The sequence below is a fragment of the Sminthopsis crassicaudata genome, chromosome 3 (genome assembly GCF_048593235.1).
Source record: "Sminthopsis crassicaudata isolate SCR6 chromosome 3, ASM4859323v1, whole genome shotgun sequence".
Taxonomy (NCBI): Eukaryota; Metazoa; Chordata; class Mammalia; order Dasyuromorphia; family Dasyuridae; genus Sminthopsis; species Sminthopsis crassicaudata.
This window is the reverse complement of record NC_133619.1, coordinates 399,025,757-399,314,114: the sequence shown is the minus strand read 5'-3', so window position 1 is coordinate 399,314,114 and position 288,358 is coordinate 399,025,757. Positions and strand designations below refer to the sequence as shown.

General features: G+C 36.8%; 2 protein-coding genes, 2 long non-coding RNA genes and 1 pseudogene across 7 annotated transcripts in view; 2 read left to right on the top strand and 3 right to left on the bottom strand.

Moving 5' to 3' along the window:
• Window positions 1-15,728, top strand: part of LOC141562638 (uncharacterized) — a 36,714-nt gene extending 20,986 nt beyond the window's left edge. Inside the window, exons 2-4 of one of the 2 annotated variants that reach the window (XR_012488216.1) lie at window positions 8,366-8,448; window positions 14,407-14,479; window positions 15,662-15,728. This is a non-coding gene — a long non-coding RNA (uncharacterized LOC141562638). Of the gene's footprint in view, window positions 1-8,365; window positions 10,947-14,406; window positions 14,480-15,661 lie in introns of those variants that run through there. The other variant, XR_012488215.1, reaches the window with a different exon arrangement.
• Window positions 1-43,685, bottom strand: part of SORL1 (sortilin related receptor 1) — a 206,326-nt gene extending 162,641 nt beyond the window's left edge. The window contains exons 1-2 of one of the 2 annotated variants that reach the window (XM_074302641.1): window positions 43,360-43,685; window positions 8,854-8,970 (exon numbers count right to left, since the gene is read on the bottom strand). In XM_074302641.1, the coding sequence (XP_074158742.1) occupies window positions 8,854-8,970; window positions 43,360-43,665 (423 nt within the window). In that variant the 5' untranslated portion in view covers window positions 43,666-43,685. The remainder of the gene's footprint in view (window positions 1-8,853; window positions 8,971-43,359) is intronic. The other variant, XM_074302640.1, reaches the window with a different exon arrangement.
• Window positions 43,686-126,770: 83,085 nt separating this feature from the next.
• LOC141562634 (uncharacterized) lies at window positions 126,771-280,769 on the top strand. The gene is made up of 4 exons (XR_012488214.1): window positions 126,771-126,997; window positions 127,081-127,140; window positions 277,551-277,669; window positions 280,290-280,769. It is a non-coding gene; the product is annotated as an uncharacterized LOC141562634 (long non-coding RNA).
• On the bottom strand, window positions 186,439-205,293 carry SC5D (sterol-C5-desaturase). Of its 2 annotated transcripts, none has more exons than XM_074302637.1 (5): window positions 205,168-205,293; window positions 193,394-193,611; window positions 191,646-191,778; window positions 188,512-188,612; window positions 186,439-188,024 (listed from the first exon to the last, which is right to left on the bottom strand). In XM_074302637.1, exons 2-5 carry the CDS (start codon window positions 193,601-193,603, stop codon window positions 187,569-187,571), a joined length of 900 nt encoding a protein of 299 aa, XP_074158738.1. In that variant the 5' UTR covers window positions 193,604-193,611; window positions 205,168-205,293; the 3' UTR covers window positions 186,439-187,568. The 2 variants fall into 2 exon arrangements, with proteins under 2 accessions (XP_074158738.1, XP_074158736.1); XM_074302635.1 differs by lacking the exon at window positions 205,168-205,293 and adding an exon at window positions 203,826-203,976.
• Window positions 250,212-251,966, bottom strand: LOC141562626 (elongation factor 1-alpha 1 pseudogene; annotated as a pseudogene).
• Window positions 280,770-288,358: the final 7,589 nt, after the last annotated feature.

Below are 288,358 nucleotides of genomic sequence, written 5' to 3'. Positions count from 1 at the left end.
TATGATTTGTTCTTTTGTATACCATGCTTCAGGACTTCAGGATTAAATTATTTTCTAGTTGATTTTAATCCTTTTTCTATGGCTCTTTATGAAATATAATTTTATTGCACTGTGGTCAGTAAATAATATATTTAATATAACTGCTATCCTGCATTTGGTTAAAAATTTAATGCCCTAATTTCCTAAACAGTCAATTTCTGTAAAGATGATATACACAGGTTAAAATGATGTGTGTGTATACATTCCTTTCTATTGTCATTTAAAAAATTGCTAGAGAAGTATAATATCTAACTTTTCTAAAAGTTTATTCAAGTTCTTAACTTCTTTATAGTTTTTAATGGTTTTGTGTTCTTTTAAAAATTTTTTATTTTATTTTTAAAGCTTTTTATTTTCAAAACATATGCACAAATAATTTTTCAACACTGACCCTTGTATAGCCTTGTTTCAATTTTTTCCCTTTTTTCTCCCCATTCCCTCCCCTAGATGGCAAGAAATCCAAATGTTATACATGTTAAAATATATGTCAAATTCAATATGTGTAAACATATTTATACAATTCTCTTGCTGCACAAGAAAAATCAGATCAAAAAGGAAAGTAAATGAGAAAGAAAATAAAATATAAGTAAACCACAACAAAAAAGTGTGAGAATGTTATGGTGTGATCCACACTCAGTTCCCACAGTCCTCTCTCTGGGTGTAGATGGCTCTCCTCATCACATGATCATTGGATCTGGCCTCAATCATCTCATTATTGGAAAGCATCACGTTCATTAGAATTGATCACCTTATAATCTTGTTGCAGCATACAATGGTCTCCTGGTTCTGCTCATTTCACTTAGCTGATGTTCATGCTTTCCATGAGCCTCTCTGAAATTATCATGTCAATCGTTTCTTATAGAACAATAATATTCCATATATCATTCAAAAACCATAACTTATTCAGCCATTCTCCAATTGATGGGCATCCATCCAATTTCCAATTTCTAGTCACTACAAAAAGGGCTGCCACCAACATTTTTGTACATGTGAGTCCCTTTCCCTTCTTTAAGATCTCTTTGGGAAAGGAATGTACAGTTTGATAACTTTTTTTTAGAGTGTAGTTCCAAATTGCTCTCCAGAATGATTGGATCTCTTCATAGTTCCACCAACAACGTATCAATGTTCTAGTTTTCCCACATCCCCTCCAACATTCCTCATTACCTTTTCCTGAGAGATGTGTAATGGTATCTCAGAGATATCTTAATTTGCATTTCTCTGATCAATAGTGATTTAGAGTATCTTTCCATATGATTAGGAATGGTTTTAATTTCTTTATGTAAAAATTGTCTGTTCATATCTGTTGATCATTTATCAATTGGAGAATGGCTTGAATTCTTATAAATCTGAGTCAATTCTCTATATATTTTAGAAATGAGGACTTTATCAGAACCGTTAAATGTAAAAATGTTTTCTCAATTTATTGCTTACCTTCTAATATTTTTGTTTGTTTTATGATATGTCTACCACTGAAAATAGTATGATTATTTCTACTAGTATGTTCTGCTCTATATTTCTCTCAATCACTCATTTAGCTTTTCTTTTCAGTATTTAGATGCTATATCATTCAGTGAATACAAGTATTGATATTAATTCATTGTGTATTGTATCTTTAGACAAATTATAATCACCATTTATCTCTTAATCAAATCCATTTTTGCTATAGTTTTGACTAGCATCACCAGCTTTTTTCAGTTTTTTTAGTTCAACTAAAACACAAGAAATTTTGTTCAAGTTCCTTACTTTAATGTGGGTGAATAGGATATTTCAAGTGTGCTTCCTATAAACAGCATATTGCAAGATGCTTCTTTCTAATCCAAGTTGTCATCTTCTGTTTTATGAGCGAGTTCATCCCACTCACAATTATGATTATTATTTATATATTTCTATTTATTTATTTATACTTTTTCTTTCTCTCTTTGATCCCAGCCAATTTTTTTTATAACTTTTTATTGAAAGAACATATGCCTGGGTAATTTTTAAAAACATTATCCCTTACACTCACTTCTGTTCTGACTTTTCCCTTTCCTCCCTCCACCCCCTCCCCTAGATGGCAGGCAGTCTTATACATGTTAAATATGTTATAGTACATTCTAGATGCAATATATGTGTGCAGAACCGAACAGTTCTCTTGTTGCACAGGAAGAATTGGATTTAGAAGGTAAAAATAACCTGGGAAGAAAAACAAAAGTACAAACAGTTTAACTCATTTCCCAGTGTTCCTTTTCTGGGTGTGGCTTATTCTGTCCATCATTGATCAATTGGAACTAAATTAGATATTCTCTTTGTCGAAGATATCCACTTCCACCAGAATTGATCCTCATTTAGTATTGTTGTTGAAATGTATAATGATCTCCAGATTCTGCTCGTTTCACTCAGCATCAGTTGATGTAAGTCTCTCCAAGCCTCTCTGTATTCCTCCTGCTGTTCATTTCTTACAGAACAATAATATTCCATAACGTTCATATACCACAATTTACCCAATCATTCTCCAATTGATGGGAATTATTTCATTTTTCAGTTTTTAGCCACTACAAAAAGGGCTGCCACAAACATTTTGGCACATACAGGTCCCTTTCTCTTTGTTAGTATTTCTTTGGGATATAAGCCAGTAGTAGTACTCCAGCCAATTCTTTACAAAGAAGAAAGCAGGGGAATGGCTCTATGTTCCATATCCATAAACTTCTCCCTTACCCATATTCTCTTCCCCTCTCCCAGATCCCAATCACAAATTTCTTTTTTTTTTCTTTTTCTAATATTTATTCTCTTCAACTTCTCTGCAACCTTTGATACTGTTGATCACCCCCTCCTCATTATCCCCATTTTGCTAGGTTTTCAGGTCATCATTCTCTCTTGATTTTCCTCCTCCCTGACTGGTCATTCCCCAATCCTTTGCTGAACCCTCCTCCAGATCATGCCCTCTAACTGTAGATGTCTCTCAGGATTCTGTCTTGGGACCTCTTCCCATTTTATATCACTTCACTTGGTGTTCTCATCAATTCCCATGGATTTAATTGCCATTTCTATGCTGAAGATTCTCAAATCTATCTATCCTGCCCCAATCTCTCTGCTGATCTCCAATCTCATTATTTCCAACTGTCTTTCAGTCATCTCAAATTGGACATCCAGTAAACATCTTAAATTCAATTATGTCCAAAACAGAACTCATTTTTGCCCCTAAGTCTCCCTACCTTCTACTTTCCCTAGTATTGTAGAGGCAACTCCCTTGTCTCAGCCCCTCAGGCTCTCATCCCAGGAGCCATCCTGGATTTCTCAAATTCTCTCACCCTTCCTCCATATCCAAGCTGCCCCCCTCGCCTACTGATTTCACTTTTCAACATCTCTCAGAAGGTCCCCCTTCTCTCCTCTAACACTGCTACCATGCTGGTGCAAGCCCTCCTCATCTCACACCTTGTCTCTACCATGATTGCTGATGGGTCTGCCTGCTACAAGTCTCCCCATTCTAATCCATATTCTCTCAGAGACGAATGAAATTTTCCTACAGGACAGGTCCAATCATGTCATATTCATACCCCCTACTCAATAAATTCCAGGGACTCCCTGTGGCCTCCAGTATCATGCAAAATGCTCTCTTTGACATTTAAAGCCTGTCAAAATCTAATCCTGTCCTACCTGTCTTCAGGTAGGACTTATCATACACTCTTTTCATCCCATTTCAAAAACAAGACACTCCATCTCTCAGCTCTATGTATTTTTCTCAGTCTCTCTCCTACAAACCTACAATGCTCTCTTTCCTCATGTCCCGGCTGGCTTTCTTTAAGACTCAACTAAAATCTTTCCAATTCCAACTAATTCTAGTACCCTCCCTCTGTTAATTATTTCTTATTTATTTATCCTGGATGTAGCTTTTTGTACAGATTTGTTTGCTTTTTCATCTCCCCTATTAGAATGTAAATTTCTGGAGCACAGGAATAGCCTTTAACCTCTTTTTTTATCCTCAGGGCTTAATGAGTACAGTGCTTGACACCTTCTGTTTTAATTTTCCCCTCTTCTTGTAATATATATGAACAGTTTTCTTTCAAGACTTCTTAAAATACATTACTCAACCTCTTTTTTGGTCAGTTTCCAAGTCAATGATTCTTAAATTTTCTCTCTCACTGATACTTTTTTTTCATCAGTTGTTTTTGAAATGAGATATACTTTTTCAGTCTTCTATTTTAAAATTTCTCATCATATGGAGTCATTCATTTCTACTTAAGCTATTCAATTTTTCAAAGAATATTACTTGGGAAAGATTTCATATTTGTTGTGCTAAGCTGTTACTTCTCTCCTCTTTGGTTTATTTCTTTTCCAGTTCTTTCACCTATCAACTTCATCTCGCTTACAATATATTTTAACTCTTGCTTCATTTCTTCTAGGAATTGTATTTGCTTATGTAAACAAGCTTTTTTATTTATTTTGAGGTTTTACTTATGGAATTTCTGAATTATTCTTCTTGGTTAGTCTTAGGCATCAGGAGAAGAACCATAATAGCTCTTTATCTTTTTTTTTTTTTTTAAATTTACTCAGCCTTACCTCCCAGGTCAGGGCTCCATCTTGGGTTCTATACTCTTCTATTGATACTACTGTGACTTTGTAAGCCACTTATGTAAACCTCTTATGGGGGGCCACATTGTTATGTTTCTGAGTTATGGATTACCATGTTCTTTAAGGATAACAAGGGTAGCTTGAGTCAAGGAGTTGCAGACTTTCATCAGGCACTATATGAGCAAAGCTAGACCCTTTCCTTTGGGCTTTTCAGGTTCCACACAAAGGTTATATCTAGTCAGCACAGCTGCAGACTTGTCCCAGGTGGTGCTCCAGGGCTGTTAGTTGAATGACTAAGCAAAGACCAAGTTCAGAGTACCTGCACTAAGCCAAGTATGTCTACCAGCCTCTCTCAGCTATCTAGCATCATGCTCTTTGCCCAGCCTTTTTCAGAGCCCTTCAAAAGACTGTGTGAAAGGCCTACCCCCATCACCTCTGGCTGGCCTACCTCTAGTCCAGGCCCCAGGATGAGCTTGGAATCTATCTGGGGTGATCAACATTATTATGCTCATTCTGTTTTCAGTTTGGAACTGAACTGAGTCTTCAATCTATTCTAGGAAACCTTGAACTCCTGCCTGGTCTAAATCCATGATCTCTGCCTTTATGGGAGATCCTATAATACCAGCCCAGGTATGGGACAAAGTCCAGGATCCCAGTCACAATTCCTGCCAGTGGGTTGAATTTGTCCTAGGGGGGAAAGATGCCTACTTTGTTTTCCTCTTAGATTTCTTGATCCCCACTAGGTCTAGAGACCTTCTTATAGCTTTGCTGGAGTAGTTGGTAGGCTAGCAAGGGGATGGGAGAGGAAAGAATTTGTAGCAATGCTTCTTCCTATTTGACCTCCTTGGCTGGTCTGTCAAAACTTTAATTTCCAACTCCTAATAATCTGTGCTTCCTTTTTATATTTGTACATCAAATTCTGCATGTGTTGTGTATATGTGTGTATATACATGTGTGTGTGTGTGTATGTGTGTATTTTTTCAACCTTCCCTAATCTGGTTTTGATAGGGATGAAGTTCTTTTAATACATGCTCCTCTTATACTTTTTCCAGGTTTGTATATCATACCCAATTAGAGAAATATCAAGTTTCTCTTGATTCCTCTCTTTGAATCACCTTCCTCCTTTAATCACAAATGTATCCCTTCCTTTAAAAATAAAGTTTTTTTTAGTGTATCCCTTTTACCTTTCCTTCTTTTTCCCTCTCTTTAAGCCCTGAGAACAGAACCAATCCATCCCAAGGTGCTCTGTTCTTTGTCTTGTTTTGTTTTTTCCCCCCAACTTAACTCCTTTAATGCCTTCTGAGAGCAGTTATGTGACACAATGGATAGCCCCTGGCCTGGAGTCAGGAAAACATGAGTTAAAATCTGACCTCAGATATTTCTGAACTGTGTCACCTTGGACAAGTCACTTAACCCTGTTTGCCTCAGTGTTCTCATCTGCAAAATGGCAAACCACTCCTGTATCTTTGCCAATAAAACTCCAAATGGAGTCATAAAGAGTCAGATATAACTGAAAGGTCTGAACAGCAAAAAACCTTTGGAAACCTTAAGGTTCTGAAAGTATTTTTGTTTCTCTTTCCCTCTAGAAAGTTAACACTGCACAATCATACAATCCCTTCAAAGGGCTTCTCTTGATTCCTATTTTGTATTTGAATCTCAAAGTTTCTGCTCGGCTCTGATCTTTTCATCAAGTATGCTTGAAAGTGGTCCATTGTATTAAAGATTCACCTTTTTTTTCCCCCTCCATGCAGGAACAGACACAGCTTTGCAAGGGGAAATATGCTTTGCTTGTCTTTTGTAACACTGTTGAAAAAGATTTTCTCTCATTTCCAGTAGAAGTTGCCAGGTCTTGCTCATGTGATTCCGACTGTGATTTCTGATACTTGAATTTTTGTCTTTCTAAATGTCTGTAATCTGATGTGGAATCTCCAGAGTCTGACTTTGATGTTCCTAAGACTTATGGGTATTCCTTTCAGTAGGTGATGGAAGGAAGTATTTCTGTTTTCTCTCTACCCTCCAGTTCTAATGCATCTGGACATTAATCACTTGTGATTTCTTAAAACATAATGTACATGCTTTTAAAATCATGGTTTTCAAGGAAGCTAATGATGTAAAATTTATTTATTCTTGACCTATTTTCCAACATTTTAAATTCCTTCCTTTCTCACCTTTGCCTCCTTGGATACAACCTACTACAAAATGTCTTTTATGATGTACCCTTCACCTCCATTCCAATCCCATCAGTAGTAGTCTCCTCAAATCATATTCTATCTACTTATTTGAAGACATTATTCTTAGTAGAATACAAAGTCTTTTAGGGTAAAGACTATTAGTTGGTACTAATAAAATTAATGTTTTCAAGTTTAATAACTCTATCACAGACTAGCTAAGTGGATTTTTGAAAACTTTTTGCCCCTCAGTAACCTCATCTAGGGAGGGGAAAGGGGGAGGTATTATTAGGTAATCTCTAAAGTACCTTCCCATTCTGATTATCTATGGTTCTGTGTAGGAGTAGCTGAATAAATACTACATAAAAAGACTCATACATAATCAGCAGGCCTCTCATCCTTGGAACAAGTTATAGTTAAATATAGGATTTTACTTTGACTATATGAACAATATTTGTTAAAAGGATTTTATTTTTCTTTTGTTTTTAATGAGAAAAGATGGAGAGGACAAAAAATATTTAAAATTATATCCAATACATGAAAACAGGAGCTGTATGCAATTCTTCCTTAAATTTATGATCAATACAAAAATTTTTAAATCACCCTCCTATTCACCCTTTTATCACACTCCTGGTCCTACACACCAAGCTAGCTTGTGATTTTCCAATGATTTAAAGGCCCTACCACAGCAATAAGGGAAGCTATGCTCCAGGGTTCCCTGTTCCTGTTATTCTACATCCTTAGGGCTATCCCCAGTTAAGAGCCCCAATTAATAACTGCTTGAGAAGTGGCCCAGCTATGTAATTTAATGCCTACAGACTTTACAGATTCTCCATCTGAAAAATATTCTGCCTATTTTATAAGGACACTGTAAAAAACAAGGGAGATATCTCTGCCTATTCTTCCCCATTCTCATGTGATTTATCCAATATAGTTATAATTTCAGATAATCCTCGAACTCAAATCACCAAATAAATCAGTCAGGGAAGAAAAAATAGGAATTCAAAGCCAAGGTCCCTCAAATTATTCACATGGAATTTTCAAAGATTGTTTGATCTGAGATGATTTTTACTATTCATCTTCCTGAATCTAAATACAATAACATATGTACATTATATTACGTAATTCTATGTTATGGGAGATAGGATGGCATAGCAAATAAGAAATCTGGTCTCAGAATCAAAACTGGGTTTAAGTCCTATCTATTACAACATACTGTCACAAGTAACAGCCCCTCAATGCCCCATGGCAACTCTCTACAACTATAAATTGTGGATCAATCCCTAATCTGCATTAAAAAGGGGGGATTTCCTCAATGTAAGTTCCCCATACTAATAAAATCAAAAGTCTAATATTCATCCAAAGACAAAATTAAAAATTAATTTTATGTATATTATATATGTACACATATAATTTATAACACACATGATGAGTATACAAATACAATACTGCATTAAATTAAAAGATCCTTGCATATAGCTGAAATGAAGCATCCTCTCATGTTCTGGGTAACACAGCAACCACAGAATTAAAAGATCCTCTGCATACACTACCAGTTAGTTTGTCAATGTGTCCGGTGTATAATCCAAAGAAATTCCCCTTCTTTTCGGCAGAGTTCCTGAAATAGGGATAGCCTACAGCCCCTGACACTTTAAAGATGAAAGATCAATGGCAGAAATACAGTCAAGTGCAACAGGTAAGAATTCAACCAATGAGAAAACCAGTGAGATTTCATCCGGGCTCTGTTCCAAGGGACAAGGTGGCTTCTGCCCAGGAATATATATTTCTGGCACCATGACAAGTGGCTACAACGACCAGAACAATACCCTGTCACTTTGAGAAAAAAAGCAACCTCGGTATCATAAGGATATGTTTTCCCACTGAACTGTATATCAGGCAAGCAAAAGAGATAATATTTCTGCACTCTCTGCCCTGTCATTGTGTAATATTTCGGGCCTGCTCTCCACTTACCTACAATTTCTCCAGGTGAGCCAGCAGCAGACGCCACCTCCCACGGGCAGAACAAAAGGAGGCACACACGTGCCTGCACCCCAACAAGCTCCAACCCCTCCCTCCTTCCAAATAAGGATAGAATACTTACATCACTGCTTTTAGGTCCCAGCAGTGACAGGCTATCTCTTGCTAACGCCACAATCACGTTGCTCTTTTCTCCAGCCCAGTGTACCACCATCTGATTATGGGAGTCATTCAGGCTCACCTGAAACAGATTGAATCACCAGAAGAATTAGCCAGGGTAATCTGGGCCAACGATCCCTTCCCCCTTCCCCCCTCCCAGGCCACAGGGAAGTTCAATCAAGAGCTCTTAGTTTGAAGGTTTGAAAGCCAGTTTGTGCTTTTTCTGAGAATATCCACATCTTATACCTCCAATACCCAAAATAAATTGTCCAAGGGGAAAAAAAAATAAACTGGTTCCCCTCAAAAGACCATTTTATGGTTACATTTTTATCACACACAGGTGAATATTCACTCTGGGACAACTCTTGCATTTAAGTCCCTGTTGACATCAATTACTCTACTTACTTGTGTCTTTTGTTGAGATCATCCTTAGCTCCAATTACCTTCCTCTTCACTGTGCACGTGACATACTTATAGCATACAGTCTAACCGAACAAAACGTTGGCAGTTCTTTAACACTTGCCCAGACCCATTACCAAAGTATAGTTATAAAGGCAGTAAGCTTGGACAGAATCTCAAGCTGACACCTTGCATCCTTCTAAAGGATGATGCTGTTTATTCCCAACATCCAATGGCAAACAGAAGTCCTATATGAATATGATTCTTTATTTGATGATTAAGAAGCAAAAGAAACAGCCATGTTTAAATGTAAATAAAAAAACACAATACTGGAATGACTCTTTGATTATTATCCTATCTCCTATATTTCTGTGGAAAACTCTCTTAAAAATCCCAAAAGTTTAGAACTAAAAGGAGCCTTTGAGACTCCTTATTGGATTGGGGGATTGGCTCCATCAGGCCAATCCTCTCATTCTAGAGCTGAAAAAATTGAGATTCAAAGAAGTTCAAGTAGCTGTCCAAAGGAGTGAGTTCTCTATCAATGAAGATAGAGGAGGATGAGAAGTAACTCATTAAGGAGACTGTTCCATGCTGGATCAGGATCTGAAGAAACAGCACCACACTTTACTGCTACTTGCAGAGATTATCAGTAATATATAAGCCACAGGTGGTATAAAATACACAAAAAGCATTTCTTAAAATCTATTTAATGACAATTTATGAATCTCAGTCTTCGTTCTGACAAGAAAAAATGAAGCAATCTACACAAGGATCCCAAGAATGCAGATTTGCCCATAAAACAGCACTGCTCTGAACTTTAAAAATACACCAAGCTATACCATCTCACACTTATCAGATTGGCTAATGTGAGTGAAAAGTAAAATTATAAATGTTGGGAAAGATGTGGAGAAAATTGGGACACTGTTGCACTGCTGGTGGAGTTATGAATAGATCCAACCATTGTGAAGAATGATATGGAACTATGTCCAAAAGGCAAATAGTGCATATCCTTTGATGCACTACTAGATCTGTATCTCAAAGAGATCATATGAAAGGGAAAAGGGACCACATGTACAAAAATACTTATAGCATCCTCTTTGTAATGATAAAGAATTAGAAATTGAGGGAATCCCCATCAATTGGAGAATGGTTGAACAAATTGTAGTATATGAATGTAATGGAACATGCCTATGCCATAAGAAATGATGAGCAAGTGGATTTCAGAAAAATTTGTTAAGACTTTTATGAATTGATACTGAATGAAGTGAACAGAACCAGGAGACTCATATACACAGTACCAGCAACACTGTGCAATGATCAACTATGACTTCTCAGCAATATAATGATCTAAGACAATTTCAAAAGACCCATGATGGAAAATGCTATCCACACCCAGAGAAAGAACTATGAAGACTGAATGCAGATCAAAGAATATTATTTTCACTTTTTGTTTTTTATGGTTTTCTTTTTTTGTTCTATTTTTTTCCTTCACAACATAATTAATGTAGAAATATTTTCATGAACACACACGTATAACTTAAATCAGACAGCTTGCCATCTTGGGAAGGGCAGGAGAAAGGAAGGGAGGGAGAAAAATTTTGAAGTCAAAAGCTTATAAAAATTAATGTTGAAAACTATCCTTACATGTCATTGGAAAAATATTATTTCCAAAAAAAAAAGAAAAGAAAAACATATACACACGCAAAAATATCTGCACCAAGCCAAGATAAGCAGGCTCACAGGACATAAGAATGCACCAATAATGAGGAAACTAGGTGAGGACCACCAACACAAGGATTAGGAGAATTCCTTTGGTATTCTGGGCTATATTTATAGATTTCTCATTCTAGTTATCTACATAACCTATCATCCTTTTTTCACTGCTACTCCTAGTCCCCATAAAGTGTCCTCTCTAACCAGACTGTACCAGGGTCAGACCAGATTATTTCTAAGGTTCCTTCTATCTCAAAGATTCTAAAATCACTAAGTGGCAGAGCCAAAATTAGAATTCTTCTGTCAATCTAGAACAGTGGTTTACCAAATTTTTGGTCTCAAGGACCTTTATACACTCTTAAAAATTACTGAAGATCCCTCAAAATACTTTGCCTTATTTGGATCATATCTATAGATATTTACTGTGTTAGAAATTTTTAAATCTTAAGATGATGAAAATATTTTTGACCTCACAAAACTCCTAAAAGGATCTTGGATCACACCCTGTCTAACTATATGGCTCAAAAAGGAATGTTTTGGTGCCCTGGGTAATGATAATTCTTATTGCCCAGAGACCTCTCCTGATCCTTTCATCTTCAACCCAGGAACTAAAATATGTATCTCTAAAATATGCAAATCTTTCTAAATCTAAGTGACTTTCTACCCTAACTCACATGATTTTACTCCCTAATCTCAGTAGCTCATTAGAAATTATCACTGCTGCTAGACCTTCTTGGAGAGAACATTACTCCTAAGACTGATGCAAAGCCCAACCTGAGTGGACCTAGTCTTTAAAGTTTTTTGTTTGTTTGTTTGTTTGTTCTTTTTTTCTCTTCTGGATGTAGTTGGAAATCCTAGTGTCGAGATAAAAGTAACAATAAATCAGTATGCTCTTCCCCTTCCTCTCCCCCTCCCTCCTCCCAGTCTAATTCTTCCCAGCTCCTTTTCTTAAGGTGTTTTCAGATGTCACAAAGGATAAGAGAAAAAGAACTTGGCAAGCAGAGGGACAGAGCTAATCTTTAACTATTTTACTTTGAGACATCATCTGTATCAAAATTGATCCAATCGCAAACATTTATTTTGCAAATGTCTAGTAGAAAGTGTGACTGTATTACTTTTTTTTTTTAAGGGAGTGGGGGTGGGGGCAATCTTCAAAATGTTTTGGAAAGTGTATCACTCTAAAATTTCCCTACCCACCACTGCTTAAGATCATGTAAATGACAACAGCACTTAGAACAAAGTGCAAACACCCAGGGGAAACCAGAGCCCCAAGGAATCAAGGCACCTTTTCAATACCTAAGCTCCGACCCACCAGGGATAACATGTAGATGAAAGTGAATAGAATCACACTTAAGTAAAGGAGTATAAAAGTTACAATGGTTTGAACAAGCATTCAAATCTCTTTCCTTAGATATCAAGCTCATGACTAGAACACTAAGGATAGAAACAAATATTTATTTAGCACCTTTTGTGTGCAAAAGGGAGGTGGGGAGAATTAAAGGCTCTTCCCAAGACCACACATCAAGTATCCAAAGCAGAATTCAAGCCCAGGTTTCCTGATTGCAAATCCAGAATTCTTTTTACTATGCCCTACTGCCTCTCAGCAGTAGGAAAAACCAATCAATCAAACAACAAGCATTTATTAACACTGTGTGCCAGGATCTGTGCTAGGCACTGAATACAAGGGCAGAAATGAAACAATTTTTGTTTTCAAGGGAGAACAACATGCACCAATATCTAGAATTTCAGTTTCCTCTTCAGCCTGTACTCCTGACTCTCCTCCCAGACTTTGTCTGCAATACCCCATTTCTAGGTCTCTTAAACCCCCCCCACCCCACTTTCTAGTTTCTATTTAAGAGTCATCTCACCCTATAGGCCAGTAGTCCTCAAACTTTTTAACTAGGGGGTCAGTTCACTGTCCCTCAGACTGTGGGAGGGCCCGACTACAGTAAAAACAAAACCTCACGCTCTGTCTCCCTCCTCAGCCCGTTTGCCATAATCCAGCGGGGGCAAAAACCCCTGCTATAGAATGTGAGCTCAGGAGCACTGAGCAGCCTCAGAATAAGGACTTTTTTCTACCTACTTATATTTATAGTTATTTATAATATTATCCCAGTGCTTAGTTACAGTGCCTAGCACAATGCTGTTACTGCTGTTCAGTTGCTTAAATTATATCCAACTATTCATGACTTTTTGGGGGTAAAGATACTAGAGTGGTTTACCATTTCCTTCTTTGGTTCATTTTATAGGTGAGGAAACTGAGGAAAACAGGGTTAAGGGACTTGTCCAGACCACTCAGCTAGTACCAGTAAGAGTTTAACAAATGTGTGTTGATTTGACTTGACTTGATACAAATATATATAAAAACTACACAAAATAAATATAAGATAAATGGAGAGGATTGATAAGAAGAGGGCACTGTGACTAGAAATTATCTCCAATAAGCATAATACAGAAAAACAAGCATATTTGGGCATTGTGTGTGTGTGTGTATTTATTGCAAAATCTTTTTTTTTTTCCAGTGAGGGGAGGAGTAGAAAGGATAGGGATAGAATAATGAAAAAAAAAGGGGAGGCTGTCAATGAAATGCCTTTTTTATGTGCACAAGAGAAATAAGGCTGGCAACAAAAGACAAGTGGGATTTGCTTTAAAAGTTATATTTTAATTTATCACATAATTCAAAGAAAGGAAACCTGTGCCTACTCGAGATTCACAATTTTGTGGACCATTCTCTTCTGTTACACTATGAAAGTATCATTTTATTTAATGCTTAAGTTTAGAATAAAAATAGACCAAAAATAAACATAGTACAGGTCTAGACACACTGATAACAATACCAAATTATTCCTGATCTGAGGAAATAATTCAGTTTTCAAGCTGCACAACCTCAAAGATGGCCTATCCAAAAAAAAAAAAAAAAAAAGGTAACCAAGGGACTAAAGAAAGTCAAATGGCTCTTCTGAGATACAGGGTTTACAAGAGACTAGGAGGAAAGGGGAAAGATTCTGAAGATAATCAGGAAAAGTCTTCCCAGCTCAGAGGCTGCGTCTCATGATGGTAAAAGGGAAAATAGGGCATGAATGTCAGAAGGAAGAGAAGCTGGAGCATGAACTGCTGAGTGACTTTGGAGTGTAAAATTTGAGCAAGATGAAATTACTATTTTTAAAAAATTAATTCAGTTTGGTGATCCTTACATTCCCAAGAGCTGACTGTAGGCAAAGCAGTGAAGCCCAGAGTATACGGGTGAGAATCCTCTGGCAAGAAGTGTGCCCCACACCCAAGCCAATCCAGCTCCTTAGATTAGTGGGACTTCAGAAAGCAACCAGCACAAAATTAGGGATGAGTCACTACCTATCCCCAAGACAAGGCTGTTCTCTTTTATCTCTGTACCTTTTCTATTTTGCAGCTATCTACTCTGGGCACCATCCCTCAAACACACAAAACAAATCAAAAAGAAAGGGGAAAAAAGAATTCAGAAGGTGAGAGGCCACAAGACACCCCTCAGAGGGGAGCAAGAGACCCAATCACTGGATGTTTCTGCTGGAAGGGCTCCCTCCATGATTTCCTAGGTCCCTGGCTCCCCAGAGAGAAAAGAAAGCATCACTATACCCCCAAGCCACGGGGGCAATCTATCATTAAAGCCCCTAGTTAAGAAAATGCCGCAGCTAGTTTATTTACCTTCTAGGGCCTAACAGTTTTCCTCTGGCATCCACACATTCCCCATCCTCACTGTGAACTCCCTGGGCCTCCCTCCTGGCTCAGAGCCACAAACCTCAGAACTCGGCAAGGTCAAACCCCAACAAGTCCTGGGGAGCTGCTCCATAGTCTCCAACGCCCTTTGTAGTCCTGCCCAGACTTCACAATCAGCTCCAGGAGAGGGACTGGGTGAGGGGAACTAGGTAATAACAATGGTGAGTACTTCTCTAGCACCTCCTAAGTAAGGGCTATACAGAGGGAGGAGAGGGAGATAGGAAGCAGAGTGGGACCTGTAGCGTACTGGCTCTGGAATCAGAAGAGATCTCGATGGTGGGCAGCTCTGTGGGATAAAGTGCCAGCCCTGGAGTCAGGAACACTGAGCAGCCTCAGGCACTTACAGGCCATGGGACCCAGAATTCAAAAGTGTCCCATTCATCATCTTGTTTCATATGGGGGGGGGAGAATTGTGTGATTGGTGTAATGGGGGGTGGGTGAGCCTCTGAGGCAGCATTTGAACCCAGGTCCTGTGACTTTGGGATTCTTTCCCATAAAACGCTGCCTTTTTCCTGAGAACATGATCTTGCTACCAGCTGCTAGCAAATCACCAAGAGCCTTGTGGGTATAAATGACTCTCGGTAGAGCTCCAAGAATAGCAGGGATTGAATAAGACTTAATCACAGGGCCTGCCTCATCTGAGGTGATAAACATGAAAAAACAGCGAGCATGAGCCACAGAACGCCATGAAAAGCAGACCTTTCCTCATAAACACTTGTCTTTTATAGGACATTTCTATGCCCTGTCCATCAAAAGAGAGATCTCTGTTCTTCCTGCAATGGAAGGCATGCCCAGGCCCAGAATGCTGGGCCCAGAGAAGCTTCCAAGAGGGCATCTAGTCCTCCTCCCTGCCGCGGGTAAGAACCACACTTCAACTAGCTGAGAAATATCCCGGTTTGTTTGTCTTGCAGAACTGCACTAAAGAAGGTTCCTCAGCTTGACACAAACGAGCACCTGCTCCAGCATAGAGAAGCCCCCACTGGCAGGAAATGCTGCTAGTGTCAATTCTAAATGCATTATGCTACCAAAACGTCCTGCTGGAGTGAGTCACCATGGAGACCGAGGGTTAGAACATTGGCCAAATAAATCCATCAAAGAGAAATCCAATTCATTCCGAGAGTTTCAGGGTCAGTACAATCCTTCCAATCCCCAGATGTACAGATCCCCTACTAACTACAGGTGTCCATTTAAACAGCACATAATAATCATGACCATATGCCCCTCACCACATTAGTGTCCCTTTTTCCCCCAGATTAATTTAGAGCTCTTACATATTCTCTCTTGGTCTAGACTCTATAGAGGGAAACCAGACAACTAGCTGTTGCTCAATATAAATTTTCTCCCCTTTCTCCATCCCCCTTCTGTGAGCTGGAACATGCCTAGAACACACTTCTCTGTTCTCCATCAGACAAAATTGCCTCTTCTCTTAAGGACTAATTTAGCTATCATCTCCTCTGTGAAGTCCTCCCTGCTCCAATTACTCTTCTCCCCCAGCTAAAACTGATCTCTGCCTCTCCTCAGATTTTCCTAGGATATGTAGTCTGAATTTCTCTTTTGCCCTGTCAGTCTACTTTATATTATAGGGGGAACACAGGGCTGTTAAAAAAAAATTTTTTAAACACTGACTTGAAGAATCCTGCCTCTGACACTAGTTGTTTGACTTTAAATAAACTGTTTCTAGGTCCCCTTGGGACCTTATTTACCTTGATAAATATTATATGATAACTATAGAACCTTTTCTAGTTGTTGTGAGGCTTAAATGAGATAACTTTGAAAAATATTCTGCAAATATTAAAGTGCTATGTAAATGTCAGTCATAATTATTTGTTTTTAGATGCATCTGATCTCTTGGATGACTGTAAATTCCTAGAGGGCTAAGGCTACATTTTTTTTTTATTTCTGGTTCCCCCAGCACTAAACACACAGATTCTTCCCAGGGACATAACACATATCTGTATCAGAACCTCTCAGATGAGGAAATTCCATCTATTAATGCAGGCTGCCATCTTTTCTGCAATTTGTAGTATTGAGAGAACAGGTCACTCACTGAGCAGGACCACCAGACCTGTGTGAGAGGAGAAACTTGAACCTGTATTTTTCTTACTCCTTGACCAGCTCTCTCTCTCCATGAGGTTCATACCTCTTCTTTATCACAAAGGGGTTCAAATGATAGAGAAGTTGCAATCATTTTCTTCCCTATAGATAAACTGAAGATATACTACTATAGCATTATATCTAAAGCCAAAGATTCAGATATCCTAAATCTGCAATTTCCATATTAGTAAAAACAGGAGGAGGAGGCAACAACACTGATTTTGTAGAAGTTGTAGAATATGGGAATAGTTACTTTCTGCAGCTCTTTCTTCAAATGTAAAAATGAGTCCAGCTCTGACATCCTGAATCATTTAAAAATCATTATAGTTCATATTTGGCTTCTTTAGAGAAGTTGAGAGTGCACTCTGACCTGGTGCAAAGAAGATTAAAACAAGACACTGACAGAATCAGTGGATTTGAAGGAGAACCCTAGTTCAAACCCTATCTATGCCACTTACTTCCTGTGTGACCTTGGTAAATCATTTAATTTTTCCAGTCCTTAATTTTCTCTAAATATATATAAGAATATGATCTCAAGGAGTTATTCATCTGAGACTCCTTTGGGACTAACTTGCTTTATGGACTGGGTTACCAACAGTTCCTTCTCTTTTCTTTTGCCTCTCCTTTTTTCACACTGGTAAAATACATGGGTTAGGATGACCAAGTAGATGGTCACTCCTATATAATCTCTCTCCAAAAGTCAATGGAAAGAACAAAAATAGACAAATTCTTGCTCACTTTTCAAAAACCATTTCTTAGAGACACCATTTAACATTTCATGAAAAATAAACATATGAACATTATATTTTAAATATTAAAGAAAGATGAAGGATGCTCCTCCCTGAGCAGAACTGACTTGAGATGCTGAACTCAAACTCTCAGGACAGGACTATGTCCTCCATCTGACAGTGGAATAAAAGGGTTTTGTTCAAATCATCCATTTCCATTTGTACAACCTAAATGCTTGGGCTCTAAATCATCCCTTCTTCTCACTAAATTTAGTAAATTCATTATTCTCAAGGGCCCAAATCTAGTTTAAGGGCTCCCTGCAGAGACCCTTGTTCATCTATTCTGAACTCTCTGTTAGGCTTTTAATATGGTCTCAATATGATTCACAAAACTTATTAGTTCTCCCCTAAATTCTCATCTCTGGGACTGAAGCAGCTGATTAAGACTTTCTTGCCACTAAACGGAAAAGGAAACAGGGACAAGGAAATGATTTTTCTTAGACAACCTATTACTTCAGGTAGACGACCTGAGTGGGACCCAGCTTTGGAGAAGAAACCATCTGTAAGCTCCTTCCTCAGTGATGTTAAGCAATAAGTAGCTTAAGAACATGTGGAGACTTCTCTGTGTTTGTCCTAAACCCACACTCCTTCTAATGGCACCTAGCACATTGGTCTTAGCAGACAGTTAGATGGCACAATGCATAGAGCGCTGGGCTTGGAACCAGGAAAATTAATTTTCCTGAGTTCAAATCTGGTCTCAGGCACTTACTTACTTAAGTGAGTCGAGGCTAGTCACTTAATCATGTTTGCCTCAGTTTCCCCATCTGAAAATGAGCTGGAAAAGAAAATAGCAAACCACTCCAGTATCTTTGTCAAGAAAACCCCTAATAGGGTCTGGGCACAAAATGGGTGAAAATCTGATCCTGATGATCCTGGGGATTTCTTTGGTCCTCTGTCTCATCACCAATAAAATGAGCAGGCTAGATTCAATGTGCTCTAAGTTCCCTTGCAGCCAAATCTATGATCAAATGATCTCTGTCATTTCTAACTGACTTTTCATGTCCATTGATCACTAAGAAGTGGCTTTTTAGTTTCTTCCTCCAAGTACTCTTTAAGTGAATCTCCTCATAATCATTTTCACTGTCTAATTGACATTTTTCATATTACTCATCTTAAAGCAGATCCTAATTCTGGGAAGTCTGTATTGTACGCCAGGATTTCACTAATGGCAATCTTACACACTAACCAGTGAGTCAGTATCCTACAGGCATTCCAGCTGGTTGCCAGCTGACTCCTACTTCTCCCCAAGCTTCATTAATACCCCTTCTTTCCCAAATCCTCCCCAAAGCTTTCTAGAATTCTCAATCCAGCAAGTATTCTTCCCCTGGCTACCCTCAGAAGCATTGACAGAAGTATACAGTCTAATATCCCATACTGAACTCCAGATAGCAAGAAATGGTCAGCAAAACTTCTCACAACTAATAGAAATGCTTCTTTCGCCATATCCATTAAAAAAAAAAAAAACTGGGGCAGAAAAATAGCCCCAATTTCCATATTACCAATGACTACTTAATGGTTAGCAACCCACCCACAAAAAATCAGTGACTTACTACAAATAAGGCAGTGACTGAACTGTTTCCTAAATGATGGCAAAAATAGATTTCCTGAGGACTACTCCTCTGTAATTCTGTCCATGGCCTAGCATAACTCAGAGGCCGGGTCAAAATTTAACTCAAAAGTAGAGTACCAGCAACTTGTCCAGGACAGAGAAGATGTCACTTCAGTTGGGCCAGATGCCTTGATATCCTCCAAAGGATGGAATAGATACCCAAAGGAGTGAACACTGATGAACTATGGCTTCTTTAACACCCTTCTCAGCATGGGGTAGAGGGAAGGAGAAGCTGGTTAAACACAGCTTCATAAACAAGGTTCAAAGAGAGGGAAAAAAACTCACAAAACCCAAACAACTGCTGTTCTCAGAGTAATATCCCCAGTTTAAATTATTCCTCAGTGCTGCAAGGACACCACTTAGTTATCAGAAGGGCTCCTTGTGTTCTTGAGAACACATGTCCCCAAATAACAGGCAGGAATAAAATGAACAGACCGTTCCTCAGCCAGCTTTGCTAGGCAACAATGGCTGCAGACAGCATGAGAGAGGTGAAAGAAGTGCAGAAAGGGGGTCTTATCTCTAAGCAATGTGCTCCTACTCTGGTCACCCCTTTCACTAGGTACTCAAAGCTGCTCCCTTTCCCCAGGATTTTAAGCATCTTGTTGATTCCCTTTCACAGAATCTCAGAGTTGGAAAAAACCTTAATCTTAATCCCTTAATAGCTCAATCCCACCTTCTGCAAAAGTCCTTTCTCAATGCCTCTCTCCCCTCTCCCTCCCACTCCCACTGACTTCACTGGGAGACTGCCTCCCATTATTCAGTAGATAGCTTATATGCTAAGAGTTGTTTGTATGTTGTCTCTCCTATTGGAATGTAAAATCCTTGAGGGCTGGCAACTGTTCTTTTACTTTCTTTGTATTCTCAGCACTTTGTATAGTACCAGGCTTCTAGTAAATGCTTAACAAATGCTTATTGAATGAATGACAGACTTAATATTCCTATAGAGCACTCACTGTGTACATAGACAACCCCTCTACCTGAAGACTTTCAGTGCAAGAGAACCCTGTAATCAGGAAAGCCCTGTTAGGAAGGTTTTGCCTTACAAAGTCTAAATCTACCTCTCTGATTTCAGCACAATATTCCTGGTTCTACCTGTTAAAATCAAGCAGAAAAAGACTAATCTTTCCTCAAATCCTTGAAGATAGTTCATCATGTCCTCCCTAAGCCTTCTCTTCTTCAGCCTAAAACATCCCCAGTTCTTTCTTAGGATCTCTGCTCAGTAAGGAAGAGAGAATAAGGATGATGACTTTGTCCAACTCTGCCTCACTTAATCCAATTCATCAGTGAGTGAAAACATTATTCCAGATGTGTTCTGATCCAGCCAGTATGGAGAGATTATCCTCTCCCTCCTCCTCCTCTCCTCCTCTTCCTCTACATTTGCCTCTCTTAATGCAGCCTATGCCCACATTTGCTTTTCTAGCAGCTCCAAAATATTGTTGACTCATACTGGGATTGTGGCCCACTAAAATACCTACCTATAGCTTTCACGTGAACTGCTGTCTAACCACAACTCTCTCATCCTATGTGCAAGTGATATTTTTGATCCCATGTGGGGTTTGTTTTTTTAAAATATATTTCATCTCATTTGATTTTATTCTTGCCAAGATATTTTTGGATTCTATCATTCATCTCCTTCTTTAGTGATTCCTTTCTCTCCACCTACAAACATTCTGAGATTTATTTAATGCCTTTCCCTCCCATCCTACCCCCAAAATCATTCCCCCTGACTCTATCTTCCCTTCAACTTATTATCTTATTTTCTTTCTTATTCATTGATAAATCTACCAAGAAATAGTCTGTGTAGCATTTGTGGCCAGCACTACCTCACCTCTCACCCCCCTCAACTTCTTTCCATCAAGCTTCTCTCCCTAAGAAATAAAACTGCTCTTCTCAAAGTCACCTGGCACCTTCTTAACTGCTAAATTAATTTTCCTTGTCTACATGCCCCATGGACCTTCTGCAACTTTTATGACTGTTGATGATACTATGCCTTTTAGAAATTCTTTCTTCCTTTGGCTTCCATAACACCACTTTCTCCAGGTTCTCTTTCTACCTCTTTGACCACTTTTCTCAATATCTTCTGCTGGTTCATCCCTCTGAATTCTCTCCCTTGAAAATCTTTACCACTTCTATACAGATGACAGCCTTACATCCTGTCTCTGAGACAACAGGATAAAGTAATCAGAGCACTGAGGGTAAAGACCAAAATTCAAATCCTGACACGGGTACTTTACTACCATTGTGACTCGAGGCAAAACCTCACTTCTCTGGGCTTTAGTGTCCTCATCTCTAAAATGACCTCTAAGGCTCCTTCCATAATTTATGATCTTTAGACTCTCAAACTTATATAAACATTTCCTCCCCTGCCCCAAACTCTCTCCTGAGCTCCAGTTTTACAGATTCAATTGCCTTCTTCATGTCCTTTTAACATGTCATCTCAATAGGTTCAACATGGAAATATCTTCCTCCCCACTAAACATGTCCCTCCTCCTAAATTCTCTATTTCTGATGGTGGTGCCATAATTCTGTCCTTTACCAAGCTGGAAAGTTCAGTCATCTGTGATTCTTACTCTCCCTCATCTCCCACATCTAATTACATCTCACTTCCTATCAGTTTTATTACCATGCTATCTCATATCCACTCCCTCATCTCTATCCACACTGCCAGCATCCTAGTTCCTAAGGGCCACCATCACCTTTATCTTGATAACCGCCTCTTGTCTCCAATCTCCTTTTCAATAAATACTTTATAAAATGGTCAAAATAACTTTCTGAATACATAGGTCTTACTCATTTGACCCCATACTCAAAAAACTTCAGTACTTCCCTATTGCTCTCAAGATATTGTTGTTTAGTCATTTTTTTCAATTGTGTTCAGTTCTTTGTAACCCCATTTGGGGTCTTCTTGACAAAGATACTAAAGTGATTGGCCATTTCCTTCTCCAGTTCATTTGACAGATGAGGAACTGAGGCAAACAAGAGTAATGACTTGCCCAGGATCATATAGCTAATAAGGATTTGAGGTCAGATTTGAACTCAGACTGGTGACTATTACTGACTCTAGGCCTGATGCTCCACACACTGTACCAACTACCTACCTACCTACTCATTATCTTAGCATTTAAGGGCATCCACAATCTGACTCCAAATTACTTTTTCCAAACTTATATACTAGTCCCTTTCATATGCTCTTCATTCCCAAGAAAACTTTCCCAGTTTTTATTCTGCACTTTTCCATAGTCAAAGCACTTATACAAGCCATTTTCCCTTGCACAGGATATAAATCATCTTTTATTGCTCATGGTTGAAATTCTTTTCCTCTGGGGACCAACTCAGGCACCCCTTCTTCCATAAATCCTTCTCTGATTTTCTCAAGTAAAAAAATGGTTCCCAAATCTCCCCCCTTCCAAATTTTTTACTAGGATCTTCTCTTTTCTGCTAGAAGCATTATAAGTAGTGCAACGGAAAAAGCTGTGGATAGTTATGAAGTCCTGAGTTTAAATCTGTCTTCCAAAATTTATTAGCAAGTGACCCCAGGCAAATGACATAGCCTCTGTCTTCCTCAGTTTCCTCAATTATAAAATGAGCATAATAATAGCATTTGTCTTCCAGGACCAATCAAAATAAATTTTTTAAAGGGCTTAGCACAACATCTGGCATATAGTAGGCACTTAATAATTTTTTTTCCAATCTTCCTTCTTTCCTTCCCTTTTCACATTCTATCTAGTATTGTTTATTTGTGTGCAAGTCACATCATTCTATTAGACTGTAAAATCCTTGAGTGCAGGGACTATGTCATTTTTCATCTAGTGCATAGTGTACTACCTTGCACACTCAAGGAATTTTATAAATATTTGCTAAATTGAATCATTGGTCTCCTGCACCATCCAACACAGTGGAAAGCAAGAACATGAATGGATAGAAAATATTTTTACTCTGCATATGAAGGAACATTAGCCTGAAAACCACATACAAATGAGTTTATCTCTAGGCACACAGGAGATTTTAAACATTAAATAGTCTCTTCTTTCTGGTCAGGTGCCTTTTCTTCAAATGACTGTTAGGGATCCCTGGACTTTACATGTTAACTCAGTTTTTACCTTCAGGCCCAGACTGATAGATGCACAGATACACAGTTATATACTCTTTGAAAATGCCTTCCACAGTAGATGCTTCCACTTTCTCTCTTCTCACTCTCTTCTTGCAATATGACCTCTGACCTTATCATTCCATCAAAACTTTCCTCTCCATAGTTACTGATGATCTCCTACCTGACACATCCAATAACTTTTACTCACTCCTCATTCTCCTGGACCTCTCTGCAGCTGACACTAATCACTCTCTTTTTGGGACACCACTTTCTCCTGCCTCTTCTTCTATCTCTAGGACCACAATTTCTCTGTCTCCTCTTCTAGATCTTCTCACAGATCCTGAACTCTAATCCTAGGCCTTCCCTAGTTCTGCCCTGATGCTCCTCACCTTCCTTATTTTAGTTGGGGATCTCATCATTTCCCATGGATTTCATTACTATCTCTCTGCTGATGATTCTCAAATTGATTTCTTCTGCTTCCTCCTCTCTACTGATCTCCAAAAGGATCAACTTATTTTCAGACATCTTGGATGAGATAGCCAGTAGTTATGTCTAAAATAGAACTCATCATCTTTCCCCTTTAAACTTCCCCTGCTCCTACTCTTCCCCAATACTGTAGAGGCAACAACCTTCAAGTCCCTCAGGCTCACATCCTAGGAGTCATCCTGGATTCCTCACTCTTTCACTCCCTCCACATCTAAGTCATTACCAAGATCTTTTGCAAAATCTGTTGATCTCACCCCTACCACAGCTCTTGTATTTGTCCCACTGACACTGTGATTACTGTGATGTGTAGGGGCCCTTATCACCTCACTACTGCAACAGCTGCTGGTGGGTCTGCCTGCCTCAAGCCACTCTCTACCCAATTCATTCTCCATTCACCCATCAAAGCAATTTTCCTTTAGGGCAAGTCTGATATCTCATTCTCCCTTTCTATAAACTCCCAAAGGCTCCCAATCACCTCCAAATCAAATACAAAATACTCTGTTCAGCACTTCATAACTTTCTAGACTTCTAATACCTTACTTTACTTCCTGTAAGTACTCTTTGATCCAGTAATATCGGTTACTGTTCCAAGAACAAGAGATACTCCATCTCTCAGCTCTGGGCATTTTCTTTGACTGGCCCCCATGCCTGAAACATTTTGCCTCTTCTCAACTACTGACTTCCTTGCTTTCCTTACATATTAACTAAAATCCCACTTTTTTACAGACTGTTTTCCCCCAACTTCTCTTAATTCCAGTACTTCTGTTAATTATTTCCTATTTATCCTGGATATAGTTTATTTGTATATATTTATATTTGAGTATGAGCTCCTGGAGGACAGGGACTGGCTTTTGCTTCCTTCTGTATCCCCAAAGGTTATCATAGTACCTGGCACTGTAAGACTGTCGGCATTTATTAAATGTTTATTGATTAACTGATGATTCAGGGCAATATATGAAGGAAGTATGCACCCTACTCCACGTCTGTCTCTGTCTATTTTTGTCTGTCTGTCTGTCTCTTTTTCTTCCTCCCCCTCTCCCTCTCTCTCTCCCTGTCTCCCTTCCTCCCCGTCCCTTCTCTCTCTCTCCCCCTTGTTCCTCCCCCCTTTTACCTGAGGGATGCATTTCTGTGTCAGTTCTATACCTCTGGTTCAACTCCAAATTGCTCACCTTACCTGAACTTTCTTACTCTAATTCTTCACTAGAAAGTGTGGTATGTTGGAAAGGATCCAGAATCAAAGAGCCTGGGCTCCACTAAGAGCTAAAGGTAAACACAGAAGCTACCCAGTCCAACTTATGCATTTTACAAATGAAGAAACTGGTACCTAAAAATTATAAGTGATTTACCCCAAATCACACAGGTAGCAAGGAGTTTCCAGCATTCTAATCCCCCTCTGAGCCCAAAGCAGAAGGCTTTTCCACTTAACTACAATGGTACAAATCTGGGAAGTACTACCTGTGGGACCCAGGCCAAAGCATTTCCCTTCTTAAGATGTGTTTTATCATCTGTAAAAAAGGAGGGACTATGGGGGAGAGAGGAGGAATGGCAGCATGAACCTATGTGTTATCTAAATTTATAATCCTGGACTGCCTAATGGGAATTCTACTCTTAATGTGTTCATTGGTTTTTCCCATAGGACTCACAATTCTACAGCTTCTTCAAAAGTTCCAAATCTCTTTATAACTCACCAACAACAACTTTCCCCTAGGGATAGCTTTCATACTTTAAAACTGACATTCGAAATTTATGTTTCTAGCCTTGGTATCACCTCCTTACAATCCTGGAATTTTGAGAATCCCACATTTACATTTTATTACATACACGTTGGCAGGGTTGCTGTTCTCTATCAATCCACAGTGATTTGGGGGAAGAAATTTCCTTTACAATAAGCTAGTCCCTTTCTTGCATAGCTGTGCTAGAAAAAACATTTTTAAAGAAAACGAAAAAGAGCCAGGGCAGTAAGCTTTAAACATTCCCGGTTGAACCCTCTATTCCTCAGAATCGGTTTATATAACCTCTATCTTATTGCCCTTGTCTGCAAGCCAGATTTGGGAGATAATTACATCAGCTTGCCTTTCTGAGAATGCATAGCTGTCTTTTTAATCTAATTGGAGAACTGGAGATAAATCATCCTGAAAGGTCCCGATTTTCTGGAGTCAAAAGCCTGCAGAAGCAATGGCATGATCAATTAAAGTTCTCCAGCCAGGCTGGCAGCAGCGTTTATGTGAAGTGAAGGAGACCATGCCCCTGGACTGAATCTTTATCTCAGTGCCCCTCCACAAGCTAGACTGGAAGGAAAGACTGGCCTTGGTCACGCCCAGGAAAGTCATCAAGCACACTGGAAATAAAGGGCAGGGGGATAAGAGATGCTTTCACACTCAAGGGTCTATTTCCATCTTGAATCCCTACCCAAAGAACTGCAGGTGCCATCAGTAAGGGAGTGATGAATAAGCACAGTAGAAAACTTGACAGGACCACATCAGATGGGAAGGTGCAAGGGACCATCAAAAAGTACAAAGAATGTCTCATGGTCTTCTTAACTGAGTAGCCCCTCAAGGGAATCAAGAGAAGAAGTCAGAAGAAGCTAAATCTCAGAGATACCTACAGGAGCATGGAACAAATGTGGAATAAGGAAGTCAGAGGACTTGGTTGTCTGCTCCTAATTCACTGAGTAAGTTTGAGCTAGTCATTCCCACTAATTTGGACTTCAGATTTTTCATCTATAAAATGGGGGATTGGCATATGAAAAAAAAAATCAACCAACAAGGATAAGTACTTACTACCTGCCACACCTATCAAAAACAATAAAAGGTGACACAACTTAATATTAGTGGAATAGTAAAGAGGTTCCAAATCACTAATAATAAAGGAATTAAAAAGTAAAACTTTAATTTTATCTCAGAGTTATCAAATTGATAAAAAATGATAAACAGAAGTATTTGAGAAAAATCAATAAGTAATTTGCATACTTTGAGCCAGTTATACCCCTACTAGGCATATACCTCACACAAGCTGGAAACAGAAAGAAAACATTTTTCCCCAAATATTAAGAGCAGCCCTTCTTGGATTGAAGAATTTTGGAACAAAGTGGCTATATCTATATTTGAGGAATCATTGAATAAATGTTGGTACATGAATTTATTGTGCCATAAGAAACAACAAATATGAAGTCAAAGAAATGTGGGGAAATGTGATTTGAATTCACAGGAATTCATAGGAAAACAATATATATGATGACTGTAATAGTGTAAATTAAAAGCTATTAAAAAGCAGCTGACTCATCTTTACTCATAGTAAATTCAATGACCACTATCAATTGAAGAAAACATATGATAAAATATTTTTTGTTCTATTTAGTAAGGAGGAAGGAGAGTAGTTGAGGAGGTATCCTGTAGATTCTGAATGTGGCAAACAGTGCTAGACATATTAGGTCTTATTTGATTGCTTTTCTGTATTACAGGGCAAGGAATGAAGAAAATATTAACAAATGGCTGTGACAGAAAGGAAAATCCCATTCAAAATATCTACAAAATGAATAAAATATTAGTGAATAAGTTTACCAAAGCATATGCAATAGCAGTATAGATAAAATTATATTTAAAAAGCAAGGTTCTTAACCTGGGATACATGAATTTGTTATTCTTTTTAATCTGAAAACTGTACTTCAATATAACTGGTTTTCTTTGTTATTTCTATGAATTTAAATCTAAAAATATTATTCTGAAAATTCTGAGAAAGAACTTTACTGACAGCTAAAGGGATCCGTGTCACAGTAATATGTTAAGACTCTCTTTATTAAACAAACAAATAACAATTTTTAAGTAGCTAGATAAATATCCAGTGCTCATGACTAGACCATGCCAATATAATTAAAATGATAATGCTATCTAAGTTAGTTTATAGATTCAGTGCTATATGAGACAAGATGCCAAAAGTATACTCTACACTGGTGGACAAATAATAACAAAATTCATCTTGAAGAACAGAAGACCTAGAATGTCAAAGCCAATAATTTTTGAAAGATAGAAATTAAGGGGGAACAGTATTTCCATATCTCAAATTATATCAAAATCATTACATAGTGCTTTAAAAATTAAAAAGAGAAGGGTAGACAAGAAGAATAAAAACTCAATAATCTAGTATTTGATCAATCCAAAGACATAAACGAGCTAAGAAAATATTCCCTATTTAACAAGAAATAAAGAAAGCAGTCTAACGGAAATCAGATTTAATTTAACAGCTTATACTCTTGAAATGTCAGAAATTAGGTTAAAAACCCATAGCACACAAAATAGCAAAATAAGCTCTAAATGGATATGACTTGGATTAAAAAAAAGTCACATTATAAATAAATTAGAGGAGCAGACAAGAAATTACTTTTCAGATAGGAGAGTTCATGAAAAGGGATAAAGAGGATCAAGTAAATAAAATGAACAGTTTGAGTACAGCAAATTAAAAGTTTTCACATAAATAAAGTCAAAGCAGTAAAAATTAGAAGAAAAAATTAACTGAAGGAAAAAAACGCATGCAGCCTGTTTCTCAGATTCCAATATGTATATGTATATATGTACAAATATATACATGTGCATGCTTGAGTATGTATGTGTGTGTGAAATCATTCAAATGTATAAGAAAAATAGCTGTTTCTTGATTGATAAATGGTCAAAGAATATAAACAGGCTGTTTTCAAAGAAAGAAATATAAGCTACAAACATTCATTAAAATACTACTGATTTCTTCCAATGGTCATCCTGAAGTAGAGTTTCAAAGAAACAACATGAACCTGTGATGAAATCTGGGTGAGGGGAAAAGAAGAGAGAGCTGCTAACAGAAGCTGACTGCATCATGGATAATAATATTGGTAAGAAACATACACCTATTCTAAAACCACTTTCTTCTTTATAAACAGGGAACTGAGAGAAGAGAGAGAAGAAAATATAAGATAATAGAAAAAAGTGGAATGTGCAAATAATTATCATAAATGTGAATGGGATATTCACCATAAAAGGGAAGAAAATAGTAGAATGAAAATGATAAGTATATTGTTTACAGGAAACATACTTGAATCATAAAGATTTCCAAAGCATTGAAATAAGGGGCATTAACAAAATGATGATGCTTTAACTGAACTCAAAAAAGGAGTAGCAATTATAATCTCAAAAAATTTAACAATAAAATAAACTAATCAAAAATAAAGAATTAATGCCAATACTTAACATAAAAGTAGTAAATGACAAACTTTTTAAAAACTGAAAAGAAAAAACTAAATGGGTCACAGAGAGAAATAGTTGAAAAACAAACCACAACTCTATAATGTTGAAGACCTCACTCTACCATTTTCAGGGGTAAATAAATCTAACCCAAAAAATAAAGTAGCAAGAATTTAAGGACTTAAATAGAATTTTAGAAAAGGTGGCTATGGAAGATCTCTTGTGGTTACTAAATTGAAATAGAAAGGAATATATACATATTTCTCAGCACTGCATGGCACCTTTGCAAAAACACAATGCATAAAAGCAAAGATATTAGAGATATAATTTAGTGACCACAGTGCAATAAAAATTATATTTAATAAAGGGACATTGAAAAAAAGGGTTAAAAACCAACCAGGAGAAACAAGTAAATTGTCAAAGGATATGAACAATTATTTCTCAAATGAAGAATTACAAATTAATAACAAGCAAATGAAAGACCCAAATTATTAGTAATAAAAGAAATGCAAATCAAATAATCTCTAAAGTTTACCTCACACCAGGCAAATTGGCAAAGGCAGCAAAAGACAGTAATAGTAAATACTGAAGGAGTTATAGGAAGATAGGCACACAGTGTTGGTAGAATTCTGAATTGGTACAACAAATAAAGTTACTAAAATATATGTACTCTTTGACCCAAAAATTTCCTGACTTGGTTTATAATCTAAGGAGATCATGAGTAAGAGGAAAGTTCCCGTAAACAACAGAATATTTTTAACAATTTTTATGGCAGCAAACAATTTTAAAACAAAGTAGATATCCATTGATTATGGAGTGGTTAAACAAAAGAATACACATGAATATGAGATAATATCAATGCATAATAAGGAACACTGGATATGGTGGTCACATTAAAAAAAATGGAAAGATGTTATCTGGTTCAGAGTGAAGTAGAAGAAACAATATAAAAATAAAAATAAAAATAAAAAGGGAAACCATGAAAACGGAAATTACCAAAAAAAGTAAATGTTGAACATTCAAAACACAAACATGATCTCCAGGAAGAAAAAATGAAAAGATACCTCCTTCCCAATCCTTTGCAGAGGCAAGAAGGTCCTAAGTATGTGGTTGTATGTAATATATATAGTCTCTATACCATAGAAAGAGTCAAAACAAAGAAAACTAGACCAATATTTCTAATAAATATTGTTAAGAAACAAAGTATTAGCAAATGATGTACAATAATATAGTGGCCAGGTTGGATTTATACCAGGAATCCAGAGTTGGTTCAATATTAGTAAAACTATAAAAATAATTGATGACATGAATGACAAGAACAACAAAAATTAGATGCAGAAAAGGCTTTTGAAAAATACGTTGGGCAGCTAGGTGTTGCAGTGCAGTCCTGAAGTCAGGAAGACCTGAGTTCAAATGTGAACTCAGACACTTAACACTTCCTAGCTGAGTGTGACCCTGGGCAAGTCACTTAACCCCTATTGCCTCAGGGGAAAAAAAAGAAAGAAAGAAAAGAAAAGAAAAAAAGAAAAAATACAATACCCATTTTGGTTACACACACACACAAACATAAGAATAAACATATCATTTCTTTATTTCTTTTTTTTAATTATAGCTTTTTATTTTTTAAATACACACATGGATAAATTTTTACATTCACCCCTATAATTCTGATTTTTTTCCCTTTTCTTCCCCTCCCACCCCAGTCAGCAAATGATCCAATATATGTTAAACATGTACAATTCCTCTATACATATTTCCACAAATATCTTGCTGCACACACAAAGAAAAGAAAGAGAGAGAGAGAGAGAGAGAGAGAGAGAGAGAGAGAGAGAGAGAGAGAGAGAAGAAAACAAAATGCAAATAAACCACAACAAAAATACTAGAAATGCTATGTTGTGGTCTACACTCAGTTCCCACAATCCTCTCTCTGGGTGTAGATGGCTCTCTTCATAATAAGATCATTGGAACTAGCATCAGCCATCTCATTGTTGAAGAGAGCCACGTTTGTCAGAATTGATCATCGTATAGTCTTGTTGTCATGTACAATGATTTCCTAATTCTACTCACTTCACTCAGCATCAGTTCCTGTAAATCTCTCCAGGCCTCTCTGAAATCATCCTGCTAGTGTTTCTTATAGAACAATAGTATTCCATAACTATAATTTATTCAGCCATTCTCCAATTGATGGGCATCCATTCAGTTTCCAGTTTCTTGCCACTACATAAAGGGCTGCCATAAACATTTTTGCACATGCAGGTCCTTTCCCTTCTTTAAGATCTCTTTGGGATATAAGCCCAGTAGTAACACTGCAGGGTCAAAGAGTATGCACAGTTTGATAACTTTTTGAGCATAGTTCCAGATTGCTCTCCAGAATGGTTGGATTCATTCACAACTCCATCAATCAGTGTTCCAGTTTTCCCACATCTCCTCCAACATTTGTCATTAACTTTTCCTGTCATTTTAGCAAATCTGAGAGGTGTGGTGTTACTTCAGAGTTATCTTAATTTGCATTTCTCAGATCTAAATCATTAGATTTAGAGCAAATTTTCATATGACTAGAAATGTTTTTAATTTCTTCATATGAAAATTGCCTGTTCATATCTTTTGACCACATCAATTGGAGAATGGCTTGAATTCTTATAAATTGAAGTTAATTCTCTATATATTTTGCAAATAAGGTCTTTATCAGAACCTATATCATTTCTTAATTAGTATATATCTAAAACCAAGAGTTAACATTATTTAATAGGTATAGAGACCTTAACAATAAGATTTTTGCCAACAGCAGACCTAGGAAGTCCACTGTAACTGTTATTTGTTAGAGCACTCAAAATGCTAAGTATAGCAATAAGACAAGAAAAAATCAACTGAGGGAAATAAGCCGTTTCAACTTGATAAATGATCAAAGCATATAGTTTTTCTAAGGAAGAAATATAAGTTATTACAAACAAATGTAAATATTTCAAACCACTAATAACTTATGAAATGCAGATTAAGCAACTCAGATGAGTAAAATTGACCAAAAAATGAATATGGTGGAACAGTGAAATTAGTCCCACAATCCTAAAAAGCAATTTGGAACTATGCCCAAAAAGTTACTAAATCACATACACCCTTTGATTACTAGGCCTCTATCCCTAAAAGATGAAAGAAAAAGAAAAAAAGGTTCTATATGTACAAAAATATTTATAAAGCTCTTTTTGTAGTAGCAAAGTACTGGAAACCATCAATTGGGAAATAGCTAAACAAATTACAGTATAACAATGTAATGAAATATTATATCATATAAGGTATGACACAAAGTGTTTTAGAGAAACCTAAGGAGATCTATATGAACTTATGCAAAGTGAAGTGAGCAGAACCAATATGACCTCTATTCAATAACAATGTAAGGAAAAACAACTTTGAATCACCTAAGAACTCTAAACAATGTAACCATCCAGAGAACTAGGAGATGAAAAAGATATGATGATTCAATATAGAAAATGAGATTATTCAATATAGAAAATTATACATATTTGGGCATAACTAATGAAAGAATTTATTTTGCTTGAACGTATTTGTTACAAAAATTCTTGAGTTTCAAAATGAGAGAAAAAGGGGAAGATGGAAATACAAGGATACTGGAGAAAGGGTTTCAAAAAATGAGGGGGAAAAAAGCAAGAAATAATCAGAGACAATCAGGACAGCTATGAAAATTACGTGATTAATTAATTATAACAAAAAAATCAAGCTCTGTTTCATAGCACTTCACTATTCCACAGGAGATCCAATTCTTCTGTATGTGGAAATTTCTTTAGTTTTATTTGATGTTTGTTAAGTTCAAAATTAAAAAATAAATAAATAAAAGTAAACAAAAGCATCATAAAAAAATTTAAAGGCTCATATTTTAAAAAATGAGATCAGAAGGACCTCAAAGGTTATCCAGACCCGCTCCCTAAATTTACAAATGAAGAAACTGAGACCAAAGAGAAGTGACTTGCGCAAAATCACATAGATTGTTAAGGACTAGAACACCGACCTACATCCTTTTGATTCCAAACTCTGTTTACTATACCAAAATGCTTCTAAATGATCTCTGAGGTCCTTTTTGACACTAACATTTCAGGATTCCTTATGTGCCCTGAACACCCCAGGGTCCAAAACTGGTATGAAATGACATGTGCAAATAAAGAGAGCTGGGTTTGGGAGTCAGAAAACATAAGTTCAAAAACAAGCCCAGTTACTTATTACTTGGGTGACCTGGAGCCAATTATATATTTATCTTTTCTGGGCTTCAGTTTTCTCCTCTATAAAATGAAAGGACTGGACTACCTGACTGCTAAAGTGACTTCTAGCACAAGCACTCCCAAGCTCAGTATTTAGAATCTTCTCTCTCTTCCTCTCTCCCTCCCCTCCCTCTCTCTGTCTTTCCCTCTCTCCCTTCCTCCCTCCCCTCCTCTGTCTCTGTTGCTTCTGTCTCCCTTCTTTCTTTCTTTCTTCCTCTTTCCCTCCTTTTATCTGTTTTACCTTTATCTGTTTCTATCTCTCCACCTGTCTCTGACTATATCTTTCTACACACACACACACACACACACACACACACACACACTCTCTCTCTCTCTCTCTCTCTCTCTCTCTCTCTCTCTCTCTCTCTCTCTCTCTCTCTCTCTCTCTCTCTCTCTCTCCTCCTCTCTCTCTCTCTCTCTCTCTCTCTCTCTCTCTCTCTCTCTCTCTCTCTCTCTCTCTCTCTCTCTCTCTCTCTCTCTCTCTCTGGCTATAAAGACTGGGGTTTTCCAGATCTAAAATCTTGCTTTCTCTCTATCCTCTGTTTATGATGGAAACAAAGATGGTATTTACTGTTACTATGGCTTCAAGGCGGGGACAAGTTCTCTCCTGGATGAGGTGACTTATTCCTCACTTTACCTCTGGGAAAAAGAGGAACACCTGAACCAAACAAGCAAGATAAAAGTCTACCTGAATTACACACTTATCAAGCCAAGAAAGTTGCTATTTCCCAGCAACTGGTCAGTGGTGACACAGCCAATTCCTGTCATTATCACTAGTATGGATTACTAGAACACTGATTATTTTAATTTTCCTTTTTAACTATTGTATGTCAACAGCAAGGACGTTCATTCCAGTCATTAGAAGCAGTGATATTCATGGATATTCATATACAATGGATAGTATATGGAGCCCGGAATCAGGAAGACAAATTCAAATCTAGCCTGACACTTATTACTTGTAAGCTTGAACAAGTCATATGCTTTTTACCTCAATTTCCTCATCTGTAAAATGAGGATAATAACAATTCCTACCTCCCCAGTTTGTTTTGAGGAAAAAGAGATAATACTTGTAAAGAATTTTACAAATCTCAAAGCACTATATAAAGACTGGGTAGCAGAAATGGGGAAACTGAGGTTATAAGTAAATATGGCATTAGATGTGGCATTTAGCAAATGAACTTAAACAATTCATGTAGTTACCTCCTATCTTTCCAGAGAGCCTACCATATTTTTAGTATTCTGCCTTGTAGGACTGTGAGAATCAGATGAGATAATAATTGTAAAGCGCTTAGCACAGTGCTTGGCACACAGCAAGTACTACATAAATGCTAGCTATTAATATTCTCAGCCAGTCCAAGGCTGAACAGCAGTATACGCCATTTCTTCGTTGAAGGCCCAAGGTCTACAGGTCGATATGCCAATGAATTAGGTCAAAATTAACTGCAGCTCATTTCAGACCAAGGGAAATTGATTTCTGCATCTACGTGGACAGAATGAATATACATTCTGCCAATGTATATCTGTCCTAATGCTTGTCAACCAAGAACAGTCTTCTTTCTTTACCTCATTTCTTTCCACACATACTCTAATATCAAGTGTTTCATAAATGGTTTTTAAAAACCTTTTGCTTTTCACTAAGCACAGATCTTGATTTCCCTTTCAAAATAAATAGAAAGAACCAATTTTTTTTGAAACCAAGTTCTTTATACTAGCCTTTTATTGATTTTTATGAATTCAATTTTCCATTGTGTCTGTGCATTATTTTAAATAATCCCAACTTTAAAATCCAAACCAGCCTTCTCCACCACATTCACCATACCTCCCGTATCAGCTGGCAGGTTTTCAAGGAAAGCAAATTTATTTTAATATTAACATAAGCAACACATAATTAGGAAAGTAAATCTATTCCTCTCAAGATCAAATTCTTTCCAAATATATTATATTTTTTAAAATTATCAGCTATTCAAGTTGTTTATGTCCCTGAACTCACTATGTTTTTTTACTGTAGATAATAATTAACTGGCTTTCATATGCAAAGATGACATCATTGATAACGAAAGCTATGTGGGAGTGGTTGAATACACCAAAGTATAGCTGTAAGACCCTCCCACAAAGTCCTGACATATATAAAACTAACTTTGTTTTATAGTCATCATTATCTGCAGTTCAAATCACTGTTTCCCCTTCTTGGATCCCAGATGTCAAAGGATTTTTGCAAATCCATTATTAACTTCATTTAACCAAAACAGAAAACTTCATACCACAAATTAAAATAAGCAAAAGTTAATATCATATATAATCTATATATATAAATACATGTTTGTATATGCATATATACATGCATATATTAAGATGTATGTGTAGACAAATATACATATATACACATACATACATACATACATATACATAAATGTCATTATGTCAGTCCATAGGATTGTGGGACCCAGTTGGGAATACTAATGGACTCCATGAACTTGATTATTCTGATATATTTTATTCAGCTTTGACTTACCTCAAATAGAAGAATAATATATGGAGTGTGTCCTCAATCACTCTTTATCCTTGCTCAAAATTTCTCTATTTCTATCATCATTCCAATCATCCAGATTCACCATCATGGAGTTTTTCCTATATATTTCTAAACTCTTCCTCTCCCTCAACTGCAACAGCCTGTTAGCTGAAAAATCTTCTCAATTCTTTTACCACATCTCTAGCATCTATCCCATTCTCTCCATTCATACAGCCTCTAGTTCAAGTCCTCATCACTTCTGCTGCAATTAATACAATAATATCCTAACTGGTCTCCCTGCCTCTAGTCTGCCTCTTCTCCACTCTATCATCCCACAGTTATTAAAATGATATTCCTAAACAGAGATCTAATTCTGCTGCCACCAACCCTTTAGTGATTTCCTTTTATCTTTGTGATAAAAATCCAAATCTGCAAATCTCCCCATTCTGGTTCCCACTTATTTTCTAGTTTTATTTCATGGTAGTACCCCCCATCACATACTCTCCATCCATATATGAGGCCTGATAACTATTCCTCACACAACAAATTCCATCTCCCATCTCCATAAACTGCAGCAATGGATTTGGACTCAGACAGCCTGATTCTCTCACCTATGACTTCTGTGATGTTGGGAAAAATCACTTCATTTCTTTGGGCCTTAATTCCTTCATTTATAAAAATGAAGAGGTTGGATTTGATGAATTAGATGTGACTCCAAGGCCACTTACATCCCTTCCTTCTTATCACTGCCTCCTCAAATCTCAAACTTTCTTCTAAGCATCCCAGCCTCCCTCCAGCACCTCCTTTTTCCCAAGGCCTTTCCTCATCTTCCTGGTCATTCTTCTTCTTGACATTACTTTGTATCATTTTGTATTTTCTTACATATGCACATGTTGTATCCATTCCTGGAAAGAGAATAAATTGCTCAAGGGCTATGATACAAACTGTTATGTTTAGTTCTTTGCATCCTTGACCCTTAGCACAGTAGCAATCACTTAAAAAATATTTATTTACTAGAAAATTATGAGATCAGCTTCTTGCAGAATGAAAACCTCCTATTCTTTTGAGCTTCTCTTAGTGATGTGGGGATAATTTTGAACACAGCAGATCATGAACAATGGACTCTGAACAATGGATTATTAGGCCTGGAAGAGGTCTCATAGATCATCTCAGCCCAAACCCATCATTTTGTGCCTACTGCTGAGTACCAGGGGTTCTAACTTGTGTGATACCCTGAATTTGTAACTAAGAACTCACTGATTATTTACAATCATGAAACCAAAATGAATGTCATTTTGAGGCTACATAGAGTTGACTCCATCATTTCATGACAATGGAAGCAAGGATAAGTGAAAGCTATTAAAAATATAAAACTAGTTTTGGGTTGGGTTCAAATCCCAGACCTATCACTTATTATTTATTTGCCCTAGAGCAAGTAAATAAACTTTAGTGTGCCTCAGCTCTCTCAATTGTAAAATAAGTTATAAAGATATTATGTACTTCCCAGGGCTGTTGTGAGGCTCAAAGGAGATAATAGTTGCAAAAAGTATTTATCACATTGCCTAGCATATAGATTTAATACTTAATAAATATTTGTTCCCATCCTCTTTCTTATCATCCTTTTTTCCCCTAATTACCCAATCCAATCCACCTAGAGCCCTGAGTATTAATAAACTATTAAAATGATCACAAGTTGGGTAACTACAAGAGGAAACAGGAGAAAGAGGACAATCTGCTCACTGCATGTCTGATAGAGAGCTAGACAAAATAACCTCTAAGGTCCCTTCCAACTCTAAGATTCCTTGATCCTCCTCCTTAAACCCAAAACAATTTTTACAACAAAAACCTGTGTTCTTCAAAAATCACATATAAACAGGTTACCTACAAATTCATGACACTTTTCACTCTCATAGGAAGGACCAATATACTGGCTTCTTCACTTCCTATGGGAACACAAAGATTGAGCATCCTAGCTTTAGACTCAGCCTCAGATTCTTTTCCCAGGAACTTATATCAGGCAAAAATCAAGGGAAACTAGACCAAAGGCTAAACAGCATTCCACCCCAAAAGGCCTTCCTTTGTTTGGGAGCCCTGCACTGTAACTGACACCTTATTTCTGGTCTCAAAACAAGACACTGAATCTCCTATCTCAGTTCTAAAAAGGGAGTATGAAGATAGAATGTGTTAGGAGAAAAAATAAATATGTAGGTATACTTGAGCACTTCCTCAAAACAAACTAATAACACAAAACTGAACTCAATTTGGTGATCTTGGTTAAGAACTCTTTTGTGTTTAGAAATATACATTATGCTTGTTTTTTTTAAGTGGACTTGTGATTTCATCAGTGTAGGGAACTACCAGTGAGGAAACTTCCTCTACAAATGAATATTGGCATCTATTGGGCAATTTGTAATCTTAAGACAACTGCCTGGTGCACTGAGATATTAAGTAAATAACAAAGCCTGAGCCAGAGGCAGGCAGGGAACTCAGTCTTCTTGACTCCAAAACGAACTCTCTACTCCCCCTGCAAACTGTACTGATATTCAAAATTAATAATAATAATTTACATTTCTATAAAACTTTAAGGTTTATAAACTTTTCACAACAGTTGCTTGGAGTGAGAACAAATATTATCTCCATCTTATAAGTGAAAAACTGATATTAAATTTAGAAATAGGCTCAGGAAATAACACTAAGGCAGATTAAATGACCTATATGTACAAAAATATTGATAGAAGCTTTTTTTTGTAGTAGCCAAGAATTAGACAATGAAATTATGCCCATCATTTGGGGAATGGCTGACCAAGTTATAGTCATATGTGAAGAAATACTATTGTACCAAATGAAATGATGAAAAGGGATTGTTTCAAAAAAAACTGGGAGGATTTGAAGTTATAAAAAAGAAATGAGTAGACTCAAGAGAACATCTATAATAATATTGTAAAGATAATCAACTTTGAAAAATTTAAGAATTCTGATCAACATAAAGACCAACCATAATTTCAAAGGACTTATGATGAAATATGCTATCAACCTCCAAATAGAGAGCTAATGGATTCAGAGTAAAGACTGAAACATATTTTCTTTTCTTCCTTTGTTTCTTTCCTACTTTTCAGAGATGGCTAATACAGGAATTTGTTTTGCATGACTACTCAAAGTTTAATGGGTTTTGTTATTCTTGCCTTCTCAATGGGTGGGGGAGGAAAAGTAGGATGGGAAAGAAGAAAAAAATAAAATAAAAATTGAATTAAAAAAAAGAAAAGGAATGGACTTAAAATTCTTTAAAAGAAATAGGCCTATGGTAATACAGCTAGTAAGGCTAAAATTTAGATACAAAACTAGTCTCCTGATTCAAATCAAATATTCTAAATAATTTGTTAAATGGTTGAGTATAAACCTGAGTTCTGTTTTATAGCTTCACTACTTGACTGCCCTTCAGACCATTAGAATCTATAAAAATCTGGTCAAGTATTCACATGTGAAACATCCCATTTATTATCAGAAGGGTCCTTCCCACATCTCCAATGTACCATTTCTCCAAGACTTCCCTCCCTTTTCCAGATAGTGAATCCCTATGCTTTTACTAGATTTACATTAAAAGAGATGACAATAAAATGAGAGCGAGGACAGCTCTTCAATTATTAGCCCAGCATCAATCTTCTTCCAGCTTACTACTTGGGTAGACTCCTTCCAAGAAAACTCAACAACTCACCATTTTCCAATCTTATTCTACCTTTTCCCAACTTCCATGGCTAACTTAAGAAACATGGAAGTTGGGGAAAGGCAGAACAAGTTCATAGGTAGGGATTGGAGAGTATGGGTATGTGTGTATATACACATATATATTATACATATATATGCGTGTATATACATATTATGAATATGTGTTATATATAGAAACAATATGATTACTTCATATTTATAATTGCAATATAACTATATAATATATAGTTATCTGTGAAGTTATCTTATCCATCTTCAATTAGATTATCAATTCATTGAGGGCAGTGTCAGTGTCATTTCATTTTTTTTTTAATACCCCCATCCCTACCAAAAAGCATTACATAGTAACTATTTAAAATAAGTTGAGCAGAAATGATATCAAATTGCTTTGGTATATTGTCATATTCTAATATTTGTCATACAAATATTCCTTTAAGAAATTTAAGACAAGAATTGTCATTCTTATTTTAATGATGTGGAGACTGAGGCCTACATTAAGACTAGCAGTCCTAAATCACAGGAGGTATGTAACTAGAACTCCGATTTTCTGACTCCAAACCCAGAGGCAGCTCCTCCTAGAATGACCAAAGTTCTTTCTTCTTCCCTCTAGAGCATAAAATTCCTGCAGTTGGTAGTTTCAAGGTCACACCCAGATTCTAAGATTTTTCTTGGTGAACATCAAGAGGATCCAAAGTGACCAGCAGCTTCTGCAGCAACAAAGGCTGACATAAAACAATGCTGACCATCTCTGCTTTAATTGGAGTGGCCAGGAGAAACCCTGCTGACCTCCTTGGGAGTGTCTAAAGGGCAAGTGGTGAACATTCTCTTCAGGCTCAAGAGTCCCACCTGGCCCCTCACTAGTCTACCTCCCCTATTACAGTTCTTTCTGTCCTTAATTACATAGGCCTTCAATAAATCTCTGTACAGTTGCGGCTGGTTCTGTCTACCTTTATTGGTTTCTGTCACTTATATTTATATGTCTAAAGCTGCATGTGTCTTGGTTTCTCATTAAACTCTTTAAGTTCCCACAGACAGGAAAGATATCTTCCCATTCCTCTGTATCCCCTTCTCCTCCTCCTCCCTTTGTGCCTACAAAGAGGTACTGAACTTCATGCATATTCAGAGTACTCTTGACTGGCTCTCACTACTTCAGACACAAAGGCAGAGGAAGAGAAACAGAGTTGACAATTATATAGCTGGAGAAAAGTAATTTGAGCTTAACAATACCCTTAGAGGGGGTGCTATTATTATTCCCATTTTACACAAGAGGAAATTGAGATTTAGAGAAGTCAACTGACTAGACCACAGTCAAACAGCTAGGAAATTTCAGCTGCAGGATTTGTTGTTATTGTTATCTGTCCTTTTTCTCAAAGAGGGCCGTGACATCAGGGAAGTGATGCTGTGACATACAAGTGAATTGGATTTAAGTGAGGGAAGGCCTCGCTTTCCCCTCCAGAGCCACCTGGGTCCAGCAGCAAGCTGGATGTGTGGAGATGGTCTTGGATGGAATGAGAGACCTTTATATCTTCCTAATTCCAAGTCAACTTCTGAGAGGAAAGTCTTGTCTCTCTGTCCTTTTAATAACCTGGAGCCCACATGATCTTGGAAGAGAAAAAACTTACATCTTTATTTTCACTAATCTTGAGTTTTGTTTGAAATCCTATGTATTTTATGAATTTTAAAATACGATTCTGAGAGGGGATCCACAGGCTTCTTCAAACTGCCAAAGAGTTCCCTAACTCATAAAAGGTTAAGAATCCCTATTTTAGTAGGAAGGACCATACCAAACATCTTAATTGGACTGTGAATCTGATCATCTTGCTCAGGAAACTGGGAATAGATTCTGCAATGCCTGCAATCCCTACCAGGAAGTTCTTATCTACCTCTAACCTAGCTTTTTGTGCTACAGATTAAACCCATCCTCACATTTCCTCAAGGAGAAAAAGAGTGATTTTCTAAGGCAGTCACAGCCTAGAAAAAGCTGCCTGTTTTTCGTGCTTTGGGGTGAAATGACTATTCCCCACGATTCATCTGGAGAACTCACTCATTCTAGAAATCCCAGTGATAAAAAAGCAGCTTATTAAATCACCCCCAGATGGGAGCATAATTCATTTCGGCTACTCCTGGTCCCAAAGACCTTACAAAAATCTAACCCTGGAATTAAAACAGTATTCCTATCTTTAAAACAAAGGAAAACTTCCTCTTCATCAATCTAACTGTGAAAGGCAACTCGAATCTGGAAGGGTTTGTCATGTCCTTCCTTAGGAAAACTGCCCTACAGTTCTTCAGTGAAGCAGTGCACAAGGAAGGCTCTTTCCCCTCCCACACACCACTGATGTCAGTGTCCCTGTTCTGTGGCTGGGGCTTGACTTGAGAGTCAAAAACAAACAGTAGAGCTTCTGATAAGGGAAATTCAGGATTCACAAGACAAGTTAGCAAATAAGATCTATTCCCAGCACTATGTTTTGCACAGATGCACATGTTATATAAGAATGTACATAAAATCTGCAGGGAGAAAAAATAAAAACAAATGCTCCCAGTCACCACCCCAGCGTGGATTTCATCTTATATTAATCTATCCTAACAAACAGTCTGGGGGAGGGAAGGAAGGAGTGGAAAGAGAGGGAAATAATAGAGGTTCAGCAAAACGGACCAAAGATCTAAAGTCGGAAGGTCATTTTACACATTTAAAAAAAAAAAAAGCAGCACAGAGAGGCTAAGTTAACTGCCCAACATCACACAGGCGGAAAATGAATGAGGAAGTCGGAACATGAAACCAGGCTCGCTAGTTCTAAATCTAGAAATTCCTTCCTCTTGTACCACAATGCAGTCAATGTGTGACCTTGGACAAGTCATTGGATAACTGACTTCACCTATAAAATAACGGGACAGGAGTTGACTATCTCTTAAAACAGTTCACAGCCCTAACTCTACCTCTAAGATTCTGCTGATCCCCTGGGGGAAAGGAAGGTGCAAACATAAAGGGCATCAGTCCCAGTCCGGCACGGGCCTAGCCCTTTAATTTTTACTTTAAAATGGAAAAACACCATCTCATTTCTAAGAAAGGTGAGCGTTCCCAGCTCCCCTGCAGCCGCCTCTTTCCCCCTGTGCCTACAGTCTGGCTTTGCTGATACCGATCTTAACCGCAGGGACTGGGAATCTTATGAGACTATAAAAGATCAAATTAATTTTGCCATCTCCCGTATTAACCTGTTCGCCATTCCTAGCAGTGGGTTAACCATAAAAAGAAATTAACATCGCTTAGGAGCTAATAAACCCTTTGCTTGACTACTAATAAATCACTTGCTGAATAATCAAACCTCTAAATTAGCTACTTCATTTCGGTTAATTCCTACAAGTCACAACGCAGATTACTATGCAAAGTGGAGCCCACCCTCCCTTTTTTTTTAAGGAAAAGATTAAAAAAGGAAAAAAAAAAAAAAATCCATCCGTAACATTAACTCTTACTTCCACCCTCCCAAGCAACGGGCCGGGCTTGGGGTCTGCCACCTTTATGGTGAGTGGAAGTTAAGGAAGCGCCCCCCACACTTCTTCCTCAGCCGGGGCTGGGGGGGAGGGGGGGGACACGCTGCCGCTGCGGGATGAGGGCTTTCACTCCCGCTGCCAGGGCCGGGCGAATCCCTATGTGTCCAGGTGCGGGATTCGGCGCATCCCCAGCTCCGGAGGCAGCAGGACCAGTTGCACACGGCGACCTTCTGCCAAAGCATGGAAAGGGGGAGGACATTCCCATGGGTACCTGGGATGCATTTCCCCCGAAATGACAGACACCGCGAGCGGCCGCGCGGCGCCCGGAGGGCCGGCGCACACTCACCTGTCCGTACACCTTCACCGGCTCTGGCTGATGGGCAGCGGCGCTGCGCTTGCTCCGCGGCGGCGCCCGCAGCTCCCCGGCCACCCGGCTCGCGCCCCCGGCGGCATCCCCGGCGCCGCCGCCGCCGCTCCCGGGCAGCCCCGGCTGGCCCCGCAGCACGAAGAAGCCCCGCTCCTGGGGCAGCGGGGCCCGGCCCCCGGCCGCATGCAGGCTCCGGGCTTCGGCCAGAGCCCAGGGGAGCGAGAGCGCGATGAGGGCGAAGAGGAGAGGGAGCCGCGGCTCCCCGCAGCTGCTCCCCGTCGCCATGTTCCGGCGCTCGCTGGCGCAGGTGGCGCCGCCGCCAGGAGAGAATGTGCAACGAACTGGAGGCCCCGCGAGCGAGCGGGAGGGAGACGAAACGGCGGCAGCGGCGGTGGCGGTGGCGGCGGCCGCCTGCTGCTCCTCCCCCGCCTGCGCGGCCGCGGCCCCAGCTCCGGCTTCAGCTCCGGCGCAGCCTCCGCGCGCTCCCGGGGCCGCTCCGAGCGGCGGCGTCACGTGGGTGACACCGCACCCCCACCCAACCCCACCCCCGCCTTCTTTCCTTCTCCTCCCCCCACCCCCTCCCAAAACGGGGAAGGCAACCAGTGCCCCTCAGCGCGCACGCATCCCTTTGTGTGTGAGGCTAAGGTTAGTTATGCAATTGACCCGAGCCTTAGGTAATAAGCACCCGGTCCTGGATGGTCTGCGGTTTTAAGTAACCCACCCCACGGCCGTCCCCTTCCAGTCAGCACTCAGAGCTGGGGAGCAAAACAAAGCATTTCCCACGTGCCCGGGTGAGTTCCATAACACGAGTGTGCAGCCTCAGCGCTCCAGGCTTTTGCTCTGCAAGTTTTAAGCCCCGCAGAGCGGCGTACCTGGCCGAGCCTCATTTCTCTCAGGCACGAGGGAAATGCCAGATAACTGGGGCTCTTCATAGTCTTTTGTGGTTTCTCAGCATTCAAAGTTCTTCCATCGTAGATAATGGTCTGGCCTACCTGTGACCGATTCCATCCCCAGCACGGGGCATAGGGAGCCTATCAGATACACCGTGCTCATCCAGCATCGAAACTTCTTCAAGGATGAAAAATAAGGGTCCGGCCCACCCATGGCCCATTCCACAGCAACCCCAGAGTGCCGGGCCGGTCACTGGGAGCACTCACCGGCGGTGTTTACATGTACATGTACAGGGGTTGAGAACATACAGTTAATTGAAAATGGGTCTGTACAAAGGCATTCTCACACAAATGAACTCTGCATAACACAGAGGGACGGGACGCGTGTGACTCCCGATTTCCCTCCGCTCGGGGCGCTCCCTCGGCCTGGCTTTGTTTGGCCTGTTTGTCTGAGTACCTCCAGTCAGACCAGTCCAGTGATGTAGCCCTTCAGCTCAGGCGCTAACACTTGTCCTCTGCCCAGTGAGAAAACCGGCCTTTACCCATGTCTGTAAAATCCATATAATCCTGCAAGATACTGCATCTTTATAGGCATTTTCATCTCCATTTCACAGAAGAGGAAACTGAGACTCCAAGACTTCTGTTTTGTTTGGTTTTTCTCAGGATTGCGGAGCTAGTGTCAGAGATGGGATTCAAATGCAGATTCCTCCTGACTGGGGGTCTAAGACTCTTCGTTCCAACGCATTATTTCTCAGGAACTCTGACTACCTGGCACGGTAGAAAATCGGAGACACTGAGTCCAAATCCCAGAACTACCATACAGAGACCTTTGTGACTTTGGGCCCATCCGTGTCTGACAATCCTGTAATTCTACGGTTCTTTCCTCCATACAAGAAATTTTGAGCAGATGGTAATGCCATTCAATAAACATTCATTAAGTATCTACCCACTGTGCTAGGTCACCGAGGAGATACTAAGAAGTTTAAATAAGGCACAATCCCTGCCCTCATTGAAGCTAAAGTCTAGAAATAAATAGCTATTAAATCTAGCATCACATGAACAATCTTATAGCAAGGGACATAACAGTGTGCTGGAAATCCTAAGAAGAAAGCAGAGAGGAAACTTCTCTGGAAGTTCTCTCTGGAAAACTTCATGAGAGAGTTTTATTTAAGTTGGGCTTTAAAAATGTGGGAGAGTGGGGGCAGCTAGGTGGCGCAGTGGATAGAGCACCAGCCTTGAATTCAGGAGGACCAGAGTTCAAATCTGGTCTCAGACACTTAACACTTCCTAGCTTGTGTGATCCTGGGCAAGTCACTTAATCCCAGCCTCCAAAAAAAAAAAAAAAAAAAAAAAAAAAAAATGTGGGAGAGTTTGAGGAATAGAACAAAAGTAGTCAAGTTTGCCTGGTGAAATAGTACAAGATAATCTGGAAAAGCCATAATATGGAAGACTAATTAAATTCACTGATTGAATCAGGGGTTCTCAAATCGGGGGCTAGATGAGGCAGCTGAGGACATTTATGCGGCCCGCCTGGTTATGGCAAACGGGCTGAGGGGTGTTTTGCTTTTACTGTAGTCCGGCCCTCCCACAGTCTGAGGGACAGTGAACTTTCCCCCTATTTAAAAAGTTTGAGGACCACTGATTTAAATATTAATAAATTAAGTTAAACTAAATAAATAAATTTAATTCTAATTTTAAAATTTGACAGGCAAATAGGGAGCCAATGAAGATTCATAGCAGAGGAGTAATATAAGCAGAACTACATATAAAAGGGAGATTAAAATGGCAATGATGAGAATAGATTAGTCAGGTGTCATAAGAGAAATAAGATTTGTTCAGTGCCTAGAAAAGTAGAACAGGATTGCCAAAATGTTTGTGGCAGCCCTTTTCGTAGTGGCTGGAAACTGGAAGATGAATGGATGTCCATCAATTGGAGAATGGTTGGGTAAATTGTGGTATATGAAGGTTATGGAATATTATTGCTCTGTAAGAAATGACCAGCAGGACGAATACAGAGAGGCTTGGAGAGACTTACATCAACTGATGCTGAGTGAAATGAGCAGAACCAGAAGATCACTGTACACTTCAATGCTGTATGAAGATGTATTCTGATGGAAGTGGATATCTTCAACATAAAGAAGATCCAATTCACTTCCAGTTGATCAATGATGGACGGAAACAACTACACCCAGAGAATGAACACTGGGAAGTGAATGTAAACTGTTAGCACTATTGTCTATCTACCCAGGTTACTTATACCTTCGGAAGCTAATAATTAATGTACAACAAGAAAATGGTATTTACACACATATATTGTATCTAGGTTATATTGTAACACATGTAATATATATGGGATTGCCTGTCATCTAGGGGAGGGAGTAGAGAGAGGGAGGGGATAATTTGGAAAAATGAATACAAGGGATAATATTATAAAAAATTACTCATGCATATATACTATCAAAAAATTTTATAATTATACAATTTTAAAAATTAATTAAAAATAATAAAAGAAAAGAAAAGAAAAGTAGAACAGGAATAACAATGGAAAAACTAACAATTTAGTGGAACTGATTCAGTGTCAATGAATCAAATGTAAAGCTTACATTTGGATTCCAATAATTAATTTCAGTAGTTCTTGAAGTACAATCATTTGTGTCTTTAAAAATCTGAGGTAAAATTTAATGAAGTATAAATTCACTATGAGTCAACAGTGTAATAATATAACCACAAAGCTGATCCAATGTACATTAAAAAGAGGCATAATGTACAGAATTGGGCAAGTGATAGATCTTTGGTACTCTGCCCCGGTCAAACCTCATCTCCAGTATTGTGTTTATTTCTTGGCATCCCATTTTAGAATGGACATTGACAAGCTGGAGAAAGTACAGAGAAAAGTAAATAGGTTGAGGAAAATCTATATGTAAAAAGAAAAGGGAAAGTTTACCTCAAAATGTAAACTGAAGATCTGTCACTTGAAAGACTGGTTCAATTTGTTCTCCTTGGTCCTAGAAGAAAGAATTAGGAGTAGTAGACAGAAATGCTCTTGGTGAGCTTGATATTGGGAAACTTTTCCTACCAATTAGAGCCAGCCAAAACTGACTGCACTAAACAGTAGCTTCTTTGGAAATCTTCAAGCAAAAACTGGATTACCATGCTGATAAGGGAATGCTTTCTTGTTAATACCCAGAGATACCTAGATGACCTCTGAGAGCTCTTCCGACTGTAAGATTCTGTGCAACAAAGGTCCTCTAATCCCTTTCCACCTCCATTCAGTCCCCAAAGTCTGTTAGGAAAATAGGACAGATATGGCTACAAAATAAATACCCTATAATTTCTTTCTTTCTTTCATTCAACAAATTTTTATTATGTATACAGAGCTCTGGCTGTGACTGTGCTATAAGAAATGGTGATCAAGCCTTAGGGCAATGGAATTGAAGATACCAAGTCTAGTTGTACTCCAGATCACTGATTTGAAAACAAATTATTATTTGTAAGAAAGGACCAATGGAACACAATATGATAATGATGTTAAAAGTTCTTGGTTAAGGAGCAAGAAAAAAAATAACAAAATTCATCTGAAAGAACAAAAGATCAAAAATATCAAGGGAATTGATGAAAAAAAAAAGTAAAAGAAAGTGACCTAGCCATGCCAGACCTAAAACTATATTATAAAGTGACAATTATTAAAACCATTTGCCACTGGCTAAGAAAGAAAGTGGTGGATCAATGTAATATATTAGGTACACAAGACACAATAACCAATGTCTATAATAATCTAGTGTTGATAAACTCAAAGACACCAGCTTCTGGTTTAAGAACTAAATATTTGACAAAAATTGCTGATAAAATTGGAAAATATTATGTCATAAACTAGGCATTGACTGTCTAAAACCCTATACCAAGATAAGATCAAAACAGGTTCATGATTTAAACATGAATGAAAATGCACCCTTTGGTAATGATTATGAGGGAAGACTGCATGGGACTTCATCTGCTTCTAGGGATTTGTTTCTATTCGTACCCAAGTACTTGGTTTCCATGTTTCCTAGCATCAATACTGCATTAAAAAAAATGGTGATTCAAGGCAATTCCAATAGACTGCTGCTAATGAAAACTGCTAATTGCATCCAATCAGAAAACTATGGAGACTGTATGTGAATCACTTTTTGCTTGTTTCTATTTTTCTTTCTCATGATTTTTTCCTCTTTTGTTCTGATTTTTTTGCCAATGGAAATATGCTTTTTAAAAAAGTTGTTGGGGTTTTTTTTGGAGGGTTATTTGCAAATGAAGTCCCATTCAACCTTCCCTCCCAAAGTTTTCATTCAGTTGGGCATTAGAGAATCCTTGAAGAGCTACATGCTTCAAAATGATGAACACTACTTTCCCCCATTTCTCAATTTCACTTGCTTAAGACGCCATCATTCTCACTGGGATTGTACTCTATTGAGATTGGCAGGATAGTGCAGTCAATGAGAAATAGTTATAATTAGATTATGAACTGTATTATGGAATGCCTTTAGTTGCCATCTTAGAGTGGCAAACAAATTCAGTTTTCTATTTTATTCCAATTCAAAGATTAGCTTAGTAAAAGCACTGTATGGTATTCTGGAATCAGCTTGAATAACAAGCAAGAACCAAATGTTAAATTTTTTGTGTAAGCATTTACACCTTAGAAATTGGCAAGGAGCTACAAATCAAGGTTTGATTTATTATCTTATTGATTTCTGTACTTCAAAAAAGTGATGCAGATTATGTCAGTAAGAAAGATTAAACTTAAAAGTGTGGTGTGGATATGTTTCAGAGAGCTAGCACAACTCTTAGAAGAATCCTAGATAGAGCAAAAAGTTTCCAATTTCACTTAGTGCCACTAGCTGATTGTTTAGATAGAACACAATTTTTGTAAGGCCTTCAGCCCAGAATTAAATATATAGTTGATATAAAACTATTTGATTAATTGGTATTATGATATAATGGGGAAAGCATTGAATGAAGTCAGAGGATCTAGGCTTGTATCTTAGCTGACTCTGTTATTGGTTATCTCTCTGGTATCTCTGTGAAAATTATTTAATTCTATGGCTTCAGTTTCTTCATTTATAAAATGAAGGAATTCGAGTATGAAGTCTCATATTATTTTCAGTTTTAAATCTATGATCCTATGAAAATGCTTAATTATCTAAAGATATAGCCAGTGTTGTTTAGAAGCATGCTTAAACCTATTTTAGGATGGTCAGTGGGTTGTAATTTAGATTTTCTTTTCATGCCCCAATCAAATCATCTTTTTACCTCAAAGTTTTCTCCCTAAATCACTGTCCTGCCAAACACTGATTCCAGATGAACCCAAAATGCAAAGTTCTGAATACCAACTTCAATCCCATGTTCTCCCAGCCTGGTATTATATACCATTCACTACAACCACCAACACTGGCCTTAGCTATCACCATCCTAAATAGACCTAAAAACGTTATTACTCAGTAATAACTTCGCAGTCTACTAGACATCTAGGGGGCACGGTGGATGGAGTATTCAGTGGAACATGGAATCAAGACGATCTGACTTGAAATCTGGCTTCAGATATTATCTATATAATTATGGACAAGTCAAATAGTCTGTTTACCTCAGTCTCCTCATCTGCAAAATGGGGATAATAATAGCAACGACTTGTCAGGGTTGTTGTGAGGAAGAGATAACATTTATAAAGTGTTTTGCAAATCTTAAAGCCCTATATAAATGATGGCTATTATTACTCTCTGTTGCCTAAAATTCCTCTCCCAAAGGGCAAATCCTCTTAATATGATGAACTAGAAGATTTACAGTGCAGATATTCCCAGGAGAAGAAAATAGGTATAAAATGACTGTTATTAAGTATTAAATTTTGACAGAAGAAATAAAAAGACAAGACATCATAGGAAGCCTTAATGAGGGGGAAGAGGCAGAAAAAAATGTGATGAAGAGATTACATTTAAGATCTGCCTTTATTTATTTATTATTAATTATTAAGATATTTAAGATAATAGATAATGTTTAATAGTGGCTCTCTTGGGGGGACAAGGAGGGAAGGAAAAACATGGAGGAAAGGGAGAAAGGAGATTTGCATGATAATTTCATTGTATGTTTAAAGGGAAATAGCAAGTTGTGTGTGGTAGATTTGCATTTTCACACACAATCATCTTTTTTGTTCCTCTGTGTTATGGAGATGCTTGTTTAATTCCATTAATAAAACAATTAATTGATTAATTTTTAAATAAAGAAAAAAAGAAGTACAGCATATTGAAATAAAAAGATTATAGAGTCACAAAATGTTAGAACTGAAATATCCTTTTCATAATCCTAAACTTTGTTAAGCTCTCTTCAGTTTGACATTGTTAGTTCAATTGTTGAATGGCTGAATAAATTATGGCATATGAATGTAATGGAATATTTTTGTTCTATAAGAAATGATCAGCAGAACCATTTCAGAAAGGCCTGGAAAGACATGAACTGATGCTAAGTGAAAAGAGCATAATTAGGAGAACATTATGCACATCAACAACAAGATTATGTAATAATCAACTGTGATAGACTTAGCTCTTCTCAACAAAGTACTGATTAAAGGCAATTCCAATAGACTTGTAATGGAGAAAGCTATTTGCATCCAGAAAGAGAACTATGGGGACAGAATGTGGATCACAACATAATATTTTCACCTTTTTTGTTGCTATTTGCTTGCTTTATTTTTCATTTTTTGATCTGATTTTTCTTGTGCAGTATGATAAATATGGAAATATGTGTAGAAGAATTGCACAAGTTAAACATAGATTACTTGCTTTCTAGGAGAGAAATGGGGGAAGAAAGGGAGAAAAATTTTGAATACAAGGTTTTGCAGAGGTGAATGTTGATAACTATCTTTGATATATTTTGAAAATAAAAAGCTATTATTAAAAATAAAAACAAATGGATTGTACTAGAGCCAATAATAAAGTAGAAACTACCTTATGACAACATGCACATATTGTCTCCCTTGATAGAATGTAAGCTTCCTGAGGGCAAGAACTGTTTCACATTTTTTCATCCTCAGCATTTAGTGCTTATATATGGTAGGCACTTAATAAATACTTGATCATTGATTGAGTATATAGCATAGTAAAGAGGATGATGGACTGAATCAGGAAAACATGAGCTCAAATACTACCTCCAACTCTTATAGTTAAGATGATGGCATGAAAGGTCAAAGGGGAGCCTCACATGCACTCCAGCAGAGATTTAAAAGAAATGCCAATTCTCAGAAAAATCAGGAACTCAGAAGAGAAATAGCAGTAAATCTTCATCCAGCACAAGACTGAACAAAAAGACAGAAGCCTTCAGGCACTGGGAAGTTGACATATTAAATGAGTATGGAAAATATGCACGGCTGAAAATTTATCTAATTTCTCCTCCTGATCATCTCACATCATCCATATGTCCTTTTCATCTCCATTTCACAAAATGAGGTACCCCTTCTCCTTTTCTCTTTACTTGTATGCCATGCCATCTTTCTCTTCTCCAGCATATTGGCCCTTCTCTCATATCCATCATTTTACTTAGCTTCAAGCTCTCACTGGGATACAAAGGGAGAGGGTTTCCTCTCATTGTATAATGGACTAAGTTTACACTAAAGTTCTCTCCAAATCTAATTTTGAGAGGTAATAAGGAGTCATAGAAGCTTGTGTTTTAAAAATGTTCTCAATAGTATTTTATTTTTCCAAATACATGTAAAGATAGTAAACTAAGTAAACACTCAAGTCATCTTCGAATCTAATTCTGAGAGATAATAGGGAGCCATAGGAACATCTTTTGTAAAAAAAATTTCTCTATAGTATTTTATTTTTCCAAATATGCGTAAAGATACTTTTCAACATTCATTTTGTAAGACTTTGTGTTCCAAATTTTTCTTCCTCCTCCCATTACTTCTCTCCTCCTCAAGACAACAAGCAATCTGATTATTGGTTAAACATGTGCAATCATAGGAGTTTCCTAAAGAGATGAATAACATTGTAAGAGCTACTCTGTAGGAATATCACCTTGGTGATGGATTAGAGAGGATAAAGACCAAAAATGACAGACCTATTGAAGGGCTACTTTCATTTTTCATGTGAGAAATCATGAGATTTAAATGAGGGTGGTAGCCATGGAAATGGAAAGATAAAGTTGGGTACAAGAGATGCTATGGAAATAGAATCAAGAAAACTTCACAACTGATGGGACATGAGAGAGTGTAGAGTGGGAGGATGAAATGAAAGAGAGTGAGGAGTGTATGAACCTGGATGACTAGGAAGAAAGACAGAAATAAGAAACCATCAAGAAAGATAGGTTTAAAGATAAGAAGAATTTCTGTTTGGGGGCATCCTGAGTTTAAAATAACTGATGAACTTCCAGTTGGAAATGCCAAATAGGCAACTGGCAATGTGGATCTAGAACTCAAATGTTTGGAACCTAATTTATAAATCTGGATAGAGATGATGATTAAATTTGCAGGAGTTATTGAGATTAGAGAAAGAAAGGTGTAGAAAAAGAAGAGAACACCAGGGCTGTATCCATGGATGATGATTCCGCAAAGGAAACCTAGAAGGAGTGAACAGACATTTAGGAAGAGAACTGAGAGATAGAAGAGCCATGGAAAACCAAAAGGGAGGAAAGAGTATCCAGTAAGACAGTAGTCAATGCTGCAAAGAAGTCAAGAAAGATGGAAATGAGAAAAATGACTATTAAGAGGTTATCAATAGGGGTAGCTAGTTGGTATAGTGGATAGAGCACGAGCCCTGAAGTCAGTTCAAATCTGGCTTCAGACATTTAACTCTTCCTAACTATGTCTCCAATTGTCTCAGTAAAAAAAAAAGAAAAGAAAAGAAAGAAAGAAAGAAAGAAAGAAAGAAAGAAAGAAAGAAAGAAAGAAAGAAAGAAAGAAAGAAAGAAAGAAAGAAAGAAAGAAAGAAAGAAAGAAAGAAAGAAAGAAAGAAAGAAAGAAAGAAAGAAAGAAAGAAAGAAAGAAAGAAAGAAAGAAAGAAAGAAAGAAAGAAAGAAAGAAAGAAAGAAAGAAAGAAAGAAGAAAGAAAGAAAGAAAGAAAGAAAGAAAGAAAAAAAGAAAGAAAGAAAGAAAGAAAGAAAGAAAGAAAGAAAGAAAGAAAGAAAGAAAGAAAGAAAGAAAGAAAGAAAGAAAGAAAGAAAGAAAGAAAGAAAGAAAGAAAGAAAGAAAGAAAGAAAGAAAGAAAAAGAAAAAAGGTTATCAGCAACAGTTTCAGTTGAGTGATGAAGTCAGAAGTCAGATTGCAAAGGATTGAGCAGTGGATGAGAATACAGACAATTTTTTCCCTACAAGTTTGACTGTAAAGGAGAGTAGAAATATAGAAAAGTAATAGTTGGAGAGAGTGGTAAGGTCAAATGAGGGTTGAGGTTTGTTTTGTTTGTTTTAGGAATGGGGAAGACCATGTTTATAGGCAACAGGGAAGGAATCAATAATGGGGTGTGGAGAGGAGACTGATGATTAGAGACGGGATGATTTTCAGGGCAAACTACCATAGACCAGATGGTAAGGGGTCAAGGTTGCAAATAAAGAAGTTGTTTCTGGCAAGAAGTCTTCACCAGACTAGAATAAAGAAAAAGAGAATCAGGGATAATGTCAAGAGAGTTTTTCAGAGATAAAATCAGCTAAGATCAGAAGAGGGAACTCAAAGAGAATGACCTCGATTTTCTCAGTAAAATATGAAGTAAGGTCCTCTGATGACAGGGTGAAAAGAGAGATTGGTGTAGAAGGCATAAGAGGAGAATGATAATAATAATTGCTATCATTTATAGAGCACTTAAAATTAGCAAATTACTATATAAGATGTATGTATGTATATGTGTATATATATATATATTTCTACATATATAAATATATATGTGTATGTGCATAATATATAATACTATAATATTATATATAAATTTCAGAAGAGGTTTCAAACAAATTCTGCAGTGAGTGTATTAGAGAATCAATCAGGAAAAAATAAAAGAATTGCCTGCTATAAGTGATTGTCCAATTGAGATTAGATAGCATGAATCTATAATGGACAAATAAATATAGCTTGTCAGCATGTCTAAGGGAGCTAAGTGACACATTGGATAGAGTGTCAGCCCTGAAGTCAGAGGGACTCATCTTCTTGGCTTCAAATCTGGCTCCGATAATTATTAGCTATATGTCTCTGACCAAGTCACAGCCCTATTTGCCTCAGTTTCCTCATCTATAAAATAAAATGGAGGCAAAAATGGCAAATCATTCCAATATCTTTACCAAAAACTCCCAAATGGGGTCATAAAGAGTTGTACAGGACTGAAACAAATGAACAACAGCAAAGTCAGCATGTCTACATGATGTCATACATCATTCAGTAGTTTATTAGCAAGAATGGAAGAAGTCAATGGTGAAAGTATAGTCCAAGACTAGGGTTTGTTAAGGCACTAAGGATAAAAGGCAAGGAATTCAAGATTAGAGTACAGTATACAGTTGAAAAGGTTAATTATGAGGTCAAAACTGCTAATGGGTTAGAGAATGAATATGTGAAGTCAGTCAAGAAAGACTTCTTAGAAAAGGGGACTTTTTGAGCTATAATTTAAACAACTAGGTTTCCAGAAAGGGGAAGAAAGATGGTATTATTCAGATGTTAAGTAAAAGCTTAAAAATAGAAGAGGAAAGACTATTTAAAAGTTATCCCCCATGTCTAGTTTCCCTCCACATTTTTACCTCCTAGCTTCTCTAGCTTCTTTCAAGGCCCAGCTAAAATTGTACTTTTTATAAGAAACTTTCCCCAACCCCTCTAAATTCGTACACCTTCCCTCTGTAAACTATTTCCAATTTATTCTGTATATAAGTTGTTTGTACATAGTTGTTTGTATGTTGTCTTCCTTATTAGATTGTGAGCTTCTCAAAAGCTGAAGTTATCTTTTGATTTTTACATGGTAGGTGATTAATAAATGTTTACTGGCTGAAAAAAAATAGCTTTGTAGAAATGAAAAATACATATTAGGTAGTAGCAGAAGCTAAGATCAGACATGGGAGAGTGGAGCAATTTGCTGGAAGCTATGAAAGCAATGATCATTAGACTGCCAGATTGATCAAGGGAAATAGCATATTAGAATGGTAAGAGTACTGAACTTGTTGGTCCATTCCTTGTTCTGCTATCTATGTATTCATAGACAATTTATTTAAGCTTTCCATGTGTCAGTATCTTTAGCTAAAAAAAGAGATAATGGACATTTTTACTACCAACCTCAAAGAATGGTTCTTGGGAAAGTACTATGTTAATGTAAGCTATTGAAAAGGTTATGGAGAGTCCCTGGGGAATGGGGAGGTATGCAAGGCTCTGGCATATAGTTCCTATGCATTTTCACACTATATCACAATGTGATTTATCTGAGCTATGCCATGTCAAGGTCTCTGGAGATTTTGCTTCTTTGTCTCATTATTTCTTGAGGATAATCTCCAACATGTTCTACACTGACACTTTTTTCCTGGCATTGCTAGAATTCTAGCTGGCAAATATTTATTATGCAGAAAATATTTCATGAGATATTAGAGATTTTCCCCCTCCCTTTCTGCTATCTATAAATCCATCAGCCTGAAATTTTAGCATGGTTTCATCAGCTGAATTAACTCCTGTTAAAATGATATTCCCATCAGACTTAACATGCAAATGCTATTAATGAGGCCCTCCTAAAGAGATATATTTCCTCGGTGCCTTTATACTAATCACATCAAATCATCCCCATCAAATACATTATTGAACTGACAATCAAGGTTTGGATTGCATCAACAGATCCAAAGGTAAATGTGTGCTCAGGGAACCACGTTATGGTCAAGGAACTGCAAGGAAGAACTCTGAACCCAACTAATCACAGAAGGATGAACTTAAAGTTGCAGTTTTGCTATGTTTTTCAAATGAGAACTTCCATTCTAAGTTGGCAATAGATTTGATGTTTGACCTTCCTTTGCATTCTAGTGTTACATAGATAAAAACTCCAATAAAATACAAATTAAAACAATTCATAGTTCTATCACGTTGTTATTTTGTGTGAATTACTCCAAAGGAATACTTTACAATCTGTCAGGCGCTCAGTAAAGTTACAGGCTAGCCCTGCTTCTTATCATATCTGTGAGAATGAGCAAATTCCCTACTCAATAACTCCACTGGCTCCCTTTCACTTCCAGAATAAAACATAAAGTCTTCTGTTTGTCATTCAAAGCCCTTCATAAGCTGCCTCTCCCTCAACCTTTCCAATCTTATTACATCTTCTTCCCCTTATCCCTATTTATACTGTGATCCAGTGGCACTGATATGCTATTCCTCACACAAGAAATTGCGTTTTCTTTCTCCATGTGTTCTACCTCCTTATTTCTGCCTCCTGCTTCCATGGATATTCCTTCAAGTCCCAGCTAAAATACCACTTTCTACAAAGTTTTTTTTTTTCAAATACCCTTAATGCTAGTGCCTTCCCTCTATTGATTTTCTACAATTTATTCTTTGCCGAGCTTGTTTGCACACAGTTGCTTGCATGTTATCTCCTCTATTAGATTGTGAATTCCTTTTGGATAGGAACTGTCTTATTTTACTTTGTATCCCCAGCCTCTTAGTATTTGGCATTGTTAATAAATGTCTATTAACTGCTAGCTATTCAGGTTGGAGGAATTACAGCCCTAGAGATTCATAGCATCCTAAGGTTCAGTGTAACCTCAAAGGCAACTTAATCCAAAGTGATCCTAGAGCCTTTGCTTGAAGGCTTCCAGCCAGAGAAAGCCCATGACCTCTCTAGCCCTCCACTAAACTTCAGGATAGTTCTAATAATTAAGAAACTTTCTCTAAATCTGCCTTTTTGCAACATCTACCCATTGTTTGTGCTTCTACTTTCTAGAATCTGACAGATCCCTCTTCCATGAGAATACTTGAGAAGAGCTATCATATTCTCCTTAAATCTTCTCTTCCTTAGGCTTAACATGTCCAGTTCCTTCACCCTATTGCCTATAGCATGATATTACATCTCTTTACTATCCAAATCATCCATATTCAGATACTTTCTAGCTTATCAACATCCTTCCTAAAATGTGACACCCAGAATTGGATTTAGAGATGGAAGAGACCTCAAAAATCACTTAATCTGATATTTATAAGTGAGGAAACAGACCCAGAAAGTTCAATTGACTTGCTGGAGGCCATTTAGGTAATAAGTGGGAGACCTAAGTTTTAAACATGGGGGAAGTAGGGTGAGGATAGGATAAAGGAAAAGCAATTCTTTAACTTTCTTCTACAAAGGAAGAGAATGTATGTGTGTGCTAGGCAAATAACCTATGCAAATAACTCCCAGCTCCTAATCTTATCTTTCCCTATCTCCTGTCCCCAAATTTCTAACTACTTTTTGAAAATCTCCTCTTAGATATCTGTAATGCTTCAAACTGAATTCAAACTCCCTCCAAAATCATCCCCTCCTTAAAGCTATCAAATTGATTCAATTCACTTCAATTCATATATGTGTATATATATATATATATATATATATATGACATCAGTATAGGAACTAGGGTACAAGAAAAAACAAAATAATCCCTACCCTCAAAGTGATTACATTCTACTGAAGAGAAACACACAGAGATATATAAATATAAAATAGAAGAAAAGTGATTTTTGGGGTAGGAAGGGCACTACTAACTGCAAGGTTACCATTTTCCCCCAATATCAAGGCACAAAATATTAGTCACTTTTGCTTTGATTTGGTGTATATGTATCTCTCTCTCTCTCTCTCTCTCTCTCTCTCTCTCTCTCTCTCTCTCTCTCTCTCTCTCTCTCTCTCTCTTTCTCTCTCTCTCTCTCTCTCTGTCTCTCTCTCTCTCTCTCTTTCTCTCTCTCTCTCTCTCTCTCTCTCTTTCTCTCTCTCTCTCTCTCTCTCTCTCTCTCTCTCTCTCTCTCTCTCTCTCTCTCTCTCTCTCTCTCCCTCCCTCCCTCCCTCTCTCTTCCCCATTTCCCTTTTTCTCATTTCTAGGAGAACAGAAACACATTCTGGAAGGGTGGTATGGGTATTAGGTCCTTTCTCTGGAGAGTTAACATTTCCAAGTGTCAGTTTACCTAATTAGCATCTTTCCATTTTAACATAATTATCATTTTACCATAATTATCTCTCATGCTAGAATGTTATAACTAATTTCTCTAGTTAAATCACAGCAAAATTGTTTTAAAGAGTACAGATGATGGGAGAAGGAAAGTGACTTGCTAAGATCCAGGGTAGTCAACAATAGAGTTCTCTTTTTACCTACTATGCACTCAATATATCCTTCACCTCCTTCTCTTCCTTCCTCTCAGGATTTCTGGTTCATTGTTTAAAAAAAATCCTAACTTTCTAAAGCAAATACTGTGAACTCCCAGAAATCAGATATCTTTTTCTCAATAGTGAGACTTTGACCCCCAAAAAGCTGGCTTTTCTATCCCTGTATCTTAAGTGTTGAATTGTTTCTTATCTGTGGCCTAGAGAGAGAGACCTTGGATGGTCCACGTTAAAAACATATTTGGGGTCCCCCATCTTGTAACTTCGGGCGAAGTTACAAATTACAAGTTACAATAAATCTGTCAGGGACTTCATTGCCTTACATCAGACAATGATTTCTGCCCTATATATCTCAAAGATGGTGGGAAGATTTTCAGGGCAGTCCCCGTATAAAAGACTCCTCAACTCATTAATAGGTAAGACATTTTACCTCTCTGATTTAATTTTCTCATCTGTAAAATAATAGAGTTGAACTAGATAATCTTTAAGATGCAAAGAATTTTAAATCCTGTGGTCCTATTGTAACCAGCAGGTGTCTTTGAGAGGCAAGTTTTCATAAGGGAGTTCCTCCCATAGTAGGCATGTGGACAGGGCAGATTCTGCTCAGATCACATATTTCTCCTCCCATTAAGTGGCAAAGAAGGCGTAACTTTTCCCTGGTCTCTGGAACTATATTCTATCCCTACCCCCTTAAGAATCTAAGGCTTCTCCATTCATCTTCTAAACTTAAAACTGATTTAACAGTGATTCTTTTTTGTCCTCAATCAGTGGTCCTAATTCATATGAATCATCTATATCTCTGCTAGAAGTGCTTATAAAACATTCTAATAAAAATTAAACTCTTTAAGGATCCTTCACAACAAGTACATTCAGAGTCCCCAATTAGGGAGAAAAAAACTCTAATATTTTGGACAAAAACTTAAACCTCTGACTCCATTTAATTCTGTGTTTACTAAACTAGTTATAATCTTTTCCTTCCCACTAGTATCCCTTTCTACATTTTATATACAGACATGTATCATGAAGAAGTTACAAGTGATCATAGTTTTATTTCAAAGGTAAGAAGCTTTCACACACAACAAATCAGGCTTCTTCAAAGTTGCTATAAGCAGATTTAAAGACCAGAGAAATTTTATAATAAATGCCTGTTATTTATAGCTAGAAGTAGAAGCAAAGGAAAAAGAAAGAAATGAAGCACTTTGTCTTTTTTTCAGTTTCTTAGAGACAAACAGTAATCCTCTCTGGAGATTTTGAAGAAGTGGAGGTGGCTTGCTCTTCAGACTAGACATCTCAAAACCCTTTTCTTTATATCCATTCAAAACATGGGCTTTCACTCATTTGGCTTTCTTGAGCTCTTCTCCATTAGAGTTTCTTTCTTTTTCCAAAACCAAAAAGGCAAAAGCCCCTAAATCTCATCACTCATGTCATTGTTGCCTTTGAGCTAAGGCCCTTCCTCCAGAACCTAGTGTTCATTCTAGTAATCAGAACCTGAGAGCTTCTGCCTTTGGAATTTCGATTTCCTATCGTACATTTCTCTATTTCTCTGAAGCACTTGTTAACTTTATTTTATGGTTTTTCCCTTCCCCTGAGTCCTGGAGCACTTCTTCTGATTTAATAATTCACAGAATTCTAAAATTTAGGTCATCTAATTCACCTTCCTGTTCACTGCATGGCTAAACACACTAAAGCATGCTTGAACATTTATGTTACCCTATAAGTAAGCCTATTCCAAAACCAGACAAGTCTAAATTTTGTGATTAATTTTTTCCTTTTTTTCCCTCTTCTTTTTTCTTCCAAATGCAAGTTTTTTTTTCACTTTTCAATAGTATTTTATTTTTCCAAATAATAGAATATTCATTTTTTGTTAAGACTTTCCAAATTTTTCTCCCTCCCTCCCTTAGGTACCTAGCAATCTGATATAGGTTAAACATGAGCAATAATTTTAAACATATTTCCATATTTGTCATATTGTACAAGAAAAATCAGACCAAATTGGGAAAACAACAAGAAATAAAAAGCAAACAACAAAAAAGTAATTTATGAAATTAATTTTAAAAGCCAAAATCTACTTTCATGTAGCTTCTACATACTGATTCCACTTCTTCCTTCTGGAACCACTCTGAAGAAGAAAAATCATTTTTTCTACTTGACAACCCATCATCTATTTGAGGATAGTTATTGTACGGCTCCCCAACCCCACTTTTAAATCATCTCTTCTCTGTGATAATTATTCTCATTTATATCAACCATTCATAGGATGTGATTCCACTATCTTTTTTTTTTTTTGATCATTGAGTCCTATCTTTTCCACAACTTTTATCCAGGAAAGGGGAATCTCATCTTTTGTCTGGGGCTGCACTTGGTTTACCTTTTAATACAATGATATAAAAATTTTCCACTGGCAAAAAGGTATATGACTTATTTCCCACAAATAGCTAGTTCTAACATTTTGTATGGATGTGGTTACCACCTTAAATTATAATTAGCTCCTAAAGGAAAATTAAGTGTCAGAAGCCCTTTTCAGTGTCATAAAGGGATGGGCTATAGGATAATCAAGTTTGGGTTTAGAGGAGTGTAGCAGTGGTATGTAAACAAGAGGATAAAACCAGACAAAACATTGGAAGGCAGGGCGGTACATCCAGGAGCAGTAGGAGGCAGTCATGGACTGCAGATGGCTTTTCTAATTGTTGAATTTTCAAGTGTGAGCATTGATGCCTCAGAAATTAGTAAATGGACTACAAATCAAAGCTTATGCTTATTATTTTGTTAATTGACTACACATAAAAAAGTGATGGGCCAGCTATATGTCATGAGTGGTCCTTGAGTCAAGAAGACCTGAATTCCAATATGGCCTCAGACATGTCTTAGTTGTATGACTCTGAGCAAGTCACTTAACCCTGCTTATCTCAGTTTCTTTATTTATAAAATGAGCTTGAGAAGGAAGTGGCAAACCCAGAAAATCTCAAATGGATCATGGAGAGTTAGACATGATAAAACAATTCAACAACAAAACAAGAATTTAATGGAGAAAATGAATGTTGCTGTTGAATATATAGTTTAATGATATCAAATTAATTTTTAAAAAGGGGTCACAAAAAGTAAACATGAGGAACTCTGTGTACTACATACTGACTTAGGGTTTTTTTTTGTTTGTTTTTGTTTTTTGTTTTTTTTTTAATGGCTTTTTATTTACCAGATATATGCATGGGTAATTTTACAGCATTGACAATTGCCAAATCTTTTGTTCCAATTTTCCCCTCTTTCCCCTCACCCCCTCCCCCAGATGGCAGGTTGACCAATACATGTTAAATATGTTAATGTATAAATTAAATACAATATAAGTATACATGTCTAAACAGTTATTTTGCTGTACAAAAAGAACCGGACATGAAATAGTTACAATTAGCCTGTGAAGGAAATAAAAAATTCAGGCAGACAAAAATAGAGGGATTGAGAATTCTATGTAGTGGTTCATAGTCAACTCCCAGAGTTCTTTCTCTGGGTGTAGCTGGTTCAGTTCATTACTGCTCTATTGGAACTGATTTGGTTCATCTCATTGTTGGAGAGAGTCATGTCCATCAGAATACATCCTCATACAGTATCATTGTTGAAGTATATAATGATTTCCTGGTTCTGCTCATTTCACTCAGCATCAGTTCATGTAAGTCTCTCCAAGCCTTTCTGAATTCATCCTGCTGGTCATTTCTTATAGAACAATAATATTCTATAACATTCATATAATATAATTTATTAAGCCATTCTCCAATTGATGGGCATCCACTCAGTTTCCAGTTTCTAGCCACCACAAAAAGGGCTGCTACAAACATTTTGGCACATACAGGTCCCTTTCCCTTCTTTAGTATTTCTTTGGGATATAAGCCCAGGAGTAACACTGCTGGATCAATGGGTATGCACAGTTTGATAACTTTTTGAACACTGACTTAGTTTTAAAATGAAATAATATCTACATGTTTTTATTTTTTATTAACTATTTTCCAGTTATCTTTTAATCTATTTGGGGCCATATTCAGGAGTATTAAAGCTTGCTCACAGGTCAATTATATTAAATATAATTTAATATTATATGTTTATATATATAAAATTTAATTTTCTTATTTAATAGAAAGGACTACTGAAACTCAGAGAACTTAAATGACTTGTTCCAAATAACAGGTAGTAAGAGGAAAAGTCAGATTTTGAGCCCATATCCTTTAAATTCAAATCCAGCCTTATTTCCACTATATTTATTCTACTATCTCAATTCCTAAAAATGGCTTAATTTTCTCTATTTTGTTCCCTTCCTCTGTACTTTGGGGGTATTGCATAAAACCCATATTTCTAGAACTGGCAATTTTGACTTCTGTCCATATATTTCAAAGATCAATGTGATTTTTGTGCAAATAATTCTGAGAAAGACTGTGTTGTGGCTTTTCTAGGTCTCTCTTTAAGACCCAAGAAAGCTCCCAGGACCCATGATCTCATTTCATTCATTGCCGGAACAAAGATTTGATGGAAACCTAGAGTCAAAGTTAGGGATGGATCCCTTTCTCAGTTTTTGTTCTTGTCTCTGGCTGATTTCTTTATGCTAGATGAAATCCATTGAGAGATAATACTGTAAAAGACCCAGCCTTGGACTCTCTTCCTTCTCAGGCCAACAAATACTCCTGTGAATACTGGCTTAGCAATCTGCCTCATTATTCTTTTGTTTTAGGGGAAGGAAGTTGGAGGTTAGGACTTTGTGAGTTTTGAAAGATCAGAAGAATGAGACCTCAAGTATCAGAGGTCTGGGTGACTAGGAGGTAAACCTAAATCATCCCAGTCCTAGAAGCAACATTCAGGCCTGGTAGTACCTGAGACAAGAATCCTTCCTTTTCATATTGAAATTTGTAGGACTAAACTATGTAGAAATTGGGTTGAATCTGAGCCCCTTTCCCCTAGAGATTGAGGTGGCACAGAACAGAGTATGACACCAAGTGGTTGGGAAAATACTTGTATTTTGAAGATTTTCCTTAAAAGGGAGAGTCTAGAAAGAATAGCAAATAGAGGAAGATACTACAGGAACAGAATGTACAGTCTAGTGATAGAGTAAATTCCCAGAGTGAGAAACTTCTGTGGCCCTTGTAGAGAAAGTCCAAAGGGTCAGGAGTGGAATCTAGAGAAGAATGAAGATTTGTCTGGCTTGAGAACTTTCCTTAAAATGGAGATTCAACTTATATTCTATTAAAGCTTTTTTATTTTCAAATCAAAACAAAATAGAACATTGTCATGTGACTAGAATTAAAAATATATAACAATAAATTTCTAGTTCAAGAAAGGATATATAATAGTAGAAGAAATTATTATATTCATGAGTGTCCTTTTCTTTGCTTCTTTGTAGGTTGCTCTTTTTTGTTCTGTGCAGTGTACTTTTTTACTTTATTTTTTCCCCTTTCATCCCCAAGCAGGCTATAATTAAGCATAGATAGATAGATAGATAGATACATATACACATATATACATACACATCACACCCACCCACAGAGCCACTCACATAAACATTTATATACATACATACATAGGGCAACATGCATACATATATATACATATATATTTACCCATATGTAAACATGCATCTAAAATAATATTAACAATTCATTAAAATTAATAATTATCATTATAATTATTAATAAACAATGCAGATTTCTCTCTTGATTGAATCTTAAGTTTGACTTTGTCTAAGACCAATAATTCTAGCCTTACCTTTTTTTTTCCTAATAAATTCTACTCCTGATTCCAGTTATAGTAGTGTTTGTGTATGTCTCTTCTTTCCTATCCCTGCTAATTCTTCTCCTTTAATTCTGCTCAACTTGCTTTGCTATTATTTAACCTACTCCCACCTATGGATCTCTTACTTTTCTTCTTCTTTCACCCTTTGCTTTGCCCTCCGCCCATCCCTCTTCCTTATTTTTTAAAATTGATTTTAGAGTATGCTCTACCCTTCATGTTATATATGTAGTAAAATCTATTTGATCCATTCTTGATGTGAGTTGATTTTCAGAAAAATGAACCTTCTTTCCTCGTCTAATGCCTCTGTGTCTATTTTTCTTTTGCCCTTCATGTGTATGACATAATTTACTATTTTTACCTTTTTCTTGATGCTTTTGCTTTTTAGAGTCAGATCATACTCTATTCTGCCTCAAACTTCCTTTTGAACTACCCAATTGCTGGCGTCAATTTTGAATTTATGCAATACATTTTTATATAAAAACATAAACAATTTGTTTATCTTAAGTTACTTAACATGGATCTTTGATACTGGCTATCATATGTTAAATGTTCTATTGAGTTCAGGTTTGGTTGAAAGAAAGTTCTGAAAATTTTGCAAGTTAGTTGACTGTCCTTTTTTTCATTCAATATTATAGATAATTTTGTTGGATATGATATTTTTGGCCATAAGCCTAGTTTTCTTGATTGTTGGGATATATATGATTCTAGGACCTGTGGCCTTTTATAGTAGCTACTGATTAAACCCTGTATAATTCTAATTATAGATCCAGGATATTTGAATTGATTTTTTTTCTTGTTTCTTACAAAATTTTCTCTTTGCTCTGGGGTTTTTTAAAATTTGGCATATTTCTATGTATTTTTCACAAAAGATCTCTTTGAGATGATGATTGGTGGATTTTTCCTATTTCTACTTTCCTCTAATATTCTATCACTCCAGAACAATTTTTTTCAAGATATTCCTTGCATTATCATGTCAAGATTATTTTTTTTTGCTCACAGCTTTCAAGTAGTCCAATTATTCTCATATTTTCTCATCTTGAACTGTACTCCAGATATGTTGTATTTCTTATATTTCACATTCTGTTCTATTTTTTATTCTTTATATTTTATTTTGTTATTTCTTAATCTCTTATACCTTCACTGGCTTTCCCATGCCCAATAATTTTCAAAGAATTATTTTCATCTTTAAGACTCTTTATCTTCTTTTCTAGTTGGTTAACTTTTTTCATAATCTTGTTTTTCTTTGATGGTTTTTATTTTTATTTTTTTAGTTTTTCCTCAATATCTCTTGTTTGATTTTAAATTCTTTTTTGAGTTTTTTTAAAAATAAGTTCTCTCTGGGCAGAAACCATTTAATGTTACTCTATTGGGTAGAAAAAGCTGTCTTCATGATCAAGTAGGATTTATACCAGGAATGCAGGGCTGGTTCAATATTAGGAAAACTATCAGTATAATTGGCCATATTAATAACCAAATTAACAAGAACCATATGATCAGAAAAAGCTGTCCTCTTCCAAAGATGATCCCAGTCTTCCCTATTCCTATAGTAATCTTTTCTAGTTGATTTCTTTCTTCTTTGTGGTTCATTTTTTTAAATGAGAAGTATTTGTATAAACACCTCTAATTGTGGAGTGGGAGGAATGCTACTTCTAAACTTACTTCAATTCTCTCCTCTGACCTGGAACTCCAAACCAAAAGCTCCCTGCTTCTGCAAGTACCCACAGCCAGCAGTGTCCCTATCTTTCCAGAATCCTCTCAAATTTCATTTTATTTTATTTATTTGTTTATTTTTTTGCTGAGGCAATTGGGGTTAACTGATTTGCCCAGGATCACACAAGTAGGAATGTTAAGTGTCTGAGAACAGATTTGAACTCAGGTCCTCCTAAATTCAGGACTGGTACTCAATCCACTGCACTACATAGCTGCCCCTCAAGTTTCATTTTAAAGGAAGAGAATGTTTCTTGTGAGAAAGAGGTAAGAAGAGAGTTCATTTCGAAAGGCATGGTGATGGGAAATGGAGTGTTATGTGATGGAGTGTACAGAGTTGCTCAATCTGACTGGATTGCAGAATACAGATGGGGAAGTAATGTTCATTGAGGCCGTAAAGAAAGTTTAAGTCCAGATTGTAAAGATGAAATTAAATAGAGTAACATTATTTATCCTAAAAACAATAGGAATACCAAAGTCAACCCCACTTTAGATTACTGGAAGAAAAGATTCTGGAAAGACATGAAAGGGGACAATTGTCTCTATTATGTCCCTATTCTCAGCTTGCCACCCAAGAGACTTTGGAGAGCTTCTCCTTAGACTATATGGAGATAGATTAGTACCCTGAACCCAAGACCTTAGAAAAAGCAATACTTTTCTACTATAAATCCAGTTCAGCTCTCTCAGCCATCATTAAGGGAGAAAGCAGAAAAATTCTTCGTGTAGCACCACCTACACCATGGGACTTGTTTCCAGATCAGTCATCACAGCCATCTTCCAGGGGAGAAATTCTTATGTGAGGAGAGGACCATACATCTTCAATAACCAGCCATCAGAGGCCACCCAGGCAGGTTAAAAAAAAGTCTAGCTGAAGGCATCTTGGAGTAGAGACAGGAGGTAGCATGAGCTAGTTAAGCCAAATCACGACCATGATCTTTTCTCAGGCTCTAATTAAGACAATTCAGAAATATATTCCTCAGGAATAGCAATGTTTTTAGCACAGTGACTATAAGGATCATCCTGGGAAGTAACTCCAGTGGAGGTACAGCTTGGCAACTGTTTCTGCAGGGGCTATAGCCAAAGCTACTGAAAACTCAAAAAAGAGCACTGTTCTCACCAAATTTTTGGCCCTCTCAGGTGATTCAAAATCTGACTGAAAAGATTTTATCAGTGGAAGTGATTTTAAAGAGGTATTAATAATGTTTTGCTGCTACATCCTAAGAAGCATGAGATCTTTCTGATTTGTTGTTCAAACCTTCCATATGTATTGTGCCCCCCTTGAGAATGGGAGCTCCTTGAGAATGGAGACTGTTTTAGTTTTCTAGTTGCACCTCCAATAAGTACTACAGAGTTTTGTACATAGTAATCACTTAACAAGTGCTTTTTTATCTATTCATTCATTTATATGATGGTTTTGCTTGGTTCCTGTGACAGAGGAGGATAAAGTCAAAACTGCCTTCAAGTGTCCATCTGGATTTTACTAGTTTGCATGTGTGCCTAAAATCATCTGGGAAATACCTATCACTTTTCAAAAATTAATAGAACAAATTATTTGTAAACGTGAACTCAAGGCAATGTTGGTCTATATATTACTTATATCATATTGTGGATCATTCTGTCTCTTTGTGATATTATTGGGGTTTTCTTGGCAAAAAATACTGGAATGATTGCCTTTTTCTCCAGTTCATTTTACAGAGGAGCAAACACAGTTACACAGGGTCACATAGCTAGTAAGCAACTGAGACTAGATTTGAACTCAGGAAGATGAATCTTTCTGACTCTGAGCCCCATACTCTATTCACTGAACCACCTAGGTGCCCAACTATTGACGTTAAAATCTTTGGGAAAACTCCAGAGGAACATGAGGAAATATTGGCGGAAACATTGTATCAGCTAGTAGAAAATGGTTTAAGGACTTTCAGTATATAAGTCCCACAATTGTGTAAAGACTCAATCAATATGTGAATCACTTTGTATCATAGTGAGGTATAAACAATGGTCCAGAGTAGACAGAAGTATCCCTGACTTGGCTATATCTAAAGACCCTTAAGATCTAAGGCCATTTCTCCAGTTTGGTATTCATGTTTCACCCAGAACTAAGATACCATTTCCAAACCACTGGATGTCCTTATTTGAACATATACGGTTGAAGAGGAACAAAGCAGAAGGATGAGAAACACACAGCTGTTAAGAAAACCAAAAAGTCCTTAGGTGATTGTTAGATAGTAAAATAAAAACTTCTAAGGATTTGTTTAGCTTCCTCACATGTATCATGTGTTATCATGTATCATGATAGGTATCATGATTATCCTTAGCTTTTGTCACAGGGACCAATGCCATCTTGAAAGAATATGAGCAGTCATATCAAGAGAGGGATGAAAACATGTAACCTTTGAAAACACTGAGTCACAGAAACTTGGTCAACAATGAGACCCATTGCCTCATCCATAAAATGGAGTTTCTGGATGTCACAGAAAAATTCAAAGTCTGTATGTAGCCAAGTTGCAAGTGTTGACTGATATATATCGTGACCCTACTAAGTACAATAATGTTTTCCAGAGATGAGGAAGGACCAGTGGACTATGAATTCAGCATCTTCACTCCTGATCAGAAAAAATTCCCAAATGCAGCCTACTTGGTATATGACAATCTTAATCTCAACTTCCACTTTCACAGATGGGGCTTGGCTTGACTTCCCAAGTAAGGTTCTCTATTCCCTCAGGATCCAGAAGTATCCCTGCAATATTGGAAGGTCTCTATTTCTATTGTTACTGGCTCAATCTTCCATTCTGCTTTATTAACCCTCTTGTGAACCAGGACTTCTTAAACTTTTTCCACCCAAGAAATTTTTATGTAACTCTAGGCATATAGGTATACAAAATAGGCACACAAATCAAACATTTATTGATAATAAATAATAATTTCTTGACTCCTACATTCAGTTATGAGACCCTATATAGGTTCAAAACCCACAATTTAAGAAGCTTTTTTTCTTATAAACAGTAAGTTATTAGAACCTAGGTCTAGTAAACAACTACTCAGATTAGCTTTAATGAAGTTATATTTAATGAAATAAAAAAAACTGGAGCTTTTTCAGTTAGCAAATCACAAGGTCAGATCTGCATGTAAAGAAAGTTACTTGACAGTAATATGGGATAGACTGGAATAGTAAGAGGCAAATTAGGAAACATCATTTTGGAAGCCATTGCAATAATTTAGGTTAAGTGGTAATGAGGTTCTAAACCAAAGTAGAGCTGTGTGATTTTAGAGAAGGGGTCAAATGTAAGAGATGCTGTGGAGTTAGAAATAGCTCTGAAAACTGGTGGGGGGAAAAAGACTGAAGAATTGGGGGAAATGATAAAATTATAAAACAAAGGAGGTGGAATAAAAATGATCTCTTTGACAGAAATAGGGACATTCAGAAGAAGGAAGGTTTGGGGAGAAAGATTTTGAGTTTTGTTTTGGATATGTTGAGTTTAAGATTTCTATGAGCCATTATGTTTGAAATGCCAGTAGACTTGATGATCCATGATTGAAGCTTGCTAGAGAGACTGGAGCTGGTCATATATATCTGGAAGTCCTTGGCATTAAGAAGTTAAGTCTATAGGAGCTTATAAAATCATCAAAGAAGAATGCTTTACAAGAGATCCTTGTAAAGCATCTACAATTAGGGGAACATGATGAGAGATAATAAACTAGCAAAGAAGATTGAAAAGAAGTGATTTGATTACAGAGAGAGTATCCAGGAAGGGAGAGTGACCAGTGATAAAGACCATAAGCTTTGTGAATTATTAATACCATCAAATCAAACGAAAAGATCACTGCCCACTTCAGAGAAAGCAGTTTCAGTCAAGTAATGGGAAAACTTCCATGAAATAAATTGAAGTTCCTGGAAAGAAGAAATAAACATAGTAATTACAATGAAAATGGAGAGAGTAACTAGAAAACAATAAAAACTGGATATTGCAAAATTTTGACACCGACTATAATGCCCTTTTTTTACTCCAAAGATGAAATTTGAGAAGGCACCTTTCTCCACATCTTTTCAGAAGTGGGAAACTACAAGAATGGATCACTGTTTGATGGCAGATGTGTTGCTTACTTTTGCTGAAATAGTTTTCTCTTTTTAAAAAAATTTTTATAAGGATTGACTGGAGGAAGTATATATTGAGAAAATATAGGTAATGTAAAAACAAAGTAGGACAGATAGATGGCACAGGGGATAGAGTGTTGGGCTTCAATGCAGGAAGAGTCTTCTTCGTGAGTTCAAATCTGGGCTCAAATACTTACTAGTTGTATGACCTTGAGTAAGTCACTTAACCTTGTATGTTTCACTTCCTAATCTGTAAAATAAGTTGGACAAGCAAATAGGAAACCATCCTAATAGCTTTGCTTAAAAAACAAACAAAAAAACCAAATGCAATTATAGAGAATTGGACATGACTGAAATGACTGGACAACCATAAAAAATCAAAATATATAAATAACATTTATTTTTAAAAATTTATATTCTACAGTGAAATGATTCTGTTTTTAAATTTACTCCTTTGCCCTGTTAATTTGATGAATCTGTGAATTTATTCTTATGGGTATTTCCTTCAATGCTCAGATTACAATTCATTCACACTTTATGATCCTGTGTGACTCTTGTCCCTCCTGTCCTATCTCAATATGAATCCCTCACATGACCATGCTAGAACCTTTCTTCTATAACTCTAAACATTACAAGAATGCCACTCAAACATATTTAATTCTGCTCTTTCAGCCACTTCCCTTGCATAACCCTATTGGTAACATGTTGCAAGCTATTCAAACACCAGTTAATTGCAATAGAGTGGGTCAAGCTTAATTCTATGCAAGTTTAGATAAGTAATAGTAAATCCTTTCCTAAGAGAAGATTTTGATAGGCAGATAATCATGATGAAATCTTGGAGGGAAGAGGATTAAAGAAAGTTGCTAGGCAGATCTAAAAGTTAACCTGTTTCAAAAACTGCTCCAACTGTCCACAATGAGTAGAATATGCAAATGTAAAGACAAAGATCTACCTGGATTAAATATAAACATATGTTATCCTTAAATCTGGTTTTCAATAATACAATCTTCTGCTAGGATGATGGTGGTACCAGTCAGAGTTTTGTTATTTACAATCTGTGTAACTTTAAGCAAATAATTTAACCCCTCTGATTCTGTTTCCTGGTTTATTAAATACAAGATATTAGATAGTGTCTAAAGTAAATTCTGTCTTCGAAATTTTATAATTTCCTGATTCTCATCTGAAATTTGTCATGGATAGAAGATCACTATTCTAAATTAGAACATCCTGGTGGCAAGGAGTTTTTCTAAAACTATTTGCTCTTTTTTTCTCATTAATTGTTGCTAGATTTAAGACAAGTTCCATTTTCAGTCTCAGAGAAAAAGTGAAGCTAAATCAATGTTTCCAAAACATTGGTAACTGTTATGTGTAGAATAGGACTGAATCTTTTAGTGTCCATCTTCTTTTTGTACAATGGTAATACCCAGGATAGTAACTGGCAGCTAATTGAAATTAAGAAACCATTTGCTTTGCATTTTCCCATTGTCATTCTTACAGTGGGTCTAACCAAATGATGCTCATCTATGCTTCTTGCTCTGTTCCATACTTCTGAGCACCTAGGGTGAATTGCTTTTAGCTAAGGTACAATCATAATAATAGTTGCAGTAGCAAACAAAATTTTGCCCAAAGCAAGAAGAGAATCTCAACAAAAGTGGTCCCAGGATTTCTTTATTTCTCATGCTACTATAGGACTTAAGCAGTTAAGTAAAATGATGTAAAAGTCACCTTCTTTAACATTGAGGTCTAGCACTAGGTAGTGTGTTTTAGTAAGGTCAGGATATCTTTGATTTTAAGCAAATGTAATAGATGTTGAAAAAAAATAACCATTTGAAATTCATTTAGTGCAGAGTTTTTCTTAAGTAGTACCATTCACTCTCACAACTCAGACTCATGGGACCTCAGAGTTGAAAGAGATTCCAATTGCCATATAGATCGTCATGAATAGCAGTCTATTCTATAATGTACCCCAAAGTGGTCCCCAGCCTTTATTTGAAGTCAAGCCCTTTAATGGAAGGGACCATGAAAAGAGTATTACATGGCTTCTAAGTTTCTTTAATAATGAAGGTTGTTATCTAATTGCATCTCACCCATTTCTATCATTTTTCACAAATAGGAGTATTGTTTTGAAATCCAATCTCATTTCAGAATCTGACAATCAAGTTAGAACTCTTACTTTAACTATCTAGTTAATAATAGCTAACCTTTAAGATTTTTAAAATGATATTATAAAATGATATATATTTATGTGTGTATATATACATATCCTCATTTTACAAATTAGGAAACTGAGGCTTCCAGAAGTTAAATGACTTAAAGCTAGTAGATTTCTGAGGCAGGATTCACACTCAGATCTTCTTACCCCCAAGATCAGTGTTCTAACTCACCACTTGAGTTAGCCTGAGTGCAATGTCCAGATGCTACTAGTTCATCCTTCTCCTTTTGTTTTGAAGTTGATTAGATAGGATATTATTTGCTTTCCCTTGCCAAGGAAGAGAATCTTTTCTCAGAATGTATCTTGGCTCTAAAAGTACTGAGTTTCAAAATCTATCAATAGGTCCTTGTGAGGAGAGAGGGGAGGGAGGAAGTAGAATGTTGTGACAGATTTTTGTTTAAGGAAAAATTGAAGGTCTCACCTGACTTCTAATGGTTTGTAACCCAAGAAATCTCCAATAAAATATGTTTGCAAAAATGATCATGCCTCATTTGAATATTAACATAATTAATATATATTTATTGCCATATGAACATAGTTATAAAATATCATTTAAGGAAATAAAGACATTCCTTTATAATTTGAGACATTTTAATTGCTCAAGGGTAAGCAAAGTCTAGGTGATATAGTAAATAGAGGCAGGAAGTCCTGAGTTGAAATATGATTCTAGACACTTACTAGCTGTGTGACCCTGGACCCTGTCTGCTTCAGTTTTCTTAATTGTAAGATGGTGAACACCCTAGAACCTACCTCTCAGAGTTTCTGTGAGAACTAAATGAGACAATATTTGTAAAACACTTGGCCCAGCATCTGGCACATAGTAGGTGTTTAATAAATGTTTTTCCCCCTCTTATTCCCATACCAAAGAGATTAAGTTATGGAGGTTAAAAAAATAACAAAATTCATCTGGAAGAACAAAAAGTCAAGAATCTCAAGGGAAAAATTGAGGGTAAAATGGAAAGGAAGAGGTTCTATTAGTACCATATGCCAAACTACATTGCAAACAGTGATTATAAAAATATATTTGATTCTGGTTAAAAAATAATGAGGTCGGTTAGTGAAATAGTTTACATATTGTTTGTCCTTCTTGAAGAGGACATAATCAGGAAGGTGATGTCATGACTTGCAAGTGAATTGAATTTAAGTGAGAAAAAAGTTTTGCAAAGTCACCAACATCATTTTTTCCTCTGGGTCCAGTGGCAAGATACAATTTACCATGAATAGAGATGGTCTCTGAAACAGATTAGATACATAATACACAGAAGCAAATGATCATGGTAGCATACTATTTTAATAAACCCAAAGACATCAAGGATTAACTACTTAACAAGAACTTCTGGGGAAACTGGAAAAGTCTGGCAGAGATTAGATTTCGAGTGACATCTGATACCATATATCAAAGATAAGTTCTAAGTGGATAAATGATTCAGATACAAAATGTCATGAAGCACAAATCGGGAGAAGAAAATACCTATTACGATAGGGGAAGAATTTTTGACTAAATAAGGGATATAAAGGATAATAAAAAACAAAATGAACGATTTTGAATTTGTTAAATTGTAACACATGTGCATAAAAATATGGTTAAAATTAGAAAGGAAACAGTTATTTGGGGGGAAATCTTCACAGCGAGTTTCTCAAACAAAGAACTAATGTCCAAGATGTATAAAAAATTTATAAAAAAGCTTTACTAAAAGATAAGGTCAAAGGATATGGTCAGATAATTTTCAAAAGAAAAAATGTAAGCAATGAAAAAAGCCATATGAAAACTCCAATTATTAATTAATAAGAAAAAATGCAAATTTGAAAAATTGTAAGATTCCACCTTATACCCATCAGATTGACAAAAATGGCATCAAAATGCAATTTACAACCAAACCCACCCCTCCTCAAACTTCTATACTTATGAAGTCCAGGGTCAAGGATAACATCAGCCTTCCAGTCCTTCCAATTCAAAATTTCAGAAACAACTTTGTCCCTAAGTTCATATACAATCAGTTATCACATGTTCTCATTTATATTATATATTTCACAACATATCTCATGTCTGTCTGTTCTCTCTATTCACATAACTATCACCTAAGATTAGGACCCTATCACTTCCTTCCTAGACCTTTGCAATAGCCTCTTAAATGCTCTCCATGGCTCAAGATTTTACTCTCTCCATTGCATCCTTCACACTATTACCAATATGATTTTCCTAAAACATAGGGTGGACCATGTTGCTCTCTTCCTCAATAAATTCCAGTGACTCTCTATTATCTCTAATGTTAAATAGAATTCTTTCATTGGTATTTAAGAGCCTTTGCAGTCTGACTCCAATTTACTTCTTCGGCCTTATCATACATCATTTTTCTTCATATATTTTGTGATCCAGCCAAAGTGGGCTTCTTGTTATTCCTCACACACAAACTCTATGTTTCATATTTGCATTGGCTGTGTCTACTTCAGGAATGCATTCTTTCTTAACTTCTCTAGGTTTTTTTTGTTGTTGTTGTTGTTGTTTTTTTTTTGAAACAGCACACACTTCACCTGCTATATGAAGTCTTTCTTTATCTCCTCAGTTGCTAATGCCTTCATCCCTCTCTAAATTATCCTATATTTATTTTGTACATATTTATATGTGTATATGTTATCTTCCCCTGTATGGTAGAAGCTTCTTAAAAACACAGACTTTTTCTTTCTTTTTTCCTCATCTCCTAGCACAGTACCTGGAATGTACTAGGTGCTTCATAAATACTTATTGATTGATTAATTGGTGCTCCTGTTTGTAGACAACACTGGGTTGACTGCATCAAGTTTAATATACTATAGGGCCTCCTCAGTAAGATCCATGACTACTGAAAAGATCAGCTCAATAACTCCTATAGGAAAAATCCTGTAGATGAAGAATGTCTATGATCAAGACTTTGATATGCAGTTAGATAAAGTGGTCCTTTGAGTTAATCCATCATTACATAGATCTCAGACAGGCATTGCAGATAGAAAATGACCTGGGTCCAGAATTAGAGAAGAAGATGGACTGCATGCCCTTGGGAAATTGTTCAGTGCTTTTAGTGATTTGCAAGTTGCTCCTTGACACAAAATCCTCTATTTTCAATTCCATTGTTATATAATTCTGAATCACAGAACACCACAAGCTCTGACAAATAAAAAAATTGGAAGCTCAAGTGGCACTGAGGAGATTTGGATAGGTCTAAGAAAGCTGAAAAATATTACCATTGATGGATCATGTGAAATAAGTGGAGTAGATGTCATTTAAGAATTGTAACACCAGGGGGGCAGCTAAGTGGCTCAGTGGATAGAGCACCAGCCCTGAAATCAGGAGGCCCAGAGTTCAAATCTAGTCTCAGACACTTAACACTTCCTAGCTGTGTAACCCTGGGCAATTCTCTTAACCCCAGCGTCAGGAAAAAAAAAAAAAAAAAAAAACGAATTGTAACACCAAAAAAAAGAGGTTGTTAAGTCATTTGGTGAAACTGAAGAATAAATACCCCAAGAGCTCATTGTTAATTATAAAAATGCTAAGCTACAGAGAAGATCTCTTCTGCATTGAATAAAATATCTAGAAAGGATTCCTGGAAAGACAAGGTGAAGAATTACATGGAATGAGAAAGCTTCAATGCTTCATCGCATCTATGATCACCTAGGAGAGTATGTGTGTGTGTGTGTGCACATGTGTGTATGTAAGTATGTGCATGGGGACAACCAGGTGTTGCAGTTGATCATGCATCAGCCTGGAGTCAGGAAGACCTGAATTAAAATCTATCTTCAGGCACTTAATAGCTGTATAATCATATTCATTTTAGTTTCTTATGTAAAAGAAGCTAGAGAAGGAAATGGAAAACTATTCAAGGATCTTGGCCAAAAAAACCCCAATTGAGGTCACAAAGATTCAGACATTTCTGAAACAACTGGACAATGTACATTCATGTATATTACATGATTAGTATAAGGAGATTTATTATTTGTAAGACCTAACTGCACATGTGCATGCACATATACACATGCATGCACACACATCTATATAGCCAGGTCTTGAAGTGAATAATGAATACTGCTAAAATGGTCATATTATTCAAATATGTGCTACATATTTTTATTGGGCTGGAACCAATGACCATATTTTATTTCATTAAAATTCAAATAAAATATAGCCACTTTAGAGGATTCATTATTTGTATATCCTATATGTGTGTATATACACATCCATCCACATACATATATATGCATATATATATAAAGATGTATATGCTCATTTGAGAATATATATATACATACATATCTATATGTGGCATATATGTATACATATGGAGATGACAGTAAATACATTGAATATTGAATTTTTAAAATTTTAATTCCTCCCAACATTGCTGTCTTCTTTATTTAGCATGGAAAACCTTAAAAAGCACCATCTAAAAGGAGCAACATCTAGGAATAGAAGACAAAAAAGGCATGAGATAATTACTAAAATTGCGAACTTGTTTATTCTGGTATAATATTTTAGAAATATGTATGCATTAATGTTAAAGAATTGCTGCTAAAAGATTTAATCTATCTTTGATTTGATTTTAAGTTAAGAAAAATTGGGGTATTAAAAAAGTTCTCGGGTAACTTACCTAAAGAGGTCACATGTTTATATCTCCTAATTAAACCATGTTGCTTTCTAAATTGTATACTGGGGCGTGGGGGGGGGGGGGCAGGTAGTTGATGTAGTGGATGAAGCATCAGCCCTGAAGTGAGGAAGACTTGAGTTCCAATCTGAACTCAGACACTTAACACGTCCTGGCTTTTTGACACTGGACAAGTCACTTAACTGCAATTGCCTCAGGAAAAAAAAATGTTCATTGGGTAATTTGTAAAAATTGTATGAGTCACTCCTGCTAGATATGTGGTATACATTTTGTGAAATTTGGTCCGAAGTTATTTGGTCCGAATAGATATTAGCTACATTTTGAATCTTAAGATTTGTCCTGCTTTTTGCCTTTAACAAAGAAGTAAAAGAAGAAAATTTTTGTAAAGGGATATGTGCAATTGTGACACAAATTGTATCTGAAAGGTGTTTAAGATAAATAAGAGGGTATTAAGGAGATGTCCTTCCAGAAGGAGGGAGCCTGGCTCCAGAATATTCAAGTTAGGTTTTACTGAAATGACACCAGTACGGAAACTGAGGTATTTACTGATATAGTGGATAGGTAGAAGCTTTCCCTTGAGTCCTGCTGCCTTAAGAAGGGTTAGGGGAATAACATTGGAACAAATTATATGTAAGTATGGATAAGTAAAGACTAATAATAGTTATAATGGAATATAAGGTTTTTTCCTAAGGTTTTATAAGAAATAATGGGGAAGGATTGCAAATTGAGTGGTAATTTCATATATTTGGGCATCTGCCATCATCAGGAAAAGTGGAAAGAATTAATCCGATTTTTAAGAAACGGATTACTAAACTGATGTAAGAGAATAAATTGCCTTGCACCAAATGTTTGCTTAATGCTTTGTTAAAGAATTAGAACTGTCCCCAGAAGTGATCTGGGATTTTCCCCATATAAAATACTTTTTGGTTTATTTTATTTGGGATAAAGGGAAAGACTCTCTTTCAAAATAAAGGATAAGTTTTTAAGGAATTACAGACTGGAAATGTCCTCATCCCTTTCAGCCCTTAGGAATCAGGGATTGCTGGCTCCACACAACAGCTCTAGAGTCTGCAGTTCCAGGAAAGTGGATGCTTACTAAGTCCTGATAGTTTTAAATGGAGTCATAATACTTTTTGTCTGCCTCCCCTGTGTCACACAGCTTATCACAAGGGTAGTACAGACATCACTATCCAGGATGGTAAAGACTGAACAACCTGGAGGGGGAGGTCCAGTTGGACTTGGAGTATTAGAAGGATGAGAATGGACCCCAGGAGAGAAAAAAGAGAGAAGGGATTGGAGACTGAGAACAAGAGGGTTGAGGAAATTTATCAAGAATGGTGTGAGAGGTCTTCAAAGGTTAATAAATAAAGGGACAAGTCTAAATGGTATAAACTGAGTGGAAATCTCTCATAAAAATGTGTTCTTGACCCTGATTGTAACTTGAGACTTTGCAATAATAAGTTGAACTATAGCTAAAAGCTACAGATGTTTGATTATTTTAGATAAACAAAAATTTCCCTCCCATCTCTTCCCACCCTTTTCATTAGCATTTAAATAACCTAATAGATAAAGTGTGTTCTGGGGTCTATATTTAGTCTCTGGGTAAATTAGAATTCACCAGCCAATGGGAAAAAAGGTCAGAAGTGGAGGGGCTTTCACCTTTTGGTCTATATAATCTGGTGTTTTGTAGTTTGCACTTTGCCCTCCTCTACTGATACCTTGCCTGTTGGGAATTGCCCTTTTCAGTGAGATCATAATAAATCCTTTTTTCTTTTTTAATCTTGAGAGTCTCTGATTTTAATTTGGATAAGGATCATTCTCCCACACACAGCAATCACTGTCCTTCTGTTTTGTAATCTGGTCCTTACCAAGCAAGCCATAAATGATACTGCTCCTCAGGGACTCCACTCCCTTGGAACTGCAAGGACTCTTCTCTGCCTTTGAACTCTGCCCTAAAAGTAAGCATAGGCCATGGGTTACCAAACAGTACCCCCTCAAGTGCCCTGTAATCTCTTTGTGACCACTTGCCAGGTTCCCTTCCCACTTCTGGCTTAAGAGCTCCTAAAGCTGCTGCTTCTGTTGCTGCCTCCAAGGCTCACAGCTGAAGCTGCTGCTATATCCCCAAAGACTTCTCCTCCTCAGTTGCATTAGGCTAGAGAAACGTCTCATTCTGGTCTTTTGTTGGGTTTGCCACTCCAGAACTCAGTCGGAGGTGTTGTTTGGAGAAGAAGGCTGGGAGAGCTTAGCTGCTCCTTCTGTTCTTGGCTCCATCCCATGCTAGTTAATTCTTGATCGAACCATTTGCTATTCCTGAGATTAGATGGCTTCTGGCACCAGCCCCAGGATGGCTTGAAATTTAGGCTCCTGAGGAAAGGGATCCACATGTGCAGAAATGTTCATGGTAGCCCTTTTTGTAGTGGCAAAGAACTGGAAATTGAGTGGATGTCCATCAATTGGAGAATGTCTGAATAAATTGTGGTATATGAATATTATGGAATATTATTGTTCTGTAAGAAATGACCAACAGGATGATTTCAGAAAGGCCTGGAGAGACTTACATGAACCGATGCTGAGTGAAGTGAGCAGAACCAGATCATTATACACTTCAACAACAATACTGTATAATGATCAATTCTGATGGACCTGGCCTCCTTCAACAAGGAGATGATTCAAGCTAGTTATAATGGAGTTCTGATGGAGAGAGCCATCTACATCCAGAGAGAGGATTGTGGTAACTGAGGGTGGATCACAACATAGCATTTTCACACTTTTTATTGTGGTTTGTATAAATTTTATTTTCTTTCTCATTTTTTTCCTTATTGATTTTTTTGTGCAGCAAGACAATTGTATAAATATGTATGTCTATATTGGATTTAACATATATTGGATTACATGCCATCTAGAGGAAGAGGTGGGAGGGAAGGGGAAAAATTGAAACACAAGGTTTTTCAAGGGTCAATACTGAAAAAATTATCCATGCATATGTTTTGAAAATAAAAAAACTTCAGTTAAAAATGTTAGGCTCCTGGTCTTAGAGCTTACATAGACCCATTTCTTATGTCCATTTGCAGAATTTTAACTTCTTTTGTTAACACACACTCCCACATGCCACTCAGCCATCCCCCAACCTCAATTGTTAAAGAAAACTTTGCCTAGTGTTTAGTGATCACTCAATTTTGTAGATATTCTTCAGCACTCTTTGGGGGCTGAAAGAAGACACTAGACTTAATGACTCAAGCTTTAATGTTCCCTTTGGAGTAATGGTTCATCTAGCTAAGTCATGCTTTAGTGATAATTAGAAAAGAGGTGACCGACATGGAAGCTGTACTCCATGGCTTCATTCATTGGAACATTTTTTTTAATGGCTAACTTATATGATAAGTGTGGGACTTTCAGTTTGCTTGGTTACTTCTATAGGTATGATTAATTGCAAGTGGGCATGAGAAAGAAGCAATATTAAAGTTTCTTTGATTCAGATGAACTCTTTGCAAATGAATATGCATAAAATCAACATAATTACTGTCTTGATTATTCTTCTTAAATGCCATAATCAAAATCTGTGCTAAGCCCTAAAGAGCAATTCAAATGGACAAAATTACTGTCCTCTCTGTGCTCAACATTGACAGAATCAATGTGATTTTTTTTTATTTCTTATACAATTGTACCAATATTTGGAAGAGCCACATAACTCAGTGAAGTAATATTTTACAAGTGACCAATACATGATGCTAGGAAATCATGCATGAATAAAAGATCCATTCCAACTCCAAGAAAGACTGGTGAATTTTAATATAACAGAGAATGAAAAAGTTCATTGACATAATTTCAGATTTCACATTTGTAACTAACCTTTAAGGGCCTATCACTTGTCAAATTTGGATGTAAAGAAAATTATGCTTTAGTATCTAGAAAAGCTATTAAAATTCTCCATTTTTCTAACTAAACATTATAGACTTTATATAAGACATTATAAACAACATCTCATTACAAATTGACTAAGATGTAGATATGAGAATCTAGCTGTCTCATTTTAAGTGGGACATTAAAGAGATTTCCAAAAATGTAAAAAAAAAAAAAAAATGCTACTCTTCCTCATGTATTTTCTTGTTTCGAAAAAAATGTATCTATGTTAATAGATTTATTATTATTGTTGCTTTAAATAAATTAATAAATATTTTTATTTCATTAGTGTTAATGTCTAATGTGGCAAATATAACCCATTTAAACAAGATCTCTGTGAATCCTCAATGATTTTGAAGTGTATATAGGGGTACTGAGATCAAAAAATGTGAAAAGTCATAGTAGAATACCATTCTGCCAAGGTTGAATGTCAATATACCAGAATTATAACAATATGCTCACAAGTGCATCTATGTGACATCTAAGGTTTAAGAAGCTAAATGTTGACCTGGCTTAACAAACCTAGAAAGACTCTCTAAGGACAATGAAATCCTGGGTGAAAATTGAAATATTTTTTCTCTCTCTTCCCAATTAAAGTTTTAAATTTTCATAGATAATAACAATAATAAGCATTTATATAATGCTTTAAAGTTAGCAAATAATTTTATACCCATGTATTAATATATGTATATATTACATATTATAAAGTACAAATTATATTAAATATTATCCAATATCAATATGACATATTCTATGTATGTAAAAATATTATTTGATATCTAGAGATCTCTCTCTCATCTCCAAAGCTAGTAAGTATTTGAAGCAATATTTGAATCCAGGTCTATTCAAACCCGATGTCTCACATTGTAGCTACTGAAACACCTAGCTACATACATGAAAAAAATAGATCTTAGGCTGAAAAAGATAATGTCAAAGAATACAGAATTTAGTTTTCTAATCTATGGCTTAAGATGCCAGAATAATGAATGAACTCTTATTCAGTGATGAAGTACATCAAACAAGAACTGGGAGGAAAATGTGTTTAAATAGAAATCACATGAGCTTGTACTGGACAGCACTGCCCTTTGCCTCCATGTGACAGACCTCTCATGCTACCTTTCTATGTTGTTTTGGGCTAGAAAATAGTTTTGTTCCATCTTTTTGTTGGTTTTACTGTTCCAGAATTCATTTTGAGGAATTTCTTTAGAGTTGTTTGGAGGATACTTCAGAAGAGTTCCTGTCTTATTCTATCATTTGCCTCTGTTATTGGAATGTACTTTTTAAGGGGTAGGAATTATTTCCATTTTTACTTTTCATCTCCAATGCCTGGGTTTGGCAGGTATTCTGCTTTTAAAAATAATTGCTGAATTGAATTGTTGTTTATAAGTAAGGAAATAGTGAGATAACCCCATGTTTGTATTCCACGTTGAGCTTACCAGCCAATGTTTAGCATCTTCTGCCTATGACTTTGGAGATAAAAAACTAACCAGACTCACCTAAGTGAAAACATGCTCTTTTCCCCATAATGCTTACGACCTTTATTTTCCACAGGAAGATTCCCTGGTGTAAAGGTGATGCTTGTGAGACAGAATCTACTCAGCAATGGAGAGAAATGTCAGAGTTTGACAGAATTAGATGTGACAAGTCCAAGAGTGATATATATAAAAGACTGTCCTGACCCCCTTTTTCCTCCTGTTGTGACCTGAACTATCTCATCTGAGGCTTTAACTCTCCTACTCCTCTGGCACATGAGATCATATTGTATTTATCCATTCCCACTTCACTGACCCAGTTTTCAGTACTTTTTCTTACTGTTAAGAGCCATTTAAATTCTTTGCCCTAAATTCTTCTTTCCTTATTGCCCTTTTTATCCTTAATATTATCCCTGATGTTGTGCCTTAAAGCTTTTTCTTCAGCTTTTTTTGAATTGACACAGGGTAGTCCCTATTTTAGTATACCTAGAGAACCAACATATAGTTGTTGTTTAGTCATTTTTTTTCAGTCATGTCCACATCTTTGTGACCTTCTTTGAGGTTTTCTTGGCAAAGATGCTGGAGTGATTTTGCCATTTCCTTCCCCAGCTAATTTTACAAATAAGGAAACTGGAAAACAGGGCTTATGCAAAACCAGATTTGAATTCAGGTTTTCCTGACTCTAGGTCCATTATGCCATATATTTGCCCAAGCACATAGTAAGTGTTTAATAAATATTAATTTAGTTATGTCAGCAAGTAGTTCTCCCAGATGGAAGGAGGGGACGGTAGGAAACAGAATCTGTGGCAAGTGGAAGAAAAGTTCAGGAATAAGGCACTCCAAAGGGGAAGGGCAGAGTAGGGATACAGACTGGTGCCAGTGCCAGTCAGTTGAAGGGAATGATGCTGATACCCTAAACTGCCCATAATCATGAGGAGTCAGAATATTGTCTGGCTTACTAACCTGATTAAGAAGCCAAAATTCTGTGGTTCTACTGCTACTGGGACATGGTGAATTCATCCCTTCTGGAATCCTTCTTCTCCCCTACCTCATGAATTATCATTACTTATCCATAAATGTTATTTATATGCTGTCTATACTTTTATAATATCTTTTACAATATTTCAGATAAATATTGTTGTTCAGTCATGTCTGACTTTCCATGACCCCATTTGGGGATTTTGTAGGAAAAGATACTGGAGTGCTTTTTTGTCATTTCCTTTTCCACTTCACTTTACAGTTGAGAAACTGGGGCAAACATATCCAGGATATACCGAGTAAGTATCTGAGCCCAGATTTGAACTTATAAAAGTGTGTCTTGTTGGTTCTAAACCCAGTGCTCTATCCACGGAGTTACCTTGCCATTCTGCAGATAAAGATTAAGTGATTTTTGTTTCATTCTGAACAAATCAGCCAACAGGCAACAAGAATTTATTTCAATAGATCCATATTTTTTAGGAATTGTTAAATTACATAGTCTCAAAATTAAGAATTGACAATGGATAAAGGAATAAATATTTTCCCCCTGTGGAAAATAGGTTCATACAGCTAGGAAGTATTAAGTGTCTGAGACCAGATTTAAACTCAGGTCCTCTTGACTTCAGGGCTGGTGCTCTATCCACTGAACTACCTAGGTGCCCCAGGAGTAAATAAATTTAAGAATATTGATTCTATACTTAGGTTTAATTAAACTAATTCAGAATTTATTAAGCATTTACTATGTCTCAAGCTATATGCTAAGGAACGAGAGATACAAAAAATTAAACAAAGATTATTCCCATGGAATGTACACTCTTTCTTTCCCTTTTTTTAAATGATGTGTTTTGTTTTTATACATTTAATATAATACATAATTATAATGTATATGGTTTATACATTACTCCTATTAGGTGAAAGGTCTCTTGTAACAAAGTCAGAGTTAAGTAAACTGAATGATACAATGACCTCAACTGAAAGTGCATGCATGCAGTTATTCACAGTTGAACCATTACTTGTACTTCTCTCTTTTTTTTTTTCAAATCAACAGAAATAAATTTTCTCTCCATCCTATTTCCCTGCCCCATTGAAAAGGAAAAAAAAGAAAAACAAAAACAAATTTCTCAACAACTATTTAAGAACATGCCAAGTTTCAGACAATCCACTAAGTGCTAGATATAAACTAAAGGTTAAATAATAGATTTGTCAAAGAGCAGCCAGTCTAATGGAGAAACTACTTATAAATGACTAAATAAACACAAGATACATCACAGTAAATGGAAGGTAATCTGAAAGGGGAGGATACTAGAAGTTAGAGGGTAGAGATTGAGAAAGGCTTCTTGCCTTTTAGTTTATAAGCTGAGTCTTGAAATAAGTCAGAAAAATTAAGAGGTAGAGGTAAAGGGACAGTTTTTCAAGCATGAGGGACAGCCAATGTGAAGGTATGTGGGCAGGAAATGAAATGTTTATTAAAGGATCTGCAAGTAGAACAATATAGGGGAGTAAAAATAGGAAGACTGGAAAGATAGTAAAGATCCAGGTTATAAAGAGCTTTAAATGCCAAACAAAGAACTATATGTTTGATCCTGAGGTAATTGGGAGCCATTGGGACTCAATGAAAAGAGTTGTGAAGAGAGTGGGAGGTGAGGAAGTGGAGGCACCACAGCTTTTTCAAAGGAGCTAAACCAAGAAAGGGAGACATGGGAGGATCAAGTAAGGAGTTTTTAAGAAGGGGGAGATATGGGAATGCTTGCAGAAAGTAGGGAAGGAGATAATGATTAGGGAGATATTGAATATAGGAAAACAGACCACACTATTGAGAAGAACAAATAGCCTTAGGCTTAACTATGAGCTTAATAAGAATCTCTCTGTCTCTCTGTCTCTGTATCTCTCTGTGTCTGTCTCTTTCTGTGTCTCTCTGTCTGTGTGTTTTTCTCTCTGTCTCTCTATATCTCTCTATCTGTCTCTCTCTCTTCTCACATACACATATATACAAAGAGTTTTCATTTATTGATAATAAAAAACTCATTGTTTCATTTATTTTTAATCTTTTTCTTGTTCCATAACTATCATCACAGACTGGAAGAAGTACTTCAAAATTTACAGAAACTCCCTCATGAGTTAAGTAGTGCTGTTATGCCTCAATTTCCCTGCATTGTTCTGCCTCAATTTCCTTGAATTGTTCTGCCTCAGTCTCCCTGGTGTCAACCTCCTTCCTGGACATTAGGACTGAGATGATCAGGACTGGGAGTCCTGGCCACTAGCATTCCAAGAAGTCACAGAACTGCAGATGGCTTATGTCAGGTACCTAGATGGGACCCTCTGAAACAGACTTAGTGGCTCCTAGCCTCTTCCCAACTTGGCAGAATTTATGATCCTTCCTTACCTCCGACATGTCAGAACTGAATTTATGGTCCTTTCCTGGAAGTTCCTACTCACCAGTGCTCTACTCCCCTCTGCCTTTGTTGGAATGGAGCCCTATAAAAGTCCCTGGAATCCCTCACTCCTGGCTGGATACTTTGAGATAAGAGTCCAATCCAACCGGCTGGAGTCAACATGGATCCTCTTTTGCCCCCAGTCCAAACCTCCTTCCTGGCCATTAGGACTGAGATGATCAGGACTGGGAGTCCTGGCCACTAGCATTCCAAGAAGTCACAGAACTGCAGATGAGAAGTCTCTAGCCTCCATTTATTCTTTAGTATTTTGATTGGTATGGCACTGACTAAATTAATTAAGTAAGATTGTCATTTTTATCATATTAGCTTGGCCTACCTCTGAGCAATTGATATTTTTCCAATTTGGCTCTGACTTCATTTGTGTAATTGTGATCATATAGTTCCTAGAGCTGTCTTGGCAAGAAGAATATCAAGTAATTATTTTAAATTGAATTTTTCTTTCTGTCTCTTGCTGTTGCATTTCTTAGTAATACATGGAAACATTGATTTTTATATAGGTTTATTTTATATTCTGCAACTTTGCTAAAGTTTGTTAATTATTTCAAGTAAGTTTTAAGTTCATTCTCTGAATATAATGTCATATCATCTACAAAGAATGATAGTTTTGTTTCCTCTTTGCCTATTTTAATTCCTTCAATTTCTTTTTTTTATCATGGCTAAAACTAACATTTCTAATGCAATTCCACTTTAATTTATTTAGTGCCATATCAATCAAAATTTTAAAAAATCAAATTAAAACAGCTTGAGTTACCATCTTACACCTATCAGATGGGCTAATGCAATAGAAAAGGAAAATGATAATTGTTGGAGGGGATATGAGAAAATTGGGACATTAATGCATTGTTGCTGGAATTGACCCAATTATTCTGGAGAAATTTGGAACAATGTCCAAAGGGCTATAAAATGGTTCATACCCTTTACTCTAGTAATACTACTCTTAGGTCTATATTCCAAAAAGAGCATAAAAAAGGGAAAAGGATGCATATGTACAAAATATTTATAGCAATTCTTTTTTGGTGACAAAGAATTGGAAATTGAGCACATGCTCATCAAATAGGGAATAGCTGAGCAAATTATGGTATATCAATATAATGGAATATTATTGTGCTGTAAGAATTGATGAGCAGCCAGATTTCAGAAAAATCTGGATTTATATGAATTGAAGTAAAGTGAAGTGGGCAGAACCAAGAGAAAGTTGTTCATATCACACTACTGTGCATGATAATCAATTATGATAAATTTGGCCTTTTCAGCAATAATCCAAGACAATTCCAAAAGATTTGTGAGGGAAAATGCCATCCACATCCAGGGAAAGAACTATGGAGTATGAATGTGGATCAAAGAGTACTATTTTCCCCAGGTTTTTTTTTTCAATCTTATGGTTTTTCCTTTTAGTTCTGATTCTTCTTTCACAGCACGACTGTATGGAAATGTTTTTAACATAATTGTCATCTTTAGCCTATATCAGATTACTTGTTATCTTTGGGAAGAGGTGAAGGAAGTGAGGCAGGGGAAAATTTTTGGAACTCAAAAACTTATACAACTATCTTTATGTGTAATTGGGGTAATGGGAATCAAATACTATTAAGAGGAGACAAAAAAAGAAATGATGAGAAAGCAGATTTCAGAAAAAGCTGGAAAGACTTACATGAACTGATGCTGAATGAAGTGAGCAGAACCAGGAGAACATTGTGCACAAGAATAGCAACATTGTGTGATGATCAACTATGAAAGCTTTAGTTCTTTTCAGCAATACAATGACCCAAGACAATTCCAAAAGATTCATGAGAGGAGCTGCTAAGTGGTATGGTAGATAGAGCAAGGCACCTGGAATCAGGAGGACCTGAGTTTAAATGTGGTTTCAGATGCTTAATACTTAGTGGCTATGTCACCCTGGGCAAGTTAGTTTACTTTGATTGCTTCACAAAAAATCAAAAGACATGACGAAAAATCTTGTTCACATCTAGAAAAAGAACTATTGAATATGAATGCAGATCAAAGTGTACTATTTTCACTTTGTTTTGGGCTTTTTTTTTCTTTCTCGTGATTTTGCCCTTTTGTTCTGAGTCTTCTTTCACAATATGACTAATATGATTGTATATCCATAACCTACAGAAAATTGTTTGCTGTCCTGAGGAGGGGATAAGGAAGTGAGGCTAGGAGAAAGTTTTGGAACTCAGAATCTTACAAAAGTGAATGTTAAAAACTATCTTTATGTTTAATTAGAAAAAATATTATTAAATTGAATGGGGGAGGGAAATAACATATAGGATCTTTTCCTTTTCCCCTGATGATCTTGGAAAACAGTGATGTTATTGCTAACTCAAAGTTTTAATCACAGTTTTAAAACCCTTTAGTGGCAATTCTAGATTGTTCTAAAATATTTTGATCAATTTACAGTTCTATCAACAATATAACTTTTCCAATTTTTCCACATTGCTCTAACATTTGTCATTTTCCCCTTCTATTGTTTTAGCCAATCTGACAAATGTGAGATTTTATTTTGATTTTAATTTCTTCAATCAATATTGATTTAGAACATTTTTTCATATCACTATATATAGCTTTAATTTCTTCATCAAAAACTGTCTGTTCATGTCCTTTGACCAATTAGCAAATGACTTATAGTCTTATAAATTTGACGAAGTTTACTTGACATATGAGATCTTTATCTGAGAAACTAATTCCCCCTAATTTTCTGCTTTCCTTCTAATCTTGACTACATTGGTTTTATTTGTACAAAAACTTTGCAATTTAATGTAATCACAATTATCCATTTTGCATCTCATAATGCTCTCTATATCTTGTTTATTTATAAATGATTTCCCTATCCATAGGTCTTATATATTCCATATTCTTCTAATTAGGATATTTTTCTTTATATCTTGGTTATGTATCTATTTTTAAAATAGTGTGGAGATTGGTCTATATCCAGTTTCTACCAGACCATTTTCCATTTTTCCAACAATTTTTCCAAATAGTGAATTCTTATCCCCAAAACTTAAATCTTTATATTTGTTAAACACAAAATTACTATTATTATCATTTACCACTGTATATTGTTTTTCAGTGATCCACATTTCTATTTTAGCCAGTACCAGATAATTTTGATAATTATTACCTTATAGAATAGTTTATAATCTGATACTAGATTTTTGCATTTTTATAATTAATTCTTTTGATCTTATTGATCTTTTGTTTTTCCATATGAATTTTGTTATTTTTCTTTTTTCTTGATAGCATTTTATTTTTCCAAATACTTGTAAAGATAGTTTTCAACATTTTGTTAAGGTTTTATGTTCCAAATTTTTTCTCCTCTTCTTCCTCTTTCACTTCCCCAAAACAGCAAGCAATCTGACATAGATTATACATGTATAGTACTTTTAAACATTTCCATATTTGTCTTCATGTTGAAAAATGACTGAACAACAAGTACAATAGAGAGAAGGCAGGCTAGGTAATGAGGAAATAAAACTATCACTATTTGCAGATGATATGATGGTATACTTAGAGAACCCCAAAGACTCTGCTAAAAAGCTATTAGAAATAATTCATAACTTTAGCAAAGTTTTGGGATACAAAATAAATCCACATAAATCCTAACCAACACAATCCAACAACAAGAGATACAAAAAGAAATTCCATTCAAAATAATTGTCGATAGTATAAAATATTTGGGAATATATCTACCAAAGGAAAGTCAGGAATTATATGAGCAAAATTACAAAACACTTGCCACGAAAATAAAGTCAGATTTAAATCATTGGAAGGACATTAAGTGCTCTTGGATAGGCCCAGCGAAGATAATCAAGATGACAATGCTCCTTAAACTAATCTATTTATTTAGTGCTATACCAATCAGACTCCCAAGAAACTATTTTAATGACCTAGAAAAAATAACAGCAAAATTCATATGGAAGAACAAAAGGTCGAGAATTTCAAGGGAATTATTGGAAAAAAAAATCAAATGAAAGTGGCCTAGCTGTACCTGATTTAAAACTATATTATAAAGCAGCAGTCACCAAAACCATTTGGTGTTGGTTAAGAAATAGACTAGTTGATCAGTGGAATAGGTTAGGTTCACAGGACAAGATAGTGAGTAAAAATAGCAATATCGTGTTTGATAAACCCAAAGATCCCAACTTTTGGGGTAAGAATTCATTATTTGACAAAAACTGCTGGGAAAACTGGAAATTAGTATGGTAGAAACTAGGCATGAACCCACACTTAACACCACATACTAAGATAAGATCAAAATGGGTCCATGATTTAGGCATAAAGAATGAGATCATAAATAAATTAGAGGAATATAGGATAATTTACCTCTCAGACTTGTGGAGGAGGGAGGAATTTGTGACCAATTTGTGAAGGAATTTGTGTCCAGACAGGTTGTCTGGACAATTACAAGGTGACCAAAGGAGAACTAGAGATCATTATTGATCACAAAATAGAAAATTTTGATTATGTCAAATTAAAAAGCTTTTTGTACAAACAAAACTAATGCAAACAAGATTAGAAGGGAAGTTACAAACTGGGAAAATATTTTTATAGTTAAAGTTTCTGATAAAGGCCTCATTTCCAAAATATATAGAGAACTGACTCTAATTTGTAAGAAATTAAGCCATTCTCCAATTGATAAATGGTCAAAGGATATGAACAGACAATTTTCAGATGATGAAATTAAAACTATTTCCACTCATATGAGTGTTCCAAATCACTATTGATCAGAGAAATGCAAATTAAGACAACTCTGAGATAGCACTACACACCTGTCAGATTGGCTAAGATAACAGGAACAAATAATGATGAATATTGGAGGGGCTGTGGGAAAACTGGGACACTGATACATTGTTGGTGGAGTTGTGAAAGAATCCAGCCATTCTGGAGAGCAATCTGGAATTATGCCCCAAAAGGTATCAAATTGTGCATACTCTTTGATCCAGCAGTGCTACAACTGGGCTTATATCCCAAAGAAATACTAAAGAAGGGAAAGGGACCTGTATGTGCCAAAATATTTGTAGCAGCCCTTTTTGTAGTGGCTAGAAACTGGAAAATAAATGGATGCCCATCAATTGGAGAATGGTTGGGTAAATTATTGTTAGGATTACTAGGTGAGAACTCAGGTTGTCTGGACAGTGACAAGGTGAGAATTCAGGTTGTCTGGACAATTACAAGGTGAGAACTCAGGTTGACTTGACAGTTCTCTGGCTCAGACCTTTGGCTTTGTCCTTTAAAGGGAATTTACACCTTAGGAATTCTAAGAGGAGCAAGCTCATTGGTTGGAGTACTTCTTCCCAGAAGCCCTTGCATTATCCCACACCCATTCTCTGGGAGGATAAAAGAGGACACCACTCCAGAGATACGAGAAGTCTCTGCATTACATCAGGCTTGACAGGGCTCTCTGCAGGAAGGGAAGTCACTTCTCTGGACAAGAGTTAACGGCAACTGCCTGGAGACAACGGTTCTCTACAGGAAGAAGAATCTGTCTGAGAGATTTGAGTAGACACAGCAGATCTCTTCCCAGAGAGCGATCCGGCAGCTTCTGGAGACGACAGCTCGCTACAATTGGCACCTCACGTTGGGCGCCAATTGTAATGTTCTGATCGTCTCTCAGTTGTAATCCTTCTCTGGGAGGGGGTTTCTTTTCTGTATAATCTTTTCCTCTATGAGCAGGTTTCTTGGGAGGCTTCTGGAGCCTCCAGCCAGCCTCTTCTTCTTCCTGAATGCTGGCTCTGAATCTCCTCCAGCTTTGTCCTTCCCCAGTCCAGACTGCTCTCCAGGCTCAATGTTGCCTCTTTTATCCTCCCAGAGTATGGGCGTGAGATATTGCAAGGGATTCTAAGAAGAAGTACTCCAACCAATGAGCTTGCTCCTCTTAGAATTCCTAAGGTGTAAACTCCCTTTAAAGGCCTAAACCAAAGGTCTGAGCCAGAGAACTGTCAAGTCAACCTGAGTTTTCACCTTGTAATTGTCCAGACAACCTGAATTCTCACCTTGTCACTGTCCAGACAACCTGAGTTCTCACCTAGTAATCCTAACAAATTATGGTATATGAATGCTATGGAATATTATTGTTCTGTAAGAAATGACCAGCAGGATGAATACAGAGAGGCTTGGAGAGACTTACATGAACTGATGCTGAGTGAAATGAGCAGAACCAGAAGATCACTGTACACTTCAACAACAATACTGTATGAGGATGTATTCTGATGGAAATGGATATCTTCAACAAAGAGAAGATCTAATTCAGTTCCAATTGATGGACAGAATCAGCTACACCCAGAAAAGGAGCACTGGGAAAGGAGTGTAGACTTTGCATTTTTGTCTTTCTTCCCAAGTTATTTTTACCTTCTGAATCCAATTCTTTCTGTGCAATAAGAAATTCGGTTCTGCACACATATATTGTATCTAGGATATGCTATAACACATTTAACATTTATGGGACTGCCTGACATCTAGGGGAGGGGATGGAGGGAAGGAGAGAAAATTCTGAATAGAAGTAAGTGCAAGGGATAATGTTGTAAAAAATTATCCATGCATATGTACTGTCAAAAAATTATAATTATAAAATTAATTTTAAAAAATAAATAAATATTTAATGATTAAAAAAAGAAAAAAAAAGAGAGTAGAATTTTGAAGGGCTTTATTTTAGGTTTCTAACAACTCAAGATAAGAAGTAAGCACTAGAGCCTACACAAGCTATGATGCTAAAGGTCTTCTCTCTCTTTCTGTATTTCTTTACTCTCAATATTTTGAATTCTGCTTATTTCACTTTCCCCTAAATATTCTGCCCAATCACAAGCAAGCAGCTCCCACCTAGTATTTGAATCTAAAGCATATCTATTATAAAATAATAAGCTAAAATAAAAATAGTATTAATATTGCACTCTAAAGTTTGCAAAGCACTTTACATGGATCTCATTTGATCCTCACAACACACTGTGAGGTTGGTGCTATGTTACCCATTTCATGGCTAACATGAAGGCTAAAAAAGGTTAAATGACTTGCATGGAATCAAACAGTATCAGAGAAAAGACTTGAGCTCAATTCTAGCACTCTTTCCACTGTTTCCCATAGCTATACCTTGGTGGAATCTAAATAAGGATGTACTAATAAATGTTAGAAAGCCCCAGTAACAAATGTACATTCCATACATTAGGCAATTCAGTATGCATCATTAACATTTTTTCCAATAGCTCCTTAAATATGGGCAATTCACAAAATAATATATCAAAGCCTGATTTGTAGAATTTGCTGATTTCTGAGCTATAAATGCTGTAAACTTAACAATAGGCTTTCCTGAGCTGGTTAGATCAGGCTCCAGTATAGCCCTATTTCTAAAGTACAGAAATTATAGGGTTCATTTCTAGGTCTAGTTATCAAGGAATAAAAGTTCCTATAAAGGAAATCTCTGTTGATAGAATATAAGTAAGAGAATGAATAGACCACTCAGTAGAGAAGAACAAAAGGAAACTTCTGGATAATTATCCCTAGTGTCATAAGTAGGATGGGACCTATGGGTTTGACTATGAGTGCTAAAACTTAGAGGACTCTGACTGTACTTCCTCTTCTTCAGTATATAAATAATATAATTTAGTACCTGGTTAGTAAGAATATTTATCTATTAACATGTTTCCTCCACCAACTTACAGATACAGCTCAAGTGAAGTCAGTCCTTTCCGTGTTTATTCCTGTTCCACTTCTTCCCAAGTCTAATCACAGCATCCCAGTCATGGGAATCTCTCTCCCCACCACAAGACAGTGCACTAGGATCCTCCTCTTTATACACCTAAAACTGAAGGATTGAGGCATCAAAATTGCTACATATTCCTATTTTAAAATGTAATAGGAGTGACACAGCTAGGAAGTGTTAAGGAAGTATGTAGCTTTAAAAAAAATTGACAAAATTTGATGAAAAGCAGAATAATCATATCTCACTTTTCCTTCATTCTCACAGAACCACTGTCCCCATCTGGAAGACAAATTTGATTTGGCCATTCTAAGAGATGTCAGGAAAAAACACCTACTTCTAATACCTCTTTCTGAAGAAAATTATGAAGTAAAGTTAGTCTTGTTTTGTGTCTAATATAGTCAATCTTCCCCTTTCATAGGGGTAACATTCCTAGAAAGTGATGCAAAAGTAAAAAACTCAAATGTTGATATGTTGAACCTATGGGAAATAAGAGGTTATGTTCCCATGACCACCCAAAACTATAATCTTTCCCTAGAGATTGCTGGAAATACATTTTTCTGCATACAATTCTATATAACAAAACATTAATTCTGATAATATTCACTTTCTCTAACATGTTAACCATGAAATAACCCATAAGTAGTTTTTCTCTTTCAGTCTTTTTAGACATGTCCAACTTTTCAGGATCCGATTTGGAGTGTTCTTGGCAAAGATCCCGGAATGGTTCACCATTTTCTTCTTCAGCTCATTTTACAGATGATGAAATTGAGGAAACTAAAGATAAGTAACTTGCCCAAGGTCACATAGCTAGTAAGTCTCTTGAGGTTGGATTTAAATTCAAGAAGAAGAACCTCCCTGTCTTCAGCCCCAACACTCTATCCACTGATATCTAGAAACCCCTAAAATGCAGTACACAAAATAAAACTGGTAACATGCAAAACATTTTTCTGTGTATTAATTCCATACAATTTTGTGACCTTTTGTGTCAACATCCCAATAAAGAAAACTCAGCAATTTTAAACAATATCCACTTTTTATTACCCATGAAATCTATAGTATTATAAATACTGTACCACAAATAAAATTCTTAAAAACTAAAACATTTTAACCTGAATTTTACCTTCCACCATGTTATATGGTGGTATGAAGGCATGGTATTATATACTAGATTGCTGTAAATTTCTCTACTTTGGCTACCTTCTGAAAACCAAGGGAAAGATTTCTGGGACTTTAGTCGTCAGAAGACATGGAGATTGGTGAGGTCTCAAAATCACTTCCAACATTCTGTCTTTTTTAGCCAGTGGATGGCAGAGATCATGAAGGACAAATCAATTTGAAATAATCTCTCATCAACATCTGCTTTAGGTACTGTTTGAGGTCCTTAAGGGTTTAGGCATATGGGAACATAGAAGAGGTGATTTGACATTTAACTTTGCAGCTGTGATCAATGATTGGATTGGCAGCTTCTACATCCCTAGCCAGCTGGTCGATTGTGCCAAGCCACCTTCAAAGTTAGAAACTGTGAGTACCACAGTTATTTTTTCTCTATTGCACATGGTAGTGAATGTGTTAGTTGCCAGTGTGAAAGGGAAAATGAGGTTACTAATAAAATCATGTGAATGCTTAAAGTGGCCAAAGTTAAACATACAGAAGCTGAGAATTCATTATAAAGGGAAAATTGTGAAGTAAAATGAATCTTGATTTAATATTCTTCCCACCTCTACTTCTAATAGGTTTTTTTTCTGAAGCAATTGGGGTTAAGTGATTTGCCCAGGGTCACACAGCTAGGAAGTGTTAAGTGTCTGAGACCAGATTTGAACTCAGGTCCTTATGACTTCAGGGCTCTATCCACTGATCCACCTAGCTGTTCCCTAATAGTTCTTTCAATATTCCCTCCCAGACTCCTTCAAGGTATCCCTTGCTCTCCTGCTGCCCATAGGTGCTCATGATCCCCACTCTGGCAATCCCCATAAGTTGCCCTTGCCAGGCCAGGACTCCCTACTTTAGTCTTTTTCTGATTGCCACTTTCACTCTGAGGTCACAGAATTAAGTGAGCTTCAATAGATTTTGCCTTATCCCAGTCGAGGAATTTTTTTGTATAGCATCCTTGACAGATCAAAACTCTGTTGAAATCTATCCATTGACACATACTCACTCACCACCAAATGAGGCAATTTGGTAGTGGATAGTTGGGCGATAAATTTTTATTAACCACCAATATGTGTTGGGAATAACTTGGAATGCAGTGGAGACTGCTGAGCCTGAAGTCAAGACTCATCTTCCTGAGTTCAAATCTGGCTTCAAATACATACCTGTTATATGACTTAGGTAAGTCATTTAACTCTGGTTGCCTCAGTTTCCTCATCTGTAAGTGGGGATAATAACAACATTTATTCTCCAAGGTTGTTGTAAAGATCAAATGGAATAATATTTGTAAGGTACTCGATAAACTTTAAAGTACTAGCTAATATTAGTATTCCAGTTATCAGAATTTTCATCTTTATATTGAACCAAATCTTTCATTTAATTTCTACCCATTGCTTGTTGGAGTAACATAGACAAGTCTTTGCTCTTCTCCATATAACAATAATAGCTGACATTTATTAAGTGTTTGAATATTAAAAAACAATATATATATATGTATATATATATATGTAAAATCTCATTTGTGTCTCTCAATATCCCTTTTGAGGGAGGTAGTATAGATATAATCATCCTAGCTTTGTGGTCCAGTCATACTGGCTTGCTTACTGCTCTTCACCCATGACTCTTTATGAGTTCTCAACTGAAATAAAAAGAGTTTAGCATCAAGTGCCTGACACATGTGGGCACTATAGAAATGCTTCTCCCTAAACTTCTTTCTTTCCCCTTTGAATTGGCTCTCCCTCCTCATCTCTGCTTTTTAGAATCTATAATTTTCTTCCAAGATCAACTCAAGTATTAACTATTTTACACAAGGTCTTTCCTAATCCCCCAGCCACTATCCTCTATCAAAAAAAATTATGTGTATTTATTTTATGTATAATTATATATGGACATGTTGTGTTCCCTGATAGAATATATGCTCTTTGAAGGCTGGGCCTATTTCAAATCTTTTCTTGTGTCTTCAGCATCTAGCATAGTACCTTGCACATAAAAGGTGTTTAATAAATGTTTGTGGATTAATTTACATTTTACAGATATGGAAACTCAAGTTCACAATGTTATCTGATTCTTCTGTCCACCGTCATCTTAAGCACTAGTAAGTGATAAAGGTGAAATTGGAATTCATGTTTTTCTTACGACAGATCTTAAATTCTGTCTTCTATGGCATTTATCATTTTAATAGCCACCTCCACCTTCAACCCTATTGCAAGCTGTCTCTTCTCCATGCTAGTTACCCTGAGTTTCTTGGACCAGTCCTCACAGGATACTGTTTGTAGCTTCCTTCTTAATTCTAGTCTCTTTTCTCAGCAGGAGCTCTTGAGCATGTGAAAAAAAAACACTTAAAATGTCAAAGATTGGAGAGCTAAAGCAAATGAAAGAAATAATGAAGAATCTTTTACATAATCAGTGGTAGATTAAAACCTATATAAACTAGCATCTACTTTAGTGTAGAGTGTGAAAAGGAAAAAAGATGATGTAGTCTCAGTTTCTAAATGCATGACAGTAAATAACTTCTGAATCTAGTTGGTCCTATGGGAATAGAATAGTATGAGCAAGTTGTTGTTGCAAAAAAATAATTTATTGAATGTTATTCAAAGAAAAAATGTCTTCTATCTGGAACCAAAATTAAGGCAAGTCATCCAAAGATTTGTTTCAAAGCACCTACACTACTTGAAATGGGAAAAGATATCAATGATACTTTGAAGAATAATTAGTTAAAATAGGAAGCTGCAAGAAGGCAGACTCAGATGAATTACTCTGCTCTCTTATCTTTCTTCTCTTCTATTTAACCCTCCCAGTGGTGTACTTGAATTCATGTCCTAGGATTTCAGCATTCCTATAATGCAGTGGGGTTTACTTATCCTCCTCCCCTTTGCCCAGCTAAATAAGTTCATGCATTATGTTGCTTGCCCAGGAGGTTAAAAAAAAAAAAAAAGAATTCTAGTTACGGCTGGACCTCAGAGCTGAATAGAGGCAGAAGAGTAGAACAATTCTCTGTTGGGAATATATAGAGGAGATTCCTTTTTAGGTGCTTGTTGAGTTACATGACTTCTAAGCTCCTTCCTTACTTGAGATTCTGTAAAAAGACAAAATTACAATTTTTAGAATAAAGTTTCTCTAGGATAGTAGACATGCTTAAGGCTGTATATGCGAAAAAGAATCAAGTTAAGGCATGAAAAAACTACATTATATAAATGGTGAAATTTAAATCAGAGGAAATGATATAATTTAAGTTCTGTTTTATTGACTCAATGTGCAATATCTATGGAAACTTTTTCTATCACCAAGAAGATGTGGTGATAGGAAAAGAAAGAATCACAGACATGTATTAATTAAACATCAATACCTTTTATAAAACCAAAAACTACCTAGACTGATTAGATAGCATAAGAAATATGAAAATGTTTTAAGAAGTTGTTTTGCTGAAATGGAAACTGAGTGGATGCCCATCAGTTAGAGAATAGCTGAATAAGTTATGATTTATGGATATAATGGAACATTATTATTCTGTAAGAAACAACCAGCAGGATGATTTCAGAAAGGCCTGAAGAGACTTACATGAACTAATGCTGAGTGAAAGGAGCAGAAACAGGAGATCATTGTACATGGCAACAAGAAGATTATATGATGATCAATTCTGATGGACTTGACTCTTCAACAGTGAGATAATTTAGGCTAGTCCCAATGTTCATATGATGAAGAGAGCCATCTGTACCTAGAAAGAGCACTATGGGAACTTAGTGTGGATCACAACATAGTATTTTTATCCTTTTTGTTGTTGTTTACTTGCTTTTTTATTTTCTTATTTTCTTTCTTTTTGATCTGATTTTTCTTGTGCAACACGATAATTGTGGAAACATGTATAGAAGAATTGCATATGTTTAATATATATTGGGTTACTTGCCACCTAGGGGAGGGAGTGGGGAGAATGGAGGGAAACATTTGAAACACAAGGTTTTGCAAAGGTGAATGTTAAAAATTATCTGTGCTTCTGTTTTGAAAATAAAAAAGTTTTAATAATAAAAAAGAAGTTGCTTTGCTTTTTAATTCCAATTCAAAAAAAGGGTCTCACAGGCTAGCTCCCTAGAATTTAGTATGGAAGGTAAGGTAAAAGCAGCAAAGATTTGACAAGAATACAGTGCCTTTCTCTTAGTCCCTGGCAGTTTCCCTGAAGGAAGTGGTGCTTGGCAGGCTAATGTTGTGGGCTGGCACTCATGCTGCATTTTTAATACCCTTGGTTCCTTGAGTTTTAGGAAATCTAATGGCAGACACTTCATTTTTAATACCCTTGGTTCCTTGAACTTTAGGAAATCTGATGGCAGACACTTTATTTGGCCATTCAAGTGCTACCCTACAGCCCACAGACCACACACTCATGCATTAGGGGGCCCACAAAGCTAACCAGCCAGCTAAAATGTCAACAAAGGGAACCACAGAACATTTCTTGTTCCCTTGTGGTTTGAGCCAGTTGAGTTAGCATCCCAGGCTTAGACCACACAGTCCTGGGGTATACCAGAATGTCAGAAGAGAAAGCAATATGACAGTAGCTTGTGGGAAACCCAGTCAGATAGGTGAAAGTTGGATAGACTCTACTGGACCCAGGCCAAACAACTTTTAAGAAATGTGTCAGTGGGAGGAAGACAATCCTTGCCAAAAGAAAACACCTCCTCTGACTATTTCTCGTGGAGACAGATGCTCCCAAGCATCAAGTGATCCCCTGGTTAAATATGGATGTTGCCTTCTTCTAATCCAAAGAATCATGTATTCAATTAGGTTTATAATTAAAGGAAAATCAATAAAACTGCCTGAGAGGGAGAGTAGGGATTTGGAGTTCTTTAAATATCTTGTCATGTTCTCTTGATTGAGAAGACACAGTTGTTTACACTAAATGTAATCAGAACTATTTAAACACTGGACCCTTTGGGCATTTCTCTTGAAATGGTATGAAAATCAATCAATTAAGAAATGAAGCAGTGCAGTATAATGAATTAAGCATTGAACTTCTAGCCAGGAAGACCTGGAATATTTCCACTTACTAGCCTGGAACATAGTAGACACTACACAAGTTGTAATTATTAATTATCATATCCTGAATATATAAAAATCTCTCTAGGCCTCAGATTGTATATTTATGAAATGACACTTTGACATACAAACTAGAACTCACAATCCAAACAAGTGTATTCTGCTTCAAAGAGGCCACCTGATGAACCTAAATACTGATGCCATCTGTATTTGAAACATGTCAGGATTTGTCTTGAAAAACTGTGGCTGTCTTTTGAGTATCCTCTATTATGGTAATTCTTCATTCTTTGCTGATTTGATTTTTTGAAACAGTCACAAGCTATTTGGACCTAAGAGAGTCAACTGAGTGATAAAGAGACATAACCCTACTAAAGAAATCCCCCAAATCTTTTTTCTTTTAGAAATCACTATGGAAATTGTTGTGGTATGTTGAATAAGAGAGTAACATAAGCTTTATTCATTCTGGTTAACACATAAAGTATGACTATCATAATTTTTCTTTAGTAGGTCTCAAGAAATTGGTTCTAAAAGCAATTCTTATAGAGGAGTTCCAGAAACATTTTGATTATGTAGTACATATAGGTTCTGGACCAGGACCAGCAAAGATAGCAGAGTAGGAGAAGTTGTTCAATATTACAGGAAGTAATCCCATAATTATTCCCACAAAGATTTAAAAAGAGCATCAAACAAATAGGGTTGAAGAAATCCGAAAAATGACAGTAGGTCAGTTTTCCAGCCCAAGATCATTAACTTGTTGCATATTCAAGTGACCAGGACAGAGACTGGAATTGGGGCAGGCTTGTAGCTTTGTCATTCTCGACTAATGGATGAGTTTATGGATTCATCCCCCAAGCTCAAATTAAGGGTAAGCTCTGTCTCTCTGAACCTGCAAAGTTTCCCAGATAAATGATAGAATCAGAAACTATAAACTAGAACTCTCCAGATGAAAAAGTCTGAAATTACTTGGACTCAAACCAGGGTCTGGAGATTTGAAACTCCAGGAGGACCTGTGCCCTAGAACAGATCACCTAAGATTTACTAAAAGTTTGCTGCTTTTCTCTCAAATGTTGAATATTGTGTTCTTCAAGGATCATAGTGAACTGCCTGATCAGACCAGGGACCTACTGGCTAATTGATATCAACTGAAATTCAGTGGTAGAAGCACAACAGTAGGGTCTTATGAGTGCAGAGGGACAAAGTAATAGGGCTATAAAGTATTTTGTTAGTTACTCTAAGTAGGATAGGATGATTGATTAATTGGCATAATCAATTTTACTTATTGTTGTTCATCCTTAGTTTTCTAAGAGGACCAATGACATCATGGAGTAATGACCTGACTTGAGTGTGACCTTAGGATATCTTGCAAAATATAAGCAACCAAAACTATGTTCATTTGGTTAGAGTTTCTCTATGTAAGGATGAACATAGGGACCACATGGGATGAAAGAGAAGGAGGAAGAGAGAAGAAGAAGAAGAAGAAGAAGAAGAAGAAGAAGAAGAAGAAGAAGAAGAAGAAGAAGAAGAAGAAGAAGAAGAAGAAGAAGAAGAAGAAGAAGAAGAAGAAGGAAGAAGAAGAAGAAGAAGAAGAAGAAGAAGAAGAAGAAGAAGAAGAAGAACAACAACAACAACAACAACAACAACAACAACAACAACAAGAAGAACAAGAACAAGAACAAGAAGAACAAAAACAAGAAGAAGAACAAGAAGAACAACAAGAAGAAGAACAACAAGAAGAACAAAAACAAGAAGAACAAGAAGAAGAAGAAGAAGAAGAAGAACAAAAAGGAGAAGAAGAAGAAGAAGAAGAAGAAGAACAACAACAACAACAACAACAACAACAACAAGAACAAGAACAAGAAGAACAAGAACAAGAACAAGAAGAACAAAAACAAGAAGAAGAACAAGAAGAACAACAAGAAGAAGAACAACAAGAAGAACAAAAACAAGAAGAACAAGAAGAAGAAGAAGAAGAAGAAGAACAAAAAGGAGAAGAAGAAGAAGAAGAAGAAGAAGAAGAAGAAGAAGAAGAAGAAGAAGAAGAAGAAGAAGAAGAAGAAGAAGAAGAGCAGGAGGAGGAGGAGGAAGAAGAGGAGAAAGAGGAAGAGCAGCAGGAGGAGGATAGTGGAATTAGGAGGACGAGGACAAAGAGGAGGAGAAGAAAAAATAGTACTATTGCCCAAACTAAACTGACATCGGGTGCCCAGAGGATAATTACTACTATTACTACTATTTATAGATTGTTGATCATCCTTTGTTCTCACTTAAGTGAAGTAAGATTGTGAAGATTCTTCAGCCTTACTCTCTCCTCCAGTCATCAGAGTCCATGGCAAGACAAAAGTCAAGACAATTGGCAACAACCCTCAAAATGAGGTATACGTTTTCTGAGTCAATGTGTCTATTTCTTTTGTTCACCAGTATTATTAGATATAAGAGAGGAGAACGAGTCATTAGGAAGTCACAGTAATGTCTTTTCCCGAAAAAGACATAAAAATATATTTAAGGTCCTTTTAGCAATGACATGGTAGAATTATTCTACCTCCAAGAATATATCGAAACCAGATCTTACTGGTTCAAGAGAACCAATTGTTGAATTTTCAATGTGAACATTTTTACCTTAGAAATGGACAAAGGCTATAAATCAGAGTTTGCTTTATTCTCTTTCTGATTTTCTAGACTTAAGAAAGTGATATAGAAAAAATGTTTATAATGCAGATAAATTTAAAAGCATGTTGCATGTACATTTTCCCCTTAGAAAGCTGATTGTTAAACATTTACCAGATCACCACAGTCTAACTTCCTAGGAAATTTATAAATTTTAGCAAAAACTATTAGATGTTCCACACCTAGCATAGGGATCACCATTGGGAAATAAAGAATTCCTGCCTACATTGTAAGAGAGCCCAAATATTGTGGACAATACTTAGGCTTTATGGTCCCTTTGCTTAATCTAGGACTTTGTTTAATCTTGTTCTCCTTCCTTTGAAATAATAAGAAAAAGAAAGTTGATTCTATAGTCCTATTGGAAGAGGCTGAATTTGGATGATAATTGCTTCTTTGGCTTTTTCTTTTTTAGATTCATCTGTTCCACATTCAAGATTTTAGAGGAAGATAGAATTAGCTATATATATTCCTGTCCCCTACTAAGATTTTTATCATATCTTTGTTCTTTGCCTCTAATAGTCTCTCTGCTCCTCTTTATCATATTTTTTTATTATCCTCCAAAGTGGGTCAGTGACTCTCTGAGGTCAGAGAACCTAAGTACTTACTGACCTATATCATCTTCGGCAAACTGCTTAATTTCCCAAGGTCTCCATTTCCTAATTTGTAAAATGGGGGAGTTGTACTCAATGGTTTTTAGGTACCTTTAAATTGGAGATCTACAATCCTATTTTTGTTCTTTAGTTGTTTCTGTCATATCCTACTCTCCATGACTCCATTTTGGGGTTTTCTTTGCAAGGATGCTGAAGTGGTTTTCAATTTCCTTTTCCTGACAATTTTACAGATAAGGAAACTGAGGCAAAATGGATTAAGTAGTTGCCCCAAGATTCTATCACTCTCTAGTAAAACACATTTTTCCTGAGACTATTCTCAGTCTTGTTTATATGGAGACAAATATTTTTTTCAATATCTTAATAGTTTTTATTTATCAGATATTTGCATGGGTAATTTTACAACATTGACAATTGCCAAACTTTTTGTTCTAATTTTCCCCCTCCCCCCCAGATGGCAGGTTGACCAATAATGCTAAATATGATAGAGTATAAATTAAATACAATATATGTATACATGTCCAAACAGTTGTTTTACTGTACAAAAAGAATCGGACTTTGAAATAATGTACATTTAGCCTGTGAAGGAAATCCAAAATGCAGGTGGACAAAATTAGAGGGATTGGGAATTCAATGTAGGGGTTCATAGTCATCTCTCAGAGTTCTTTCTCTGGGTGTAGCTGGTTCAGTTCATTACTGCTCTATTGGCACTGATTTGGTTCATCTCATTGTTGAAGAGAGCCACGTCCATCAGAATTGATCATTATCTAGTATTGTTGTTGAAGTATACAACGATCTCCTGGTCCTGCTCATTTCACTCAGCATCAGTTCATGTAAGTCTCTCCAGACCTTTCTGAAATCATCCTGTTGGTCATTTCTTACAGAACAATAATATTCCATAATATTCATATACCACAGCCATTCTCCAATTGATGGGCATCCATTTATTTTCCAGTTTCTGGCCACCATAAAGAGGGCTGCCACAAACATTCTTGCACATACAAGTTCCTTTCCCATCTTTAGTATTTCTTTGGGATACAAGCCCAGTAGTAACACTGCTGGATCAAAGGGTATGCACAGTTTGATAACTTTTTGAGCATAGTTCCAAATTGCTCTCTAGAGAGACTTAAATATTTCGATATTTTCTTAGGAAGGGGCACGGCAGAAGGTCCCTGGTCAAGAAATGAGTAGGTTGAAAATTTTCTTTCCATAGAGGGCATCAACATGTCTAATGATGTCCCATTAAAGTTTATTGAATGAGTCATCGTTACTATATGTCTGAACCATAGTTTAGATTTGTCCTCTGAATGGGGAGAGCAAACAGAGATCTAGAAAAATAATTAGAACCCAGAACCTAAAGCCCAGAGGCTCATATGAGAGAAGAACTACACAGAGAGATGGATTTGATCCTTGAAAGAAAAAAGGACATAGAAGACTATTTATCTTAGCATTCTGTCTCAGGGAACATGGGATGGCATTAATGGAAAGACAGGAAGAAAATGGTTTAAAAAAAAAAAACTCTTGGTGGGAGAATCCTATCAAGCCTAGAAGAAATGGGAAGTATGAAAATGCAAAGTCCTTGTGATGATTATTTGTGTATGTATGTGTGTCTCTAATACCTAGAATACCATTAGCTCATAGGAGGTGCTTAATAATGTTTATTGATTAATTAGTTTATGTCAGGAGAGATAGTAGCAGCTGAAAACAACGATGGAATTTGAACATCTGGATCTCTTAGAGAAAGAAGGAAAAAATTGTAGACAACTCCAAACTATTAGATACAGGCTTTTAGAGAAAAGAGGAAAAATTTGTGTATAACACGAAGTTCCTAGACCAAGAAGAAGAGTTCCAAATCTAAGCAGAAGTTTGCAAGGAAGAGCAGTAAAGCACAAAAACATAAGATGAAGGAGCAAACTTGGACACTGCCCCCTCACTACTACTATGAGCTTTGTATGCTGCAGATTTATTGACTCTGGAGGGATGAGGGAGTGGTTCATAGTACCATAAGTCTAGAGGACAATAGATATCCCACATGGAAATGAGAATTTCCTTATTTGTGTACTTGAATGTGGATGCTTTGTGGTTTGCATTTTCTGACAGAATACATCTTGTCCTATATTTGATGTAATATTAGCCTGTATCTGCATAGAAATAGTTCTTACAGAGGGCCAGACATGCCCTATATTCTGATGTTTACATGGGATATTCTGGGGAGGGAGCAAATCAGCCAAATTCTCATGTTCTCAAGGAAAATTCTGGGCAGAAATATGAGACAAACAGAAAGATTTTTGAGGGATAATTTCAATCAATTGATAAGCAATAAATGAGCATTAAGTCAAGATTGAGCTCTATTTGTAGAAACTCTAGCTTCAATTTTAGGCTACAGATTACATAATATTTTAGGTTTGCGCCCTTTGGCTATGAAATCCTCATGTTTTCATCAACTTTGATATTTCTCCATAATACCACATATTACTTTCTGCACTATGTGGTCACTCATTCAGTCACTAGTTGTGGACCAATGGCTCTACTGGTGTTCTTCTCCACAGCTTTGCTAGATTTTCCAAATAGGTATAGGTTTCTAGGTAGAATTTCATCCCAAATGGAGAAATAGTAAATTCAAGGGCTTATATCTGTAACATGGGAGGGAGAACCTCAGAACTCAAACGGATACTGTAAATCATTGACTGGGATTTCCCTCTGTGACACCTTTCTCTTCCTTTTTCTCCCTTTCCTTTCCCAACATATACCCCTGGATTGCTTTTTCCTAATTCTCTCTGGACAGTACCTTCCAAAACCTGTGGAAAGTAACTTACTGCAATTGATTCCTTGCCAGAGAATCTTGGCACTGGAGAAACGAGAGGATTAGGGACCTGTAGGACTAACTCTGCATCATACTGTGAGAGCTGACCCTTTTAGAAATCAAGCCTGTTAATTGTTCAGCTAGGTAATTCGAGTTGACCTCTAAAATGCAGGATTAAGTGTGTGTTAAGTTCTTTTCCCTGGAGTTATGGAAAGCTGGAGGGACTGAGAATGCAGTTTTTGTGACTTGGGGATGCTTCCTAGGGTATCCAGCTGAATTCTTCTATCTCAGCCATCTCATCCTATGAGGTATGATGAAATAGAAAGAATTGGGACTTGGTAAGAATCAGATCTGGATTCTAGTCTCCCCATGGAACTCCTTAAAAGAGAGTTAATCTTTCAATCATATATTAAGTTTTTACTACTTGCCAGGTTAGTACCTGAATATATATATGAATATATCTTTTTTTTTTCTTTATTTCCCCCCTCTCCCTGAGGCTGGGGTTAAGTGACTTGCCCAGGGTCACACAGCTAGGAAGTGTTAAGTGTCTGAGACCAAATTTGAACTCGGGTCCTCCTGAATTCAAGGCTGGTGCTCTATCCACTGCGCCACCTAGCTGCCCCCGTTTGCCAGGTACTAGAAATACAAATACTAATGTAACAGTTCCTAACTATGTGTGATGGCAGAGAGAATTGGAAGAATGATAATACTATGTCTGGCATAAAATGAATTTATATATACTTGGTTCCAGAGATTTTGGGGTGAGAGATACTTGTGGGTCACAGAGATTTTTTGAGAAATATATACATGAAGAATAAACCAACAAACATACAGAGGAAGCTAGATATTCATCGTGTCCCTGATTTCCAGCTTGTATCCCTAAAATCTGCTGGAATGGATATCCTTGGTTAAGATTGAGTCCTCTCTCTTGTAGATCTTATTTTGTTCATAGTTAAGAGCTCATTCCATCTTGTGTATTCCTTGCTATGATCTTATCTGTAAAACTTTCAATTTCTTTTTATTTGCTTGGATGCCTAAGTTTATTTGCAATTTGCTATTTGTGATGGTCTTTGATATAATTATCATTTGGTAACAAGGATTTAAGCTGGTTACCACCCTTAGTAAAAGGAAACACCAGCCACTATGTTTCTCCTGCTTCCCTGGTGTAAAGTACAATTTCTTTGGCAGAAGCATAAGTCCCAAGATACCTATGTCACCCACAAGCCAACTCTAAGCATTTGTATAACCCATGTAGACATGCTATGTCTACATCTTATAAAAGTGAGACAGTACCTGCCCCTCAAGGAGCTTACATTCTACTAAGAGGATAAAACATGTTCACAGAGGAGTACATTCAGAATATATATGTACATATGCATATATGTGTGTACATGCATAGAATACACTGGAATTATCATCTATTTTCAGGACAATGATTTATTAATACTAATTATTAATAGTTAATTGATTGATCATTGATGACATAGCTAATCATATTAGCTTTTTGGTAGTGGGCTTATACTTTTGATGAAAATCATTAGGCTCTTTTCACATGAATTGCCATCAAGCTATCTTGCACTTAAGTTTTGGATTTCTTTTGTGCCTTAATTCAAGAATTTATATTTATCCTTATTGAATTCATAGTTTGTTAAATACATTGATATATTTCATACACATTAAGAGACAGAGCATTGAATAAAAGAAGACCTGGGTTCAAAGGGTTCAAATCCAGTTTCTGACGCACCTTCATCTCATTTTGCTTCATATACCTCCTTGAGAATTATCCATTAAATCACAGACAGGTTTTGCTATTCAGGTGAAATGAGTTTCCACACACTAATAAAATCATAAGTCATGCATAACATATAAGCATAAGATTCATAGTTGTAACTTCTTGCAAAATCTTTGGATTCCAAATATAGTTCCCAACATGTTGCCTTTTCCTTCTGATTTGATACCCATTTCTGATTTGATAAGAGTGCGATCTGTGCCTTCAGCCAAATTTCTGGTTTCTTTTGTTTGTTTGTTTAGAGATACATTTCCCTATTTTGCCCAGTTTGGAAGTACAATGACCTTATCAGATGCCTGATCCACTGTTGATCATTTGCAAACTCCATTTGCAAACTTAATTAGCTCAATCCTCCTTAGACACCCTAGCGGTCCCTCTCTCCTCATTTATACCAGATTTCATACAGATGCCTGATTGGCTTAGCCTATAGTTTAGAATTCTAGAACTCAATATATCCACTAACTTCAGTCTCCCTAGTAACAAAGATGACAGGTGTATACCATCAAAAAATTTTTTTTAAATTAAATAAACAAATAAACAAGTGAATGAATAAACAGATACATAGATAACATAATAGACCCTATAAAGTCACTGAGATATGCTACTGGAAACCTTCTTTTATAGATAGCTATGTAATGCTTCGAGGAAAAATGCCTCTATTTTCATTTAATCCTCATAACTTAGTGAGGGAGGTTCAATATATATAATTATCCTCATTTTAGAGATGAAGTAGGTAAGGATGAAGGATATTGGGTGACCTACCCATGACCACACAGTTTGAAAATGTCTAAGGTGAGATACTTACCTAGGTTTCCTTACTCAAGTCCAGCACTCTCTCTATTATATCCTGTTGCATCTTAATTATTTTCTATCTAACCATATTATTACCCAGTTCAAACACCTCTCTATTTTGTCCCCAAATATAGCAGAAGACTATCAAAAGTCTTGCTGAAATCTTATACAATTTGTGTCTAAAGCATTAGATCTACCATTCTAGTAATTCTGTCAAAAAAGATGAGATTAGTCTGGTATGACTTGTTCCTCCTAAACCCTTGCTGGCTCTTGCTGAACAGGCTGATGATATCAGAACACTAAGCTCAGGTTAAAAAAGATCTGTGTTCAGCTCTGACATTTATTCACTGCTGCTTAGCTGCAATGGCGTTCAAAGAATCATAAATGTGAAAGCTAGAAGAGGTCTTAGGGGAGATCATCTGGACTGAAATCCTTTACTATGCAGATGAGAATGCTGGATCATAAGGAAGTTCAATAACTGTTCCATGTCAGACAACTGTTTCATACCCATGAGTTTAAAAGATTGGCCCATCTTCCAGCCCTTTGTCCGATTAGTAGCCACTCTGGAGCAACATCATGACAATGTTTGAAAGTACTTAATCCACACAGACACCTTGGGTCTTTGGCCCATATTGATAAGGACTTGACCATAAATTCACATGGCCCAGTTTATCTACTCATCCTTTCATTTCCCTCTCTAACTATCTTCTTGTCATCTGCCCAATTGTCATTACATTCATAATTTCATACAGGGATGATAATATTCCATTACATTCTTATGCTGTAAATTGTTTGACTATTCTCTAATCTCTTTTTTTTAGTTCTTTGCTACCACAAAAAGTGCTGATACAAATATTTGGTTTTTTATGGGACCTTCCTTTTCATCTTTCACCTGCCTGATGTATATGCATAGAAATGAGATTTCTGGGTCAGAGGATATAGACATTTTAGTCATTAGTGATTGCTTCAGCTGCCCTATAATTTCAAGAAGACCTTGATCATACTGAACTTCACTCCCAATCTCAGACTATTTATTCTGACAGTCTCCCAGAAGTCTCCTTCCCAACCATAAACTATGCTTGATAGACTTTAACCCTTTAACCCTTTCATCTCCAGAACTTCCAACCTGAGCCCTCATTATCCTGATTAGGGGTTGTTTGTGATGTCATTGATCCTCTTTAAAAAAAAATGAAGGCAGAACAACAAAAACAATAAATATGTCCATCTTCTTACAAAATAGAGGCACTAGAGAGGGATAAAGGAGAGGAGAAGGGAAGGAAGGAGTAGAAGGGAGAGAGGAAACAAAACCTGAGAGGTAAAATGATCTATGTAAACAGAACTTTACATCAATATAATGTCATCTCCTTAAGGTCATAGAATGTTTCACTTTTTGTCATAGCATAGTGCTTGGCATATAGAAGGTATTGAATAAGTACTTGTTGAATTAAATTGAACTGTACAAAGTCCTACAGCAAGAAAATGTCAGAAACATAATTCCAAACAGTACCTAAAGCAGTGTTTTTCTTACATGTAGTAGGCACTTAGGAAAAGCTTGTTTAACTGAAAGATGTTCAGTATTCTCTTTCCAACATATTTATTAACCCTGCTTCTCCTACAATTTTTTCTATATAGTGTTTAGAACACTACTGTTCCAGTTACCTGTGGTCAGACTTGGGTTTATCCTTGACTTTTCTCTTTGTTTCATATACCCATCCCTATACTCAATCCAATGACAAATCTTGCCAATTCTATCTAAATGATATCTCTCTATCTCTTCTATTCTCTCCACTCCATTCCCCACTTACTACCCTAGTCTAAGCCCTAATTATCACTCACCTAAACCATTGATCTAACCTCCTAAATGGTTTCCCATCCTCCATACACTGGCTATATTAGTATTTCTATAGTTTCAATGATCACTGCCCTGATCAAAGAGTTTCATTCATTATCTATTGGCTTCCAAGTGACTCCTAACCTTTAGGGTAGCACTATGAGACTGAAAGCCTACAAGAGTGCTTGGGATAGAAAGCAGGATTCACCAAAATTTGACTTTCTAGGAACTCGAAGCTCATTTCCAGCAATTAGCACAGTGCCTGGTACATAGTAGGCACTTAACAAATGTTTACTGATTGACTGATTGATTTTCTTCCAAAGGGAGTTAAAACCCTTATGTTAGTCCTAGAAGCCTGTATAGAATCCTAGGTGGAAAGTTTGGTCACAGGAAGGTGAGGGGTTGTCTCTGGATACCATGGATAGGGCACCAGTCCTGAAGTCAAGAGAACCTGAGTTCAAATCTACCCCTCAGACACTTAACACTTCCTAGCTGTGTGACCCTGGACAAGTCACTTAACCCCAATTGCTTCAGGGGAAAGAAAAGATTGTTTCTCTTCTAAGATGGGTCAAAAAAGGGTAGAGGCAAGTGTGGAACCATAGAACAGAAAGGTGAGACTCTGAGAAGAAAAATCACATTAACTTTTTGTGGGCTATTGAATCCTGTAGGCTATTCTGCATTTTTCTATTAGGCTAAATGAAAGCTGCATCCAAAGAACTAAAAATGCCTTGTTACATAGAGGGTAATAGAGAAGTGCATAATGGGTATGAGTAAACTGTAACATAAAACCACATAGAATTTCAAAGAAGAAAAGGAGCAAAAATCCAAAAAGAAAGTCAAAGAATAATATGACAAGAAGAGGAGGGGAGCAAGAGCAAAGAGTGACAGGAAGACAATTAGGATGCTCTTGCAACGTTGTGATGAATTGGAGGAGATATCTAGCCCATTGGGCAGAATTCCTTTGGTGACCTTTTGGGAGGACATGGACAAGAATTATATGGGAGGGACAGGAACAAATGAGTTGGAATCTACACCACTGAAAGGAATTCCTGAATTGATAAAATTAGATCCATTTGAACACTGAATTGTTCTATTTCCATATTAGGCTGAAAATCTCAATCAGAATAAAGGGGTGGGGAAAATGTCTAGTGGTATGCATTTTTCATCACAGTAGATTCACTGTATTCTATATTTCAAGGATAGCCTGATTTCTCTCCTGGAAGAAAAAGTGAAAGAACTCAAAGAACAGCTTTCCACTATCCAGATTGTTAAGGGAAATTAAATATTCTTTAAAAAGAAAGAGAAGCACGATTTTGCTGGTGTGGGGAGAAGGGGAAGGGAAGATCTAAAATGAAGAGATTAGAACCTTGTCAGAATTTTAGGGAGTAGAAGAGTATTACATAAAAGAGAAAGGGAAGGAAAAGTATATTTGCTCAATTAGAACACCAAAACAGTTTTGAGAGTCTTCCTGAAGAGGTGAAAGCAGGATGCTCTGAGGAGAAAAAAACTTCTTATTCTCCAAAGAATGTTAGAATAGAACCACAGAAGCTCCCGGGTAAGGCATCATCCAGTAGGAGCAATTGGTGATTCCCTGCTTAGGGATTTGGAAGTCACCCTTCATCAACCTGATAATAATTGAAAGGTCTTTTGTGTTCTTGGGAATGACAATACCCAAATGTATGACAAACATTTACTTCTGGTGATTAATTGGGCAAAAATAATAAACCAAAGTATCTCCAATGATTATGAAGGTGTGGGCATGAAATTAAAGAGCAAAGGGCAGAACGCTGTGTATTTTTCTCACTGTTGCCCATTGATAGAAGAAAAATTCAGAAGAGAAAAAAATAATTTGGGAAGTGAACAGTTGGTTGTGAAGGTGGTATCTGAGAATGGAATTTGGACTTCTGGACCATAGCTTAAAATATAAATTTGACAGATTTCTGGCAAATGATGGCACCAAAGAAAGACTGGTAAGAATGTATTTTCCCAGTGTCTTGCAAATCTAATAAAAAAATGATTTAGACTAAAAAGGATAGGGAGGAATGAGACTGCCTACATTTATTCCCCAAGTTAGATACCATAAAAGAGTAGTTACAAAAAAGAATGGAGGTTAAGGCACCATGAAATTTACAGGAGACAAAAGCCAATATAGAAGCCAGTAAAAAACAATAACAACAAAAAAAAAATCCATGCTTCTAATATGTATATACAAATGCTACAGTTTAGGTAATAAATAATAATGTCAAGAGGTACAAACATAAAAAAGACAAATTTGAACCTCATTCATATTATTGAGATTTGGTGAGGTAAAATCTGCATGTGTATATCATTTAAAAGCAGGCTGGAAAGTAAACTAGCATTATGCATTAAGAAAGTATATTTGTGTGAAGAAATCTAGAAATCAGAATGAAGAGCATGAAGAAAAGTATTTGGTGAGAGCCAGTAGAAGGAAAAAAAATACTTTTATAATTGATATATATTATAGACCACCTGGCCAGAAGAGATAATGGGTGAGTTTAAGAAACATATCATAAGCAGGAGAGAGAGAAATGTTATAGCAATGTTAGGAGACTTTATTTATCCAGATTTCTGCTAGAGTTCTCTCTCTTTTAAAGCTGAGCAGCTAATAACTTCTTGATTTTTCTCAGTAGTAATTTTATTCATCAATATGGAGATAGCAAAATGTATTCTGTATCTGATTCTCACTAAAAAGTAAGAAAAACTAGTTGTTGGGATGAAAAATAACCCAGAGGAAAAGTAATGATTCATTCTTAAAGTTTGTGATAGAGAAAGGGTACATTACAAATTCATGGGGATACATTACAAATTCATGTTATCTAACTTCAGCTGGGGCTCCACCAAGGCAAGTTAGTCCTTGTATTCCTTCCTATTTGATTCCCTATCTCATTCCCCACAGAAACTATTACAAACTTTATCCCATCTCAAGTTTTACACCATTACCCTTTTACTTTCTTTCTTCTCACTCTCCAATCATTTGCAATCTGACCTTTTAACTTCATCACTCAACTAAAATTCCTCTCCAAAATTTCTAATGATCTCTTAATTGCTAATTCTGATGATCTTTTTTCAATATTCATTTTTATTGATCTATTGACCGCATTTAAAATTGCTGACCACCTATATACTTCTTTTTGTGCTGTTTTCTCCTAATTCTCTTCCTATCTAATTGCTTCTTCTCAAATCTCCTTTTCTAGTTCATTATCCATAAGATAGTCCCTGACCATATCTGTTCTTCAGAGTTCTGTCCTTAATCTTCTTCTCTCTATATATTTCCTCTTGATAATTTCATCAATTCTGATGGTCTTAATTATCACGTCTATAAAGATGACATACACTTCATATATATATACATATACATAAATATATGTTGTAAATGTATAGACATATATGTATATTTCTATAGCCATATACATGCATATAGATATGTACATATAGAGAGGCAATTAGATAGTATAATATACAGAGAATGGGCCTGGAGTCAGGAAGGCTTGAGTTCAAATTCCCTCATAGATACTCACTAACTGGTTGAAACTAGGCAAATCATTTAACTTCTCCAGCTTCCTCATCTGTAAAATGGAAATAGTGATAGAATCCAACTCCCACGGTTGTTGTAAAGATAAAATGAAATTATATTCTTGCAGTACTTAGTACAATGGGTGGCATATAGTAGGTGCTTAATAAATGTTTCCTTTTAAAAATACACACATTAACATGTGTGTATACAAACACAAAGATTTATGTATGCACACATTCATATATATACATGTCCAGTCTCTTCTGGCTTACATCATCAACTAGACATCTCAATTTAGTAAGTCCTCATTATTTTTGTCCTCAAACTCTCCCTTCTTTAAAACTTTCCCATTTCTCATTCAATTATTATCATTTCCCCCAATCTTTCAGGTTCCCAATCTCAACATTATTCTTGATTTCTTACTTTTTTTTACTTTATATATCCAATCAAAATCTTGCCATTTCAACCTTTATACACATTTCCTTTTTCCTCCTCTCAGTTAAAACCTTTGCTCATGGCTTCATTACTTCCAGTTCAGATTATCCCAACAACCTGTCTACTAGTCTCCCTGTCTCAAATCTCTGCCTGCTCCCATTTATTTTAAACACTACTAAAGTAGCTTTTCTTAAGATCATACCTAACTATATGATTCAGTCATCATTGCCTCTAGGATAAAATATAAGCTTTTTTGTTAGGTTCTTACTAAGTGCTAATAAGATAATGAGATATTAGGTTCTTACTAAATGCTAAATTGGTACTTAACAATTCTCTAGTTCCGGGCCTTTACTGGGAGTTTTACTCATGGGGAGGAGCTTGCATGCTTAGGAGGAGCAAGTTCATTGGTTGAAGTAATTTTTCCCAGAAGCCCTTGCATTATCCCATGCCCATTCTCTGGGAGGATAAAAAAGGCAGCACTCAAGAGATAGGGTGAGTCTCTTGTCTGGGCCAGACCTGAGGCTGCTCTCTGGAGGGAGAGAGAGAGTCTTGTTTGGACCAGACTTGAGGCGGCTCTCTGGAGGAAGAAATCTCTCCTCTAGACCAGGGAGCGATCGGCAATTTCTGGAGACAACAGCATGTTACACTTTTTGGCTTAGCTTTTAAAGCTCTTTACAGTCTGGTCCTAACCTAGCTTCTTCCTCCTGAACGTGGTGATCCAATCAGAATGCTTTCTCTCTGGTCCTCATTCACTATATTCCACTTCCACACTTTGCACTGAGTATTCCTCATGCCCAGAATGTACCCCCATCTTATCACCACCTTCATAGTCTCTGTGTGTTCTTTAAGAGTTCTTATCTTTGCATTGGAAATGAAACAATAAAAATGACTAACAAGGAATTGATAACTGAGAGAGTAAGAGAGAACCCACGTGTTCTTGATGATTTCAAGTCACCTGGTACAGATCAAATACTCAGAGACTGAAAGACCTGGCAGGTGTGGTTGTTGAGCCACTGTCAGTGATATTGGAAAGATCAGGAGCACTTGCAGAAGTAGCACTTGACTGGAGAAGGGCAAATTTCCCAATTTTCAAAAAAGGGAATAAAATAGTCTGCAAACTATTTACCTATGAGCTTGATTTTGATTCCAGCAAAAAATCTAGCTGGTTCATTGAACAGATGGTAGGTGAACATTTGGAAAGGAAAGGGATGGTTATAAAAACCTTTCATGGCTTCATCAAGAATTATCATGCCTGGGATAGTTAAGCTAGATGGTGCAGAGGATGGAGCACCAGCACTAAAGTCAGGAGAACCTGAACACAGATCTGGTATCAGACACTTACTTACTAGTTGTATGACTGAGCAAATCCTTAACCACAATCGCCTACATATACAATATTATCATGCCAGATTGACTCCAATTCTTTGTTTTTTAGGATAATTAACTAGTAGATAAAGTAACACAATGGTTATAATTTAATTTGATTTTAGCAGAACATCTTGTCTTATTTGTGTGAAGATTATGTAGAGATGATAATACAATTAATTGTATTCAGAAGTGGTTGGATGGCTGGACTCAGATAATAATAATAATAACATTCAACATCAGTATGGCAGGAAGTCTCCAGTAAAGTATCCCAGAGATCTGTGTTTGGCATTTTATCAATGACTTGGATAAACTCATAGATGGAGTATTAATCAATTTGCAAATGGCTTAATGCTGAGAGAGATAGCTAACACACTGTATGATAGACCAAAAAAGATTTTGTCAGGCTAGAGCATTTGGCTATAGAGCAATCTAATAAGATGAGGTTTGATGAGATTAAGTTTAATCTTTCACTGGTGTAAAAGAAACCATCTTCACAAGGACAATATAGGGGAGGTATGGTGAGAAAGCAGTTGTTTTGAAAAAGTTTGGGGAGTCTTAATAGATTGCAAACTCTAGTTAAGATAGTAATGTGACAAAAATATGGTTAAACTATTTCTATGGCAACGAAAAACCACTAATGCAATCTTGGACTGCACTGACACCAATAGCTTCCATGTACTCTGACCTTGTCAGATCTCATCTGTAGTAACTTGCCCAGTTTTGGGCATCATACTTATACATTGGAGAGTTTCCAGAGGAAGGCAACCAGAATTGTGAAGGGCCTTAAGTCCATGTCATATGAGGACTGGTTGAAGAAATTTTACACATTTAGCCTGGAAAAAAGAAGAGATTCTGGAAAGATAATTGTCTTCAAATATTTGAAGGGCTGTCATGTGAAAGATAGATTAAATACATTTATAAATATCTGGCAAGAATGTGATTATAGTGAAGATATTCTAAAAGACAAACCAAAAAGTTAGCAGAATGAATGGATAACTCCTTAGTGCAAGAAGACAGAACTGAGAATAATGGGTAGAATTTATAAAGAAGTAAATTTAGGTTAGTTGTAAGAAGAAACTTCCTAACATTAGAGCTAGCCCAAAGTGCAGTAGACTCCCTAGAGAAGTGGTCAAACAGAAGTGGGTGATCATTTATTGGGTATGGTATAGAGAAGAATTCCTTTTGTGGTTGAGATGAACTAGATAGCCATTAAAATTATTTCAAACTTTTAAATTCTTTGCTATGCATTATTTTCCTGAGTAATTACATAGAAATTGGAGACTTCTTAATTTACATTAGCAGAAATCTAGATTCCTGATGCTTCCAACAAAATTTGACAAGGGAAAAAACTGATCAAAGAGTGATTTGAAAGACAGCTCCAAAATTGAACTGTCTTCTGTTCTTGATCTGGGTCAAGGATTATATGAGAAAAATACTTTGCAATCCCTAAAAGGTCACATCATTTTAAGCTGCCATTATTTCTAGGTCCCGGCTCTATATTACAGAAGCCATAACCAATGACTTGTTTTGACTGAGAGGACAGAGGATTCTGTCATTCCAAGTTAAGATTCTGGATATATTTTCCCTTAGAAACATTGTTTCCCATGGTGATAAGTTTTATAGTCCTCCTAGTACAGACAGTACTGTACTTTTTAAATTAGATGGACTTCTGGGGGCTGGAGCATGGAGCATAGTTATCGCTGAGATAACTTTGTTTCCTGAGGAGAAAGCTTACCCAGTTTATAAACACATTCAAACACATTCAAATTCAAAGTAACTTTTCCACATCTCTTTCTCATAGGACCCTTTGTTTGTAGAACAAGAGGAATTTGTGTTTGATGACATTTACCCAAGGACATTTTCTTCAAAATCCTTTGAATGCTTCCCAATAAAATGGTCAGATTTGAACTTGATTGGAGAGTTCCCTCAGTTCCTCAGAACTTGCAAATTCATCATCATTTGCTGGCACAGACTTCTTCAAACTGAAGTTGCCAGTAAGAGGCTATAGGCCATTCTATCATTTATCCCTGAAGTCCTATCAACTAAGCAAACAAACAATGCCATGAGCATGGAATCAAGGTAGATACCATCATTTTTCTGCCTGTAAATATTTTTTGATTGTTTCTAATGGGTATTTATTTTGAACCAAACTGCAGGATTACACTATTTAGTAGCTGGCTCTTCTCACAGGCTGCAATCTTAGAGACCTAAATAACAGCCTGGAGGGAGAAAGAAGTTAGAGAGTTGATGAGGGAAAGAAAGGCAAAGACCTGTTTCAGGTAGTGGGAGCAGTAGTATGTCCTCAAGGTGGAGATTTTTAAAGGGCAAAGGAAATTGCTGTGAGATTCTTAAAAATTCTAATCTTTTGGGGAGCAGATTCCATGGAGACCCAAAGGGCCATCAGGTAAGTTCCCAATAGCCTAATGAAGAAATGTGGCAATTCTCCTACTTTCTTAACACAAGAAAGGAGAATAACATTAGCTTTTTGACCCCAGAAGCTCTGGTGAGCCATGAAGGGATTTAGCTTTCACTATATTGTAAAGGTCTTCCACTCCAACTTCACATCTACCAACTGGATTTAACCTTTCTCCTCCCTCCAGTTTTACCCCCTCTAGACCATAATACTATGCTAATTTGAAGCAAACATTCGTTATCATGAAATGCGATCTAAAACCAATTTTTGTTTGTTTTTAAAGATGTTTTCTGGGTTTAGAAAGGATGTGTAGGATTCATCTCCTTCATTCCCTGCTTCTGAATAAGATTGCTACTAACCTACAACATTAAAATGATATTATAAGATGGACCTACAGTCTCTTTTGGTAGCCCATAGTGTATAAGCATAATACCAATAATGAATGAATGAATGAATGAAAATGCTAAGCTTGTATTATATCAGTAACTAAATATAAGAAACCAATAGTCAAATAACTCATATCAGTCTAGTGTAATATAATTATCACTAGATATATTGGTAGAAGATCTATGTTTCATTTTTTTTCTATTTCTCCCTGTGTGATCTAGGTCAAGTCACATGACTTGTTTCTTCATCTATAAAAGGAGGGAGTTGAACTCACTGATTTTAAGGTACCTTTAAACTCTGAATCCATTGGATTTGTTTGCTATAACTTGGAATGCCTATTTTCCATTTATCTAAATTTCATCTATTCTTCAAGAATCCATTAGCACCATCACCCCCTTTAAGCTTTTACTGACTTCTTCAGCTCATATCTCTTTCTTCTCTGACTTTATTTCAGAGAACAGTTTTTTTCTGTATTCACTTGTCACTTAATGTCACTTAGAGAATTTCACTTGGATTGGAAATTGGAAAGACTTGGTTTGTGCCAACTTCCCCACTTGTTAGCTTTGTTTTCTTGTAATTGGTAAACTATAAAGCACACACAAATGTAAATTATTCTCATAAGCTGCTTTCCATTGTGATTAAAATGTCTTTGGCAATTTTCTCTATGCATATCTCATCTCACCAAGGAGATTCAATTCAGTTTAAAAGTGCTTACTGTGTGCAAAGTTCTTTCCTAGCAGCTGGGGCTACAAGAACTGAGGACATTGACCTGATTACTATTCAAGTAAGGGTTGGAAAGAAGCCCTTTCCATTTCAGAAATCCTATGATCCTTTTATTCTATTTTATGATCTGGATTACCACAGTGCTTAACACTGAGCTATGTATATAAGAGATGTTGTTCAGGGATTTTTTCAGTCTTGTCCAGCTCCCCGCGACCTCATTTGAGTTTTTTTTTTTTTTTTGACAGAGTTATTTTCATGATAGAGAAAGCTTTGCCATGTCCTTCTTTAGGAACTGAAGCAAGCAGGGTTAAGCGACTTGCCCAGCATCACACAGCTAATAAGTATCTAAGGCCAGGTCTCACACTCTGTCCATTGCTTTACCTAGCAGCCCTGCCTGTGGGATACACTGGCAAATACTTTGTAGATTGATGGAATAGTAAAAGTGACAGATGAAGACAACTTTTACAAGGCTGCCCTGGAACTTTCCCATGATTTCATTTATCATTCCTCTCTAACTCATCTGAATATTGTCTTCCTCTATTAGAATATAAGTACCATCTTGCTTTGCTTGCATTTGTATCCCTGGCTCTTGACAGCGCTTGGAACATAGTAAGTATTTTATAAATGGTTCTCATTCCTTCAAATATGAGTTTAAACTGCCACCTCCCTCTCTCTCCTTCCCTCATTTTCTACCTTCTCCCATGTACAAAAAGGGAAATTTTCCTTTCAGGGAACTAGACAAATCCCTATTTTCCCTCAGGGACAAGATTTAACTCTGAGACATTAAAGGAACAAGTCCACAAGGTTCTGTCCCCATTTGGGCCTTTGCCCTCATTCACTAGCAGCAGGGACCCTGATTCTGCCAAAACTGGGGCATCTGCTCACCCTAGCTAATCTAAAATCTAGCCTTTCCTCACAGATCCATTCATTGTAGAAGGAAAAGGACTTTGGGATGCCAGCCAGAGTAAAGGCAAATCAAATGATTCCAAGGTTTAATGCCTCCAGTGGATGAACACATCTGTTGACATTGTTCTCCTCACCTGCTGTATGTTCTCTCTGCTAGCCCTCTCTCTGTCCCAGATTCCTTGGCATTCAGAGTAGGAATGAACTGTCAGCTGAGCTCCCTTGTTAAAACACACTGCTTTTGCTAATTAGGAGTCAAGATTCTCTCACAGTAGGATTGGCCTGGACATTGTTATTATCTTCATAAATAGACTCTTTACTTTGCAAATAGTGTCATCAAACCCAGACATTTCCAACCCTCTCAAATGCCTTGTGAACTCTCAAGGAGCAAAGGGAATGTGTTAGTGAGAGCAAGCAAGGGCCTGCATTCTGAAGGAGATATTCTGTTCTGATGGTATCTTGTTGTATCTAGAGAAAGGATTATCTTGAGAGTGAATAGTGGTCCAAACCTATCAGGCTACTTTGTAATCAGGAATTTAATTCAGCTGGTAATAGAAGCTTTTTTTGTTTTTGTTTTTGTTTTTGTTTTTTTTGTGTTTTTTTTTTTTTTTTGGAAGGAAGTGATGTAGCTCCTGCCTTCAGGAAGCCCAACCAATGGGAGACACAAAGATGTGCAAACATGAAAAAGAGACACACATTCTTGCAAATAAAGGGATGCAGACTAGGAAAGGACACCCCCCTCCCTACACTGCAGAAGTAAAAGGGAGAGTAGGTGTGGAATATTGTATATACTTTCAAATGTAGTTGATGCACTGTCTGTTTTTAATTAACTTTTTTTTCCATTCCCCTTATTCAATTATTGTAACATGAGACTGGGTAGAGGAATATAGGGAACAATATGAAACAATATGTTTAGAAATGCATATTACTGAATGATTGAGAAAGCATATTTTAATCCCACACTATGTGCTGGGTACTGTGCTAAAAGCTGAGAGCACACATCCAAAACCAAAGGCAAACCTTGCTCTTAAGAAGTCTACATTTTATAGAGAAGACAAAACACAAATAGGAATGGTGGTCAGATAGAATACTTTGGTCAAGAAAATTATGAGTTTGGTAATTGAGAGTGTAGAGAGGTAGCTTGCCACATCCCATCCAGGAATGAGGGTAGAGTTTATTTGATATTTTTTAAAGTATTATGAAATGTATATACATATATATGTTTATAGGAAATTAAGATGTGTATGTAATTATATATACATAGAAAGAATAAAGAATACATAAAATGGCACTGGCAAGTTACTATCATATCTCTGGAACTCGAACTCAATTTACTCATTTATAAAATAAGATGATTGGACTAAATGGTCTTTAAGGTCCCTTTTCTAGCTCTAAATCTATGATCTTATATTGCAAGCCATTTAGTCCAATTCCCCCAAGAGAGGCCCAGATTCAAAGGTGTGTGATGGAGCCAGTTCAAATCATCTAAGAAGAGTCAATTGTTAGTATTTTTATATATGAAGTTGGCAAATGCTACAAATCAGGGCTTGGATTTATGATTTTGTTGATTTCTAGACTAAAAAGAAATAGCAGAGAAAATCTTAATAATGTAGAAAAAATTTAAAAGTTTCTCCTACATACATTTTTTCCCAGAGAGTTGGTTGTTAGATATCTACCAGCATATCCCTGTCCAAGCCCATCAACATCAAAGCCAAGGAAAAAAAAGTTTTTCTAACTCAGTCCAATGTTCTTAGACAAGTATTAATCATATTTATCAAATTCCCCTTTGTAGACTCAGATGGTTTTCTAAAAATTAATACAATGTTACCATGAGTTCAAGGCCACTGAGGTGATATTATTTGATTTGGGGAGAAAGGAGGTTGAAATAGAGTCTTAAATGCAATTGTAATAATAGTATTTTTTATTATCCATCCTTCATTTTTATGTAAGATAGAATTTTAGAGACTAAAATTATAGTAAGAAATATTTGAATTAGAAACTTTTTGATGTAAAGAGAAATTAAAAGATGAGTCTGACTGTTATAAGCCAGAACTTGAAACAAGGTGCTAAGTTAGTGGAATTGATAGAGATAATAGTTATCTAATTTAGCATGGTGCTTAACAGTTCTCTAGTTCAGTACATGAACTTAGTACTTATTATAGTTCTACAAGATTCTGTAAGATTCTACAAGATTCACACACACACACAAGAGAACATATAAGCTAGGAGCTTCAGCTATGATTCAGTTAGGGAGATTCAGAAACCAGAGAAGGCAGGAAGGAGCTCAAGCTCTCGGAACCAAGGCCAGACTGAAAGGCACTCCAGAAAGCTGCCCAGCCCCAGCAAGGAGATAATAAAGGGTCTGGATTATAAGAAAAGCCAATCAGGCCACAGGAAATGAGACAAGACTTGGAAAGAGACAATAAAGGATTTTACTTTAATCCCTGGCTGCATGTGGGGTGATTACTGAACTGAAACAAAGGCTGCCTCCAGAGACCCCAAGAAAACCCCAACAAGAGAACATTGCATTTTAGAGAAAATATTACATCTGACTTCTGACATATTTTTCATGACCTATCTTGAGAATAATATAGATAATTATTATAGGATCTTTATTTAGATCTGAAGGAAGCTTTAGAAATCCCCTTGTTTCCACCTTTCCCACTTCATTTTATTAATGATAAAATTGAGACCCAGAAAAATTAAATAACAAGCCCAAAGTTACATACATAGTAAGTAGTAAAGCTAGGGTGTGAATTCAAACCTTCTACCTCGTTCTACTATACTGTATTTCTTCCCCTAAGTAGGTTAGCTCCTCTAGTTACATCATAGTTCCTCAGCAAAACTGGTATCTTCCCTTCCAAAACATTCCCAATCTGAATTTAGGACATGTTCACAATGGTATGATAGATTGGGCTCATTGGACAATTATACAATTGCATTCGCAATCATCCAAGAAACCTTTTGGCTTCAATTTGGGTTTTTAGTAGTCTTTCCCATAATCCCATCTTTATCATTAAGCTCACTAATGTCCATTTCCCAAGGAAATAGATACAGGAAAAATACAAGAATATAATTAAGGAAATATTAAACAACTACAGCATTCTCACTACCTCAGAGATAAAAAAATCCAACTCAATACACAGGTCACCTCCCAAATTTAAATCAGAGAATCTTTTTCTTAACAGAATTGCGGGAAATATTTTAACCCTGCCTGCCTTTTCCCTACCTACCTCTTGTCCCATCCCATTCTCCATGTCTTTTTTCTTCTGTTCTTCACCACTGCCCAGAATTCTATTAGTACTGGGCCCTTCAAAACATAATTAAGAAAATCTGGGAGATAGAAAAACTACAAACCCAAACTATGTATAATTTTTTTTTTGCTTAGTCACCATTCTGGGTTTTCTGTTATCCCCTTCATTGGTGCAAATAATTGAGAACTAGTTATATGAGCACAAATCCCGAGGGAACTCTAGGTGGCTGAATGATGCATCTAGAAAAATAGTCTTTAGGTTAGGACTATAAAGCATCCAAATCTCTGTTTATTCAAGTGAAAATATTGGTCAAATCTGTTGGTCCCATGCCCAGCATTTTCCGAACTTTATATCTTATATTTTCTCCCTCTAGAGCAAAGCATATGGGAAGTAAGAGGGTGAGGGGAATAATGTCATTAGGCACATAATTGGCTGTGGGACATTGAGGCATTTTTAAATGGCTGGTGAGAATTGCCAAGGGGTATTGCCAGTTTATTTAATAGTGCTTTCCTGCTCCATAGCTCATCTAAACCAACCAACTCTGTTTCATTCCTGCCAGTTTTCTGTCCCCAAAGATGGCCTTGGGAGGCAGATATACAACACTGGGAAGAATGACATTCAATTTTTCCATTGAAAGGAAATATGTCCATGAATTTAGGAATGGATGAGCAAATCATGGCATAAGATTGTAATAGAGCAATATCACACCATAAGAAATAATTTGAGAAACAAAAAAAATTAGGAAGATTTGAATGAACTGATGAAGAGTGAAGTAATGATAATAATAATGGTAATTGGCATTTATAAAGCACTTTAAGCTTACAAGATGCTTTAAAATATTATCTCATATTTTCCCTCTTGTTTTAATTCTTCTTTTACAACCTGATTAATGTAGAAATGTTTAATATTATTGTACATGTATAACTTATATCAGATTGCCATCTTCAGAAGGAAAGAGGGGAAAGAGGAAGGGAAAAATATAAATCAAAATCTTACAAAAATAAGTGCTGAAAACTTTAAAAAATTGATATTAATTTATTTAAACTACCTCATTTTGTCCTCACAACAAACATAGAAAATAGATACCATTTATATTTCCATTTTACAAATTAGGAAATCAAAGCAAAGGTTAAATGAATTGCACAAGGTTCCATAGCTAGTGAGTGTGTAAGGCTGTACTTGAAATCAAAACTTTCTGACTCCAAGCCCAGTACTTTTACATGTTGTGCCTTTGGCTGACTTTAGTGAATAATAGAGACAATGATTATAATCTTTGATAAAGGATAGGAAAATATACCTCCCACGTTTTGTTTCGAAGAAGTGAGATTATAGGTACAGAAATGCTGACATATGCTATGTCAGAATCATTGTCAGCTGGTTTTACTTATGCTTTTTTTCCTCCCCATTGTTATGAGAAGGCAAAAGACATTAAGAAAAAACTTATTAAATGGCACGTAAGTGATAGTAATTGATCATTATGCTTCTTCCACATAAATCTTCCTTTGATAGCAAAATGGAGATGACTTGTGCTCTCAAAGGGTAAATTTTGTAAGAGAACACAAACTTTATCAGATTTTATCATATGAGACAGGCTTCCAAAACTGGCCCAATTAAGGGTTGTCTGACTGTTGTCTGAGGACCTAAAAAACTAATTTCAGAAAGATTATTATCTCAACACTAGCCACCAGGGAATTAATTATAATGATTATTGATGTTGTTGTTGTTATTGTTGTTATCATTGTTGTTGTTAAGGAGACATTTAGTAAAGCATAGAGAGCTTATGAGATTTGTCAGTTGGACAGAACACTCACCAGTGAAATAAAAGATGGATGGTTCCACATATTGAAGTAAAATCATGTTCTAACAAGAACACTCATTAGTGTACAGAACTCTCTAGGGTGATGGAAAGATTCAAAAGGTCTCTAATCATGATGGTTAAAGGGGAGAATTAGAGCTTATCTATTTTATTATATCGACGTGGGCTGTAACAATGGGGTTTTCATCATTCAGGACAATAAAAAATTACATCATATTTTAATAAATGTAAAACAGTTGTGTGTACAGAAATTATATTTGGAAATCCATGAAAGTCTTCTAAATTCAGATAGAAGCAAAAGGACAAGGAGAAAGGGGGGAGAGGAGAGGATGAGGGTGGGATTCTTGGATTAAGTAATTAAGTAAGGGATTAAATAATTAAGTAATTAAGTAAAGAATTAAGTAATAGGAGGCCAAGGTAGCAGGTAGAAGTAAAGCAGAGAAGTCCAGAGGAATAGAGATAAAAGCTACAGACAAACATAAAATAAATATCAGGAACAGAATTTATTATGCTTTTTTTTTAAAGCAGAATAGTAATCATGATCTCAAAGTCACAGCTAAAATAGATTAACCAAATAAAAAAATAAGGAAACTAATATGTCAGCCATATTAATGAATAATTAATTAATGACTATTTAAAATAACTAGACAAGATAAGGTTTGATGTAGGAAATGATGAATTGGTAGATTTAGAAAAATATGAAGACTTGGACTTATGAAAGAAGATGTTATTCACTTCAGAGAAAGAGGACAAACAAGCAATAAAGTCTTATGTGTGTATATATATATACATATATGTGTATGCATATACACATATATGTATATATATATGTGAGTTGTGGTTATGTGTATGTGTGTAGAATTGCAGATATTTATATCTATATATGTATATGTGTGTGTTTGTGTGTGTTCCAACTCCTTTTTGAAAGGAGAAAGCTGAGATTCACAGAGGTTAATTAATTTGAACAAGGCCATATAGATAATAAATATGAGAAGCAGGATTTGAATCTAAGCCCTCTGGCTTTGGAGCCAGTGTTCTTCCCACTGTACCACAAAGGTCTCCTTGTCCATAAAGACCAAATAACTTTTTTTCCAGAAACTGTAAAAGAACACTTCTGATTCAAGGTTCTCACTTCATTTCATCCTGAGGCAAGAAAATAATAGGGCATTTAGTCCATAAAGAAAACCACAAAGGTTGTGCATCCTTTAGCCTTCTATGCTTCAGTAGTATTTTGGCTTCCATTCCCAGTCACAAACAGTCAAGTAGGTGCTGCAATCACAGAGTGCCTGTTGTGGAAAAGATTTGTAACTCTGACAACACCAAAAAGCACAGAGTGGCCATAGCACATCACAGAAGTAACTTTGAAAAGAAAGGTGTATTTTATACCAGAATGCTGTCTCCTATATGCCTTCTTGTACCTTAACCACAGTCAATTATCTTAACCATCACTCACATTCACAGAACATTCAGCTTGAAGATTTGCCAGATTTTTTCCCTCTCAATTCCCACGTGAAATAAACCATTGCTTGTTATCCCCATTTTATAAATAAGGAAACTGAGACGCAGAAGAATTCCCCCAAGCAGAATTTGGACTTAAATCCAGGCCTTCTGATGCTAAGGTTTTTCTCTACTATACAAGTAATTTTATTGTCTCCCACGGAAAACACAAACCACTTTTCTTTTGCAAAGCTTGAAAAAAAAAATGCACAAAATTGCCAAGTCTGGGATGTTCTTTGGTCAAGGACTTCTGTAGAGATAAGCTTTTCATGTGTCCTTTGTGTTGGGACTGGAGAATTCTAGAACTCTAGAAGAGCGAGGCAAGCTTTCTGCAGAAATGAGAATGCCGATGCTGAGCAGGGTTTAAACAGATCCTGCCAGTGGGAATGCAATTTGGGTCAATGAATCATAAATCCTATTTTGGTAATTTGCTGAAGACAAGAGCATTGAAATCATAGCCATCTTAATGGACATAGCTTGAAAGAGACAGTGATAGTTAAGCAGCATAAGAAGAGGGAGGAGAGCGATTGAAGGGGTAAGAAATTCTACTGGACAGATTGCAAATTTACCTTCACTAATATACAAAGCCTATTGTTCATGAAGCCTTTCTTCTCTCAGAAGGGACCCATCACAAATGGACCACACCACCCACAACCCACTGGGAACCTGACACTCAAGGTGAGTCTCCTAAAACTCAGGTGACCGATTCTGTCTGATTTATCAGTCCATAGACTGATCCTTGAAACAGATTTATGGAAAATAAATGGTTGCTTTTGTGCCACTTACAATGCACTGATCCCTGAAGAGGAAAAAAAGACTAATCTGCTTTGTTAGTTGGCCTCCTCTCTTCAGACTTCAAAAATTAAGGTACAGTAAAAGTTTTCATATGGGGGAAGACTTTACATGCAAATAATGCATTATATTTCTAGCCACAGAATAACAAATAGATTGAGATCATGTTTCTTTTTTGTAAATGAAGAAAAATTGAAAATCTAAGCTTAGAATCTATGGCCTTTGACTAAAACAGTCTATTTCTTTGCTCCTCAGTTCTTGGGGAGAGAGAAATAATTTTAACAGAAGATTCTACTTAAAATCAAGACTGCAGTTAACCTCTACTATCTGTTTTCACTCAGTTCTCAAGTACTGTATCTATCCGAATCAGTAAGCACCTATGCTTTTGTGCCTGCTTTGTGTTTGCATTTGGAATTGAAATCAGATAACAGGGGGGATTAAAAAGTAAAATTTTTTAAAAAGAAGAACTTTTGGGAAGTATAAATATTGAAATAGGAGAACATATGTAGGAGAGAGATTGTGGAATTTCCTTTCCTTTTGACTTTTAAAACCCTGCTTCCCTAGAGGATTTGAAGCTGGGAGGTTGGGATCCTAAGCTTTAAACCATAAAATCAGCTTCTTAAACCATTTGAGAATTAAAATTCTCAAAATATTATGAAATAACTTCTTGAGAAATTTCCTTCTATAGGATGTTTTTGGTTGTCTGCCCAGGATGGTTATCCCCAACTTATTGATTGAGTCATAGATTTAATCATCAGATTTCTAAACATTTTGAATTAGCAGAATTTTCAAAGCTGTCACAATCTGTAGAATTTGGCATTATGGAAGTTAGGGAGTAGAGGGAGTAAAAAGCCCAAATCAGATCTTCTTGTTTTGTTGGTAAGTGAGGAGGAATAAAGGGCAAAGGCCTTTTTTAGGACATCAGAAAGGTGCAGCAGCAGCAGCATAGCTGGAGAGAGAGGGATATTATTTGTACCTAAGACATCTCATCATTGAGTTGGGGAGATGTTATGGCTTCCACTTCATGGGAGTGAGGGGTACGGCATCCCCACAATCTGGAAAATCCACATAAAACATTTTTAGCCTTTCCTTCATATCGGAGAAATCTTAATTATTATGATATTAAAAGATAAAATAAGTTGATGCTATATAATACAATACATATGCATTTTATTTTATGCATTTCTAAGTTTCTAAACTTCTGTGTCATCTGTTGGCCCTTGCATGTTATCTATAACTTCTAAAAACTCCCCCCCAAATTCCCATTTAATTTCTTATACTCATCTGCTATATATCAAAACTATGATGGGGAAAGTCACAATGTGTAAGAGATAATTGTGTTCTGTTTTGTATTATGAAAGAAGAAGTCAGTGAGTAAACTAGCTTTTCATATGGCAAGACCAACTCTGTAGGGGTAAAAGAAATAGCCAACTATGTGAATGTAGACCATGTGACATAATTTAAGAGAACTAATAACAGCACTGCTATCTCTGTTACCAAAATTCTCTGTTACCAAAATATCTTCCTCTCCTCCCTGAAATATTTTACTTCTTTTGCTCCCACAGCATCTCATGAATTAGAAGATTTATTTGGGTCAAATAGTATTTTATTTTCAAATGCAAATTTCCTAAGGAGAGAATTCTCCCTGGCCATTCCTTCATTCCATTAAAATTTTTTTTATTAAGAGCCTACTATGTGCCAAATACTGTGCTAGGAATTAAGGTTATAAAGACCGCCCAAACTAAAAAGTCTTTGAGTTCAAAGATACTATATTCTCTGAAGACTCTTCTTGAATTCAAATATGGTCTCAGATATTTAGCCACACAGCAACCCTGGGCAAGTCACTTAACCCTGTTTGCCTCAGTTTCCTTATCCTGTAAAATGAGCTGAAGAAGGCCATGACAAATCCCTCTAGTAGCTTTGCCATAAAAACTCCAAATGGGGCCCACCAAAAGTTGGACAAGACTGAAATAACTCACCAACAACAGTGATCTAAAACTTCTTCCCTAGAAGGAAAGGAGTTATATTATCAATTACCCTTTAGTTCCCAAGGAGCCTTCTATCCACAGCTAGCTTGAATCAGCAGGCAATGTTCAGGCTCCTTATGCCTTTCCCCCAATGCTTCATCCTGCTAGGCTTAGTCAAGAACCCTATAAAAAACTTTCAAGACTGTACAAGGTAGTGAGAAACTACCCCATTCTCTCTCCAGCCTTATTCTATCATTCTCTCTGATTGCTTCATTTCATATCTTCCTTCAATAGAGCTGGCTCGCTTTGCTGTCTGATTGCAAATGCCATGTTTCCTTGGACAGGCTTCCTAACCTTCCTAACACTATATTAAGACAGTCAGCCCTGCCAGAGCTTATTCCCTTCTGGCACACCCTTCCAGAACTCAAGGTCCTCTCCAGAAGCCTTGAGTTGAAGCTGTGTGCTCTCTGTTTCATTGTTTATCAATCTTGCCTGCACATCTAGCATGTCCATTTTTAGAGGGCAGGGGTCCATGATCTCTTTTGCTCTTCCACATGGGCTGGTCAAGTTTGTGCTTCACAGGGCAGGGACTTCACCTAGGATTTCATTGATATAGGAAATCTCCAAAAGAGAGCATCCTCTCAAGAAAGATCAGCACCTTCTCTGCAATTTATCATCTTAATAGTCTTTCCCAGAGTATAAAAAGGAAAAGTAGCTTCCTCACAATCACAGTCAATCAATATGTATCAAAGATAGGACACTAATCCAAGTCTTCTTTGATAGTTTTCTATACCAAACCGATTCTTCTTGGCCACATGGTAGTGAAAATAATAGCTGACATTTAGCTAATATTCAACATTTAGTTAAGATTTACAAAACACATTCTTTCACTTGAACCTCAGAACAATTCTGTAAGTTAGACACAAAAGGTAATCCCCATTTTACAGAAAAAGAAACTGAGGCTGAGGAGTTAGGCGACTTGTCTAATTTGTGTCAGAGGTAAGATTAGAACTCAGATTTTCTTTATTCCAAGTCTTTCTACTGTACTACAATACTCTGACTTATGGAGAAAAGCATTTAATTTGGAGTCAGAAGTATTGAATCCTGACTCTGCTATTTATCCTCTGCATGAATTCAGACAAATTTCTTTTTCTCTGGGTCTTATTTTCTTCATCTGTAGCATGCTGGGAATAAGGGAAATGAGGTTATAGATTTTTTTGTTGTTGTTGTTTTAAGTTCTTGATTATATGGCTAGGTATTTAACAAATGTTTATTTAATTAAAGATTAGTTGTTCAGTCATTTGGATTGTGATATATGTTCTGGATGATAAAAGTTGTTAGGGCTCCTTTCCATCTTGAATAATATGTAATATACATATACATAGATAGATCCTGTATTTGCTTTTCTGGTGAATGTGTTATATTTCTTTGGACAAATTCTGTCTTTATATGTTCATCATCCAGTTTGGATAGCAGTCAATTAATATTCTTCTTATTCTCATTCTTATTCTTATTATTTATTTTCAAAATACATGCAAAAATAGTCAACATTCACCCTTGCAAAATCTCGTGTTCCAAATTTTTCTCCCTTCCTTCCCCCTCCCCTAAACAGCAAGTAATCCAATATATATTAAACATATATAATTCTTCTATACGTATTTCCACAGAAATAAAATATTCTTGATTAAATGTAAGCTTCTTAAGAGAATTTTTTGTATTTGAAGCTTCAGTACCTGAAAAGTAGTAGGTACTTAATAAATGCTTGTTGATTTATTGGTTCTAGTTATATAGTTCTTCATGTAAATATGAATATCAAAAAGTTTCAAATCTATTACAAACTAATCAACACAATGACCAACCACAAATCCAGAAAATCTAAGATAAATAGACTATCTGGTGGTCTCTGAATACAGACTGAGATGCTTTTTTTTCTGGTCATGGCCAGTGTGGGAACTTGTTCTGATTAGCTGTACCTGTTTATAATAGGAGTTTTATTTTCTTTACTTTCTCAATTGAAGAGAAGGAAAGGGGGAGGGTAGTGAAGCAAATGAGGATCTGAAAATAAAATAAAATTTAATTTAAAAATAAAAAGACTTAGTTAATCATCAAGAATTTATTACATATCTAATATATGCCTGACACTTTTCCTGGCACTGAGCATAACAGAAAACCAAAGTAAAATGTTTATATTCTGTAAAGATAATTCATATGTAATTAAGCTTATACAAAATAAATGCAACAAATAGAAGCTAATTTTTTCAGGGATGGGATATTAGAAACTCAAGGGATAGGGAAAGCTTTTATGAGACATAATTCGAATTTATTTCCATTTTCATTTTCCCTGTCAGTGCTCTCCACTCTTATTACAAAAGCTGGAGGGAGGTTCAGGAAAAAATTTCTGAGACAATAGATATTTCATTTTCATTATCCTTATCAGTGTTTTCCATTCTTGTTGCAGATGGGTAAGACTTGCCAAGGTCAAGTCTAAAACTTCTGTAAAAACTTAAGGGTTTTGAATGACAGGCAGTGTTTTTAATACACCCATTTGTGATATGGTTCCCCCTACATTCAGTTGTAGGATTCTAAGCTGAATGTCAGATGTCACTTTCTTCACCAAGATGAAGACAGTTTGGCTTGAAATCAAAGACATGTACTGAAGTCTGAGACAGACGGTTTGCATGGGTGAGTTATTTCCAGAGGTGGTATGGTAACTGAAATACTGAAGAGTTGGCAGGACCTCAGCTAAATCCTTCCTCAGAGACCTATTATCTCTATAATCCTGGGCAAGTCATTCATTCAACCTCAGTTTCCTCATCTGCAAAAAGGGAACAATAATAACACTTACTTCCCAGGTTGGATGCAAAGATCAAATCAGGCAATTAATATAAATTGCTTTGTATATCTTAGAGTACTATATAGATGGAAACTATTATTATTCATCTTTCTCTTCCTCATTCTCCACCTGTACGAAGGAAATGACAATTTAGAAATAAAAAGAGATAGTCAATCAACAAGAATTTATCAAATAATTAATACATGCCAGACACTTTCTAGGCATTGAGAATACAAAGTATAAAAGCAAGATGGCCTGCCTTCAAAGAACTTATAGTCTATAAATGGAGATAACAAGTATCCTTCAGATTGTGATGGAAGTCTATGTCCTGGATCGTATCATCAGTTAATTGCTTTTATAGTACATTTGAGGAAACTGCTAATTTGAAGGCCACCCCTAAAGTTTCAGTCTTTCTTACCATTACCAGGAATGACCCTGCATCCTAAAGAGTTTCTTGCTCCATCTGATAGCAATATACCTTTCAAAACTTTAGCTCATTTTGTATGAGTTATTGCTCTTCAAGGAGAGCATATGCCTGAATATTGACAGACACAGAGAGAGTTGATCTCATTTTTCAAGAGCATATGCCCAGAGGGATTTTTACTAAGGAAAACTTGTGTTAAGTTTGTAACCATCTTGGTAATTTTTGTGGTGCATACCTTCAATAGAATGGGAAATCAGAATAGAAATGGCTGTTTGTAAAACTTTGTCAAGAAAATGCCAATTTAAAATAAGCATTTTTGCTTGAGTTCTGTGGCTGCATTTAACATATGTCAGAGGTATAACTAGTATGAGGCAACCAGGATTTTGCCCCAACTACTTATACCCAATGAGTCTTGGGGCAGTCATGCTGTATGATATGGAACTGGTGAAGGGTAACTGTGAAGAAGTATGTTCTCTTTCTTAGCTAGTCCCAGAAAGCTGCCCCTTAATGGTCCCATTTTTATTTTATGCCTCTTCTTGGGCCCACCTCCCTCTCCAGGTGTTGATACACCTGACTAAGCTGCACTACCTACAGAACCTTTGACCTGGAAACCACATCACACGTCTCTATCTTCCTCAAGTCTTCCCTCTCCCACTCGATTGGCTTTTCCCTAAGTGTCAAAATTCCCAGATAAGGAACTATCTTATGTGAACTTTATCATCAATTTTTTTCCTGAGCCCAAAGCGATCACTAACTATAGTTTTTGGGGGCTCAGAGACTGCTCCTTTGGTGAGTGAGCACTCTGGGTGGGCATGCATGATAGCAGTCCTTTTTACGTAGTGCACCCCAGAAAATGATACTTTGGATCTGTGTTGCCTTCTTGTTTATTTGCACAGATTGAGTGAAGTTCTTTGGTGTCTAGTGCCAATTGTAATTTGCTTATGCAAACATTGGCAAATTTCTTGTAATGTTGCCCCACATTATTTATCAATAATTTTTTATTTATTCACTCTGCTCTGACTTGGAGCGCTAAAGAACTGCAGCCCTAAGGCTGAAGATCATTGATTATTTATAGAGAATCCATGGTTCCTATTTACAAAGACAGAGAAGAGACTTCCTTCACAGGCTAATTGTACACTGTTTTAAAGAGCAATTCTTTTTATACAGCAAAATAACTGTTTCGACATGTATATATATATATATATATATATATATATATATATATTGTATTTAACTTATACTTTCACATATTTAACATGTATTGGTTAACCTGCCATCTGGGGGAAGGGGTGGGAGGAAGGAGGGGAAAAGTTGAAACAAAAGGTTTTGCAATTGTCAATGCTGGAAAATTACCTATGCATAAAATTTTTGTAAAAAAAAAAAAAAAAAGAAAAGAAAAGAAAAGAAAAAGAAATGAAAATTGTAAAAAAAAAAATAGAAAGTTGGATCTAGTGTAAGGAATACAAAAAAAAAAAAAATAAAAGTACTAATCTATTACTGAAAAAAAAAGACAGAGAAGAGGAATTAATTAAATGTACTGAATTTTAATTTTTGATGACTAAACCAATATTGAAGAAAATGTATAGCTCTTTGGATTTGCTAGACTATTTATTCCCCTAAGGGCCACTATTATTCACCAACAGTAGGTTCCTAGAGAGTGGCACCTGTCAATTTATATCCTTGTGGTGTGTTTTTATTTAATAAAAAAGTGTTTTTTTTGTTTTTTTTTTTTTTCCTCATTGAGGGCAGCTAGGTGGCGCAGTGGATAGAGCACCAGCCCTGAAGTCAGGAGGACCTGAGTTCAAATCTAGTCTCAGACACTTAACAGTTCCTAGCTGTGTGATCCTGGGCAGGTCACTTAACCCCAAATGCCTCAGGAAAAAAAAAAAAAAATGTCCTCATTGATCATTAGATCCTTAACTCACACCTAATCTAAGATGACTTCCTTGGTGAATATCATCATTCTCTAGCCATTCAAAAGAGTTCAACTCCAGGAGCTTCTGCTCTGTCTGGAGTTCAAATTCAGCCTCAGACACTTAGCAGCTAAGTATCTGAGTGTCACGTGGTGTTATTTAAGCACTTTCCCCCTCACTTTCCTCATCTGTAAAATGGGAATAAAATAGTACCTACCTCCCAGAGTTGTTGTGATAATCAATGCTTAGTATAGAACCTGACATGTAGTAGAAGCTATATAAATATTAGCTATATTTATTATTAAGAGCTTCTCACTAAAGCTTACTCCCTTTACATCTTTCCTTTCTCTGCCTTCTTCAACCAAATTCTCTTCCCTGTCCTTCTCTAAATTTAAATCTTTCCTTATCTACTGGTTCTTCTCTGTCACCTATAAACACACCCAAGTCTTCTTCATTCTTAAAAAATCCTGACAAGGAAATGAACATTACAATAAGAACATTGTACAAAGTAACAGCAAAATTGTGCGATGGTCAGCTATGATAGATGTAGCTCTTCTCAACAACACAGTGATCCAAAACATTTCCAACAGACTTGGGATAGAAAATGCCACCCACACCCCCAAAAAAAGAGACTGAATATACTTTGAAGTATACTACTTTCACCTTTTTTGTTTTCTTTTGTTTTTTTTTCTTTCTCATAATCTTTCCCTTTTGTTCTGTTTTTTTCTTTTACATTACTAAAGTGGAAATATGTTTAAAATTATTGTACATGTATAACCTATAGCAGATTGCTTGCTGTCTCGGGGAGGGGAGGAAGGAAAGGAGGAACTCAAAACTTTAAAAATTGAATGTTGAAACTACTTTTACATGTAACTAAAAAAAAAATCTATTAAGTGAACAAAAAAAGAAGTCCTCACTAGTTCCAACCAACTAGTTCCAATATCTTATATTTTTTTCTTTCTTTCTCAGCCAAACTCCTTGAAAAAAGACATACTCTGCCTCATTTCCTCTCCTGTCAGCTACATAATCTGACTGGACCCAATCATCCAAATGGAATTGCTTTCCAAATGGGCAATGATCTCTTATTTACCCATCAACTGGCCTTTCTGAAGTCTAATCCATTTTGACCTCTCTGTAGCATATGTCACTGTTCACGGCACTCCCCTTCTGGGTCCTGCCTGTCTGCTTCCTAAGTTTTCACATGACACTACTCTTCCCTGGTTCTCTCCTATTCAGGTGTTATCAAGAACTCCTTACTCTCATTCATATCACATAAACAATTGGGACCAAGTCTTATATAACTTTTCCATCTCTATAGGATTACTCACAAATGTCTTTTTCCCATCACTCACAGTCACCACTAATTAAAACCCTCATCAGAATTAGAATAGCCTCCTATTTGATCCCCCTCTATCAAGCTTCTCTCAATACTAATGCATGTTTCATACAACTGCCAAATTGATTTGACTAAAGATGTCACCCCCAATTCAGTAAATTCCAGTGTTTCCATATTTCAAGGAGCATAGTGATAAATGGCTGATTTCTTGTTCCTTATAGATTTTAGAACTCCCAAGTCTTTTTCCCTTCATTTTACAGATAAAGAAACTGAGGCCCACTAAGGTTAAATGGTTTGTCCAGAGTTACATGGGTAGTTAATAGGAGAAATTAGCTTTCAAATGCAGACCCTTTTGCAATAGAGCTTTCCATTGTAGCATAAAGCTTCCCAGGGTTCAAATCTCATCTCTGATGCTTATTAGCTGTGTGATCCTATACAAGTCACTTAAAGTCTCTGAGATTCACTTTATTTGTAGAATTGGGATGAAAATAAAAACTTAGTTCACAGGGTTGTATGAGGATTATGTTGATTGATGATTAGGTTGCATGAGATGATGTATGGTAAGGTACTTTGCATACTTTGAAGTAAATAAATTCAACTGGAGTAAAAGTTATTCAATCCCATTTTACAGGTGAGGAAATTGAGGTTCAGAAACTTGAAATAACTAACCAGAGGTCTCACAGTGACTTGGGCTTGAACATAGGAAATATTCTGAATTCAAGGATAGTGATCTTTCCAGGTGCTGATAGAGCAGCAGGAAGTTTCTAACATTCCATTGGAGAGAGGAGGCTAAAATCCTAGGTAGAGAAAGAATCAAGTTCTATTTCCTGCTGTAAGACCCTGGTATAGTGCCTTTAGCTGGATAAAACCCCAAAACACTTGTTTACCAAGCATAATGATGGAAGATGGAAACAGTGCAGAGTGTCAGTGAGATGCTCCATAATTGGACTGCATAAAGGCTCAATATGAGTCAATAATGTTTCAATGTAGGATACAATAGCCAAAAGAGTCAATGCCAATTTGGGCTGCTTTAAGAGGCATAATTTCCAAGCATAAAGAGGTGATTGTTCCCCTCTGCTCTGTGTCTGGTCAGACCACATCAAGCTATTCTGTTCCATTCTGGGTCCCACTGTTTACCAAAGATACTAACAAACTAGACAGTGACAAGAGGACAACCAAGATGACAAAGAGCCTTGAGTCCAATTCATTGGAGGACTGGTTGAAGAAACTGAAGATATTTAGCCTGAAGGAAAGAACATGAAAGCAGTCTTCATTCATGTATTTGAAGGATTCAGATCTCTGCCTCTAATGTACAGAGCTACATGTTCCTGGACAAGTCCCTTAACTTCTCAGTGCTCTAGGCACCTTCTAAGAATATAAGTTGCAAAGAAAATACCAACCAGCTTTGGCAGAGGATAAAGAGGATCACAAGCATAGTCTCTGTCCATTGTCATTTGGAAGTTTTAGGCTCCAGAAGGCATAGCCAATAGCAATGGTAGAAGTTACAAAGACACAGATTTAGACTTGATGGAAGGAAGTGGAGCTACATCAAAACAGAATGGGCTGCCTGGAGAGATGATGATAACAGACAAGTAGGATTAGTTCCCTACCTCCTCTTTTTTTTTTTTTTTTTAACTCCCTCTGGTAGCATAGGCATATAGGCACCAATTACTCAAAAGTTGTATATCTCAAGCAAGGAAGAGAAAAGCTAAAGTGTGTGCTTTGAGGAGAGAGAGAGAGAGAGAGAGAGAGAGAGAGAGAGAGAGAGAGAGAGAGAGAGAGAGAGAGAGAGAGAGAGAGAGAGAGAGAGAAGGAGGGAGAGAGAGAGAGAGAGAGAGAAGGAGGGAGAGAGAGAGAGAGAGAGACAGAGAGAGAGAGAGAGAGAGAGAGAGAGAGAGAGAGAGAGAGAGAGAGAGAGAGAGAGAGAGAGAGAGAGAGAGAGAGAGAGAGAGGGAGAGAGAGAGAGAGAGAGAGAGAGAGAGAGAGAGAGAGAGAGAGAGAGAGAGAGGAGTGCACCAAGCATGAACAAGAACAAGAAGAATATAGTCTGACCCAAGAAAAGGTAGGTCTCTAAACAGAGGATTTTCTGTCTATGATTAGCTGACTCAAGTGATAACAGGTTCCCTTTTAAAGCTGAAGATTATTAATAATAATAATAATTAGCATTTATATAATACTCCAAAGCATACAAACCAGCATATATACATATATATGTATATATATGCATATATATATATATATGTATGTATGTATGTTGTCATTTGATCTTTAAGGAAAGGTTATATATTCATTTGTTGGGGATGATAAAGAATTTCTGTACAGAGAGGGCTGGACTATATAGATGCTCTCTGAAGTCCTGTTATGAATACATGCTCTACAAGAAGGGTGTGTGTATATACAAGCATATATGTATGTGTGTAGACATTTGAATGTATATAAGAATATACACAGACATACATGTATATACCCACACACACACGTGTGTGTGTGTATGTGTGTATATATATACACACATACACACAAAGTGACAAAAAGTGGCTTCTTTGCCAGCCTCTTTAGCAGACAGCATGAGGATGATAACAATTCCTCCTGGGTCTTATATGAGGCTCATTGGCAAGGCTAGCAGAAAGCTCCCGCTCTGTTAATGCCCTAACAACTAACTGCATTGCACTAAAAGAAAACAGAAGATCCTGCCAAGGACATGACATTTCTCATGTTAATGAGGAAGGTGCTGAGTATTCATGGAGCTCCTGAATCTCTTCTTTCTCTGCAGGTAAAAATAAGATTTCTCCTGGAATCTGTCTCCTCAATCTGCCCAGCCTCTTTGCAACATCAGTGCCTAATTTCAGTCCCTAATCACTCTGTCTTGGTAAATAATTTCATATGCTCACTTTTCTCCCCTTTGAAATCTATTGCTTATATCAGAAGTTGGCCAGACATTGATCCCCAAACCCACAGAACTGCACAAAGACTTAGAGCTGAAAAGTAATTTAATCTCTTATCCAAATTATAATTTCCCTCTATAACATTTACTCATTCATTTAGTAAGCATTTATTAAGCACCGACCATGTACCAGGAATTGTGCTAAATGCTGGGAGTGCACAGATATAAAACAAGACAATTTCTGCCTCCACAGAACTTATACTCTGAGTGAAAGAACATGAAAAATGAATATGAAGTATAAAAAATGAGTGCAAAGTAATATTGGGGGGAGGAGAGAGAGCACCTCCAACTGAGCAGGTCAGTGAAGGTGAACCTTGAACTGAAACTTAAGATAATAGATGTAGAGCTGAAAAGGAACTAAAAGGAGTTTTAGAGACAGATATGAGGGAGGACCACATTCCAAGCATGTTCAAAGACCCCATAAACTGGTTTGACTGGACAATAGCATGTGAGGAGATTAATTTTTGACAAGCCTGGAAAGGGAGACTGAAGTTATATTGTTAATGGATTTAAATGATAAACCAGGGGATTTATATTTTATGTTGGAAAGGTACTGGAAAGTTTTAAAGAGAGAATGATCCTATCAGACCTGTGCCTTAGGCATATTAATGTGGCACCTGTGTGGAGGACAGTTTGCAGAGGTGAGCAATATCCTGAACAAATGGTCATCCATTTTCTGCTTAAATAATTTCAGTTATGAAGGACTCATCATCCACAAGACATTCTATTCCATTTTTGGACAGTTCTGATTGTTAAGACGGGACAATTAGGGGGCACTAGAGTGCTGGGGCTGACATTGAAAGACTCTTCTTCCTGAGTTCAAATCAAAACCTCAGACTTCCTAACAATTCATTAAATGACCATTTTTTTCCATTCAATGATATACTTAATTTTGTTGGATATAAGATTTTTAGCCACAATTTTGTGGGTTTTTAATATGTAATATTCCAGGACTTGCAGTCCTTTATTGTGATTGCTGATTGGTCTTGTGTAACTATAGCTCCAGCATATTTGAATTGTTTTGTTTTTTTTTTGGTTGTTGCTTATGAAACATTCTTTTTGATCTAGGGGTTTCATAATTTAGAAATGATGTTCCTGTGTTTTCTCCTGCTAGGATCTCTTTCAGGTGGTGATTGGTGGGGGGTTTTCTATTTCTACTTTCCCCTCTTGTTCTATCACTTCAGGACAATTTTCTTTGGTTTGTTCTTACATTGTTATATCAAAATTCTTTTTTGTCAGACCTTTCAGCTAATCCAATTATTCTTATGTTTTCTCTTCCTGTTCTATTCTCCAGATTGGTTGTTTTTCTTATATCTCACATTTAAAATTTTTTTCTTCTTTATATTTTGTTTTATTATGTCTTGGTCTCTTGTAACTTCTCTGACTTCTCTTTACCCAATTCTAGTTTTCAAAGAGTATAGTTGAGTTCTTTCTCTTTTCTCTACTCATGTTAGTATAATCACCTCTAAATCTGTGATGAGGAGGATGGTGCCTCTGGCTTCACTTCAGTTCTCCCCTTTAACCTGGAACCCAAAACCAAAAACTCCACCCTCCTGGAAATGCTTAAAGCAGGGTTCTCAAACTATGGCCTGCGGGCCATATGCCGTTGCTGAGGACGTCTATGCGGCCCACCGGATTATGGCAAATGGGCTGAGGTCCAGAGACAGAGTGTGAGTTTTTGTTTTTACTATAGTCCAGCCCTCCAACAGTCTGAAGGACAGTGAACTGGCCCCCTATTTAAAAAGTTTGAGGACCACTGGCTTAAAGCCAGCAACTTCCCTGTCCCACTGTTTCTGCACTCACCAAGTGCTTCTTCTCATCCAGGGCCTCACCTCAGCAACACATCTGGTGCTGGTGTTCCTTATTAGCAGAGGTTCCCTGCTTCTTCCTGGATTCAGACATCCACTTCCCACATTGTGGGGGAGGTGAAAGTTTCTGTGGCTGGGGCTGAAGCTACCTCTAAACCCAGCTATCCCTAAGGATCCCTGCTTGGTTTCAGCAGATTTAGTCATTTCGCATTGGTTAAATCTCCATCCTGGGGGCTTTCTTCTAGGTCTTCTTTGATTGTCCCAGGAAGATCCAGTTCTGCCCCAACTCTTTTATTTGTTATTCACCAGGCCACAGTCCCCCTGAGGTACAATTTTGTTTTGTTTGTGGGGGAAATCTGGAGGACTTAGAATTTTCTGACCTATTCTTCCATCTTTCCAGAATTCTCCTTTACCTCTGTAGCTTTCATTCATTCTATCACCCTTTTCCTAAACTAGCCAAAGATTTGGGAAACAAACATTGTGGTAAGAGTGGGTTGGTTTGATTTCTTGTTTGTATTTTCTAAGGATATAAATCTTCTATGAAATAGAGAGATGCTGTAATATATAGAGTGCTGGGGTTGGAGTCAAGAAAAGTAGCTTATAAAATCTTTCTCTTGTCAGAAGCTGCTACCCTTCATTCTCGGTTCAAATCTGCCTCAGACACTTATTAGCAATGTGATCCTGGGCAAATCACCTTCCTCAGTTTCCTCAACTATAAATAGGCATAATAATTGTACCTCAGGAAGAATCACAGTAGATTACATTTGTACAGCATTTAGCACAGTGTCTGGCATGTAGTAGCCAAAGGACAAACAAAACTTCCGTGAGTAGTTGTAGGAGCTGTCCCACTGGGACTTGATTGAAACAAAGCAGTTGTCCAACATAGCTCTTTCTTTTTTCTTTTTCTTTCTTCTTTCCCTTCCTTTCCCTCAGTCCAAGGTGCTTTGCCCAAAGAAATATAAAATTTGATTGCTGAAACATCAAAAGACATCTTAAGATTTGTAGGCTAGATTTTTTTTTTCCCTTAAGGACCTTGCTTAAATCCAAATCACTCTGCCATTGATTAACAACAATAGGTCCCAGACCAAGCCTCCCTTGGGTCCTGATTGGCTCAGAATGAATGCAAATAGCAATTGTTTTTGTTTTGGCCAGAAATCCTGAGGGTTTTCTGTTCCCATACTTATTTAATTAGGAAAAAGAGGCCATTCTCTGCCTCATTTCTCACCTGCCCTTAATTACTGAATGGGTGTTGCCTTAGTCAAACTGAGATTTGGGGAAAACCAAGATCTCCCACTGCATCTCCAATAGTCCAGTCTTGCCACTGGACCCATTTGGCTCTTGAGGAGAAAGTGAGGTTGATGACTTTGCACAGTTTACCCCTCACTTAAATCCAACTCACTTGCACATCGTGGCGTCACCTCCCAGATGCTATGATCCTCTTCAAGAAAGGACAGACAGCTAGAATTCTTTGTCATTTTCTTCTCCAGCTTTTCTTACAGATGAGAAAACCGAGGCAAAGAGAGTTAAGTCCAGGTCCCACAGTTAGTGTGTAAGATCAGATCTGGACTCATAAAGGTGAGTTTTCCTGATTGTGAGCCTAGTGCTCTATCTACTGTACAACCAACTGCCCTACAATATAATAGGCCTGCTCTAAATCTTTCTTCTGTGACCTATGCAGAATAACTGACACAATATAACACAAAGAAGAATAAGAGAAATACAATAAGAAAATGTATGTGAATCCTGAAAATACAAATCATTATCCACGATGGTATCAAAGAAGGTTTTCTAGAGCAGGTGATGTTTGGGATGAGGTTCAAACAACTAATCAGTAGGAAATCAGAAGGAAGAGGTAGGACTTTGTAAGTATCCAGAATTACAAGTCTTTTCTACTTAGGGCTCGAGAAAGTCAAGGTATGGGGGAGACTAGTGAGAATCGTGTGGTCTGATTAGAACATTTTGCAGTTGTGTCATTTCTGGATGGAATGATCTGAGCTACGTTGGTTCCAGTTAACCAATGGAGTTGTTTGGACCTTCCACCCCAAAACCCTATTGGAGAATGGCATAACAGACTATAAGATGGAAGTTTCAGAATGTGTCAGAAGTCTGACACAGTTGGAAGTGTAAAATGCAGCCATCTGGCAAGGATGTGAACAAGATTTTGAAATATTTATCTTCAAGAAGCGTTCACTATGATTTTTAACCATATCACAGCTGGGAAGCTGAAGAGTAGGGGAGAAAGGGAAGGCTAGGGTAGTTGGGGATGGGAAGAAATTGGGCTTGGCAGTTTTTCTGGTAAGGGGAAGATTATGTAAGCCAGAAGACCCCAAATAAGTAGACTTCAGAGCAAATAATTTCCTCTTTTCTCCTTTCCAGTCTCACTGTGCTTGGAAATCAGAAGGGGTCAGGGAAGAGTTTGTACCATTGGAGATATAATTGATCAAAGCCAGTGGTCAAATGTATTTTCTGGAGAGAAAGCTTCCTAGTTTCATTTTGGGGTGCAACCTAGGTGCTTCAGCTAGCTGGCACAATGGGTAAAGTCTGAGTCTTGAGTCAAGAAGGACTATATTTATATCCTGCCTTCCACTCATTGAAACTACAAGACCCTGAGCTGCAATTTAATCCCCTCTCAGCCTCAGTTTCTTTATCTACAAAAATGGAGGTGATATATCTCAGAGGGTTATATAACATATATATTTTGTTGTTTTAAGGAGAAAATGAAATTAAAACATAAAATGTTTTATGTTTTATGTAAATGCTAGCTATTTTATTATTATTATCATTATTATTATTTGGTAGTGTTCATATCTTCAGTTTAAGAAACTAAAAGGTCCTTTGTCTTATACTTTTATCACTTTCCCTTCTTAATAGTCTCTGTGAATTGAAATTCTGTTCTCTCTCTTATCCTGGACAAATGCCACTTTCTCTGTGAAGTTACCTCTAATATCATTCTTGACCAAAATCAACTTCCCTCCCACACATAACCACCCTCAGGTTAAAAACGATGCTTTCTTCCTCTTACCTTGAATAACTAGTTCACTGTGCCTGCCTGCCTCATCAGTCCTTGACCTACTTTATCCTTGTTAATCTCTCATGTAGGGAAATCTTCTAAGACTAGAGCTATGTCAAGTTGAATCTTTCCTCCAGTATAGCACAGTGATCTAGATATCATCTTTACAGGAATCTGGTCTGCTAAATTTGGAATCAGGATGGTCAGGCATAAATATATGCTTTGCTATTTCCTCTGTCACCTTGGACTTCATCTCCCTAGGCCCTAATTTTCTTATCTGCAAAAGAAGGGAGTTAAATTAAATGCTCATTAAGTGATCTCTAAGGTGCCTCCCCAGCTCCAAAGACCATGATATGATGAGGTACTTATTCAATACTGTTTTAATTCATTAAACTGAGTTACTCTACTGATTGACATCTCAGTCCTGGAGAAAGGACAGATTGCAATGCATGAATCCAGAACATAGGAGCTCATTGTTATGGAAGATCATAGCTATAAGAGACCTTAGAAAGTCTGAGTCCAACCTGTCATTGCAAGTCTAGTTGGCCCACCTGATTTAAGAGATCCCAAATCAAATATAGTCTTTTTCAAGGAAGTTTTCCTTGATCTTCTAGTTAGTATTGATCTTTCCCAAGTGACCTTCTGTAGACATTTGTTTTGTACTTGTCTAATGTAGTTATTATGTAATAGTGTGTATTGTAGTAATCTACATTGTCCCAGTCTTCCTATAGTGGAACTAACACTGGCTCAGGAATCAGAACTGAGTTCACATACCATCTCTGTCATGTACTATCTATATGACCTAGAGAGAGCCTCAATTTCCTAAATGCAGGAAGCAGATGAAACAGTTTCAGTCTTGCTCTGGATCTATACAATCCCATTTAAATTTAAGCTCTAAAAAAATCCTAGGGAATGGGACTAAGTAATTAAATTTTGCATAGTATCTAGCATAGTGCACACATTAAGTATTTAATAAATGTTTGTCCCATCTTGCATTTTTTTTGAGAAGGAAATGTCAAAGTACTCCAGTATCTTTATCCCACATGGAATCACAAAGAGTTGGACATGACTGAATAATAGTGTTGCATTTTATTGTCAGAAAAAACTGAGTCCCAGTGGAGGGACTCCCACTGCCCAAGAGATATAAAAGTAGGAGAGTTAGAACCAATATATCAAAATACAGGCTTTCTGTTTCAATATGGCCATGCCCTTTCTGGTAATGATTCAACATCTTACTCATTTCATCTGGGAGAAAAGAAACAAGTAACTTAGACATGAAATTTCCAGCTGAAGCCAATGAATACTAGATCACCTATACAGGAGGCCATTTTGGGAATTTTCAAGAAACCAGGCACTTACTGAAAATGAGCACTTTGCTTTTCAGTTAATTTTTGAAAACCATTTGTGATTGATTTATCAGTGTTGATAATATTTTGCTTTTTTCTTTGCTTCTTAAAAGCATCTCAATCCTGTATGCCAAGTCTTCCTATCAAGGGGGTACATAAGAATTTTGGGGACCTAGGACATTTATCTTTATGGGAAAGAATAACTAAGAAGGGAATTGTTTTCCTACAAACCCTTACTTAAGGGGACATCTGACATTTAAAATGGAACAGTTTCTGAATGTGGTGATTAATGTTGTGTCTGGTCTGTAGACCAGACAGAGAGGAGGGTGTCTGGGGCTGCTAAGAGACCAATCAGTGATGGGCACAGAGCCCAGGGTGACTAAGGAGCAGAACAGAAGCATTTGGTAAACAGTGCCACTTCCCCTCCCCAGCTGCCACTGTCCTGAAAAAAATTGTCTTTTACTGTAGGAAGTGCCAACATCCACCTCCATCAAGTCTTCTTCTAATGCAGTCTCATTCTTAACTTTCAATTACCTCTAGACAAATTATTCATAGTGAAGTTTATTCATGGACCATCTTTCCATGCTCATTGACCTGATGTCTTGATCTGGGTTAATGCTTTCTTGACATGATATGTGATTGATTCCTTCATCAAACATTTATTGAGCACAAACTTATGGATACTTCTACTAAACATAAAATAATAAGCACAAATCCCTGCCCCTATGGAACTATATCTCATGAGGAAAATGACAAATAGTGGCAAGTGCAAGTGTATGTGGGGTAAGAGATAGAACAATCAGAAGACTTCGGTTTAAAATCTCATTATCAAGAGCAGCCTAACCTCTTACCCAATCTCAGTCTCTGACCTGTCTGTGAAATTGAGATAATCTTTATGTTGCCCATTATAAAATGGTAATGATGCTAAGAATAAGGTAGACAACATTTATTTAATTGTAATAAATCAAGTTCCATATCAGTCTAAAGCACTTTGCTTGTATCTCATTTGAACCTTGCAATAATCTCACAAATTAGATATTATAGGCATTATTATCCCTCTGTTATATATAAGGAAATTAAAACTCACCAACACTGTAAACCCATGTTGATGCAGCTAGTGCCCAGGTACAATTTGAATACAAGTCTCTCTTGGATTCCTTTCTAAATCCAGAGTTCTTCCCATGGTACCAATCTGCCTTTATAATCATACCCATCTTTTCTCTTGGATCTCATCTCTGAGGATGCACATCTGGTAGATGTATTAATATTCCTTTTCTTTGCTGCTTTGAATTCCAAGCTGACACAGTCATTTTCTTCTAAGGTTCTTCTCATTTTTCTATCATTAACTCTTGATTGATGTCAGAGACCAGGAGATTCATACACTGTGCTAGCTAAAAGAACACAAAAGGAAATGCATGTGCTAGCAAGAGGAAATATCCAAAGTAGACTGTAATTCTGAGTTATGCTATGGTTCTGGGCTCAAGCCTTTGCATCTTCCTTGAAACCACCCCAGAGGGTAATGGGGCATATGCCTGATGGTATGTGGACATCACTTGCATTTTCTGCACTTTAGAGAGAGGAAGGAGCAATAGAACCTTCATTTCCCAAGAACATTATCCAGTGACTGGACACTGATTAATGATAGCAAAAGCCTAGTAGATTGCTGAAAATCTGGGCATTCCATAGTGCCCGTCCACTCTTTGTGTGGATAGCTGATTTGTTGGGCTCAGATTTCTAATGCATATATATGCTTCCCCTACTGCTCAGTGTTCCTGCCACCGCAACAGACTTTATCTCAGGAACCCATGAATCCTAGGTCTAGAGCTAGAAGAAATCTTAGGAACCATTTAACCCTCTCACTTTTCCAGATGAAATAACCAGAGAAGTTAAAAGATTTATAATAACATAGTGAGTGCCAAAGGTAGAATTTGAACCCAAACCCTGAGTCTAACATCAGTGCTTTTCCCACTGTCCCCACACTGAATGTTTTTCCTACACATTTCAACACAACCATTTCCTCCTTCCCTCTCCAACCCAGCCTATAAGCCATAAAGAGTGATTATGTCCACTTGGGAATCTGCTAGTGCAATCTAAGGGAGTTTTGAAAGTTTTGGGGGCCAACAGGAAGGGCTAGGATAAAGGCATGGATGCCTGCCTCCTTTCTGCAAGCTTTCTGCCTGCTAAATGTGTGGTAAAATTTCCAGCTGGACTGAAAGGTCAGCCAGAGGAGCCTCTGGGAGAAAGTAGAATGCAGAACCAGAATGGCTGATTTTTTTCAGCCTTTCCTTCTTGATATTCTACCCCAGAATCATGGGGTTGTATGGGGGAGGGACAGACTTTATTTCTGGCAAAAGGTTTCCTTCCTTTAGACTGATTCTTACTTCCCCACTTAAACAGCAGGGTTTGATTTCTTGATGACATTAACAGAACTTCTGAAAAAGCTTTCAACATGGGAAGAACCATGGCTCCAGGGAAGGAACAACTCTCTCCCAATGCTCTGTATCAGTTCTAGACTAAGCTCTGGGGCTTCCTAAGAAACATACCTGGCCCAGCAGATTCTTGCTTGACCATATTCTCTAGGGATGTTGAGTTGTATAGCATTATTAGTCTAATAAAGAAAGCAAATTATTCTTTACAAATGATTTTTGTTGAGGCAAATTTATTGGGTGGCCCCCCAAAAGTTGGCTAGGGCATTTCTTTCCACTGATATTAAGTCTTTCGGCTCTGGTCACAGCTGTTTCTTCTCTGCCCCAGAATAGCCCAAAAAGTGCTAGGTAGTAAACAGCTCTTTCTTTAGAAGTCCTACCCTGTAGGATCTCCAAATAGTTGTAAAATAATTGAGCATAGAAAATGTTACACTTTTTTCTTTGTATTCCTCGTGTTGTCAGTATCTGAAAGATAGAAATGATTTAATATGGGCAGCTAGGTGGCGCAGTGGATAGAGAACCAGCCCTGAAGTCAGGAGGACTTAGTTCAACTCTGGCCTCAGACACTTAACACTTCCTAGCTGTGTGACCCTGGGCAAGTCACTTAACTCCAATTGTCTTAGCAAAAAAAAAATGGTTTAATAAATATTGATTGGTTGAGTAGCCATATTTCTACTTGGATGGCTTCTCATGGGTTCATTGGCTCATAGAAAAATATAGTGGCAATTGAGTCTTATAGTCTTCATTTTGTAGATGCGGAAATTAAGTCATAGAGCCTTTATATGACTTGCCTAGAGACACACAGCCAATGAGTATCTAATGCAGGATTTGAACATAGGTCTTTTTTACTTCAAATCCATCATTCTATCCCTTATGCTATACAGTACTGTCCTGGCATGAGCTCAGGGAATGATTGAACTTCCTGAAGTAGACTTGGTGTAGACTTGCATGGGTCAACCCAAATACAAATATTTCCAAATCCTGTAAGCCAAGAGAACAGTCTTATTGGTTAATTGGGAAATTCCATTGTCTTGGGCTGTAATCTTATAGCATCTCTGAAACTTGCTAGTTTTATGATCCCAGGAAAATTATTCATCCTTTGTGCCTTCATTTCCTCATTTGTGAAATGAGGATAATAACAACCATCGTAGCTATATCACAGGGTCATCAGAATATATGAGTGACTATGTAAAGTGATCTGCAAACTTTAAAGTACCATAAAAATGTCTTTGTTGTTGAAATATCCTGTCTTTATTTAAAAAAAAAAAAAAAGATGCTTATGATACTTTACCAGAAGACAGTGAGACAGAAAAAGTGATTGGGAAGAAGTACAATACCTAACCAGGCAGGAGATGTGATAGCCCAAGAGTAGGGTCCAGTAGGGCCAAACACCCCACACATAACCATTCCAAACAGCCATCTACAGTGATATAGAGGAATGCTGATATACATATCAATTCCAAGATGCATCTGAGCTCTCCCTGGATGTCATTAATGGGTGACACATGGTTACAAAGTGCCAGTCCTTTAAATGACTTCCACTTTGGCCCCCAGAGAGCGCTTGTGGTTCAGCTAGCACAGGATCATTAATTTCCCATGCAGCCAGCCCACAGAAGCACAAGTTTTAACATCATCTCGTTAATTTTTCTGCTGATACCCAGCTTTGAAATCATTACTCTGACTCCCCAGCCCCCGCAGACATGAGTTCTCATTACTTTCTAGAGATAATAACCTCATAGATCTATAAATCCAGGGCTGCTGCTGATTGGGGCTGCATGTGTTGTTCCAATGCTTTTATGAAAGTGAAGCCGCAGTCAGGGATACCAACAGATTGGTGCTCAGACATGGTAGCATTTTTGGTAGAGACAAAGCCATGGACCCTAACCCAAGATGAGAGATGTGTGAATGGAGCCAAAAAAGAGCTGAGGAGCTTCCTGTACCGCAAGCTGAGGACCGTTTTGTCTTGCCTTTTTTTTTTTTTTAAATAGTATTTTATTTTTCCCCAGTTACATGTTAAGAAAAATTTTAGCATTCATTTTTACAAGATTTTGAGTTCCAAATTTTTTCTCCCTCTCTCCCCCCTTCCCCTTCCCTCTTTGGAAAATAGTAAGCAGTTTGATATAATTTATAATGTGCTATCATGTAAAATATATTTCCATATCATTCATATTGTGAAAGAAGAAATAGATCAAAGGAAAGAAAAAACCACAAAAAAGAATTAAGTAAATGAAAAATTATATATGCTTCAATCTACATTCAGAATCCATCAGCTCCTTATCTGGTTATGGATAGCATTTTCCTTTGAGTCCTTTGTCCTTGTCTTGCGTCATTGTGTTGATGAGAAGAGCTGAGTCAAGCATAGTTGATCATCACATTGTTGCTGAAACTGTGTACAGTGTTTTCTTGGATCTGCTCATTTCCTTTTGCAACAGTTCATAAACATCTTCCTAGGTTTTTCTGTGCTCTGCCTGTTCATCATTTCTTATTACATAGTAATTTTCCATCATATTCATATACTACAGCTTGTTGAGTCATTGTCCAATTGTTGGGCATCCCTTTACTTTCCAATATTATGCCACCACGAAAAGGGCTGCTATAAATATTTTTGCACATTTAGGTTCTTTCCTCTTTTCTATGATCTCTTTGGGATACAGACCTAATAATGACATTGCTGAGTCAAAAGGTATACACTTGTCTTGCTTTTTAAAAGAATTTCCTTAGCAACTTTGATACTGTAAAACAGAACATTTTGGCTTTATAGATTCAAGTCCCTAATCTCATATTCAAAGGTCTCCATAATTCAAAATCATTTCTACTTTTCATCTTTTTTTCATATAATGCCCAATACATACTTTATGCTCTAGACTAACTGGGCTTTTCAGCATTACCAATACATGTCCTGGGTATTTTACTTATGATGTTTTCTCTGCCTGCAATTACCTTCCCACCCCTTTGATAAGCTGAATTCCTACCCATTCTTTAAAGCTCAGATCCAAATCTACCTCTTTCAGAAAGCTTGCTATGATTTCTGCCCACCCTCTATCTTCAGTGGTTTGCCAGAAACATGTTAGAATTGCAATTAAGAATTGAATAAAGGCCTTTCTTTTATTAAGTACTTATGTGATATGGAACAAATTATTTCATTTCTTTGAGCCTCAATTATCTCATATATAAAATGCACTCAGATAAGGCCTGCACGGCACAATAAACACTGACTATGAAGTCAGAGGACCTGGATTCAAATTCTGTCTCTATTTATAGCTTCTGTGACTTTATTCAAATTACTCAAAATCTCTGAGATTCAGATTCCTCATCTATAAAATGGTGGTCATGAACTACTTAAATGCTAAGGTCTCCTTTAATTCTGTCTATGATCCTATGATCTAATAGGTGAATAATGTTTCTGGAGATGTTTTTCCATCTTCCTCATTCATCTTTAACATATAAACATTTATATTGAATTAAGTGAGTATTTCCTCTCCATAATACATTTAAAACCCATCTTGTGTCATTGGTATGAGAATTAAATAAAATAATCAATGTAAAGTGATTTTCAAACCTTAGAATACTGTATGAATGACAGCTATCATTACTATTTTGTATATTTCATATTTTAAGTGATATATATATGTGTCTATGAGACATTTTTAATTTATAAGGTTTATTAATGTCTTTTAAAATTTACTATGAATATGGAAGTATGTTTAGAAGAATTATATGTGATTAACCTATGTTGTATTGCCTGCTGTCTATGGGAAAAGGTGGGAGGGAGGGAGGAAGAGAAAAATATGGAATGCAAAGTTTTGCAAAGGTGAATGTTGAAAACTATCTTTGCATGTATGTGAAAAAATAAAAGTTAATAAGTCTACAAGACAACGAGTTCTATGAGAAATATTGTAGCACAGTGAATAAAATCCTGGACTTTGCATTGCTACTACTACTATGACTACTAGTAGTAATAACAATAGCAATCAATTGAGAGTCAGTTGATAAACATTAAATGCCTACTATGTGCCAAGCATTGTACTAAATGTTGGAGTCACAGAAAAAGGTAAAGGATTGTTGGTCTCTGGACCTCAAGGAGTTCACAATTTAATGAAAGGCTTAATACAGAACACTTATACAGTGTTCTAAAGTATGCAAAATGCTTTAGAAATATTATCTTATTTTATTCTCATAACAATCCCAAGAGTCAGATGTTATTATTGTCATTTTTACAGGTAGAAAACCAAGATCAAGCAGCTAGCAAATATCTGAAGTCAAATTTGAACTAAGGTGTTTCTGATGACTATCTAGGTCCAGCATGTTAGCTGGCTATTTATCAAGCAGACAGGTTCAAATCTCATTTGGTGCTTTGCTAGTTGTGTGATCTTGAGAATTCAACTTCAGTCCATTAAATTCCTCAAGCATTCATTAGGAATAATGGGGAAAATGAAGTCATTATGAAGTTAGCCAGGTAGTCAGCAAGCATTTATTAAACACTATCAGCACTCAGTAGGTTTCAGCTGTGACAAATAAATGAGATAGTATAGGAGAGGCTCTTTGCAGACCTTAAAGCCTTATGTAAATGTTAGTGATGATGATGATGGTTTGGAGAGAGAGACTGTGCATTACCTAAATCTGGTATTTTCCTAAGGGCCTTGCATGGTACAGAGAAAAGATCATTTCATTTGATTCTCACTACTACCCTGGGAAGTAGGTACTTTTAAGGTTCCCATTTTACAGCTGAAGAAACAGAAGGAGTGAGAGATTGTGACTTGAGCAAGATCACATGGGTAGTGAATATTTGAGGATGGATATGAACTTAAATCTTTCTGTGTCACCTAGCCAGGACTCATTTTCCTTAATTGTCTGTCATATGCTAGGGTTAAACTAGGTCTCTAAAGTCCTTTCTAGTTCTAGATTGATGATTCTCTGCCACAGAGGCTTTTAATGTTTGAATGGAATTAAATCATAACTTACAAGTTATTTTAGGGAGAGCTTCCCAACAATGATTATAAGATAAAACAGGCTAAAGAGAAAAGCTAAATCCAGACCTAATGACAATCTGTGAAAGTTTATCTATTAAAGGTTAAAAAAGAAAGTTGTGAAATTATGTTCCATAAGCTGAGTCACCAGTTAGGTCTTCTGGGTCAGGGCTTCTTAAACTTTTTCCACTTATAATCCCTTTTCTCCTGAGAAATTTTTGTGTGACTTCTGTTATATAGTTATATAAAGTACAAATCAAACATTTACTGATAATAAATCATAATTTTGCTATCCTCCCATTCAGCTACAAAATCCTCATATGGAATTATGACCCACAGTTTAAGAAACTGGGTTCTATTATAACTGGGGAAAATGAAGCCCACTAATCAACTACTAAGCATTAATTAGCTCAGAGAGAAAGAGTGATTTGTTAAGGTTTGAATGTCTGATAGACGCTTCTTGATAGAACAAAGACAAGAACCCACATTTCTTGCTCCTCTGGCCAATGCTTCATCCACTAATTATACCAGCTTCCCCCAAATGCTGATTGATGAATACCTTGTCATGCACAATACCATGCAAGGTGTCCATATCATCAAAAGTACTCAGAACTACTATGTTCAAAGAGTTGTCAAACTCTGCATACCCTTTGACCCAGCAGTGTTACTACTGGGCTTATATCCCAAAGAGATCTTAAAGAAGGGAAAGGGACCTGTATGTGCCAAAATGTTTGTGGCAGCTCTTTTTGTAGTGACCAGAAACTGGAAACTAAGTAGATGCCTATCATTTGGAGGTTGGCTGAATAAATTATGGTATATGAATGTTATAGAATATTATTGTTCTGTAAGAAATGACCAGCAGGATGATTTCAGAAAGGCCTGGAGAGACTTACATGAACTGATACTGAGTGAAATGAGCAGGACCAGGAGATCATTGTATACTTCATCAACAATACTGTATGATGATCAATTCTGTTGGATGAGGCTATCTTCAATAATGAGATGAACCAAATCAGTTCCAATAGAGCAGTAATGAACTGAACCAGCTACACCCAGCGAAAGAACTCTGGGAGTTGACTATGAACTATTACATAGAATTCCCAGTCCTTCTATTTTTGTCCACCTGCATTTTTGATTTCCTTCACAGGCTAATTGTACACTATTTCAAAGTCCGATTTTTCTTGTGCAGCAAAATAACTATATGGACATGTATACATATATTGTATTTAACTTATACATATTTAACATATATTGGTCAACCTGCCATCAGGGGGAAGGGGTGTAGAGAAGGAGGGAAAAAGTTGGAACAAAAGGTTTTGCAATTGTCAACACTGAAAAATTATCCATGCATATCTCTGGTAAATAAAAACTATAATTAAATTTTAAAAAACCACTCAGAACTTCCCCCAGGCTGAGTGGTACCTGAACAAGAGGCTCCCCTTCTCAACATCCCCCAAACATAGTTATTTAGACTTCACATGAACACATCAATAACAAGGATCTCCTTATCTTCCAGCATGTATATTTTGATTTTAGTGGAAATTGTTAAGATCCTTCTTCTTACTCTTCTGCCCCCTCTCCCTTTGCCTAAAGTGAAATTTTGCCTCCCTGAAATTTTTATTCAGTATTTCTATTTCTGTCTTCTGTGGTCGAGTAAAACAAGCCTCATTATTCCACTTGATAGCTCTTCACTTGCTTGAAGACAATTCTCACATCCTTTTCTTACCCCAGTCCCATTCCAGCTTCCTCTACTTCAGGTAAATCACTTCCATCTCTTAGACAAAGAATGTGAAGTTCAGCTGTGGTCTCTGCCACCTCTCCTTCCTTGCCACAATCTTTTGGGAAATTTCTATCTATGACAGACAAAGAGAAACAAAAATTCTGCCATAGCCATTTTCCCCCAGCTCAGGTACAATCCTGTCATTAGGGAAATAATTCCTCTGACACCCAAGGCATTTAATTCTTGCAGATAACAGGAAGCAGCCAGGTTGCATAAGCAGCCTGATAGAAGTTCCTCCCTAGACACTGTTGACAGTGATCTGAGAAGATGGTTTAACTTGCACAGGAAGTGATCCTACTACTAAGAATAAAGGATGATTGACTTAGAAGTTGAGGGGAATGAGTTCAATTTAAGTAGACAGCCCAATTTATTGGTGAGTTTATATTCATACTCCTATTCTTCTCACCCCTCATCTCCAATTTTTTTGTCTTTTCACTTTTGGAAGTCAGTTATCAATTTTGCCACAGCTATTGTCCATCATAAAGAAGTCTGGATAATGATCATCCATCATCCAACCCAGGTGGCAAATCAGGTTTTTATTTTCTTATCACCCATATTCCCACTCCCTCAACACACACACACCCTGCAAAAGCTTCAAATTGTTCCAGTGCTATAGGCAGCAATTTTAGTATTCCCTCTCTACTAAAATCCTCCCAAAATTGGGATGCATCTTTGGCATGGATGTTGGTGCCCAGGGATACTAATACCAATATCAGTAGCAGGGCTGCATCATTGCAAGATTGTTCCTGAGCCACTCTGACCTGGTTTTGTTTTGTCCTTTCTTCTGTGAATTTTAAACACAAGAGAAAAATGAATGGTACTTAGTAATCATAAAATTATAGACTGAAAGTAGTAAGAGACCTCAGATGTCATCTAATCCAACTTCCTCATTTTATAGATGATAAAACTGAGTCTCAAAGATATTACATGACAAGATGATATGAGTAGCAAGTAGCAAAAATGGGAGTGAAACTCAAGTCTTTTGACTCCAAATTTAATGCCCTCTCTATTAGGCCATCCTGCCTTATCTTTGGCTCGTGGCAGCAAGATCTTTTTAGAAGCAGCACCAGAGAGAGTCTATGGTTAGTCCCTTCTCCAATAAATTCAATAAACATTTATTAAGCAGGTGACACAGTGGATAATTGTCTTTCCAAGACTGGAGTCAGAAAAACCTGACCTAAGTATGTGAGTCACTTAACCTTGCTTGCCTCAGTTTCCTCATCTGTAAAATGATCCAGAGAAGGAAATGGCCAATCACTCCAGTACCTTTGCCAAGAAACATGCAAAAAAAAAAAAAAAACAGTGTATGTGTGTGTGTGTGGGGGGGGGGTTGTAAAGATTCAGAGTAAAATGACTAAACTACCACAATAAATGTGTCAGGCACTGTGCTAAGCACTGGGTTAGATAAATGAGGGCTATACTAGATCTCTAAAGTCTCTTACAGCTCTAATTTCATGGTTTTAAATCGTGGTCTTGGTTCATGGTTGTTCAATAGTTGGAGGTCTCTCTTTTGACCCTCATTCTAGAATTTTGCTATTTCCTCCCAGGCGTAGCCCTAATTCAAACTGAGAATAAAAATGCCCAGAATGTAGCTGAGCCATGAGATCGTTCGCCCCCATGTGGCTGTGGATTTTTGTGGAAAGTTCTTTCAACTGTAAAGCTTTTAACTCATTTCTCTCTTCTGTGGTGTGTGGCCAACCAAAAAGTGACCTTATTTCTGAAATCCATTTTACTGTCAACCACCTCCCCAGAGCCCATAGGAGTCCCAGGGCTTGTTCTTTGGTTTTCATCCTAAATGTGTTAGGAACAGGGTGGGGGGTAGGGAAGGGAGATCCAAAACCTAGAAAGCTTTTGAAGATTCAGAACCCTTACATATAACATTTCTGACTATATTTTCTCTGTCTGTTCCCCCTAACTAGAATGCTTTCCCACTCATTTCCCTATCTTTCTACAAGATTCAATTCAAACCCTGCCTTCTGCAAGAGGCCTTTCCCTTCTCAGTGACTGCATCCTACTCTCTTGCTTTCCCTCTGAGATGGCTCACACTTACTCTGTATAGCTATCTATCTATCTATCTATCTATCTAATGGCTCCCCAGTTAAAATAAAACTTCTCGAGGGTATGTATGGAACATACTCTAACTTTATTTGTAACATTCAATCTTAACAAAGTGCCTGGCATATAGCAAATATTTAATAAATGATTATTAACTAACTTAATAACAATCCCCCTGGAGAATGTAATCTCTACCAGGATAAAAAACAGGAATGATTTTGGTTTTTATTCTTGCATTTTCAGAAAGTAGCTCCCTGCCTAATACATAGTGGGTTTTCATCTTTACTAGTTAATTGATTAATTAAGTCTTTGAGGTAGGTAGAACATGAATTATTCTCTTCATTTTACATTTGAAGAAGCTAAAGTCCTGAGAGATTAAGGAATTTGCCTAGAATTGTATAACTAGCAAAAATAGGAAGTATAATTCATACTCAGCACTTCTGATCCCATACCCCATGTTCTCTCTGCTTCACGGTGCTCACTTGATAGAGAATATAAGTCTTCAGGATCCAGCTCCATTGTTCTTGCCATTAAACCCTAAAATAATAAAAGCTCAGAGCTGGAAACAAATGAATGACTTCAAAAATACTTTAGTCTACTATCAAACTCAAATAAAAATGGATTCCTGAAGGGCAGCATATTGTATTATGCTATATTTTATTTTTATTTATATTGCCAACCATTTTTTCAATTACATTTTCATTTAGTTCAGGCAGGTACTTGTTTGTGGATGCTTAGGACCTGCTGTCTAGGAGTTTGACATTTAAGCAGTCTAAGGTACATCATGCTGCCTCAAATGGGTTGTTTCTCTCACATTTCTGGGTGAATGAACAAGTCACAAAATCTCTGGTTTCTCTAAGACCTGATATCCCAAGTTTCTCATCTGACTTTCTCCCAATGACCCTGTTCTAATCTCTCTAGCTTCACTTCTTCCCATTTTCTTAAATGTGATCCCCATAAATAAGGCCCAGTCAATGTAACCACTAACGAGAGGGTTAGGCTTCCTTCTTTAATATTCTATGGTTCTTTGTGTTTCTTATGACAGGGACCCATGGCTACCTGGGGTTCCATCAGTCAGCCCATAGTCATTAAGCATATTGCATATTGGTCCATGACCTCTAGTAATTTGTTGGCACTTCTATGATTGCTTCCAACTTTTGTCACTTTTTCTAGCACAGATAGACTTGGTGTCAGGAAGGCCTAAATTCAAATCTTATCTCAGACAATTACTAATTTATTGATCATGGTCAAGTTACTTAATTTTTGTGAGCCTTATTTCCCTCATCTGTTAAAGGGGGATAATAATCTCCCAAATAGTTGTGAGGATCAAGTAGATAACATCTATAGATCACTTTGCAAATCTTTGTGTTATATAATGTTTGCTGTTGTTTTTGTTATTTGCTGTTCCTCTAATGCTCTTATACACTTGGGCTAGAAAGGACATTTTTAGATCATCTAGGACAGTCAGGACATCAGGTTATAAAGATTGAGTTTTACAGTGAGTCTGGTCCCTTGCTATATATATGTCAATCTCCTCAAGTCATAAAGTTCCTTTTTAGAATACATGAAAACAGTGAGCCTATCCTTAGGAAAAATCTAATTATTTGCAAGTATTGAATTGGAATGAAGATACAAAAAAAAAAGAAGAAGAAGCTCTGTCCTTCATATGGAACCCTAGAAAACTGCAACCAAATGGTTATCGCAACAGCAGGGATGTTAACCTGTATGATCAGAAAGAAAGTGGCTACTCCCAATAGCCTAGAAGAAAATATTTGACTCTCTTCTCCCCTTAGGCTGCCCATAAACAAGATCTAAAACTCAGGACATTACAGGTTAATGTTCCTATATTGTGTCTTATATTGATTGTGAAGCTGATGTACTTGGAGAGAGAATCAGAGAGCCGAGTAAGACTCCTTTCAGGCAGTGGAATTGATGCTCTGGGGAGGCCTAGGACAAGCTTGGCTTTCCCCCTGAATGTCTTTGCATTCCTGTCTGTTCCCTGAGAAGGACTTTCATGTTAGGTTTTGCTAAAGGTCGCCTCAGCCTTTCCCCAAAAGTATACCAACGAGATGGGCGATGATAATTCTGTGTCACTAAGCTGGTGACAACTGAATCCTTGATAACACCTTTCAAATCCTTCTCTCCTCTCTAAAACATGTCTATGAAAACTCTGATAGGGAGAAATTGTGTGCAACCATTTTATATATAGCTAATTTAAGGTCCAGATAAGTGAAAGGTTTTATTTAAGTTCTCACGGCTATTTGAGTAAAGCCCAGGATTCCAAAAACTTAGAATGCTTAGTTCAATAATCTTTTCATTTTTCCTCTGCCTTGGACAGTAATGATCAATAGAAAATGTGTCTAATGAGAAGTCTCAAAAATCCCTTCAAACATTAATATTCTAGAGTTGTTTATGGTAAGGACAACTGCTGATGCATGAGACATTTAGGTGGGGATATTAAATTGTCTTTCTGTAATGTGGATGAAATTGAGTTGAATCATCAATCCTTTCATGCCCTATTCCTTTTAGGATCATGAGTCACATTTATAAAATGGCTGATGAGGATTAGAGTTGCAGCTATATTTATTGAATATTATTTGTTTTTTTCTTCTGAGACTAATTGGCTCATATGGGAATTGAATCTATGACCTCGGACTCATTAGCACTGTATTCTAATGCCAACCAAATAAGAAAAATAGATTAGTTCGGTCAAGTATTTAGCCTTTGTTATGGTCTAATTGTAGACTTGGTCTGTGACCAGATTTAGGAGAAACTATATGAGAGTTAAAAAAAACTAGCTGACGCTTCCTTCTTTTCCCCCTAGGAATTTCTTGGTTTCTGTCCTTTTAAAGGGTAATTCCTTTGGCTTAAATTTTACTACTTATTTCATGATTATAAAGAAATTATGCTGTTTCATTTTGTACTAGATTTGGGGAAGTAAGGGTGGGATTCTATCAAATTAAATTAGGAGCATCTCAATGGTAAAACAAAACAAAACAAAACAAAAAAAAACTCTTCTTTTTCATTTTTATTCCATTCACAGTACCTGACCAATTACGGGAATTAATAAATACTTGTTTAATGTTTCATTACCACCTATTTAACTCCTTTTTTTTTTCTTTCCTGATTTCTCCAACTATTTGTTGATGGCTTTTGCTTAAAGGCTGCCACATTACCCTTTTCAGTCAGTCTGCTGCCATCACCTGTTGTCTTAGAAAGACCTCCTGATTTGGGGTGACATTTTTCCCCTTCACAGCAACTGCTGATTTAATCTTTGCTCTTCAGTCAGCTAAAAGAAGCTGGGGGTGGGGAAAGGGGAAAAGAAAAGTATATTCAGATATAACCATCCATCATTTTATGGAAGGAAAATCTGACACTTTCAGTGGCTCATAAATCCTGGAACCCCAGGGCTAGAGAGAATGTGAGTGGTCATCTATCTAATACCTACCCCTGTCTTTGAACAGGGCTCTCTTGAAAAATCATCCCAGAAAAGCTCCTGTTTGCTTTATATCCTTCCAAGGAGGTAATTCTCCAGCCTTTCTTGTTTGAACATTTGAGTATTGAGGTGGAAAATATAAAATTATTTTGAGAAGAGTAACTCAAGTACAGCAGAACCTTGTGACGTAAGCACATCTTTAAGACTGCAAGCACAGTGAACCTTTTAGAAAGCAGATTACCTTTGGTAATTTTTTCAACACACTTTATTGTTTTTAAATAAAATTTGTAATAGGTTTTATTTATACTTTATTTTTTATGTCATTGAAATTTTCCCATGTACCTCTTTCTCTTTCCCAGAGATAACTTTATTTTAAAAAGGAAAAGGGAAAAAAGAGGAAGAAAGGGGCACAAATTTAACAGAACTGATCATACATTGTGTGTGGGGAAATGTCAGTATTTTGAAATTTTCCTGCCTGTCAACATAATTCTTAATGGAAAAACAAAACCTGAATTCATTCTGGAATCCTAGGGGACCATAAGGTCATTTTATCAATTCCCTTGATTCCTAACAGAACTACTTTTAAACCTTACCAGACAAAAGAGAACTAATCCTGTTTTAAAGGCTTTTGAAAGGTAGTAGTGCTTTTCTCACATCTATTTTTTAGTTCTATAGATTGGAAGAGGGAAAATGTATCATGGAGTAGCAAATAGAGAGCTGGCTTCAGAGCCAGAAAGAACTATGTTCAAATGCAGCCACTGACACATACTGGCTGTGTGAACCTAGGCAAATCACTTAACCTTTCAATAAAGCTACAAATTATGAGAAGGTGCCAATCTGCATGGGTAGAGGAAAATTCCCCAACTGGGAGCTCCCTATCCCAGTAAAATCACAGATCCACTCTCTGTCTGTGTATACTAACCCTGATAAGGAAGAGGGGGCAGAAAGGACAAAGAAAGTAGTGAATGTAGTGAGACCAGTGATAGGGATAGGATTCAAAACTGATAAAAATCGAAACCATTACTTGTCCTCAAGAGAAGAACAATATTTCTAGAATTAAAAAACTTTAAAATTTAGAATTTTTTAGAATTAAAAAACTGTTTCCCCAATAGATAAGACTCTTTTTCTCTGCCCCTCCCCTTCAAGATTGGTGTGTTGGAGTTGGGGTTGTGTAGATCTCTGGAACAGGACAGGCTGAGGTAGACCATGATTCCATTATATCTGCATATTCGAGAAATAGCAAGGACAGTTCAGGATAGATAGCCAAGTAGAACAGGAAGCTTAGATTTGTACTTTACTATGAAGGTGACTATGGGATTTCCAGCTTTCATCTCTTAGTCACCAAATTATTCTTCCAGCTTTGTTTTAAGCTTGAGGACCACTCATTAATTAACTACCTTTCTCAATTTAAACAATTAAATGAATTTGTGATTTCCCCAATTCAGGAATTATCTCCAAGGACATAGATTGCAGCTTATCCTTTTTTTTTTAATTTTATTTTTTATTATAGCTTTTTATATACAAAACATATGCATGGATAATTTTTCAACCTTGCAAAAACATCTGTTCCAACTTTTCCCCTCCTCCCCACCCTCTCCCCTAGATGACATACATGTCCCATACATGTTAAATATGTTAAACTATATGTTAAATACAATATATGCACATATATTTATACAGTTATCTTGTTGCACAGGAAAGATCGGATTTAGAAAGAAGGTAAAAATAACCTGAGAAGAAAAAAAATGCAAGCAAACATTAACAGAAAGAGTGGAAATGTCATGTGGTCCATACTCATTTCCCAGTGTTCTTTCTCTGGATGTAGCTGATTCTGTTTGTTACAGATCAATTGGAACTGATTTGGATCCTCTCATTGTTGAAGGGAGCCACTTCCATCAGAATTGAGCAATGTAGTATTATTGTTGAAATATATAATGGTCTCCTCGTTCTGCTCATTTCACTTAGCATCAGTTCATGTTCCAAGTCTCTCTGTATTCATCCTGATTTTCGTTTCTTACAGAACAATAACATTCCATAACATTCATATACCACAATTTATTCAACCATTCTCCAATTGGTGGGCATCCCTTCAATTTCCAGTTTCTAACCAGATTGCAACCTATCCTTACCTGCTTATCTTGCATGATTCTTGTCCAGGTCTTCCCAATGGTTCACCAAATGGAGCCCACCCAATAGACTAGAGGTTTGTTTCATTTTCTCCTGATGTCTCCAAAGTACAAATGGAGGATGCTGACTCTCTACCCTACTCTTGCCACAGGGACAGCCATCATCTCTTTTCCTCATATAATTCCTTGATGAAATGTTTTACTGGTCGATTTCTGTGTTCCTCAGTTGGCATATATTACAGCCTTCTCACACCTACCACATCCTTCTCCATTGCCTTCTGTGACAGTTATCTTGAATTCTTTGGAGGCAGTTGTGTTTTTTCCTGTATTTGCCATATAATCATACTAATGAAGCAAAGTGATAAAGGTGGAGAATTGTTGGGAATGAAGTCATAGGCTCAAGCCATTTCTAGGTCAAAGAGCAAAGTTTATTATAATGCTTAGCAAGTGAATAAAGTGAGCAAGTTCCTAGTGAACTTGTGATTAACTAGGGGCAAGGTGGATCCTTTTATTGGGAAAGGAAGCAGAAAAAGATAATGTTCCTACTAGAGAGTTTTGGGAACATATGTATAGCTTAAATTCCATAATGTAATAGAGGGCATCAGTACAGGATGGCTCTGTTTGTATTTGATAATATCAATATAATATAATTCTGCAGGCTCAACTTGCTTCTCATTGGGGCCCACTCAAATATTGGGTTACCATAATATTTTGCTGAGATCCACTTTCCCCATCAATACCAATAACATATTCATATTGAAAAGATGGGTCTATGCTTTCCATGGTAAAGCTGGAATCAATAAGAGTTTTTCAACTTTTGAAAGCACTTCAATCTGTTCTCCTCTTCGTATATAATGTTGGGCCCAACTTATTATCTATCTGTATTGTGTGCCCAAAGCATACATGACCATGTTCAAATCTGGACAATGAATGATCTTCATCTACTTGGTTTTTCTTGCGTGGATAGAGAGACCAAAACTCTTTGATTGATTACAGATTTTTCTAAAGAAATCTGCAAGGTTGTGAGGTTTGATTTAAACAGCATAACTTTTATCAGCAAAGAGGACAATCTAGAGGACTTCATTATCCACAAATTTAGTAAATTTAGACTTTATATTGGGTTGTCCCTACCGCAGTGGCAAATAACTTTAGTGAATATATAAATCTCTATTTTATGCCTTGTTTAATGTTTAGGATCAGAAGGCCATAGAACAGAGTTATTTCTGTAGTTACATATTTCAAGGAATACTGAATGTTCTTGATGCATGGATGAGAGAAAATTTGTTGTAAAAGAAACTGAGGGGGAATTTTGTTTTATTTAATATAAGTTTTGTTGTTGTTTTAAGTCAATAAAGAATAAGCATGCTGGAATCTGAAATTCTTTACTTCTTTCAGTTAATTGTGAAATGATAAATATTTGTGACAGTGATGATCACAGGTCTACAATTTACACTGATTAAGGGAGACAGAGGCCAGTAGATTGCTTGAAGTAGGGGTGCTGAGCTGAAAGAAAGCTAAAATCCTATGAGAGGTAGGCCTTCACTGTCTGCCACAAATGTGGTAAGACTCTGAAACTAGAGAGCCACTCAGCTTTCTGAGAAGAGAAAATTAACTTGTGTACAGCAGGTTAAAGCTTTCATAGATCAGCTTTGTATTGGGCAGTGAGTGCCACTGTACTTACAGCCTAGTGGAGATAGGAAGACAGTGTCAAAAACCAACCAAAAAACCCATCAAAATAAAAACAAAAAATAGAAATGGGCCAGAAATGGCCAATAATTGAATATTGCTTGTGAAAACATGCTTGTTTCCTACTAATGCCCATATCAAGGATATTCTTGATTATTTATAGTTTTATGAAATTTAAAAAAAAAAGATTTTGTATAGATGGATAGATGGAAGAGGAGGAAAATAGGTCAACAATTATAAATGTTTTCTCAGACATTTTTTGGTAATATTAAGTTTCAAGGTTTTTTACAGACTTCTGGGAATCTTCTATTTCAGCTTTCTTGTTTATTAGTCCTTCAATACTTTCACAATTATATTGCTTCAGAAGCATCTCCATTTAATATATCTAAATATATTTTGCTATTTTTCCTGTCTTTGCTGACTTTCTCCGTGTTTGTTTTGTTTTTTGTTTTCTGGATTTTTTTCTGAGGCAATTGGGGTTAAGTGACTTTCCCAGAGTCACACAGCGAGGAAGGACTTTGTGTCAAAAAAAAGCAGCAGCAGCAGCTTATATGAGCTAATGCAAAATGAAATAGACAAAACCAAGAAAACTATTCACACATAGAGAGAGAAAGAAAGAGATAGAGAAAGAAAAAGAGAGAAACAGAGAGATTTATGAATACACACACATATGTGTATATGTATACATACATATCCATATGTATGTGTGTATATATAATGACATATCAATAAAATGAAAAGGACAACCGTAAAACAAACAAAAGTGAGTGTTGTAAAGTTACAAAGAACAAGTTTAGGTCCAAAGAAGATTTAGGAAAAGACACTTTTCATAACTCGTTCACAGAAGTTAGGAAGGGAGGGTGTCCATATATACCATATATTATTGGGGGAGGCGTTATGGATTTTTTTTTGCTTTTTTTCTCTTCATTCTCTTTTTATTTTTTAAATGCTTTGTTATATGACAAGACTCTTTAGAAAGAGGTAAGAAGTACATGGGGAAAATGTAGGCAGTGTAAAATAAAACCATTAAAATTTTACATAAAAAAAAAAGAGCATTCTTCTCCTCAGAGATGTCTCTCTTATCTGACTTGATCTGGTCTCTGCCCAGAGCTCAGAGAGCAGCAATGGACACATGGTTCACACACAATGAACTCAAATTAGAATCCTGGAACATAAAAAAGGTATAGTTACTAAATATGTGGGAAAGGAAGTTATGGAACCTCATAGTTATTAAAATTTGCATTTCTCTAATTGATAATTTAGAGGATTTTTATTTGATTGTTAATATGCATTTCTTCATTTCAGAACCACCTATTTATATTCTTTGACTACTTATAGATTGTAGAAAAATTTATTCTTATATAGTTTCATTTTTTCTTTATGTACCTTGCTATATTAAAGAAATTTGCTATACAATTTTCCCCCAGATGTTTCTTTTTAATCCTCTTTTTTTTTTCCTAAGGCTGGGGTTAAGTGGCTTGCCCAGGGTCACACAGCTAGGAAGTGTTAAGTGTCTGAGATCAAATTTGAACTCTGGTCCTCCTGAATTCAGGTCTGGTGCTCTATCCACTGCGCCACCTAGCTGCTCCTGCTTCTTTTTAATTCTAACCACATTTATTTTGTTTGTGGAAAATCTTTCTAATGCTACATAATTAAAATTGTCCCAGTTTATCTTTTACAGTTTATCTATCTCTTTTTCCTCTATTTTTATCATAATATAACCTTTCATTTATCCATTTGGAATTTATCATATGAGCAAAGGTGATAAGCAAGAAAAACATCAGTTGGGAGGAGTTATAGAGGAACAGACCCACTCACACTTACTTTTGGTAGAGCTGTAAATCTTTCTGAAAAATAATTTAAACTATCCTACAAATCATTAAATCTTATATATTCTCTGATACAGTGATACTAGTATTTACCATTCCAAGAAGATCAAGATTAGAAGTAAAGATACATATAAGAATATTAATAGCAATAAATAATAGGCAAGAAGATAAGTGTCCATCTGAAAAGCTGTACTATATGAATGTAATAGAATATCATTGTGCCTTGAAAATAATGAATATGATAGCTTTAGAGAATCATATTATCTGATGAGGAGTGAATTGAATAGAACCAGGAGCCCAGCTTATGTAATGATAATCGTAATGAGAAGAAATGCTGCTCCAACTTGAATTAAAGCAGCAAACAATAATGATTTCCAAAGGCCGATGAAGCATAGTTTCTACAACTTGTAAACAAGGTAATGGAATAGAATTACAGAATTAATTATCTACTTGCAGACATGGTTGATAGTTTAACTTATTTTGCCGGAATATGTGTGTATATGTATGTATATATATATACATATATGTATATATATATACATATATGTATATATGTATATATATAAATTTAGGGCTTCTACTTGAAGGTGGGGTGAAAATTGTAGGATAATGGGCAATGATAATTACACAAGAATAAAATAAATTTTAATGCACAGAAAACAAAAAATGCAGGAGAGGCAAAATGTCAATACTTAAAGAAATTAATTCAGACTCTTCACTGGAAGGTCAAAAACTGACAACACTCATTAGAAAAGACCCAGATGTTGGAAAGATTAAAGGCTAAAGGAAAAAGGGATGGCGGAGCATGAAATGGATAGATAGTATCATGGAAACAACAAACATGAACTTGGACAGACCTTATGAAACAGAGGATGATAGAAGGATCTGTCATGTTATAGTTCATGGGGTCACAAACAGTTGGATACAGCCAAACAATAACAACAACGACAGATATTTGTTCATTCAACAATTAAATTTCTTGGCTCACAACTCTAACAACATGCACAATTGAGCAAAATGAGCACTTTGGTCTCAGTTTTTGAGTCCTATCACCTCTGTGTGAGAGGGTGAGTAATATGTTTCTTCGATCCTCATAAATCCTACTTTATCATTGCCTAGTCACTGCTTGATCAAACGTCTTAAATAAGTCAAAGATGTTTCTCTTAAAATGTTATTGTTATTATGCAATTAAAAAACTTTCTTATAGCAAAATATCATTCCATTATATTCATATACCAAAATCTATGCAGTCATTCCCTCATTGATGGGACTCAGTACTAAGAGTTTCAAGTTGCTATTTGAGAACTCATGCTTGTATAGCATTTTTAATTGCATAAAACTCTTTCTTCTTGTTTGACTACCATTATCTCCATTTGACGGGCAAGGAAATTGAGACTCATAAAGAGAAAATTATTTTCTCAAAATTATACAGTTAGTCAGTGTCAGAATCAATGCTTGAGAATTTACCTCTTCTAGCTCTAACACCATTGCTACTGCAACTTTTCAAGTGAGGCTCTTCTTGCCAAAGGACAACGAACAAGTTGGGTGAAAGGTTGAAGAAGCCTAAAGTTGATTAAATTTGAGATTGATTTAAAAAGCAATATAATGATTATAAAAAAATTCCAAAAAAACATTCTGGGCAGAAAATTACCCTCTGGCTATACACCATTACTTGTCTCTTTGCTTAGGTTAGAAATGGAGAAAAAGTTAATTTGGGTTATAACAAATAAGACTTTGTTTTCTTTAAGTTTCTCCTGTGTCTGAAAAATCTAGTAAAATTGATCAAGGCCTTCTCCGAGTGACAGGAGATCTAGCTACATTAGAAAGAAAGAAAAAAAAGATCTTAGCTTTTAACTTAAAAGTCTGAGCCTTTAAAATTTTGCAAATTTATTCTGTTGTTAACACTTAAAAGGGATCACAGCATTCTGCAACTAAAGGAGAACTTCGATATCCAGGCCAACTCTGTCTTTTACCTAGGAAGAAACTGAAGCTTACAGGAGTAAAATAACTTGTGGAAGTCACATCAACAGTAAGTGGCAAAATTAGAATTCATACTCAGGTCCTTTTTTTTTTTTTTTTTTTTGCTTGTTTTTTGTTTGTTTGTTTGTTGTTTAAGTCTAAAGCTCTTATCAGTGTACAATGCTGTATTCTAAACAAGTGCATAGCAAGTAACTCCTAAAATGCCTGGACAAAAGATGGGGCTCCTATTATATCATGATTTATGTTATGCCATGTAATTTCTACTCAACTCCTTAAATCTATCTGTGTGAACTCCTCCTAGACTAAAATGATATTTAGTATTCACTTAAGCATCTTTAGGCATCTCATTTCATATTAGTGAAAACACTAATTTATTATTAAGGTTCAACACAAGTGTCTAATTAGTTTAGGCTACCTCATGCTAATTATCACTCAGTTGTATCATTTAAGTTATCTGATTTTAATTTAATTACACTGCAATTAGTGACCACACATGCATTCAGCTGCCTAGTTTAAAAAAATAAGCCAAATGTGCAGGATGAATTGTTTTAATTTGTTTGACCATTCTACGTGGTCATAAAATGTTAATTGGATTAATATGTACAAAGATGTATAGCTTGACCATTACTTTTTTGGTTCAGCATAAAAATAAAACTTCTTTAAAAGACTTTTTATAATGAACTTCCTTATTATTGTGCTCTGTTCCTTTCATGCATTACAGCAGACTAAATAGCTTCCAGGATACCAATTTCTAGAGATATTAGTTTTTATCCTTATTGCAACTTTATGAAAAACTATTTTCCAACTTCTTATATAATAGAGATTTTGAAATTTTAGAGTTTAAGGGAGGGAAGGGACCTTAAAATCATTCAGAGGGCTTAGAGAAAGAAGAGGTAACCTAATTTTATAGATGAGGAATCTATCAACTCTCCAAGAGGAAAAAAAAAAAAAATGGTTTGCTCAAGGTGGCGGTATTGATTAGAGAATTAACTTGCTAAGACTTTGTAGGAAAGTTAGACATGGCACCATCCTACTGAGTACTTAAGGAACTCTTCTGGTTGGTTCCTAGTGACTGCTGCTGCCCCTAAGATTTTAACAGAGTTTAGGGGGAAATTACTTTTGTCTGAAGCTTCACCCTTCCTCTTATAGAACTGATTCAACTATGACTGCCATGACTATGGCACCATTTCATATTGTCTGGAACATGGTTTTTATGACCTTTTCTTATGCTGTATATATATAAAGATATGTTTGCTTCTCATAATTTTGCAATTGTAAGTGTAATCCTTCCTGATTCTGAGGAAATAAATAAACAATTCAGTATATTGCTTGCTATAGAACTTTCCCAGTGATACACAATTTATATTTAACTATATTATTCATTGCGATCCTGCTTCTTTTGTTAGTATCAGTTTCCCCTCCCTTCTGTAATCTGAATTAACATTCATATGTAGAGCTCCTAGGCACCTCAATTAGGCCTTTAAATAGCTTCCCATGGCTAATGGAAGGAAGGATGAGAACCTTCTGAGGTCATCTTGTAGTCATTCTTCCTGAACTCTTAACTTAAAGGGATCACAGTATTTACAACTGAAAAGGGTCTAACATGCATGATGTCCATATCAATTAATTGGCCACTATCCAGTAAGTGTTATTTGTGTCTTGTTTTTACCTCTATAAACATATAAAAAAAGATCGCCAGACTTTTCCCAGATTTAAGAGTTTGGGCCTTAGTTTCCCGGAGGTCATCAATGTGACTACTTCAGCTGTTGGGATTGGGAGAAGTGGGGAGAAAGGAGAATCTGCATCTCACCAAACCTCCCTGCAGCTATTTTGAATAGCTTAAACAGCATGGGTCCCAGGAGAATTAGCCCCTAACAGTCTGTTTTATCTCTGAGCTATTAAGTGGCTTCCTGTTCTTGGGTTCCCATATGTCTTTTCTGTCTTGGGTACCTCATGTGAAAGCTTTATTCTGGAAATTTACCTAGAACCAAAGACAGACAATAACCTTTTAAAGTCCAGTCCCTAGGATCCATCCTGATGTGTGTGAGCACAAAACCTTTGAGGGGAACTGGGCTTCCTGACCACATGTTCTAATCAGATATTAAGGACTACAAGTGCAAGATATCTAAATCCAAATCATGATAATGCAATATAAGGATTGGTTGAAAGAACTAAAGAAATTTAATATGAAGAGAAAAAACTTAAAGGAGAGCATGATATCCATATCCATTTTCAGGTATTAAAAAAGCTGTCATGTGGAATAGATTAAACATTGTTCTGCTGATAGGAGCAATGTCATTTGTTGCAGAGAGACAGATTTTTGAATTGGTTTAAGTGAAAACTTCCTAACAATTTGAGCAATCAGAAATAAATAGTCTGTCTTGGGAAGGTAATGCATTCCCCTTCAGTAGAGGTCTTCAAACAAAAGCCAGATGCCAATTTGTTGGGTACACAAGGTGATTCTTGTTCAGATGTCTGACCAGATGAGATTTCACCTATCTCCAATATTGTTGCAATTCTGTCAAGTCCAACACTTTTATAAATACATAGTTTTTAATATATGTAGTATCTAATAGATGTTATCAAAGATTATGAATAGACAGTTTACAAAGAAATGCAGACTATCAGTAACCATAGAAAGAATTGTCTAATAAAAATTTAAAATAACTCTAAAGATTCAGTTAACCAATAAACATTTATTAAGGGCCTACGCTATGCCAGTCATTGCTAAATTCTGGGGATACAAAGATCTCTGAAGTCAAAGAGCATCCAATCTAATGAGAGGAGGCAATACGTAAACAAATATGTACAATCTAAATGCTGAATATAAAGGATATAATTAACCAAGGGAAGGCATTGGAATTAAAAGGAATCAGGAAAGGTGGGATCTTAGTTGGGACTTGAAGGAGGCCAGAAGATGAAGGTTGAGAACATTCCAGACATAGGGTACAGCCAGCTAGAGAAAAATGCATGGAGCATTCACTTCATACCTGTCTGACTGGGAAAGGAGAAAATGAAATAGCTTATGTTAGGGAAAGACAGGCACAATAATGCATTTGGCGAAACTCTGATTTGACCAGGCTTTCTATAAAACAATTTGGAATTATACTTTTAAAGACTTTTTAAAATGCATAACATTTGAAACAATGACATTTAACAAATGAACCTAGCACATCAAAGACAGAAATCTCAAAAATACAAACTTTTTTTTTTTTTCAGTAGCAAAGAATTGGAAACAAAATGGGTGGCCATTGATTAAGGGATGGATAAATAAACTATGACATATGAATGTGATAGAATATTATTGTACCTGTAAGAAATCATAGCTATGAAGAATTCTAAGAAACTTGAACAGATTTGCAGAATTTGATGCAGAATAAAGCAAACAGAAGCAGGAAAGCAACTGACTCAATGATTAAACTAAGGTAAAAGAAAAAGAAAAACAACGAAAGACTTTGGAACTGAGCAACTCAGTTACTGGACTTCTGAGGACTGGTGTGAAGCCTATCTCCTACCTCTTGGCTGGGGGTTACATCTTCAGACATCCAGATTATATATTGATATGTTTTGCTTGGTCATACTTGATACAAGAGAGGGTTCCAACGAAAGGGGAGTTATGGGGAAGCAACAAGGATCTTAGAAAAGAGCATCAATAAAACATAAAAAGAAAAAAAAAAATCAAGGAGATTCTTTCCACTATCCCATACTACCTCTCATTCTCTAACTAGTTACAAAACATTACCTTTCCTGCAAATCTCCAGATTTACAAATGAGGAAACTGAAACCTAGAAATTTGGTAATCTGCTGAAGATCACATAGTGAGTGGTTACGACTAGAACCAAAGAGTGCTAATTTCTAGCTCAGTCCTCCATCCACTGTACCAAAATGATTGTGAATATAAAACAATCACCCTGTGAGATTTCCCCTACTCCAAATCCTTTTAGACATTTCACAAAGTGGTATGCTTTACTATACCAAAATAATAAAACAGGATAGATTATTTATTATTTACATTTATTGTTATGTGTCAGGTAATATGCCAAACTCCTCTCAAAGAGGTTACATTCCAATGAGGGAAGATAGTTGATCGATACACATTTATTTAGAGCCTGCTGTGAGCCAGGCACCTACTAAGACTATACATAAAAGGAGATGGCTAGAAAAGGCTGGTGACATGACTCTCCATAAAATAAGGCTAGCTGACACCTGTTAGGAGTTAGGACTCCTATTTAATGGAGTCAAATGATTCACTTCTAAGAATTTCTCTTGATGTAGAAGCATGTCTTCTATGTCTTAGCTTTTCAGGACACAAAACAAAAAGCAAAACATGGCCTAGGTTGTAGTGTACTCCCTTTCTTAAATTACCTTGTATTTATTTTGCATATATTCTCTATTTATTTATGCATATGTGTAGAATGGTAGAATGTAAGCAACTGTTTTATATTTGTCTTTGGTTCTCAAAGTCTAATAGTGCCTGGCACATAGTAAGCACTTAGTAAATGCTTGTTAATTGATAGAACCTGGATGATTTTTTTTATTTCCAGTGTCCTTTCATTTAGGCTACACTGTTGTCTCTTCCTTAAAAACCATTGGCTATTTTGCATTTATATTTTTACTTTTTTTTTAAACTTGTTTTTAATTTCTAGCTAGAAAGTAATTGGTATACATGCATATATGTTTATGCACACAGATAGACAGAGATATTTAAGTTTATTATGTTTCTAAGAATGTTTTTTTAACTTCCTGGAGATAATCTTTGTTTAAATGAACATATTTTTGATTTTATAATGAAAAAATGAAGAAAGAGAATTAGAGACAGAGAAATATACTTTATATATAACCTTTCAGGAACTCACTCTTTCCAAAAAAGGAGATAAATCTCTAAGTCACTCCATGAACATTTAAGGTTGGAGTGCTTATGGCAGTAGAAGCAGGGTATGAGGGCATATGTATGTATCTGTTTTTATTCTGAGGTACAGTCCAAGAGAAGATAATGAAACATGAATTTGAACACTAGTCTTCCAGCTTCCAGGACCTCTGAGATAGTTTGAAGAATGTGTTCATTGGCTTCAATGTCAAAAGTGTATGTTTAGAAGATCTCTTTTAGAAATTGCTTTTCTCCCAAATAAAGGCAGAAAATAATGTTTCATTGCTGAGATCATGGAGAGTAAAATGAGTAGATTTGTTGTTGTTCTGTCATATCTGACTTTCATGACTCCATTTGGGGGTTTATTCAGAAAGATGTTGGAGTGGTTTGCCATTTCCTTCTCCAGCTCATTTTACAGATGAGGAAACTGAGGCAAACAAGGTTAAGTGACTTGCTTAGGAGCTAGGATGTGTCTGAAACCAGATTTGAACTCAGGAAGATGAATATTCCTGTCTCCAAGTCCAGTGCTCTATCCCCTGTGCCACCTAACTGAAAGGATATAGGATAAGTTTAAGAATGGAAGTCCTGAGTAACTCAGAGAATGCAGGAGCAGATCAAACCCAGGGAAATGTTTGGCAGGCTGTCTTATTATAGATTTAGTAAGGTTGGGATCCAAAAGTTAAGTATCCCATCATAACTCTCCCCCTTCTCTATCCAATCAGTGGTCAGACCCTATCAGTGGCCCAATCCCATCTAGATTTCTACTTTCATAGCATCTCTCACATATACCCCATTCTCTCCTCAGATATTGCTACCAGTCTTCTGAAATCCTTCATGCCTAGATAATTGCAATAGTTGGTAGGTTTCACTGTTCAAGTCTCTCCCCATTCCAATCCATCTTGTCAATCAAGTGCTTACTATTTGTCAGACCTGGGGCAGTCAGGTAGTACACTAGATAGAGTACTAAGCCTAGAATTAGGAAGACCCATATTTCTAAATTCAAATCTAGATTCAGATATGTGAGCCTGGACAGCCCTCTTTCCCTAAATTTCTTAATCTGTAAAATGACCTGAAGAAGGAACTGGAAACCACTCTAGTGTCTTTGCCAAGAAAATCCCAAATGGGATCACAAAGAGTCTGATAGGACTGAAAAACAGTTGAACAGCAACAAATGTGTCAGACACTGGACTAAACATTGGGAACACAAATGTAAACTGAAAGATAATCCCTCTCCTCAGGGAGCTTATATTCAAATGGGAAAGGAAGATGAAAAATAATAAGAATTGGGATGGATTCTGAGCATAGGATCTCCATAGAAAAAGTCCTTTGGGGATGAATCAGCAATGCAGAAGCCTAGGCCTCCTTCTTAAAATGGAGGCTTGGTAAGGAACCAAATAATCAGAAGCTGAGGGAAACCCACAAGGAGCAGTGTAACGTGCTCTCCTGGCAGTTACAATTACTAGCTTAATAACCGGTAGCGCACTCAAGAACAACCACGTGTAATCTTAAAAGCCTTTATTATACCTACTCACATAATGCCCTGACTGATACCCTGATTTGTTGGTTCCCAAGTGAACACCTGGTCAGAAGACCCACGTGTTCACTACCAAAATCCTTACCTCTTTTGGCTATCCATCTTGGCTTGGCCACCCAGGCTGGGAAGCCAGGATGAAGAACGACAGGTTAAAGAGAGTGCCTGCTGCCTGCAGTGGGCTTACATAGGGCCTGTGAGGTCACACACACAGCCAATCAGCGAGAGAGTCACCCATTACGAAGCTATCTCAATATGGCCAGGATCCCGCCCAAGGGCAGTCCTAATATCCACAGAAATTACTTCCGGACCACTCAATCTCCCGATTTGCTGTGGCACCCATTTAAAGGCCCCTTACAGAGCAGAATACTTGCAGTCCAAGTTTTCCTGGTAAAGAAAGAGTTTTCAATGACCTACTCTCCAAAGCCTTGTGGAGATAAGTCTTCAGGAAAAACTGGAGAAAAATTAAGACTCTAGCCAACTGTCAAGTTGATCTTCCTAAATTGCTACATCATTCCCTATTCAATAAAGCCCAGGGGCTCCCTATTACCTCCAGATTTTAAATATAAAATCCTGTTTAGCTTTTAAAGCTTTTTCTGCACTGATCCCTTTCTACCTTTCTAGTCTTTACTGTACCTTACTCCCCCTGCATATATTGTGTGATCTATTGTCATTGACTTCCTTTCTGTTCTATCAGGATCCTCCATCTTCAGGTCTCAGCTAAAAGCCTACCTACAAGAACTCTTTCAAAGTCCTCTTTAATCTTTGTGCTTTCCCTCTGGCATTGCCCTCAATTTATCTTAGTATATTTCTTGTTTGTACATGGTTATTTGCAGACTGTTTCCCTCATTAAGCTGTTAGCTCCTTAAAACAAGACCTTTTCCCTCCTCTTTCTTTTTATCTTCAATGCTTAGCACAATATCTGGCATATTGTACGCACTTAATAAATGCTAGTTGACTGAGAAAAATTATTATTCCCTGTTAAAAGAAATATGTGGGCAGGAAAATAAGAGCAGATTCTGACATGATACCCAGACAAACCATTCTATGAAAATACTTTCATGTATTCATAAAAACATTTATGTATTCATCTTCACACCAAGATCTGTAATACCTGGAGAAACCCAAGCCAGAATTTTGCATAAAAATCACAGAGACAAAATCAGCATTTACTGGAACAAATGACATAATACTTGTAAACTCAGTACATGTCTGGCACATAGTAGTGATGTGGTTAGGGAACCAAATGATGTAGTTAGTGGCAATGCAGAGACTTGTGGGAATCCCTCTTTGGTCAGCACAGGTCCAACATGAAAGAAGTCACAAACCTGAAATATTAGACTGGCAAAAGTTATTGTTGGCACTGCAGAAGTCAGCTTTTGCTAGGAAGACTGATTTCTGAGTGACAAAATCCTGGCAGAGAGATAAAGGTCCTAGCAGAGAAATCTTGGCAGAGAGATAAACAGAGGTGTTAACACTGAGAAGAAAATGTTTTCACAAAGGCAGGGGTCCTGACAGGCAACTATGCCAAGGAGAGAGGTTCCTTGACAAGGTATGGTCCTGCTTTGGGGCCTCTGCAAAGAAATGAGCCCCAAAATTGCCCTTTAAATAGGAAATCTGAGACTGAAGTTTCAATTGAATGAAATTACTTCAATGTTGTCACTGCCCCCAGGAGTTTGTGACATTATATCTACTCAGAAACTCTATTTGCTTGGAACCTGAGTAGGGTGAATAAGATCACTTAAGTTTGAGCTAAGTAGGAGTGGTCCTGGACTAATTTTCAGCTCAATAAAGGGTTCAGCCACTTAATAGAAATATCAGGTCCAGATCTTCAGCTAAATGAGACCACTTAAGTTTGAGCTAAGTAGGGACTGGTCCTGGGTTAATCTTAATGAAACCACTTAACTGCCCCAAAGGATGGGTTCCTGTCAGGAGAGTTTCAGGGCTCACCCCAAAAGTCAAGGACAGTTTCAGGGCTTACCACCATCAGTAGGTGCTTGATAAATGTTTGTTCTCTCCTTTCCTACCACTCCCTCATTAGAGTTTGGAAAACAACTTTTGAGACCTTATGTTAACAAAAATTATTAGGGCTCTTTCTCCATTCTTGTTTTCTATCATCTTCTTCTTTCTTCCTTGTCTCTTCCCCTTCTCTTCCCTTCCTACTTCCCCTCTTTCCTTCTTTGTCCCCTCTTTTCTTTTTCTTTCCTCTCTTCCCCTTCAAATCTATCTTCCCCTCTCTTTTTTCCCTTTCTTACCCCCCTCTTTCCTTCTTTGTCCTCCCTTTTCTTTTTCTTTCCTCTCTACCCCTTTTAATCTATCTTACCCTCTCTATTTCTCTCCCCCTTTTCTATTTCTCCTTTCCTTCTTTGTCCCTTCCTTCCTTTCTTTCTCTTTCTTTTCTCTCTACCCCTTCTAGTCTATCTTTCCCTCTCTGCCTCTCTCCATCTTTCTCTTTCCTCTCCCCTCTTCCTAGTCATCTCTCCCACCCCACCCAGGTTCCAAGCAAATAGAGAGTTTCTGAGTAGATATAATGTCACAAACTCCAGATTGGGTCTGTGCAATTGCTGGAAATCTGTAACAGCTATCTACCTCAGACCAGTTTAGGTGCAGATTCTGCCTGGAGACAAGCGGATGGATTACGCGACCTTTACGGGTTCCTTCCAGTCGGAGGATTTCACAATTCCATGCACGTTCTCTGTCTAGACAAGACTGTGCTCCCTACTGGCCTTAATGACACAACCCTTAGCAAAGCTCAACTGCTCCACCTATAGGCCATACATAAGTGTTGGAACCAAATATTTACCTTGAAAAGAAAGTAAATGTGCAATGCAGTAGGGATGCATGGTGTTTATTTTGTTTAGTTTTGTGAAATGATCACTGTTTTAATATTGGTGTAATTGTCTAAAAATTATACAGTTGTTTTTCATAGCAATGCCCTGTGTTTTACAGAACGCTATTCTTTCAAACTGTTCCATTTCCCGTTTATAAACAATTCTCTGGTAACTAAAAGGAGGTAGGAAATCTTTGGAAAAAGAGAAAACGAGCCCCTGAGGGATCCTGCACCATTTTGTTGTGGGGGTATTATTGTTTGTTTTTTAAAGTTTTTATAAGGGAATCTTTAATGAAAAGAGAAAGCAAGAGCCAAGTGAGCAAAACAGCCATACCAGCCCTTTCCCCTCTTACTCCAAGCTGGCACACTTCCCCTTCCAGCCTTCTTTGTCCTCTGGGGAGAGTGAGCTCAAACTAGTTACCAAAACACTCTCCTACCAAGTTCACTTCTGGTTTGCCACACCCAGAAGCTTAGCTATGGCCCTTGTTTTTAGATTGTGGTATCTCTGTGGCTGTGTCATTTCTAACTTAACTAAGTCTTCAAGGCTGTCTCCTTACCAAGGGAGGCTGCTAGCAAACTTTCCTATTGGCTGCAGGTCCTACAAAGTTCCTCTGCCAGCTCTTCCCAACCCTTAGTCTAATCTACTCAGCCTCCTAAACTCAGTTACTTAAGATAGAAAAAAATGAAATAAAGTAAATTGAAACACCATGTGTTAAGGGCTTCATGTAAGGAGAGTTATTTTAGGATTTAAATTTTCAGTAGTTAGCCTACTACCTCTTTACTTCCTCACTTGATAGCTTGTATTTCTCCATCATTCATTGGCAGGCAAGAGAACGCCACTTTCTTTCAAAGTTACATAGTGACTCAAAACAGTTACAAAGAGACACAAGCTTAATGAAAACACATTGGATTATAAATCTGGGAATTATTATATTGTTAGTATACATATATGTTATATAATATATAAGATATGTACAATACATTGATACAGTTTACATAATACAATGTATTATTGTTTATTATATAATGTGTAGTTATATAATATGATGTTATGTGCTATATAATAGTTTATATATTGTATTATACATTCAATTTATATTATATTTAATTAATATATTAATTATAACATATTAATTAATATTTTAATATACAAAACATATAGCTATAATATGTAATATAATATAATATGATGTTATATATAATTATGACATATAATATGTTGAGATTATATGTATGTTTTTATATTTATAAATATATACATATGTATATACGTGTATATATTCTGATCCCCTGACTTATAAATCCAGTGTATTTTCAATATCTTACAGATTTGTTTAGAGCTTGGAGAGTTTAAAACACTTGCCCAAATTTGCAAAGACTGTAAATATCAGAGGCAGTACTTGAATAGGTGATTAATTAAATGTTTTTCTGAATTGAATCTGAAAAAATGAGAATACTGAACCAAAATGATCTCTAAGTTTTCTTCAAGCTTTAAATCATGTAACCTAAAGGTTTTTGGTTCCTACCCTTTTGTTATGTATGTGTGTATGCCATGCACTATGTTTTGCCCATGTATAATGAGTTGGTCTAGATATGAATTCCAGAGAAGCATAAATAAATAAATATCACAGGAGGAGAGGCAAGAAGGTTTTAGCTAGAGGCTGACTACTCTATACTCAGAAAAAAAAGTTAGAGAACTAGAATTATATTTATATACCATCCTCAATACCAAAAATATCAGTCTAGAAAAAACAATTTTTAGATTCAAACTGAGCTCCTGAAAATTATCCTTTGCTAGGGAAGCATGTTCCAACCTATATATGTCCGAAGGTTGGGTTGCCTTCCTGAAGATGCCAGTTCTACAATGAATAGTAGGTAGCAAATAAACCCATTTATCCAAGATGATGACAAACAGAAATCAGAGAAGACACACACATATACATACACACACACACACACACACACACACACACATATATATATATATATATATATATATATATATATAAACACATATATGTATACACACATAACACACATACACACACACATTTCAGACAATGCAGAGTGAACAAGCTCTCTTATTGAGAATGAGATATCTCAATTCAATGAAGAATGTCCCAGATTTCACCCAAGGAGAAGTTCCCTGAAGTCTAGTATGGCAAGCTTGGGACAAGGACAAAGTGCTGGCCTTTTTATATAACAGCTTCTAACCAAAGTCTCTCCTTTCAGACTTATCAGAATAAAATCTGGAACAGAATGTCTTCTCTTTTGAAATGGGATGAAAGAAAACCATAACTTCTCTTCTCCCATGCTCTTACCAACTCTCCTCACATGGATCATTTAGTAATTAATCTCCTCCAAGGAAAAGTCTTGTGCAAATGAGCTTGGAACTACAGGTTACATTTATATGAATTTCTATAAAACTAGGCTGAAGAGTCCATTTGGAGGAATAATATGAAGAGTGGTGAGCTACTAGAGTTTATTGAGTAAGGGGGTATTGTGATCTGACCTATACTTTAGGAAAATCAGTTGTTTGTCTTTCTTTTTCAAAGAGGACCAATGACATCAGTTTTGATTTTCTTATGAACTGGATCTAAGTGAGTCATAGTTGCACAAAATTTTCAGTCCCACAGAGCCTGCTTCTATCAACTTTTTCCCCTCCGCCTATTCCAAGGGAGGAAGTCTTCACACGCTTGGGAAAGATGTCCCCTTGAGTCAACAAAAGGTTTGAGACCTGTCAATTACCCTCAACTTGATTTATCCTGTTTGCTGAAACAGTTTTACTGAGGTGTGGCAGCTGCACATGCTACAACTTCTTGGAGTCACTGGTAAGAGTCTAGATGAGAGGTAGATAACAAAGATGAATGAATAACCCTAAAAAGAGATCAGCAAGCTCTCACATCAAAGGTGCTAGCATTCCCTGAATACCCCATACTTCCTTTTTTTTAAATTATAGAAAAAAAAACAGGAATTTCCATAACATAATATAACAAAACAAGATAATTGCACATGAAACTGCAAATCCACTATGCACAACTTGCTATTCCTTTCAAATATGCAACAAAATTATCATGCAAATTTCTTTTTCCCTTTTTTCTCCTCTCCCAGAAATTGCTACCATTAAACACAAATAGGTATATTTATGTAAAAGTATTCTGTACATACGTCTATTTAACAATTCTGTCTCTGGACACAGAGAGTATCTTTCTTCATGTCTTATTTTGAGTATTGGTATAGACAAAATAACAATCAAGACCATGCTTAAAACAATATTGCTGTTACTATATATAATGTTCTCTTGGTTCTGCTCATTTCACTCTTATTTTGTTCAAATATTTCCATATTTTTCTAAAATTGTTGAGCTGATAATTTCTTATGCCACAGTAGTGTTCCATCACAATCAGAGATTTGAGGCAGTCAGGCCCTACTAGCAGCTATTTGTAATGGTCCAGTTATAGTGAAGTGAACAGAGGTTGCACTGGAGTGATGATAGTGCCAAAGGACACTGGGAGATGTGTTTGAGAGATGTTGCAAAGATGAAATGCAGCCACTTGGCTATAAGGGATGAAAGGTAATGAGGAATCTAGGATGACTCCTGGATTGTGAGGCTGAGGGACTGGGAAGATGGAGTTGCTTCCTCCAGTAATAGAGAAAGTGGAAGGTGGGGCAGGAGAAGGAAGTTTAGGGAGGAAAATAATGATTTCTATTTTGGACATACTGAGTTAAGATGTCTACTGGACATCCAGTCAGATATCTGAAAGGCAGTTGAAGATATGAGATTGGAAATCAAAAAAGAGGTTGAAACAAGATGATTAGATTAGAAAATCATTAGCATAAAGTTGGTAGTTAAATTCATGGGAGCTGATGAGATCACCAAGTGAAGTAATAAAGAAGGAGAAGGGAGTCCAGAACAGAGCCCTCAGGGACACCTGTAATGAGAGGGCTTATTCTGGAGGAGGATCCTATAAAGGAGACTGAGAAAGAGCAGTCAGATAAGTAGGAGGAAAGCAAGAAGCTTTAACAATTCCTTCATTCTTCATCTCAAAAATGTTTTAGATATGTTATGGATACTCATTTTTATATGCTATCACTTGTCTATGATTCTATCCCTTTCCGGGCTCTGCTTACCTCTAGTGGGGATAATTCAGCTGAGCTTTTCTTTTATGTCTTCTAGATATGTGGCTCAATGGGTAAAGCTCTGGGCCTGAAATCAGGAAGATCCAGGTTCAAATTTGGCCTCAGACATTTATTGCCTATGTGATTCTAGACAAATCACTTAATCTCTATTTGCTTTAATCTACTAGAGAAATAAACAGCAAATCAACCTAGTATCTTTGCCAAGATGGACAGTATTGCATGCTACAGTCTACAAAGTTACAAAGTGTCAAACACGACTAAACAACAATTATTAGTAATTTAGAATATATTTCCTGTGATTATTGACAGCTTTGATTTATTCTTCTAAAAATGCTTGTTTATATATTTAATTATCAATTGGAAAATGACTTCTTTTTGTTTGGCTTAATTCTCTTTATAGTTAAGAAAATGAGACCTTCAAAGGATGTGAACAGACAATTATCAGATAAAGAAGTTAAAGCTATTGCTAGTCATATGAAAAAAATGTTCTAAAATTACTTATTGATTAGATAAATGCAAATTAAGACAATTCTGAAGTATCACTTCACACCTCTTAGATTGACTAAGATGACAGAAAAATATAATGATAAACATTGGAGGTAATGTGGGAAAACCGGGACATTAATGCATCATTGATGGAGTTGTGAAATGATTCTGAAGAGCAATTTGGAACTATGTCCAAAAGGTTATAAAACTGTACATACCCTTTGATTCAGCAGTCTCACTACTAGGTCCCAAAGACATCATAAAAGAGGAGAAAGGATCCATATGTGAAAAAATGTTTGTAGCAGCAATCTTTGTAGTGGCAAAGAATTGGAAATTGAGTGAATGCTCATCAATTGGGGAGTGGCTGAATAAGTTATGATATATGAATGTAATGGAATATTATTCTTATTAAATGAAGAAAAGGCTGATTTCAGAAAAGCCTGGACTTAACATGAACTGATGCTGAGTGAACTGACCAGAACCAAGAGAACATTTTACATAGCAACAACAAGATCATGTAATGATCAACTGTGATGGATTTAATTCTTCTCAACAATATAGTGATTAAAGGCAAAATAAAAGATTGTTTTATTTGGAAGTATTTGGAAAATAAGATATAAAATAAAGTAAAATAAAAACAACAAAAAAAAAAAAGAAAAAAGAAAAAAGAAAAAGAAAAGAAAAGAAAATGAGGCCTTTATCAGAAAAACTTCCTATACAAATCCCCCCTTCCAGTCTCCTACTTGCCTTCTAATTTTGACTGCATTGGTTTTGTTTATACAAAATCTGTTTTAATTTAAAGTAATCCAAATTATCCAGTTTGCCTTCTGTGAATCTCTCTATCTCTTGGTCAATAATGAATGCTTCCCTTGTTCATAGATTTGAGAGGTAATTTTTTCCCCAAGATCCCCTTATTTCATTCTTCATGTACCTTTGTTGCTTGTTTCATCCTTAATGTTTAAATCAAGTATCCATTTTGAGCTAATATTAGTATATAATATGAAATGTTGATCTATGACAAGTTTCTGCCAGACTGCTTTTCATTTTCCCCAGCAGTTTTGTCAATTAATGAGTTCTTGTCCCAATAGTTTGGAACTTTGGGTTTATGAAACACTAGGTTACTGTAGTCATTTCATTTACTTCGATATATTGTGTGCCTAATCCATTCCATTGATCAATCACTTTATTTCATATCCAGTACCAACTTGTTTTGTTTATTGCTTTGTAGTACAGTTTGAGATCTGGTAGTATTAGACCACTTTCTTTCACTCTTTTAAAAAATTTTTTTCTTTAATATTCTTTATCTTTTGTTCCTCTATTTGAATTTTATTATTTTTTAAAATAATTTTTTATCTCTAGAAAATAATTCTTTGATGATTTTATTGGTATGGTACTGAATAAATAAATCAAGTTATTGTTATTTTTATTATATTGATTTGGTCTACCCATGAATAATTAATATTTTTCCAATTGTTTAGATCTGTCCTCATTTGTGTCAATATTGTTTTGTAATTGTAGTTCATATAGTTCTTGTATGTGTCTTCACAGGGAGACTGCTAATTATTTCATACTGTGTTGTTGTTGTTATTCAGTCATGTCTTTTGTGATCCCCTTTTGGGATTTTCTCGCAAAGGTAGTAGGATGTTTTGTCCTTTTCTTCTCCAGATCATTTTTACAGATGAGAAAACTGAGCCAGTTAAGGTTAATTAACTTTTCCACAGCTAATAAGCATAGAAGTCAGATTTGAACACCTGAAGATGAGGTTTTCTGATTCCAGGCCTTGCACTGTATCGCCTGCACCATCTACTTGTTCGAAGGTCCCAGAGATAATCATTGTTAGAATGAGCCCAAGCCAATGCTTTGATTTGACAGAATATACGAACCTTGAATGAATTTCTTACATAAACAACTAATAAAATAAGGTAATACATCTGTTCAGCAATCCACAAAGGACTTACTTTGCTTTTCACATAACAGTGTCCCAGGAAAATGTAATATGAACTGTGGACTATGCTTTGTGTTTTAAGTATTTGTCATTATATGCTTAGGAATCTTTTATGTCATTAGGCATCAGTCTGCCAGAAACTTGAATATATGTAAGGATAGATCTATCTAAGCAGCCTATCAATCTATCATGCTAAGTCACTTCTAGTTTGACATGTCCTTTCCCTCTGAAAGGTTTCTTAATTTCAAGACTTCCAAGAATCTTAAATAAGATGTGTCTCTGCAACCAATTACTTTAGGTAGGTGGTAACCTACAGTTTCTACTGGAACAGGGTAGAGTTTGGTTATCATTTTTACTCAGTTTCAAAGCAAGATTCTACTTTTTGTTTTTTCCCATTTTTCCTATGGGAAAAGTTTGGAAAGGGTTTTATTCTGGAGAAACAGTATTTCTTAATATTTCTGGAGAAACTAAAGAGAATTTTTTTTAAAGGTTGAAACATTTCTTTTGTAGTGGAAGAAACAAATATTTGTCCTATGCTTGTTCTATTTTATACATTAAATATCTTTCTAAAAGGTACCCTGTTAATCTTTTTTAGGGGGATACCCCAAACATTAGCCAAAACTAAGCTTTGTTTAAAAGATTATAATTGGGGATATAATTAGCCAGCAAAAACGAGAAGAAAACTGTCCTTTCTCTAGGGACTAGAGAACCACTTCATGTGAACATTGGTAGAAGTAGAAACATTGGTAGGAGAGGGCACCACTTTCCTGAGCCTGGAAATTTTATTTTATCTTGTATATGATGAGTAGCTACTGAAGCGTTCTGAAGTTAGTAGTGGCGAGGAAGAGGAGGAAATGAAGTACTGTGATTTTAGGGGAAAAATTTCTCCCCAACTAGAGAAACTTCTGAAACCAAAGAAAGAAAGTGAATAGGAGTGTGGCAATAGAAGATCTCAAGTAGTGTTTTATTCCCTTTCATACTGGCAATAATAAGAGGAGACAGATTGATTCTATCCGGAAGAAGGCTCCTACTATCTTTAAAGATTTCTATTGGAAGAGAAATGCATTTTCCCTACTGAAAGATACTTCCCTGATCTTTGTCCTGTGACTCATGAAACTTTCACATTCCAGAAGAATGTTTCATTGATAATAGTTGGTCGGCTCCCAATATAATGGGAGAGACTATATGAGAAGGAATCATCCTTTTTCATTGGCCTATGTGATTCTAAAAACAAAATGACTCTTTTTCTCAGTATCTGGACAGCTGCTCCTCTAGGGGTTCTTGATGGATTTGAAAAGAAGTAAGGCAGAGAGGAAAGAACCCCCAATTCCTGGATTCTCTTTGCTTTCTTTTTCCCAAGGTATAGGTCTTACTCAACAAGCTATAATTCAACATTATTTATTGGGTATTTCAAATTGAATGTCCCATAGCTGTTTCAAATTGAACATGTTGAAAGCAAAATTTGACCTTTTCCCCCAAACCCCTTTTTTCCCTTCCATTTCCCTATTTGTTGTTATTGAGAGTAACCCTGTTCTTATAGCCATCTAGGTTCTCCATTTCAGTCATACTCAACTTCACACTCTCCTTCACTGTAGTTGCCAACTCTTGATTCTATTTCCATATCTCCTGCATCTGTTCCCTTATTTCTATTACATAATAACATAATTAAGGCACTCATCATCTCTAAAATACAATGGATGTAATGGATAGATGCTGGATCTGAAGTCAGGAAAAATTGAGTTGAAATATGGCCTTACACACTTCATCTGTGTGACTGAGCAACTTACTTAGCCTGTCTTCTTCAGTTTCCTTAATTGTAAAATGGGCCTAATAGCACCTACTTCCTAGAGGAGTTGTAAGAATTAAATGACATGTTTACAAAGCCCTTAGTCCAGTGTCTGGCACATAAAAGGTACTAAATAAATGCTTAATCTCTTCCCACTCCTGCCCACTTGCTTGAACTGATTATAGTAACTTCCTGCCATGTCTTGTTCCTTTCCACATGTCAAAATGATTTTCCCCAAGTACAGATTTGCTCATATCCCTATTTTGTTCAATTTCAATGGATTCTTATTTCTAGCATCAAATTCATATGCTACTGCTTATGCTCTATGCTTCTGACAAATTAACCTTGCTGTTCTTCACATGTGAAATATTACCCAATTCCGTATCTTTGCTCTGGATCTAGAATGCATTCCCTCATTTCTTTAATGTATTAGAATTTCTAATTTACTTCAAAATTTTAAAAAGCAACTTTTACACAAAGCTTTTCCTTATCTTCCTGCCCTTCTCTCAAATTGCCACATATTTAGTATGTGCTTATTATGTCTACAACCAACATACTTTTCCTTCTATACAAGTATTTCCTTTACTTCCAAATAGCTAGTGTTTTCTCTCCCTACCTTGAATTTTGCACATATTTACATATATATAGGAACCTGAAAGGTATTATGGATTATGTCACAGGTCCTGATCCCCTCAGCTCCTAGCTTCCCTCCCTCAAGAATTATTTATTACTATTTTATCTTGTACATCCTTATACAGATATCAGCCCCCTAGTGGAATACAAGGTTCTTAAGGGCAAAGAACGTTTCATTTCAAATCATTAGTATATAGTGTTATGTCAGGTAGACTGGCTGTTCAAGTCATTCAGTAGTGGCTGACTCTTCCCAACCCTTTTTGGGATTTTCTTGGCAGACGTCGGAGTGGTTTTGCCATTGACTTCCCCAGCTGAGGCAGCCGAGGCAAAGGGAGTTTTATGAGCCATCCAGGGTCACAGAGCCAGTACATGTCAAAAGCTAAATTTGAATTCAGGAAGGTCAGTCTTCCTAACTCCAGGTTCAGCACTCTGTCCATTATGCCACCTAGCTGCTTCATCTGGTACATAATAGATGCTCAATAAATGTTTGTTTGAAAATCCTTCTAGAGTATGATTTCCAGGCCCTTTGCCATCCTGGTTGGTCTCCTGATATTCTGCAGTTTATTACTGTTTTTAAAACTTGATATCCAGAATTAAACCCTACTCAAAATGTAGTCTAATAAAGCAGATGCCTCACAAACTACTGAATGCACAGTAGGACTATTAAGGTTACTGATTTTGCTTAATGAGGAAATGATATTCCAATTGTTAATTTGGAGAGTACCAGACAAAACACAACTTCGACTACCTTTCCTTAACGGTGAAAAGATCTTTTTTAATCTGGTCACAGTTAGAGAATATTGAGGAAAAAACCAGAACAGCTATACCACAGTTCTCTTACTCATTTCCCAACTCTGATTTGAAGGAAAGAATATAAATTTTATGAAGATTAAAACAAAACAAAGCTCCTATACCCAAGCACAAAATTTTATGATTTATCTCAAATTCTGCTACTCAAACAATAGCTAAGTAAACATTGAAAAAATATGATCAAAATTGAATGCTTATGCATTTTAAACATTTGGCATCTGTGCATATCTTTAATATTTCATGATGCTTATTCTTCATATTTATACAAAAACCACAGAATTCCTAAGTCCTTGATGTTATGAGAAAATTTAATTAGATCAGTTTGATGACAATGTTTAATTTTTATTGACATTTATACAAATAGTTGCATAGAATGCTTTTGCAAACCATATTTATTTTACCATGCACAGTATTCAGCTAAAACTTTTTTGGGGGGAATGGCTTAATTGCAAAATTAATCTTCCACATTGGCTATTTATTTAGAATTTTTTTCCATTTTATAGAAAATTGCAGGTATGTAGCTTTGACACATATCAAAAGTGCAGTGCATCAATTTAATATAAAATTAGTACTGTCAAATATATATTCAGATAACAAATTTCATTTTTATAATACATTCAAATTCAAGCATTAAATTAAAATGATTATTGTTTTAAATTGTTAAAAATACCTGAAAGTTTTATGTAATCTTAGGCCTGGACAAGTCATATAAATAAAATCAGGGTAGTTTCAATTAAAAAAAAAAAAAAAAAAAAAAAAAAAAAATTCTATTTATTCACTTCACTGTAAGACACAGAGTCCTATTAACTTTACATATGGCACTATCCCTCAAAATGAATTTCCTTGGTATGGGAGGATGAGAAATCTTGTTACACTGGCTATTAATTAGCTTACATTATTTAGTTGCTAATTTTATAAACCAAAATATGTAACTTCAAAAAGACATTGCATGTAATCACCCCATCTTTTGATAGACCAATTAACATTGCCACAATAAGGCTTTCTTCCTGTAGATTAAAAGCTCTTTGTTATAATACTAAATTTTGTTTTTAAACAAAATTAATCTTCCTCATTGAATAGGAGCATAAGGTACATTATATACAATCAACCCTGTTAGCCTTCATCATTTTCTTTCTGTACATTTTTTGAGACGCTATGAACCACAGCTTTCCCAGCAGGAAACAAATAATTAAGAGAGACCTTAGTCCAATATCTAGTGTTGGAACTGTGGAGTCCATGTTTTGGTGTTCACAGCATCCTGCTGGAATCCATCACCATGATCATATATATCACAGTTGCACTGAAAGTACAAACTCTTAAATGACACCAGAAGAGTTCAATTTGATGATATCCCTTGGTTGCCTGTTGAATAGGTTTTTCTTTACCAGATGTTGCTATTTAGCAGTGATTGGGCAACAATCTATTTAGTCTTTAAACTCTCTCCATTGGAAAACTGTTCATTCTTGCAACCATTTCCTGCATGGCCTTTTAATTTTTCTTCAGTTATTGTCTTCAAATAATTTAGTGGTCCCTTGCCTTCAAAAGCAGAAGGATACTTAAAAGAGCCTCCAATTCTATCCCACAATGTGAAATATTGGCCATAGTTATAATCAAAGTACAAGTGGTGATCTGTGTGATGGGCTGAGCCATTAATAATTGCTTCTAGGAATTTTGGAACTCGGAAGTCACCATCATGAATGGAAATTGTCCAGACATTCACGAAGACGTACAGGCCTAAATAAACCACTTTGTGTAATGGAAAGAGGAAAGGGTATATATGATATGGCAGACTCTGAAGGAAGCCATCTATTGGGTGAAAAGCATGACTTGCAAATGGAGTAGTAATCTTCCAAACGTGATGAGGCTTATGTAAACGCTACAGAAAAGAAAAGGAAACCATAATCAAAACACAGTTTTATTCTGCAAAATGCAATTTTCATATAGAATACTTACAGATGAAAAGAACTTCACAGATACAATTCAACTCCCTTGCTTTATATGACAAAAATGAAGCCTAGGGTTAACTGACTTGCCCCAAACCATATAATATGAATTTAGATGTTCAGGTAAAAATAATGCCTACCTGGAGAATCACTTTAAAAAAATCAGTCCAAATTTAACACCCAAACTTTCAAATGAACAAAATTAATCTTGTTAATTCTTAAAAAAGGGCTATCTTAAAAGAATCCCTTTCTAGTACAACAAAGATTCATCCCAACAAAAAAGATAAATAGGGATTGTTAAGAGATGTGGTCATTGAAGGATTAGCTCTATGGAAAAATTTTGGAAATAATTATATATGTATTTATATATTAGTGAAGTTATGTTCTTTTATTTTTCCACTTTGCCTAGAATAACTCTACCTTATATACAAGTTTATGATGAAGGCCCCTATGAATCCAGTAGATACCCATATCCGTAAAGAAGAGGAAGGACACCATACTAAAAATGACTCCAAGCCAACCTAGAATAATGGAGACAAAGAAAGTAGCAGAATCATATTTAGGCTCGTAGTTCAGGATCAGAAATCACTTTTCAGATTTTCATCTTAGAACAAAATACAGAAATCTTATAAGATAACTGGCTTGTTTAGCTGACTCACTATAGCATAAAAGTCTCCTTTCAATTTTCTAAAAAAAAATCATGATTATTTCTTCCCTTTATTTTAGTATTATTTATTTCACTATTCCATTTCTCTGGAGGAATTGAAATATATGACATTTTATGCAAATCTACTCAAAGAGGTAAGATACCTTTTGGATAAATACCTAATTATCTGACACTGATCTAAGGATGCTATTTGTCCATTTCCTTGTGCCCACTCATCTTTATGTCATTTTTCTGTCTTTCCAATTTGTTTTTCCTTTCTGTGGACTTGTCACACCGAACTTAGATTATTATAATAACTTCTTTATAAGTCATCTTGTGTACTAATATTGTCAGATTAGCATAAAAAAAAATAAAAAAAAAAACAAAACACTTCACTGAAGAACTTTGGACCCTTTCCTACTGACAACCAGATACATAAAACATTTTTGTCCATGACTTGGATGAAGACTTGATGGCATACATAATTATCAAATATATAGAAAAACTGAAGCTGGAAGGTGGAAGACAAAAATTGTATTCCAAAAAAAAAAAGCCTTATCGGCTAAACCTCTTGGGGCTCCAGGGAATACAATGGAACACTAGAGGAGACATTGGAGGAATAGGGCTATGATGAATGGGACTAAGAGTGTGGACAATTAGAGACAAAGAATGGGGTCAATAACCAGGAGTTCAGAATCTATAAAGGGGAAAAGTAACCATTAAGACAGTGACTGCACGCAGAGTATCAGTGAATGGAGAAAAGTCCAATAAGGCCTCAAGACCTGGTAGTGTCTAACTTGCTCTGAAGAAGGCTCTGGGGTATGAGAGATAGGAGGAGTCTTCTGCTGGAATGGTCATTAAAAAGGCCTAGCAGGTCATAGAAACCAAGAAGTGAATGCTGCTGTGTAGGCCCAGCAGAAACCAGAAGTCAGATACTGAGAGTCCAGGTGAAAAAGACCTAGAGGTTCAGATGGTGCTGTAGATGGCCCCAAGAGCCTAGAGCCCAGTGGCCTTTCTCCTTCTCTTTGTTCATATGAAAAAGAGCTAGGAATTCAATGGAGTGTAAGCTTAATCTAAATCAATTTTGCTGTTTGTCTTTTGTACTCAAAGAGCACCATGACATCGGGAAGGGGATGCCATAACATGCACATGAATTGGATTTCAGTGAGGGAGGGCTGTGCAAGGTCACCTGCCTTACTTTGCCCTTCAGAGCCATCTAGGTCCAGTGGTCAGATATAGATTTAGAGGACTGAAAATGGCCCTGAATGAAGTGGAAGACCTGGGCCTTTTAAAAAATAAGTTCATGAATGACACAAAGAATCAAGAAAACATGGATCAGAACTCATTGCTATAACAGAATTTACAAAAAGAGAATGAGAGTTTTTTTTTTTCCAAGTTTGATGTCATAATCTTACCTATGCATACTTTATGCTATGACAGACAAGATGAAATTTATTTTTAGGCTTCTTAAAGAGAAGCAGTATGTCCAAAATAGGCAAAGTGATGTTCCCTAATCAGAACACATTTGGAGTAATATGTTCTGTCCCAGGTGCTACATTTCAATAGCTACTGAAAATGAAGGGCTCTAGAGAATGATAACCCAGACTGTTTAAAAAAAAAGCTAAAAACTATGTCCACATGAGGAACAAAGAAAGTAACTACTAGTGGTATGTGTGAAGAGGAGGACCAAGTTGAGCATAGTTACTGTCTTAAAACCTTTAAAGGTTAGTTTTGTAGAAGAAATGGAAGACTTGTTCACTTGATTCCAAAAGATAAAACTAGAACCAATGGGTAAATATTAGGAGATGGCAAATCCCAGTTCAAGACAAAGAACTTCTGAATGACTGAGCTATTCAACAATAGACTGCATTACCTTGCCACTAAAGTAGTCAATGATCAATAAACAAGTATTTATCAAGCACTTTCATACTGAGGATGTAAAAAACAAGAATGAAACCATAGTTGCCCTCAATAAGCTTACATGCTACCAGTGGAGGTATTATAACAAAAGCAGAATAATCAGTTAGAAGGGATATTATAGAGGAGATTCAAGTTCCAGAAAAAGGCTGAATTAGATAACCTTTGAAATATGTTCTAACTCAGATTATACCAATAAAATATAAACTCTTTGGGCTAATATTCAGGACACTCTAAGATATGGCCTCCATGTTTCTATAGCATTAAGCAACTGCTGTAGCTGAAAGTTTGCTTGCTGGTCTATCTCTAAACCTTTGCTCATACTCTTTCAACTGTATAAAAAGTCCCCTCTTCTCCTCTATATAAATCCTATTCATTCTTCAAAGCAGAGCTCAAAGCTTTTCATTTCATTCCATCCTACTGTGATCTCTCCATCCCCTAAACTTTAAAGGAAGTATTTTCCACACCTCTATTTTGGTAACTAAATCTGCCTTGATAAAGTTTTGCCATGGTTTTTATGTACTCCTTACCAACTACATAGATTATAAGGTTCTCATGGGCAGAGACTGTCCCTCAATTTTTTTCCATTATCATATATACATACATGATTTGCTTTTTGCCAGTGCTATTGCTAATATTTATTTCTCATAATTTTATAATAAAATATCTACATTAACCTACTCTGCTCAAATTTAGTTGAACAGAAGTTCACCCAAGAGTCAGGTCTCTTTAAACAACTAAACTAGGCAACTGTTAAATTTTCATTTTCTTTCTAAACAGTACTATTTAGAAAGAAAATAAAAATTTAGCAAAAATTCTATATAGTATCTGCATTGCCCTGGTTATATTTTCCTTTTAAAGTATTTCAGGTTTGATGAACTTCACCTTTTTTGGAATTAATAAATGTTATGCTAAGGATGCAATTTAAGTTTTAAAAGACATTATTTATATTCAGATTCTCTTTTCCTGGACACTTAAATTGTTTACTTACCATATATTGAATCTTCTATGTTGTCATACAGTTTGCTGTAACCTCTGACCTCTGCCAGAAACAATAAAACTGTAGGAATACTTATCCATGGCAGTGCTTGGACAGTATGCTTAATCTCTCGATATACTTGGTTCTGAAATTTAGATTTTAAATAATACATTTGGATCCATTATTTGTTTTCAATGTTCATAATCTAAAGTAATATAGTAAATCTAATCCTATAATAAGTGGTACTAGGGAGAATGGTGGGAAAATACCACCTTTTATAAGCATTAAACTTCTGATGGCAAAAATAAAAGTAACAGATATAATTTCTTCTAGTTGTGATTTAAGTATCCATCTTTTAGTATTATTGTATTTATTTTTAGCCCAAACCATTTTATATTAAACTTTAATGTTAAAGTGAGAGAGTGAGAGTGAAAGAGCACACCTGTATGTGTGTGAGAGAGGAGGGAGAGAGGAAAAGGAAAAATAGAGGAGAACAAACAGTGGGAGAGACTGTGTGTAAATGAGAGAGAGAGACAGAGACAGAGACAGAGAGAGAGAGAGAGAGAAAGGAGGGAAAGGAAAAGGAGAAATAAAGGAGAAGAAACAGTGGGAGAGACAGAGGTAGAAAGAGAAAGATGTACCAAAAAAAAAAAAAAAGACATTTCCTTAACACATATATCTACTAATTCTAATTTCTCAAAGACATTCTTTTCCTTAAAATATCTCTACTAGACACTGCCATTTCAAGAATGTAGATCAAATGACACAATCAAAATTTTCTTTTCATCAGCTTCCCCATACCACTCCTTAATATTTTAGGAATTCTAACCCTGTAATAATGAGAATAAAAAAAGTGATATATAAAAGTGATTAAAAGCAATTCTAAAAATTCTAAATTTTATAGGCAGCTGATAGGAGAGTAGACAGAGCACCAAGCCTGAAGTCATGAAGTTATTGCTTTGCCATTTCACTTGGGTATAGACTCCTCATGACTATTTGGGGTTTCTTAGCAGATATTCTGGAGTAGCTTTTGCTGTTTCCTTCTCTAGCTCATTTTACAGATGAGGAAACTGAATCACACAGGATAAAGTGATTTGCCCAGGGTCACAAGACTAGTATCTGAGGCTGGTCTTCTTGACTTCAGAATTGGCATTACACCCACTTTATCACCTCACTATTCCAGGCAAGATGACCAGTTCAAATCTGATATGTAAATGGGGATAAATAATATCTACTTCCAAAGGTTACAGTGAAGATCATGTGTGATAATTGTAAACTCTGCAAACTTTAAAGCACCTTATAAAGCTATTAATAATAATAGTAATAAAAACAACTAGTCTATTCCCTCTGTTTTGTTTAAGGATAAGAACATGATTAGCTTGTGAAAGTCACTCCTGCTTACACCTTACTAATTAAGCTTTTAGAATCCTTTGACCATATCCACTGCAATATTTTAGTATAGTTTAAAATAAAAGTATATTAAGGGGCAGCTAGGTGGTGCAGTGGATAGAGCACCAGCCCTGAATTCAGGAGGAGCCGAGTTCAAATCTGGTCTCAGACACTTAATACTTCCTAGCTGTGTGACCCTGGGCAAGTCACTTAACCCCAGCCTCAAAAAAATAAATAAATAAATAAATAAAAATAAAATAAAATAAAAGTATATTTATTCATAGGCAAGAAACAATCAATTTAATCTAATCCCCATTCCTAGTCCCATCCTTTAAATGATATACAGAATAAAGGAAATATGAACTGCTTACCTTTAAAAAAAGTGGATGTTTCTTCAACGAGTGATCAAAGACAAAATAATAGCTCAGAGTTGCAAAAAAGAAATATAAAATATAAGCACCGAGATTTGTTACAACTAGAAGGCTGATATATTGTCGGATGATTTCATCCTCTGGCCATGTACTTGGATATACATATGGTGTGAAAAAATAATAATCTGCCACATTTAGTACAAGATCCATTGTGACACCTGAATGACACACAGATAAAAAGGTTTATGTTTTCTTCAATAAGAATCATTAGAATACTTGATAACTTTTATAAACATCTCAAACACAGAATTGCTACTAAAGTTTTTGCTGCTCAAGAAATTTAATTTAAATTCATGACACTGAATTCAGAGATCATTCTGCCTAGGGTACCACACTCTTCCTAAGCCTGAGTTCCAATGATAGAGGCTCCCAGCTTCAGTGGTGGGTACTGATTTTAGAAGCACACTATCTGAAGGCAAAGACTATGGTTTTAAAAACAATGCTTTTGGATCAAAGACCGCAATGGTGTTACTGCTAATCACAAGAGCTAGGGGCAGGGAAGTCACTTCTCCTTACTAGGGTAGGAACAAATGTATGCAGTGACCCATGTTTCCTAAGAGAATTGATATTATAAAATGGTACTAAATTCTGTAATGCCAGAGTACTATTATTCAGGTTCAGTATGAGAAATTGCTTTTAAACAAATTACAAGCACCTAAATTTTAAACATTCAACTAACTAAAGAACTTCGGAATATAATCTTTTCGTGTTAGTGACTGCTGATACTTTTAATTCACTCCTTTGAGAAGTTTCTACTTGATACTAATAAATGAATATAGAAGCCATGGAGTCTGCACATAAAATAACCAGAATCTAAAACTGATTTTATTTAAAACAATATATGCCATCACAATGCTAATGCAATTCAAGCTACAAACAGTTCTTTCCTGTTCATTATGTATCAAATGAAATGGAAAAGTGTGGAGAAAGTTATTGGACTATTTGAAATGTCAGTTATTTCATATTTCCACAAATATGACACTTAACATAAATCTTCATATTGATTTCAAACACCCAATGCTCCTCCCATAGTGCAGCATACATAAATGTCACTCAAATATTATATAATGGTAATTTTCATAATGAATTGGAAAATCAGGTGCTACCAAATTTATGGCTCACCAATCTTGATAAAACCTGAAAATCTGCTGTTAAATATTTAACCATAAGTCTCCTATTGTTATGCAAAGCTAGTTTGTGAGTTGTTCTTTTTACACAGAAATGTTTAAAACTAATCCATTATCTCCCTTTCCCCTCCATAACTGACCTAACTCCTTTTCCTCTTCATTTCCACTGATAACACCACTATTCATTCATTACCAGGGTCAAAAACCTGTGTTACCTTTGTTTCTTTCCTTTCTCTTCAAATTTATTCAGTAAGCAGTCCTATCCCTTGAAGCAGTACTTCAAGGATCTATAATTTCATTATCATGGGTTGTTTTGCTAATACAGATTAAACCACTCTATTACCTAGGAGACAGTCTTTGCTAGTTGCTATGGCTAGAAAATTCATCACCTAGCAAACAATCTAGTGATGGATCTCTCCAAAATTAAGCTTGGCTAATCTAACAGACACATAAGTCATCTTTGAGCCCACATAAAAGGCTTCTGACATAAACATTCTTTTTCTACACCCTACCATTTGTCCTCATACTTTGGGCATTAAATATTCACTTGATATAAGACTTAACTTTTTCTTTAGTCACAGAGCTATCAACTCAAATAATATATGGAATTTAGTTACTACACTTCGGCTACCTTCAAGAGTCACTCTTTGGATTTTGCCATAGGCCAAAACTTTCCCCCCCTCTATAATCTTAAATCAGATACTTTATTATCTGCTCATAATCTCCTGATCTACCTCTTAAACCTATGTTTATCTTCCTGTTTCATACTTTTAAATATTCATCCTTTACAATGACTTTCAGTACTTCCAACTCCATATTTTGAACCATTTTTCCTGTCCTAATCTTACCTTCCATTTAGTCTTAACATTATAATTAACCAAATCAACTAACTACTGTCTTCTATTACTGTTCACTTGTCCTATATTCACACCTTTTTATCTTCAATCCTGGGGAACCACTTTGTTATTACTTGTGTTGCTAGAGAATAAAGTCACAACTATATCGCCTGAATTCAATATAAATGGTTAATATCAACTCTTAAATGCATGGCAAACCTGCTATTCATCTTATTCCCAAAGTTGCTTTTCTCAAGTCCCCAAATCCAACCTTTTCCCACTTATTTTCAGTAGACATACATTCCCCACTTCCAAACAAACAACTCATCTTTTCTCTCTCTCCTCATTACTTAACCTTCCAAAGTTGCATAACTCACTGCTTTCAGTCTTACAATCCAATTTCTGTCCCAATAGCTTTTTTGAATCTACTTTTAATATTCATGACCTCTTTACTACCAAATTCTATGGCATTAAAAAAATTCCTCATGTTCTTATATATTCTCTGTGATTATATAGACAAATACATAGACACTAGACAAATATTGTCAAAACTCAAAACAAAAGCCAATATATGGTGTATATATAAGAATCTCTGTGGGCTACATGTGGGCTTAGAAAACCACATATTATCGGTGTTTTAATGATTTTGTTAAATATTTCCTAGTTACATTTTTATCTAGTTTGAGCTGCAGTCAGGAATGTTGTGGGCCGTATGCAGATATCTCTTGTATACCTCCTTTCTTTGACTTCACTAATTGTTGGATCCCTTTATTGGTCTCATCTTCCTGTTTCTTAAATGTATCTTCTAAGGTTTGGTCTTTAGCTTCCTTTTCTAAATATACAACACCGGGGGCAGCTAGGTGGCGCAATGGATGGAACACCAGACCTGAATTCAGGAGGACCCGAGTTCAAATCTGATCTCAGACACTTAACACTTCCTAGCAGTGTGACCCTGGGCAAGCCACTTAACCCCAGACTCAGGAAAAAATAAATAAACAAACAAACAAACAAACAAACAACGCAATGGTTCTAATCCACATTTATAGTTTCAGTTATATGTGCTGAAGACTCCTTTCAACTCTATATACACACAAAGTCCTTCTCAAAATTATAGTCCTTTATCATCAAATATCTGCTGGATATCTTAATATCCTTGCCACCACTCCCAATTTAATCAGCCCAAAATTAATCTATGAAACATGCCCTTACCATCATCCATGTTTCTTTTGATGGTACTCACTCAGGAAATAGCAAACCACTCCTCATCTTTTTTTTTTCCTTCTCAAATTAAACTTGTAGTTTTATTCGCGTTTGATTTTTAATAAATGTGTCTGAAAGCCTACAAACTCTGGGTTCTCCTAAATGTCTGAGGTAGTGAGCTCTACCCACACTGGTCCCTTTTCCCACTAAAGAGTTGGGGTGTGGATCTGGTATCCTGCTGAAGGAGGTAGTGGTGCTAGATGAGGTACAGGGAATCAGACAGGATAGGGAGAAGAAACTGAGGATTTGTGCCAGAATCCAGAATTTTCTACTTTCTGACTGAATTGTTTGAGAAGCAGATCAAAAATGAAAAATGATTATCAATCATCTTTCAAGTCCTGATATTCTACTTCTCCTTTCCTTTCCATTCCCATTGTTACCATCAAGTTTAGATCATCACCATCTTACACATAAGCTATAAATCTCCTGATTGCCAATCCTAGTTCCAATCTGTCTTCTTTCCAAATCATCCTTAATGCAATGCTTCTATTAACATCTCTGATTACATTAGTCATATACTCAGAACCTTAAGTATCTTAGTATTAACAGAATAAATTGTAAACTCACCTTTGATATTAAAGGTGCTACATAATCTAGGCCCAATAGACTTTTCCAGATTTTTTTTATCTGACACTTTTAAGTCTCTCCTTGAAATAATCTCCTTTATCTAGAGCACACTTTCTCTCCCCAGATTTAAAGAGATATATAAAAATTTCTCTCTTCCTTAAAGTTATAAATTTTTTTTCCTGAGGCAATTGGGGTTAAGTGAGTTGCCCAGGGTCACACAGGTAGGAAATGTTAAGTTTCTGAGGCTTTTGAACTCAGGTCCTCTTGACTTCAGGGCTGGTGCTCTACCTGCTGTACCACCTTGATGCCACAAAATTACAAGTCTTGTTTCAACTCTTGTCAGTCTCAACTGATTCTTCCTAGCTGAAAGTGATCTTTTCCTCATATTTTTCATAGCAGTTTATTTGGAACCTCTCCCTGTTTTTAGTGAATTGTTTTTATAACATAGCTATCTGCATAAATGCTTTATTTCCTCTTGTAGACTGCAAGTTTCTTAAGATTTGGTATATATGATTGCACCTTACTATTCAGTTAATATGCATTTATTAAGCACCTACAAAGTATCAAAATATGGTGCTAAGTGCTGGGAATATAAAGTTTACAATCTATGGAAGTGATTAGCAAACAAAAACATACAAACAGACCAAAAGCAGGATAAACAGGAAAAGATTAATAAAGGGAAAGCATTGAAATTAAGAGGGATTAGGAAAGACTTCCTGGAGAAAATAGCATTTTTGTTGGTTCTTGAAGGAAGCAAAGATGAGGAGAGAGCATTCCAGTTATGGGGGACTTCCAGAGAAAAAAAATAAGTCAAGAAATAGTAAGTATTGATGAATGGAAAGAACAATGTCAAGTAGATCACAATACATGAGTCATGAGGATAAAGTGTAAGAAAACTAGAACAGAAAGGGGCTAAGTTATTAAGCCACTGAATGATAGATTTTTAATTTGATCTTGCAGATGACTGGGGAAACACTGGAGAGTCTGAGGTGGGGATACAGTGTTGACATGATTGGACTGCCATTTTAGTAAAGTTTCTTTGGAGTAGGGAGAGACTTGTAGCAGGCAGATCCACCAGCAGGTTTTTATTAATTTAGACAGAGGTGATTAGAGCCGGCACCAGGGTGGTGACAATATCAAAGGAGAGAATTATATTCAAGAGATGCTGAAAAGGTGAAATCAAACTACCTTGGGGCAAGAGATTGAACTGGGGAATGAAAGGTAGTGAGGAACAGAAAAAGACACCCTAGAGGGTAGTAATGTTCTTGAATATAATAAGGAAGTTTGGAAAGGTTTAGAAGAGTTCAGTTCTAGATATATTGAGTTTTAAGACATCTATTTCAAGGGAAAACACTTTTACACTCAAAGCTTCTGATAAAGGCCTCATTTCCAAAATATATAGAGAACTGACTCAAATTTCTTATTTCTTCAAATAAGAAATCAAGCCATTCTCCAATTGATAAATGATCAAAGGATATGAACAATTTTCAGAAGAAATTGAAACTATTTCTAGTCATATGAAAAGGTGCTCCAAATCACTGTTGATCAGAGAAATGTAAATTAAGACAACTCTGAGATACCACTACACACCTCAGATTGGTGAAGATGACAGGAAAAGATAATGTTGGAGACGATGTGGGAAAACTGGGACACTGATACATTGTTGGTGGAATAGTGAATGCATCCAAACATTCTGGAGAGCAATCTGGAACTATGCTCAAAAAGTTATAAAACTGTGCATACCCTTTGATCTAGCAGTGTTACTACTGGGCTTATATCCCAAAGATATCTTAAAGAAGGGAAAGGGACCTGTATTGCAAGAATGTTTGTGGCAGCCCTCTTTGTAGTGGCCATAAACTGGAAATTGAGTGAATGCCCATCAATTGGAAAATGGCTGAATAAATTGTGGTATATAAATGTTATGGAATGTTATTGTTCTGTAAGAAACGATCAGCAGGAGGATTTCAGAAAGGCCTGGAGACACTTACATGAACTGATGCAAAGTGAAATGAGCAGGACCAGGAGATTATTATACAAGGCAACAACAAGACTATACAATGATCAATTCTCATGACATGGCTCTCTTCAACAATGAGATGATTCAAACCTGCTCCAATTGTTCAGTGATGAAGAGAACTATGGGAAATGAGTGTGATTGACAACATAGCATTTTCACTCTTTCTGTTATTGTTTGCTTGCATTTTTGTTTTCCTTCTCAGGTTTTTTTCTTTCTTTCTAGATCTGATTTTTCCTGTGCAGCAAGATAACTATAAATATGTATACATATATTGTACACCATGTTTAACATATACTGGACTACATGCCATCTAGGGAAGGGGTAGGGAGGAGGGGAAAATTTGGAACAGACTTTGCAAAGATCCATGTTGAAAAATTACCCATGCATATGTTTTGTAAATAAAAAGCTGTAATAATAATTTTTTTTAAAAGACGTCTAGTTCAAAATGTTTGAAAGTTATCTGTAGATGGAAAACTCTTTGGATAGGGAGATTGAAGAATCGTCAGCAAATAAATAATTAAATCCAGAAGAGCTGATGAAATTACCAAGTAATAAAGAAGAGGGCACAGGAAAGAATCCTGTAGAATACTCGGTAGGCATGACTGGGATGAGGATCCAGAAAAGCAGATTAAGAAGAATAGTCAAGAGATAGGAGAACAAGGAGAGAATGCTGCCTCCCCCAAAACAGAGAGTATCATTTAGAAAAAGGTGATTGACACTGTCAAGGGCTATGGAGAGATCAGGAAAAGTAAGAATTGAGGAATGGCCATTGGATTTGGTAATTAGGAGATCACTAGGACCTTTGAAAAGAGAAATTTCAATTGAATGTTCACAAGTTAAGAGTGAAAGGACGCTATGTTAAGCTTGTTAAGGCTTGTTAAGGATTTTGGCCATGAAGAGCAAGAAACCCAGAATGATAGTTGGGATGGAAGGATCAAATGAAGGTTTCTTAAAGGCCAAGGATATATATGGGCATGTTAGCAGACATCAGGAAAGGAACCCACCAGACAGAAAATAAGTGAAAGAATGGAACGACAGTGGGATTAATCTGTTGGATAGAACTGGATTGTGTTAAAAAGTAGAGCCTCCTGTTTATATAGGACAGGGATGATAGAGGAGATAGTAGCAGAAGAAATATGAATGATGTAAGGTGATCTCTAACAGTAGCTTCATTTTCCCCCCAGTAACATAGGAGGCAAAGTTTTAAGGTTTCAAAAGAAAACTCATTAGGTTATTAGACAAACTAATATTTTGTCATATATCTATTCATTTATCTGGATTGAAACCTATTGAGTAACCCGCTTCAAGATTCAATTCCCCAGTTATTAAAACTAAGCAGTGTGAAGTAATGTATCAAGTACTAGGGATACCCAAAAAAAAAAAAAAAAAAAAGAAAGAATCTCTGCCCTAAAGGAATTTATAGTCCACTGTGTTATTATACAGATAATAATGCAATGTAAATTGAGAAGAGAGGAAGCACTAATAACAAGAGTTAACAGGAAAGGCTGAGAGCTTCCTTCAAGGTTCAAATTAGTAACCAAGATATTTTAGGCTTAGAATGTCCTTACCTGTAAAATGAGGATAAATACTTCTAAGTTTCTACCTCTTGAAATTACCAGTCAGGTTCAAATGAAATAATGAATGTTGTTACATTTGAAAATTAAGGTAAACCAAGACACAAAGTTCCAAGCACATTTAATTTATTGGTAAAATAAATTACCAGTCAAAGGGGTCTTGACTTCTCCCAGTCAGCCAAAAGGCCATGAGATGGGGCTTACTAGCTTTAATGTCGTTTGGAGAAGTATATGAGAACAGAAAGTATCCCAGATGGAAGACAATATAGGAAATGGCCACAAAGACTTCTGAAGTAGCAAACATGGCCAGCAAATAAATAAGATTGGCTGGACATTTGGGACCAGTTATCAGCAAAGATTCATTTATAAGAATTCATCTGCTCTTTAGCTGAACAGAAATAATAGATTTCTTTTTACCCACCAAAATCCTAAAACTTGTTGGTAAGGTAACAGATCTTCCCTTAAATAGTCATGGCTTTGATAGATAAAACATATTTTTTTGAGTTAAAGTAATTTATGATAAGGCAACTGAATTTCAACTGAGAGGAAAAAACAACTTTTGAACTTAACTCAAAGACAAAGAAATATAGTACAAGCAGCTACAGAAGAGAATAATTACCGAATATTCTGAATAACATATAAAAAATAAAATCATTAACTGGTTTTCTAAATGTGCAAGGATCTCCTTGTTCAGTCCTTTCAGTCTTTTTGTGACCCCATTTCAGGTTTCCCCTGGAGGAGTTTGCCATTTCTTTTTCCAGCTCGTTTTACAGATGAGGAAATTGAGGCAATCTGAGGTAAGTGACTTGCTCAGAGTCCCCAAACTATTACGTTTCTGAGACCAGGCTTGAACTCAGAATATAGTCTTAATGAGGAATTGAGACTTTTGTCTGAGACCAGATTTGAATTCAGGTTCTGACTTCAGGCTGCTCTATCCACTGCCCACCCAGCTGCCCTATGAAAGCCATTCAAACTGGCAACATAAACCAGCAATCTTCACTTTTCACTCCTTCTTTTACCTTCTCTCTTTCCTTTGCCCACTTTGGAACTTGGGGTTTCCCTGGGGTGTTGTGAGACATTATTCTTTTTTCTTAAAATTTTGTTTACTCTTTTATGCTTAAAATTTTACTTTGCTTTCTTAAGCAAATAAATATGATAAAACTGTGAATCAGCAACAACAACAACAACAACAACAAAAAAAAAAAAAAAAAAAAAAAAAAAAAAAAAAAAAAAAAGGAATGAGACTCTTAACTCCAGCCTGGCTCTTGATGCACTGTGCCACCTAACCGAGCCAAGGGTCTTACAAGTTTTAAGAGCTCAATATAAGTGCTAGCCACTATTACTGCTTTTTAAAAGGAATGTTTTGCTCATTATTCCCAGTTCACAAATGCTTGCCTTCTAAAGTCATTCATAAATTCTACTCCGAAAGCAACGCGGAGTTCAGCAGAGGATAAAGTTTTTTGTTAATTGCACAGTTTTGTTACTCTCAGGAGAGTTGAAATCAAGCCTGTACAATATCCAAATATGCTCTGCAGCGCCAAGTCTAGACTTCAATCAATAAAAATTGTAGCTAACTTGATAAGCATAATACTCGTATTCTTCTCTCTCTCCTTCTTAGCTCCAGCTCTAACATTCTACCAATTCTATCTAATTACACTAACTATACACACGTGCATATATAAATGTGCATACACACATACTGTGTATGTACACGGAGACAGCCCAGCTGTGATGGATAGGAGAGATAACCTCAAAACCAGGAAGTTGAAATCTCTTTTTTGTCCCGTACAAGGAAAAGCAATTAACCTCTTTTTGCTTAAAGAAATTCCCTAAACATTAAAGTGCTCACTGGCAGCTGCAGTGGGGACTTCTCCATTGGGTAGTTCCCTACATCACGGAAATCTAGTCTAGTCCCTAATCTCTAAACATATATATAAAACACACACACGCATAGATAGACATACATATGTGTATATCCACATGCACAAACTTGTTTGTATATTTTTCAAAGATAGCTCATTTTAAGGTTAAAGTTTAAACCTGGTATCAAAATGTTACTCTATCTTTCACATCAAATTCTACTGACTTTCTCTTTTAATAAAATAGTACTTGTGGAAAAAAATCAACTTTACCAACAAAGGCTTATGTTAAAATGCGATTTTATTTGCAGTTTTGTATCAACTCCTCATGACATGGCTGTATCCGGGCCCAGGACTTTTCCAGAAAGCCAGCAAACACCACCTCCATGTTTCCTTTTTCTACTTACTTTAGGTACTTAATAATTCTGTTCAGTAAACATTAGGCGCTTATTACGTGCAGACGCTGTGCCAAGCTTTGGTTATCGGATATATATAGTACCACACAATGGACATTAGGCATTTAACATACATTTTTAAAACAAATAGAACCACGGTCATGGTCTTTAAAAGCTCAGCAGTGCTAGCCCAGCCCCCAGGACTCCCCGGGAGTGTTTTCTGGTCACAAGCGCCACATGGGGGTGAAGGGGCGGGGAGGGTTTGATAAACCCGGGAAGGGCTCGCCAGAGCCCCGCAACGCTTAGCCAACTTCGGACGCTGGGACTGCTCAGCTGTCATTTTCCCCTCCCTATCCGCGGGTGGGGGGGAGCAGAAGAACCAACTGCCTCACGCCGGCCCCCCCACCCGGAGCCGGGGAGTGCGCTCCGCGGGCTCTCGAAACCCTTCCCCTGGTGCAGTCCGGGCAGAGCTTGCCCCGAGAGGCGGTGGAGGCGGCTCCAGGGCCCAGCACCCCGCGCCAGCTGTGGAGGGCGGAGACCGCCGGGGCTCCCCGCTCCCTCCGCTGTCCGGGGAGGCCTTTAAATCAGGAGCGCCCCCGCCCGGCATCGCCCCAACCCCCGCGGAGCCGCTCTTTCCTCCCGCCGGGAAAGACCCCTCAGCTCGTTTGCCAGTTTTCCGAAGGTCTACCTTCCCAAAGCCCCAGCCGACTACCCCGCCCCCGCTCTGGTGCACACACCTACACCTGCGCCTTCCCCCTTCACAGGGGTCCCGGCCGCCGCCGCCGCCGCCGCCTCCCGGCCTCGCCTCGCGCAGTCGGGCGTCTTCAGCAGTGTCAGCCGCACATACGCGCTCAAGTCACCCGCCGCTAGGCCGCCCACCAGCCTCGGTAACCCAGGAACTGGGGAGGAGGGCGAGGAGAGGGGCGGTGCAAGAAGGGGAGGCAGCGAGGCGCCGACCAATCAGGGGAAGGGGGCATAGGCTGATATGACGGCGAATCGCACGACCACTGGGAGGTAGGCTATTGGCGTCATGTGACGCTCGCGCCCAGGGCCCGTCTTAGGGCTCTCCGACCGTTGGCATCGGCGGTAGAAGGGGCGGAGCCTCGCTACGGGTTTCTGCGTAGGTTGAATTTGGTGCTCACCCTAAGGACTTCTCCTACCCCCGCTCCCCACCTCTCCCCGGCCTCACGTAGCCAAAACTAGGGCCGGAACAGTAGGGAGCGCTTCCTCACGCAGCTCACCTTTGACCTGGGAAAGCTGTGAGTGACAGGCATCTTCCCCTACCGCTGCTTTGAGCTGTCTTCAGGGAATTTCGATGCCGGCGCTCACCACTAAATGGGAGATGGGGGCGCCTTGTTTACTCCCGCAGGGCTTCGAGTTTCCCGGAGGAGCTGATCTAGAGCAAGGGCTCTCAGTGTGCGCCAGAGAATCCGGGGGGATCTCTGACCTTTCAGAGGGTCTACGGATCCAAACCACCGGTTATTTCTGATAGGCTAAAGCTAAGTCACCCGTCGATCATTTTTAATAGCACAACGATACTGAGGACACAAGTTTTAACCACCGGTAGGGACCTGTCACTTGGGCCTCCCCGCCCCCTCCACTTTAAGTCACCCCTTAATGAGGGAAAGGAAAGGGGGAACCCCATTTCTCGGCGCATAGATAATAAGATAATCCCATGAGGCGCAGTGTCCCCTGTAAAATGAATTTACAGGCCCGAAAACCTAAATTGAAATATAAAAGGTTTGTTGTAGAAATCTGGAAGTAAAGGTGGTCGCTGGGCGGGCAGGAACCCCTACAGGGCTGGAAGGATACCACGTTTGGGGGGAAGGGCTCCTGCAATGAGGGCCTTCTGGCTCACCTCTTTTTTACCCAAAAGATGATGGGCGGGACCCCTAAGTTCTCGGTGGGGGCTTTTCAGTTAGATCAGGTGAGGGCTGGGGGAATCCGCTGAGCTGATGGTAGGGGCTGGGCCCGGATATTCAAGGGGTGCCTTTGACCAGGATTTGTGAATCAAGGTCAGCCATGGGTTGGGCAATTGGAAAGGAATCTTAAAGGGACCCCAACCCCCATCATGCTTACTTGTCAGACCGATATCCCTAAAGCCTGGGTAGGTCTGTGTCCGAGACTGCGGGAGGCACCCCTCCCGGGCTTGGCACCTCAGTCCTTCCTAACCAGTCTGCCCTCTCCTCCTCCTTCCGGTGCAGGGCATTTATACTCACGCTCGGTACCTGCCTCCTGCCCCCTTGGCTTCCCGTCAAGTTTCAGTGCAGATCTCAACCTTCAGCAAGCAACTTTCCCAGCCCTCCTTTAGTGTAGATGCTGTCCCTCTGAAGCTACACCCCAGTTGTCCTGGCCTAATCTGCTTCGAGCCTCGGTTTTGGTGGTAGTTTGTTTGGGGAGCACTCTCTCTGCTACCAGGCCGAGCTCCCGGAGGAGGTGCTGGGCCCGCACATATTAACTACTGAGTGACTGCTGGGATACTACCGGCATCCAGCCCCGGCCCTCCAAGAGCTTGTATCATGTTGTGTGCGTTATAATGCGCTTCCACTGGCTCGTGAGCACGGACCCCTCCGAAATGGGCCGGCGCGGGCTTTCCCGCGTCCGGAGTGAAGGACGGGTCTGCTTGGGAATCACTCGCAGACTGGGAAACCTTTAAGGATCCACAGCTGGTCAGCAGTGTGGGGGGCCTCGGACAGGGCCGTGGCCAAGTTCAGAAGGGCTGGCTGTGAGTCCTACCAAACTTTTCTCTCAGCGATTTCAAACCGGCCTCCTTTCCTCAGGTGGTCTCTCACAAAACCTAAGAAGGAATGAGCACTACCCCTTAGAGCTGTCATTTTCATCCAATGTAGTGTGATCCAGAATGGTAGTTCCTTCTGTGAAATTATCAGCTGTTCTGCTATATGCAGATAATCGAAGTCTCACATTACAGGCTTCTGTCCCAGACTTAGGATCTATTTACTTCTTTATTTTGTCTTTTTGTTCAGATGGTCTAAGTGGGTTCTGACTTTGGTTTCTATTTGTTGATCTTCATCCAAACGTTCCTACCATGTTTGCCTGCCTTTATTTCTGGGATTATCTCAAGTGAGCACAGTTTAGTTAACAATATTGTTTTGGACATCCTCCACCCTTCTCTTTTTATTTCCCTCCACAGCACACTTTAAAAGTATACTTTTCCAAAACCACATTCTAGTCATGGGCACATTTGTAGATATTTACTGGTGTCGAAACTCCTCCTTTTCTTGGGATTTTGTCTTTGAGGCACTTTGCTGCTATTTTTCTTCATTTTGGCTGTTCCTAATGATAGACATATGTGTAGGCAATTTTTTTCCATTTCCATTCCTATTCAGTTAAACTCTTTTGTTAAGATTTGTAAGATTTGATATAAATACATTTTTACAACCTTCCATCCATGATTAAGTTGTCTATATTTTAAGTCATGGTTTAGAATTCTAAATACCGTTCTAAGATACCATCTTTTAACCAGTTCTCAAGTCTGCATTTTTCTTCTGAAGTCATTACCTTTAAAGGGGAACAACAATGAAAATAGCACCTGCACCCCTAAGATTTTTCAATCATACTTCTTTAGCTTTGTTGTTGGCAGCAGCTGTCCAGTTGAACAAGACTAGGAAATGTCTATGCCACCCATCACAATAGGATTTATTTAAATAAAAAAATTTTAATAGCTTTTATTTTTCCAAATACGTGCAAATATAGTTTTCAACATTCACCTCTGCAAAATCTTATGATCCAAATTTTTTCCCTCTTTCCTCCCTCCCCAAAATGACAAGCAATCCAATATAAATTAAACATGTGTGATTTTTGTAAACATATTTCCATATTCATTATGCTACACAAGAAAAATTAGATGGGTGGGGGGAATGAGAAAAAAAAAAAAACAAGCAAACAACAAAAAAATGGTGAAAATACTATGCTTTGGTCCACATTCAGTCTTCATAGTTCTCTCTCTCTCTCTCTGGATGTGGGTGGCACTTTCTATTGCAAGAATATGGAATTGCCTTGAATCACCTTTTTATTGAAAACAGCCAAGTCCATCAGAGTTGGTCATCACTTAATCTTGTTACTATGTACAATGTTCTCTTGGTTTTACTCACTTAGCTTAAGTTCATGTAAGTCTTTTCAGGCTTTCCTGAAATCAGCCTGCTCATTTCTTATAGAACAATAATATTTCATTACATTCATATACCTGGCTTATTCTCCAACTGACAGGCATCCACTCAGTTTCTAGTTCTTTACCACTACAAAAAAGATTGCCACAAACATTTTTGCACACCTGGGTCCTTTCCCCTCCCCCCCTTTTTATGATCTCTTTGGTATACAGACACAGTAGAGACACTATTGGATCAAAGAATAGGCTTAGTTTTATAGCCCTTTGGGCATTGTAGAACAGGATTTGGAAAGACAACATCTCTAACATAATTCCATAAATAGTTGCTTAAATATGCCTTCACAGAGATTACTCAACCTCCATTACACATCTTATCTTCTTCTGACTTTTACTATCTGGTTTATTACATGACTGCACTTATAGGTCCACATTTTCATTTTTTGGAAGACAAGCAGCAGCTCTTTCCTCATTCAGGATAATGAGGGAAAGGAAAGGGGGAACCCCATTTGTCGGCGCATAGATCCCATGAGGCGCAGTGTCCCCTGTAAAATGAATTTACAGGCCTGAAAATCTAGATTGATAAATAAAAGGTTTATTGTAGGAATTTGGAAGTAAAGCTCAGTTAGAAAGACACCAGGGCCAAAGGTGGCCGTTGGCGGGCAGGGACCCTTACATGGCTGGAAGGATACCATGCCTTGGCTGGGAGGGCTTCTGCAATGAGGGCGTTCCAGCTTGTTTCTTTTATACTTAGAAGATGATGGGTGGTACCCAGTTTTGGCGGGCTTTTCAGTTAGCCCAGATCAGGTGAGGGCTGGGGGAAGCTGAGCTGAGAGTGGGGGGCTGGGCCCGGATATTCAAAGGGTGCCTTTGACCAGAATTTGTGAATCAAGGTCAGTCATGGATTGGGCTATTAGGAATCTTAAAGGGACCCCAATCCTCATCAAGGACATCCAACTTCCCTTGACACAGATCAAAATAATTTTGTGTCTGGAAATCCTTTTTTTGTTATTGATGAAACTATTAGTCTGCTTTTTATCCTTAATGGATATACATTTTCCCACTAAACTGAAAAAGTTGTTTCTCAAACTTTTAACTTCTAAGAAAAAGAAGGCCAGCTGCCAAAGCAAAGATATAAGCATGGCATTGTTGATTCTGGGAAGGCGACCCCAAAAGTTTGGGGTCTTCGATCAGTGTTGCAAGGTGTCTGAAAAGAATCTGTAGACTTGAACCTATCTCCTTAGCCACGGGGCAAAGTTTATTGTAAGCAATGAGATTACAAGCATGCTGAATTTCTAAAAGAAATTAACAGAGAAACCCGAGCAAGGAGACACATTCAATCAATTTCTATCATTGATGTGCTAATTCTATGGCTCACAAGTAGGAAGCAGGAAAGATCTCCAGAATTTGGTTTTCTCTGACAAGATTATCAGTCAGCAATGAATTGAGGAGTGGTCTCCAAAATCAGGCAGATTGTCAGAACAATAGCATGCCTAGGTGAGGTATGTTTGTGGGCCAAAGGACTTTGGAATCAGATAGATTGCCAGAACAGAAGCCCCCCAAGGTCATGGGATCCCAAAACCACTGCTGTATTTCCCTAGAAGCTATACCATATCTGCATGTTTTATAGATTACTGCAATTTTTGCTCTTCATGCTTGCTGGAATAAAATCTACAGTGTTTATTTTTGCTGGTAGTTCTCTTTCAAAAGAGAATTTACATTAATATCAGTTGATCTGGAAGATTGTCACATTTTGGATACATGTAAGGAGAGAACCTATTAAGATTTCATATGTGTGTATATATACACAATACACACAAAGAGGATGTCATATATGTGTGTATATATTTGTTTACATATATAGGAAATAAAATACTTATATAATGTTCAAATGACAAATGTTAAATTTACCTAAAAGACAATTTTATGGAGAATGGTTGCCCGAAGAAACAGTACAAGGACACTCTTAAGGTGAAAAACTTTGGAATCAGTTGTGAGACAGGGGACATACTGGTAAAGGACCATCCAGAATGATGCATCCTCATCAAAGAAGGTGCTGTGCATTATGAGCAAATCAGAATTGTAGTAGCTCAAAACAAATGTGAGGTGCTCAGATTTAGAAACATCTCCAGTGCAAATGTTCTTATGGACTACTGATACCTGACCTGTGGTAGAGCCTTCCAAGCTCATATTGCCAAATGTTGAAGGAGATATGTAGAAATTGGGATACTAATGGAATGGTAAACAGATCCAACTATTCTGAAAGGCAATTTGGAACTGTACCCCAAAGAGCTAAAAAACTGCATACTCTTTGATTCAGCAATATAACCACTAGATCTGTATCCCAAAGAAATCAAAGAAAAAGGAAAATGACTTATGTGGACTAAAATATTTATAGTAGCTCTTTGAACAGAACCAGAGCATCATACACAGTAACAATATTACATATGGTCAACTGTGAATGATTTAGCTATTTTCAGTAGCTAATCCAAGACAATTATGATGGACCTCCAGAAAAAAAAATCTGATGGAGTCTGAATGTAGATCAAAGCATATATATATATATACTTTTTTTTGGTTTGTGTTTTCTTTTGCAACATGGCTAATATGGAAACATTTTGCATGACTCCACATTTGCAATCTATATCCAATTTACTTGTCTTCTTGAGGAGGGGGAAGGGAAGAAGAGAACTTGTCATTCCAAATTTTAGAAAAACATATTTTTTTAACATGTAATTTTTAAAAATAGAGTGAAAAACTTTTACATAATCAAGATTATTCATTTTACTTCCTGTAAACCTTTTTCTCTCTTGTTTGGTCATGAACTCTTCTACTAATAAATCTGACAGGCAATTAGTTCTGTGATCCACTATTTTGTTATAACATCTTTTATGTCTAAATCATGTACCAATTTTGATCTTATTTTGTTCTTGATGTTGTCTATGCCTATTTTCTGCCAGAATGTTTTTTAGTTTTCCCAATAGTTTTTGTCAAATGGTGAGTTTGTGCCACAATAGCAGGGATCTTTGGGTTTATCAGACTTTCGGTTACTATGCTCATTTACTTGGATCTGTATATATATATTGACCAACCTCTCTATTTCTTTATCAGAATCAAATAGTTTAAAAGATTACAGTTTTGTATAAATATGTTTTGAGATCCAGTATTGGTAGGCCCCTTTCCCTAATACTTTATTCATTGATTTCCTTTTTATTCTTGACCTTTTGTTCCTTTCAATAGTTGAATTTTTTTTTTCTAGCTCTATGAAGTAATTCTTTGATGGTTTGATCAGTATAGCATTGAATAGATAAATAATTTATTGGTTCAGCTTATTATCCACAGCAACTAATAATTTTCTAGCTATTTGGATCAATCTTTATTTGGTAAATAATGTTTTATAATTACATTTATAAAAATTTCTATGTGTCTTGACAGTTAGCTTCCAACTATTTTATAAAAAAAACCAAAGTTATTTTAAATGGAATTTATCTCTTCTGGCTGGGTTTTGTTGTTAGGGTTCTCTTAAGTAAACAACCATCATGTCATTTGCAAAAAGTGATAGTTTTGTTTCCTCATTGTTGATGCTTGAAATTCAATTTTTTCTTGTCTTATTTCTATAGATATTATTTCTCATGTTAATTGAAATCCTTGTATCACCACTAATCTTGTTGGATCTGCTTTCTTTTGTTGATGCTTGTGCCACTTAGAGACATAACTTTTCTTTTACGAACTTTTGTGTTCCTCTAAGCCTTTAGCTACTTTTGTGTTCCTCTAAGCCTTTAGGATGCTTTAATTACATCATATCAATTTTGTTATGTGGATTTATCTTTGTCATTATCTTTAATGAATTTTAATTGATTATTTTTATGATTTGTTCTTTGATCCATTCATTCTTTAGGATTAGGTTATTTAGATTCCAATTAATTTTTAATTTATGCTTCAAAGACACTTTATTGAACATAATTTTACTATATTATGATCAGAAAAAGATGTATTTAAAACCTATGTTTTTCTGTATTTATTGATGAGATTTTTGTGTCACATATATGGACATTTTTTGTATTGGTGCTATATGTGTAGATGAGGTATATTCTCATTCAGTCTTCCTCAGAAGATAGTCATACCTAATTTTCTAAAATTTTACATATCCTTAAACTTCTAGTTTATTTTGTGGTTAGATTTACCTAGGTCTGATAGTGGAAAATTGAGGCCTTCCCCCCCCAGCACCTAATTAGGGTTTTCCTTCTGTAACACATTTAATTTTTCCTTCAAGAATTTGGATGCTATGTCATTTGGTGCATATATGCTCAGTATTGATATAAATTTGTTTTCTACAATATCTTTGAGCAAAACATAGTTTTCCTGTTTCTCTTTAAATTGGGCATGTGTCCAATCTTCATTTTGCTTTGAACTTTTGCTTGTAAGATGTTTCCAAGTCATTGTGAGTTTGTGTCTTGAGCTTCCTTCTCAACATAGTCAGGTTCTCTTTATTTTTGTTTGCTCATTTTCCATTCTATTTCTTGACTTTGGACTTTACGTTAAAGTTCAGCTCTGTTTACCTCTAGTGGAATCCATTGGTCTAAAGTTCTGTCTTTTTTGTCCTTCTAGAGGCAGCTAAAGGGTTCAGTGGATAAAATTCTGGGCCTAGAATCAAGAAAACCTGAATTCAAAACTGGCCTCAGATACTATTAGCTATGTGACCTTGGGCAAGTCACTTAATCTCTGCCTTTATGCACTGAAGAAGGAAATGGCAAACCACTTTGATATCTTGCCAAGAAAGTTTCATGGCCAATTTTTTAAAAGAAAATTCACATTTACTGAGTGCTTGCCATGTGTCAGGTATTGTGCTAAATATTGGTGATGCAAATACAAATAGAAAGATGGTCTCTGCTTTTAAGGAGCTTACGTTCTTTTTTTTTTTTTTTAAAGTTAATTTAATGTTTAGAAGAATTGTACATACTTAACTTATATTGATTGCTTGCTGTCTAGGGAAGGGAAGAAGGGAGGGGAAACATTTGGAACACAAGGTTTGGCAAAGATGAATTTTGAAAACTATCTTTATATGTATTTGGAAAAATGAAAAACTATTTTAAAATAGTTTATTTAAAATGTAAATAGAAAAAAAAACATTGCCATGTGCATGACAGAACATAAGAGAGGTTATAAAATATGAAAATATGAATTGGGTAAGGGAAGTCAGTGAAATTATGAGACTATAGGGGACATGCTGGACCCTGACCATGAGCCCTCTACTAGCTTATGAAAATTACTAATACACACACATTTTCTAAAATCACTAACATAATAAAATAAAATATAAAGAATAGAAAAACAGAAGAGAATATAAGACATTTCCTAAGAAAAGCAATTGATCTGAAGGACAGATGAAAAAGAGAAAACAAGAATAATTGGACTAACTGAAAGCTATGATTTAAAAAAAAAAAAAGACTCTTACCCAATTCTAATTTTCAAGGAGTCATTTTCTTAAGATTCTGGATCTCCTTTTCTGGTTGGTTGACTTTCTTTTTATAATCATCTCATTTTTCTTAAATTATTCTTTTTTCTTCTTTTAGTTATTTAGTTATTTTCTCAATCTCATTTGATTTTTGAAGGTTTGTTTGTTTTGAGTTCTGTGAATTGTTTTTTGGACAGGACCATTTCAGATTACTTTTTAAACTTAAGTATCTTCTTCTGAAGATGAATGGTGGTCTTCCCTGTTTTCATGGTAATTTTGGATGCTTGGATTGTTTTCTCCTTTGCCTGTTCATTGTAATTTTTTTAATTGTAGTAGATAGTTGGTGTAATCACCTCTAGTCCTGGGCACAGGTGCCTCCAGCCTCAAGTCCTCTTTCAGTTCTGCCCTCTGGCCTGATACTGAAGCCAAGAACTCCATTCTCCTGTAAGTGCTTGCAGCTGGCAGCTACCTTACCCCATTGCTTCTTCACTCTCTAAATGTGTTCTGGTTCCCTGCACAGGGCTGCTTCTCAGCAGCATAGCTAGCCCTACCATTCCTTATCAGCAGGAATTCCCTCAATCTTCCCTGACTCATGTACCCAACTTCTCACATAGTCTGGGAGATGAAAATTCCTGTGACTAAGTAGGAGGCTACCTCCCAACTCAACTAGTCTCAGGGCTTACAGCTTCATGTTTCAAAGGAACTAGTCTGGAAATGTTTACTCTTGCTTCACAAAGGTCAACTTTCTGGTCTGGTACCTTTCCTTGAATCTTCTCTAATCCTCTGTTCTATTCCAATTCTTAGTTGTTTTTAACTGCTCTACATTTGCCCAGAGGTGCCATTTTTATCTTTTTTGTGGAGGAAATCTGAAGAGTTTGAAATTTCTTGATGTTCTCTATCATCTTCCCAGAATGCTTCTCTCATGGTCAATACTCATGTGCTGTGTTTCTAGAAGGGGAGGGGAGGTCACAAAAAGTCAGGCACAACTAAACAATAAATGTTTTCACAGAGTCATCTGGGAGGCCTATAGATTTTGGGTGCTTCCAATATGGTATGATTCAAGAAGAGGTCTGGTCCTTATAGAGCTATGGAGCCTGTTTTCTTGTGATTGTGACCACTCCTCTTCACTCCAGAACTGCCATATGGCATTGGGTAATGACCAACAGAACTACTAAATGGAATTTGTTTGCTCCTAATATTAGGACTCCAAGTATTTAGTCAGTTCCCTTCCTAATCCTGGGCTTTAGATAGCTCCAGATCCCATCACAGCCTGTTGCTTTTCTTTTCATTTGCTGGGTTCCTGGTCAACCCCCTTCCTTAGTGCATACAAACCTCATTTTCTGACTTCCTAATTTGCCCTGGACTGGAAAAAAAAATGTCTTACAGTGACATTTGTTTGCTTTTCTGATCAGAATTCAATTTGCCACGTTCCTTTAGGTTGCTGTGGGGGAGCTAAGGCAAAATACTGTTGGGGTTCAGAAGGGACCCCAAAAAGTTAGGGGTCGCAGTCAAGTGTCAGGTATCTCAAAAGAAATTGTAGGCTTGAACTCATATCCAAGTGAAAGGGCAAAGTTTATTGTAATTGTAATGCAAATTGAAGTAGGCTAAATTCCAGAAGGATTTAGCTAAGAACCTGGAGCTAGGAGACAAATTTATCCAGTTCTTCAAGTCACTGATATGCTAATTTTATGGTCTATAAGTGGAACTGAGGAGTTCACTACTATTCACTACTGTCTCTGGAACTTAGATATCACTGACCAGCAGATTACCTTTCCATCTGTAATGTTTGTAGGTAGGACTATTCTAAGGCCAGAAGACTTTAGAATCATTGACACATTGTCAGAACAATAGCACTCTAATGTCAGAGGATCTCAGGATCACTAATATATATACTCCCTAAAATCTAAGGGAAGAAATATTATATGGCTAGGCCAAAAGGTTTTTACAATCATTGATGGACAGATTATTAGAACAATAGCACTCTTAAGATAGGGGTGATCACTCAAAATACTTTAGAATCATTAACAGAAGCATTCTAAGGTAGGGTGGGGGAGCTCCTCACCATTATTTCCCCTAGAAGCAATATTCTATCAATACTACCTCTCACTTCATTCTACCTACCCATATTATTTTGACAGTCAATTTTCAGCTGCAGTTTGATTTTTTAACATCTTAGGGTCCTGCCATTTCCCCACTGACCTGTGAGAATATCCAGAATAACAGTTCTCATGCTAGATAAACTGACAGGTAAAATTCAGTCAAAATGTCTCTCTTGTCATTTCTCATACAAATGAGTCCATCTCCAATCAATCACAAAACATTTATTAAAAGTACCAACTATTTAGCAGGCACTCAAATTACAAAGCATTAAACAATCCCTATTTAATAATAATAGCATTTATGTAGTGCTTTAAGGTTTGCAAAGCACTTTACTGAATGATCTTATTTGATCATCATATGAATCCTGTGAAGTAAATTCTCTTATTATCCTCAATTTATAGATGAGACAATTGAGGTTTAGAGATGTTAATATGGCTTGCCCAGATTCACATAGCTAGAAAGTGACTGGCCAGATTTCGATTGGAGATTCTATCCACTTGACTACCTAGCTGTCATATTCTGAGAATCTCATGTCTTTGTACCTGTCTGCCAAGCCTATAATGCACTCCTTCCTTTCCTTCCTATTAGAAGTTTCTTATAAAATTCAATTGAAAGGGAGCAACTTGTTGGTGTAGTGGATAGAGCACCAGCCCTGAAATCAGGAAGACCTGAGTTCAAATGTGGCCTCAGACTTACTGGCTGTGTGACTCTGGGCAAGTTACTTAACCCCAATTGCCCCAGCAAAAAGACCCCAAACAAACAAAAATCTAAACTCAGTTGAAATACCACATATTACCACAAATACCACATTGGGGGCCTTTGCCCCCAAATTACTATTATTTGTAACTCTTTATTTGTATGTAGTATTTTTCCCCCCCTGAGGCTGGGTTAAGTGACTTGCCCAGGGTCACACAGCTAGGAAGTGTTAAGTGTTTGAGATCAGATTTGAACTCAGGTCCTCCTGAATTCAGGGCTGATGCTCTATTCACTGCGCCACCTAGCTGCCCCCTGTATGTAGTATTTTACAAGTTACTATTTGTAACTTGTGCTCATGTTGTATCTCCACTTTAATTTTTGTCTTTGCATCCTTACAACTTTGCACAATGCTTAGAACATAGCAGGTATTTAATACTTATTAGTTGATTGATTCTGCCAAGCTGGAAAAGTAAAAAGTATAGCCCCTGGTATGGGCTATCATACAAGGACCACCCTGGTTAAGGCTAGAGAAATCACCAGATGAATATTTGGACCAAAGTCATTTGTGGAAACCATCTGCTATTGTGATCTGCATTCATAGAGTTCTTATACAGACAAAAATCATTGTTCTGTTGAAGTGAAATAGACAACATTTTCACTAAACATTCAAAATCCAAGGAGTTAAATATCTAGTTTTTTAAATGGTATTTTAAATTCAGAAAAAGCTCACAAATCTGATCACATAGCCATTTCATTTTCTCAAGCTAGAGACTAGTTTTATAGGGCTATTTCTAAGCCTAGGTAGTCAGGCATGAAATTGATCAGTAGAAGTATAGTCAGAGGTTCATAGTTCACTTTTGGCTATATTTGTGGAATATTAATAAATGAGCTTAGTTGATAAGGGGGATCACTATCCTCCCCCCATCCAATTAATCAAGAGACTTGTCTTAGGAGAGACAAAAAGGAATTTATTGCTTTCTCATGAGAAAGAACACCCCTCTTATCTACCAAAATGGGGTGAACAAGGGAGTGCAAGTGTGAACAGTTCTCAGCAGGTTTATATATAAACCCTAAAAGTGGAGCCCCCACCTCCACCCCATCCCCACCCCCAACACACCCCTCTTCAAAGTTTCTGGTGCAAATTTTCTCTAGCAACAAAAGAGCTTGAAACAAAGATGTTTGTTCAACAGGTAGTCCCCCTTTACCCCCATCCTCGAATATACCGAGTTATATTACACCAGTAAGTGCAAAGAACAAAAAGGTTCTTTTTAAATCTCAGCTTACCATCCCCATCATAAAATCCAGTCCCTGCCCCTAAGGAGCTTGCATTCTTATATTCTTTTGAGGGATATAATCTCTACTCTGACTACCCACAGATATCCCTGTGAGTCTCAGTTTTCTAATTTGTTTCATTTCTCCAATTTAATTTTTGTTAACTGTGGAAACCAAACAAATATTCATCCATTTCTCACAAATGTGTTTATTAATCTTCTCAGCTCTTCAGATCTGGAATTAGATATGTACATCTTGAGACTGATCCCTATTCTATCAATGATAGTTCTGTAACTTTAGAACAGGTAGGTTATTGATAGCAAAACAATTTTAATGACCATTTTAATTACTAAACATACCCATGTACATATAGGCTTACTTGTTATCACTGAGCCATATAGAAGGATTGCTGCAGGTAAACCAGGGCTAGGAACTAAAAATTCTTTCACCTGGAAAGGGGAGTTTGTATCAGCACAAAGCCTAGTTTAAAATGGAACAAAGCACTGTGAACACGGATACATTTATACTGGAAGATTGTCACTGGTGGTTCGCTTGTCTTTGAGTTGAAAATGAACAAAGAAAGACCCCAGGAAAGGAGCAGTACAGTAAGGGAATTTGGTGGTGGTTGTGGTTGTTCAGATGACAGACTGCTGAGCTGTAAGGTTAAAACTTAAGGTACATAGATTGTTTCCCTGAATGCTAATGTCCTGAGGCAAATCCTCTTTTGTCTTTTGCTATTTATTGATTGTTCAGAGGTTAGCTGAGATTGATTTTTTGAAGCACTAGATTATGTAATGTTTCATAATTGAAATCAGTATATTGTTGCTTTTGCTCAAGAATATTCTGAGAATTTATATATGTATGCAAAGTAGGAATACTAAAATGGTACATACAGCATTCCCAAGATAACATATAAAAGTAAAATGAAAAGGGTGAAAGCAAACCAAGTTACAATTGTGAGAAATTAGTTTCCACAGCTAGAAAACTGAAACCCACGAGAACATCAAAGAATGTCCAAAGAATGGGGGGCAGGGACTGACTTTTGCAATCAGGATGGTGGCCTGAGATTTGAAAAGAATCTTTTGTTCTTCGATCTAACTTCCTCTGTCACCTTCCCCGTTCTAGAATGTTTGATCCTTTAAGGCAGGTATGGCTATGTAATGAGGGATGGAGATATGAATCTTGTAACTTTTATAACATCCAATTAATGGGGAATCAGGGGAGGACCTTTTGCTGGAGGATGGGAAATAAAATGCTGCCTTTGGAGTTTGAAAGGTTTATCTAAGCACCCATTCTTGCAAAAATATAAAATAAATCTTTCCTGCTTTCATCAATGAATCAATGGAGTTCTTGGAATGATATTTTGTTTCTTATATAACGATTTCTGATTAGAGTAGCAATCGAAATAAATAGTCCTTAAGGATGGTAGAGAAGCCACAAGAAGGCTAATCTCCTTACATTTTCCCCCTACCATAAAAATATCTCAAAAGAAAGAAAAGTTCTGAGTGTGTCAACAAATAGAAAATTAAGTAAAAGTCCTAATAAAATAAAAAGTTTTAGAAGCAAGGGGAAATAGAAGAATGAAAAATGCTTCAGAAAATTGAAAGATGAGTGTAAATAATAGGCATCTTCAAGGTTCCAGTAATCCAAAAAAAAAAAAAAAGCAAAATCTTTAGAGAATTAAAGAATTCAAGACTGCAACCAAAAGTAAAAGGGGGAACCTCCCCCCACCAGTTCTTGGGTGGAATTAGAAAAAGAGTTGAAGTAAGCTATTTTTTCCTTGAAAATAAATAGTGAAAAATTATAAAAATCGCATAACAGATAATGAAGATACAGCTTCAATCAGCAAAGAGCAGAATAAATGCAAAGGATCAAACAAGAGTATTTAAGATAGTAAAACAAACTCAGAAAATGCTTGAACTAGAAACAATTTAGAAATAATTCCTGAAAATGTTAATTATTAGGAAGACAAGTATATATAATTAAAATCTCAGAATAGTTGGCATACAATAACAGAATAAAACAAAATAAAAATCTTCAATATGTTTAAATTATTCAAGAAAATTTGACAGAGCTATGCAGAACAAGTAATTCCTCAAAAAAAGTTTCCCAAACTTTAGGAAAAAATATTAAATTCAAGTCACTTGAACAGTTAACATTAAAATTATGCTGATAAAAAAATTCTTCAAGCCACCAGAAAGAAGAAACTACATATAGATATTAATCTGGATCTCTTAAGAAATCTCTTTTAAGTTTTTCTAAGAGAGCAGAAAATAAAACACAAATGAAAACTAAAAAGGTTAGAATAGAATATAAACAAATATAGCCCTTGTGCCATGAATAGCCTAAGTATTCACTGATGGATTTTGTTGGTGGGACTAGGACACTTGTGGGGGGAAAACCTGAGAGCCACTATACTTGTCAGTATGCTGTTCACAGTAATCCAGGGTAAAGTTACATTATGGAAATGAGCAACTATTGTGGTAGAATTGTAGCACTAAATATGAAGGCTTTATATTGGAGTGGGTGAAACTTTCTTCTCCTTGCAAAAAAAAAAAACCCAAAATGGTGTTGACTTTCTTCCTTTCTTTTTGCCCATCCGAGTGTAAATAGGAATAGATAGTTCTGAGTCTTTCCCTCTCTGTTCCCTCCCTCATATTAGTGCTTTCTATTTTTCTTGATAGATTTCTTCAGCTCAGTAGTTCTTAGTTTTACAATTAGTGATTAAGTCTCAGCATCAGGGATATTTGAGTGACTCAGATAATTGTGGATCAGAGCCCTGACTTGTACTGGTGCTATAAAGGAAGGAGAAAGACTTAATGGTGCCTGTTGATGAAATCCAAAGGGAATTAAGGCTAGAGGGGAGAAGGGATGAATCTTTAATTTTGCCACAAATAGATGGCAGTCCTAGAAAGGAAAAGCATTGGAGAAAGCGTAGCAGAGATTCTCAGCTAAGATATGATGGTACTTGGGGACACTAGTATAGTAATTTTCTACTATAACTATATGCCACAATTTATTTAGTAATTCCCTAATTGATGGACATCCACTTTGTTTCCATTTCTTTGGTATAATCATTTTTTTGTATATGGGTCCTTTCCCCTCTCTTTGATCTCTTTGAGAAAATGTCTCTACCAGTAGTAGTATCACTGTGTAAAAGAATATGCACAGTGACTTTTTTGGACATGGGTCTGATGAAGTCCTGAATAGAGGGTGTGTGATGGGCAGAGAGAAATTGGAGCATAGATGGAATTGTTCCCTGAGGCAGGTAGGCAATGATCCCACCCTCTGTGGAAGTCATGCAGTCAGAAATCCAAGTTATGTCAAGATCCTAAAGCCCATGCTCTATGGGGGTCTTAAATAGCTTTACCTTGCTATATCCTGTCAGAAATACCAGTCATGTCCCTAAGGTTAAAATTTCCCTATAAATCTACTTATGGTCCATACCTTGTTTGCTGCCTTTCTTTGGGTCAGTCCCCCACAGAACTCTGCCTTATGAGGTATTTCTCCTTCCCCCTTCCCCATGCCACCAGTTGTCTCTCCTAACCCTACTATGACTTATGGTATCTTTCCTCTTGGACCCCAGTTTTCTTTTAGGGTACTAAATCCCTTTCAGCATTTAGCCTGCCAGGTAAGGGCATGACCCAACTTCATGGGGTGTTCCTTTCTACTGGGTATTTGTGAGTTACACTAAGGAACTTGTCTTTTCCATCATTAATTATTAAAACCCCTTTCTATACTCTCCCTGCTCTATTTCATATTTACCATTCCTCATGTCTGTTGTATATCTTTATTTTACCTGTAATCTCTTCTCTTAAATCTACCTTTGCCAAACAATGGCCCTTGTGAATTCTTCACATGATCAAACCCCAACATTTGGTGCCTACCATCATCTGGCATCTAAATAATATTTAATGCTCTATCAGCCACATCAGATCCAAATTGCTTACTAGAATGGCTGGACTATTTTACAGATAAACAGTTTGTTAGTAAGCTTGTTCTTCCACAATCCTTTCTTTTTTAGTTACCTTTGCCAAGATAATCAGTATGAGGTACAACCTCAGAGATATTTTAACTTGCATTTCTCTAATTATTGGGCACATTTATTCATATAGTTGTTGACAGCTTACATTTCTTTTGAAAACTGCCTATTCATAATCTTTGGCTATATATCTATGGCAAATGATGCTTGACTTTTACATTTGTTTCAATTTCTTATATATTTTGGACATTATCAGCAATGTTCACTGTAAAGATTTATTCTTAGTAAACTCTTTTCCTTCCAATGTATTGTTTTTTCTTAAGCAAAAGCTTTTTTCATTTTAATGTAATTGGTATTGCCCATTTAACTTTTTATGGTCATCTCTATTTCTTGTTTAGTTAAGAGTTCTCTCCCCTAGTCATGGTTATAAAAGGTATCATCTCTTCTTCAATATGTGACATTACATTTTATATTTTAAGTCATCCATTTGGAAGTTATTGTAGCATATGTATAAAATGTTGATCTAAACCTAATTTTTTTTTGTAGAGCAGTGAGTCTTTCTTCAGTATTTGTCTTTGGGTTTACTTAAACTCCATGTAATTAGGTTCTATTGTTTCTGGATCTTGTTTACTTAATCTATTCTACTGTTCACCTTTTAAAATTTCTTAACTAGTATCAAAGAAGTTTTGTTGACTGCTGAGTTGGCTTATTTGTTCAAATGTCGAATGCACATTTGCCTGAAAAACTTATTTTTTTGGAGAGCTTAATCAAGGGAAATACTCACAGGAAGGCAGAAGTAGTAATACAAGGATCCTCTTAAGGAAGAAAAATTGTTTGATATGGGAGAGAATGGTATGGGAACACCTAGCATAGCATGCATGAATTAAAAGAAGGTGCTGTGGTATGTGTACTAAGCCAAATTATAGTAGCTCAACAGAAACATGAGATGCACAAATTTAGTGACAGCTCTACTCCAAATGTTCCCATGGACTGTTCGCACCCTTTGTGTTCATATTGGTCTGATTAACCATGGTTGGACATACTATATCTTGACTCCAACAGAGTGTTGCCATTTTAATCCTATTTGACCATTGAAGGACAAAAACAAGTGTCTTGAGATCAAGTAACTAATAGGTTTCCTGCATTCCTACTTTTTTTTTTTTTTTTTGGCACATTATTTCCCTTGAGATTCTTGACTTTTTGTTTCTCTAAATGAATTTTGTGGGGGCAGCTAGGTGGCATAGTGGGTAGAGCACCAGTCCTGAAGTCAGAAGGAGCTGAGTTCAAATCTCAGACACTTAGCACATCCTAACTGTGTGACCCTGGGCAAGTCACTTAATCCCAATTACCTCAGCAAAAAAAAAAAAAAAAAAAAGAATTGTCTAGTCTTTAAAATACCTCTCTAGTTTGTTATGGCATTAAATCTGTAACTTAATGTAATTATATGGCACTTTAAAAATATTGCCAAGGCTTTATGATAACTAGTCTCTCTCACCATACACCACAATCAATTCTGCTCAGGTTAATGAGTTATGTCAACCTTTTTCCATAGTTCAATCCAAGAAAGACAAGCAGAATTAGTGTGTTTGTAGATTTATTTCTCTTAAAAAGGCATATATATATATATATATATATATATATATATATATACATATATATATATATATATATATATATATGGGGGGGGGTTTTGTTAGAACTGAACTCAGGTGGATATAGACAGGAGGGATTATAATGAAAAAAATCACAAGGCTAAGTGGCAATCTTCCCCTGGGGATGTGCCCTTTCTCTGAACAGGTTTCAGGAGAGGGAGAGGTTTAGCAGCTCCTTCAGGATTCACTTGGGCACAAACTGGGCAGGCCTGGCAGACCTGTCTGATTGTTTCTCCCAGCTTGTAACCAGTAAAAATGTGTTTCACCAGAAATTGAAGAACATTTTTTCCCAGTGTGTAGCCTGATGAAGACTAAATATAAGTTTCCACTGACTTGCCTCTGGGATTAAGAGTTGGTTTGAGAGTGTTTGAAACCAGCCAGCAAGAGAAAGGGTGTATCCCCTTTATTCTGGAAGGGCTTGTTCCTGTGGGCTATAAGGAGGAGTGTAAGAATCAGGCAGCTAGGTGGCGCAGTGCACAGAGCACAGCCTTGAATTCAGGAGGACCGGAATTCAAATCTGATCTCAGACACTTAACACTTCCTAGCTGTGTGATCCCAGCCTCAGGGGAAAAAAAAAAAAAAAAAGCAAAGAAAAATTGTTAGTCTTTATGCAAAGATATACAAAAGAAAGAATCTTTAAGATCTAGGGTAGAGAACCATTTTATGTTTCCTGGGATCTGAGTAAGAATCATATTGGAATTGCAAGGATTGGGTACAATGGGATTAATCAGAATGACTGCTTCATTAATTGTCCTGAGGTCCTGTACATGTGAAGCTTCCCATTGGGTTTCCTAACAGAAAGAATTGGAGTGTTGTTGGGAGAATAGCAGGGAACTAGAAGCTTATACTTAAGAAATTTCTCAATCAGAGGTTGCAATCCCTCCCTAGCCTTCAGCTTTATTAGGTATTGACATTTATGGGGAAATATACTGGGGTCCCTCAGCTTAACTTAAAGCTCGGGTGGCATGTGTGGGCCTCCCGGAATCCCTTGATCCCAGACAGAAGAATCTTATTTTCTCCCAGATTTCAGAGGGAATATGGGAAAGTTTTGAAAGCAGCATGAAAAGATCACTTGGAGGTCTGAGAAGAGAAAATCGGGTCCCCAATTTTATCATTAAATCATGCCCCAATGAGGAAGCCAGACAGGAGGGGAAAGAAGTGTTTAAACAACAGGTCACCAAACTGGCAAGGCAGAGGGAAAGTCTCAAAACAGTTCTTAAGTTTCCCTTCAATCCCTATTATCCTATGGGAGAAAGATAGAGTGAGACCATAGTGCCAGAGCAGAACGGAGAGGTCCCCAGATCAAAAAGAAATTCAGTGGCCTTATCTGCCACATCCAAAGTAACCCTGAGTTCATCTGTGGTGATGGAGTAAGGTGGGGGGGAGGGTTGGCTGAACCCTGGGCCTCGTCACTCCTGGTCCTGAGGAGCCAGAGGGTGAGGCTTGAGGTGGTGGCTGTAGCCCTCTCTGGGCAGTCCCTCTTCCAGTGCCCTTCATTGTTGCATTCAGGGCAAGGGCCAGGTTTTTTGTTTTTAGTCTTGAGGGCAGTTGCCCTGACCATTACACCTAAAGTACAAAACACCTGTGTTTTCCGAAAATAGCAGCAGCCAAGGTGTGGACCTGCGCTTCATTTCTTGCTCTGGTCCTGTGGTTTTCCTCCTCTGCTGCAGCTCTGTTCCTGTTGTTAAAGATTCCAAAAGCTGTTGCTAACAGCTGGGCTTGGGGAGTTTGAGGGCCCAAGGCTAACTTCTGCCGCTTCCTCCATATATCTGGGGAAGATTGGTTAATAAAATGAATGCTGAGGACAGTGGTCCTCTCTGGAGAAGTAGGGTCCAGATTAGTGTATTTTCTTAGAGCCTCTACAAGGCAGCCCTGAAAAGAGGGCAGGATTTTCCTCAGCTCCTTGGGTGATCTCCCTAAGTCTGTCATAATTAACTTGCTTCTTAATTCCCCTCTTCACGCCTTCAGTGAAGCAGATTAAGAGGTGGTCCCTTTTCTATCTCTACTCCCCTCCTGGTAGTTCTACCCAGGGTCTGAGAAAGGAGGAGACAGCCATGTTATCACCAAACTTTGAGGCCAAATCCCAGATTCTCTTTTTCTCCCCTATGGTACAACAGGAGGAGATAATGATATTAACATCTCCCCAGGAAAGAACGAATTGGAGGTCAATGGCTTTAAACCCCTCAATATACTTGGTGGGATCCTTGGAGTACCAGCCCAGTCCTTCCTTAAATCTGACATTGAGAAGGACACTTTTACTCTGAGTGTCCCTCCCTGAGAGTCTGTCTACTACTTCTCTCTGGGGATAAAGGTTAGAAGGGGTGGCTGGATCAGGGTCCTAAGTAGAAGATGTGGCTGAATCAGGCTCCTGAATGGGGGTCCCACTCCTTGTATGAAAAGGACTGAGAAGTGGGGGCTGGGAAGTCTCAGAATCTAGTTGAGGAGGCTAGGGGATTGGGTTGAAGAAATATTGTGGAACCCAATCCTGTCTTTGATAATTTATGGGGTGGTTTTGGAAGAAATTTACAGGCCTTTTGATAAGGACTGCATTGAGGAGCAGGGAAAGGATCTTGTGCCCCTAAAGGAGTGAAAGGAAAGGGGTTATTTAAAGGTCAATATCTACCTTCAGTTCCCCTGTAGTAAGTCTTACCATTCTACAGTCCTGTCTTAATTTAGGATCTTGAGATAGGGCCATAAGACTTGGACAGAGGGAACAAGTCCACTTGCCTTGTCTTCTACAAAATAAATCAAGCTGCTGGGTAGTGCTATAGTTAATTGAGCCATTAATGGGCCATTTTTCCTGGTTCTCCAAGATGAGATCAAGTAGCATTGCAAAAGTAAATGAGTTTCTTAGTCTAGAGATTTTTCAAACCGAATTTGTCTCTGTTTTTAAGAGACATCCTAAGGGAGAATTCTTAGGGATAGAGGTAAATTGTGCTATTTTGCCACAAGCCTTAGATTTCCCTGATTCTATAGTGCTTGGTCCTTCTCTTAGGCGTCCCCAGAGAGGGAGGTGACAGAGGATTTGAGACTTTTCCCCCAAATCACCCTTCCTTCAAAGATTCCTTTCCAACCCTCCCCTCACAAATTAAAGGGGACATAATTTACTTCATGAGGAATATAATTGCATAGTAGTCTTACCAGGTTATTCCTGGGCTGGGTTGTTTTTCAGAAAGTGTATCAGGTTTGGTCATTCGGCTCAGAGTCTGGAGTTGGTTCTGTGGCATTAACAGGAGTTTTGGGTTCAGTATATGAATACTGCTAAGAATTTTTCATGTGTGAATACTGTGAGAAATTTCTGATGTAAATGCCCAGTTTGTCTCCTGCTTGTGATTACCAGGTCAGTTTGGCCTCCTCTGGATAATTGAAGAGCTCTAGCAAATCAAGGTAGTTAGTAAAAATCATTAACTGCCTCAGTTTCACAATCATCCCCTTCTTTTGGCCAAAGGGATTGGAGATCCTTGAAAGCCAAGAAATGACCATAGGGAACATGATACCCTTGGGCTATGGCCAGGCCACAATAGGCCCCCAGAAGGACAATTATAAGGAATGAAATTGTGTGGGAAAATATTGACCACAAAAACAATCAGAGACTCTCAGAATAAGAAAAAGCAAAAAGGGATTTATTATGATCTTATGAGAAAGGGCAGCTCTCATCTGACAAAGTGTTTGTCAGTAAAAAGGAGTTCAAAGTAAAAACTGCAAAACACAAGATTAAATACCCTGAATGCAGAAGCCCCTACACCTACTTGGCCTTTCCTCCCATTGTTTGGGGGGAGTCTGGGTTTACATTCTAATCATAGAAATCCAATCCAGAAATAAAAAGAGTAAGTCAATAATAATAAAGTCTTAATTTAAATTTTCCTAGAGAACTGCTGCACAATCAGGTATCCTTGGAAAAGAGAATTCAAAGTCATCATCTTTAAAAGTAGTTGTTAAATGCTAAGAGGTGGTAGGAAACAGGAAGGGACAAACACCTGCAACTTTTAGCTATAGCTCTATTTATTATTAAGTCTCAAGTCCCAAGGCTATAGTTTAAAGCTATTCCTTCACTCAGTTAATTCCACACAAAAGTAATAAGGACAGGGTGGAAGAAATCAGGCAAGTAAAGCAAATCGGCACCACCACTCTGAGAGTGATGAGGAGATAGGGCAAGTAGTTTGTGGTATGTAAGGGATTCACACATGAAGGGAGGGGCAAGAATGTGGAGGGAGAAAATATTAGCACATGTTTGAATCAGGTCATTGGTGGTTGTGATGTGATCTATAATATGGGGTTTGCCACCAAATGATGGCAGGCACCAAAAGTTGAGTTTTGGCCATGTGAAGAATTCACAATGGCAAAAGGTAGATTTATTTAGGGAAGAAATTACAGACAAAATGAAGGGATACAATAGGACTATTGTCCTAGGAATAGTAAGGATGAAATAGAGTGGGAGAGCATATGAAAGACAAGTTCCTCAGTGGAACTCAAAATTACCATGTAGAAAGAGAGAGCATGCCATGAGGTTAAGGCATGCCCTTAGCTGGCAGGCTAAATCCTGAAAGGTACTTAGCACCCTAAAAGAATTAGCGGTAAGGAAGAGAATTGGGATTGGAAAGCAATGGAATTAGGGGAGATACCACCTGGCATGGGAAGGGGAAGGGGAAAGACACAAACAAGAGTGCCATGGCAGTCTGACCCAAAGAAGGTAGCAGCCATGGGGTGGCCTACAATTAGGTTTTAATAAGAAAACTTTAATTCCAAGGGCATGACTGGGATTTTACAGAGGATGGGTCTCAGGGGTTTGACATAAATTGGATTTCAGACTGGACCACCTTCCCAAAGGTTGGAGCCATGGAGATAAACTGATCTCTACCAGAGCCTTCTGCCTGCTTACCTCAGGGATTAATTTTTATCAATTCCTCTGCTAACCACCCTTAACATTGAAGACCTCATCAATTGGACATGTAACTAAAGGAGGGGAAAAAACTAGGTTAGTATACTCAGCCCTGATACGGAATTTTAGGACTGCTATTTCATGATGGATGTCGTCTGCTTCTGGATCCATAATAGAAAACCTTGAGGTCCTTGGAGGATTCTGCCATTCACTCGGTAGCAGGGCCTTTCCCCAAATGATCCAGAAGTTCACAACCACAAGTTTGGCAAACTGGAGGAGTAGTCAGAAGGATTTGGTAAAATGCCTTAAGAGGAAATTCCTTAAATAAATCTTTGAACTTGCTGGCTCTACTCAGCTAAACAGGTCCTCAATTAAAAATCTAAACACATAAGAGATGATCCACATAGGGCTAGGGTTACATAATGCAATAAAGTTTCCCTCAGGATTCCTCTAATTAATCAATAACTTTAATAATCTAGTGTTTGACAAACCTAAAGACCCCAGCTTTTGGATAAGAACTCAGTGTTTGACAAAAATTGCTGGGAATATTGGAAATTAGTATGGCAAAAACTAAGCATTGACCCACACTTAATACCATACACCAAGTTAAGGTCAAACTTGATTCATGATCTAGGCATAAAGAATGAGATTATAAATAAATTAGAAGAACATAGGATAGTTTACCTCTCAGACCTGTGAGAGAGGAAGGAATTTATGACCAAAGGAGAACTAAGGATCATTATTGATCACAAAATAGAAAAATTTGATTATATCAAATTGAAAAGTTTTTGTACAAGCAAAACTAATGCAGACAAGATTAAAAGGGAAGCAATAAACTGGAAAACATTTTTACAGTCAAAGGTTCTGAAAGGGCCTCATTTCCAAAATATATAGAGAATTGACTCTTTAAGAAATCAAGCCATTCTCCAATTGATAAATGATCAAAGGATATGAACAGACAATTTTCAGATGATGAAATTGAAACTATTTCTAGCAATATGAAAAGATGTTCCAAGTCCTTATTAATCAGAGAAATACAAATTAGGACAACTCTGAGATACCACTATACACCTATCAGATTGTCTAGAATGACAGGGACAGATAATGCAGAATGTTGGAGGGGATATGGGAAAACTGGGACATTGATACATTGTTGGTGGAATTGTGAATACATCCAGCCATTCTGGAGAATGATTTGGTACTATGCTCAAAAAGTTATCAAACTGTGCATACCCTTTGATCCAGCAGTGTTACTACTGGGCTTATATCCCAAAGAGATCTTAAAGAAGAGAAAGGGACATGTTTGTGCAAGAATGTTCGTGGCAGCCCTCTTTGTAGTGGCCAGAAACTGGAAATGGAGGGGATGCCCATCAATTGGAGAATGGCTGAATAAATTGTGGTATATGAATGTTATGGAATATAATTGTTCTGTAAGAAATGACCAGCAGGATGATTTCAGAAAGGTCTGGAGAGACATGAACTGTTGCTGAGTGAAATGAGCAGGACGAGGAGATCATTATACACTTCAACAATACTATATGAAGATCAATTCTGATGGACATGGCCATCTTCAATAATGAGATGAACCAAATCAGTTCCAGTAGAGCAGTAATGAACTGAACCAGTTACACCCAGCGAAAGAACTCTGGCAGATGACTATGAACCACTACATAGAATTCCCAATCCCTCTATTTTTGTCCGCCTGCATTTTTTATTTCCTTCACAGGATAATTGTACACTATTTCAAAGTTCGATTCTTTTTGTACAGCAAAATAACTGTTTGGACATGTATACATATATTGTATTTAACTTATAATTTAACACATTTAACATGTGTTGGTCAACCTGTCATTTGGGGGAAGGGGTGGAGGGAAGGAGGAGAAAAGTTGGAACAAAAGGTTTTGCAATTGTCAATGCTGAAAAATTGCCTATGCACATATCTTGTAAATAAAAAGCTATAATAAAAAATATTCACACACACACACACACACACAAAAAGATTCCTCTAATTACATAATTGCATTAAGTCAGGTATAGATCAGATTATTTAGAAGGCTCTCAATGGACTAGTTCAGAAAAGGAAGATTTACATGTTACCAAGGTAACTTAAGAAAACAAACATTAACATCAAATCCCATCTAATGACAGGCACTACAGTAACAGAACACTCCCTTTGCCTGCAGTGGCAGGGGAGATGGGGAAAAGACCAAAGTTGGAATGGTGAAGGCTAGGGAGTCCCAGATGTTTCATGTAATTATCTGGTCCCTATACATCTTTTCTTGGACAGTCCACTTTATTTTCAGGATCATTCTAATGAGGACTCTGATTTTCAGGTTCCAAATCTAGAGGTTCTGAATATAATACAATCAAATCTATCTCCAATTTTGAAACTTCAGAAAATTTCACTTCATATCTCATTTGCTGTTTCTATCCTTACCTAAAAGTTGTACCTGGTATGTTTGATAGAATTCATTTGTAAATCTGTCAAGTTCTAATATTTTTTCCTTAAACTCATTTATGACGTAATCTTTTATCCTTTAAAACTTAAAACTATCACTTTGTATATAATTCTTAGAGAAAACAATCTAGCCCTATTGCTTTTCTTATAATTTATTATTCCATTTAATTAGACAACTTTAGCATTACCTTGTCTAATCATTCCTCCCCTTTGATGGATAGAATTTGTTATAATTTTATCACAAATACAGGTTAAAATTGTAAAGTATTCATACATGCATCCTATTAAAACTCAGTGTTCCAGTGTCAATCTATTTAATATATTTAGTGATGACTTATAAAACTTCTTGATTATAGATATTTGCTATAAAAGAATAAGGACATAAGGGAGAGTGTTCCCTTATTTTCATCTTAATTCTGGGCAAAAGTTATATAGATGGTCCATTGCATTAAGCCAGGCTTAAAGTTAGCCAGATGGGATGTGTCATATTGGGAAAATTGAGTCAGGAAAAATATTGTGACAGCTTATGCAAACAGTCATTTTCTCAACTTTTCCCATGAGAATTCCACCTTTTGTATATGTAAATCCTCACTCCTTGTGGATTCCTTATGGCATTCCTTAATAATCATATCTAGAGTCAGACTCAGAATAGTATTAACAGTCCCATAAGTTTTTAAATGGCAAATTCTAATAATCAGAACTTCAGGTTGTTTCAGTTTTCAAGGATCAAATATCCTAAATAATACTTATTGAATATAATCTTGCATTCATAACAGAGATTCATCACAGAAAATCTACAACTTATCTTGATATGGCTAGTAAATTCAACCTTACACAAATGATTTTGCTTTAGGCTTGATCAACAACCTAAGACTTGGAATGTGTAAATATAAAAATTCTAAACTGTATATAGAGAACAGATTTTGTGAAATATTGTCTATAGTAAAACATGGTTATTAACCATGTTCAAAGGGACATATAGACTACTACTCTCAGAATTCCTTTAAACAATGGGGACATCTTTAAGGTGATTCCTAAGTACAGCAGTATCTCAGCACTTGGTTGGTTCAAAACTTGTCAGATTTGTTATCCTATGCATTTTGACCAAAAATATGCTTCAGCACTTGATGCTTGCTCAGCACTCATCTCATTTGATTATTGTCTTTGTTAAATAGTGGGAATGTGAGGTTGGCCAGGCATAAAGCCCAGCTCCAACTCTTTCCCCCACTGTGGGGACAGAGTTCTGGGTGTCAGAGGGCACAGGCCCTGTGCCACAAGGAAGCCTGGATGCTCTGAAGTGGGGAGAAGAATATAAAGATCCAAGTTGCACTCAAAGTGAGTTGGGTCAAGAAAGGAAGAGCCAGCCTGGGCTGGGCTGGGCTGGGCTGGGCTGGCTTGTTTCTTCCCAGATGGAAGTCCCACTTGCTCCTTTGGGAAATATGGTGGGGAAGTTAGGTTTCACACTAAAACAGTCTCTTAGGACTAGAAGATGTATTCCTTAAGGGAAAAATTTGTTTTGTACTCCTTTTCAACACTTCTTGTGTTTGTTGAAACCAATGAATGAGTACCAAGATACCACTGTATTTGTACAATTCTATACATGTTTGAACTCTAGATCAAATAACAACCATAAATAAAATCAGATTTCCCATTAGGGTGACACAAGCCTATAAATTGCTACTTTTTACCAACATAACTGTCTGTTCTAAAATCCTATTCCTTAAAAACAAAAGACTTCCTAACTTTAACCTCATAACTTAATAAATTTACATCTTTGTTTCACAAGTTTGTTGCTTCATTATACTCATACATTCTGAAAGAATGAGATACTTCAGGAATTGACATCTATACATATGATAAGTTCAGGCACGAATTTAACTCTTGTTTAGACAGTGGAATGACAAATTCAGATCAAAACAGCAAGATCTTTCCCACTTACAGCTTATTCTAATAACTAATAGTTCAGTACTGCAATTACTAACTTCCACTTTTTGTCTACTCTGATAATAGAAATTGGCTATGAGAACATAGCCAAATGAGAACATAGTTATAACAGTATCAAAACTGATCCTCAAGGGCTATACTACACTATAAGTAGCCTAGCATATTGCATGGGACAGAAGACCACAGACTCAGTTAAAGATAGAATTTTCTCAAGATAGAAAACAGAAGAGTTTAATTTGATCAATTCTCATGAAAATTGGGCACCTCACACCACCAGAGCATTCTTTTAAAAGCCAATTTTTTTTGTAATCTCCAGATTAAAAGTGGTTTGATCCAATAGCATTTCTGATTAGTAATGGTCTCTCAAATTTCACAATATAGATTTAGAAATACAATTTTGAAATATAATTAACAGAAACAATAAACTTAATATGACACCAATTGCATTTCCAATTGATCACATATAAAAACCATTGATCTTATTATCTTAGGCATTATAAACCTACTTTTGAGTTACCAGATATAGAATAATAATAATCAATTATATAATAATGTAGTGCTGCTAGTCACTATTTTAAGCATTTTACAATCTTTATTGTTTATTTCACCACAGGAAAGGACTGTGTTTCCTGAGTCAATAACATAAAGTGCCTGAGGAACAGAGGCGAAACATCCCCACTTTGATTTAGATGTCTAATAGGCCTTTTGTATTAATTTATTTTTAAGATAAATAAATTTGGATTAGTCATAAAAGCCCCAGTTGAATTCAAGGCTCTCTTTGGTTAGCTATAATGCCAGTTCTAATAACTAATAGTTATTATACTGATACAAAGGATTTCTAATTTAGATTCTGACTGATCCATGACCAAATTACTGAGGATGATCTACACAAAGTGGTGTAGTCTCCACCCCCACCCCCATCCTGCTTAGGGCCTGCTTGGAGAGCAAAATGGACTATGACTCAACAAGCCAAGATGGGAGCAGGGAAATTTGGTGAGATGGGGCTTACTCATACATCACTGTCTGAACTTCAGGAAAAATAAGTACTGAGGGACCAAGTCCCGTTGCTGTTGGGTGAAGAGTCCAAATGTCAACCTTTTTCCATAATTCAGTCCAGGAGAGACAGGTTGTGTCTGTGGGTTTATTCCTTTTAAGAAGGCAGACGTGTATACATGGGAGCACAGTTAGCACTGAGCTAGGGGAGGGCATAGGCATCAGGGTAAAGACAAAAATCACAAGGGTGGGTCTGGAGGTTAATTGCATAGTGGTCTGGTGCAGGTTATGATTTTTGTCTTGATAACCTGATATGGGTTTGGGTCTGGGTTTGGGAATTGCATAGTGCTCTTAACCAAGTTATTCCTGGGCTGGATTGTATTTCAGAAGGTGTACTGTGGCTGTATTAGGTTTAGTTACTGGGCTGGTGGGTCAACTTGAGCCAGTCTGAATTGGTTCTGTGGTGTAACGAGTTCTGGGTTCAGCATGTGAAAACTGCCAGGAATTTCTGATGTGCCCAGTTTAAGGAATTCTAAGTTTTTCTCCTGCTTCTGACTCCCAGGTCAGTCTGGCCTCCTCCAGATAGTTGGGGAGCTGAAGCAAATCAAAGTGGTTAGTCATTAATTGCTTCGGTTTCACAGTTAAATTTTTTTTTTTAAGCCATAACAAAATTTATGTAGCCCGTTTAATTAAGCATTTTGCACTGTTCTATGCCAATGATCTTATCTGACTGACTCTTACCATAACCTTAAGAGGTAGATACTTCCTGTTTTAGAGAAGCAGAGACAACTTAGCTGCAAAAAAGTTGTGATTAGCCTGTAGTGATGCACAGCTAATAATGCCACTGCTGCTGAGAATATCCAGAATTTAGGTAGTTGCTTTAAGGTTGCTCAAATGCTTTACATTGTTTTACAACCCTTCAAAGTAGAGGATATTTCTACGTTACAGACCAGGAAGACAAGGCAGACAGAATTTAAGTGCCTTGCTCAGGATCATATATAGCTAGTGAATATCTGAGGCTTCATTTAAACTCAGATCTTCAAGTCTCTTGGTCCAGTGCTCTAATCATGGTACCATCTAACAATTTAATATTGGACATAAGATTTCATCCCCAAACTCTGGAAGTCTGGAATTCTTTCAGCTAGCTAAAGTGCTTGTGTGAAAACAAAAAATTATATCAAAGAAAAATTCATGTGTCTCAAAAATGGGAAAAAAAAATTGGGGATAAAGTGATTGTGTTCAGTAATGTTTGTTGTACAGCAAAAAGAAAAAAAAAAAGAAAAAGAAAAAGAAAGAAAAAATTAGCAAACTGGACACTTTTTTTTTCCCCAGTAAATGTCTAATGGGGAAATACTATTACTGCCTTTTGTTTTACCAAATTAACTGAGGTTATATGAATTATTATCTATACTGGTAAGAATACAGATAGATGAAGATGGATCACTAATCTCATCCAAATATTAGTATTTGTCAAATGGATTCTAATATCCATAGTCTGTTAAAATCATACAATTTATTTTATAATAAGCCTTTTATTTTTTCAATTAGCATTTATTTTCTTTCCCCACTTAAGCCCCTTTCTCCAATTGAACAAAAAAAAAAAAAAAAAAGAAAGAAAGAAAAAAACTCTCATAACAAATTTATGTAAGCCAAGGGAAACAAATCCATACATTTGCCAGTTCTAGAAATGCATGTCTCCTTCTGCATTTTGAGTCCAGAAATGATTTACTTTATTTTTGGCCTTTTGGAATTGTGCTTTGTCATTCTATAAACCAGAGATCTAAAATTTTAGTTTTCTTTATTTTTTTTCCTTAAATTTTCCTAATTTTTTAAAGTTTGGTTTTCTTTATATTATTCTCCTCTTTCTGCTCACTTGACTCTGCAATGAAATGAAACTAATTTGTAATCACTAGTAAATGAATTTCTTTTTTTTTTATTTATTTAGAATTTTTTTCCACAGTATATATGCATGAGTAATTTTTTTTATAATATTATCCCTTGTATTCATTTTTCCAAATTATCCCCCACTCCCTCTCCCCCATGACAGGCAATCCCATACATTAGTAAATGAATTTCTAGAGGATATGAATGATCAATCAACTAGAGGAAATAGAAAATGAGAATTAAAGGCTGCCACTTTATGGTTAAGTCCAGAAATCAAATGCCTTGCCTAAAGTAATAAGTAGAGTCAGAATTTGAACTCAGATCCTTTGACTCCACATTTAGTCCTCTTTCCATTATTACCTACTCCCTTGAAGAGGAAATGTGAAGTGGCACTTCATGTCTTTCAAATTGTCAGCAATGAAGGTGAAAGAATGATAGAGGTTTTGATGGAAGTATGGGCAAGCTCTCAACTAACTTTTGGAGTTGTGAATTGCTTTTGTCTTTTTGAAAAGCAATTTGCTATTTCTTAAGAAATGAAATATCTTACTAAGAACTCTACTGATTCACTTTTGAATGCAGGAAAGATTTATCTTAACATTCTTGTAAAAATAGGCACGCCCCAATTCCATAGAAGGGGAACACACCTACAGAAACCAGGTCAAGATTTTTTATAGGATTCAGTTAGCTCTACTTCTTCAGATCCTGATTAGTCAAGATTCTTTCCAGGTTAACATTTTACCTTATATGGTATGTAACATACCTAATTTTTTTTTTTATTATATATATATATATATATATATATATATATATATATATATATATATATATATATATATATATATATATATATATATATATATATATATTTTATAATATTATCCCTTATATTCATTTTTCCAAATTACCCCCCCTCCCTCTATTCCCTCCCCCCGACGACAGGCAATACCATACATTTTACATGTGTTACAATATAGTCTAGGTACAATACATGTGTGTGAATATCATTTTCTTGTTGCACAATAAACATTAGAATCCGAAGGTACATGCAACCTGGGCAGACAGATATTAGTGCTAACAATTTACATTCACTTCCCAGTGTTCCTTCTCTGGGTGTAGTTGTTTCTGTCCATCATTGATCAACTGGAAGTGAGTTGGCTCTTCTTTATGTTGAAGATTTCCACTTCCATCAGAATACATCCTCATACACTATTGTTGTTGAAGTGTACAGTGATCTTCTGGTTCTGCTCATTTCACTCAGCATCAGTTGATTTAAGTCTCTCCAGGCCTCTCTATATTCCTCCTGCTGGTCATTTCTTACCGAGCAATAATATTCCATAACCTTCATATACCACAATTTACCCAACCATTCTCCAACTGATGGACATCCATTCATCTTCCAGTTTCTAGCTACAACAAAAAGAGCTGCCACAAACATTTTGGCACATATATGTCTCTTTCCGCTCTTTAGTATTTCTTTGGGATATAATCCCAGTAGTAGCGCTGCTGGGTCAAAGGGTATGCACAGTTTGATAACTTTTGGGGCATAATTCCAGATTGCTCTCCAGAATGGCTGGATTCTTTCACAACTCCACCAGCAATGTATTAGTGTCCCAATTTCCCCACATCCCCTCCAACATTTGTCATTATTTAACATACCTAATTTTAAACAAAATGTGACCAGAGCAGTTCTTCTTCTGGTTCTTTGAGCTTGTATTATTGGTCAGATCTCTACTTCAATCCTTCCTTGTCCAAGAGGCAGACCCCTCCTCCTTATCACATTCCTTGGGGTATTTACCCTTCTTCAAGGGTACCTGGGGAAGCAAAAGAACTAAGATTTCAAAATTCCATTGCTTGCAATTCTTCCCTTTCTTTTTGTGAGAATTTTTGCTTCCATATTTTATCATCATGCTTAATATTTTCTAATTTTCTTAATATCAATTTGATGAGGTTTGGTGCAGGGCAGAAAGTTGTGGAAACCCTATTTGCTCAGCACAGATCCAAGTGAAAGAATTCACGAACCTGAAAAGTTAGACTGGCAAAAAGTTTATTGGCACTGAAAAGTCAGCCTTTGCTAGGAAACTGACTTCTATGTGACAAAGTCCTGGCAGAGAGATAAACAAGGGGTGTAGAGAAATCCTGTCATAGGGATAAACAGGGATGTGTTAACACTTAGAAGAGGGGGTCTTGTCTCAGCGGGCAAGGTCCTGGCAAGCAGCTATGCCAAGGAGAGAGAGGGGTTCCTTGACAAGGAATAGTCCTGCTTTGAGCATCTGTCAGGGGCTGACAGAGAAGTAGATGAGAGATATAAAGAAGGGTTCTTTTCAGTGGGCAGGGGGTCCTCACAGGCTGCTATGCCAAGGAGAGGTCCCTTGGCTTGGCATAGTACTGCTTTATTAGGTCTTCTGCAAAGAAATGAGCCCCAAGTTGCTTAAAGAGATTCGAGACTCCCCCAATGCTGTCACTGCCCCCAGGCCCAGATCCTTGGGAGTAGTCCTGAGACAATCTTCAGTTCAATAGAGGTCTATAGAAATATCAGATCTAGATCTTCAACTAAATGAGACCACTTACATAGGAGTGGTCCTGACCTCAATTCCATAGAGGCTGTAATCAGTAGAGGGTGTTACCAATGGAGGGTGTGCCAGTCTCCTCCAGGATAACAGAATGAAACTACTTATCTTGATTCTGTGGGGCAGGGGAGAGCTTCTCTTAAGAGCTCAAGGAGATTTTCTCCCCTTCCAGGAGTTTCACCTCATGCCTTTCCCCCCAGGTCAGGACAGTTTGGGGCTTCTCCCATCAAATTCACAGTCATTATCATTACTTATGTAGTTATTTTCCTTGACAATCATTTTGACATTATTGTCAACATATGGATATTCCCTATATTCTGGACAGTGCTTTGAAATCTCATAACCTGAGGCATGGTATACACAAAGGTAGCAATATGAGGCCACATAAAGCAATTAATATAATTCCAGCAATTTGTTTTCACTAACTAAAGCAGTTTAATCAAGAGGTATTAAAAGGACTTGTTCAATTTTGTACTGGGACATAGGCTAATTTCCTAATCTTGTTAGTATCTTTTATAGCTTGTTCATTATTATGATTTCTTTTTCTTCTTCTTCTTTTTTTTTTTTAACAACTATTTGACAGGTATAATTTTCCACAAATTCTCCTCCTCAACTTGTCTGGAGCCATTCTATTTTCTCATGCCATTTTGCTAGTGGCATCTAATTGCTTTGCTATTCCCTTACTACCTCTTTGGTGTAATTTTACCCATCAGAATAGGAATGACCCAAGTCCAGAACTAACTAGATTCCAAGTCTTGAATTCACCAGGTAATGCCCTTGACTTAATTGTTCCTGATTTGCTCTTTCTTCTTCGAATGACCAGGTAAAAGTTATAGCCTAAATGGATCAGTGCATGAGCGCCCACTCAGTTCCCAGGCAAAGCAGTTTTAAGGGTGCCCAGGCAATAAAATTCAAGGCAGCCAAGGTGTTCGTAATGTAGAGAGGTTTATTTACCGGCGGGGGCCGGGAAGGACACAGTAGAGTATCATCCTGAACAGAAGCAGGTACAGGTTTATCAGAACTCTGGTTCAGTCTTGTGCTTCCGTTTGATGTTAAACAGTGTCTTGACTTTCCACTTACAGGGGAAAGATCGGGGCTTACAGTGCAGATGTTTGACATAGATTATTTTGCGAGATCAGGGTTATTGAACATCTTCAGGCAACCATCCTTATGGAATAGATACTCCTCAGTGTGGATCGAGCACTTTTGAAGTGCAAAATACCCCTTTCCCTTATGGAGGAGGGGAGGGGAGGCCAATCCTTTGTCCATTTCACTCCCCCCTTTTTATGTTCATAGTTGTGACTCATCTGAAGCCAACGGGGAATAAGTCATCTTGAGGGTGAAAAGTTTCAGGGTCTGTAAGCGATCCTGAATGTAAGAGATGAGGCACTTAATTATGCAGGGAGCTATGAGGAGGAAGAGGAGAAACAAGAGGACTGAACCTGCGAGTCCTGAAGGAGGGTGGCCAGTCAGGGGGACCAGTTATAGAGTAACTGATACCAGGACATTGAAGCCTTACAACTGGCCTCCCAGTCATCCAGCCGCTTATGCAAGGAGGCGAGTGATTCCCCAATGACACCTGACTGATTTGCATGGAAACAACAAAATTCTCCCAGCGCTATACACAGTCCTCCTTGCTTCATGAACAGCAAATCTAACCCAAGGTGGTTCTGTAATACATCCTCCCCTAGGGAGTCCACTGATTTTACTAAATGGGTGATGAGACCCTCTAGAGTCCTAATGTCTGCATTGACCTGGGAGCTAAGAAGGTAAATGAGGCAAGATAGAGCTCAGATAGCTCCCAGCATTCTATCAATGGGAGAGTTTGATTGACTGGACAGGACTCTATTCTCAAAGTACCCAGTGATGAATATGAGTTCTCAATGACACGTATACACACATGGTTCAGCTACAGGGGTAGGCCAAGGCAGGGGCAGGGTCAGAACATTGAGAATGGGAACAGACTCTCAATCTGGTCCTGACACTGGACATTCTGATAGGATCCAGGAAGTCTGAATTCCCCCTTATCTTGAGTCTCACATTAACAATTTATAACCTTAGAGCAAGTGGACCTCAGTCTTTAATGAACCAGAGCAGTGTTTTGCAACTAAGGGGATTGAAGCAGAACAATTTAGGAAAACTGAGGCAGAACCAATTAAAGGTATATGTGGCCCAACATTAAATAAAACTAGAAAACTACAAGGACAGGTCTCCTCCTGATAACTCCAGAGTTAACAGCTGTACAAAGGCTCCCTGTTGCAAGTACGTCAGGTCCTCTGCAGTTGGGGTACCATCTTAGCCAGAGAATCCAGTTTGAAATGGACAGTTAGGTGGTCTGCAGTCATTTGTGCATTTTACTCCGTCTCTGCTTACAGAGCAGCAGGGCTCAAAGGCTCAAGGCCCATTCAGAGGGGCAACCCTCTCCAGGGGAGAAGGGCGAGGCTTGGAGTAGCTTCACCTGTCCCCACCTAGAGGAATAGACAGGGCTGCAAAAAGGATCAGATTGCAGAGCAGATTATGCACAGTTAGACCATCAAGGCAGGCAAACCCCAAATTTTAGATACCTGATATCAAGCTACAAGGTCCTTTGAGATTGCTGAAATATGAATTAAGGAACTGGAGACACAGATCAGAGAGACTGCCAGTCCCAAGACAGATGTCTGATTTCTAAAATTTTTCTTGTTTGTTTCAAAAAAAATAATCCCAAGAACTGAGTCTGCAAGGGCAATTCTAACAGAATAAGAGGTTCCAAAGCTAAAGCATAATAAAAATGAAAAAAAGGACTGTTTAAAAGACTACCACATTCAATCTGAACTAGTGATATAGGGGGTGGGGCAGAAGTGCCTAAGGCAAAGTAATAGGTGTAATGTTCTCTGGGAGCAGACTTTTTGGGGAGCTTCTGAAAGCAGCCTTAGCTTCAGTTCAGTTCAATAATCACCTTAAATTCAGCCAGGAGTTAAAATACAGATCCTTTTTTTGTTTCTTCAAAGGCTTGTCTCTTTTCCTGGGGCACAGTTAGCTTTAGTAGAGACCTATCTTTCTCCTTGGTTCCAAGAGTTCTCTCCAAATGTCTCCAGCCAGCACAAAGGTGGAAGTTGGAATGAATGTTGACTACTCCTCCCAGAGAGTGGGCTTGTGGGTTTCTGACTTGCGAATCTCCCGGAAGTCCATGAATGGGCTTGTCCTCTTCTTATATATGCTCTCTTAAGGTGTGAAAGTGTGCACTCCTTTAAAGGTGTGAACATAAGCATAAGCACCTTGTTTCAAGCTCTGACCCATAACAAATAGGAACTTTGGGGTTCCAATTCTGTCAGGTATTTTGAGAAAAATATACCAGTTTCCTCAATGTTCTATCTCTTCCTCCCCCTTTTTTTTTTCTCAAGGAAAGGAATTATCAAATGACACATATAAATCTCATAAGTGAATCAAAATCCCTGTACATAAGACTAGTACAATAAGTTTCCTAAAAATCCCTCAAACATAACAGTAATAGTTACACAGTTTTAACAAATCCCATACTAAATCTTAAATACACAGTAATAGATGACCCAGGCAAGGTTTAAAAGTCACTCATCAACCATTCCCAGAGTCCAAAGTACAGTAGAAGCTGGGTCCAGTCCATGATCTCATTTAAAAACTGCTTGCAGGCTGAGACATGGTCGGAGGCTTTCATTCCATGCAAGAGGGTGGGTGTGCCATGCAGACAATGAAAAATGATCAAAGCTGATCTAGGTCCCAGAAGCAATTCAATATCTGTAATTTGACCAAAATCTAGAACAAAACAAAAACAAAAACAAATCTATCCACACTGTTCTTTTATATTTTTTAAATTTTCTAAACTTTCAAATCCCTATCAATCTATGTTTTTATTTCTTCCCTTCTCTCCTTTTTCCCCACAAGACTGCTGCAGTCAATCAGAGACAGAGAGAGAGAAGGATTTTTCAAACTTCTTTCCTTGCCTGAGCCACTCTTGAAAGAATCACTATTCTGAATGAATTCCACTTCAAACAATCCAGCCTGATATTTTCTAAGCCTGCAACACAGAAGCTGAATTCTTATCTCTTACAAACTTGCTAACTTTTAACACAGAACAAAATGCAAAGTAAACAAACATACACACAGACACAAGCAGAGCTCTGTTCTCACCTTTTACATTTTTAAAAAAATCCTGTTGCTTTTGCTTATGAATTAGTGCAACAAAGAATGGATGAAACAACAAATCAGACACAATAATTTCATCCAAGAGAATAACAATAATGAAATAACATAAAAAAATTTGTGGGATACAGCCAAAGTGGTTAAAAGGGGAAATTTTATATCTCTAGATGTTTACTTCCTTAAAATAGAGAAAGAGAAGATCAATGAATTGTGCTTACAACTAAAAAAGCTACAAAAGACCAAATTAAAAACCTTCAATTAAATACCAAATTTGAAATTCTGAAAATAAAAGGGGAGATTAATAAAATTGAAAACAAGAAAACTATTGAATTAACAAATAAAATTAAGAGTTGGTTTTATTAAAAAAAAAAAAACCCAACAACAAAATAGATAAACCTTTAATTAATTTGATTAGAAAAAGGAAAGAAGAAAATCAAATTGTTAGTCTCAAAAATGAAAAGGGAGAACTTTCCATCAATGAAAAGGAAATTAGAGCAATAATTAGGAGTTATTTTGCCCAACTATATACGCCAACAAATTTGATAATCTAAATGAAATGGAGGAATATTTACAAAAATATAGATTGCCCAGATTAACAGAAGAGGAAATGAATTATTTAAATAGGCTCATTTTAGAAAAAGAAATGGAACTAAGCTATTAATTTCCCTAAGGAAAAATCTCCAGGGTCAGATGAATTTACATGTGAATTCTACCAAACATTCAAAGAACAATTAATTGTAATATTATATAAACTATTTGAAAAAATAGGGAAAAAAGGAGTCCTACCAAATTCTTTTTATGACACAGATGTGGTGCTGATAGCTAAACCAGGTAGGATAAAAATAGAGAAAAAAAAAATTATAGACCAATTTCCCTAATGGATATTGATGCAAAAATCTTAAATAAAATATTTGCAATGGGATTACAGAAAGTCATCCCCAATATAATACACTATGACCAAGTAGGATTTATACCAGGAATGCAGGGCAGTTGCAGGATACAAAATAAATCCACATAAATAATCAATACTTTTATATATTACCAACAAAGTCCAGCAGCAAGAGATACAAAAAGAAATTCCATTCAAAATTGTTGATAGCATAAAATATTTGGGAATCTATCTGCCAAGGGAAAGTCAGGAATATATGAACACATATACACATATATATGAACACAATTACAAAACTCTTTCCCACACAAAATTAGACCTAATCATTTGGAAAAATATCAAGGGCTCATGGGTAGGCCAAGAGAATATAATAAAAATGACAATACTACCTAAATTAATCTACTTATTTAGTGCCATACCAATCAAACTCCCAAGAAATATTTTACAGATCGAGAAAAAATAACAAAGTTCATCTGGAAGAACAAAAGATCAAGAATTTCAAGAGAATTAATGAAAAAAAATGCTAATGAAGGTCTAGCTACTCCAGACCTAAAACTATATTATAAAACAGCAGTCATCAAAACCATTTGGTACTGGCTAAGAAATAAGTAGTTGATCAGTGGAATAGGTTAGGATCACAGGACAAAATAGTCAATGACTATAGCAATCTAGTGTTTGACAAACCCAAAGACCCCAGTTTTTGAGATAAAAACTCATTATTTGTCAAAAACTACTGGGAAAATTGGAAACTAGTGTGGAAGAAATTAGGGCTTGACCCACATCTTACACCACATAGCAAGATAAGATATAAATGGGTTCATGACTTGGATGTGATATTATAAGTAAATTAGAGAAACAAAGGATAGTTTACCTCTCAGATCTGTGGAGAAAGAAGGAATCTATGTCCAAAGAAGAGCTGGGATTCATAATTGAACACCAGATACATAATTTTGATTATATTAATTTTAAAAGTTTTAGTACAAACAAAACTAATGCAGACAAGATCAGAAGGGAAGCAATAAATTGGGAAATCGATAAAGGCCTCCTTTTTAAAATATATAGAAAATTGATTCAAATTTATAAGAATCCAAGGTATCTTTAGATAGCTCCAATTTGATAAATGGTCAAAGGATATGAACAATTTTCAGATAAAGAATTATTCTAGTCATATGAGAAGGTGCTATCTAAATCACTATTGATCAGAGAAATGCAAATTAAGACAACTCTGAGATAACCACTACACACCTCTCAGATTGGCTAAGATGACAGGGAAAGATAATGATAAATGTTGGAGGGAATGTGGGAAAACTGGTTCACTAATACATTGCTGGTGGAGTTGTGAATGGATTCAGGCATTCTGGAGAGCAATTTGGAACTATGTTCAAATAGTTATCAGACTGTGCATATCTTTTGACCCAGCAGTGTTTTTATTGGGCTTATATGCAAAAAAGATCTTAAAGGAAGGAGAGACTCACATGTGCAAAAATGTTTGTGGCAGCCTTTTTTGTTTGTAGTAGCAAGAAACTGGAAATTGAGTGGATGCCCATCAATTAGAGAATGGCTAAACAAGTTATAGTATATGAATGTTATGGAATATTTTTGTTCTATGAGAAATGATCAGGAGGATGATTTTAAAAAGGCTTGGAGAGACATAAATTTTTGATGCTAAGTGAAATAAGCAGGATTAGATTATGATAAATGACACTGTGCAATATATACATATTACATATATATATAAATTTGATTATGTAGTTAGATTGGGAGGGTTGAATTTTTTAATGAGATGGAAATTTAGGGTGTTTTTAAAGGTTTTTTGGGGAGCATTTTAAAATTTTTTAAAATTATAACTTTTTTTTGACAGTACATATGCATGGGTAATTTTTTACAACATTATCCCTTGCAATCACTTCTGTTTTGAGTTTTCCCTCCAACCCCTCCCCTAGATGGCAGGCAGTCTTATACATGTTAAATATGTTAAGTAAATCCTAGATATAATATATGTGTGCAGAACCATACAGTTCTCTTGTTGCACAAGAAGAATTGGATTCAGAAGGTAAAAATAAGCTGGAAAGAAAAAAATGCAAACAGTTCACACTCATTTCCCAGTGTTCCCTCTCTAGGTGTAGCTGATTCTGTCCATCATTGATCAATTGGAACTGAGTTAGATCTTCTCTTTGTCGAAGACATCCACTTCCATCAGAATATATCTTCATACAGTATTGTTGTGAAGTGTATAATGATCTCCTGGTTCTGCTCATTTTATTCAGCATCAGTTCATGTAAGTCTCTCCAAGCCTCTCTGTATTCATCCTGTTGGTCATTTCTTACAGAACAATAATATTCTATAACATTCATATACCACAGTTTACCCAACTATTCTCCAATTGATGGACATCCATTCAGTTTCCAGTTTCTAGCCACTACAAAAAGGGCTGCCACAAACATTCTTGTACATAATATCTGCTTTAAGATCTCTTTGGGATATAAGCCCAGTAGTTAACACTGCTGGATCAAAGGGTATGCACAGTTTGATAACTTTTGGGGCATAATTCCAGATTGTTCTTGGGGAATATTTTTTTAAATAGATTTTTATTTACCAGATACATGCATGGGTAATTTTACAACATTGACAATTGCCAAACCCTTTGTTCTAATTTTTCCCCTCCTTCCCCCCCTCCCCCCGCCCCAGGTGGCAGGTTGACCAATACATGTTAAATATGTTAGAGCATAAATTAAATACAATATATATATATATATATATATATATATATATATATATATATATATATACATGTCCATACAGTTGTTTTTCTGTATGAAAAGAATCGGACTTTGAAATAGTGTACAATTAGCCTGTGAAGGAAATAAAAAATGCAGGCGGACAAAAATAGAGGGATTGAGAATTCTATGTAGTGGTTCATAGTCATCTCCCAGAGTTCTTTCTCTGGGTGTATGTAGCTGGTTCAGTTAATTATTACTCTGTTGGAACTGATTTGGTTCATCTCATTGTTGGAGAGGGCCACGTCCATCAGAATTGATCATCATATAATATTGTTGTTGAAGTATACAACGATCTCCTGGTTCTGCTCATTTCACTCAGCATCAGTTCATTCAGTCTCTCCAGGCCTTTCTGAAATCATCCTGTTGGTCATTTCTTACAGAACAATAATATTCCATAATCTCCATATACCACAATTTATTCAGCCATTCTCCAATTGATGGGCATCCATGTAGTTTCCAGTTTCTGGCCACCACAAAGAGGGCTGCCACAAACATTCTTGCACATACAGATTCCTTTCCCTTCTTTAAGAAATCTTTGGGATACAAATTGGGGAGTATTTGTTAATGGAGTATTTGTTATCCTAGTTCTAACTTTGAGAAATCTTTTTTCCCCTTCATTTAAAAAAAAATGTTTTATCTTCAGCCATTGTTGGTTTTTAGTCTTTGATTTTTATATTTTTCCCCCAAATACATGGAAAAACAATTTTAGCATTTGTTTTTTTAAGTTTCAAATTCTCTCTCTCCTTTCTTCCCTGTTACCCTCCTTCAGAAAGCAAGCAATTTGATACAGATTATACATGTGCAATCATGCAAAACATTTTATAATAGCAGTGTTTTTCAAAGAAATTACTGTCAAAAACTCAAGAAAAATAGTTTTTTCCAAAACACATGCAAAGATAGTTTTCAAGATTAACCTTTGCAATACCCTGTGTTCCAAATTTTTCTCCCTCTCATCCATCCTTCTCCCCTAGCCAGCAAGTAGTCCAATATAAGAAAAATAATGTTTTAAAAATTTGCTTAGAAACTGCACATATTTAACATATTAATATATATTATATTATAATTGTATATATATGTTATTTGCCATCTAGAGGAGGGGGTGGGGGGAAGGAAAGAAAGAAAAAAAAATTTGGACCACAAGGTTTTGCAAGGCTGAATGTTGAAAAACTATCTATGCATGTGTTTTGAAAAAAAAAAAAAGTGTTAAAAAAATATGCTTAGACTCCATCAATTCTTTCTTTGAAGGTATGGGTAGCATTTTTCATCATTAAGTCCTTAATTATCTTGGATCCTTGTATTGCTGAGAATAGCTAAGTCATTCACAGTTATCATCCTACAATATTGCTGTTAGTATGTATAATGTTTTCTTTGTTCTATTCACTTTACTTTGCATCAGTTCACGTAAGTCTTCCCAGCTTTTTCTAAAATCGTCTTGCTCCTCATTTCTTATGGCACAATAGTATTTCATCACAGTCATATACCACAAGTTGTTCAGCCATCTCCCAATTGATCCCTTCAGTTTAAAATTATTTGCCACCACAATGCTCTTAAAAAAAAAAAAAAAAAAGTCTCTTTGGGATACAAACCTAGGGATGGTATTGCATAATTCCAAATTGCTCTTCAGAATGGTTGGGATCAATTTGTTGCAAATAAAATTCTGAGAGACAAAAGTTTCTGGGCATTAAAGCTCAACTAATTAGGCTATCCAGTAATCAATAAACTGAGGGTCAGTGGTTTCTCTCAGTAAAGGAGAGTTTTGAACTGGTATAAATCCAGGTTTATTTTCCTGACAGCAAATTACAAGGAACCCTCTGGACAACAGAAGAGTAATTCCTGATTGGAGGATATTAAATGAGAAAATGGGCTAAGAGCTCTCAACTCCAAATTACTCATTGTAGGGGAGAGGGGGGAAAAGAAAAGGGAAGTAAGCTGAAAATATGACCTGTTCATGAGGTTCAAGCACCTTTTAGCAATCAGGGTGCCTCATCAGGATCTCTTTGTCTTCTCTTTCTTGAGACAGGTCATCATAAACACTAATAAATGGACTAAAGTTACATGGTAACTTTTAGTGACTCTTACTAGAGGAACCAGCTCAGCTCAGACCAGGTACTGGGAGGGGCTGGTATATAATCACATTCCTCACTCAGTTCCTGCAAGTAGTTTTTCTGTGTGAGCTAAGCCAAAAAGAGGCATTTTAAGCAAAAAAGGAACTATCACAAATTGATATTAATAATAAAATTAAAATGAATTTTCTTCAAGTTCATAATTCCCCCAAATATGCATATTATAATAATAGTCTTATGCCCTCTCCAACATTTATCATTTTTCTTTTCTGCTATCTTAGTCCAAGAAAAAGAACTGGAAGGCATTAGATATTGTAATACCAGAGAAACTGAGGCAGATAGAGATTGGCTTTTAAACTTTAATGTGGAGATAAAGTAAAATGGACGGTTTTGACTAGCTGACCAAATTAGGATGAAAAGATGCCACATATAGTTATGATAACTCCAATGCTTTAAAATGAGTTGTTGATTCTGGGGGAAGAAAAAAATGCATGGAAGAGAAAGCATTGACTCACAAAACTCAGAAATTTAACTAATATAAAACAGTTCTTATAGTTAGTAGATCTGTAATTGCTATTATAAGCATTATGTTTAAACCTAGAAAAACCTGTAGTTTTTTAGGTGAATACAAAAAAAAAAGTAATGAATTTAGGGGTAATTCTGAAACAAGAAGTAGTGGTAAATATAGCCAAAGTTCCGGTGTGTTAGGTACAGCAGCTCTCTCACACCCTATTGGGTATACATCCCAGGGCTGGGAGAATTCCGATCATTTCATGTCTGACTAATCCCTGGTAGTCCTTCCTCTTATTATGACTGGAACAATATGTCCTCATATCCATTAATTTTTATGCTAGCTGTGATTTTACAAGGTATAATATCTACTATTGAGAGCTTTGAGCAAAAATTGATTGTTTCTACATGGGGTGCCATGGAGCATTTTCTCTGCTCTGGGAACACTTTTCTTCCTCTACCCTATTCTAAATCCAGGTTGGAGCTAGAGCCTGAGTATTAATTGGGTAATTCAATACCCCCTTTTAATCATAAATCATAGGCTTCAGAAAAAGGTTGAATGAGATTGTGAGGGATGTAGAAGACCCTTACCCAAAATGACTACTCAGAGATCACTCAGTAGAAGGAAGAAAAGTTGTTTATTAAAACCTCCAGAGGATGAGCCGCCCTATCACAAGATAAAAAAGAGAAAGCTCACCGTAGGAGAGCTAAAGAAGTAGTAAAAATACACGGCTTTTATACAAGAGATTATATCACAAGTAAGAGAGCATTGAGAAGGGGAGGGGGAGGCACCTAATTGGTTGCTGCTATTGTGAGAGATTGGAATGGAAGGTTCATAAGTTGGGGAGCATTGAGAAATATGTGCCCTCTCCCCTGATTGAACATTGGTGTCAAACACAGATTAGAACAGAATGCTTTGTTTCCCTGATTCCAAGAGGAATCATTAGTCAGACCTTCAAACTTCAGATACTGAGCTGACAGCATTTAATAATCTAAATATTGATAACATTGAACAAGGATAAATGTCATCATTTCTGGTTAAATAAATATATCTAAAGTTTTAAGTAAATATTGGCTTGCACACACCGTACTTATGCAGGTCACAGAGACATAGAAATAATAAAAAAAAACACAGAAAAAGAATTTAAACATTCCTGTAAATTCTTCACTTTATCTCTCCATTCCGCACAAGATGTTAAAGCAGTATTTACATTGCTTGCTTTGTGAATTAATAAAGAGACATTCGAGGAAAGGATAGGAAAATAGAAATAAGATTTAATCTGATCCTTTGCCTCCCTTCTGAAATCAAAGTGAGAATCTCTTTTTGAATACAACATGAGCTCTGGAAAGTAATGAATCAGTAAGATTAGATTGCTGGATAATATACTTCTAAGAACAAGAAAAAGGTTTTAAATAGGCACAAGGTAGGAAGCCACTGGTCCACACATTATGAGTTGTCTTGGCCTACCACCACAGGGTATTATTGTCCTGAGAGGTCATTAATTCTTACTGTGTGGGAGAGACTAGAATGATTCTGCAATATTTAGAGAGGCCCCATTTTTATCCTAGTACAACCTTGTGTGGTCGTGGTAGAGTTCACTAAGAATTTTCTGAAGTCACAAAGATGAGTTTAATAGGAAATACTAATAATAAACCTGAAAAATTTCCCCTAAAATCAGTTCTTTTCCTGTTTGATTTGATAGGAAAAGTGCCAAACCCAAGAGGAAGAATATTGACTGACATTTGAGAGTCCAAAGTAGGAAGCTCAGTTTGTTGTAGATAAAATAACAAGAAATCAAAGATTGTTTGTGTGGTCACTAGACACCCTTTTGGCTACTTTATCCTGCCAAACTTGTCCCAATTAGCAGGGTGGAGCACCATTAATAGAACTAATTCCCAGACAATGTAATCTCATCTTCAGGGACTTTAGGATAGGTTTAGTCATAGTTTTTATAGATTAGGAATAGTATTACTGAGTAGGGATAATACTACCCACTTTGTGTAGAGACAACAGATCTCTTACCAGGACAGAAAGGCCTTAAGTGTCAGACTAATAATCTGACAAAGTACCTTCTCACAAAAGAACAGTGCAAGTTGTTGCTGTGTTACTTCTTGAGTTTTCTCTCACAAAATGACCTGATATACAACAAATCCACTGGCTCCCTTAACCTGAGTCTGGAGAAAGCTTGGTAGTGGTTTTGATGGTCCCCTTGATTGCGATATTGAATCCTGAGACTTCTTCCCTAGATTCCTAGAACAGACCCAAATTGTCTTTATATACAAGCAAGAAGCAAGCTAACAACTACACCAGAGCATTAGCTTAAAAAAAATGAAGGGGTGACTTAATTTTTCTTGGAATTTTTTTGTTTCTCCTCAACGTCTCTTCTCTCTGAGAAGGGAGCCATTTCACATTACTCTTTGGGATAGAAGCTTTTTTTGTTTTGCCTTCAGTGTCTTCCTTTGAAGACTAACCCCAGGTTGTTACCATAATAAATTTCTATGATTGTGCTCTTTGTCTCTTCATTTTTTTTTTTAATAAGAGGTATTAGTGTAAACACTTCTTATCATAGGGTGGGGAGATTGTACTTCTAGCTTCACCTCAGCTCTCTCATCTGGCAGGAACTCCAAAACAAAAACTCCACCCTCTTGGAGCTGGGCTTCCCCTCTCATTTCCCTGGAACAATCTACACTCGAGGCCCTGTGGAAGCTCTTGTGACATTTTCTTATTTTCTTATTTTTTTTTTTTTCCGCATTAAACTGTTTTAATGGTCTCAAAATTCTGTGACAGATTTTTGGTCAAGTTGTTTCCATTTAAAAATTACTGATTTTAAAAACTAATAACTTAAAACTGCCACGAAACAAATGGTCCACAAAAACATTCCTTTCCTCCTGAAGCTTTTATGATGCATTGTAATCATTAACCAGTCTTTTACTATTAAACTTAAATGGCCAATTGAGACAAACAGTTCTGAGACCGTTCTTCCACCACTGATTAAGACTGGGGTGGCAGGTTTTGTACAGAATATTCATTTAGCCTTTTGGGCCTTCTGGGCAGATTTTGTGACCTTGCCAGCTCCAGCAGCCTTCTTGTCAACTGCCTTGATGACACCAACTGCAACAGTCTGCCTCATATCACGAACAGCAAAACGACCCAGAGGAGGATAATCAGAGAAGCTCTCCACACACATAGGCTTGCCTGGAACCATATCAACGATGGCAGCATCACCAGATTTCAGGAATTTAGGGCCATCTTCCAGCTTCTTACCAGAACGACGATCAATCTTCTCCTTCAGTTCAGCAAACTTGCAAGCAATGTGAGCAGTGTGACAATCCAGAACAGGTGCATAGCCAGAACTGATTTGGCCTGGATGGTTCAGGATAATGACCTGTGCAGTGAAACCAGCAGCTTCCATAGGTGGGTCATTCTTGCTATCACCAGCCATATTACCACGGCGGACATCTTTGACAGACACGTTCTTGACGTTGAAACCAACATTATCCCCAGGTAGAGCCTCACTCAAAGCTTCATGGTGCATTTCAACAGATTTTACTTCAGTTGTGACATTGACTGGGGCAAAGGTGACCACCGTGCCTGGTTTCAGAACATCAGTTTCTACCGGCCAACAGGTACAGTACCAATGCCACCAATCTTGTAGACATCTTGGAGGGGTAGACGAAGGGGCTTATCAGTTGGACAAGTTGGTGGCAGGATGCAATCCACAGCTTCAAGCAGTGTAGTTCCATTTGCATTCCCATCCTTTCGGGTGACTTTCCATCCCTTAAACCAAGGCATATTAGAGCTTGGCTCCAGCATGTTGTCACCAGTCCATCCTGAAATTGGCACAAAAGCTACTGTATCAGGGTTGTAGCCAATTTTCTTGATATAAGTACTGACTTCCTTGACAATTTCCTCGTATCTCTTCTGGCTGTAGGGGGGCTCGGTGGAATCCATTTTGTTTACACCAACAATCAGTTGTTTCACACCTAATGTGTAGGCCAGAAGGGCATGCTCATGGGTCTGCCCATTCTTTGAGATACCAGCTTCAAATTCACCAACACCAGCAGCAACAATCAGGACAGCACAGTCAGCCTGAGATGTGCCTGTAATCATGTTCTTGATAAAGTCTCTGTGTCCAGGAGCATCAATAATAGTCACATAGGATTTGCTGGTCTCAAATTTCCACAGGGAGATATCAATAGTGATACCACGCTCACGTTCAGCCTTCAGTTTATCCAAGACCCAGGCATATTTGAAGGAGCCCTTTCCCATCTCAGCAGCCTCCTTCTCGAACTTCTCAATGGTTCTCTTATCAATCCCACCACATTTGTAGATGAGGTGACCAGTAGTGGTGGACTTGCCAGAGTCTACATGTCCAGTGACGACAATGTTAATGTGAGTCTTTTCCTTGCCCATTTTTGTGGAGGTTTAGCGATGATTTTCACAACACCTGTGTTCTGGCGGCAAACCCGTTGCGAAAAGGTGACATTTTCAACATGGAGTTTTAGGTCTTCTCTCACCCTGTCTTCTCACTGTATCTCCATATCTACACTGAACTCTTAAATGTCCAGTTTTTCCACATTGAAAACATCACCGAGTTTCTCTAGAAGTCCCTTGCCCTGTCTTTCCTTGTTCATAATAGTCTGGGTGTAAAAAGCATTTGTTCCCACTGTAGCACATCGCCTTATGATCTCCTCTAAAGGAGCATCTTTGTCTAATCCCCATATAATTCTCTTGCAAATCTCATTAGCATTTTCCTTAGCCAGATGTCTGGTCATTATTTCTGTAGCTGCATTTTCTCCAATAGTTCTTTTGACGGCAGTTTGCAAACGTCCCACAAAATCTGAAAAAAGTTCATTAGGACTTTGCTCTATTTTAGTGAAAGCCTCTCCCCGATCTTTCTGTCTGGAGAGGGAACCCCAAGCTTTTATTGCAGCCTTAGCAATTTGCTCATATACTGTCATGTTATATTTAATCTGTTCTGAATTCTCTCCATACTGACCTTTACCAGCTAAGTGCTCAAAAGTGAATTGTGTGTTAACTCCTATTTCCAAATTGCATCTGACTTGGATCTTACATAATTCATGAAACTCCACAAGCCATAACAAATTTTGTCCAGATTCTAAACATGTCCTTGCTATGGATTTCTATAATGTTCTGTTGTTGTCTCCAGAAACTGCCAATTGCTCTCTGGTCTAGAGGAGAGACTTCTTCCTCCAGAGAGCCGCCTCAAGTCTGGCCCAGACAAGAGACTCTCTCGAGTGCCCCCCTCTTTTATCCTCCCAGAGAATGGCCATGGGATAATGCAAGGGCTTCTGGGAAGAAATACTTTAACCAATGAACTTGCTCCTCCTAAGCATGCAAGCTCCTCCCCAGGAGTTCAAAGGGGTTAAACTCCTAGTAAAGACCAGAACTAGAGAATTGTTAAGTATTGACTTAGCACTTAGTAAGAATCTAATATCTCATTATCTCATTAGCACTTAGTAAGAACCTAACAGATTTCCAATCATTCAGGGTTAGGACTTCATAAGACAAACTATCTAGTAACATTTTAACATAAGCTGATGTAGCCCCATAAAGGGTACGACATTTTTTCAAATCTTTAATTTTATTCAAATCTAAAGGTGTATATCTTCTCCTTTTTTGACCTACAGAGTCAATCTCTTCAATCACAGGATATGCATGTATAAAATCACTTATATCCTGTCCTCCTCTCTTAGCTTTAATCAATGCTATTTCTAATCTTGTCATAGGCTGCTTCACAGGTGATTCTGTTTGTGTCACTGCCTCTTCCCCTCCTCCTTCTTGCTCCACCCCTGAAGGACTAATTGAGGGAGGAGATGGGAAATGCTCCTATTGTTTAGAATTGTACTTAACTCCATTGTTATCTGATTCATCCTTTTCACTTAGTTTAGTTTACACCTCCCCATTTTGCTCCTTTTTCTTTTCCTTTAGAATAACAATTTTTAAAGCCACTTGGATTAAATTGTAGGTATGAAGTGTATCTTTGGAAATTGAGTTTGGTTTGAATTGTAGTGTTCACCTAATTGCTCTCCTACTAATTTCCACTCATCTGGAGTTTTCCAGAGAAAAACAAGGACATATGACCTGCACAATTTTTAAAAGTTCAGTAATCTCCTCCAAAATTATAATCAGTCCTTGGCTTTTCATAATCTTGATAATGCTCTCTAAACATTTTCCTTGAACAGAAGGCATTTACCCCATTTCACTGAAATTCTACTTTAGCTCTTTAACAAAGTTTTCTTGTTACTCACACTTCTGGGTCAGAGAGACTTTTCCACTGAGATCTGGATTGGAGGCTTTTCCACTGGAATCTGTCTGTCCCTGTTCAGGCGCCAAAATGTGAAGGTCTCGGCTAGCTCCTCTGAAGGGCTCAGAATAAGTCCTTGTCAGGATAAGTAAAAGTCCTTGCCCCACGATGGGCACCAAAATATAAAGTCAGAGGACTCCTTAGCAGAGGTTGTCAAATCGGTCGGGAGTCATTAGGGAATTGCTCACCTTCTTGCATAAGCTGTTAGATGACTGGGAGGCCAGTTGTAAGGCTTCAATGTGCTGGTATCAGTCACTCTAATTGCAGGTCCAGTCTACTTGTTCCTTCTCCTCTCCTCATAGTTCCCTTCATAATTAAGTGCCTCACCTCTTATAGATCCTGATGACTTATTCCCTGTAGGCCTCAGATGAGTCACAACTATGAACATAAAAAGGGGGGTGTGAAATGGACAAAAGACTGGCCCCTTCATTCCAGGGTCAAGGGGCCTTAGGTTTATAGGAAAATGTTGCTCAACTATGTTCAGATGGAATTCTTGCAGCATCCTCCTTCTTGAGTGAAAAGTCGTGTCACTGTTGTAACTGCAAGGCAGAACAAGAATTGCTTATAGGCCTGTCTCTACTTGGGTTCGGGACAGAACTCAATCCAGAGACCCATCCCAGCTGGTGTATAAACTTCTCTATAGATTGCAAACACCTTGGCTGTCCTGAATTTTATTGCCTGGGCTATATCACAGCAGTGTCTCTACTGTGTCTGTATCTCAAAGAGATCACAAAAAAAAGGGAAAAGGAGCCATATGGACAAAAATGTTTGCAACAACTCTTTTTTTGTAATGGCCAGATACTGGAAATTGAGTAGATGCCCATCAGTTGAAGAATGGCTGAATAAGTTATGGCTTATGAATGTTATGGAATATTATTGTTCTATAAAAAAGATCAGCAGGATGATTTCAGAGAGGCCTAGAGAGAGTTACATGAATTGATGCTGAGTGAAGTGAGTAGAACTAAGAAAATATTGTATACAGCAATGACAAGATTATAAGACAATCAATTCTGATAGATATGGCCCTTTTCAACAGTAAGATGATTCAGGCTAGTTCCAATGTAATTATAATGGAAAGGGCCATCTGCACCTAGAGAGACAGGTCTGTGGAGGCTGAATGTGTATCACAATAGTATTTTCACTTTTTTGTTGTTTGCATTTTTCTTTCTCATTTTTCCTTTTTTTGATCTCATTTTTCTTTCACAGAATGATAACTGTAGAAACATGTATAGAAGAATTATATATGTTTAACATATATTGGGTTACTTGTCTAGGGGAGGGGGTGGGAGTTAGAGAGGGAAAAAAAATCAGAACACAAGGTTTTTCAAAAGTGAATGTTGAAAACTATGCATATGTTTTGAAAATAAAAAAGTTTTAACTAAAAAAAAAAAATGTACCCCACCTAGGAAGATTTAAAGACATTAGGAAAATCAAATTGAAAATAAGAATAGTAAAGATCAAAAAGAAATGGTAACAAAGGAATCTTTAAAAACTTAATTATCTCAATGAGAATTGGCTCTATGTCATTTGGCTGCCAGGATTTTGAAGAAAAAGGGAATATAAAATACAAAATAATTTATCATGTCATGTTATTTTGTTATGGGCCAGAACTCTTGTACTTAAAACAAGGATTCTTACAAGGTACTAAATAAGTGGAATTAATAAGACAATGGTTTCTAGTTTAGCATGGTGATTAATAGTTCTTTATAATAATTAATTAATAATTAATAGTTCCGGATACGGAAAGGATTGATAGATTGATAGCTCTTTCTTGATTATGTTCAGCACATATATTTAGTACTTAATATAGTGTAAGGGCCCTTTAAATGGGCGGCGCCACAGTGCAACAGGAGATTGAGTTCCCCAGAAGTATTCTCTGTGGATATAGGACTGCCCTGTGGGTGGGATCCTGTCCACACTGAGATAGCTTCGTAATGGGTGATGACTCTCTCGCTGATTGGCTGTGTGTGTGACCTCACAGGCCCTTTATAAGCCCACTGCAGACAGCAGTCACGCTCTCTTTAACCTCGCTCCCTGATCTGGGGTAGCCAAGCCAAGTCAAGTGGATGGATAGCCCAGAGAGGTAAGGAGTTTGGTAGTGAACACGTGGGTCTTCTGACCAGGTGTTCACTAAGGAACCAGCAAGTCAGGGTATCAAGTCAGGGCATTATGTGAGTAGATATAATAAAGGCTTTTAGGATTACATGTAGCTGTCCTTGAGCGTGCTACTGGTTATTAAACTATAGATTCAAGAAATTGTGGCCAAAGACTTTTGAAGGCCTCAGAGGAGGCAAGCCGGGTAGAGTTGACACTGCAAAGGTCAGTGGTCAAAGGTACTCTGTTGAGCCTAGGACAGACTAGTAATTGTAACTGCCAGGAGTGCATGTTACAATATAGTTCTACAAGTTTCATCCCTATGATAATGTAATTATAATAGAGTATATAACAGCCAGCAGGGACTGAGAGCCACATTCATTCACTTCATTTCACAACAGCGTGGTGGCTGGCCTCCTGCACTTCCCCCACTGAGACCAACAAGGACCTGAAAAGCTCTCCAGATAGCTGACCCAGGCCCCAGGCAAGGAAACTAGATTGTGAAGGAGATAATAAGAATTTGGATTTTAACACCTGTCTACTCTACTGAAAAGAAGGCTGCCCCAGAGACCTCCAGAAAACCAATAAGAACACTACATTATTTTATGAAGGGGAATATTTCCTAGTGGTGGCCAGCAAGTCATTCATGATTCAGATTCTTTTCAGTGTCCCAACAAACTCTTTTGTAAATCAAAGAGATTTCTCCATCTATTGGTGGAAGGCTTTTTAGAGGATTTTTTCATACTGATAAAATCAAAATATTTTGCACAAGTACTGTAAGAAATATACTTCATTATGTACTCAAACACAATTTTTTTCTCAATAGTTTATTTTTCCAAATTCATGTAAATCTAGTTTGAAAACTTTTGTAACCTTGTGTTCCAAATTTTATTCCTTTCCCATTTACCTCTTCTCTCCCCAAGACAACAAGCAATCTGATAGAGGTTAAATATTTGCATTCCTTTTAAACATATTAACATATTTGACATGATGTGCAAGAAAAATCAGACCAAAAGGGAAAAACATGAGAAAGGAAAAAATAAGAAAAAGGTGAAAATACTATGCTTCAATCCACAACTAGTCTCCATAGTGCTCTCCCTGGATGCAGATGGAATTTTCCATCCCAAGTCTAATGTAATTGTCTTTAATCATCGAGAAGAGACAAATCCATCACAGTAGATCATCACATAATTATTTTTTTCATATGGTTATAAATAGCTTGATTATTTCATCTGAATTCTATTCTTCGGATCATTTATCAATTTGGGAATAGGCTCTTATTTTTTATAAATTTGACTCAGTTTCCCTATATGTTTGGGAAGAGACCTTTATCAGAAGAACTTGCTTAAAAATTCATTTCATACTTACTATTGCTAACTGTATTTACTCCCTTTTAATTTATATCTTTCCCCTTTCCCCTTATCCTTCCTCAAAAGTATTTTGCTTTTGACTACCTCCCTCCTCAATATGCTTTCCCTTCTATCACTCTCCTCTCTTATATATCCTTCCCCTCCTACTTTCCCACAGGGTAAGATAGATTTCTATACCCATATTGTGTGTGTATGTTATTCCCTCTGTGCCAATTCTGAGGAAAGTATGGTTCATTCTCTTCCTCTTTCCCCTCCATTTTCTGGCCTCTTTTTTTAAAATATTTTTTTTATTAATTTTATATTATAAAAATTCTTTTTTGACAGTACATATGCATGAGTATTTTTTTTAATAACATTATCCCTTCCTTGTATTCCATTTTCCAAATTTTCCCCTCCCTCCCTCTACTTCCTCCCCTAAATGACAGGCAATCCCATACATTTTACATGTGTTACAGTATAACCTAGATACAATATATGTGTGTGTAAATCCAATTTTCTTGTTGCACGTTAAGAATTGGATTCCGAAGGTATAAGTAACCTGGGTAGAAAGAGAGTAGTGCTAACAGTTTACATTCACTTCCCAGTATTCCTTCTCTGGGTGTAGTTGTTTCTGTCCATCATTGATCAACTGGAAGTGAGTTGGATCTTCTTTATGTTGAAGACATCCACTTCCATCAGAATACATCCTCATACAGTATTGTTGTTGAAGTGTATAGTGATCTTCTTGTTCTGCTCATTTCACTCAGCATCAGTTCATGTAAGTCTCTCCAAACCTCTCTGTATTCATCCTGTTGGTCATTTCTTACAGAGCAATAATATTCCATAACCTTTATATACCATAATATACCCAACCATTTTCCAGTTGATGGACATCCATTCATTTTCCAGTTTCTAGCCACTACGAAAAGAGCTGCCACAAACATTTTGGCACATATAGGTCTCTTTCCCCTCTTTAGTATTTCTTTGGGATATAAGCCCAGGAGTAGCACTGCTGGATCAAAGGGTATGCACAGTTTGATAACTTTTTGGGTATAGTTCCAAATTGCTCTTCAGAATGGCTGGATTCTTTCACAACTCCACCAACAATGCATTAGTGTCCCAGCTTTCCCACATCCCCTCCAGCATTCATCATTATTTGTTCCTGTCATCTTAGCCAATCTGACAGGTGTGTAGTGATATCTCAGAGTTGTCTTAATTTGCATTTCTCTGATCAGTAGTGATTTGGAACATTCTTTCATATGAGTGATCTGGCCTCTTTTATGACAGATAATTGACACTATTCCATCTCTTCTTTTTCCTTTTTCCCAGTACATTTCTCTCTCACCCCTTAATTTTATATTTTTTAGATATTTAGATATTTTAAATATTTAGAAATTTAGAATTTAGATATCAGATTCAACTCACATCTGTGCCCTCTGTCTATATACACTCCTTCTAAGTGACCTAATAATGAGAATGTTCTTATGAGTTGCAAGTATCATCTTTCTATGTAGAAATGTAAACAAGTATCAAAACTGAAAAGGGAGAACTTTCCACCAATGAAGAGGAAATTAGAGCAATAATTAGGAGTTGTTTTGCTCAACTATATGCCAATAAATTTGATAATCTAAATGAAATAAAGGAATATCTATAAAAATATAGATTGCCCAGGTTAAGAGAAGAGGAAATAAATTATTTCAATAGTTTCATTTTAGAAAAAGAAATAGAACAAAGCTATTAATTTCCCTAAGGAAAAATCTCCAGGGTCAGATGGATTTACATGTGAGTTCTACCAAACATTCAAAGAACAATGAATTCTAATACTATGTAAACTATTTGAAAAAATAGGGAAAGAAGGAGTCCTACCAAATTCCTTTTATGTCACAGATATGGTGCTGATAGCTAAACCAGGTAGGATGAAAATAGAGAAAGAAAATTATAGACCAATTTCCCTAATGAATATTGATGAAATCTCTTTAAGTAAAATATTAGCTCATTAAGTAAAATGAGATTACAGAAAATCCCCAGTATAATACATTATGACCAAGTAGGATTTATACACAGAATGTAAGGATGGTCCAATATTGTGAAAACTATTAGCATAATCAACTATATCAACCAAACTAACAAAAATCATATGATTATTTCAATAGATGCAGAAAAAGCATTTGATAAATTCTTAATACTCATTCCTATTAAAAACACTAGAGATTATAAGAATAAATGAACTTTTCCTTAAAATGATCAGTATTTAAAACCATCAGCAAGCATTTATATGTAATGGGGACAAACAGGAACCATTCCCTGTAAGATCAGGAGTGAAATAAGGATGTCCACTATCACCATTATTATTCAATATTAGAAATGTTAACTTTGGCAATAAGAGAAGAAAAAGAGATTAAAGGAATTATAGTAGGTCATGAGGAAACCAAATTATCACTCTTTGCAGATGATATGATGCTATACTTAGAGAACCCTTGAGAATCAACTAAAAAGCTACTAAAAACAATTCACAACTTTAGCAGAGTTGCAGTATACAAAATCCATATAAATCATAAACACTTTTATATATTACCAGCAAAGTCCAGCAGCAAGAAATACAAAAAGAAATTCCATTCAAAATTGTTGGTAGTATAAAATATTTGGGAATCTATCTGCAAGGGAAAGTCAGGAACTATATGAACACAACTACAAAACATTTTCTACACAAAGTCAGATCTAATCAGTTTGAAAAAATATCAAATGCTCATGGGTATGCCAAGTGAATATAATAAAAATGACAATATTACCTAAATTAATTTATTTAGTGCCATACCAATCAAACTCCCAAGATTTTACATATCTAGAAAAAATAACAAAGTTCATTTGGTCAAGAATTTCAAGGGAGTTAATGAAAAAAAAATGCTAATAAAGGTGGGTCTAGCTGTGCCATACCTAAAACTATATTGTAAAGAGCAGTCATCAAAACCATTTGGTACTGGCTAAGAAATAAGTAGTTGATCAGTGGAATAGGTTAGAATCACAGGACAAAATAGTAATTATAACAATCTAGTGTTTGGCAAACCCAAAGACCCCAGATTTTGGGATAAGAACTCACTATTTGACAAAAACTGCTGGGAAAATGAGTCACTAGTATGGAAGAAATGAGGCATTGACCCACACCTAACCCCATATGCCCAGATAAGGTCAAAATGGATTCATGCTTAGACAAAGAGTAATATAAGCAAATTAGAAGAACATAAGATAATTTACCTTTCAGATCTGTGGAGAAGGAAGGAATTTGTTTCCAAAGAAGAACTGGAATTCCTAATTGAACACTAGATAGATAATTTTGATTATATTAAGTTAAGTTTTTGGGCAAATAAAACTAATGCAGACAAGATCAGAAGGGAAGCAATAAATTGGGGGGGAATTTTATATTTAAGGGTTCTGATAAAGGCCTCATTTCTAAAATATCTAGAGAATTGAAATTTTTTATTAGAATTCAAGCCATTCTCCAATTGATAAATGGTCAAAGTATATGAACAGACAATTTTCAGATAAAGAAATTAAAATCATTCCTAATCATAAAAAAGGTGCTTTAAATCACTATTGATCAGAGAAATGCAAATTAAGACAACTCTGAGATACCGCTACATAACTCTCAGATTGGCTAAGATTACAGGAAAAGATAATGACGAATGTTGGAGGGGATGTGGGAAAATTAGGACACTGATACATTGTTGGTGGAATTGGGAATGGATCCAAACATTCTAGAAAGCAATTTGAAACTATGTTCAAAAAGTTGTACATACCTTTGATCCAGCAGTATTTCTATTGGGACTATATCCCAAAGATGATCTTAAAGGAAGGAAAGGGACCCACCTGTGCAAAAATGTTTGTGGCAGCCCTTTTTGTAGTGACAAGAAACTAAAAACTAAATGGATGCCCATCAGCTGGGCAATGGCTGAATAAGTTGTTGTATGTGAATGTTATGGAATATTATTGTTCTGTAAGAAATGACCAGCAGGATGATTTCAGAAAGACCTGGAGAGACTTACATGAACTGATGCTGAGTGAAATGAGCAGAACCAGATTATTATACAAGGCAACAATAAGACTGTATGATGATCAATTCTGATCTTTCCAACAATGAGATTATTGATGCCAGTTCCAATGATCTTGTGACAAAAAGAGCCATTTGCTCCCAGAGAGAGAGGGCTGTGAGAACTAAGTGTGGATCACAACACAGCATTCTCACTCTTTTTGTTGTTCACTTGCATTTTATTTTCTTACTCATCTTATTTCCTTTTTGATCTGATTTATTTTGTGTAGCAAGAGAATTGTATAAATATTTTTATGCATTGGATTTAACATATATTTAAACATTGGATAGATATAACCCATGTACACAACGTTAAGAAATAACACTTTAAATACTGAAAATCAGATACTGAGGAAAAGTTATTAAAGAAGAATCATAAGGAATCATCTTAACGTTTCTGGCCAGAAGTGGGCCCCACTTCTCTTCAGGAAGAGGTAGCACTGAGTACAGAAGTGGGAGAGCCTTTATACTTGCTATTGTGGCATAGTCCCTTCAGGGAGAAGATTGGTCTGTTTCATCTGGGTTATAATCTTTCTGATACACCCACTACATGATTCCCTTTAATACGTATAAAACATCATACATCCCATGTTCAAAAATGGTTGAAAACTCCTCCTCTGGGGTGTGTAGTTTAATATTCAAATAGCCTATTAAGCAGCCTTAGTAGTGATTTGGTCAACTCCTGTCATTGACCCCCAACTACTTACAGCTGGATGAGCTATTAAGTTTGTGCTTTTCTCAAAACTCCAAGACCTTTTCTGATTACCTGAATCCACATACACCTTCCTGGCCCCAAAATTTCTTGTTTGCTTAAGGTATGTGTTAATCACTTAATTGTTCTGTGAATCCTAATATTCCTTAACCTCCCACATTGTGAAAACCTCATGGTCAGTGGTACCTACTATCCCACACTACCTCAAATCTTGCAACACTGTGGAAATCCAACTTTTCAGCATTTCTCACAAGGTTTGCAAGAGTGAATGTTGAAAACTTAACTTTGGATATATTTTGAAAATAAAAAGTTATAAAAAGGATGCCCATCAATTGAGGAATGACTAAATAAGCTGTGGTATGATTGTAATATAAAATTATTACACTATGGGAAATTACAAGCAGAATGATTTCAGACAAACTTACATGAACTGATGCATAGTGAAGTGAACAGAATCAGGAGAATGTTGTATACAGTAACAGCAATGTTGTTCCATGAATAACTGCTAATAACAGCTATTCTCAGCAATACAATAAGCCAAGACATTCCCAAAGGACTAATGAAGTGTACTTCCAAAGAAAGAACTGATATTTTTGATGATTTTTTTTTAAAGTGAAAAACAGTATGCTTCAGTCATGCTGTTTTTCACTTTTTAAAAAATTTAAGCCTTTTTGTACAAATTGATGAATATGGAAATGTTTAACATAATTGCATATGGATATAATCTATTTCTGATTTATCTCATTTGCTTACATCACAGGGAGGGTGGGGGAGAGGCTGAAAGAGAAGGAAGGAAGGGTAGAATTTGGAATTCAAAAGTTTAAATAAAAAGGTTAGTACCAAAAAAAAAAAAAAAAAAGACTTTCTTACAGGCAGTTGCTTGCTGATCTTCACTAGTAGAGGGAACCTCTATACTCGGAGTTTCTCACACTGTTGTAGTTACAAATCCAGATTTTTCTTTTAAAAGTTTTTTTTAATTTAATTTTAACAACTAGACTATCAATTTAGTAGCTGACAGTTATTTGTTCTGTAAGCCTTAAAGCACAAATACTGGCTATTACAATAAAAAAGTATTAGCTAATAGAATACAGCAACATATATATATATATATATATATATTTTTTTTTTTTTACATACTATATTATAATAAAACAATACATAAATACATAATTTGTAAATTATGCAAGTTTTTGTACATAATATATATATACATATTCACAGACACATACATATACATATATACATATACATGTATATGTGGGTGTGTATCCCAGTTAATATGATTTTTTTTCTCTTTTTAATTTTTTTTGTTTATCTTATTTTTAAAGCTTTTTCTTTTCTTTTTTTTTAATTAAAGCTTTTTATTTTTCAAAACATATGTGTGGACAGTTCTTCAACATTAACCCTTGCAAACCTTGTGTTCCAATTTCCCCTCCTTCCCCTATTCCCTCCCCTAGATGACAAGTAGTCCAATATATGTTAAACATGGTAGAAATATGTTACATCCAATATATACATTTATACATATTTATACAATTATCATGCTGCACAAGAAAAAAAGAGAAGCAAAATAAAATGCAAGCAAACAGCAACAAAAAGAGTGAAAATGCTATATTTGAACCACACTGATTCCCACAATCCTCTCACTGGGTGTAGACGGGTTTCTTCATCACTGAACAATTGGAACGGGTTTGAATCATCTCATTGTTGAAGAGAGCCGCGTCCATCAGAATTAATCATTGTATAATCTTGTTGTTGCCCCGTATAATGATTTCCTGGTTCTGTGCCTAAGATCATCTAAGTCTTTCCCGGCCTCTCTGTATGCATCCTGCTGATCATTTCTTATACAGCAATAATATTCCATAACATTCATATACCACAATTTACCTAACCATTCTCCAATTGATGGGCATTCACTCAGTTTCCAGTTTCTGGCCACTACAAAGAGGGCTGCCACAAACATTCTTGAACATACAGGTCCCTTTCCCTTCTTTAAGATCTCTTTGGGATATAATCCCAGTAGAAACACTGCTGGGTCAAAGGGTATGCAGAGTTTGACAACTTTTTGAACACAGCAATATATTTTTTTTAAAATATTCATCATGAACAAAAGGGGTTTGTGTCAGGATGGTATACATCTGGAAAATTACAACATATAAACAAAAAAGCTTTTCAAAAACTGTGTTTATATCAATTAATGTAGTAAAAGCAATGAAATTTTCAAGGGGTTTACTCCCTCCTTCCATGATCCCCAACTTTAAATTGAGTTGAGCACAATTTGTAAAATATATGTAAATAACAGAACATTTTAAATTGCCCTTATCTGACTTTAACAGAAAGAGAAAAGAACCACAACCTAGAGTCAGTGATTTAAAAGTTTGCAAGCAAGATGTTATTGGTGTCCAATACAAACTAGTACCTGGACAACAACATATTAAATAAGGCCATCTAGTGGTGAAGAGAAGTACACTTTTCTGTTAATCCCCTGGGTAATGTTGAGTTAAAACACACACACACACACACACACACACACACACACACACACACACACACACACACACACACACACACACACACACACACTCCAGCCTTGTCATCTTCAGGAATCACACAGAGTATAGTTGCCTACTTATGAAGATGTAGGATGAAAACATCAGTATTCCTCTTCTCTTTTCTCTGACCCATTGGAGATGTTCAGGGCAACCCCAGTTAAAACTCTGAAGTGTTCACAGCGTGTTGGGATCCCAGTCTCCTATGCCTTTTCCCTCTCGTGGCAAGATTTCTCCCTACTTAAGGTGCCTAATGCCTTCACATTTTCTTTAAAATCTTGATGATGAAATGAACAAAATTTAATTCACCTATGAAATTAATGCTCCATTCACAGACAGTAGCAAGTCTGAGTCAAGTAGGCTTCAGTTTCCTCCACTCACTGTAAGGTGGAGATAACAACCCATCTCTTAGACTTGTAGGATCTCAGAGTTGTAAGGATCAAACTGTATTTGTATAGTGCTTGGCATATAGTAGCTACTTTATAAATATAACCTTCCCCTGATATTCTGTTGACCCAAGGAAAGCAATCAGTTTCAAATGTGGATTAATTAGGTTTAATCAACACACTTAAAAGTGTTACTCTTTTTAAAATCCCCCAAACTACAATCAGACATTTGCAATTAGGTATTGTGAAATGAAAAGTAAATTTATTCCTTATTGCTGACATGAGAGTTTTAAGCAGTTATATTCTGGCAAAAAAAAAAAAACACAAAACAAAACAAACAAACCTAGTTCTCAAAAATATAGTGAAGAAATTCTTAAGTTTAATGTGATTACTATTTCTTCCATTATTTTCTTAAGTCTAATTAACAAAATAATAAAGCAAATCTTGATTTATAGCTCGTGCTGGCTTCCAAAGTGTTAATGCTCCCAGTGAAATTTAACAACTCTCTAGGTCAGCAGCTCCAACACCCTTGGGTTTAAGGTTAGTAAACAATATGCTTTGTCTCTTTTGATCTGGCAAAAGCCCTATCAACTAAAGAATAATGGAATGAATATTTTACTCCTGAGTATTGTTTAAATGAATTGCCCATAGTAATATACCTGATTGTCAGATCAGATTCAAATCCACATCTCTCCTGATTGATAAACTAATGCTTTTCCTTTTGTTCCTTAAGCTTGTATTTCTGGTCATATCCTCACTTTCCCAATCCTTCCTTGTCTAAGAGGCAACCTTCCCCTCTATCTTCTTACCGGCAACTATAGCAAACTCCCTGGAGTATTTGCCCTTTGTTAAAGGCACCTGTAGAAGCAAAACAGCTAAGATTGTAAAATCCCATTTCTCACAAGATCAATAATATCATGGGGTGATAGTTCAGCTGTGAATTGGAGTCATCAACCTCTGCATCTTAAGCCAATTGTTCTATTGTATTGACACTGGACCTTAATGATCCAGTGTCAAGACAATAGAACAATTGGCTTAAGATGCAGTGGCTGACCTTGACATCATATCAGATAATAATATACTGAGTCACATTGGAATTATTTTCAACTTAGTAGCAACAGACATTTCCCAATTCAAATGCTAACTTTTGTCTTAAAAAGGTTTGGGGTAAATTGCTGCCATTTAGGCAGAGCATGAATGTCAAATCACTTTAGAAGAGATTCACATTCATCTCCATATATCTAAATCCATCTAAATTATAACAGGTTAGATAAATTTATGTATATGTCAGCTAATTCCATCTAGGGCTATTTTCAACATGAGAGAAATCAGAATCAATCTAAGATTTCACTTCTCAAGGAAGTAAAGATGTTTCAAAATTAACAGACCAAAAAAAAAAAAAAATTAGTAGGTAGGAGTTTTCAATGCAGTCATTAGACTTGTTAGGATTTAGAAATTTTTGTCTCCATTCCAAGTTCTGAAGTCCTGAAGACCTAACCAAAATTTCTGAAACCAATAAAGTTCTGACACTATATGTCTGTACTTTGTATTTCCCTTAAGGGAGTAAAGAAATGATTTACTGTCTGAACTCTTTCAGACCCTTTTTGCTCTTCTTTTCCATTACTTCCCAATACCACAAACTCCTCTGCAGAGAAAATAGGGCATGGGGCTGGATTCAGTGATCTGCAGGCTGACCTTTGTTTTCAGACTGAAGTAAAAAAAAAATGCCAAATTTAACATTAGATGATGAACACCTAATTGACTCAAAGACATCATGGAAAAGTCAAAAGTTAGCATTTGAATTGGGAAATGTCTGTTGCTACCACGTTGAAAGTAATTCAAATGTGACTCGATATATTATTGTCTGTGAGTCAAGGTTATCCCTTCATCCTAGGTCAGTTGTTCTATTGTCTTGACACTGGACCTTAATGACTCAAGGAGATCTTCTAGGGAAAAGGAGTCTATGTCCCATCTTGGAACTGTTGATGTTCCAACATAGGAGCATCTTCCATTTTGCCCCTTCTTTTCTGTCCTGTCCCAAGCTTGAACACGGATCAGTCCCTATATTTGATCTTTTCTATATTTAACCCAACTCCTTTCCTTCTCATCCTTTGCCTCAAGATTTTCAGACTTGTCTTAGATTTCTGGCACAACTAATATTTTTTATGACTATTTAGTGATATTTCATTCTGTAATCTTTAATTATCTGACATTTTGGAACATATCCTAATATACAGTGCTTTGTCCCAGGGTACTTAATTTAGAGGACTCATCATAACATTTGAGGTCCTTCCATTCCATAACAAAGCTTAGTACTTAGCAAGAATTGTTTGTTAAAATTGGAAGCTACCATAGAGTAAACTGGATGAGTTCTTCTTCCTAGTCATAACTTTTCTAATATGCCTCTTTTATTTCTGCGTTAGGTCATAAAGATTCTGACAAACCAGTATGAGAATAGAAGACAACTTCTTCAGTAATAGAAATGTCCTTTTTTGAGAAGTTCTACAGTACTCAAAGACTTGTAAAGAGCTAGAACTGAGCAATGCACTTGGATAATGGAGCACGTGAGACTAATTGCCAATTGGACAGTTCTCTATTAACTTGTTTGAAGGTTGACCCTCCCCCGCTGTTCTGTGCTGACTTGATTGGTGGGACAAAGAGCAGGAAGTGACGTGTGTGGGAGGAGTAGGAGGAGGAAGAGTAAATTGAGAAGCTGACGCTGAGTCAGTCTCTCTTGGCTTTTGAGAGAGGAAGGTGTGTGTGAGATTATTAGACCTAACCCCCTGACCTTGACCGTAAAAGATCAAGAATAAAGACGTTTAGTAGTAGTAATCCTATAGAGGATATACTTAAGATAATTGACAAGAAGAGTTTACTAGTAAACAGCCCACAAATGGATAGTCTCTTAGACTCATTGAATCTCAAGTCCCCTTGGTTCTTAAAGGAAGAAAAACTAACTGTAGATAACTGGAAGCTAGTGGGACTTGAAATGAAAGAATTTTATGCAAAAAATGGGCCTTATTCAATTTCCGCAGAGCCATTTTATATATACAACCTGATTCAATTAGACTTAAGCTCTCGAGCAAGTTATAAGAGAAGGAAAAGTTCTAAAAATGAACAGAGGAAGTATGAGGAACAAAAGATAGAAGATAAGCAAACTCAAGACATTGCCAGAGGGCAAGGGGATTTGAATGAGGAATTAGGGTGTGTTGACCGCTGATTGTCCTGAAGAGACTTCAACCCCACCTAGAGAGCAGATTATTGATCAGCCCACATCAATTCCACCTTTAGGGAGGAGGAGTAGTGGGAGGGGCAGTGATATCATCGGCACCTTCCCCCCCCCAGCAATCACCAACCCCTATAACTAGATTACAAAAAGGGTTTATTGAAGCCATTCAAAATGGAAAAAAAATAGATAATGATTTCAAACTTCAAATTTTTCCCGTGATTCAACAGCATAATTCTGCAGGCCAAGGAAGTAGAAAATATGCTTTTTTAATATGGATGTCCTTAAAGGCCTGAAAAAAGCTTGCATTCTCTTTGGGGCTACATCAGATTATGTTAAGATGTTAATACACAATTTGGCTTATGAAGCCTTAACTCCTAGTGACTGGAATCATTGCAAAGGTGTGCTTAGAACCTGGACAAAACTTGTTGTGGCTTTCTGAATATAGTGAGCTCTGTAGGATTCAAGCCCAACAAAATAGTCAAAGTGAAGTTAATACTTCAATCACCTGTGACCTACTAACAGGTGTAGGTTCTTATGCAGATGCTTCAGTACAGACTAATTACTCCATAACAGCATTTGAGCAAATTGCTGCTGCTGCTATCAAAGCAGGGGTTCTCTCCCCAGTAAAAACTACAAGGGCGAGTCCTACACAAAACTTGTACAAGGACCAAATGAACCCTTTGCTGATTTTGTGGCACATTTGCAGACAGCTGTCTGCAATATGGACTAACAGTGAAAATGCAGTAACAGACACTTTGGTAAGGCAATTTGCTAGAGACAATGCCAATGAGGTTTGTAGAAGGATTATACTAGGACTACACAAGGATGTTCCTTTAGAGGAGATCATAAGACGCTGTGCCACAGTGGGCACAAATACCTTTTATAGCCAGGCTATGGTGCAGACTTCCCAAGATCCCAACATGGGAAGACAGGGTCCCTTTTGGAAAGGGACTTCCAGAGAGACTACTCAATGCTTTCAATGTGGTAAAGTAGGGCATCTGAAAGCTCAATGTTGACATAGAGACAGAGTGAGAAAACAGGCTGGGAGAACAAGACCCAAAACCCCATGTCCAAAATGCAACAGAGGACTCCATTGGGCATCAGAGTGTAGATTGATTCAGGGAAACGGGATGAGGGGCCCAGCTCTAGGGCCCCAGACAAAAAACACTTGGGGCATGATGGCAGCCGATGCTACACCCAGAGAGTGCCTCCAAGTCCAATACCCAGACATGACCAATCAGCCAGGAAGCAACATGATGGGAGAAAGGGACTACAATTAGGGAGGATAGAGTTGTAGGCAGCTGGGACAACTGAGATACCCCCTGGAGAGGTGAAATCTGTTCTTCTCCAGCCTATGGATCCCTTGCCTCCAGGGACAGTAGGCTTGACCATTTCACCTCCTAAGAGTACTTACAAAACAATGTTCATTCATACACTGATGCGGGAAACTGGGGAATGTGTAGATCATATCCCAGTCACTAACACAGGTAGACAATGTGTGACTTATCAACCAGGGGAAGTAGTAGCATTGGGTTTATTGATACAGACCCCTAATAAGCAATCTGGTGACAGTCACCCATGTTCTGCCTCCAAGCAGCAAAACCCAGAAATATACTGGACAGCAGCTGTGACAGCTGACCGACCTATGCTCACCATCTATATAAATGGCATACCATTAGAAGGACTGGTGGACACAGGTGCAGATTGAACAGTCATTAGAGGTGCCAACTGGCCCAGTCAATGGCCAAAGACTAAGGCAGACACCTACATGTCTAGGGTAGGAGGATCAATAGCAGCTGAAGTTAGTGCTACCCCTTTAAGATGGATATTTGAAGGTGAAACAGGAGTTTTTACTCCTTTTATAGTTGAAAAAATCCCCATCAATCTATGGGGAAGAGACATTTTACAACAATTAGGGTTAAAAATGAGTACTTCGGTTTTTTAGGCAGGGCTGCTGTTGAAGGCCTGCCAACACTTTCACTTGTTCCCATTCAATGAAAAACTGATACACCAGTGTGGATAGAACAGTGGCCCTTAGGTAACGATAAAATTCAGGCCTTACTAGACATAGTACAGGAACAACTTGACCAAGGACACTTACAACCTTCTCTAAGTCCTTGGAATTCCCCAGTATTTGTTGTAAAAAAGAAATCTGGAAAATGGAGGATGTTGACTGATTTAAGAAAGGTAAATGAACAGATGGAAACTATGGGAACTCTTCAACCTGGACTTCCATCTCCTACTCAGTTGCCTAGAGAATGGCCTCTGTGGGTTATAGACATTAAGGATTGTTTCTATTCTATCCCTCTAGATTAGGAGGATATGAAAAGATTTGCTTTTTCAATGCCCAGTGTTAACTTATCTGAGCCTTATAAAAGATATGAATGGACAGAAAAACAGCCCTACTATGTGTCAAATGTAGTTGCTGCTGCTCTTACTCCAGTAAGAAAAGCATTTCCAAAAGTAATGTTATTACATTACATGAATGATATATTGGGATGTGCACCTGAGGAACAAATGTTAGAAGCATGTCTACAAAAAACCATAGAAACACTAAGGAATTATAAATTACACATAGCTTCAGAAAAGATTCAAAGACATGCTCCTTTTCAATATTTGGGATATGAAGTATATCCTAAGGTGCTTACGGTACAAAAACTCTCCTTAAGAACAGAGAAGCTAAACACCTTAAATGACTTCCAGAAATTGATAGGAGATATCCAATGGATGTGTCCCTGCTAGGCTTGATTACCTGTCAATTGCAACCATTATATGACATTTTAAGGGGAGACAGTGCTTACACGCCAGCTTACAAAAGAAGCTCAAGAGGCTTTGAGACAAGTTGAACTGGCTTTATCTAATGTGGTTGAAAAAGTCACTCAAAAACCCTTGGAAATATCAGTTTTTGCTACACAAGAGGCACCCACAGCAGTCCTTCATCAAGGAGAGTGGGTGATAGAGTGGGTGAACCTCCCAGCACAACCAGAACAAAGTCTTATTCCTTACCCAGTGCTTGTGGCTAGAATTTTATTAAAGGCCATTAAACGAGCAGTACAATTATCTGGGATAGGATCTGACAAGATATACACCTTTTATACCAATGCACAAGTTAATGTGTGCTGTGAAACCATCCCAGAGCGGCAAATTTTATTAGCCATGGCTCCAAATTTTACACATGGATCTCCATTAAAGATAACCAGACTGTTACATAATTGGCGATGGATTCTTGAAGAAAAGGTTTCTAAAGTTCCTCTTAAAGGACCAACTATCTTTACAGATGCATCCAAACATAATATTTTCACTGTATACTTAACTATAAAGAGAGTAATCAGAACTCCTTTTCAGTCCACTCAGCAGAGAATGAATTGTATGCAATCATTCTAGCTCTTGCTTATTATCCGGGAGACATAAATATAATATCTGATTCGGCCTATTCAGTAGGTGTGATACAAAGAATTGCCACAGCCCAAATAAAATTTGTAGCCTCCAATATATATCAGCTTTTTAAGGAACTTCAAGAGCGAGTGAGAAAGCATCCAGATAAGATTTATATTTTGCATGTCCACTCCCACAGTGGACTTCCAGGTCCTATTTTTGATGGTAATTCAAAGGCAGATAGCCTTCTAACCATGTTGGTACTCCTTTATTTCAAGAAGCACAAGAATCTCATTCTAAATATCATCAGGCTGCCCAAGCTTTACATTTACAATTTGGAATAACAAAAGAAGCTAGGAGCACAGTAAAAGCCTGTACAGCTTGCCTTCCTTTCCATGCTCCTACACTCCCTCCAGGGAAGAACCCTTGTGGTTCGAGACCTAATGAAATTTGGCAAATGGATGTGACCCATTATAAATCTTTTGGTCATCTATCTTTTATTCACGTCGTGGTAGACACCTTTTCAGGATTCACATTTGCAATGCCAGCAGCAAAAGAGACAGCCCAAGTGGTCACTGAATTCCTTATACAAGCATTGCAATTATAGGTGTGCCACAAGTAATAAAAACAGACAATGGACTTGAATATACGTCTAAACATTTTGCACACTTCTGTGCACAGTATAAGATTTTACATACCACAGGCATACCCTTTAATCCTCAAGGGCAGGCAATAGTAGAGAGAAGAAACAGAGATATTAAGACACTCCTTCAAAAACAAAAGAAAGGGGGAGCCACAGGTAGCCCTAGAGAACTTCTAAATTTAGTTCTCTATACCATTAATTTTTAAATTTTTGACAAAGATGCACTGGTTCTGGCAGACAGGTTTTATAACCCACTGGAAGGGCAGTGTCCAGTGCAAGCAGCTCCACTGTCTTTAGATAATCGCCAAGTGATGTGGAGCCAGAAAGTGGTGAATGGAAGGGACCAGATAGGTTAACTGCTTTGGGGAGAGGGTTTGCTTGTATCTCCACAGATGGAGAAGGAATCAGATGGGTGCCAACGAGCCGTATTCGCCTTCTCCATCGGAGAGAGACGGAGCAGACCCTTGAAACGAAGGAGAAGACCCAAGAAACATCAGGTGGTTCCATTGCTGACTGTGCCCACCACTGAAAGAAGTTGCAGTTATGGTGTTTGACTCATGGACATCAAAAACTGTTGGACTTGAAAATCCTCAGAAATCATTGGATTCTCTGAGATGTGATAAGACCGTTATAGGACTTGAAAACCCTCAGGAATCATTGGATTCTCTGAGGCATCATAAGACTATTGTAGGACTGAAAGTCCTCAGGAATCATTGGATTCTCTGAGGCATCATAATAATGAGGGAAAGGAAAGGGGAAACCCCATTTCTCGGCACATAGATAATCCCATGAGGTGCAGTGTCCCCTGTAAAATGAATTTACAGGCCCGAAACCCTAGATTGATAAATAAAAGGTTTATTGTAGAAATTTGGAAGTAAAGCTCAGTTAGAAAGATGCCAGGGCCGAAGGTGGCCACTGGGTGGGCAGGAACCCCTACATGGCTGGAAGGATGTGTTGACTGGGAGGGCCCCTGCAATGAGGGTGTTCCAGCTCACCTCTTTTATACCCAAAAGATTATGGGCGGTACCCCTAAATTCTTGGCAGGCTTTTCAGTTAGCTCAGATCAGGTGAGGGCTGGGGGAAGCTGAGCTGATGATGATGTGGGCTGGACCCAGATAATCAAAGGATGCCTTTGACCAGGATTTGTGAATCAAAGTCAGTCATGGGTTGAGCAATTAGAAAGGAATCTTAAAGGGACCCCAACCTTCATCAATAAGACTGTTGTGGGACTTCAAAACCTGTAGGGATCATTGGATTCCCTAACATAAAAAGACTGATGTGGGACTTCAAAAACTTGTGGGGATCATTAGATTCCCTAACACATGAAGCAATGGACAATAGATTGGTTTTGGACTATCTCTTGGTTGCTGAAGAAGGCGTATGTGTGACTGATGTTTGCATACCCTCCTTCTCTAGGACTTCTGGAAATCTTTTACAAAACCATGTTGATTTATATTTTGCATGTACAATTCCTGTTTGTTACACCACATCGAGTCTGCACTGACTGTGGGGGAGTCATCACTAATAGCTTCTGTGTTATTGCTATGTGCTTGTATAATAACTCCCATGCTGATGGGTTTGTGCATACTTGTCTCTAATAAGGCCCTTCAACTCAGAAACCCGCTAGCAATCCCCACTTCTCTTTGGTGCTTTTCATCTCTCTTCCTGAGATGTCAGGGAGGGTGTGATTATCTCCTTTTTAGTGTTTTCATCTCCCCTCCTGAGAAGTCGGGGGGGGAGGGGGGGCGTGATCACCTCTTTTTTTGAGGTTCTCACCTCCCTGAAAAGTCAGGGATGGCGTGACCACTTGTGAATTATCTGACATTTTGGAACATATCCTAATATACAGTGCTTTGTCCCAGGGTACTTAATTTAGAGGACTCATCATAATATTTGAGGTCCTTCCATTCCATAACAAAGCTTAGTACTTAGCAAGAATTGTTTGTTAAAATTGGAAGCTACCATAGAGTAAACTGGATGAGTTCTTCCTCCTAGTCATACTTTTTCTAATATGCCTCTTTTATTTCTGTGTTAGATCATAAAGATTCTGACAAACCAGTATGAGAATAGAAGACAACTTCTTCAGTAATAGAAATGTTGTCCTTTTTTTGAGAAGTTCTACAGTACTCAAAGACTGATTCTGATTTTTGAAAATGCTTTTTTGTCCTTTTGTGGTGTGGATTGAGATTATCATGATATCATTTGCCCTTTCCTGGATTTGACTTAGTTTTGGCTTGGGAGTATCTCTTTTTCATTTTATAACTTTCTTCCTGCATACTGGAGATCAATTTTTCTGAATTTTCTGCAATTTAGGATTCTAACCTTAAAACTAATTCGAATCATTTCCAATTATTAGATATCACACAATGGAGAATTTAAGAACTTGTTAACAAGGAGTTCTATAGAGAGGGCAAGAAGATCTCCACGTTCTTATTCTGTTTAGTTATTTGAAAAACAAACACAAAAATAAAACATAGGTGTGCAGAAAGAATATTGGACCATATTGAGATGTATGACCTTAGGCAAATCATGTCGCAAATCATGTCTTTCTCTAGACCTCCATTTCCTCATTTGTAAAATGGAGTTGAATTACTTAATCCATGAGAAGGAACCCTAGGAGAAAAGAAATCTTCTGGCTTTAAGATACTTCTACAAACATTGCTGACTGTCAGACAGATAATCATTTGGTCAATGATAACCAAGTTCCTGAAACAATAGTGAATAGACCACCCATCAAATCTATCTGTAAACCATAGAATTAGCTCTGATCTCTCTAACTTTCTCCTATAAATTTATCTTCCTTCTCCTGGTCCTTTACTAAATCCTTTTGGAACTTAGCCCACTTCAAATGATATTACAATTATAATAAACTTTGCCCCTTGACTTGGATATGGGTTCAAGCTTGAAAATTATTTTGAGATACTTCATGGCACTGGTCTGCAGTCCCAACCTTTTGGAGTCTCCTTTTGAACCTCAACATTTGGTGATCCTGTACAGGGAAAATCTGTCCTCCACTGGCTTCATCCCCTCCTTATCAAGATGATAAGGATCAAGATGATCCCATTCTTTTCTCCTTCTATCCTATAGCTGGGATACCCCAAGCAACTGGGAAAAGGTTTTTCAGGTCATCTTGAGCTCCATCCTTAGCAAATTTTTCTTGACTGGGGATGCATAGACTTGGAAATTCTTGCAATTTTCAGCAAAGTTCTTAGGGAATCCTTTTCACTTTTTACCTTCTCTGGGATGCCAGAGGAGATAAGGTGCTATAGGGTGGCTTTTGGCAAAGATGGGAAGTCCTCTTCCATGTCATTTTTGTCTATGTCTTCATCTCTATGCAGAATGTCTGTGTCATGTTTGTTCTGTGAGCTAGACTTTGTTACCTGGAAAGATTCAAAATGCATACAGCAAGAAAACCCTTCTATGCTGATGAAACATTGGGAAAGATTTCTTAACATCCTTGACTCCCACCTTAAAAAGGGAAAAGCCTGACTTTTCCTATGGACCCCAGTTCTGATCAAGCCAGGGGCTATAGAAGTAAAGTTAGCTAGTTAAAATTATAGAACTGCTAAAATAACATCTTAGCAGATTCTCAAGATTTTGAGAACAATGATTACGAAGTTTGGCAATTAGTTATTTTAAGATTCTAAGAAAAAATTCCTGAGGCACTAGGAATGGTTCCAGGAATTTTCCCCATTCTGAAGGGGGAAAAACTGGGTAAATAACAACTTTTTGCTAATCCTTCCCCTTCCTTGACTCCCATCTTGTTTGGAGTCTCCTTCTGCTCCATTGGAAAGCACCCCAAAAGGTATTAAGGGACTCTCTCCATAACTGATCACTCAACATGCTCCTCTCCCCAGAGTCCTGAGTGCATCTCAGTTTTAGGTATTGCTAATAAGATATATATTGCCCTAGTCCCTCTATTTGGTTATTCCTCTCATCTCAGATCAGATTAAGAAAAGAGAATGCTAAAGAATTGTAGGAAAACTCAAACTCTGTCTCACCTATAGGAATGGGAGAAGCAGCAAAAGCCGAGGAGACCCCATGCAAACTTACTCAAATACCTCCCTAATCCAGTTTAGGGGAATGGGGATAGAGTGGGTGTCAGACCTCATGGTCAGCATTCCCTGAATTCTGGCACTTGAAACTACCATCAAAGGGAGAGCCATTTCAACCTTTGGCAGATTCTGTCCAGCAATTGCCTAGGAAGAATCTGGGTACCTCTGGCAGCACTCAGAATGGCAGTGTGAGGTGAGAGAGCCAGCCAGCCTCTGCAGTTGGTAATCTCACCATTCTCTGTTTTTCAGTTGTAGACATGTATTAGCTATGTAATTTGTGGCAAATTATTTTATTTCTGCCCAGTTTTCTGATTTGTAAAGAAAAATAATAATGATTATTGTGAAGATTACATGATTGCAAAAGTGCTTAGCATAAAACAAATACTATATGAATGTTAACTGCTTTATTAAATATAATTGCTTCATATTTGATAACTTTACATGGATTTTTAGATGTGACCAACATACAAGGCCAATGTTGAGCTAAATGATTTTTGTGTGTATGCAAAGTAATTTATATAGCAAATTCAACTAAATTACGGCCTCTTCAGTACTAGGAAGATAATGCAAAAAGGAAAGAGAGTCTCTTTCTTTTTCTTCCCCCTCTCTCTTTCCCAGATTACAGCAGGAATACATAGACAAAGGGGTGAGAGGGAGAGAAAGAAAATATATTCAGTTTAGTGAAATTTATTCTTTGAGATATAATAGTAAAAGCAGTTTTAAAGGAGCTGTAATCAAAGCCCACTAAAGGGATATATAAATTGTAATCTATTTGTATTGGTAGTGTTAATAGAAGATTTTAAGAATTTAGGAACTTTGGGAAAACAGAAAAGCAGTTTGGGGTTACCTTAAAAACTTTGGTAACAAACATCCGGTTTCTTAGTTACTCAGAGGCAGATTTCTGAGGACCTCATCAGTGGTATTTTAACCCTTCCCTGGCTCACAAATGAGAGATTGTTTGTGTGAATTAGAAAATAATCAAATGGCAATTTAGTTTGTCTGGAAAACTTAATTAGAATTTAGGGAATCTCATGAACTAAAGTTAAATCAATTTTTTTTTTTAATTTTTTTTTTCCCCCTGAGGCTGGGGTTAAGTGACTTGCCCAGGGTCACACAGCTAGGAAGTGTTAAGTGTCTGAGATCAGATTTGAACTCTGATCCTCCTGAATTCAAGGCTGGTGCTCTATCCACTGCGCCACCTAGCTGCCCCCAAGTTAAATCAATTTTAAAATCTGTTTTATTTCAATTTTAGGAATTGTCTTGTTTTCTTCCTAAAGAAGGGAAATTTATTCAAAGAAAAAGAAATCCTACCAGAGAACTTCCAGAGTTGCAACACCTTGGGGACAGAATAAACTGAACAACTAAAAGAAGGTAGAAAGTTTATTTGGCCTTGATAATCCTGTTTTATAATATTTTATAAATGCAATGTAGAGAAAAGGTGTGTCTACCTTTGCTAGAAAATTAAGAGGAAATTATAGCTAAAACTATTTGGCTATTACTTATGAAAATTCTAAGAATGTTATCTGAGTTATTTGGAGTTATTGTCATCTTGTTAAAATTAAAATTGGTAATTACTGTGTGTGGAACAAGAGGGATGAGGTGAAAAGAAAGCCTTATCAGTTTGCTTGAGGGTTTGCATCACCTTTTTCCTCCTTCACAGAGTCAGGGGAGATATCAAACAGCACAACCCATGAAAACATTAAGTTTAGTTGGGATGGACCACAGCAAACTCAATCCCTTCTCTGGGGTCTCTGTCAACTGCCCTTAATTTATAAGCTTGCCAGTTTTCTTGAAATCATCAGTTTAAACAAAGTCATCAGCCCTGAGAAATGAGCCTGTTTAGTATATATAGTTCCTAAACAAGGAATGTGTTTACTAAGAATTTATAAGCTTGTTTAATGATTGGTTCTTACACCAGAATGAGTTTAAACTAAATCTCTTCTGTGTGTACGTGTCTGGGTGTGGTAAACTTTTTACCTAGCCCTAAGCTGTGATTAATAGAGTTTGCTATTAAAGAGAAAATTTCTTGGGATTGTAACTGATATTCTTTTGAATTTGGGTATGATTATATGATGGATAATTAAGTTAGTAACCTACCATTAAGTTACTCAGAAGGATGCCTTCCTGAATTGTTGTAGATGGATGTCTTATCTGGACAAGAGCTGGGAGGACAACCTTCTCAAAGTTGGATCCTTCTGAGTCAGTTTCCCAGTTCTTTATTTCCCATCTGATTATTCCTAAGTCTGGCTGTGAGGTGAAATTGTTACTGCATAATAGTCAAGATTATTATAACCATGTTGTTGCTTTTTCTTCTTACAGCAAATTTCTATAATCAGAACAAGTGGTCAGTAGAAGCCATGAGCACAATGCAAGTCTATTGGGGGATACACAATGCTTTAGATTTAGGCGCTTTCTTTTGTATACTATTGCATAAAGACTCACAATTTTTTTTTTTTTTTTTTTTTTTACTTCTGAATGGGCAAATTTAGAGGATGTAATCCCCACCAATTAATATGATCAGGGCTTGCATGACAGCTCCCAGGTATTTGGAGAGGTGCTGGCCATCCAGTATATAGATGATATTTTGATCTGCAGCCCAACCCAAGAGACTTCTCTGGCTGCTGCCATAAAAACCCTAAACTTTCTGGCCTCCAGGGGTTATGAAGTTTCTTTTGTCTGTGGACCACATTACCTATCAATCTGTTAAGTTTTGGCCATGAATTCATTTCCATCTCCCCTTCACTCAGTGGAGAGGAAGCAGATAATCTTTTCACTCCCTGACCCTGCCTCAAAGAAACAGTTATGTACTTTTCTGGGCATGAATGGATTTTGTAGACATTTCAAAGAAACTTGGTGTTTTGACTCTCCTGCCTTAGAGCAGTGACTGCTATACCCCTTTTAATTGAGGAAGCCTCCAAGTTCACTCTAGGCCAACCACTGGAGGTTTTAACTCCTCATTGGGTTCAGAGAATTTTGGAAGCAAAAGTCATCAGTGGCTTACCAGGTATCAATTTCTCCTGTTAGACATCCTTACTCTCAACCCTGCCACCATGTTCCCTGACAGCACTCAGGTGATATCATTTACAATTGTAAGGAAGCTTTAGATTTTGCTTATTCCAGTCAACATGACTTGAGGAACATTGCTCTCACAATCCAGACAGTGAATCGTTTACTTGTGGGTATAGTTTACTTGAAAATGGGGAAAGGAAGGCAGGTTACTTTGTAATTCTCAATAGCATCTTGGAAACTAAACGACGCTTCCCGGAAACTCTGCTCAGAGGGTCAAATTCATTGCCCTCATCAGAGGTTTAGAACTGGGGAAAGGCTTCTAATCCCTCGTGGCAAAAGACACCCCCCATCCTGAAGCCCATCCAGAGGAGAGGTACATACCCAGGGGAGGATTGGCAAATAGATTTTACACATATGGCTCCTTGCATGGGGCTTCAAAGTGCTTTTTTGGCTTTTGTTGACATCTTTATTAATTGTGTAAAAGTTTTCCCTTGCAAGATTGAAAAGGCTCAGAGTTTTTGCTAAAGGAGATCATACCTCATTTTGACCTGCCCAGCTCTTTACTGAGTGATAATGGTCTAGCCTTCACTTCTCAAATAACCCAAGCTGTGATTGAGGCACTTAAGATTAATTATCATCTCTATTCTGCCTGTCATCCTCTCTATCCAATGCTTGCACCCTAGGGCATCTGAGTACTCTTTTTTTCTGTGTATAAGGCGGCTCTTCCATACATTAACTCTACTCCTTGGAGGAGACAAAAACAAGGATTTTGGGGAAATGTTCTTTGGAATTTATCATAAGAAAAGCTGTGTGGATGTGAGACATTCATGATAGCCTCATCTACTCCCCCAAGTCTTCCTCTGAATGGGATTCCTGGTTACTGTCCCTAGAATCCCCATACTAACTCCACATTTAATATTCTTTTTTTGCTCATTTTTGACCCCTGAATTTTTAATCTACTTGTGAGAATTGTTTCTTCCAGACTCCAAGCCATGAAATTCCAGCTACTTGGTCACCCTGAATATCATCTGATACCAGATTCTGACACTCAGCACCCCCTGGATAGTGCTGTATCCACTTTCAAGGTATGTGTCTCCCCTCCTCAGTCCCGACTCAACTAGGCAGGGCCATCTCTATGCCCTTTATCAGCCTGAAGCAGCTCCAGAAGATTAGACTGCCATCCCTTTGTCCCAAATGAATTTGTTGGGGGTAGAGGGATATGATAGTGTACAGCTTCTAGGAGAAATATAGCAGTAATCCTGAGGTCCTCTGATCCTGGAGTGCTATTCTTCTAACAATCTGTCAATGATTCTAAAATTTTCTGGCCTAGGATAGTTCTACAAACATTGCTGACTGTCAGATAGATAATCTGTTAGTCAGTGAAAACTAACTTTTTGAGACATAGTGAAGAGACCACCCCTCAAACCTATCTGTAAGCCATAAAATTAGTAAATAAGTAACACGAAGCTCTGGTCTCTAAATTTGTTTGATAAAATTATCTTCTTTCTGTTGGTTCTTTGTTAAGTCCTTTTGAAACTTAGCTCACTTCAATTGGTTTTATAATTATAATAAACTTTGCCCCTTGACTTGGAGATGGGTTTAAGCCTGAAAATTAATTTTTTAAAGATATGTTTTGCAGTCCCAACCTTTTTGTATCTCTTTTTGAACCTCAACACTCTTGCATGAATTTTCCTTGAGTATTGACCCCATTGCCAATAAACTGGCTCAGAAAATAGATACAGGAAAAACTTCACACTTGAAGTGTGACACTTATAGGTTATGGATATGTGTATATGTTTCAGTTTGGTAGTTCTCATTAACCATTCCTTAAGTGAGGTAAAGAGGAGATGTGTTTTTTGATCAGGCATAGAGGGAATATATATATACTATAACAAAAGGAGATACTTATTTGTTACAAAAGAAGGAATGTGTCCTTGTTAGCATAGCTATTCACAGAATATCAAAGGAAACCATGTATCACCTGACATTTCCTTGAACTATCCAAGATATTTGCAAAATAAAGCTTTCTATATTAGAAGCAGAAAAGAGACATTCAAGGAAGCCAGCTGTAGTATGTACTAAGTACATAGTAGAAATGTAGAACAAAATGCAGTTATGTCAACTCCCAACAGGCTCTCAAAAATCTACTTTTGACAACTCTATCATAAAAGATGAGAAGATAGATAATTATGATGAGAAGGTAGATTATTATAATGATAGCAACATGTAATAGGAAAGATAAAAATAAGCTTAATATTTTATACTTGCAGATTGCTTATAGTAAGTTTGCAGATAACCTTATACCCAAATGCATTTAATTCAATTACAGAAAGGTATTATTTATCTACTTATACAATAATACATGGAATATTAGACATAAAATAATAGTGAGATGTTGATTTATCCCATAACTATGTGAACTTTGGAAAAGTTAAGAATAAATTGAATATTAATAATAATGATGAAAAATGTAATCACAAGGCCTTTTCTTGGTTATGTTCATGTTAAATAGATCACTGATAAATTGGTAAAAATGAAAATAAAATAATTGAAGTTATACTAATTTAATTACAGAAACAGAGAACTTTGTGATAGTTCATATCAGTGACATAGTTTTGAATATCTATCTTCCCCTGTCAGAATGAAACCAATCTGACAATTAACAGATATAACAAATTCCCAGACTATTCTGTTGATATAGAGTGATATGAGGATGGAACTCTTTTTGTCTATCCCACAAACCTCTGTGCAACTTTTGAGATATTGATTAGCATGTCTTCAGATAGGTCTGGGATCTGATCTGCCAAATGCATTCCTTCTGGTTCCTTGATTCCCCTTTCTTTGAGTTTGCTGGCACTTCCTCTCTCTTTGATCCTCCCTCTGAGTTCCCACCTTTACTTCTCTGGTCTCCCTGAGAAATTCCCAAGGCTATATTTCCCCTATCAAAAGATCTGCTTATGATGAAGATTTTTGCTAAATTTTTTTGAGAACTAATCCCACTATGAGGCTATCTTTCTCTCTCCTCATAGTGCTTTCCCTATAATGGCATCTTTCTCGTTACTCTAGCTATCTCTGGTTAGTATGCTAAACGCCTCTATGGATCTAACCTGTCAGTCAATGGCATGTTTAACCTCATGCATATTTCTTTTATGGATTTCTCAAAATTCCTTTCCTTTCTAACCATATGCTCTCCCAACTCTAGTTCATATTTGCCACTCCTAGTGCCTATTTTACTTCTTATTTTGTTTATGAACGCTTCTCCTGAGTAAACTTTCCTTTTGGCAAAGAGAATGGCCATTGTGAATTTCTCGTATGTTTATTTCAAACTATGCAGATTACATAAGCAAGTGATAGTTTGAACAATGAAAATTAAAATTTAAAAACAATATTTAATAGCTATCATCATGCTTATTTCTTTTATCTCTAAGCTATGTGGAATAAAACATTTAAAAAAATAGACATTTAGCAGAACTCAAAACAGCATGGGGATAGGAAGAGATACATATTATCATCCCCACTGTCTTATCTACTATTGGAATTGTTCTGAAAGTATTTTCAGTGAACCTACAAAACATGAGATTACATTTCTCAAACTCATTCATTTATAAAATAAATCCCCACCATTTTATCCACTTTCACAAAAGTTTGCAAAACACAAAACATAAAAGAATAATAGAAGTATGAATTAGGCAACAAGCAATATCTTCTGACGTATTTTAGGATTGAAAAAGTTCTTTACATACATCACTATACTTTTAATAAGTCCCTTATTAAATATGTGAAATTGATGAGGTAAGAATGATGAGGTGAGAGGATCGAGAAAAAGAGATCCCCTAATAGCAATGGGATCCCATTGGCTGGTGGCAGGCTTTGTGAGAGAATTTGCAGACCCCAATGAATACAGGTATGATGTTTGTGGCAAAGGATGGATTTATTTGCACTAAGAAGCCAGCTTGATAGGAAGACAGACTTATTAGTGGGCAAGGAATATAGCAAAGGTGGGTTTCACTGAGAAGAAACTATTTTCAGCAGTAGGCATGATCCTTTTTGGACTTCTGTGAAGATAGATATGACTAATCCTTGGGTATATTGGGTACACTAGCCTGAGGACTGGGGAGCAGCTTGAGCCATCAGTAGAAGACTATTGACTATAAATGAGGTCACTTAACTGGGAGTTTGAGCCACTGGGAGCCATCAAGGGGACTAATCTTCAATTCAATAGAGGGTGATGATTTTGTCCCTGGCCAAGATCTCCAATTGAATGAAATTACGTATTTGGGTGTTTCCTTATGGACAGAAGGTTGTGGCCCCTCCCAAGAGGCTGGGAGAGTTTGAGACTCAGGAATTAACCCCCCCAAAGGGGAAATGAAGCTTCAGGGTCCCCCCAAAGGTTAATTTACATCAAAATTATAGCTCAGCTTTCAAGTTATTGGAATCTTGAGGGCTTTCTTTCCAAGTATAAACTTTGTGCATCTTTGTCACGTTTTTAGTACTTTGATGGATATTGTAATTTCACTGGTATAAACTCTCAGCCAAGGTGTGATGGAAAATGCTTAATAACTACTTCTCTCCTCCCAAAAAATTGTACCCTTAACACACTTTTAAATTTAATATGCATTATTTTTCTCCATCACTTTCTTAAATGTAGACAACAAAATAAATCAAGCCCTGATTTGTGGAGATATAAATATTTGTTCTGAAAATTTAACAATTGGCTCTTGTGAACTCCAATATATCACTCATACTAACTTCCAAAATTGCCTATCTACATAGTTTCAGCCCATATAATTTTTGTATTTTATCAAATATTTTCCATAAAGTATCAACCCAAAGTATTGGATGGCAGTTTTCCTCCTTTAATGTTTAAGTTCTTTGGGGACAAGATAAATCAATAAGCATTTATCAAGCATTTACAATGTGGTGGCAAGCATTGGATTGTTTCATTTTTGTCTTTACCTAGTAGTGAAAACAGTTCCTTGAATATGTGACTTTGGTTTCATGTTGCCTTCTCTATATATGTACCACAGACAGCTATTAATGAGTTAATAATCCTTAGGGAGTTTATATAAGCTCAGAGAAAAATATCTAGGTTAGTTACACTTAAGTTGTTAAAACATGCATCCTGGATACTCAGTCCTTAGCAGAGTTTACTAATCTGAACAAGATCAGGTGACCATTTTTTAACCCTGGAAGTGGAAGAATTCCAAATTAAATAAATGAAATATTGGTCAAATATTAAAATATTAAATATAACACACATTATATTTATATACACATATGTGTGTATATAGATATAGTGTGTGTTTGTGTATTTCTTTCTATATTAGATTTGTTGTCCTCATTCTTTAGGGATAATTTACTATCTCAGATCCTTACCATAGCACAGATAGTTTCATTCACTTATGTATGCTATAGCATAGAGTTTTTGTATATAAAATAAAGTAAAATGAAAAGAGAGAAAATTTCTTTTGTGGAGACAATCATTATCTCTTTTACTCAATATTCTTTCAAATTCCTTTTTAGAGCTTAAGTGCAAGATAGAGAAATCTAAAGAGCACACAACCAGTCTTTTTTTCTTTTTCAATGGGAAAGGTTAATTCAGATAATCAACAAGCATTGAGTGCTATTGTGTGAAGTATTGGGGAGACCAAAAAAAAAAACTACAAACAAACCCAACCAAAACCAAAACCCCAAAACCAAACAATTTCCTCTGCCTTTAGGGGGTTCATATTCTAATAGGGGAGACAATTCTGTAAGTACAAGATATATGAAGAGTAGATGAGAAAAGGATTCCTATAGAAGGTTAAATTCATGCTGAGTCTAAAAGGAAGCCTGGGAGGTGGTGGCGAAGGAAAAATAGTGTAGGTATAGGGGATAGCCATTAAACAATCACAATGTTTGGAGATTAAATATTACATACAAGGAACAGCAAGAAGGGATTGAGCACCATGAAGCATAGGAAGATTAAGATGGTTAGACAGGAAGGGGCTAAGTTTTTGAAGGGCTTTAAAAGACAAACAGAAGATTTTGTATTTGTTCCTGGGAGTGATAGGGAGCTACAGACTGTAGGGAGTAACAGACTGTATTTTACATAAATCTTTTTGGCAGACGAGTGGAAAATGGATTGAAGTGGGAAGAGAGATCCACCAGCATGCTGTTGCAATTATTTCAGGGATAAGGAGAAGAGAACCTGTATCAGTGTGATGGCTGTGATTGGAGAGAAGAGAAATATATATGAGAAAGATTGTGAAGGCAGAAACAATGGAATTTGGCAATAGACTGGATATATGGAAGGAGTATGAGAGAGAAGTCAAGGGTGACATCAAAGTTCAAGCTTGAGCAACTAGGAGGATGGTGATCCTCTTTATAGTATTAGGGAAATTCAGAAGAGGGAAGGATTTCAGAGAGAGAGGAATAAAACTAATGAGTTCATTTTGGACATTTAGAGATACCTGTGGGGCTTGTAATTTGAGATATCCAAAAGGCAGTTGGTGATGCAAGATTGGGAGCTCAGCAGCCAAGCTAGAGATAAATAAGTCTGGAAATCATTTGCATAGAGATGATAATTGAACCCATGGGAACTAATGAGATCAGTGAGCAAGATAGTATAGAAGGAGAAAAGCTCTCACAGAGAGTCTTTGGGGACACCCAGTTAATGGGCATGATCTGGAAGAAAGGAGAGGTCAGCAAAGAAACTAAGCAGTGAGCACATAGTAGGAGAACCAGGAGAGAGAGCAGAAATCATGGAAAGAAATCATGTAGTCGCCTAGAATAATGATAAAGAAAAGACCATGCTATGTGGCAATTAAACAATCACTGAAGACTGGAGAGAACAGTTGAATGATGAAGTTGGAAGCCAGATTACAGAGTCCCCCTACATCTTTCACTGAGTTCATGGGTTAAAGGGTGTTCAGTCACAAAGGTGTCATTTCCTCACTGCCAAGAGATACCCTGACTATAATAATCTGATGTTTATTTATTATTCTTTCTCAAGCTTTCATCCTGTTATTTCAGAAGAGGGGAAAAAACAATAGAAAAAAGATGACGCAGAGCTCAGATTGTTTTTGTTCAATGGTTTTTGACTGTGATCCTGTGGACAATAGCACTCCAGTACTATCTTGTTTTTTTTTTTTGTTTGTTTGTTTGTTTGGTTTTTTTGGCAGATATTAGGTAATTTATCTTTCCTTCTCCAGCTCATTTTATAAAGGAGGAAAAAGGGATTAAGTGACCTGCTTAGGCTCACACAACTAGTAAATACCTGAGGCCAGGTTTGAATTCATCTCTTCCTGACTTCAACCCAGAGCTTTATCCACTAAGCCAACTGGCTACTTCCAGAAGGATGCTCCCAAGTGCTACTTGAACCAGATCAAAATATAATTGGGAAATATTTAGCAAGACTAAATATATGTGTGTGTACATATATATATATATATGTACACACACATATATGTATACATATACACACATACATACATACATAGATATATTAAATAAAACATGTTAATTTGCGATTTTCTAAGTCAACATGTACCTTATATTCAGTTTAGTGGTATTCCTTTCTATATCAGTTTGACATCACTACTGTGAAATATACAGAAAAGACAGCACCAATCTTGCCTCCCCTGATGGGCCAGGAAGTTTTGAGTTAATCTTAACCTCTGTGTGTATTATTGTTCTCATCTCCAAAATCAGAGCATTGGACTAAGTGATCTTTAAATTATTTTCTAGTTCTAAATAATTTATGATTTAATGATCCTATGACTAATGTGATGTTTGTTAAAGTCTGTGACATAAGTTAAACTTTCTCATCCACTTTGTTTTTCTAGGTTATATAATAATTAAAACAACATTTCTTATATTGCCATGACTTTAACTGAATAGGCTTGTTGCATTTCGGGGCATTTTGGGGATACAATTAGCAAGAAGTCATCTATGAACAGTACCTTTGATAGAAAATCCTTCTTTTAAATGATTAGCAGGATAACTTCAGAAAGGCCTGGAGAGACCTACATGAACTGATGCTAAATGAAGTGAATAGAACCAAGAAAACATTATATATGGCAACAAGATTATATGATGATAAACTCTAGTTGATGTGGTTCTTTTCAACAATGAGATGATTCAGGCCAATTACAATAGACTTGTGATGAAGAGAGCCATCTACACCCAGAGAGAGGACTGTGGAAACTGAGTGTGGATCACAACATAGTATTTTCACCATTTTTGTTGTTGTTTGATTACTTTTTTCCTTTTTTCCTTTTTTTCTTTTTGATCTGATTTTTCTTGTGTAGCATGATAAATGTGGGAATATGTATAGTAGAAATTTTAAATATATATTGAATTACTTGCTGTCTAGGGGAGGGGGGAAGGAAGGGAGAAAATTTTGGAACACAAAGTTTTGCAAGGATAAATATTATCTCTGAAAGTATAAAGTTATTAAAAAAAGAAAATACTTTGTACTGTGATCAGGATATCCTTTATGACAGTGTCATATACATTATATCTTTAACACTTTACTAGATGTCAATGATCAGCATACTGTTGAACAAAGATGTCTTGATTAATATATCTGTCACAGAGTCTTATGACCTACATAATCTTGTCTGAGGAACATCTTCAAGGCTATATTTTGTTCTATCCAAAAATACTTTCTTAAAACCAATAAACAATATATACAGCAGAACTTTGTATTCCCTACACTTCTTATTTGAGTATAAAGATGTGGTCTGCTATAGAAAACCATCAGTGAAAGCCTGTCTGTTCATTATGTGTTCATTAAGGGGGCTATTAGGTTAAACAAAGAATTTTAATTGATGTATCTTATATCTTAGTGACAGTGGATTAAAATGACTGAAATCTAAATGTGAACTCAGGCTAACTTTAGACATGCACTCATATAAAATATATTGTAACTTTCAGATTCTGAGTCAGATGATAAGAGGTAGTGCTCCTTAGTGGTTAGAGTACTAGACTTGGATTAAAGAATACTTGGGTACAAATCCTTCTTCTCATACTTTCTAGCTATATGACTATGGACAAATCACAAGGATG

Excerpts from the sequence above, each read along its gene's own strand:
- SC5D (XM_074302637.1), bottom strand. The coding sequence starts at position 193,603 with ATGGATCTTGTACTAAATGTGGCAGATTATTATTTTTTCACACCATAT. Across the intron at positions 188,613-191,645 it reads CATAGAAGATTCAATATATG|GTTGGCTTGGAGTCATTTTT; the intron begins GTAAGTAAACAA and ends CCATTATTCTAG. Across the intron at positions 188,025-188,511 it reads ATCATAAACTTGTATATAAG|CGTTTACATAAGCCTCATCA; the intron begins GTAGAGTTATTC and ends TCTTTTCTGTAG.